This window comes from Ptychodera flava, chromosome 10, assembly GCF_041260155.1.
Source record: "Ptychodera flava strain L36383 chromosome 10, AS_Pfla_20210202, whole genome shotgun sequence".
Taxonomy (NCBI): Eukaryota; Metazoa; Hemichordata; class Enteropneusta; family Ptychoderidae; genus Ptychodera; species Ptychodera flava.
The window spans coordinates 867,453-1,088,057 of NC_091937.1; the positions used below are offsets into that span (position 1 = coordinate 867,453).

General features: G+C 37.3%; 3 protein-coding genes and 1 long non-coding RNA gene across 7 annotated transcripts; 2 read left to right on the forward strand and 2 right to left on the reverse strand.

Annotated features, from left to right (window-relative positions):
* Positions 1-4,581: 4,581 nt before the first annotated feature.
* LOC139141701 (mitogen-activated protein kinase kinase kinase 4-like) lies at positions 4,582-117,059 on the reverse strand. 3 transcript variants are annotated; one of them, XM_070711298.1, is made up of 23 exons: positions 116,939-117,059; positions 108,688-110,620; positions 105,629-105,771; positions 104,973-105,084; positions 94,643-94,801; positions 91,852-92,009; positions 89,004-89,211; positions 86,633-86,722; positions 80,378-80,641; positions 79,685-79,834; positions 65,290-65,457; positions 64,933-65,066; positions 61,697-61,778; positions 60,300-60,375; positions 54,002-54,214; positions 47,651-47,911; positions 44,549-44,622; positions 21,060-21,176; positions 19,894-20,053; positions 17,385-17,504; positions 12,867-12,973; positions 11,676-11,855; positions 4,582-7,601 (listed from the first exon to the last, which is right to left on the reverse strand). In XM_070711298.1, exons 1-23 carry the CDS (start codon positions 117,016-117,018, stop codon positions 7,578-7,580), a joined length of 5,013 nt encoding a protein of 1,670 aa, XP_070567399.1. In that variant the 5' UTR covers positions 117,019-117,059; the 3' UTR covers positions 4,582-7,577. The 3 variants fall into 3 exon arrangements, with proteins under 3 accessions (XP_070567399.1, XP_070567401.1, XP_070567402.1); XM_070711300.1 differs by having other exon boundaries at positions 116,807-117,035; XM_070711301.1 differs by lacking the exons at positions 4,582-7,601; positions 11,676-11,855; positions 12,867-12,973; positions 17,385-17,504; positions 19,894-20,053 and having other exon boundaries at positions 44,517-44,622.
* Positions 117,060-126,734: 9,675 nt separating this feature from the next.
* LOC139141699 (serine protease 23-like) lies at positions 126,735-128,758 on the forward strand. The gene has a single exon (XM_070711297.1). It carries the CDS (start codon positions 127,185-127,187, stop codon positions 128,280-128,282), a length of 1,098 nt encoding a protein of 365 aa, XP_070567398.1. The 5' UTR covers positions 126,735-127,184; the 3' UTR covers positions 128,283-128,758.
* An 8,091-nt stretch (positions 128,759-136,849) lies between these two features.
* Positions 136,850-204,168, reverse strand: LOC139141703 (E3 ubiquitin-protein ligase E3D-like). 2 transcript variants are annotated; one of them, XM_070711304.1, is made up of 9 exons: positions 203,826-204,168; positions 182,000-182,308; positions 181,142-181,367; positions 179,332-179,395; positions 174,663-174,759; positions 150,567-150,681; positions 146,931-147,106; positions 140,554-140,692; positions 136,850-137,169 (listed from the first exon to the last, which is right to left on the reverse strand). In XM_070711304.1, the coding sequence occupies exons 1-9, from the start codon at positions 203,936-203,938 to the stop codon at positions 137,146-137,148; spliced, it is 1,263 nt and encodes a 420-aa protein (XP_070567405.1). In that variant the 5' UTR covers positions 203,939-204,168; the 3' UTR covers positions 136,850-137,145. The 2 variants fall into 2 exon arrangements, with proteins under 2 accessions (XP_070567405.1, XP_070567404.1); XM_070711303.1 differs by having other exon boundaries at positions 181,136-181,367; positions 203,826-204,161.
* A 5,907-nt stretch (positions 204,169-210,075) lies between these two features.
* Positions 210,076-211,117, forward strand: LOC139141700 (uncharacterized). The gene is made up of 2 exons (XR_011554222.1): positions 210,076-210,540; positions 210,934-211,117. It is a non-coding gene; the product is annotated as an uncharacterized lncRNA (long non-coding RNA).
* Positions 211,118-220,605: the final 9,488 nt, after the last annotated feature.

Consider the following 220,605-nt stretch of genomic DNA (forward strand, 5'->3'; position numbering starts at 1 on the left):
TAATAATCAGGCCACAATATTTCAGTGGTATTTCAATCACCATTGTATCTACTACACTGCCAGCTTTTGACAGAGTTATTGCAAAGACCACTGTGCAGCTGGGTCTTGGCATATGTACTACTATGTATGCTGCTACGTCATGGTAGTCTTGGCACAATATACTAGCCATGCTACGCATACTATGCTGCTGGAGTCATGGCATATATGCCACTGTATCACTAGTCAGCTGTCTTGATACGGTCTTGGCATCATCTCGTCAGTCACACCCTGTGGTGACAGTGCTTCCAAGTGTCCATTGGCAGCCTTCCCGTGAAGTCAGTTGCATGCGTGGCTCTACGGTACGGCAGTTGCCCTAAAGTACAGAGCAGATGTGTTACCTTGAACATGTTACCTTGTAGTTTATCTTTGTGAGTAAAGATATACATACACTTTTCAAATCAAGAAAGCCAGGATTATACCAACTTGTAGATGAAAATATAATATCTCGATAAGTTCTGTATTTTGTACATTCAATTACAAGTGAAATTCATCCTCAACTAAAGACTTACAATACTTGCAGAATCTTTCATTTGCAGGAACTTTTGGAATTCACCTTCTACCCAGTTCTATTTGTAGGTTGTGATGCGAAATTCTTAGTTTTGTCAGCCACCTCCTGTTGCTGTAAAGAGGCGCTTGGTTTACGACGAATATGTGATTGATTTAATTATAGACAGTTGAAGAGATCCACGTTTTTAACACCCCATCGAAATCTATAGCTGAACGTGATGGTAACAAACATATATTCTGGCCCTGAAAAACAGCCGTGTGGTTTATGTACATGTACATGTCAGTGTCTTAGGGGGCTGGTAAGGTTTTGATATACTGGTTGTCTCAGTGACAGTTTGACTTCTGTTATGAGAAATAAAACAAGGCTTCTGAACAGCTGAAACATTGTATTGTAAGGTGAGCAGGTAAGCGTCATCACCAGATCTCGTAAAGGCTTTAGTATACGTGTCTTCGAGGAGAGCTCATTGAGTCTGCGTTACATCGTATGATTCCGACAAAGGCTGGAGTTGGGTAACGAAGATGAACCAAGTCTGAACCAAGTTGATTCCAGTTGAAGGTTAACAAACGTTTCGTTCAAAAATTACACCGAAAATAAACATAACTCATGATGAGTTGTCGAGGTCACCCGTCAAGCAGCTGAGTGGCTGACTTAGATCGCTATTACACACATTGTGATACATGGAAGATTTATGGAAGTCTCGACCCTTAAAATGTACATGATGGAGTGAACTTTCTTGCTTTTCTGATATATAGCCATCCCTCATGATGTTGCGTCGTTCAGCTATTTCCTACCATTTTCCTGACCATGTTCCTCCATCCATGTTTAGAAGAATACAGTTTAGTCAACATTCATATGAAATTGCCAATTTTGGGTTATTTTTAATTTATATATGTTCATTACTTTTTTGATGATTACTGCCACTATGTACTGCACCTATTCTGTATGTACATAAGGCGGTTAGTAGCCAAATCATTCTCAATCATAATGAACGCGGACAAGGCCTCAAAACTTCAGTAAATCCACTCAGCAAACTCCTGTTTGATGAACTTGATATTTTTTCTTTCTCTCTTTTGAGTTTTGCCATGGCATAACTGAAAAAAATCTGAAACGAACTGTACGTACCTATAATTTAGTCTGAGCATGATTTGAGAGCAAACAGATTATGCAGATAATGCAAATGATCGCCACCGTTACCAGCAGACTCATTCTGCAGAGCCATGGCCCAAAACGCCCACCTAAACTTGGCATTAATCCTGATCCTGGTCCATTTCAAGCCAGGCTTTAAAATAAGCCCCCACAAGAGGTAGTTCAGAAAAGAATTGTAAAAATTTGAGAGTTCAAACATGTCCCGAAGATGCATCTGCCCTAAAAAAAGGTACTTTATTGCTTAAAGCTGTAGTCTGTATGCCATGAATATAAGAGAAAGTCTCCTCTTTACTAGCAGTAGGCATCTTCCACTCGCACTGGTCTGTTACTTCAACCAGTCTCCCCCTAACTACCATTGGGAGCATTCGGGGAGCATCAAGCTGCATGGACAAGAGTCCTTGGCAATCGAAGATAAGCAGTAGGTAGTATCTTTATTAATACAACTTGCTGCCTCCAATCATTCTTGCGAGTCTTCAACTTGGAATACAAACCTGGCAAATTACCAAGTGTCAGAGATATAACAAATTCTACAGTGTACTCTATCATGTTATGGAATAATGTTATCTCTTACGTAATCAGACATTATCTGATCATGACCTGAATTATTGCTGTCATGATTTATGAAAAACAAGTATGTCATATATACATGGTACATGAGGTATTATTTTTTAATAAGATCATAAAAACACAGTTATTGCTCTTCAATAACCTTTGTTAAATATGCACTTAAAGCCAAATTTGCAATGCAAACATTGTTCTAAAATCTGGCCCTATTACTCTGATGGGTAAAGTGAGATATTGTAAACATTGAACATTTTATTCTATATCAAAATATTCTAGGTCCTTGGGAGAGACTGCCTGTAAACCAGTAAACTCAAGTCTTTAGAAAATTAAATGAACAGTTTATCAATCTCAAAAGAAATCAAAGTAATTAAGTCACCATGTACCAAGAAGAATGCATTAGAAACATGGTAAGAAAATAAAAACAACAAAATAGGTGTTTACCCATACTTGTGTATGCCATACACAAACTTGACGCTTTAACACAGGTCATTCATCGATGTTGTACAAAGTTAGAGTATTCAGCTTTAATATTTGGCCTTGGTATACATACAGTGAGTTATACATGTATGTAGATATGCAAATGAACTAATTGTGATACATTACTCTCATCAAACTTCAAGCATGACGAAATGTAAGTAAATACTATGATATAAACATATCATGCTCATTAAACTTTTACATATTGGAGCCTTAGCTAACTTACAGAAATGTATTAAATGTGAAAATGGCTTCACATCTGTATGCCGTGCCCACAATTCAGCAAAGTTAGACCACAGAATAATTTGCAGACCTGCAGTTACATATTGCACTCATGCTGTGGTGTATTTGTCGGCAGTCTTTTCACCAGTGAAGCGAGTGAAGGGGCAGCTGAATACACCACAGCATGAGTGCAAATACCACTAGTACGGCGCGCTTGCACACACAGGTCATGGGGTTATTATTACATGAACTCCAGTCCAGACAAAATTATATGTGCAATCTTTTTATTATAAATTGTATATGATTCATAGCTGGGCTTGGCATGCATACTGTACAATTCAGCATCATTAGCATGAACTTTTATATATTTAAGACGCCATTTCAAACAAAAATATGAACAAGGGACCTAACGGCCGATGTAGCTCTGCTGTGTTTATGTAGAGAATAACTATTTTTGACACACATGTTGATGAAGAAGGTGAAAATCTTTGATAGCTCATTTCAGTGGCCAGAAAAAATTGGCAAAAATAGCTGCAAAAATACAAAATTGAAGATTCCATCACATTGGACCATCCCTAAGAACATGTCAACCAAAGCTATCTGACAAGTAGTGTTTTGAGAATCAAATTTTCTGACTATAAGTGGCAAAAATTGCCCCAAAAAATAAAAATTGCAGATTTCATCATAATTTCAATATATCATTAAAATAATCCCTGGGAACCTAATTTCAATATATCAGTAAAATAATCCCTAGGAACCTGTACACCAAATTTCAAAGTTATCAGACATACAGTTTTTGAGAAACAAATTTTTTGACCAACAATGACAAAAATTGCCCCAAGAAAACAAAATTGCAGGTATCATCATAATTTCTACAAATTACATTTAGTTCATCTGTAGGAACCTGTATACCATATTTCAAAGCTATAGTAGTTTTGGAAATACATATTTTTTGACCAAAAATGGCAAAAATTGCTCCAAAAATACAAAATGGTAGATTTCATCATAATTTCAATATATCACAGTTTGCTCATCCCTATAAACCTGTATACCAAGTATCAAAGCTGTAAGACAAGCAGTTTTGATGAAATAATTTTTTGTCCACAAATGACAAAAATACCGCAATTATACGGTGTCGCTCACATTTGATCAGAATTGGTACATACCAGTATGGGTACCAAAGATCAACAATAAATGTTGTTTCTGTCTGTTCAGTGCAGGAAAATGCTACGTTGATGTTATGACAATGACTTCTGCACAGTACAACCAGAAAAACAACAAGAATGACAGAAGTTTGACATACTGATACAGAGAAATTGATGTTTTGATCAAAAAAAGGGCAAAAATTGTCCTAAAAACACAAATATTGAAATTTCACCACATTTTTTGCAAACAGCTTCTCAGCTTGTAAAAACATGATCTGCAACATTTAATTTCGCGAAATCTATCAGCAATATAAATCACTGGGCCATAAGTAGTTACAGCACGCAATCTTATTTGCTCTGGTGATATGGATGTACATTGTATCCTCAGACAGTGTCGAACTAAAAAAATTATAAATCTGAAAATTTACTGAGTAAAAAAAATTAGCACAGCTTTTCTCATTTGGAAATTTTTTTTTTTTTGAAATTTACAGTTGTAAAAAAAAAATGTTCACAATTTCATTGTGACCATCCCCTCCCAAGATCTAATGGTCCGTCCCTTAGTTTGAGCAGGTCTGTTAATATGTAACAGTTCATAAACAATGACAGGAAATGACTACAGGTCAGTGGAGTATCCTGTTTCAGCCATTGGCATGCGACCACTCATGAACATTTGCAGAATTTCCCTTTTTCTTACCTCATTTGCACATTTTTGACACTGATGTGTTCATTTGAACAAATTCACATCTCAACCCCTACATCTACCTGTACACCAAATGCTGAGACGGTAACTTTGGCGGTATGGGAGCCTTTGTGTGTGACGGACATACATCCGCACATACCCACAAATATACAGCCATAGACGCCACTCAGGACTCATCATATAAGCTCTTTTTGGTATTTATATATAAATCCAAATATGAGCTAAAAATTGCCTTAAAAATACAAATTTGCATATTTCTGCACAATTTGAACAAATCTGAAATAGATCATCCCTAGGGACTTATTGTATCAAATATCAAAGCTTTTTGACCAGTAGTTTTGAAGAAGATTTTTTATGATTTTTTGACCAAAAACAACAAAAATTGCCTTAAAAATACAAAGATGCAAATTCCACCACGATTTGAAAAAACCTAACTAAAGTCATCCTAAGTAAACTGCATATCAAATTTCAAAGCAATCAGACATGCGGTTTTAGAGAAGAAGATGTTTTTATCAAAAATAGCAAAAAATGCCCTTAAAATACAAATATACAACTTTCACCACGATTTGAAGACACTTAAGTGAGGTCACCACAAGTGAACTGCATATGAAATTTTAAAGCAATCGGACTTGCGTTTTAGAGAAGGCAATATGCATACGGACAAGGGACAACAATGGAAAATCAGCCTATTTGATAAGCTTTGCGTTGCTGACAGCAGAGCTAAAACATAGGGCCAAAGTCCCTGAAGCTACTATAGACATGGATACAAAATTAAGTATTTCCTTACTGTATGAAATTATCTCACTAAGGTCATCCTACGGACAAGTAAACTAAATATTAAAGCTGTCAGACCAGCGGTTTTGAAAGAACAAGCAACTCAACAGTTGACAGAGCTCTGTTGAGTTATGTAGAGAATAACCTTTTGTGACACATGTATTGATGAAGAAGGTGGATATCTTTGATTAACATTGTGAGTTCTGTTTAATAAGTTGAGACTGTACATACTCAGAGAAAGCACACTGAAGAGACAAAGGTTTGAAACTTAAGAAGTTCAAGGTCATCAAAAGCATTATAAGGAATCATGTTACACTTTCATTGCACTGTTTACACAGATTGCATAATTGCTATAAATAGCACATGAGGAATCTTTATACAGCCCAGCTTTACCATAAAAACCCTATCACTTTGACCACTCTTTTAATTGACCACTCTATTTTTTTCCTCAAAAAGTAATTTTATTTTATCCTTACCAAGTCAACCATAAATGGAAATTAGAACTTTCTCCATCTCTATCTCTATCTCTATCTCTATTGACTATTTTGAGCAATTTCTTTTAGATAACATACAAGGCACAATAAATGACGGTTCAGAATATGTCAAAGTTGGGATTCAGGAAAGTTGCCTTTACATGTTTTAATCCTCCAAGATGGTAAGCATTTCACTATGAACTGTCAAAAAAAGTTGAACTTTCTGATAATTCTACACTAAAATTATTTTGGCTTTGATGATTTCCTAATTAATTCAATTATTTAAAATCATATTAATTATTTTTTTTGGGTGAATTGATAGGGTTTATACAGTACAAGAATTACATACAATGTAAGTCAAATTTTGACCAAAAGTGACAAAAAAATTCCTTAAAAATACAGATTTGCATATTTCATCACAATTTGAACAAGTCTAAGTTGGGTTACCCCTAGGGACCTGTATACCAAATAACAAAGCTGTCTGGCCAGCGGTTATGAAGAAGAAGATTTTTTACCAAAAACACCTTTTTTGGCATTAATTTGCCTATTTTCAACAATATCAAAATTGAAAAAATAGTTTCTCAAAATCGTATTTTTCATCTACACAACAAATATCAATCAGTAAGTACTGCGGTTCTCAAGATATTTGAGTGGACGGACGCCTCACAAACGGACATACATACATACATACATACATACATACAGACTGACGACGGACGCCGGACGGATACCCATCCCAATAGCTTCTATAGACTATAGTCTATAGTAGCTAAAAATGGACCAAAGTTAGCATTACTGGAGCTTTAAACCATTCCCTTTCAAAATCAAGAATAAAAATCATGGGTCACCAGGAAAATTTGCTACTAGAGAACAAATGACATTACCAAATATTCATACACACAAAATCAAAATGGCCACCATTCCTGTGTTAACTTTATAGGAAAAAATGAAATTTCCATTTACTCGATAAACTTCAAAATGAGTCCCCACAAGTGGTAGCCATAAAGAGTATTGTCAAAGTTTCAGTCTGCATATCTGGCTGTAAATACAGGGTAGCACAGTCTATTAGAAATGCATATCACAAAAACAGAACACAGTAACACTGTAACTTCTTTATTGCGTCAAGTCTTTTGAAAATGTATTTGCCATGTTTTTGCATGGCTGTAAATCGGCACCAGCAATTGTATGTGGCATGTGGTTGGGTGTTACAAAGCATTATGAGATCCGTTAAGAGACAAGCTGGGAATGGTTTACCAAACTTTGGGAATCCGGAATTCCTGCATTGTAGAAGAAACATAAGTTACAGCTCCAGCGACATGTGGCTGGTTGCCTGCAAAATCTTGCATGACAATGCATATCAGTCCTGACTAAGCCCTTAACTGCCATAGGACAGGTTGATGGACGCCTGATTATACAAAACTTAGCTGGCACAGTGGAATTAAACATACAAGTACAAACTTGACCATATTTATTCATATTATTTTTGAGATCGGACATTCAAATATCAACTTCTTTTTGACCAGATGATTCTAATCTTCACCATCACTGCTTACCTGTAAAAGATAAATATACGATTGTTAAGTCGTGGCTGAATCATTTGTGTTCCCTATTGCTGTTGAATTATTAATACACATGCCTTGATAAAAACTGGGCACTCATAACATGCAATGGTTCACTATTAACCCTTTGAGTGCCAAAGTCATTTTATCATCTTGAGAAAATACAGTCCAATAAATTTTTTTCAGATTTTTGTCAAAATTTTGATAACAAACTGTAGCCAATGAAATGTGATGTCCATTTGGTCCAAAATTATCAAAAAATTACAGAAAAATTCATAAAACTACCGCAATTATAAGGTGTCGCTCAAATTTGATCAGAATTGGTATATACCAGTATGGGTTACCAATGATCAACAATAAATGTTGTTTCTATCTGTTCAGTGGAGGAAAATTCTATGTTGATGTTATGACAATGATTTCTGCACAGTACAACCAGAAAAACAACAAGAAATATTTAAACCAGAAAAACAGGAATGACAAAAGTAATTAAGGTCTGAAACTTTAGGTACTGGAGGTCAACTTTAGCAACATGCATAGCAGAAACAAGCCCCTCTTAGTTTGAGTATAGACGGTCTTCGCCCCCTCTACTGTCTATGGTTTCATCAGGTCTGTTAATATGTAACAGTTCATAAACAATTACAGGAAATGATTCAAGATCAGTGGAGTTGGCCTGTTTCTTATTGGCCTGCACATTTGCAGGATTTCACTTTTTCTTACCTCATTTGCACATTTTTGACACAGATGTGTTCATTTGAACAAATTCACATCTCAACCCCTACATCTACCTGTACACCAAATACTGAGACAGTAGCTTTGGCGGTATGGGAGCCTTTGTGTGTGACGGACATACATCCGCACATACCCACAAATATAAAGACATGCAAATCAGATGCAAATGAACTGATTCAGCTTATACGATAACCTCACATTGGTACACCAAATGTGAGCTAAAAATTGGTAAAAATGTTGCACTAAAATTTTGGTGGCAATAATTAGAGCACTCAAAGGGTTGAACAATCCTACTTTTAAAGGATTTCATCAGAACAGCTAATGTATTATAAAAGTTGTATAAAGAGCTTTTGAAGAATACCATGAAACAAGTCATCGTTGATGACACAGTCCCCACTTGTTAATGGGTACTTTGATTACAGGTCCTCAGAGAGGATAGAGTCCTCTTCATTAATTAGGTCTGCGATAAAAATACTTTGATACAGATGGCGCTCAATGGCCAAGAATGAGTTCCATGGTGATGAAAACATAAAACCAATGTAGGCCACCATCCTACAGTTCAGAAAATGAGTCAACTAGAAATTAATCAACAGGATGTTGCAAAACATTTTTGCATACAATTCTAACACTTGACAGATTATCACTGGTACCATATTTCATAAAGTTTGATGCAGTATTTACAACACTATGAGATCAACATCTGTATCAAGTTTCATCACATTTGACGTTGTATTAATTTGTGGCTATATCACCCTAATTAGGAAAGTTCATTACTTATGCAATTACAAATTAATTAAAATGACACTGATAAATGTCTTTTTCAATGTTAAAGCAATGTGAGCTTAACATCAGTTAACATCTGTATAAAGTTTCATGAATTTGATGCAGTACGTATTTCTTGACATATCAGCCTACTTATGAAACTTCAATAATTGACATGTTACTGCTACATGACGTGAAACAAATTGACGAACATATGTATGAAATAGGTCAATGTCCTTGTACCAACTTTGAATGATACTGGTGGAAATATGTCTGAGTTATGGCTCTGTACATTTGAAAATTGTAACAAAATCACCGCCATGCAGCGATATTTGATCTTACTGTGTATATGTATGACGTAAGTCAATGTACATGTACCAACTTTGAATAAGATCAGTTGAGACTTGCCAGAGTTATGGCTCTTGACATGAAACAACCATAACAAAATTGCTACCATGTGGCCATATTGGACCATCTCGTGAAACCAATCGACATACATATGTATAAATAAGTCAATTTCCTTGTACCAACTTTGAATAAATTTGCTTGATACATGTCTGAGTTATGGTTCCGAACATGAAAAAATCGGAAAAAAAATGGCCACACAGTGGCCATATTGGATTGTATCATAAAACAAATCAATGTGCATATGTATGACATAGGTCAATGTCCTTATACAATGAATAAAATCGGTGAATAAAATTAGTTGAGACATGCCCAAGTTTTGGCTAAGGACACGAAAAAATTGTAACAAAATGGCTGCCCTGCAGCCATATTGGATCATATCATGAAACAAATTGACATACATATGTATGACATAGGTTAATGTCCTTGTACCAACTTTGAATAAAATCGGTTGAGATATGCCTGAGAGTATCATGGCTCTGTACATGAAAAAATCTTAATAAAATGGCCGCAACGCAGCCATATTGGATCGTATCACATAACAAATTGACATACATATGTATGACATAGGTCAATGTCCTTGTACCAACGTTGAATAAAATTGGTTGAAACATGTCTGAGTTATGGCTCTGTATATGAAAAAATTGTAATAAAATGGCCGCCTGGCGGCCATATTGGATCATATCACAAAACAAATTGACGTGCATATCTGTGACATCAGTCAATGTCCTTGTACCAACTTTGAATAAAATTGGTTGAAACATGTCTGATTTATGGCTCTGTACATGAAAAAATCTTAATAAAATGGCCGCCTGGTGGCCATATTGCATCGTATCATAAAACAAATTGACGTGCATATCTATGACATTGGTCAATGTCCTTGTACCAACTTTGAATAAAATCGGTTGAAACATGTCTGATTTATGGCTCTGTACATGAAAAAATCGTAATAAAATGGCCGCCTGGTGGCCATATTGGATCGTATCACAAAACAAATCGACGTGCATCTGTATGACATATGAAGTAATCCTTGTACCAAGTTTGAATGAAATCGGTTCTTGCATCTCTGAGATATCTGCGTGAACGGACGGACGGACGCACGCACGCACACACGCACACACGCACGGACGCACGCACGGACATGACCAAACCTATAAGTCCCCCCGGACGGTGTCTGTGGGGACTAACTAACGAAACAAGATACTAACTACTTGATATGTTTGATCATAGACAGTACAGCCGCTCCAATTTTTCAAAAAATTATATTTTTATGGCTATTTCTTTGACGGCGAAAAAAGCAATTATATAGATTTGCTATATTTGTGGTTAATTTAAGTAACATTTATTATGATCATCATGTTATTAATAAAATGATTGATGTTTTATTACATTTATGCATAGATAGTGGACCTCCACTCCAATTTATAAATTATTAATAATAAATATATATAAATTTTATGGACATTCTTTACCTTCAACTTGATCGTTTACAGAACATAAACAGAGATAAGTAGGAAACCCCTTAATAACCTGATGGAATGGTTCCAAAGGAATTTTTTTTCATTCATTATGATGGAAATTTCTTCAAAATGTTACTTTGAGGCACGTTTTAAAGTCTGGTTGAGACGGTTTCAAGCATAAACAGTACAAGAGCAATCATAGTATTCAATACTGCTTTCACACATGCATGTGGTAACTTTAATTTATTTACAAGTTACAATTTTCAGTGATGCAATGCAGAAATACTATTAGTCAATATTGCTGTGCCATGTCAAAAGACTACTTTTAAAAATCTACAAAAATATGATGGGTCCATGCACTGCTGTAAGCCCCTGTGATTTTTCAAAAGGATGTTTTGAAATGGTCGATGAAATGGTCTTACTTCCTATCTAAATGCGCTGGAATATCATTGTCGGTGGTTATTCTAGATGGCATATTGACCACAATATTCATTTGGTTGGCAAAATTCATGGATTACAAATGGCACTTCAGACTGACTGTAAATGGGATGTACTAAAGCAAATGAACCTCCCTGCAAACAAACTTTTTCTCCACTACCGTACTGTGGAGGCACATGTTTTTCACATATGGTCTGCAACAACTGTTATTTTAAATACTCCAGCTCCACCTTTCTATTAAATGGTTCATCCCTAATAAAATGTTATTACTTACTTTGAGAAAAGCGTGATCCAATAGCTGACTGGCAGTCCACCTCTTGTTTAGGTCATGCTGCAAGCAATGGCTAACAAATTCTTGTCCCTCAGAACTCAATGTTTCTGGTATATTTGGTGTTGCTCCCTCACCAACTTTGTAGATGATGGCATAGTTATGGTCAAACTCATGCCATGGTCCCTGTATGAACAACCAGATAGCATTAATGACAGTCTAATCCCATTTGACGCAACCAGATAGCATTAATGACAGTCTAATCCCATTTGACGCAAACAGATAGCATTAATGACAGTCTAATCCCATTTGACGCAAACAGATAGCATTAATGACAGTCTAATCCCATTTGACGCAAACAGATAGCATTAATGACAGTCTAATCCCATTTGACGCAAACAGATGTGTGCACATATGACCAATGCAATAACTGTAAATATAGGAGTAATGAATTCACACACTTCATCAAATGCGAAATAATGGAAAATTCAAAAACATCTATGTTCTCTGAATATACAATAATACTGATTGCCACAACTACATTTGCACAGAGAATCCTGGCTTAGCTAGGCATTCTAATCCTGCTCTGTATATACATTATTTTGTAACATTGTACTCATTATGACCAATTCTTGAAATCTCTGTTAGTCAAAGAAGCATGTTAATCCCAGTACAGGGCTTTAATATCAAGGCTTCCACATCTGATGATACAATTGATCCATGAAGGAAATGCATATAGAGATGACAAGTCTGACACGTGAGGAAAGCAGAGTTGTGAGTTTGCGTTGTCAAAAAGTCTTGCTGCTCCTTTCGAAGCAATCCTTACTTCACTGTCTTTCAAGGGACGGCCTTCCATGAAGTACCGGTACAAGGGGTGAATCATGTGAGGAAGTATGATTGGTAGAGATGTTTACTAAGTTGTAATATTGCAGAATCTTGTCAGTTGAATGGAGTTGAGTGGATGAAACTTTGGGTTTGATAAAGAGATGTATGTAACTGAGTTTTATTTATAGCTTTATAGAGAAAGTAAGTAAAGACCTTGTGCTGGATTCTGAAGTGAAAATGTGAAGAGATAAGTTCACTTTAAAAATAATAGATGTTAAATGATCACTCAGATTTCAAAATGTGAACAATTCTGGTTGCAATATTCTGCAGTCATTAAGTTAGTAAAAGCTTCAGGAATTTTAAAAGCATTACCTTTCCAGTTGCCATTTCAATTATGATACATCCCAAACTCCAGATATCAGCTGCTCTTCCATAACCACTTTTATCAGCTTGGGTAATTACCTCTGGTGCCATATATGCTGTATTCAAATACAGTAAAACGTCAATTGCCCAACTTTCTCAGTTGTCAGAACTAGCTCTCACACTAATTCCATTCTGTTTTCATTTCGCAGCAAGATATTCTAGTGTACTAGCCCTTGAAGTTCCTGACGTTTCAACGTCTGTCAAGCACTGATGTTTTGATCATGAAATAAGTGCATTACAACAGTTATTTGTCTTGGAGGACACTTCATCAATATAAATTAGAGGTATACAGTCACCTGTAATCTAAATATGCCCATGTATGGTCAAAGGGGCGTTCCTTGTATTCAAAATGCCCATGTGAGGGCGCTGTTTTTAAAAAGCAGCCACCTGGTTAAAATCTGTGATTGGTTAGATTTTCTCTTTCCATGGTTACTGTGGCAAAATTAGAACAGGTGACAGTGTACCTTTAATGTGGGATGACAAGATTATTCTTCTCCCAGAACATGTACTTTGACAGTGAGTGTTGAGTGTGACACCCGAACAATTGGTTATTCAGGAAAGTCTAAGCTGGACGAGCATTTGATTTTGAATGTCAGAACTCTAAAACTTTAATCAAACATTATGAGTTGAACTTCTCTTTTAATGTCAGAATATTAAATGTACGAAATAATGCCAAGCTACCTGTTCTGAATAATGGGAAAATTCCATTCAAATGAAAGCAGATAGTGTCTTTCCCACCTCTTACTGACACTTGCACTCAATCAGTGCAAAATTATCATACTCATGCATTCTGTTTGACCTAAATAGACATAACTTTTCAACCATTGTGATAATCATGAACATATTGAAAATATCTTGCTGTCAAACAGTCGTCTAAACATATACATAAACATTTTCAAAATTGGCAGAGAACTGAAAAAAGTAAAAATACCGCCAATGATACGGTGTTGCTCACATTTGATCAGAATTGGTACAGACTAGTATTGGTACCAACAATCAACGATGAATGTTGTTTCTATCTGTTCAGTGCAGCAAAATTCTACGTTGATGTTATGACAATGATTTCTACACAGTACAACCAGAAAAACACGAATGACAAAGAGCAACTTAGATACTGGGGGTCAACTTTAGAAACATGCATATCAACTTCTATGGCAATGGGACTAGCAGATCCAACATACATTACCAAGTGTCATATGCGCATAATAAATGAGGTACAAGATGTGACATCTTAAGGTCTAATATCCTATCAAAATTGAAGGGTACAGAACTTTACCGAGTGGTTACCGAGTTATGCATATATATGTATAATAAGGGTAAACGGTCACCAAGGTCACGTGACATTTTGAAAAAAATTTGTATTGCTAATTAATCCCTATATGCCAAAATCAGACCTCTAGCTCTATTCACTTGCCCAGAATTAGATATGTGTATAATTAATGAGGTAAAGCGTGGGTCTCCCATCCTACTAAATATTAAGGACATAGCACTTGTGGTTACTTATTTATTGACATAAACGTATATTTTAGGTAAAAGGTCATCGAGGTCACATGACATTTTGTAAAAAAATTTCTATCCTATAGTTATCCCTATATACCAAAAATCAGAAATCCAGCTCTATTGGCTTGCTCAGAATTAGATATGTGCATAATTAATGAGGTACAGTATGTGGCGCCATTAGGTCTCCCACCATACCAAATATGAAGGGTGTAGCAATTGTGGTTACTGAGTTATGGACAAATATGTATATTTGAGGTCAAAGGTCATTGAGGTCGTCAAAAAAATTGTACTGCTAAGTTATCCCTATATACCAAAAATCAGACCTCTAGCTCAATTGGCTCGCTTCAAAATTAGATATGCACATAATTAATGAAATATAATATGTGGTGTCATAAGGTGGCCCATCATACCATATATGAAGGATGTAGCACTTGTGGTTACTGAGTTATGGACAAATATGTATATTTGAGGTTAAAGGTCACCGAGGTCACGTGACATTTTGTCAAAATGTCTGAGATATCTGCTTGAACGGTTGGACTCACAGATGGATGAACGGACGGACATGACCCAATCTATAAGCCCCCTTGACTTCATCCGTGGGGACTAAAATCTGTGTCACTGCATCCTTTTTGCAATATGAATACGATGAGAAACTAAATTTTTATTTTTCTTGGCCTTATACATGGGAGTCTATGGAGAACTGACTTATACATGGGAGACTAAGGAGAACTGCCTTATACATGGGAGTCTATGGAGAACTGCCTTATACATGGAAGTCTATGGATAACTGCCTTATACATGGGAGTCTATGGAGGTGTAAACTAAAAGGTCCTCTAACACGGCCAAATTTGATCGCATTGTAAAACAAATCCACATGCATCTGTATGGGATAGGGTACTATCCTTGTGCAAAGTTTGAAACAAATTGACCGGGGCATGTCTGAGACATCTGCGTGAACGGACAGACAGATGCACATGCGGACGGACGGACATGACCCAATCAATAAGTCCCCCCAGACGACTAAACAATGCACTTGAGAGTGACTTGACTCATATTCAAGCTGAATATTGAGTGTTTGAACATGCTTGAGAAGAAACTGTGGTTGATACACAGATGAACCAGATATGAACTGAATATGCTCACGTGTTTTACAACAGGTTCATTATAGTAGTACGCTTCACAGAACAATCAGATATCTGTTATAACACTATATGTAGCAGGTTTTATCGACTTCACACAGTACTCTCAGAGTTTAATCACTAATTACAAAACTTTATTTAATATGCAAATGAGCTATTAATCAACTTGACACTGCTCAATGCTTCATAGGAATATCCATCAGATCAATATCTGTAGCACGTTTCACCAAATTTGGAGCCATAATTTCAGAGTAATATACCTATAATTACAAAGTTTATTAAATATGCAAATGAACCCTTAATTAACTTCACACTACTAAATGCTTTACAACACAGTTAGATATCTGTCGGATCAGTATATGCAGCAGTTTTCGTCACATTTGATGCAGTTATTTCAGAGTTATATGACTAATTATAAAACTTCATGAAATATGCAAATGAGCTATTTATTAACTTGACACTGCTCAATGCTTCTCAGTACAATTGGATATTTATTAGATCAACATATGTAGCAAGTTTCATCAAATTTAATGCTGTAATTTTGGAGTAATATCACTAATTACAAAGCTCATTAAATATGCAAATGAACCCTCAATTAACTCCACACAACTAAATGCTTTACACCACAATTAGATATCTGTAGGATCAGTATCTGCAGCAGATTTTATCACATTTGGTGTAGTTATTATGGAGTTATATGACTAATTACAAAACTTCATAAAATATGCAAATGACTTATTTGTTAGCTTGACACCACAAAATGCTTCTCAGTACAATTAGATATTTATCAGATCAATATCTGTACCTGATTTCACTGACTTGGGTGCCGTAATTTCAGAGTTATATACCTAATTACAACGTTCATTAAATATGCAAATGAACCTTTAATTAACTTCACACTACTAAATGCTTTACACCACAGTTAGATATCAGTCAGATGAGTATCTGCAGCAGATTTCATCACATTTGGTGCAGCTATAATGGAGTCATATGACAAATTACAAAACCTCACGCTATTTATTAACTTGACACTGCCAAATGCTTCTAAATATAGTTAGATATATATCAGATCAATATTTGTTGCAAGTATCATCAAGTTTGGTCAGGAATTTCAGAATTATGTCACTGATAACAAAAGTTCATTAAATATGCAAATGAGCAGACAATTGACATGACACTCACAGTATCATCATAATGTTGTAAGATTGTCATGAAAAGTTTCATGAAATTTTGTGCAGTGTTTCTTAATATATGTCTACACTGTCATTACCGTCTCCATAGGGAAACCATTGTATTGAAAAAAACAATATTGCATAACTTCATTAATATGCAAGCCACACTAACCACAATCTAATCAGTGTTTGCAAGTAACATATGGTACCTGTCTACCAAATCTGACTTGAATCCGCTCAGGCGTTTTTGAGATCATGTAAACAAACAGACAGACAGACAGACAGACACACACACACACACACACACACACACACACACACACACACACACACACACGGACAGACAGACAGACATCGCTATGACATTAGCCCACGTGTTCACACGAGTGAGCTAAAAACGATTAAAGTATTATCAAAAGTTACAGCTGCTGTCCCTTTAATATCATTTTATATTCACTTTCAAAATGCTACAGATGCAGACTTAACCACAGTAACAGTAGCAGCAACATGTGTATCTTTCCTATTATGTCCCTGGAGGTACTCCTTCTTCCATCCTTTGTCTGGACATTTTTTTCGTCCTCCAACTCCTCCCAAAATTTTCAAGGAAAGCCTTATTCTAAAGTTTATGCAAAGCATGAAATTAATGTATTTCTCACCAGCAGTTCCAACAAAGGCATTCACTTCACAACGCATAGTGCTTTGAGATTTGAGCTTTATTGAACTACCAAAGTCTCCAAGCTTCACATGCCCATCTGAAGACAGAAATATGTTTGCACCTACAAAAATAGACAAGAAGAAAGTCCATTACATTAAGTGAAGAAGTCAGAGTACCCAATGTTAACAAATCATTGACAATTGTTAAACAAGTCATGGTAGATTGCATAGTCCCCGATTTATCAGAACCTTAATCCCTGTTTGGATTGGAAAAGTTCATATCTGTGATTGATGAATCACTTACATATAAATTTAAGGCAAGGGAATCAGAGGGCACAATTTGTGAATAGTAACTAAAGATAATAAATCAGTGGTAGAAAAATGTTCATTTGAACATTTTTGTTGTCTACAAATTAAAAATGAGTGCATTATCTGCACTATACAATATCTAGCCTTCATTGGCCAACTCGTGACCAACAAAATAATATGTCTTTAATAGGCAGAATAAAAACACTGTGGATCAAATATTTGAAGATTTCTCTCTAACAAAATGCAAAATACATACACTATTCTTTTATTTTAAACCAAAATTCGTGAAAAAGCATTCATGATTAGGATTCTCATGGACTATGCACAAGTAAAATCATGGCAGAGAACTTAAGGTGACAATATGTAAATTAACCCTATCATTGTTTACCTTATCACTACTTATTCTTTTTATAAACTATCGCTAAAAGAAACTTACAGTGAAAATCTATCGTATTGCAATCTGCAAAAATGTTACTACTGGTTTCAGGATAGCTGTAACCTGGTGGCCATATTGATGACATCAATTCATATTTTCCCCTGTCTGGATTATGTAGTAATTCTTATTAGCTCATGTGTTCATATTCGTAAGTTAATGTCACAGTATGCTCACGTGTGTGAACACGTGAGCAAAGAATGTAGCTGTGAATATCCCAAAAAAGTGAATATTTGGCCACCAAATTAAGATGTTTTGTGAAAATAAGTAGCGTGCATCAGGAGGCAATAGGGAGACAGAACCTACGCTCCTAGTCCCTCGCTTCGCGGGGACTAATTAACATTCAGCATAAAATATAACTCCACAAATTGCATCAATATGTCTAATTTCCAAAAATAATTGACTCATGGAGGTTTAACCCATTTTAATTGATACAGACCTGTTGTTGAATGGTGAATACGAACATACAGAATGTGTTTTCAAGCTAGCAGAAATTCCTACGATAATTTCAATGGCCATGTGCTCATCTGCATCTGATTACCTTTTGTTGAAATCTTGCAGGATGTTAAATTTCTTCTATTCATCTTCAAATATTGGCCAATCAGGTTTTTTTTAATCATAATTCTGATTAATTTTGGAGCGGAAAAATCTGCTATACTTGCCTATGAATATTCTGATAGAGGTCGTTGGAGATTACAGTATAATTTTTGTTGATAAAAATGAAATGAAAGTATACCCAAAGTGTGTAAACTTCCAGAATTTATGAAAGGCCACACAGAGGCACTTCATACCCAAGGTTTCAACAACAGGGAAATCGCATGGCAGCTGGGCATATCTGAAGGCAGTGTAAGGTAGAATATCCTAAACCTGTCGCAACATGGTACCATGGCTAATGTAAAATGGTCTGGACGCACAAGGTTAATAAATGAACAGTAAGGCAGAATGTGATTGAGGTCAAATCTTGCCGACTCTTTCGAAACGGCCACACAAAATTTCACAAGGACACCATGAAACTTTTGAGTTTAAGTACCATGAAATTGCTGCTATACAAAAAAATGACATTTGTGAATGTGTTGCCGAGAAAAAGTGGAAATTTGCAAGCCTGGCACAATATGAGACAATTACAATTTGCATGAAATCATGTGAACTAGACACCAACTCAGTGGTCCTTAATGTGAACTGGACACTGACTCAACGGTCCCGTTTTATTTGACCGACAAGTCAGAAGTTACAGTATTTCAAGGCTTCACATTGTCAACGTTAGCAATGGAACATGAGTTTCCTGCTTAATATGCTGCATGGCCATTTGAACAATGTCTTCCATCATTTTCTGAATGATGTTCTCGCCATACGGCCAGCAAAAGCACTACATCCTCTTTGGACCAATTATTACCACATCTGGATGCATATGACACATATGTCATGGTTGAACTCACAATGACAACTGAACAAAGGCAATAGGTTACTACAAAAATATGCCCAAAAGTCAACACATAGGGGCACTTTTTGTCGTTGGTAATTGTACTGAGCATTCACACACATTGCGATTGCGGAAGTTAGGCACAGTGGCGTCAGGAACTGTTCTCACATATGTTTTTATGTCGGACTTGGATCAGGGGCGTTGCTGTCTGGCAAAAACGTTGCAGTGAGTCTCAGGTGATCATGATGACCAAAAATGCATGGGGTGTTATCATTCTGACATACAGACAATCACCAATCACCAACAATGACAATCACCAACAGCATTTAGATTTGTATAAAAAAATTACCTTTGATATCTCTGTGTACGATACCACTCCCATGCAGAACATTAATTGCAGTTGTGATTTCATAGGTGTATCTTCTAATGAGATGTTCTGGTAAGCCTTGCCTTGCAGCTTCTGCTAGAGTGCCTTCGTCACAGTACTCCATAAAAACCAACAACTCATCCTGTGTTAAAAATTTGAACATAGCATAGAGCCAGTTTGCAATACTCTGTTTCATTAAAACAATTTATCATTGCCTCAACAATGCCTATTTTTGACATTAACAAGCTTCATAATCATTAGAACAATTTATTGATGAGGTTTGATGGAATCAATACATTGTATCTCAATTTACATTTTCAGTTTACTAGATCGTGGGGACATTTTGGTAAAAATTAGTCTTCTGATGAAATGATCTGAAATGACTTTTTACATTGACTTAAGGTAGGAGGCACCCCGGGGACAGATATTTGGATTCTCAAGCCTTTTCCAATTCTTTTCTGATCTACCACTTCAGGAGGCTCACTTTGGGTACCGTGTGTTGTGGGTTCCAGCCTGATTGAAAACCATCGTATTTTCACTGTCTGAGTTTTTTGAAAATTGGAAATTTTATTTTTCTCTGTAGGGTTAACATAGGGATGGCGGCCATTTTGAATTTTAAATATTGGTAAATTGGGGGTAATTTGTTTCTCTAGTACCAAAATTTGCATAAAGACCCCCGATTTTCATTCTTGATTCTGAAAGTGCATGATTGAAAGATTCCTTGAAGAAAATCTGAGAAAAAGTTTAAGTCTCTAACTTTTGAGGTACATATTACCTTAAATTCATTAAAAGTATAATCTTTCTGTAGAACCATTATTCAATAATTATTTTATATCTACCATCAAGAATGATAGAATTTTGCGTGTGCTAAAAAACTGTACAGAATGCCCGTTCCGTAATACGTATGGTTTCTAGGCACCCCATCCCATGTGGCTGTATCTGCGCATTCACTGGTGAATGGTTTCAAGGGACCAGTTGGACGAGTGCCAGAACATGTCTCGCACTTGCTCTGTACGTATGTGTGTGTAGTGCACACACTCCATAACTTGCAGAAATGCGTCCAAGATAGCGTTCCACACTAGTATGATAAAATCGATTGTTCACTTCCTATCTTATCCAGCATATCAAAATGCATATACAACACTTACCCTATGAACTTCAGCTCCATAATATCTCACCAGTGAAGGATGTTTCAGACTTTCAAAATTCTTGATTTCATCTGCAATATCTTTTATCATGCTATGGTCATTGCGCATAAATCTTATCTGAAACAGAAGAAAAAGAATCTAATGTTAGCAGATTTATATGACATTTTACAAAGACCACCATGACAGAAAAACTTACTATTAAAACCACCTTTTAATTATACAGTATATGAAATTGTTATAATCCTTCAAACTGTTATTGATAGAACAAGTCATTGCTGACGACACAGTCCCTGCTCGCACCATTAATTGTGATGCACATGCACACTACAATATAATGACTGTGTGCCAAGTTTGAATGAAATCTGTTCAGTTGAGTTCAAAAACATGAAAAAAATTGCAACAAAATGGCTGCCTGGCAACCATAATGGATCGTGCATATATATGCCATAGTACTTTATCTGTGTCGCAAAATAAATACATGTAGATGTGCGACCAAATCTATAAGTCCCCGCCGGACTGCGTCCGCAGGGACTAATGACCACATACATCACCAGCAAACAATGGATAAAGAATACTATGAGCAAGATAATATGCAACGTTTAAACCAAGCATGCCATAAATCAAAACATTTTTTTGAGTTCAGTATTAGATGGTGGCGCATACATCCTTTCATTATAGTAGAGTTGTGGCATTACCAGAGCTGACTCAGAACACCGGATTTCAAAGCAAAAGAAAATCAGTATATGTTTATCAATGGCTAGATATTCTATGCATTCTAATCTTATGTGGCCACAGCATTGCCAACAATAGCACTGGGAATTTAAAACGCATCACATAAAGTTTATTTAAACACAGACAAGGCTGATTGTCAGTATTCCTAACACAAGAAAATGACCATGTCATGATACAGACTGATTAGATCCCAAAAGTGACAGCACCAGACTACAGCACTTCCAACAAACAAGTCATCGTTGATGACACAATCCCCACTTGTTAATTGGTAATTTGATTACAGGTCCTCGGAGAGTGAGGATAGAGTCCTGTTCATTGACTGGGTCTATGATTAAAACTACTGCAATACAGATGAGGCTTAATGGCCAAGAATGAGCTCCATGTTGGTGAAAATGTAATCCAATCTGGGCTGCCACCCTAATTACAAAAATGATTCAAGTAGTAATTAATCAACAGGATGTTGCAAATCATTTTTCACTGAATTATTAATACAGACAGATTATCAACTGTATCTAATTTCTCGCAGCTTGATTGCGAGAATTCAGTTTCTCGCAGATGCAGAGCGAGAAGACACAGTTCTCGCCAGCTGACTGCGAAAAAATTAAATTCTCATGAATTGATTGCAAGAAAGTATGTATTCTTGCTTACTTCTCACAAATGCAGAGCAAGAAAGTGTCCATTTCTCGCAAATTTCTCCCAAATTTCTGTACTTGTGTATTATGTGGTACGTGGGTCAGTATTGTTGACTTGCAATTTACTGTGTTCAAAGCTATTTGCCACTATATCCTCTTTTCTGGTGTGTTGTTTTCCAAGAAGATTGATCAGGCTGTTAATGTTATTCTCAAAGGAAAATAAATGAAAGTGTTTTCATGGTATTAATGGCTGTTACATGTACTTATTTTCCGAAAATGGCGCTTTTCATGATCAAAGGTTTGCTGCCAAAAAAATTGACATTCATACACTGTAATTAACAATTAGAAATCTAGCAAAATTTTTTGAAGACCTTGTCCATGGGGAACTTTGCCTGACAATATTGGCTCATTCAGAGTTTTCTATTCATGTTATTTACACAATGCATGAACTGAAAATGCTCTGTTTCAGTGTATTTGTATATTGACACTTTTCTCTAAAATATTGCCATGAGTGAAGTATTGAAAACAAGCCATTGTTGATGACACAGTCCCCACTTGTTAATGGGTACTTTCATTACTAGTCCTTGGAGAGGATAGAGTCCTGTACATTAATTGGGTCTGTGATTAAAGATAAGTTCTATGGTGGTGAACACGTTAACACAATGTGGGCTGCCACCCTATTTACAAAAGGTCCTTTATTTAATGACCTTTTGTAAATAGGGTGGCAAAAATAAATGACCTTTTGTAAATAGGGTGGCAGCATTGTGTTAACGTGTTCACCACCATAGAACTCATCTTTAATCACAGACCCAATAAATGTACAGGACTTAAGTCAACTAATAATAAATCAACAGGTTGTTGCTAAACATTGTTGCATTCTATTATGACACTGACAGATTATCACATGTACCAAATTTCATAAACGATACCACCAAGTGTCAATGAATTGTATTACAGTACTGTGAGATCAATGTCTGTACAAAATTTCATCAAATTTGATGAGGTGTTTCTGGACATATCACTCTAATTAGGAAAGTTCAGTAAATATGTAAATCAACAATTAATTAATGTATACAGTCTTTGTTCAATATTAACCCTTTGCACCCGGCTCGGACAGAAATGTCTGATGACGTCATAGAGTACCAGGGGGTCAGGGTGCAAAGGGTTAAAGCAATGTGAGCTCAACATCTGTACCAAGTTTCATGAAATTTGATGAGCTATTTCTTGACATATCAGCCTAATTACAAAATGTTATTAAATATGCAAATCAGCAGTTAATTGACATGATGCTACAACATATCTTTGCATGCCATAACACTACTGGAAGATCAACATCTGTACAACCTGCACATTTTATCAAATTTGATACAGCATTTCTAGGCATATCATACTAATCCTGAAAGTTTATCAAATATTCAAATTAGCAATGAGTTGACATGATACTGCTTAATGTCTTCACACTGTATTACTGTACTGAGAGATCAACATCTGTACCATGTTTCATCAAATTTGATGCAGTGCTTCTGGAGATAGCCTACTAATTAGGAAAGTTCATTAAATATAGAAATTAGCAATTATTTCACATGGCAGTGCTAGGTGTCTTTGTGCACAAATATGAGACAGTGTGCTAAAGATCTGTACCAAGTTTCATCGAATTTGCCTTATTTTTTTATTTATTTATTCAGCTTTGACATAAAGTCAGGATGAGTCGTACAGGTGACTAACACCTATACAAAAGCAACCCTCCACAAAAGCACACATTTAACAAATTACACATACAAAATTAAAAACAGAAAAGACAAACGCTGAATATAACAATAAAAATAGTGACAACATCACTGTTCGCTCCCATATAGTTATCAAAACAAGTCAACAATTGTATGAAACATGGACATACATATACAGACAGACTGACATACACAGACTGGCACAGAGTGATGACATTGACCCCAAGTGAGCCTTGGCCCATGGAGAGTGATAAAGATATAACAAACAGCTGAATGTAATGATAAAATAGTTAAGTATAGGCCTATACAGGCACTGAGAGTGAATATGTTACAGCAATTTGATTAGTTTCTTTTCCTTTTCTACTTCTGTGATAATCTTTAAGACAATCAATCTGCAAGGCAGTTTATGTATTGACAAATATGTTATCTTTTACAAGCACACAGTAAACTGTTCTTGATTTTTCATTTACAATATTTGACATAGACTTAAATACATAACATGCAACCAATGTTTACACTTTGCCCATACATCAGATACATGGAGAAATTTCAACATACAATCATCAACTCAGAAACCCTACAGGAAAAAGTAAACATTGTTTTCTTCCAGAACAGCTGGTGCATCCACATCTGGAACAACTTACAAACTAAACCAATTACACAAGGATGATGACACAAGAGATAAAGTTAAACTGTGGTGAACTTGACTATTCCTTTCAAATCCTTACCTAACTTGACATCTTAAACTAAAACACACTGCATGGTTGATTGCTCACAAAAATACATCGGGGTGGACAATTTGATAAGGGATGGTGTCTGGAAGATCGATGAAGTACATTATCTTTTTATCCAATCCATTGTACATTCTTTTTCCCCACTCTCCCACCTTTTCTTTTTGTCAAACCTTCTCTGGCTGAATTTTTTATTGGCATTTGTTTGGAATTTTTTCAAAATCTGCCAGGATTTTTTTACCGCATTTCAACACCAAATACAGTTTACCATATCAAATGCTTACTAAATCACCACATTATATACTCTTAGTTCCAGTAGGTATAAAATTACCAAAAAAAATCTTAAAAATACAAAATGAAAGATATCCCAGTAAAACTGACAGTTTCGCAAAGTTGCCCAAAAAATTCAAAATTCCGTTTTTTCAACTTAATTTCAATTTATCTTATTAACAAAAACCCTAAGGACCGGTTTACTAAATATCAAAGCAATCACACTGGTAAATTTTGAGAAACAAATTTTTTGACCAAAAATGAGAAAAATTGCCCCCCAAAATACAAAATTGCAGATTTCATCCTAATTTTAAATATATCTAATTAACATAAACCCTAGGAACCTGTACACTAGATATCAAAGCTACCAGATCAGAAGTTTTAGGAGAAAAATGTTTTGACCAAAAAAAGGCAAAAATTGCCCCAAAAATAAAAAAAATTGCCAGTTTCAACATACCTTCAATACATTATATTGAGATTAATCTTAGATACCTGTATACCAAATACATGTATCAAAGCTATCAAATCAGTAGTTTTTGGATTAAAAAATTTTTTATCAAAAATTGGGAAAATTGCCCAAAATTATAAATATGACAATATCAATACAATTTGTACAAGCATGACTAAGGTCATTCTAAGGAACATGAATATTAAGTTTCATAGCAATCAGACAAGCGATTTCAGAGAACAAGATTTTTTGACTAAAAACGGAAAAAATACCCAAAAAATACAAACATGCAAATTTCATCCAAATTTTTGCACACATAATTTAGAATACCTAAAGAAATCTGCATACCAAGTTTCCACCAAATCTGACCAATGCTTACTGAGTTTTAGCCATTTGCAGGATTTTTCCTTGGAGGCATCATGGGCCAGTGGCTAGAGCAGTGGACTCACGATCAAAGGATGGTGAGTTCAAGCCCCGGCATGGCTGTGGTGTTGTGTCCTTGAGCAAGGCACTTTATTCCTCATTGTTTCTCCCCACCCAGGAGTGATGGGTACCTGGTAGGACAGAGGTTGTTATGTGTGCGTTTAGCTCTGCTGCGCTTATTGGCTGCACATGTGAGCTGTTGTTTGCTCCCCAGGGAGTTGAGTGGTATCATATTAGGTCCAGTGACCAGGGGTAATAATAATTGTAAAGCGCCTTGATCACATGTACTTGTGGATATGTGCGCTATATAAGAACCCAATATTATTATTTATATTTTATTATTACATTATGATTTTATTATTATTATTTTCCCCCTCATTTGCATATTTTTGGCACTGACATGTTCATTTGAACAAATTCACATCTCCACCCCTAGGTGCACCTGTACACCAAATACTAAGACAGTAGGTGCTACGGTTTAGGAGTTTTTGATGTTGACGGACTAACAGACATACATACATACTTACATACACACAGACGCCATTTTGCCACCTTATACGAATACCTCCCATTTGCATATATACATATGCATATATGGGAGCGTAATAAAAATATACAAAAAATTTCAAAACAGAACAAAACAAAACAGAGAAATTAACAGAGACGGCAATTTTTACAGTGGCACTTTCCAACCCAAGTACAAGTGTTATCAGGATAAAATTTATTGTTAAACAGAGTCGTGTAATGTTTTAATAAAATAGACTTGTATGACCTAACACTTGTTGAAGAATTGCCATGAAAGGGCATAACACTACACGAGTAAAAAGCTCTGTTAAAAACGAGTGACGAAAAAAATTCAGTTTTAGAAAGTGGCATCTTCATGGAAGTGTCATCAGGAGATTTAAATGTGACAAACTGGCTTAAATTTAAATCATACATACCAATAAAACATTTAGCTAAAAAGACACAGTCATTTAATTCTCTCCTGTAGCTCAACAGGAGCAAATTCAATTTAATCATACGCTCTTTGTAATTCATCTCCCGGGATATCCAAGAATATATTTTGTGGCTCTCCTTTGGACACCTTCAAGATGTAGCAATGATTGCTTAGTCGTGAAAGCCCATGACTGGGATGAATAATCAAGAATACTACGGACAAGGGATACAGTTGGAGTTTCATTTTAGTGGAACAGGTGTGGCCACATCTTGCTGCATTGCTGCAGTATTTCTGGACATATCACTCCAATTACAACAAGTCACTGACAATGACATAGTCCCCACTTGTAATAGGAGTATTAGTCTTGATGGGGCAGGGAAATGTGGTCTTTAAGAAGTATCACTTGAGTGTATATGTTGAGATCTACGGGCACATAGGTCTATGTCGTTGTTCCCAATTTGAAACACATGAGGCATGTCTAAGTTATGGTTCTAAATCGGGAAAAAAGATCAGACTGTAGCCACATTGGCCAGCCAAGAAATACACATGCGCATAATAATATAAATTATACTATAACCCAAACAGGATTCGAACCCCCACACACTCACGGCAACATCGCCTAGCTGCTAGGCCGTGCACAAAACCAGTCGGCCACTGCTTCCAACCCAAAAGAGTTGGTCACAGTAACCGACTTAGATGTTTCAATTCTGTGCGCGACCGAACAACACGGTATGCGTGGTGCAGACGACACACAGACACAGTACACACACACAGTACACACATATATAGTAATCGGAAAAGCACGAAGTTTTTTACTGGTCATGAGCTATCAGACAGACTCGGGGACAAGTAAATATCCACCAGCAGAACTGTCTACTCAGGTTAAAGAAATATAAATTATATTATAACCCAAACGGGATTCGAACCCCCACACACTCACGGCAACATCGCCTAGATGCTAGGCCGTGCACAAAACCAGTCGGCCACTGCTTCCAACCCAAAAGAGTTGGTCACAGTAACCGACTGTGCGCGACCGAACAACACGGTATGCGTGGCGCAGACTACACACAGACACAGTACACACACACAGTACACACATATATAGTAATCGGAAAAGCATGAAGTGAGGTACAAGATGTGACATCTTAAGGTCTAATATCCTACAAAATTGAAGGGTATAAAACTTGTGGTCACTGAGTTATGCATATCACGTGACCTTGATGACCTTTGAACTTGATTATACTTGGAAAAAAAATTTGCATTGCTAATTAATCCCTATATGCCAAAAATCAGACCTCTAGCTCTATTCGCTTGCCCAGAATTAGATATGTGCATAATTAATGAGGTAAAGCGTGTGTTGTCATAAGGTCTCCCATCCTACTAAATATAAAGGACATAGCACTTGTGGTTACTTATTTATTGACATAAACGTATATTTTAGGTAAAAGGTCATCGAGGTCACATGACATTTGGTCAAAAAATTTCTATCCTATAGTTATCCCTATATACCAAAAATCAGAAATCCAGCTCTATTGGCTTGCTCAGAATTAGATATGCACATAATTAATGAGGTACAGTATGTGGCATAATAAGGTCTTCCATCATACCAAATATGAAGGGTGTAGCACTTGTGGTTACTGAGTTATGGACAAATATGTATATTGGAAATCAAAGGTCACCGAGGTCACGTGACATTTTGTCAAAAAAATTGTATTGCTAAGTTATCCCTATATACCAAAAATCAGACCTCTAGCTCTATTGGCTCGCTCAAAATTAGATATGCACATAATTAATGAGGTACAATATGTGGCGTAATAAGGTGTCCCATCATACCATATATGAAGGGTGTAGCACTTGTGGTTACTGAGTTATGGACAAATATGTATATTTGAGGTCAAAGGTCACCGAGGTCACTTGACATTTTGTCAAAAAAATTGTATTGCTTAAGTTATCCATATATACCAAAAATCAGACCTCTAGCTCTATTGGCTCGCTCAAAATTAGATATGTGCATAATTAATGAGGTACAATAAGTGGCGTCATAAGGTCTCCCATCATACCAAATATGAAGGGTGTACCACTTGTGGTTACTGAGTTATGGACAAATATGTATATTTGAGGTCAAAGGTCACCAAGGTCACGTGACATTTTGTCAAAAAATTGAATTGTTAAGTTAGGCCAAAGTAATTAAATTCTTTGTTTTGCGTCCACTCTAAATGGGAAAAGGTACGCGTCAAAGCGGCTGAAAAACATACACAAGAAAATTAACACAATGTAATTTGATTGCAGCAAATAAAATATTTTAACAAAATTTTAGTTCAGAAAAGCTAAGTGGTTATGTCCTAAAATTTCCTATTCAAATACACTGTGTGTGTTTTCCATGAAAACCTTAAAAACCTGAGCGGGTGGGGACGCAAAACAAAGAATTTAATTACTTTGGCCTTATCCCTATATACCAAAAATCAGACTTCTAGCTCTATTGGCTCGCTCAAAATTAGATATGTGCATAATTAATGAGATACAATAAGTGGCGTCATAAGGTTCCCATCATACCAAATATGAAGGGTGTTGTTGTTGTTGTTGTTGTTGTTCTTTTTCCTCCTCAGAAAGAGAAGAGTTACAACACACAAATAAACTCATACAGATGCAAATTAAATGAAAAAAAAAGAGGTAATTACATTTGAGATCGTTCTTTCAGCTGAATAAGCTAAAATGTTCAAACATCTAGAGCTCGTTTACATCAAAAAGATATAAGTTATCATGTGCGATGTATTTTGTTTACTACATCGGACGCTTACCAAGCATTCAAGCACGCACTTATAAAATCAAAGGCAAGTTCTTGGAATATTTCGTATTCGTGTGGTTGTTGAAAGTTGTGGTTGTTATCTTGTAAAATACAAGAAACAAACCCGATATCGTCTAAGTTAAATAAAGTTACAGCAAAATGTACATTAACCTTATCAAATACTGTTGTCCAAAAAGCATCTCTCAATTCAGTAGTATCAATACAGGAAGTGAGCAAGTGGGTTAAATAATTTTCAACAGCACACTGACATTTCGTACATAGAAGGTCTGCTGGTAATGCAAGAGCTGCTACAATTCTATAAATAGTAAACCTGTGATGCGGGAGGTTACGTAATACAGTATATAAATAAAGAGGTTTGATATTTTTGTGTAGTTGAGAAAAAAGAGATAAATCTTCTCTTCCTTCAAGCCTTTGTCTCCAAGCAGTATACTCTTTTTCATTAATAGCTTCCTTTACAATAGTTTTCCATATTGCTTTTGGAGGAAAATACCCTGTTGCACAAAATTCATCAAAAAACACAGAAGGTTGTATTTTGACAAAATTCTCGTAATATCAGGAATAAATCCCAGAGAGTTTTGAACAGAAGCAAGCTTAAATTCAAAAAGACGTTGTAAAAATATACATTTTCTAATGGCTGAATTATCACAGTTACAAAGCATTCCAAAAAAAAACGCAGTTTACAATTATCCATGTAAGCTTCAACTGATATCAATCCTAAAGCACTTAAAGCTAAGTCAGTGGGTGTTCTGGGAGGTAAACCTTGGATAACTTTGGCAGCATAACGCTGACACTTTTCAAGCATTTGCAGTTCAATATTTGTAATAGTCCATAGCTCACAAGTATGTAAGGCTGCTGGAAGACACATGCGTTTCCACACTTCCGTGCTTACAATAGGATTTAGACCGTGTGGTCCAATGCCAACACTACGTAAAGAATTAATTAAACATCTAGCTTTTTTACTAGCTGAAAGTGTACGTTCCATTGTTGATAATGTGTTTGTGATTCGCATGCCAATAACAGTGATGTCATTGACTTCTTCAAGACGACAGTTATACAGAGAAATATTTCTATGCTTACACAGTCTTTTGCGTTCTCTGTTACTTTCTCCAAAAACAATGATTTTGCTTTTTGACAACGAGAGTTTTAATCTCCAATTGGAGCAATATTTGCAAACAATGTCCAGTAATCTCTGGCAAGTAGTGCGTGTAGTCGATAAAATCGAAATGTCGTCAGCTAAGGCGGGTGACCCTACAAATGACGTACCAATATAACATCCTAAACTAGTATTTTCCAGTTCAACAAACAACTTATTTACATAAATTAGAATAAGGTAGTTGAAAGAACGCTACCTTGTCTTACACCTTGGAAAATAGGGTAATTATTTGATACATAAGTACCAAGAGCGATTTGACAGTTTTGTCCGTGAAACATGGTACGCAGAATTCGCCAAAGTTTTGCATTGAGGTTCATGGTGTATAGCTTGTAAAATAAACCATTCCACCATATAGAATCAAAAGCTTTATGAAAATCTAGGCTACACATGAATGTTTACTGCGTCTTTCAATATGGTGATAAATTGTCTCAAGAATGCAAAAAGCTGCAGTAATGTTGCTTTGGCCGGATTGATAACCAGCTTGTAGGGAGTGCGGTATTTTATTTTCAATTAGCCAAGGCTGTAAGCGTTGAGAAATACATAATTCAAATAATTTGTGCAACGATGGGAGTAATGAGATTCCCCTATAATTGGAGACGTCAAAACGGCTTTTGTTACCACCTTAAAAATGGGTACCAAAACGCAGACTTAAAGGAGGAGGGAATATATTCGACAGTAACCATTGCATTGAATAGGCGCATCAAGCAGTTAACTAGAGATGGTCCCCAAAAATAATGTGTTCATATGTTAGGGAGTCCGGTCCTCCGGCTTTTCCACGTTTGAGCTTTCTAATTGCACATAAGATTTCTTCAACTGAGAAAGTGTTGAAAGTATAATCTCGGCATTGTTGTGGCTTTCTTCTACAAGGTTGTCAAGTACGTCATCAATGTGAGCTTCAAAATCATTTGAAAAATTGTCATCTTCTGTTGGCTCGTACAACTTTTTAAAGTGTTCCGCAAAAGCATTAACAACAGAAACAGGCTCGGAAATTGTAGTATCGTTCGCTTTCAAGATCGGAAAACTATCGCAGTTGTTTTTCCTACACAAATTGACATTGCGCCAGAAGAGTGCTTGATCGAGCTCGATAGAATTTTCAATAAATTCGTACTTTTCACGTTCGTCGTTTCGCTGTAGACGTCTCAATTCACGCCTAAACTCTCGTTTTGATTCTTTATAATTGCGGGAAAGTAGCATGTTGCAGTCCTCTCGGTCTTCCAGCTTGAATCCATTTATTACGCAACTCCCACGCTTTCTTGTGAAAGGTTGCACATCTTTCCAATAAGGCTTTAAGTATGGTTTGAAACGAGAGGAGGGAATATTGTTGCGGCAGTTTCACGTAGAGCGTTAATTAATTTTGATGAGTAGCGATCAATGTCAACTGGACAAGACAGTATTTGTTCAGTAAAGTCGGAAGTGTCTAATTTTTCACAAAGTGAATTAGTGTACGATTCTGTGATTGTGATGCGGTCTAGTTTTGACCAAACTAAGCGTTTTCTGGAAGGAACAAAATTCCGATTTTTTTCGTAGTGAATAAGCTAAGAGAACAGAGAATTGGGTAATGATCCGAAAGATTTAAGGTGTCGTCATCAAGTACTTTACACATTGTCAATAAATCGATAAGGTGAAGTGGAAAGAGGACAAAGTCAATGGTCGACTTGCTCCGTCCACTAAAAGAGCAAAAAGTTTCGACTGGACCAGTGCATAAGTTCAAGAGATTTGCTGGTTGCAGATCGCATGAGTCTATGAATTGACTAAGCGTCTTTTCACGTGTTGAGGTTGGGAAACTTGGCATACGAGGCCCAAACAAATTGGCATTGAAATCACCAAGGAATATGACGTCACCAACAGGCGAGTATGTCGAGTAAAGATCTTCCAAAAAGTGAACATAGTCGATATAAGAGTCTACCGTGTAATTAACAGGCGGTAGATACACAGCAAAGATAAAAATACATTTTTTCAGACGTTCACAGTTACTACAGTTAATTCGCAGACCAATGACACGGTCATCTTCTAAGTTTAAATAATCAACAGAAGGTAACATGGACTTTCTAATGAGGAAAGCTACCCCACCTTGTCCACGTAAAGAGAAGTCGGTAGTGCTAGCATCTAGAGCTTTGTCAGTTACTCCAAATGAAGTAAAATTACAATCAACTGTGTTCAGAAATTTCTATGAATGTGGAAAAAGCCAGTGTTCAGTGATAGCAAGAATATCGATATTTTGCAAAATTTTGGTAAGGTAAGGAACTGTAGATATAACACCACAGACATTCCAGCAACCCAATCGCAATGCATATTGTTGTGTTACAGGACAAGTCATTAACAGTAAGACAGAAAAAAGCAAAATTGATGGAATTGATGGAATCAAGGTTTTAGTAGCCTTCATCAGTGTTTCTACGATAATCATTACTTGTTTTATCTATCTTTGCATTATTTGATTTCATTTGTTCGGAGAACTTTTGCTCTCCCAGCCATGGCCTACAAAACACATTTGGTGGCTAGAAGTTGTCGGCAAGGAGAAGTTTAACTTGATTAAAGGATACATTTATTTTGGCAGCGACAGCTCCTTTGCGTCTGCTAGTGATAACTCTTCTCATAGTAAATTGAATGTTGTTTTTGATCAAATGTCTCTCAATCTGTTCACGATTAGTGCCCTCCTTAATGCCTCCAACGTACATTCTGCGGGTCTTTGAGCGAACACTGGTAACACCTTCAAATTCAAAATCAGTAAGGCTGTCGTCGGTAGAGTTCTTGTCACGTATGCCACGTGGACGAACAGAAGTGGTCTGTTCAGACCATTCAGATACAATATCAGTGTTAATTTTCGAAGTCTCCTCGTTCCTTGCGATAGTAGACGAATCTGTTAACGGCACAGGTAATGATCGGGCTTCCGTTGCGGATGTCGCCGACACTGACGCAGCATACGATGTCGACTTTCTTGTAGTGGACCTGGCGCACTGGTTGGGTTATCACTATTTGGCAAATCCCGCGAATTGTGATTTTTCGTTGGCGCAGAAGTCTGCTCAACACCAGACGAAATCAAGATGTCGCTTCCCGGTGATGCCACTAAGTTAGTGCTCGCCTTGATGCTTTCAGCGGATGTTGTTGTCTTTTCATTCGGCTTCATAGCCTGGTCAGATACACGTGATAACTGGGTAGATGGTAGGCACGGACTAGGCGACGTGGATACATCTACTGGTTGACGCGGAGAATGTTTAGTTACTTTCTTTTCTAGGCTTTTCAGTTTCGATAAAGTCTGTGAATTTCTTTCACTTGCTGATTTATGAGCTTTAGTTGTGATTTAGAATTTGCTTCAAATGCTTGAGTCTCACCTCGAATAGCGTCGATATTTTTCGTTAAACTGGACACCGCTGACTTCGTATTTTCCACTTCTGATTTGATCTTGCTAGAAGACTTCTTGAGTAGTTCAATTTCTTTTCTTAGGTCATCAACGTCTTTTTCGTGTTGCTGTTTTAATGCCAGAACTTCTGCCATGAGCGATGCGATATTGTCTCTTGTACACGTGTTTTCCGTATGGACATTCAAAACGTCGCTGGGAGGCTATTCGCTTGCCCAGAATTAGATATGTGTATAATTAATGAGGTAAAGCGTGTGTTGTCATAAGGTCTCCCATCCTACTACATATAAAGGACATAGCACTTGTGGTTACTTATTTATTGACATAAACGTATATTTTAGGTAAAAGGTCATCGAGGTCACATGACATTTGGTCAAAAAATTTCTACCCTATAGTTATCCCTATATACCAAAAATCAGAAATCCAGCTCTATTGGCTTGCCCAAAATTAGATATGTACCACTTGTGGTTACTGAGTTATGGACAAATATGTACATTTGAGGTCAAAGGTCACCGAGGTCACGTGACATTTTGTCAAAATATCTGAGATATCTGCGTGAACAGAGGGACATGACCCAATCTATAAGCCCCCTGGACTTCATCCGTGGGGACTAAAAACTGTGTCACTGCATCCTTTTTGCAATATGAATACGATGAGAAACTAAATTTTTATTTTACTTGGCCTTATACATGGGATTCTATGGAGAGCTGACTTATACATGGGAGTCTATGGAGGTGTAAACTAAAAAGTCCTCTAACACGGCCAAATTTGATCGCATTGTGAAACAAATCGACGTGCATCTGTATGGGGTAGGGTACTATCCTTGTGCAAAGTTTGAAAGAAATTGACCAGGGCATGTCTGAGATATCTGCGTGAACGGATGGACGTACGGACGGACGCACGGACGGATGCACGGACATGACAAAACCTATAAGTCCCCCCGGACGGTGTCCGTGGGAACTAAAAATTCATCAAATATGCAAATTAGCAATTAACTGATGCGATACTGACATATCTCATCGTATGCTATCAGAGATCTGTGCAACAAACATCTTTGCAAAATTTGATTAATTGTGTGCAGTTGCTCTACAAAGAGAGCCCTTTTTCAAACAGTCATTGTCAATGACATAGTCCCCCGCTTTTTTCAATAAAATGGCCGTCACACGGCTATTTTGGATCAGATCACAAAACAAATCGACAAGCATATGTATGACAAAAGGAGAAATCCTTGTATCAAGTTTGAATGAAATCGCTCCAGGCATCTCTGAGATATCTGCGTGGACAGACGGACGCAAGCTCGCTCACATGGACGCACGCTCGGACATGACCAAACTTATAAGTCCCCCCGGACGGTGTCCGTGGGAACTAAAAATACTTATTGAACATTATATTACAAACATGGTTTACATGTACCTGCAGACTTGGATAAATACTATTATTATACACCTACTGCCGTAACCTATGGGAGTTTGACCGTCCAATAACTTTCCGTATTTTGTATTATGCGGTTTTCTAAAAACAAGCGACCCAACAGTTGACAGAGCTCTGCTGTGTTATGTAGAGAATAACTTTTTGTGACACATGTATTGATGAAGAAGTTGGATATTTTTGATTGCTCATTTCAGGATGGCCTGACCAAAAATGGCAAAATTGGCTGCAAAAACACAAAATTGATGATTTCATCATAATTTCAATATATTACATTAAGATAAAGCCTGGGATACTGTATACCAAATATCAAAGCTATCAGATGAGTAACTTTTGAGAAACAAATATTTTGACCAAAAATGGAAAAAAATTGACCCAAAAATACAAAGATTGAAGATTTCATCAAATTTCAATATATCACACTAAGACAACCCATAGGAACCTGTATCAAAATATAAAAGGCATCAGACAATCAGTTTTTGAGAAACTCATTTTTTGACCAAAAAATGGCAAAAATTGCACCAAATACAAAACATAGGGCCAAAGTCCCTGAAGCTACTATAGACATGGATACAAAATTAAGTATTTCCTGACTGTATGAAATCATCTCACTAAGGTCATCCTAGGGACATGTAAACCAAATATTAAAGCTGTCTGACCAGCGGTTTTGAAAAAACAAGCGACTCAACAGTTGACAGAGCTCTGCTGTGTTATGTAGAGAATAACCTTTTGTGACACATGTATTGATGAAGGTGGATATCTTTGATAGCTCATTTCAGGATGGCCTGACCAAAAATGGAAAAAAATTCCGTAAAAATACAAGATTTGCATATTTCATCAGACTATATTAGTCTACAATAGCAAATAAACGAGAGTTAATTACATTCTAATTGAAGTAAACAAGACTTGCTTAAATCAAGATTTACGTCATAAAAAAACAGCATATCTGTCAGGTTATAAAGAATCTTGAGCTGGTTATCTTTTAATATCAGTAGTTTCATCCTATTAACCAAGCACATTTTAACTTTCAAATTAACATTGTAAGTAAGTTCTGTTGAATAAGTTGAGACTGTACGTACTCAGAGAAAGCACACTAAAGAGACAAATGTTTGAAACTTAAGAAGTTCAAGGTCATCAAAAGCATTATAAGGAATCATGTTACACTTTCATTGCACTGTTTACACAGATTGCATAATTGCTATAAATAGCACGAGGGAATCTTACAGCCCAGCTTTACCATAAAAACCCTATCACTTTGACAACTCTTTTAATTGACCACTCTAATATTTTTTCCTCCAAAAGTAATCTTATTTTATCCTTACCAAGTCAACCATAAATGGAAATTAGAACTTTCTCTATCTCTATTTGTTTAACCACCCTATCATGACCAACTATTATGAGCAATTTCTTTTAGATAACATAAATGGTGGTTCAGAATATATCAAAGTTGGGATTCAGGAAGTTGCCTTTACATGTTTTAATCCTCAATTCACTATGAACTGTCAAAAAAAGTTGAACTTTCTGATAATTCCACACTAAAATTATTTTGGCTTGATGATTCCTAATTAATTCAATTATTTAACAAGCGACCTAGCGGCCGATATAGCTCCGCTGTGTTTATGTAGAGAATAACTATTTTTGACACATGTTGGTGGAGAAGGTGGAAATCTTTGATAGCTCAATGCTATGGCCAGAAAAAAGTGGCTAAAATAAGCTGCAAAAATACACGATTGAAGATTTCATCATACTTTGAATATATCACATTGAATCATCTCTAAGAACATGTCACCAAAGCTATATTGATGAGTAGTTTTTTGAGAATAAAATTTTCTGACAAAAATGGCAACAATTGCCCCAAAAAATAAAGATTGCAGATTTCATCAAAATTTCAAAAGATCAAATTTAGTTCATCTATAGAAACCTGTATTCCAAATTTCAAAGCTGTTAGACCAGTACTTTTTGAGAAACACATTTTTTGACCAAAAATGGGAAAAATTACCCCAAAATTTAAAATTGCAGATTTCATCATTATTTCAATAAATATCATTTAGTTAATCTATAGAAACTTGTATACCAAATTTCAAAGCTAACCGATTAGTAGTTTTGGAAATACACATTTTTTGACCAAAAAATGGCAAAAGTTGCCCCAAAAATACAAAATTACAGATTTCATCAGAAATTCAATATATATTACTTGGCTCATCTGTAGAAACCTGTATACCAAATTTCAAAGCTGTCAGACCAGTACTTTTGAGAAACACATTTTTTGACCAAAAATGGCAAAATTGCCCCAAAATTACAAAATTGCAGATTTCATCATAATTTCAACAATTATCATTAAGGTGATCTGTAGGAACCTGTATACCAAATTTCAAAGCTATCAGATGAGTAGTTTTGGAAATACACATTTTTTGACCAAAAATGGCAAAAATTACCTCAAAAATGCAAATTTGCATATTTCTGCACAATTTGAACAAATCTGAAATAGATCATCCCCAGAGACATATGTACCAAATATCAAAGCTATCTGACTGGTAGTTTTGAAGAAGAAGATTTTTAAAGATTTTTTTACCAAAATGACAAAAATTGCCTTAAAAATACAAATATGCAAATTTCATCACGATTTGAACAAATCTGACTGAAGTCACCCTAAGTAAACTGTATATCAAATTTCAAAGCAATCGGACAAGTGGTTTCAGAGAAGAAGATTTTTTTACCAAAAACACCAAAAAATGCCCCAAAAATACAAATATGCAAATTTCACCACAATTTGAACAAACTTAAGTGAGGTCACCCCAAGTGAACTGCATATAAAATTTCAAAGCAATTGGACTTGCGGTTTCAGAGGAGAAGGCAATTGTTGACGGACGACGACGGACGACGGACGACGACGACGGACGACGACGGACGACAGACGACGACGGAAAATCAACCTATTTGATAAGCTCCGCGTCGCTGACAGCGGAGCTAAAAACATATTAATTATTTTTTTCTGGGTGAATTGATAGGGTTTTTACAGTACAAGAATTACATACAATGTAAGTCAAACTTTGACCAAAAATGACAAAAAAATTCCTTAAAATACACATTTGCATATTTCATCACAATTTGAACAAATCTAAGTTGAGTTATCCCTAGGGACCTGTATACCAAATAACAAAGCTGTCTGACCAGCGGATATGAAGAAGAAGATTTTTTACCAAAAACACCTTTTTGGCATTAATTTGCATATTTTCAACAATATCAAAAAATAAAAAAAAGTTTCTCATAATCATATTTTTCATCTACACAACAAATATCAAATCAGTAAGTACTGCGGTTCTCAAGATATTTGAGTGGACGGACGCCTCACAAACGGACATACATATACATACATACATACATACATACATACATACAGACTGACAACGGACGCCGGACGGATACCCATCCCAATAGCTTCTATAGACTATAGTCTATAGTAGCTAAAAATACAAAATTGCAGATTTCATCATATATTCAACATATCTTATTTAGTTCATTTGTAGGAACCTGTATACCAAATATCAAAGCTGTCAGATGAGCAGTTTTGATGAAATAAAGTTTTGACCAAAAAAAAAAATACTGTCAAGGACAGTGTGCTCACATTCGGTTTAAATTTGTCCATTCAAGAAATATTTAAACCAGAAAAACAAGAATGACAAAGGCAAATAAGGTCTGCAACTTAGGTACTGGAGGTCATCTTTAGGGACATGCATATCAACTTCTATAGCAATGGGACAAGCAGATCCTAAATACATAAGCAAATGTCAACAACAAAAAATAGACAGAGAAGGTTTGATAAAAAGAAAAGGTGGGAGTGGGTAAAAATATGTACAAGGGATCTGGTAAAAAAGTAATGCTACCTCATCAATCTTCTAGACCCTACCCCCTCCTGAATATCAAATGTTCCATCCCTTGGTATTACATAACGCCAGATGACAGGAAATGTATTTACAACCTTGGGAAGTTTTTAATTAATGCGATGAGTGTTATCATTCTAATGTAAACAGCACTTAAGTTAGTTACAGATAGTGAAATGCCTTCCACTGTGGGCAGTGATTACAACATCTGGAATTATCCTGGATCCAAATTTCTCATCAGTTCTTGTATATCTTACATAGAAAAGTTGCAAAAATTGGTCAGCAATGAAAAATTCACCTCAGCTTTGTTTTCTGGATCAAATTTTCCTACAAATTGATACCAAATATGACAAAATTATGTTCACAGCCTTTGAAACTGTCTCACAACATATCCTGGGTTGGTGTAGGTCATTTAAGGTAACAAACTGATACAAATTTGGGGGTTCCCAACACTTTGAGCAGAAAATTTATCTAATAACATCCCTCGGGGCTTTATACCAAATTACAAAGCTATCAAACAAGTAATTTTGAGAACAAGTTTTCTTGACCAATAATGACAATATTGTCTTAAAAATACAAATTTGTATATTTCAGGACAATTTCCACATATCTAACTATTGTCATCTCTGTACGTCTGTGTACCAAATATAAAAGCTGTCTGTCCAGGGGTTTTAAAAAGAAAATACTGTTTAAGATTTTTTGACCAAAAATGACAAAATTGCTTCAAAATAGTAATTTTCCCAATTTTGTCATAATTTCAACAAATTAGAAGAGTAACACCCTCGCAAAGATCCAACCCAAATTTGAGAGCGATTGGCTGGCGGTTTCAGAGAAGAATAATTTTTACTGAAAATGAGAAAAATCACCAAAAAATTCAGCAAAAATACAAAATTAAGGATATCTTCACAATATTCATAAAACTGTATAAGGTTCACCTAAGGTACTTGTACACACATTTTCAAATCAATCAAAACAGCGGTTCTTGAGATATTAATTCTTGACCATTTGCATAATTTTGGCAATGCAGACTTCATTTGAACAAAATCCCATAGTGCAGGATGCATCCACACACCAAATACCAAGCTGAAATGTGCAGCGCATACACACATACATACATACACACATACATACAGACGCCATCGACTTCAGCTTATACAATAAACTCACATTAGTATAATCAAATGTGAGCTAAAAAAAATTCCTTAAAAATACAGATTTGCATATTTCATCACAATTTGAACAAATCTAAGTTGGGTTACCCTGTATACCAAATAACAAAGCTGTCTGACTAGCGGTTATGAAGAAGAAGATTTTTTACCAAAAACGCCTTTTTTGGCACTAATTTGCATATTTTCAACAATATCAAAAATTAAAAACATAGGGCCAAAGTCCTGAAGCTACTATAGACATGGATACAAAATTAAGTATTTCCTTACTGTATGAAATTATCTCACTAAGGTCATCCTACGGACAAGTAAACTAAATATTAAAGCTGTCTGACCAGCGGTTTTGAAAGAACAAGCAACTCAACAGTTGACAGAGCTCTGTTGAGTTATGTAGAGAATAACCTTTTGTGACACATGTATTGATGAAGAAGGTGGATATCTTTGATTAACATTGTGAGTTCTGTTTAATAAGTTGAGACTGTACATACTCAGAGAAAGCACACTGAAGAGACAAAGGTTTGAAACTTAAGAAGTTCAAGGTCATCAAAAGCATTATAAGGAATCATGTTACACTTTCATTGCACTGTTTACACAGATTGCATAATTGCTATAAATAGCACGAGGAATCTTTATACAGCCCAGCTTTACCATAAAAACCCTATCACTTTGACCACTCTTTTAATTGACCACTCTATTTTTTTCCTCAAAAAGTAATTTTATTTTATCCTTACCAAGTCAACCATAAATGGAAATTAGAACTTTCTCTATCTCTATCTCTATCTCTATTGACTATTTTGAGCAATTTCTTTTAGATAACATACAGGGCACAATAAATGACGGTTCAGAATATGTCAAAGTTGGGATTCAGGAAAGTTGCCTTTACATGTTTTAATCCTCCCAGATGGTAAGCATTTCACTATGAACTGTCAAAAAAAGTGAACTTTCTGATAATTCTACACTAAAATTAATTTGGCTTTGATGATTTCCTAATTAATTCAATTATTTAAAATCATATTAATTATTTTTTTCTGGGTGAATTGATAGGGTTTATACAGTACAAGAATTACATACAATGTAAGTCAAATTTTGACCAAAAATGACAAAAAAATTCCTTAAAAATACAGATTTGCATATTTCATCACAATTTGAACAAGTCTAAGTTGGGTTACCCCTAGGGACCTTTATACCAAATAACAAAGCTGTCTGACCAGCGGTTATGAAGAAGAAGATTTTTTACCAAAAACACCTTTTTTGGCATTAATTTGCCTATTTTCAACAATATCAAAATATTAAAAAAAATAGTTTCTCAAAATCGTATTTTTCATCTACACAACAAATATCAAATCAGTAAGTACTGCGGTTCTCAAGATATTTGAGTGGACGGACGCCTCACAAACGGACATACATACATACATACATACATACATACAGACTGACGCCGGACGCCGGACGGATACCCATCCCAATAGCTTCTATAGACTATAGTCTATAGTAGCTAAAAATTTAAAAAATAGTGACAACATCACTGTTCGCTCCCATATAGTTATCAAAACAAGTCAACAATTGTATGAAACATGGACATACATATACAGACAGACTGACATACACAGACTGGCACAGAGTGATGACATTGACCCCAAGTGTGCCTTGGCCAATGGAGAGTGATAAAGATATAACAAACAGCTGAATGTAATGATAAAATAGTTAAGTATAGGCCTATACAGGCACTGAGAGTGAATATGTTACAGCAATTTGATTAGTTTCTTTTCCTTTTCTACTTCTGTGATAATATTTAAGACAATCAATCTGCAAGGCAGTATATGTTCTTTTACAAGCACACAGTTAACTGTTCTTGATTTTTCATTTACAATATTTGACATAGACTGAAATACATAACATGCAACCAATGTTTACACTTTGCCCATACACCAGATACATGGAGAAATTTCAACATACAATCATCAACTCAGAAACCCTACAGGAAAAAGTAAACATTGTTCTTCCAGAACAGCTGGTGCATCCACATCTGGAACAACTTACAAACTAAACCAATTACACAAGGATGATGACACAAGAGATAAAGTTAAACTGTGGTGAACTTGACTATTCCTTTCAAATCCTTACCTAACTTGACATCTTAAACTAAAATACACTGCATGGTTAATTGTGCACAAAAATACATCGGGGTGGACCATTTGATAAGGGACGGTGTCTGGAAGATCGATGAGGTATATTATCTTTTTTATCCGATCCATTGTACATTTTTTTTCCCCACTCTCCCACCTTTTCTTTTTGTCAAACCTTCTCTGGCTGAATTTTTTATTGGCATTTGTTTGGAATTTTTTCAAAATCTGCCAGGATTTTTTTACTGCATTTCAACACCAAATACAGTTTACCATATCAAATGCTTACTAAATCACCACATTATATACTCTTAGTTCCAGTAGGTATAAAATTACCAAAAAATCTTAAAAATACAAAATGAAAGATATCCCAGTAAAACTGACAGTTTCGCAAAGTTGCCCAAAAAATTCAAAATTCCGGATTTCAACTTAATTTCAATATATCTTATTAACAAAAACCCTAAGAACCGGTTTACTAAATATCAAAGCAATCAGACTGGTAAATTTTGAGAAACAAATTTTTGACCAAAAATGAGAAAAATTGCCCCCCAAAATACAAAATTGCAGATTTCATCCTAATTTTGAATATATCTAATTAACATAAACCCTAGGAACCTGTCTGTACACTAGATATCAAAGCTACCAGATCAGAAGTTTTAGGGGACATATTTTTTGACCAAAAAAGGCAAAAATTGCCCCAAAAATAAAAAAAAATTGCCAGTTTCAACATACCTTCAATACATTATATTGAGATTAATCTTAGATACCTGTATACCAAATATAAAAGCTATCAAATCAGTAGTTTTTGGATAAAAATTTTTTATCAAAAATTGGGAAAATTGCCCCAAAATTACAAAATTAATATGACAATATCAATACAATTTGTACAAGCATGACTAAGGCCATCCTGAGGAACATGAATATTAAGTTTCATAGCAATCAGACGAACGATTTCAGAGAACAAGATTTTTTGACTAAAAACGGAAAAAATAACCTAAAAATACAAACATGCAAATTTCATCCCAATTTTTGCACACATAATTTAGAATACCTAAAGAAATCTGCATACCAAGTTTCCACCAAATCTGACCAATGCTTACTGAGTTTTAGCCATTTGCAGGATTTTTCCTTTTTTTCCCCTCATTTGCATATTTTTGGCACTGACATGTTCATTTGAACAAATTCACATCTCCACCCCTAGGTGCACGTACACCAAATACTAAGACAGTAGGTGCTACGGTTTAGGAGTTTTTGATGTGGACGGACATACATACATACATACATACATACATACATACATACATACATACATACATACATACATACATACACACAGACTGACGACGGACCCTGGACGGATACCCATCCCAATAGCTACTATAGACTATAGTCTACAGTAGCTAAAAACAAAATGACAGAACATACATCAGGCACATGATGCAGACAGCACAACATACGGTCTGAGGTGAAAATCTTTGATAGTCCACTTCATGACGGCCTAACCAAACAATGGCAAAAACAGCCACAAAAATACACAGTTGAAGATTTCATCATCATTTTGAAATATTACATTAAGATCATTCCTAGTATACCAGTAACATGTCAACCAAATAGTAAACTGTACCGATGTCTATGGATCACTTACCAGCCCATGAAAACCAATGAAAAAGAACTTACAGCTTTCATAGCAATTGTTTCTCCAGTGTCCATATTGATGCATGAATAGACCGTAGTCCCAGTCTGGCCCTCTCCTGTTGACAAACAGCAATTTGAAATAATCACTGAAGTTGCAATTAATATCAAATATCTTTAGAAACTCGAATTCATTTAAATATTAAATAACAATCTGTTTGAGGTTTGACATGATGTCATACAGTGTAAGAGCAATGCTGCTCTAGCTCTGCTATTTGTTGTTGACTGTAACAACATACACTGTTGACTCTAGGGGAGTGTTCAGTTATTATAGCCAGGGATGATTTAGCAAATTTCTTTTTATGATGCCTTTAAATAATAGTACCCCTACTCACTAAAAACTTTAAATGATCCCCCCTTGAAGATATAACCCCCCTCCAGTCACTCACCATTGCTTGAGAAAATGTTGATATTTTGATATTTTAATTATTTTATCAAGACATAAATATGCTTAGAAAGCTTGGGCAAGTCTATCATGGCCTTGTCCCCCAACCTATAGCCACGCTAGCTAGCAAACCAAGGTCATGACGTCACAGATCGACAGGTCATTCAATAATGGTGTCCGCGTTATAACTCGCCACGATGATCATGAAATGTTGTTGTGCCCAATGCAAGCCATGTATTAAATCAGGATCTGATCCAGTAATGAAACAAAAGGAAAAGACAAACTCATAATTTACGTGACGATAGTGACAATTTTTGTTACAAGATCGAGTAATTTCTGTGTTTTTCCAGCATTGTTTTCTATAAGCAAGTGTTACTCGGTGTTTTTAAGTCCAAGCAGGCTGTGTAGTCGGCGTTTTCAAGTCCGAGTAGGTCATGTACCGTACTCAGAGTATACAAGTCCAAGTAAGCAGTTTTACTTGGAGTATGCAAGTCCGAGTACTTGGACTTGTAAGTCTGACTTGGTTTTGGAACTTGGAGTATGCGGTTGAAGGCACTCTTACATACCTCAGGATAGATCATCCTGTTTGCTACTTTTCACACAAATTGAACGAATCCCAGAGAAAGTACTCCACAATTGTAAAAGAGTGTTTATCTTTGATATTAGCTTTACATAATTTTGAAATTTATGTCACTTCTTCAAATCAGTCAATAACGGTTTATGTTGATTGCAACCCTCTTGTTTTCCTCCAGAAATTAAAAGGCAAAAATCAGAGATTGTTAAGATGGAGTTTAATGGTTACAGGAGTTTAACTTTGACATTAGTCATATCAAGGGCAGAGACAATTTGATTGCGCACTGCCTCTCTGGTATTTAGAGTTTATTGTTGTTCACACTTTTAATATCAACTCTGCAAAAGAAAGATTTTTCTTTTTTGAAGAGGGGGTGTGTTATGTAGGTCATTTTCCCCAACACTCATGACCTGAGTTAAATTATTCAAGAAAATTCTCAAGGTCACTGTCCTTCATGACCTTGAATTCAATTAGTCATATTTGGAACCTTCCAGAAATTCCATTAGTCATGTACGTGGAGATATTTTTAGAGCAGTATTTAGCATATGAATAAAAGTTCTAGATTCTTCTTATATTCTCTTGCATAACTATATGACTATAAATAGGGGACCCCACACAGCTTTTCAGTCAGACATTTGAGAGAGTGTCTCTGATGTCATACTTCAAGACTTTGGAAACTCCAGCAGTGTTAATTCCGTACTCGTCCGAGTATAAGCCCCCGGTTCGGCAACACTAAACAGCGGTAAAACTAGGGGAGGGGCTTATACTCGAGCAACCCCATGTTATCTGGCATGGACGCTTAATTTATGCTAATTTTATGCACGATTTTTTTCAACACCACTCGATCTTTCTATCGCTTTCAAAATCAACTTACACATCCAAAGAAATTGATTGTACAATCTCTGAATACAGAAGTGACATTTTGGTGAAATTTCAGCGTCGAAAAAAAACCCAAACTTGAAACAAAGCGTCATGTATGCTGCTGATCAACAGTAATGTGATTGTGAACAGGCATGCATTGCCCACACGGAAAGGCAACTCAATATTCCAATATCAAACTGTCTACATCTTGTGAAAACAACAACATAGCAGTGAAAATTGCAATAGTCACCAGGAAAAGTCTTCACAAATGAAAGGATAATTGCTTCAAACAAAAGAAACTGCATGTTTCAAGCATGAAAACATCGTGGCCGTGAATGAAAATAAACAATGGCGGACGTGAGTGAGACTATTCTATTTAGGCGACGGGGGTGAGTAGGGTCAAAGAATCAAGATAGTACTGGAAAAACGTGTCATTTTCCTTACGATATTGTCAAGGGAACTCCAGTTTCCCATTGTTTTAACATCTTTTAATGGTTTCTTTATTATCTAAAATTAATTTTACCAAGTTAAATGACCAAATATACTCTCCTAACCTTTCTGTATTTGAGTTACACTAGGGTAGGGGCTTATACACGGATGTAATGCATTTTCTAAAATCCTCTAAAATCAGTAGGGGGGCTTATACACGAGCAGGGGCTTATACTCGGACGAGTAATTCCAAGATTTTTCAAGACCTTCACAAGCAACGCTGGATTCATTCTGTGGACTTTGTGCAACCTCAAGTCTGCAAGCTAAGGACAGCATCAGTTGTCTCACTGCCTGACACTGGGGCTTTGAGCCATCGCAGTTGAGATAAGTAGCCTGTAAACTTTTATAGTTTATATTCTATCCCTTGACTTAGAAATTCAAAGAAGAAGTTCGAAATTTGCATAAGCTCAAAAATGTTATGCTGCGTGCAGGTCTTCTTGTTGAGAATATAAACCCTAGCTCCAGCCAATCACATTGCCAGATTCCAGCTAAGCATATTAATAGCAAGTGATACAGTCACAAGAACCGAATTGAATAAGTCATTTGTAATTCATCTCACAGTTACTGTTTGTTCTTTACAATCTGATCATCTTTTAAAATGAAAACTCATCTGCATATCAATGTTCCCCTTAGTACACAACATGCCATTTGTGAACTTCTAAGGGTTCCTATCTGTACTTCAATGTTCAACAACACAACATGCTATTTGTGAATTTTTAAGGCTTCCTCAGTCTTTCATTCAGGCTAAATTCCAATTCTTGAATATTTAGTTGTTACATACCAATTTTGAAACCTCTTTGCCATCTGAAAGGGACTTTCTTACAACTGATGTTTATAGTCTCTGGATTTGCAGTTTTATCGAGTACTTTGCCAATGACTCGATGTTCATGCAGTCTCCTGTCTCTCTCTTCTTCTGTTTCATCCAGAGCTTTCCTTACTTTCTTTAACCTGTCTCCTTTTACCATCACTTCATCTGAGACACTTTCCAGACTTCTGAAGTCAGCACACACCATTTCAGCTGGAGGGATTTTTGAGATGGTCTCTGAAAGCAACATTAACACTTGGTAACCACACAATTTAGAATCCAATGCAGCTCAGAATTACCACACAAAAAGAGCCAATTCTTTTTTCTTGTGTGTACAGAAATGACATGTATTCTTTCTTGTAAATCACAGCAAAGGAATAATTAAAGTGAGACTTTCACCCATCCTCAACCCCCATCCCAACCACCAACCCAAAACATTATCTTAGCTGTTACAGGGTAGAGATAGCTGCACCCCATTAATGTCTTCCATTATTCTCACTTCTGGCCACTGGGATTGTGGAATCAACGGTGTGGAAAAATTGAATCCTACACTCTCAGCAATTATCCCGTACTGTGCAGAAATGCGCATATGCGAAAGCAGTATATTATTACACAAGCTCTGATAGGATAATAAATGCCCTTTCGTTCCATGTGCAAAATATTATCCAATATCGTGATGCACACGGACCAGAACTGCAAAGTAAGCAGGTCATTCTCATGATTTTGGATATTGTTGTACATTGTTGGTGACAAACTCACAAAAGACATAGTAGGCCATCTGAAACATGTGGCCAATTTTCCCTAAGAGATATCTGGTCTGGAGTAGAAGTTGAAATATCGGCAGTAAAACTCACCATGAAGTTTGTGTTAGTTACATGGAAAAATACATCACCACGAAGTAGGATGGTCACTCATACACTCAAAATAATCATTCCATGTTTCCATTGTGAATTTAATGCATTTTATGGTCACGTGAGAAAAAGAAGCCTTGTTCACATTGGCAACCCAACTGAAATTTGGGCCGACGCAAAATAATCCTCCTTTTGGGAACAGATTTGGTATGTGTCCGCACTTACCGGAACCTGAATTTGGGCCGACGTACATTTGCCGTCCTTTGTGACCTCTGACCTGTTAAGGTTCAAGATGGCGGATTTGAATAATGGCGCGCTGTTTCTACTGTTCATGATTTTCCGGCGGTTTTTACGCACAAGAAGGGCAAATATGACTACCACTTGTCATTTTACGTCTCCTCCGTGCTCCAGCTCCAGTTAGTCCAATGAAACGCCATATTCTACGGCCAATGCATTACTCAAAATGAACATTTGAGGGTGTCAACTGGGACCAGGGCCGACGTAACGTGTCCACACAGGCGATTTGCATCGGACCAAATTTTGCATCGGCCCTGCTTGGGCCTTGAACCCCCCCTTCTCACTGGGACCAAACTGTGTCGGCCCAAGGCCGATGCAGCGTGTCCACATTGGTTATTTTACGTCGGCCCCGGCCCAGCACTGGCCCTACACCGACGCAAAGTGGTCAATCTGAACAGGGTAAGAATCTCACACACCAAGGACCTGGGATCAGATTTCTCAAATTCCTTAGGGATATTTTGTTTGACACTTAGTAGCTTGAGGCTCATTCCAGAAAGCCGATCCCTGGTCCTTGGAAATGGGAGATTCTATTAATCTGGGACCGGTCCCTGCAGATTGCCAAAGAAAACATTGTTTGGGACTGGCACAAGATTATGTATTTGATAGATGAGCATACCTCACAATTGATTTACATATTAAACATCACTGATTTAAACATTAAACAGCACAGAAACGACAAAATTTACAGGCAATTAAGAGAATCATTTTGGATTAAGAAACTGGACACAATAAACAACGACATCAACCCAACACCATCAACACCATCCCCACTAGAGGGCACCCTGGTAGTTGGACGTTCATCAAGAACTATTACATAATTGTCATGCAAGGATGTAAAGAGTTCTGAACTTGACATAGGCAGTTCCAAATTAGTGACTGCTGTTGACTTATGAAGAAGAAGGGCTTAGTCCCTTTGAAATATCTGAGATATGTATAGGAAATACCACGAGTTGTTGTGGGTTTACAATGGAAACCGTACAGTTTCGGTCGGAAGTTTGTAAACGTCATGAGGCCGTAGGCCGAGTGACGTTTACAAGCTTCTGACCGAAACTGTACAGTTTCCATTGTAAACCCACAACAACGAGTGGTATTTCCGACTTATACCACGAAATATAACGAATTTTGAAATCAAATTGATCCTTATCAATGCGAGTACTGAACGGCCATGAAGTAAATGATGATCGATACCTATTTACATATGAATCAGCGGTGGTTTGATGAAAAACCATGTGCGTTCTACGCAATGCTTGTGCTCTGATTGGCCCATTTTGAAACATTCACACCTGGTTGAATCAATTATTTGTAAACGTGGAAGTTCTCCATTTCTTTTGTGTCAAGCCGTCGTGGAGGATAGACGTGACGGACGGCTTCTCTGACATTTCAGAAGGCGAATATGATAGCGACATCGAGCGGTACGTTTCCCAATTTGACCTTTTCAAGTTTGATACCGCCACTGCCTCTGTCGAACAAGACTTGCAGGAAGATTTCAAAGTTACGAAAGCACAAGAGCTGTCACGTTTTGCCGAGCCTGTGGGTGCAGAGGAATTAGCTGAAATGCAGTGTTCACGTGTACCAAGAAATACAACCAAGTCTACTAATTGGGGCGTCAACGTATGCGATTCCTGGGGTCGAAACAGAAACCAACGCATCACAAATTCAGGACAAATTCAGGAGTGAAAAGCAGTGAAATGTATACACTCGTGCCTGCTCTTACCAGAGATATTGAGGCAAGTGAGTTATGTTTTTGGTTGTGCCGTTTTGTTGTTGAAGTTCGCCAACAATGCGGCTCACAATATCCTTCCCAAAGCCTGAGAGTGTTGTGCAGTGGTATACAACGGTATTTGCGAGATGAATGTCGCCGTCCAGATCTGGCTTTCATGGATACCAATCGTGGAGTCCAAGACTTCCACCATACAATAGACGGCGTCATGAAAAAGACAGACAGGAGTGGCATAGGTGTGGAAAAAAGACAGGCCCAACCGTTTACTTGGGACAAGGTTTTCTCCATCGACAACGCCCAGAACTTAAGTTACGCTGTGTATTTTTACGTCTCGAAGGTTTTCGCTTTGAGAGCATCAGACGAGCACAACAATTTACAGGCAGAACAGTTTGTGTTTGGAACGAATAAAGAAGGAGAATTTGTCGAATTCCATGGACGACCATGCAAAAATAATCAAGGTGGTTTTTACAATTCCCGCAAAGTACCATACAAGAATATCCGCCAGTATAGTGATCCATGAATCCACGCTGTGTAGTGAAGCTGCTAAAGAATTACTTGGGATTAATTCCAAGTAAAGGTGCATTCTACCGTCGGCCACTATCAAAGAAGACAACTACCAATGCCATAAAGTTCTCTTCCCAGAAGATTGGGATTGACACAATCCGACAGTATACAAAGAAAATGTGTGAGATTGCTGGCATAGATGGATACCACACTGGGCATTCTGGCAAGGTAAATTTCTGCATTTTATTGCAAGTGTTTCTGCAAATTTTTAGATGTTTCATTCAACAATTCTCAACATATGATAGTCATAAATTGATTTCTCTATTTAAGGTTTGCCTACACCATTTTCAAATATATATGCTTATACACTGAGACATCCCTTTCATTATATTCTTCAGGTTACAGCAGCAACTTCTCTATACAAGCAGGGGTTTGATGAACAACTGATAAAAGAAAGAACTGGTCATAGATCAGACGACGGTCTCCGCGCTTACAAACGCACTTGCAGCTCCCTACAGAAGAATGTATCTGATGCATTACAACCACCAAAGCCCCCCCGACTCCAACGCCGATGACGAAGATGCTGTCACCACCGCCGCCGCCACAAATGTGGCCGTAATATCTCGCCAACCGAAAGACACAGCCTCAGTAGAAGCTCAAGTATCGGGAGACGGTGACAAATGTGCATCCAATGATATTTGTATATCAATACAGAAAGGTTCAAAAACAGTGACCATAACTATGTGGTGACTTCAATGTTACATTATATAAAATTGCAATTTGCACAAAATACTTTGGTGTATTGTCCGAATTATTTGGGTGAAGGATGTAATGTATGCAAATTAGTAAACCGCCACACTTTTTATTCATATGTAAATTAGTAAACCCAACACTTCTATTCAGAAAAGTGTTGGGTTTACTAATTTACATATGAATAAAAGTGTGGCTGTTCACTAATTTGCATGAGAACAAAAGGGCTGCAGTTGGTTTTCACAATTATATGTACGTCCAGGACAAAGGGTCACATGGCCATTCGTAGTATAAATAAGATCAGAGTGGAACATTAATTTACAATAGAACATCTATGTTTAAAATATAGAGAAAAGGTGTTAAGGTTCTCATATCAGCTTTCAAGAGCAGGCTGGTAAGAGCACTGTAGGTTGTGTAATTACAGGGCAAAAAACTCAACTATATAGACTACCTTCTGCTCTAGGAAATTATTTTTAAAAGTGCTACATCACATACAGTAGGAATCTTGCTGCAATACTAACTATAGCATTTGTATTGATGTACTGATATACAGTACGTTCAATTACAAACTGCTAATATGATACTCATAGCACATGTTATTACAGTACATTTGGTTGAGATATTCAGTATCCAGATTTTTCTTTTGTTGCTATATGCAGATTTCTTTTTCTTTGTTGCTATTTGCTATGTAAATTTGTAAATCATAAAATTTGTTTATTTACACATCAAAATATCTACATCTGTCAAATGTTTTCAACAGCTCTATTTGTAGGAGAAACATCTCAAATTGGTTGATTTTGTCAAACTCAGTTCTATTTGTAGGAGAAACATTTCAAATTGGTTGATTTTGTCAATCTTCATTCATGCACAAGTTGACATCAACAGATATTTCCATCATCAAGTTTGGGCTAATGTGCAGCGCTGAATAAGATCTGACCCAATTGGGTAGCTGAATCTTACCAATATAATGAAAACAATACAAATAGACTCCCTAAGTGGCTGTGAATAGTGAAAATGGACCAATCAGAGAAAGAGCTTATTCAAGCTGCACATCAGCAGTCAATTTTATGACTGAAAAGATCATTTTGACAGAGTGACATATTCCTGTTTTAAATTTTTTGTTAAAATAGCTTTAGATAATGTAGTTTTCATTCGGTATTTCATCACCCCTACGAAATGTAACTCCCCCTGTAAACAGTCTGTCTAATGTCTCAATAGAGCATAGGAGAAAAGAGCCAATAGCGTACCAATATATGAGCATTAAGGCAAGAGATAATCGCTTATTGTTACACGTAATTAGGGTTAAAGTTACGTGCGTTTGCTTTGAAATGAGATTGTTATCCAACCTGACAGATCCATGAGTCAATTTGTGAAGTTCTCCCATGTAAAAAATTGTAAGCTGTGTTTCTTTCCCCTCGACTATGCTTTTGATTAAATTTCCGATGATTTGATCCAGTTTGCGTTTTTGAGAGATGAGTCTGAGAAGGGTCAACTGTACCAGAAAATGCATGATGATGATCGAAAAAATGCTCCATAGTGCTCCGATGACCGACAAGAACAGTTGACCTATTGTTGTAAAACTTAAAAAAATCTGCATACTACAGCTGGCAAAGTTCAATTTAATTTTTGCCAAAAATAGGCAATATTTGGTGACAAATAGTTAAAGTTACTGTAAATTTACAAGGGTCAAATCATGATTTCTAGGAGAGGTACCTGGCCAGAAAAAGCATCCATAGAAGTAATTTTTGATGTACTATTTATGTCCGTCACCATCTTACCATAGTAAACCATGTGTGTAACGTTTACATCTAAAAACTACCGAGTGCTGAAAATAAAGGGTGAAAAGTTCTGAACTCACAACAATCTATAAGCCTAGGTTTACACAGTTAATTTATTTATGATATTGGCGACTGAGGGCTCGCTAATTGGTCAATCATACTATGCTCCATTGAGACATAATCCGGACTGTTTAAAGTTGTTTTATTTTGTGTCTTTTCCATCAAGAGTTTGTATTCTAAATTTTCAATGGTCATAAATGCATGGCCCTGAGTAAGAGTTTTGGACTTCAGATCAGTATGTTAGCTTCATTTCCTTCCTCTCTTCCTCAACCTTACAAACCTTACATGAGTTTTCTAAACACCTAATGCCATATTGTTTGATCTTCTCATCACACACATTATAACAGACATTTGAAGTAGTGTGTACCTTGGTTTTCTTCACCGTGTCCAAGAAGATTACTATCAATATCGGGCTTGGTGCAATCTTGGTGGTTTGATGCAGCAGGTACTGATGATGGTTCACTGACAGTGGATACATGTGACAAGGATCTATTGACTGTACTGAGAGAGGATGGCCATGACAATGGTCTATTCATAGCTCTTGGTGATGCAAAGTCAGCTGGACTTTTAGTATGGTAACCTAACACGCAAATTAGATAAAATTACCAAAAGGTTACAGCAATATAAAAGCATTTGTTTATAACTCAGTATTTAAACAGCATGACTTTCGGATTCTGACCAGTTTTTCCCTAACTGACTTAGCTTTTCAGTAGATTCTCAGACCTGATGGAAATAAACTAATTACGTTCCTTGCCATGGGTCTACATTAGAAAAATACTGTCAAGGACAGTGTGCTCACATTCGGTTTGAATTGGTCCATTCGAGAAATATTTAAACCAGGAAAAACAAGAATGACAAAGCAAATAAGGTCTCCAACTTAGGTACTGGAGGTCATCTTTAGGAACATGCATATCAACTTCTATAGCAATGGGACAAGCAGATCCTAAATACATAAGCAAATGTCAACAACAAAAAATAGACAGAGAAGGTTTGATAAAAAGAAAAGGTGGGAGTGGGTAAAAAATGTACAAGGGATCTGGTAAAAAGCAATGCTACTTCATCAATCTTCTAGACCTTACCCCCTCCTAAATATGAAATGTTCCATCCCTTGGTATTACATAACGCCAGGAAATGTATTTACAACCTTGGGGCAGTGTGCGAAATTAAGAGAAAATAGCTTCAGGTCATAAGGGCCTGCACCAAGTCAAACCTTCCGGTCCTCACAGAAAACTGCCGGTCCTCAATAAATGTAGTTGTTAACGATCATTAAAGTCAACACTCTCTCCACTGATACTATACTTTTGAATGTTGTAATATTTAATTTTTCATGTACATGTACTTTTATCAATAGAGTCAGTAAGTATTCACTCAAAAGGACTATTTGTTCACATAGATTGCAGAATAATGTTAGTGAATGATCATGAATCATTCATCTACTGTAACATTATCTGGAATCTGAAAAAGATCACAGCTCTCATCTTTCTCACTGCCATGCGCACACATTTATCAATGTTTTCCACCATGGGGGGACTATGAGACTAACAGGAGAATTTGACATTTTTTTTCTAGCCATATCAAATCCCCACTTTCGGACCATAAAATGATGTCAAACACCCAGGGGCCGGGGAATACAGGCTGATGCACTGACTACATGTGGATGATGAAAGCGAGACAGTTTGTCTCTCATGACTTCCTATGGGGGATCATGTTCTCTACATGACTGTCTACAATTGTACACTACACCAGGGCATGTAATATTGTGATTTGAATATGGTTGGCGAGCTGAAAATCACTTCTGAAATTAGCCAACGCGAGTGGTAGCAGAGTGAGTGAATACCTTAGTACCCTGAAAACGGTCATGAATAAGGGGAGTGTATGAAGAATTTTTTATGCAAACATTGATCACTACGTCTTTTTTATTGTAATGTAAAACAGAAGGAAGAAAATACTTGGTATGTATTTTGATATGACGTATGCATTACTTTCAACATTTAAAAAAAATAAATATGCTTAAATGTGACCTCTGTTGCATTCATGAAGAAACAGATGAAGTTATACTTTTAATTAAAAGGACAAGTATCGTAACTTTTTCTTGATTATAGAAATTGCAGACAACTTGAATGGCACACGTCACCACTCGCGGAAATGAATGCATATTTTCTGACCATTATAAGAATCTGCATGTACGGACGTAATTCATACTGATCTGAATGTAATCAGCTGCTCCGTGCTATGCACGTCGACTCTTCGTAAATGTAAAACGTCGCAACACAAAAAATTCCTATGTTGCGACAGAAAATATGCATATTTTATGATCTCATCGCCCTTTGAAAGCTTAAATTTTATCAAAATGAATCTGAAAAGTTTGACAGACACTATATGCTGCTAAAACGATCACAACACAATCACTTTATGATACCGTAAAATCTTAAAAGACGTAATTTTTGCGACATTTAGGCCTACAGCCAAGGATGACGGTGAGTTTTGCATGTCTGTCGTAAAACGGTATACATCGAAACAATTTGAAGCCCTACTCTCGTCCTATGAGAGTATACACGACGGATTGTGCAACTCGACAAAACTGTTACAAAACTGTAATTATGATAAGGCCGCTCTGTTCTATAAAATGTACACTTGTTATCACGTCGATATATCGTGGTAACAGTCGGTCTTGTGAACTTTGGTTGAAGACCAACGAGCAAGCAAGATGTTCTGGCGGTCCACAAACAAACGTAGCGAAACGTGAACTTGACTGTCGACTGCAGGTAACACAATTTGGCTGTCGTATAACATCTAGTCCTTATATCGGGCGTAGTTCAAAACCATGGAGGTAAAAAATACCTCCATATTCAAAACCAAATATGTTTCGTAGTAGGTTTTTGCCTTAAACGCTTCTATGAACCGCTTATGTTTTGAACGCTTGAATTGAAAAACGAAGCAAAGAAAACGGAGTCAGTTTTATAAAATGAAGGTCTGTATTATGTACATTTGTGTACATGTAAATTCCGAAAACTTTAAGTGTGGAACTAGTGAAGTGATTCTGGGTGGTGTTATCATGTGACACAGATATGCTAACATTACCAGGGTTACACTCACTAGACGAGTATTATTATAATTTTATATCGCATTGTTGCACCAAAAGCAATCCATTCCATTATTAGAATCTGCATGTACGGACGTAATTCATACTGATCTGAATGTAATCAGCTGCTCCGTGCTATGCACGTCGACTCTTCGTAAATGTAAAACGTCGCAAGACAAAAAATTCCTATGTTGCGACATTGTCACCCCCCTCCCGTCTGGCGTACCATAGATCGAATTCCGCACTACCAGGACACGAAGTGCGATCAATATCCCCTGCTGCCCCGCACTCCCACGGTGGAAAACATTGATAGGTGCATGACATTCAAGTCTGAATCATATGATTCAAAGTTAGTCATCATCTGCATCTGTTACAGGTCTTGACGGAGAAATTTTCATAATCTATTCCAAATTCAAGTCGGTCATAAGGACCGACATGATTGCTAAAAACTTTCGGCCCGACGAGAAATCAGTCGGTCTTGGACCGTCGGACCGACGTTAATTTCGCACACTGCCTTGGGGAGTTTTTAATTAATGCGATGAGTGTTACCATTCTAATGTAAACAGCACTTAAGTTAGTTACAGATGGTGAAATGCCTTCCACTGTGGGCGGTGATTACAACATCTGGAATTATCCTGGATCCAAATTGAATTATCCCGGATCCAAATTTCTCATCAGTTCTTGTATATGTCTTACATAGAAAAGTTGCAAAAATTGGTCCCGATGAAAAAATTCACCTTAGCTTTGTTTTCTGGATCAAATTTTCCTACAATTTGATACCCAATATGACGAAATTATGTTCAAAGTCTTCAAAACTGTCTCACAACATATCCTGGGTTGGTGTTAAGGTCACAAACTGAGAAAATTACGTAAAATATACAAATTCGGGGGTTTCCCAACACTTTGAGCAGAATATTTATCTAGTAACATCCCTCGGGACTTTATACCAAATTACAAAGCTATCAAACAAGTAATTTTGAGAACAAGTTTTTTGGACCAAAAATGACAATATTGTCTTAAAAATACAAATTTGTATATTTCAGGACAATTTCCACACTTCTAACTATTGTCATCTCTGTACGTCTGTGTACCAAATATAAAAGCTGTCTGTCCAGGGGCTTTAAAAAGAAAATACTGTGTAAGATTTTTTGACCAAAAATGACAAAATTGCTCCAACATAGTAATTTTCCCAATTTTGTCATAATTTCAACAAATTATAAGAGTAACACCCTTGCAAAGATCCAACCCAAATTTGAGAGTGATTTGGCCGGCGGTTTCAGAGAAGAATAATTTTTACTGAAAATGAGAAAGATCACCAAAAAATTCAGCAAAAATACAAAATTAAGGATATCTTCACAATATTCATAAAACTGTATAAGGTTCACCTAAGGTACTTGCACACAAATTTTCAAAGCAATCAAAACAGTGGTTCTTGAGATATTAATTCTTGACCATTTTCACCTTTTGTAAGCTCATTTGCATAATTTTGGCAATGCAGACTTCATTTGAACAAAATCCCATCTAGACCCCAGGATGCATCCACACACCAAATACCAAGCTGAAATGTGCAGCAGTTTGCGTGTTTTTGATGTTGACGGACATACTGTACATACATACATACATACATACATACATACATACACACATACATACAGACGCCATCGACTTCAGCTTATACGATAAACTCACATTGGTATAACCAAATGTGAGCTAAAAATGAACACCAACTAAGAGTACCTACTGATTTTGGGTTGGTAGTGAGTATTTGATCAATCAACATCATACTGCTGCTGTTCAAGTTTGTTCAAAACATAACTGCATATTCCTGGATGTCCATGACTTTGGACAAAGAATTATGATAAATAATCTACTGGTATTTTCTCTGACACCACCGTATACAAGTGCTTTTCACAGAGCCGTACAACTCTGAGCAGGCGGCTACAAGTTGTGCAGCTCTGCAAAAAACACAAGTGTACGATGCCGTCTATCAGAGAAAAATTCCACTGGATGAAGACTCTTCTTACCTTTCCTTTCATGTGGATGAATTAAAATTACATTCACAGATTGCAAAATTATTGTTGCAATCTGTGTCTTATCTCCCAGGATTACTTTCATTTAATGAGTTAAATGGTCCATCACAAGGAGATTTACAAATAAGTTACAGGGTAAGTTCATTCATAAATTCGATCAAGTTGAAATTTTGATAAATGAAATGCTATCTTTACCAATCAGACATACCGATTTGTCAAGTGAACATGTCAATCATTGTCTCACACTGTCCGAACGCCAAAGTAAGTTGGCCATCAGCGGGCATCACGTTTGTGATGGACAGTTACAGTATTCAAAGTTATTTAGTATATTTTCAAAAATATTTTCAACATAAATGCAATGACAAGATTTAAACGGTAGTTCTTATTCTAAGAAGTGTCGTGGCTTTTAAAAATATGAGCTTACAATCTTAAAAAGGTTCCGTTTGACGACACCAAGATTACCTCATTGCATGCTTGTGGGCACAACACTGCTGTCACAGACCTCTGCTGCTGTCAACTCTTCAATCCCTATCCCGATCGTCAATGTTTACGGTTCACTGACTTCATCACATAAAAATTTCTGTAAATTTTTTATTGGAATCAAACCTTCAGCATAGGGATGTAGCAAAGACATAAGCTATCATACTGTATCCTGAACTCTGCATTGCAGCACTGTGGAATCCAATGTATTATCAAAAGTTTACTTGGACAACAGAACAGAGTTTTTGTCAAGTAGGAAAATTTGGATGTATCTACCGGCGAGATATGTGTCACTGCAAACATCAAAGTCCGTATACAACAGTACCGGTGGAGACCAGTGACAACAGCATTGTGTCCACAAGCAGGCAATAAAGTACACTCTGTGTGTCATCAAACACAATTTTTTCAGTCCCACCAAGCTTCTTAATATTTTAAAAAGCTGTGGCATCTCTGTTTCTACTGTATCGTTTGATTGAGTCATTGCATTTACTTCATAAATCTATTTGGAAATATTCAAAATAACTCTGAATACTATGGCTATTCATCACTAGTCACCTTTGTGGGATGATGGGTGACCTGCTTTGGCATCAGGACAGCGTGAGACTATGATTGACATGTTCACGTGACCAAATCTATATATTTGATTGGTGGGGATACCATTCACGTATCAAAATTTCAACTTGATTGGATTTATGAATGAAAGTACCTGTAAATCATTTGTATATCTCCTGGGTGAGGGGCTGCTTTACTCATTATATGAATTTAGCCGGGTAAATAAAACACAAATAAATGATAAAAATAATTTATCACAATAATTTTGTTCAATCCACATTGAAAGAAAAATAAAAAGACAGTTTATGTGATAAATATATAATCCCATAGAATTTTTCTCTGTTTCATGTCATTGTATACGAGTGTTTTTCGTGGAGCTGTATAACTTTGAGCTGAATACCATGGGATTATATATAATAGCGTCCAGTAGGCAAATCCTTTTCACAGGTAACAAATTATTAGATTGCCCTTGATGTATTTTCTATTGTTTTATTCCAGTCTATTGCTAAAGAGGCTTTTACCAGCTGGACTCCCAGGTGTTTTATCTTGTGTTCCAATCACATGTGAGATACACTCATTCATCATCCGTTTTAAATTCTGCAAAATAAATACATAAGATTACTTGTAAGTGAAAGGTTGAACTATAGCTCACAAAGTACTGTAATAGATCTTCATTTATACAGAATTTTCATCTACAGAAAATAGTGGTCTGAAATGCTTCATATACAGTATTTAAAAAATGACAGACAATCATACAATGAAACGGCCTAAATACCTGATACTAACATAAAAAGAAGTGGCCTACTAGGCACTATAGCTCTGCTGTGAATTTCAGGATCATCTCCAGACATGTATTAAATTACTTGACATGATTATAATAATCTGAATGACAGCAAGTTTTATCTATGTCATAAACCAAAGGACCACACTATGTATGTCCATAAGCAGTCTAATCACCCGCAAACTATTATTGAACAAATACCTGATGCAAGAAGCAAACGAATCTCAACAATATCCAGTGATAAAGGCAGCTTTGATAAATGCAAAGGTCACTACAACACAGCAATGCGGTCTAATGATTACATGGATCAAATTCAATATGTTGAAGACTAACCAATCTATGATGAAACGTAATAACAGGAAACATAACATCACGTGGTTCAACCCCCCTTCTACGTTTCAGTAAAAAGGTGGAAACTCATATAGGCAAGAAATTTCTTCAACTTGCAAGTTGTCAATAGACACTTTCCTAGGGGGGTCCAAACTCCACAAGTTCTTCATCAGGAACACAATTAAAGTGAGTTACAGCTATACGAAGAACATGGGTAGTATAATCAAATGGCACAATAAGAGGGTAATCACCAGAGGCCAGCATAAAGATCAACCGGCTGATTGTAATTACTAGTGTAAGGTAATTATATCTGTCACTTTAAGGGCCAGTGACCAGCTTTTGATTTTTTATTATTTTTATTTTGTAAATTTGTAAATTTGATGTTCTACTCCAACAGAATGTACAAATACCCATTATTTAGTTTGTCCACAAAGCACTATGTGAGGAGATGGGAGGGGGGTTTATACTCAAGCAACCCATATAATCTGTCATACAGGCTGAATTTATGCTAATTTATGCATAGTTTCTGAGAGTCATAGAACTATCAATGTACTGGAAAAACGTCCCATTTTCCTCACAATGCAGATATAGGAACTTCAATGTCCTATTGTTTTAACACTTGGTCATAGTTTCTTTGATCTGAAAAGTAATTTTACCAATTGTAACCACATATTATACCCTCTTAATTTTTTCTGTTATTGAGTTAAACTAAGGTAGGAGCTTGTACAGGGATGTTCAGCCTTTTCAAAAATACTCTGTAAATGGTTTACATATATCCCCACATGTTCCTTAGTGTCACAAACATACCTGAAAATCTTCTTCACTCAGTTGTGATAAGTTTCTTGGTTCACAAGCAACAATTAGGAAATCCAAACCCTGGTTAGCCCACCTATTTTTGCACAAATAAACAAAAACAGATTTAATAATTATAAAAGATTGAATTAATTAAAATTTCATATTCTTCTCTGCAGACATTATAAGCAGCAAGCAAGGGTGTCTGGTTATGCATATTACTTCTCTGAGTAAATCATATTTTTGGGAAAGCCAGGTGATTATTATTTACACTAAACATGCTAATATTTTCCTGATAGGTCCAGAATACTTTACTAAATAGCATATTTTACCATTTATAACCCAAATACGACAGGATAACCAGATATGAACAGAAAATGCTCACGTTTCATTATATATTGCAGTTATGTGTAAATTTGAACCTTTGCCACATGTTTGCAACTTCATTGAAAGTGTTATGATCAACATAACGAATAATATTCACCACACATTAATTCTGAAGGTCATTAAAATATTCAAATATGTAATTAGCTGAAATACAAAATAACCAAATTTCTCATCAGTTCTTGTATGTCTTACATGGAAATGTTGCAAAAATTGATCCGCAATGAAAAAATTTACCTTAGCTATGTTTTCTGGATCAAATTTTACTACAAATCGATACCAAATATCACAAAATTATGTTCACAGCCTTCGAAACTGTCTCACAACATATCCTGGGTTGGTGTAGGTCACAAACTGAGAAAATTACCTAAAATATAAAAATTTGGGGCTTTCCAACACTCTGAGCAGAAAATTTATCTAATAACAGCCCCCGGGACTTTGTACCAAATTACAAACCTATCAGACAAGTAATTTTGAGAACAAGTTTTCTTGACCAAAAATGACAAAATTGTCTCAAAAATACAAATTTGTATATTTCAGGACAACTTCCACATATCTAACTATTGTCATCCCTGAACATCTGTACACCAATTATAAAAGCTGTCTGTCCAGGGGCTTTAAAAAGAAAATATTTGTTACTATTTTTTGCCCCTAAACAGTAATTTTTTCAATTTTGTCATAATTTCAACAAAGTAGATGGATAACACCCTTGCAAACATCCAACCCAAATTTGAGAGAGACTGGGCTGGCAGTTTCAGAGAAGAAGAATTTTTACTTAAAATGAGGAAAATAATAAAAAAATTCAGCAAAAATACAAAATTCAAGATATCTTCACGATATACATAAAACTGTATAAGGTCTACCTTAGGTACTTGCATACTAATTTTCAAAGCAATCACACCAGCAGTTCTTGAGTTATTGATTTTTGATCTGCATTTTCACATTTTTTAAGCTTCTTTCTATAATTTGGGCACTGCAAACTTCATTTGAACAAAATCCAGTGTTCTCCCTAAATAAGGTAACAGGGGCGTGGCGCCCTTTGTAAATTCCGAGCGCCCCCTTGCCAGAAATGAAAAAGATTTATGTTTTGAAACAAAAAACAATAAAATGTACGGGAAAAAAAGTTGACAGTGATTTACAAGCAAAATGCGAGCGTGAGCGTCGATCCTAGCAGACTGCAAACGTAATTCTCATCGATCTTGCAAATCTCGCGAGTTTGTGATGTCATCCGAGATCATAAGCCCATGTGCAACTCATCGTAGGCAGCCATATTTGCATGGCTCAGTCCGTAACGTTACGTTAGCCACGGTCCCTCCATAGGGACCGTGCATTAGGTAACCGACTTAGCTGAGTAAACATGGCAAGGAGCTGGAGGGTAACCAAGGACAGCAGAGTACACTGAAGTTTTTATGGGAGGTTAGAATTTTGTTTGTGTATTCCTTCCCAAAGCAAAATAACCTAATGTTAGGCTCGGTCGGACGTGTATGAGGATGAGAACACGTGAGTGTTATGGTGATAATTTTGACATCGATAAATAAATGTATGTCTCTAGACTCGCTATGTTTTCGTTTTCAAATGTAATCTTCATTGAAATCCGTGAACTGTAATAAAAGTTATGGAACACTGTTTCAGATCTCTTTTCCTTTGAGTTTTTTATACGAAAAAAATATGCCCCCAAGCCTGAGTTTTATGGTCACCATGATAATTTTGACATCGATGAATAAATGTATGTCTCTCGCTATGTTTTCGTTTTCAAAAAATGTAATCTTCATAATTGAAATCAGTGAACTGTAATAAAAGTTATGAAACACTGTCTCAGATCTCCTTTCCTTAGAGTTTTTATACGAAAAAAATCTGAAAAAAATACTCCCCAAGTGCCACCAAATAACACCATTTTAATCTCTGTTTTTCAAAAGCTCCAAAGGCAGGAGGGGGGACACCCCCCTCCTGACCTCCCCCCGCGACCGCTAAAGCGGTCGCTTGTGGTGCTTCGCACCACGTCTTCGCCCTCTTATAAAAAAATCCTGGGGAGAACACTGAAATCCCATCTACAGCCCAGGATGAATCCACAAACCAAATACCGCACTAAAAAGAGCAGTGGTTCGTGAGTTTTTGAAGTTGACGGACATACTCTACGTACGTACATACCCAATACATACATACATACATACATATATACATACATATATACATACACACATAAATACAGACGCCACCGACTTCAGCTTATATGATAATCTCACATTGGTATAACCAAATGTGAGCTAAAAAACAGCAAAAAGTACCCTATATTTACATATACGTAAATTTTAATAAATTTTAACATGATTTGGACAAACCTGACTGAAGTCATTCCAAGGAAACTCCATACCAAATTTCAAATCAATGGTAGGGTAGTTTCAGAAAAGATCTTTTGACCACAAACAGCAAAACCTGTCTCAAAAATGTACCGGTAAATATGCAAATTTCACAAAAATTTGAACGTGCCTGACCTGCATACCAAATTTGAAAGCAAACGGACAAAGACTTTCAGTGAAGATTTTTTGACCAAAAGTCAGAAAAATTGCCCAAAAATACAAATATGCAACTTTTCACATAACTTGAAAGAATCTTACTAAACTACCTACAAGAACCTGCATGTCAAATTTCAAAGCAATCAAACCAAGTGTTCAGGAAAAGAAGCATGATATATGACAAGTTGACAGATGCCAACACCAACTCCAGACCAAGGACAACAGCAGACAACCACTTATCTGATAAGCTCAGTGTCAGAGACAAAAGAGCTAAATACTTCATGCAATCATTATAAAAGATAAAGGATGGCTTCAATAATGATATGTAATCATCGGAAGCCTTGATGTAATCACCTTGGTCTGGTACCTCTTCCTCTTTCACATTTATCCAGTACAAACTTCATCCATTTAGTGGCAAAGTCTAGCAACTCTTTTCCTAGTTTCTGCCATGCTTCATCAGTTACCAGACGGCTTACTTCTTTATGATACTGTGATTGGAGAATTAAGATACACATGGAATATCTGCAAAAGTAGCACACAGTTCAAGTTCCTACACTTTACACTAATATACCAACACTGTTCTAGTAAATATGTAATCTAACACTTACTCTTTGGCTTATTCCATGGAGATGCAGGGGCTACGACTAAGTTACTACAGCCGTTGAAAAAAACAAAAAAATATGGACACATTAGAGTTGATGCAATAATTACCTCAAAGCCAAGGTTAAAACCTCGATGCATTGTTTCTTTGTAGTAATCAGAATCTCTCTTGTTGATCCTCTCTACTTCATCAATGTCAGCCAATGATTCAGAATTCATAATCTCATCAATTTGGTAGATGGCATTCTTGATTGTCGCACACAGTGTCAAAGCATCAGACTATGTGTAAAATAAACAACAGCATAGATTATACAATATTGCCGGTGTATATTTATACATAATCTCCCAGTATTTCGAAGGAGTGTGACGTCATCGAAGACGAGGGTTTCCCCCAACATAGCGGCAGTATCCCTCCGAGCCAGTAGGTGAGGAGGGATACACCTATGTTGGGGGAAACACGAGTCTTTGATGACGTCACATGAGTGAGGAATACTGGGAGATTATGTATAAATATACAACGGTATTACTATATCTTTATCACATACATAGACCCACTCATTTTTATTCCTGATAAAAATTAATTTTCCATGTGACGTAATTTGGACTTTATTGTGTCAGTGGTGGAGTAAGGTGTTCGGTTCCAGCTGATTCGGGTCACAGACGCGCGCTCTCAGTCAGAGTGCGGAAGTGGTATTTCCAAACGGTCTTTCTCCATCGGATATTCTCACAAAATTTGAATGGATATAGCCATCACGACCGAGGATAGGTGAAAGGGAGATGATTAGTATCGTAAGGTGCGGCATTTATGTGAAGGTAAAGTTATACTGTCAAAAAATACCGCAATTTACGGTGTCGCTCACATTTGATCAGAATTGGTACATACCAGTATGGGTACCAAAGATCAACAATAAATGTTGTTTCTATCTGTTCAGTGCAGGAAAATTCTACATTGATGTTATGACAATGATTTCTGCACAGTACAACCAGAAAAACAACAAGAAATATTTAAACCAGAAAAACAAGAATGACAAAAGTTGGACATGCTGCTTCAGAGAAATAGATGTTTTGATCAAAAAAGGGCAAAAATTGTCCTAAAAACACAAATATTGAAATTTCACCACATTTTTTGCAAACAGCTTCTCAGCTTGTCAAAAGATGATCTGCAACATTTCGCGAAATCTATCAGCAATATAAATCACTAGGCCATATGTATGTTGGGGTTACAGCACGCAATCTTATTTGCGCTAGTGATATGGATGTACATTGTATCCTCAGACAGCGTCGAACTAAAAAAAATTATAAATCTGAAAATTTACTCAGAAAAAAAAATTAGCACAGCTTTTCTCATTTGGTAAAATATTTTTTTAGAAATTTACAATTGTAAAAAGAAAAATGTTCACAATTTCATTGTGACCACCCCCCAAGATTGAGCAGGTCTGTTGGTAAACAGTTCATAAACAATGACAGGAAATGACTCAAGGTCAGTGGAGTATCCTGTTTCAGTCATTGGCATGCCACCACTCCTGAACATTTGCAGAATTTCCCTTTTTCTTACCTCATTTACACATTTTTGACACTGACGTGTTCATTTGAACAAATTCACATCTCAACTCCTGCATCTACCTGTACATCAAATACTGAGATAGTAGCTTAGGAAGTATGGGAGCTTTTGTGTGTGACGGACATACATCCGCACATACATACCCACATACATACATACAGACATAAACAGGTGCCACGGACTCACCATATAAGCTCGTTTTGGTATTTATAGAAATACCAAATATGAGCTAAAAATGCTTCGTAATTTATAGTGGCTGTGCCATACATAGCGGTGATTTGCTTTCCCCAGTTATGTCGAGTACTGCACGATTGAATCCAGGGATCGAATACTCTCTAATGAAGTCGTCGGCTTGTCAACGCCGTTTCAAAATTATGTCAAATTTTGACTTTGGGTACAATATCTGAATTAAACTGCAATTAAACTGTACATCACGTTGTTGTTGTTGTCGATTATTTATGCAATGTCAGTGCATCTGTGAAAATAAATAAATGTTGTGGAGTGTGATGCAGTACACGATACGAAGATCACTGGATCGATCGCGTTCTCAGCTAGAGCTCATACTGTTTGAAACTTTGGGGGTTAGCCTCATGCTGTGAACTTGCCATTATTATGAAAGGAACCAAACAATAAACTTATCATTAAACAAAGCAGAACAGCAAAACATTTGACATTTTCTATTTCATGTTCATTCAAGCCAGCTAGTTATCGTTTGTGTCATGCACCTATCTGTGTCACTCGCATAAGTGTACGGCAGCACCGTTAAACTCCCCTTTTCAGGGTTCATACACTTCAAGTAAATCAAAATTCCAGGACTTTCCAGGAGTTTTTTTGCCATTTTCCAGGAGTATTTGTGGTTGAAAAATGCCATTTTCCAGGAGTGTTTGCACGATAAAGCTTGCAATTTTAAAAAGCATCATACACTAATTTTTTCAAACGTTTTCATTGTCCACAAAACTTCAGCCCTTAAGAGATCATTTTGCTGACAAATGAAGTCAATGACGAGTTGACAGGTTTTGACAGTGACGACATCTTGAATAACATCGCTGACGACTGAGACAGTTGCGAGTTGCCAGTGTGGTGTCAGGAAAGATAAACTCAGGGAAGGCTTAGAATTAGTCGATGACTTTACATTTGATGAAGATCGGGCAAAGAAATCATTAATTTTTTATTTACAGGCTCCTGTTTTTTTCCTACCAGAGCTCAATGTTTTGCTCCTTTAGCATGGCTTTCCATTGCCCTGCGTACGATACTGTGTGTTCCTGGCGTATAAGCCTCCCACTACAGCCCTGCTAAGGTCCATAGACATGCTGCCCCAATTTGGACCCCACATGAAAAACTACTTTTCTAACTACTCTTGGCCAAAATCAACTTGATTCCAATCTATGCCTACCCGAATCACTCAACCGCTCACAGACTGTTATTAGTTTGCTGGCGATGCACGGTCAAGGGCCCAAAGGCGGGCGATATCTCTCATGAATGTACCGAATGGCGAGCCAGGGAACACGGAGCATCATACGCAGGGCTAGGCTTTTCGATACATCGAAAGTCTTTTCACAAAGTTTGCATCTTGCCGCGAATTTATCTTGTGCCTGCTCCAGCCATCCTTTGTACTCGGGCTGTTTCAACCTATGGTCGCTGAATAAACACTTTCCAGGAGGCATTGCAGTGACTGATGACCCGAACAAGCTTTACACTGAAAATCAACCTTCCTGCAACACTCTATGAGTTGAGTCTTGTTTTAATTGATGTCAGCAGCCAATTTTATAACAGCAGGGTTGTAATTAAATTGGTGATATTGTTTATATCAAAGCAAGCAGGCATCCAGTCTCAATGAGATAGTGTATGTATAAAAGGCGGGAAGATGATTCAGTAACACCAAGTACAGACAACTTCAAGAAAAAGTCAGAATGCCACTGTAGAGTTTCTATGTTGTATATTGAATAAAAACAACAAAGTTTATAAATTTGTTTAGAAGCATACTAGTGTCAAGATATCATTAAAGGTTCACTGATTGTCTTTGGCCAATGTTCTGAGAAGCAAAGCTGACAAAAGACATTCTAAAACCAACAAAGTTCAGCACATGCTATACTGAATTTTGTACTTTTAAATATGTCACCAGGTTAAAGAGTCTGAAGAGAACTGGGAGTAGTAATATTGATTTTACCAATGGGTTAATAGTCAAGAGTTTAAACTGTTTGCTTATACTAAGTTATAGCAAAATACAGCGGCCCTCTGTTGAGGGACCATGGAAATACTAATCATGTAACACTTACAGTACCGGTAAATATATATATAGAACAGAGAATGTGTAGTACTCGTCTGAGTTTGGGGATGGTGTAGGATTTCAAGGGGCAACTCGATTACGTGTAGAAGTGGTGGCTGTACTTTTGCAGGAACTGTAGAACATGTTGAGTTATTGCAGTTTTGTTTCATTATAAGTGAATTGTTTCCACAATAAATAGTTTTGTTCTACACACAAAATTTTTTGTTTTTATTCATTGAAAGCACACAGAAACTCAACCATCAGGTTGCAAACTCTGACACACGATTTCTTGAAGTTGTCTGTGCTTGGTGTCAGTTGTGATATCATCTTCCCAGTGTTATCTCATTGCGACTGGCAGCCTGCTTTGATATAAACAACGTCGCAGATTTAATTACATCCCTACTGTGTTAGCCTAGTATAATTATCTTCTCATATCAATAAAAACAAGTCATTGTCAATGACATAGTCCCCACTTGTAATAGGAGTATTAGTCTTGATGGGGCAGGGAAATGAGGTCATTAAGAACTATCACTGGAGTGTATATGTTCAGATCTATGGACACATAGGTCTATGTCATTGTTCCCAATTTGAAACAAGAGGCATGTATAAGTTATGGTTCTAAATCAGGAAAAAAGATCAGACCTCTAGTTGTATTGGCCAGCCAAGAAATACATATGTGCATAATAAATGAGGTACAAGATGTGACATCTTAAGGTCTATTATCCTATCAAAATCAAAGCGTAAAGAACTTGTGGTTACTGAGATATGCATATATATGCATATTGAAGGTCAAAGGTCATCAAGGTCACGTGACATTTTGAAAAAAAAAAAAAACATTGTATTGCTAATTATCCATATATGCCAAAATTCAGACCTCCAGCTCTATTGGCTTGGCCACAATTATATATGGGCATAATTAACGAGGTTAAGCATGTGTTGTCATAAGTTCTTCCAACCTACTCAATATAAAGGACATAGCACTTGTGGTTACTTATTTATTGACATTATCGTGTATTGTAGGTATAAGGTTATAGAGGTCACATGACATTTTGTCAAAAAATTTCTATCCTATAGTCTATCCCTATATACTAAAAATCGTACATTTACCTCTATTGGCTTGCTCAAAATAAGATATGCACATAATTAATGAGGTACAATATGTGGTGTCATAAGGTGTCCCATCATAGCAAATATGAAGGGTGTAGCATTAATGGTTCCTGAGTTATGGACAAATATGTATATTTGAGGTCAAAGGTCACCGAGGTCACATGACATTTTGTCAAAAAAATTGTATTGCTAAGTTATCCCTACATACCAAAAATCATACCTCTAGCTCTATTGGCTCGCTCAAAGTTAGATATGCGCATAATTAATGAGGAACAATATGTGGCGTCATAAGCTGTCCCATCATACCAAATATGAAGGGTCTAGCACTTGTGGTTACTGAGTTATGGACAAATATGTATATTTGAGGTCAAAGGTCACCAAGGTCACGTGACATTTGTCAAAGTGTCTGAGATATCTGCGTGAACGGATGGACTCACATGGATGGACTCACGGACTGACATGACCCAATCTATGAGCCCCCTGGACTTTATCTGTGGGGACTAAAAAACTGTGTCACTGCATCCTTTTTGCAATATGAATACTATGAGGAACTAAATTTTTATTTTTCTTGGCCTTATACATGGGAGTCTATGGACTGCCCTATACATGGGAGTCTATGGACTGCCTTATACATGGGAGTCTATGGACTTCCTTATACATGGGAGTCTATGGACCGCCTTATACATGGGAGTCTATGGACGGCCTTATACATGGGAGTCTATAGACTGACTGCCTTATACATGGGAGTCTATGGAGGTGAAAACTAAAAAGTCCTCTAACACCGCCAAATTTGATCGCATTGTGAAACAAATCGATGTGCATCTGTATGAGGTAGGGTACTATCCTTGTACCAAGTTTGAACGAAATCGCTCCAGGGTCTCTGAGATATCTGCGTGAACGGACGGACGGACGGACGGACGGACGGACGGACGCACGGACGGACGCACGGACATGACCAAACCTATAAGTCCCCCGGACGGTGTCCGTGGGGACTAACAAAGTCTCAACCCACAGAGTGTTGCAGGAAGGTCGATTTTCAGTGTAAATTACAACACGGTCCCCCTCCACAACCGTTACGCATGCATACTTCGATGTCACTGTACGTGCGTGCAAAACCGTGGATAATGGAATACACAACATGGTCTCGCCCACGCTAGTACAAGAATACCCCATTACGACATTATAAGAAACACTACTACGCTTTCCAAATTTTGTCTCGGGAGGGCTCCCCACCTGTCGCAAAACATCTTTTCGCATTTTACGATTTTGACGTTCGACAATTATACTGTTTGACGTTCGCCTTTATGATTTGGCCGTTCTCGACCATGTGTGATTGTAACTTGCAATTTTCCAGGAGTTTCCAGGAGTGGTTTTAAATTCCAGGACTTTCCAGGACTTTCCAGGAGCGTACCAACCCTGCTTTTATACCTCCTTGATAGACTCCCTACTGAAATTCAACATCAATAAATCCTTAGCCCATGCTAAAAGTTTCATCAGTTGCTTGACAGCATCATTTGTGGATTTTTGTATATTCTTTTCTTTCCGTTTGCAGATAAATTCATAAATTTCGGGGGTGACCCAGCGATGTACATTTAGGCTGCTTCTAGAAGCTGAAGAGTTTTTAATTTTACGGGATTGAGAAACAGAGAAACTGTCATGATCATCGTAATCAATATGTGTAGATTTTTGTCACATGTTTATGAATACCTAATTCGCCAAAATTCTTCAGAACCTAAGTTTATGGAAGCTAGGCGATAAAACTGCCGACAAAAAGTTGTTAACCTACCAGTACCATGGCAGTAGCAAAAAGTTCCGACCGTATTCCCCTACTTCTGACGTCAGAAGTAGGGGAATACAGAAATCCCGTATACCGTATTACTATTGTGTGAGGTCACACTTGGGGAATAACAGGGTCTATGTATGTGATAAATAAATATATATATTATATTAGACAAGGCATTAAATATGTATAAACATGAGAAAACTTTTTGTAACGTTTTAAAGGCCTTAACTACATACAACAATTCACAGTTGATAACACAGTCCCTATGGGCAATGACCAGTCATTATAAGTTCTTAACCAACTGTAGCTGGGATACATGCAAAGGGTAGATTTATTTTAAAGTGCCTCTGCAGAACCCTTTTGCGAGACTTTTCCAAGGCAAACCTTACGAGCTGACAAAAATGGCTGCTTGGTGGTCATACTAGATTGTATAGCAACACCATCATATATGTATGTTATAGTACATTGTCCAAATACGATGCCTGAGCTAGAACTTGGTTCAAGTCTGTGATTGGTGAATATTTGAGTGGAGTGAACGCAATGATTTGTGTTTTATTTTCATGTGAAAGGCGTGAGTGGAGTGGACGCGATGAGTGGAGTGGATGGGATCCGTGGATGAATGCTATACAGGAGAGTTTCATCTGGAATTGACTGTTGAATCTGACCACAGGCTACCCAGACAGTATTAATAAGCTCATTATTGAGTTTTTCTCACTGTTTTCTCTATCAGTTCCTCTCCTTTTCTTCATCACAGTCCCTCTATGGATATAGGGACTGTGTCTTCATGCTCTGACTGATCGGAGTAAATAAAATAAACGGTTATATAATCTAACCTAGCCTCTTAACCCTTTATTCATTTTACATACATTACAAGGACGTTTATCTCTCATATACACATCTTGTAATGAATTAGTCAACACGACTAATTATGCTAATCCGTGGACTTATCAGGGATTTTACGGGTTGGTCAACATCGAGAAAGATAGGAATAGTTACTAAAACGGGAAGGTAAGAAGCTCTCCTGAAATGTTTTCAGAAATTACTAAATTGCTGCCATTCATGACCATTAATCCAAACTTTACTGCAGCCAGTGTATTTCGATGGCCGAGGGGAGCCAGCTACTCTAATTTCAAACGTGTATATGGTCGCGAACAGTGCAAACCCTACCAGTGCCTTGCGTGCAGTTCATGGCATGAGGACGTCCGTAAAGCAGGAAGTCGGAAGTTGAAACCTTTGACCTTTACGTTGTTATATGTGGGCAAACTTGTAAACATATTTCCCAGGGACAAGTCTGATTTGACTGGGGTCAAAGTTCGTGTGGTAAGCGTTGTTCTCTCAATCGGTGTGTGTTGCTAAGGTTTTGTCAGTCATTTAGTTTAGCTGTTCGTTCTCGATAATTTTGCTGTATTTTTTCTCAGAAACATGGGAAATTCGTTTGTTTTAAGAACCATTAATTTCTCTTTGAAAGGAATATTCTAGCTTGTCGTATCCTCGAATTAAATCGGCTGATTTTCTTTGATACAGTTATTTATGTGGTTTGGAGAAATCTTTTGGGCGGCGTCAGATAACAAGTGGAATGAGACAACATTTCGTTCATGTAAGGAAATCATATAGCAAGTACTTCTTGCGCTGGTGCAAACTCTACGAAATATTATGATATCAAAGGTGTTAGCAATGATAGTTTACAAGGTTTCCTGTCTAAATTCGCTAAAATCATCAAGAATATCTAAAAAATACTACACGTAATTATGACTACATTTTGTATGTGTAGAGGTGTTGTTTGCCGTTCACGAACGTCTGTTCTACACGAACACGAAGTCTGGTTATCACGTGACAAAGACGCTTGCCATACTGTGATGATGGAACGTAATTACGTGCAACATAACGATATGTTACCGGCGGACATGGAGGTAATAGCGAGTGAATAGAAATGACGGTGACTGGTTTAAAAATTTCAAAGTGCTGGCAAAAATTCTCACTTGCTTCTTAACGTAGTGGCCGACATCATCGGTGATGTCACATGTGTCAGTTTGTGTTCAGAAGTTGCGAGGTCACCGCTGACGTCACAGTGACTTTAGTGACGGGCTGCACTGAGCCTTGCCTATCGCTTGTACGCTAGAACAGTCTGCAAGTAGTCATGTCGGAAAAAAAGCTGGAAATACGGCGATATTACTAGTTTGGTAAGTTTTGAGCGGATTTCTGGTCGTGGTAGGCCCCTAATAACCAAGCTGTTGATGAGTTGCAATTGCAATTTGGGTGGAAACGTTTCGAAATATCGACAAGCGTGCTGTCAGGCAGAACATGTACGTTCCCATGGCTGTGGTGCAAAAACGTGAAAGTGTAAACAAGCCGTAAAAGGCAGAAATCCCGTCCGAAAATTGACAGCTAGCTTAACAGTACAAAAGAAGTTTTATTGCCCGTCCGCCGCTTCTTTTGGGAAGTGTACACGAACAGCATAAGGCGCCATTGAAAATCGATGAATTCCTTAGACTAGTAGCGACCATAGAGCTGGGAACTAGCTCCATGTAGCGACCAATCTCTTTTATTAGGCGAAAAAAGTAACCAGCGAGATTAATTCTTTGACGCCGTAAAGTCATTCTTGTCATGAGCTTGGTTGCTACCGTATATCAGAAAACAACCGACTTGACGTCAAAGGCCTGTTGCTGGTACGTAGTTTGAGACAGAAAATAAAGATATGTTACAGGCAGACATGGATTTAATAGCAAGTGCAGAGAAATGACGGTGACTGGTTTAAAATTCACAGTGCTGGCAAAAATTCTCCAGTGCGTGCTGCTGCTAATGTGTCACCATTGTGCCTTGAATGACGACACGGTTTGTAAATTACTTGGTATATACACTCCAAGAAAACGACGTTGACGACGTGAAACATCTATATAATTTTGTTGAAAAGCTCATAAAATGGTCCCTCCGGCGATCTTTTTCTGTTTGGTCGGTCGATACTTATAATGTCTGGGTGGCATTTGTTACATGGAGCAGGGCCATGTCTGCTTGGCTATGTGTGAATTTGGCGCTTGGCAACGAAAAGCATGCGCGTTTTCAGCGTTCCTTTCGATCCAACTTCCCGTTTATTTTGAATAATGAGCAGTGTTTGTTTGAGCATATCATGAATATATAAGCGTCCACTAGGTTTACGGACGTCCTCGGGACACGTTTCCCAAGATCTTCATACCTTCTCCTTTTTCATTTACATCTCTATCTTTGCAATGTTGACCAACTCTTGATAAGTCCACGGATTAGCATAATTAGTTGTGTTGACTAATTAATTACAAGATGTGTATATGAGAGATAAACGTCCTTGTAATGGGTGTAGAATGACTAAAGGGTTTATAAGAGGCTACGTTAGATTATATAACCGTTTATTTTATTTATTCCGATCATTCAGAGCATGAAGACAGTCCCTATATCCATAGAGGGACTGCGATGAAGAAAAGGAGAGGAACTGATAGAGAAAACAGTGAGAAAAACTTAATAACAAACTTATCCATTCTGTCTGGGTAGCCTGTGATCTGACTTGGCGTTCTTGCAGGATCTGCATTGCTATGAATTATTCATGAGATGACGTTTTTATTTACTTATCATTCATAAGATGACATCTCTGTATTGGGAGGAGTTACTTCTTGACCCTATGTGAAACATGCCGGGGACATGCATAAAACTCACATGACGTTGATGACAAAATGTCCAATGCCATCACGCCTAGAAAATCAGAACGACCTCTGTTGTATCACTAACAAGTCATTGACAATGACACAGTCCCCACTTGTACTTTAATGACAAGTCCTCTGAGAGGAAAAAGTCCTCTTCATTAATTAGGTCTGTGATGAAAAATACTGCGATACAGATGGGGCTTAATGGTCAAAAATGAGTTCCATGGTGGTGAAAACATGAAACCAATGTAAGCCGCCATACTAATTACAAAAGGTCGTTAAAATGAATCAATTAGTACTTAATAAACAGGATGCTGCCAAACATTTTTGCATCTTATCCTAACACTGACAGATTATCACCGGTAAAGTTTGATGCAGTACAATTTGTTTTATTTTCGTGTGAAAGGCATGAGTGGAGTGGACGCGATGAGTGGAGTGGATGCGATCCGTGGATGAATGCTATAGAGGAGACCTGCCTGAGTTATGGTTAAGGACATGAAAAAATTGTAACAAAATGGCCGCCATGCGGCCATATTGGATCACATCGTAAAACAAATTGACGTGCATATGTATGATATTGGTCAATGTCCTTGTACCAACTTTGAATGAAATTTGTTTAGGCCTGCCTGTCAGCTATGGCTAATGACATGAAAAACTTGTAATAAAATGGCCACCATGCAGCCATATTGGATCACATTGTGAAACAAATTGATGTGCATATGCATGACATAGGTCAATGTCCTTGTGCAAACTTTTAATAAAATCAGTTGAGACGTGCCTGAGTTATGGCTCTGTACATGAAAAAATACCGTCAAGGACAGTATGCTCACATTCGATTTGAATTGGTCCATTCGAGAAATATTTAAACCAGGAAAAAACAAATATGACAAAAGCAAATATTAAAGGTCTCCAACTTAGGTACTGGAGGTCATCTTTAGGAACATGCATATCAACGTCTATAGCAATGGGACAAGCAGATCCTAAATACATTTATAAGCAAATGTCAACAACAAAAATAGACAGAGAAGGTTTGATAAGAAGAAAAGGTGGGAGTGGGTAAAAAAATGTACAAGGGATCTGGTAAAAAAGTAATGCTACCTCATCAATCTTCTAGACCCTACCCCCTCCTGAATATAAAATGTTCCATCCTTTGGTATTACATAAAGCCAGATGACAGGAAATATATTTACAACCTTGGGGAGTTTTTAATTAATGCCATGATTGTTATCATTCTAATGTAAACAGCACTTAAGTTAGTTACAGATGGTGAAATGCCTTCCACTGGGGGTGGTGATTACAACATCCGGAATTATCCTGGATCCAAATTTTTCATCAGTTCTTGTATGTCTTACATAGAAAAGTTGCAAAAATTGGTCCGCAATGAAAAAATTCACCTAAGCTTTGTTTTCTGGATCAAATTTTCCTCCAAATTGATACCAAATATGACAAAATTATGTTCAAAACCTTCAAAACTGTCTCACAACATATCCTGGGTTGGTGTAGGTCATTTAAGGTCACAAACTGAGAAAATTACCTAAAATATACAAATTTGGGGGTTTCCCAACACTTTGAGCAGAAAATGTATCTAATAATATCCCTCGGGACTTTATACCAAATTACAAAGCTATCAACAAGTTTTCTTGACCAAAAATGACAATATTGTCTTCAAAATACAAATTTGTATATTTCAGGACAATTTCCACATATCTAACTATTGTCATCTCTGTACGTTTGTGTACCAAATACAAAAGCTGTCTGTCCAGGGGTTTTAAAAAGAAAATGCTGTTTAAGATTTTTTGACCAAAAATGACAAAATTGCTCCAAAATAGTAATTTTCCCAATTTTGTCAAAATTTCAACAAATTAGATGAGTAACACCCTCGCAAAGATCCAACCCAAATTTGAGAGCAATTGGGCTGGCGGTTTCAGAGGAGAAGAATTTTTACTGAAAATGAGAAAAATCACCAAAAAATTCAGTAAAAATATAAAATTAAGGATATCTTCACAATATTCATAAAACTGTATAAGGTTCACCTAAGGTACTTGCACACAAATTTTCAAAGCAATCAAAACAGTGGTTCTCGAGATATTAATTCTTGACCATTTTCACTTTTGTAAGCTCATTTGCATAATTTTAGCAATGCAGACTTCATTTGAACAAAATCCCATCTATAGCCCAGGATGCATCCACACACCAAATACCAAGCTGAAATGTGCAGCGGTTTGCGTGTTTTTGATGTTGACGGACATACTGTACGTACATACATACATACATACATACATACATACATACATACAGACGCCATCGACTTCAGCTTATACGATAAACTCACATTGGTATAACCAAATGTGAGCTAAAAATTGTACCAAAATGGCTGCCATGCGGCCATATTGGATTATATCATGAAACAAATTGAAGTGCATATGTATGATATAAGTCAATGTCCTTGTACCAACTTTGAATAAAATCAGTTAAGATGTACCTGAGTTATGGCCCTGTACATGAAAAAATCGTAACAAAATGGCCACCATGCGGCCATATTGGATTGTATCACAAAACAAATCAATGAGGATATGCATGACATAGGTCAACGTCTTTGTACAAACTTTTAATAAAATCGGTTGAGATGTGCCCGAGTTATGGCTCCGTACATGAAAAAATCGTAACAAAATGGCCGCCTGGCGGCCATATTGGATCGTATCAGAAAACAAATCAACGTGCATATGTATGATATATGAAGTAATCCTTGTACCATGTTTGAATGAAATCGCTCCAGGCATCTCTGAGATATCTGCGTGAACGGACGGACGCACGGACATGGCCAAACCTATAAGTCCCCCTGGACAGTGTCCATGGGGACTAAAAACGTATGAAAATGTTTGTGTTATTTGTGGGGCCTATGTTGCAAAACCTGATAATCATCAGAAGTTTATTAGCATGCATTCTCCTTATTGGCCAGAATTATGGCAGGAGCTGTAAATCATTTTGTACTTGCTTGACGTCACTGTGTACACAGTCCGTCTCACCGACAGTACTGTGCAAGAAGTCCAAGTCGGTGAATCCAGCAGAAACTAACTCACTACTGCGCAGACTCAAAGGTATTAACCTAATATATCGTTGGGAAAACCTGGTCAGGGCTGCCAAATTCGGAATAGGTTTAATTTGTACGAAATAGGAGAGAAAAGAGAGACTATAATAAATGATTTTAATTTTAAAAATTCACCAACTTGAATGTATGTTTCAATAATGACTCTGGCCAGATGGCCATATAGGATTATATATTGTATAAATTAATGTGTGTATGAAATTTAGCTAAAATATATAGCCTGTCTTCTAAGTTTGAAATCTGTCCTGATATCACTGAACAAATGCTGTAGAAGGATGGGAGTCCTGAGCAAAATCCATGCAAAGTCCAAGGGAACTAAAAAGCAATTTTCATGGCATAATTGGAAGTGTTATGTTCATTTTCAAGATGTTCTTTATTCTTGGTAGATCATCATTGAGGAGGAAGGTATGTCCTGCGGGGTAAACCACTTAACTTTCAAGTATTTTTCATTTTCAATAGTGCTAGCAAAGATGTACCTACACATATGTGCTGTAATACATGAGTCTCAGATGCCCATGCTTCACAGTAAACATTCAACTATTAACATGTACATTGTACCGTTCAGTACTTCACGGTCAAATTTTGCATAGAGCATTAAAAGTACTTTATCTGGCAGCAGACAGACCTGTATCACATGATACACCATTCAGGAATGCAACAAAATATGAGTAAAATACACATTATATCTCACAGTGTATGTGTTATACATCAATCTACATGAATCTTTGGTGTGACATACAAGCCTGAATTGAAGAAGAATAAACGTCTACCTTGCAAGTTTCTAGGTGTCTGTACGTTACAAAAAAATCTAGATTGTACATATCTGGAGTATGACTTTCCAGTGTATACAAAATATATACTACATGCACTGTTGTACTGAAATGCCCAGCATTTGGCTGTCTAATATCTTAGCCATTGTGAGCATGGCTTCAGGAGATTGGCTTTGGCTACAAGGCAACTCCAATCTAGTTGAACAAGTAACAGTTATGAGGAATTAAAGTCTGAAACACTCTACCTTCAGTTCTTCAAGAGCCTCTGCAATACCACGATGACTAGATGTCTGCTCACTGATTAATGATATTTTATCCCCCATCAACTTAGAGAAGTGTTTTCTTTGGATCTGGAGTTGTGATGAATGATTTACAACCAGCAGCAATCCATTCACCTGTACACAGTGTGGAAGTTTGAAAACTACAGTCAAATTAATCCTTTCACCACCATGGTTTTACCCAAACCCATTGTTATCAATGGTGATCTTGGACCTGTATACAGGGAACGGGGGGTGACAGGTTAAAAACAGAACAGCAAGATGTGTAATGTATTATAAACTGTACAAACAAAGCCATTAAGGAGATGGAAAAAGCATGTGTCTCTGAAGACATACTTTTGAAAAGGTAAACAAGGGGACTGGTTTTATTTTATTGGAGACAATTATGAACAACGTTGTTGCAGTCCCAGACATATCAAATATGATGAAAAAGTCAGTGGCTTTTCTATTTCTTTACAAGCAAAATTGTCTTTGACTATATTGTTCTGAAAATCAGCACCTTTTGTCATAACTTGAAACTCTTCATAAATATCAATGCTCTGCTCAGTGAGTGAGATTATGGGTACAATATTTTCAAAGAGTAACATATCGTTCATGACATTGGCATGGGAATGCAAAAGAGAATAAACTGCATCAGTTTTGTGATCGCATATTCCTCACCTCCACATCAGCCAGAGCAATGGTAGTTTCAACTGATGGATACACTTGAACTGTTTCTCCATCCCAGGCTGGTGATAATTCTAGTGCAGAGATGTCTGGTCTTATAAGCAGCATGTAGCCATCATCTACTTCACAGTCTGCTTTGGTGCTTGATATGTCTTCATTGCCACATGTCACATTCAATAATTGTAAAATATATCTTTGATTGTCTTTTAGATGTTTGGGGATAAAGAGAAGGTAGTCCGATGAGTGTGATGTCAGAACCTATGAACAAAAAAATTAATGTTATTTCCCAATGGACAGACACACAGACTGAAAGTGACATTTTATCAGCTAATTAAAGGGATGGAGAAGCGATAATTAATCCTTTGTTCCATCGAAGTTCACTTTAAATATGAGTGGCACATAAAAGCAATGGAAGCAAAAATCTCTGCATGATATATACAATGACCAGATGGCAGAAAGTGTGTCAACCATTTATAACTTTGATACTACATACAAAATCAACACATTCTGCCCAATGGTTCCTGAGTTGCAGCATCTTCACTGATTAACACTTTTTTGTATCTCATTTGCATATTTTTCACACAAACATCTTGATTTGGACAAATTGATTCAACAACATTTCTTGGGTAGATTTTTCTGGGAAATACACTCTCGCAAACTTCACTAACGTTTTCAAAACATTATCAACAGTGTGTGGCAACCATTCTAGACCTAGTGGTTCAAAGCGAGAGTAATACACTCTCTCCACAACTTGATACAGTGGTATGTATGAAATCTGAAGATTGTGGGTGTTGCGGTTTTCGTGTTTTTGATCTTAACAGACATACATCCATACATACCTACCAGTACATACATACACACAGACGCCATTTTGCCACCTTATAAGAATAACTCCCATTTGCATATATACATATGCATATATGGGAGATAAAAACTTTTCCAAATCACAAAATTTTAGATATTTCTCTGAAAATTTAAAATAAGCAACCTAGCAGTTGATAGAGCTTGGTTTATGTTATGAAGAAAATAATTTTTTGTGATGCATGTATTGATAAAGGAAGAAGCTTTGTAAGCCCACATAAGGTTGGCCTGACCAAAATGGCAAAAATAGCTGCAATAATATCTACGATAATTAAAGATTTTATCATAATTTCAGCATATTTTATTAAAATCATCTGTAAGAACATGTCTACTAAACATCAAAGCTATAAGACAAGTGGTTTTTGAGAAACAAATTTTTAACCAAAAATGGCAAAAATTGCCCTCAGAATTAAAAATTCCATATTTCAACCTAATTTCAATATATCATATTAACATAAACCCTAGGAACCTGTTTACTAAATATCTAAGCCATCACACTGGTAAATTTTGAGGAACAAATTTTTTGACCAAAAATTGGGAAATTGCCCCAAAATTGCAAATTGACAATTTGACAATTTTATTTTATTGACAATTTGTACAAACTTGACTGAGGTTATCCTGGGGAACATGAATGTTAACTTTCAGAGCGATCAGACGAGCGATTTCAAAGAACAAAATTTTTTCTCTAAAAAGGAAAAAATACCCTGAAAATACAGACATTCAAATTTTACCCTAATTTTTGCACACTTAATTTAGAATACATAAAGGAATCTGCATACTAAGTTTCAACCCAATCTGACCAATGCATACTGAGATTTAGCCATTTGCAGGATTTTTCCTTTTCTCCCCCTCATTTGCATATTTTTGGCACTGACATGTTCATTTGAACAAATTCACATCTCCACCCCTAGGTGCACCTGTACACCAAATACTAAGACGGCAGCCGTTGCGGTTTAGGAGTTCTTCATCTGGACGGACATACATACATACATATATACATACATACAGATGCCATTTTGCCCCCTTATAAAAATATCTCCCAATTGCATATCTATACATATGCATATATGGGAGCTAAATAGGCTAAATTGGCCAAAAATTGTTGTTTATAGCCTGTTTTCGCCCCATTTTCATCGACAAAACAGCCGTAGTTCAGCATACTGCTGCTGTGGCTGGCCTTCCAGACACGCTACCAAGTGATTTTTGAATTAAATATGGCGCTTTACATCACTGTCAAGGGCTATGCTTGATATGAAAATGCCTGTAGCTTGCTTGTCCTATGTGTCTATCTCTGCACATTGGTAGGGGAACCATCTAATTGCATATGCGTAGTGTCAACAACAAACAATGGACCAACGTGGTTCACAGTATGAGACTCAGTGCGTTAATCAACTTTTGGGCCACATCGCGGCGACATAACACTTAAATACTGCCAAAGGAGGTGGAAAGAGAGCGCAGAAAACATTTTAAAGCTTTGTCCGAAGCTGGTCACAAAGGAAAATAGCACAGACAACAAGACCATTGCAAGAAATGCTGATGTACCGATACAGATACCCATGGACATGCAGTTTCAACACTGACTGCAACACCATCGATATGCATTCTTGACTCGAGACAGGACATTTTTCATTGAGACATGTAGGCCCAATCTACATTAAGCCAGAAAAAAAGAACGTGCTTGCTTGTTATAGATAAGTTACAGTAGAAAATTAAACATCGGTACATGAAGTTTGGCCAAGCGATGTGAAGATTGAGGTACTTAAAACATAGGGCCAAAGTCCCGGAAGCTACTATAGACATGGATACAAAATTAAGTATATATCAACTTCTATAGCAATGGGACAAGCAGATCCTACATGCATAAGCAAATGTCAACAAAAAAATTAGCCAGAGAAGCTTGACAAAAAGAAAAGGTGGGAGAGTGGGGAAAAAATAAAGAGTGGGAAAAAAATGTACAAGGGATCTGGTAAAAAGTAACGCTACCTCATCAATCTTCTATCCCCCACCCCCTCTGAATATCAAATGTTCCACCCCATACATAAGATCAGCTGGCATGCCATGAAATGTATTTACAGGCTTGGGGATGTTTATAATTAATGCTATGAGTGCTATCATTTGAATGTAAACAGCACTTAAATCAGTTACAGATAGTGAAATGCCTTCCACTGTGGGGGGATTACTACATCTGGAATTATCCTGGATCCAAATTTCTCATCAGTTCTTGTGTGTCTTACATGCAAAAGTTGCAAAAATTGGTTCGCAATGAAAAAATTTACCTCAGCTTTGTTTTCTGGATCAAATTTTACAACAAATTGATACTAAATATGACAAAATTATGTTTACAGCATTCAAAAATCTCTCACAACATATCCTGGGTTGGTGTAGGTCATTTAAGGTCACAAAAGAAAATTACCTAAAATATAAAAATTTGGGGGTTTCCCAACACTTTGAGCAGAAAATTTATCTCATAACATCCCTCAGGACTTTTGTACCAAATTACAAAGCTATCAGACAAGTAATTTTGAGAACAAGTTTTCTTGACCAAAAATGACAAAATTGTCTTAAAAATACAAATTTGTATATTTCAGGACAATTTCCACATATCTAACTATTGTCATCTCTGGACATCTGTACACCAAATATAAAAGCTGTCTGTCCAGGGGCTTTAAAAAGAATATATCTTTTAAGATTTTTGACCAAAAATGACAAAAATTGCCCCAAAACAGTAATATTTCCAATTTTGTCGTAATTTCAACAATTAGAAGGGAAACACCCTTGCAAACATCCAACTTTGAATCCAAATTTGAGAGCAATTGGGCTAGCGGTTTCAGAGAAGATGAAATTTTACTTAAAATGAGAAAAGTAACCAAAAAATTCAGCAAAAATACAAATTCAAGATATCTTCACAATATTCATTAAACTGATTTTGATCAACCTTAGAGACCTGTATACCAAATATCAAAGCTATCAGATTAGTAATTTTTCAATAAAAAAAGTTTTGACCAAAAATTTGGAAAATTGCCCCAAAATTACAAATATTAAAATTTCAATTCAATTTGTATACACTTGACTGAGGTCATCCTGAGGAACATGTATACCAACTTTCAAAGCAATCAGATTAGTGGTTTCAGAGAAAAATATTTTTTGACCAAAAAATGAAAAAATTACCCTAAAAATAGAAACATGCAAATTTCATCCCAAATTTCAAACACCTACTTTAGAATGCCTGAAGGAACCTGCACATCAAGTTTCAACCCAATCTGACCAACGGTTACAGAGTTTTAGCAATTTGCAGGGTTTTTCCTTTTTCCCCTCATTTGCATATTTTTGGCACTGACATGTTCATTTGAACAAAGGCACATCTCCACCCCTAGGTGCACCTGTATACCAAATACTAAGACAGTAGGTGCTGCGGTTTAGCTGTTTTTGACGTGGACGGACATACATACATACATACATACATACATACATACATACATACATACATACATACATACATACATACATGCATACATACATACATACATACATACATACAGACATGCAAATTGCATGCAAATGAACTGATTCAGCTTATACGATTACCTCACATTGGTATACCAAATGTGAGCTAAAAATGGTAATAAAATGGCCACAAGGCGGCCATATTGGATCATATCACAAAAACAAATCAATGTGCATATGTATGACGTAAGTCAATGTCCTTGTACCAACTTTGAATAAAATCAGTTGAGATATGCCTGAGTTATGGCTTTGTACATGAAAAAATCATAACCAAATGGCTGCCATATTGGATCGTATCACAAAACAAATTGACGTGCATATGTATGACATTGGTCAATCTCCTTGTACCAACTTTAAATAAATTCGCTTGATACATGTCTGAGTTATGGTTCGGGACATGAAAAAATCGTAATAAAATGGCCACCTGGCGGCCATATTGGATTGTATCACAAAACAAATTGACGTGCATATGTATGACATAGGTCAATGTCCTTGTATCAAGTTTGAATAAAATTGATTGAGATATGCCTAATTTATGGCTCTGTCTGTGGGGACTAATAATACACTGGAAACAAATAACATCAATTCAAAAATTAAATAACATAGAAAATCTTGCAAGCCAAGAATAAAAACTATCGGTTTTAGTGCTCAATAATGTTGATTACTCATCGCATTTTCATGGCAGACCAAAGAATCAGAGTTTTTGGGACCCAGTGTTTTCGTGCTGCAGCATTATGGAGGTGTAGTTCAGTTCTATTTCATATCATGTGATCACCTGTCCAACCGTATATCATGGCAGCTTGTTTCACAGAAGTAAAAAAAACTGGTTTACTTCCCCTCTCTTAGAAATTCTTTGTAAACTTTTGACAAGTAGTTCTTTGGAGCTAATCATGTTGTTGAATTTTGAGCGTCTTCGCGCAATTACATGTTTATCAAATTTTAACTGATGTTCTAGCCATTCTAACCACAACAATGCACAATGCGCGAGTCCTTCTATTCTGCACTACCCTGTCATGTGCTTCATGGTATTTGAACCATACCAATGTGACATACAGACAAATAGACTAGATCACACTGGACGTTCAAGCAAATCTGTCAAGTCCATTACCTCTACTATTTTATAACAAGGCATACTCAATGATGAAATTCATCGTATTATAATAATACTATGCCATCTTTTTTTGTATTTAAGTTGTTTTATTGGTAACATTTTCTTTAGTAACAGTAACTTAAATTAAAATGAAGTACAGTCCTTAGTTATCTACAATTTTGTGTAAAATTGAAATCCATTTGCTGCAATGTCTCTCTAATTTGTCTTTTTCTACTATGCCATCTTTGGTTTTCTTTCTGTATATAACATAACTTCAGCCTTACATTTCCATCCACCATAAAAACACAGCCCCTATTTAAAAGTCAAACCAGCCAGATTTCACAATGACCTTGTTATGAGCGTCGACACCCGCATCTACCTTGGAAACTGCCATCTGCGTTCTAACGTAATGCATTGTTCTCTATCGCATTTTCATGTAAGCCAATACACACACAGGTAGATTATAACTTTCATTTTATTATCATTTCACGTACACAACACAATCTCTCCTTTCCTTCTCGAGGTATTTTCGAGGTGGTAGTCATTACGTAACACAGCGTGATCATGTGGTGTGACAAATTCATTTTACGGAAGCTGTTGGCAGAAATGATGTAACTTAGCTTCCTCAGGTATGTAACGTCATAGCTAAAAATAATTAAAACCATTTTTTTCCTATTGCTACCGTCAGGATAAGAGAATGCTCTACCAAAACTCTCTCTTCATTGATTTTGACTAGAATTTTCCCAGCATCAAGTGACAACCAAAAGTTCAGTAAACAAAAATTTGATTTTTACCTTGATATGATTTGTTGTCTTCAGCATTGCAAGGAGATCATTGACGCTTATACCAGTACTTGTTTGGAATTCTGCAGCAATCTCTAGATCCTAGACAAAGCATAATGCCACAGAAGAATGTGTGTCACTGAAATATCACTGCAAATTTTTACATCAATTTGACTGTTGATACAATCATACTTTGCATAATCACTGATGTACCTTACATACTTTATTGCCAATTGTGTTGAAGTTGTTCAAATACCATATTCCTCAAAGTACAATACCCTGCTCGTGTATAAGACCCTGGCTCACTGTTGGGGAGTTTTGAGAATAGAATTCACATTGTATGATCACAATGATTGAGTAAGTGTAGTTATGGGTGATGGAAAAACTATGGTTTTGGAGGATGTCACATAACAATGTTTCAAGGTGACTCCCCAATGTTGGTAATAGCTTTACCTGCTATGTGTAAGTAGGCATGGACAGGTAGGGTGGAGAGGCTGGGGTTTTTTAGGAGTGCAGACACATGTAGAAAATGTCATGAATTATTATGTGTTCACTAAGTTTTGAACGGGAAACCAATGAAAGATGTTCAATAATGCAACACTGAAATTTCTGTGATGGAAGAGCAAGGAAAACAAGAGGACTGTTTAATTCAGAAATTTTGGTCAGCATCTTTCACACAAATGAGGATCTATTCACCAATTAAGCATCTTCGCTTGCCAAGGACTGCTGTTTGGGTAGCTGGATGCTTCCCGAAATCAGGCCTTGGCCGATCAAGCCCACAGATCATGGTTTTTAAAGCGCCACCACACGACTGTATGCAGTTCGTGTACACTCTAAAATAGGTGACATTTGCTGAAGTCATGACCTTTTGTATTGGCCAATCGCAGAAGGGCATTTTTCATGTATATTTAAATTGGTGAATGCGGAAGTGAACGTACGATTTTGCGGGAACGAGCCCGTTGGCAACTTTCGGCCGTTTTTTTAACCCCAGTTGACAGATATTCGGTGTCTTTCGGATGAAAATACCTCCAAAATGATCTACACTTTAAAATGGCAGCTTTGGAGGGCGGCACGTGTGAGATTTTTCTTGTTACATCATTTTGAAGTTGGTCATTGAAATACACAAATCGCCATTACACTTGCCCGCGATTTTAACGTTGACAGTTGACTCATTTTTGCGGGCGTTTTACGATTGTAGTTCTAGCTTACTTAGTTATTTCTTATATCATTCGAAGGGGCATAAAACTAGCTTTCTAACGCTGCCTAACACGTGGGTGCCACGGAAAGGTGCGCAACGGTGCGCGGTTTTGAAAACGGGAAGCATTGTTGATCGCCGGTCGCCTGACTAGTACAGTAGTGTATTCCATCCGTGGCCCTGATGCGTTCTTTTTCATTTTTGGTCACGACATGATGTCGATCATCAACGGCCGGAACGACGAAGCACGGTCCGGACCGTGGATGAAGACATGAAATGACTGGCTATCCGATGGTTACATCACTTGTGAGTCCTCAGCTAAAAACGTCTGGAAGGCCATGTGAAAGTGTCTTCCGTCCGTCCATGGCAAGAACTTTGTTTTCCTCGATAGGCGGAGTTGAGCAGTTGCGATATGCACATGTGTCAGACCACAGACGTACATCTCAACGTTGGCGGCGGTGTTCCGCATGACGTTATCGACACGGTGATTGGTTTATTTTAGTCACATGGGGGTTTATGGGATATATTTTGAACGTCTCCTAATTTAGAGTGTACACGAACTGGTACGAGACCTGTAACTAGCCAATCAGCGATCGCTGTCGTTGTTTACATTTCATTTCTAATTCTTCCCGTACGCATTCAAAGCGAGAGTGTAAATTTGTAACACTGTCTTGCAGCTTAGCTAGAATATTTACTTTGGCGAAACATGGTTTACAAATGTACCTCCATCCAACACGATCGTCAAATCCTCCGTAAACTTTGTTTAGAATGCCAAGTAAGTGACTGGGAAATGTTGATGTGAAGATTGTTCGTTGATCTATGTCGCAGTTGCACACTCTGCACTTTGCCGGTGCCATCTCGGGTTTCTCTGTTTATGTAACGCGTGCTGTGATTGGTCCGCCTGATTTTCAAATTCTATCAGATTTCCTTCGCACAGTATATCAGCGTGATCACGCACGGCGTAGTTAGTGGAAGACTCCTGTCTGGCTAGCGAGCCGTGCGAGCGGACGATGCCAATTAAGATGATGGAACAGTTCTGCATACCTTCTCACACAACACCTTTTCTTTAGAGTATTGAAGCACCGAAAAGATTGGACATAATATCGTAAAAATATTAAATCTATCTCAAAACTTGCAACATACATCATTTGTGATTGCAGTCATATCACACATTTTGCAAAATATTACCTTTCTCAGTAACTTGGCAAATCCCAATGCTTTTGAAGCTCTCTCTCTGATTTCGTGAAATATTTCTTTAAACGTTCGAGATGACTCTCTTAGTGTTGTTGTTCTTGTTTCATCAAATGATGTACTATCTTGCAACTGAGAACACTGTTCATCCATTTTATTTGATAGAAACTCTGATGTTGATGTCAGCAAGCCGCTGGCCATTACACTGTCACAACAATAAAAATACACAATAAATTAATAGTTGTATACATCTATTGCCATGTTATATTTTGTACAACACACATGCATGTAATGGCACAGTCCACCGTATCCATAACCAGATATGAACTGTAAATGCTCACGTGTTTCATTGTATATTGCAGTTATGTGTAAATTTGAACCTTTGCCACATGTTTGCAACTTCATTGAAAGTATTATGATCAACATAATGAAAAATATTCACCACAGTTTAAAGTCTATAGGTCATTAAGTATTCAAATACGCAATTAGCTGAAATAGAAATAATTAATTTCTTTGACTGCTGTCATTGTATAACCACTTTATATAGCAAGTGTAATTGCCTTTGGTCAAGTCCTTCAAACAATATATTCCACACTTTGAAAGCTCATTAGATATGCAAACTATTAATTAGCTGACATGAAAACTTAAGTGCGAAATGATTTTCAATATTGGTATAATTTGGTATAATCATCAATATACATAGCATGTTATGCCAACTTTGATCAAATAAATCAAAGTATATATCCCTAATTTAGTAATTAGAAAAGTTCATTAAATACACAAATTAGGAATTGGCTGAAGCAAAAATGCTTAATGACTTTCAATAATGTTAGCCTACATTATAGTATCTTTAATGTACATAGCAAGTCTCGTAAATTCAAATATATATCCCTAATTTCAAAAATTCATTCAATATTCAAATTAGGAGCTGGATGAAGTAAAAATGCTTAATGACTTTCAGTAACATCATATCATAGTATCTTTAATGTACATGGCAAGTTTCGTCAACTTTGGTCTAGTCAATACAGATAAATATCCCTGATTATGAAAGTTCATTAAATATGCAAATAAGGAATTGGCTAAAGTTCAAATGCTTAATGACTTTCAATAATGTTCTATCATAGTATCTTTAATGTACATAGCCAGTTTCGTCAACTTTGGTCTCGTCAATTCAGATAAATACCCCTAATTAGGAAAGTTCATAAAATATACAAATTAGGCATCGGCTGAAGTAAAAAAAGCTTAATAACATTTAATAATGTTCTATCATAGTATCTTTAATGTACATAGCAAGTTTCATCAATTTTGGTCTCGTAAATTCAAATATATATCCTTACTTTCAAAAGGTCATGAAATATGCAAATTAGGATTTTGATGAAGTAAAAATGCTTAATGACTTTCAATAATGTTAAATCATAGTATCCTCAATATGCATACCAAGTTTCGTCAATTTTGATCAAATAAATTCAGATATATATGCGTAATTAGGAAATTTCATTAAATATGCAAATTAGTAATTATCTTTCACGTCACCCCTTTAATAACTTTCACAGCTGATATATCTTTATGTGATCAACATTTGTAGCAAATCTCATCAAATTGTGTGCAATTGTTCTCAATGTATATCCGTTTTTTCTAAAATCATTAATTATGCAAATGAGCAAAACGTAAGCAAGCCACACCCACCAAAAACTAATCGGTTCTTACCATTTGCAAACTGAATCAATGTACCAGATTTGATTCTGATCTGATGAGCCGTTTTTGAGATATTGAGCACACAGACAGACAGACAGACAGACAGACAGACAGACACACAGACAGACAGACAGACATCGCTGCGACATATGCTCACGTGTGTCAACACGTGAGCAAAAAAATAGCATCAATAATATCAATAATATACTGTATTTCCATGATAGAGAAAAATCTGTTTAAAATAAGAATAATTTTAATCATCGAACCGTCCACTGAATCACTGTTTTGCAGTTCATCAATTTTTTAAAAGTAGAATTTGTAATACCATATTTCCTATGTAAAACATGCAAATTGATTAATTTTAAATTCTGAAGTTGTCAAGTTGAAAATAGTTTAAGGTCACTTTCAGTCAAATGATAACCATAAGGCCCACCAAGACATCAACATGTTACCATAGAATCATATGGGGCAAAGGACATTAGAGGCATGAGGCATGTAATAATTACAACACACTCTTGATGTGCCATCTTTGAAAATTTCAAATTTTCTGTAAATAAAACCTAAGGCAGTCTGCAACTGGCTACCAGGTCCACACTTAATGTCCACACTTAATGAGCCTGTTAACACATACAAGTCAACAGAATCCTGCCATGAATTTCAGGTTACAAGAATTTCATGAATCTAAACTGCTCTGCAATTTGAAGTGTTTGGTGCTGTCTTAAGGATGTACGAGCAGTACGTGCGCGTGGAATTTGTCACTTCCCATAGGATTACATTGAAATTTGCTGGAAAATCAATTCCTACTATTGTCATTTTCATGAAAATTTGCACAAAGCTCAGTCCAGAGAAATAAATAATAGTGATCAAATAAAATAATTTGGTCACCGCGCTAAATTTTGAGATAAACAGCATTGAATTATTCGTCCATAGAAAATGCAATGGTGAAAAAATGCTGACTCAGCATTTTTTCTCATAAATTGCAAAATTAATGGTCATGTATCTCACAAATGAGCATGGTGACCCCTATATTTTATCACACATTTTGATAATGCTTACAAAGGAGAATCCAAAAATCGACAATTTAGAGAAATGACATTACTTTTAATTGTACTGCTCGTACATCCTTAAATGTTACATAAATTGTTCTCACCAAAACCTTTGTCCTGCTTGAGCTTCACCATCTCTAATGTGAGGACACATCTCTTTAACAAAGCTCCACTCCTCTTGAATGATATTCTTCAAACTAAGTGATGCCTGTGGCAATCTTTGTAACATCTGAATCCAACTATGTAAGTAATCAAAATATACCTGAAATAATACACAGGAATAATTTTATGAATTGACCTGTGAACATGCATTAAAAAACAAAAGTAGTTAATAACAGCAATATTCTAGTTTTGTGGTATCAACAGTATTTATACATTCAAAGTTACTTAAAATTCAAGGACTTTCCAGGACAGTTTCATCAATTTTCAAGTACTTTTTCAGGTCCACAAATACCATTTTCCTGATACATTTTCACACCAAATCATTTCAAAATATGATTTTACATGCTATATTATATATTGTGACTGATCAGTTTGTAATCTTTGAAATTGATGGGAGAGTATCAATTTTCAAGGATTTTCCAGGAGCCTTTCAATTTCTAGGACTTTCAAGAAGTGTATAGACCCTGTACCACAAGCCACCTAACGGCTAATGAGCTCCACTGTATTATGCAGAAACAAACTGTGTGCTGATGAAAAAGGTGGAAATCTTTGATAGCTCACTTCAGGATGGCCTGACAAAAAATTGCAAAAATAGCTGCAAAAATACACAATTGAAGATTTCATCATAATTTGAACATATCACATTAGGATCATCCCTTAGAACATGTCTGCCAAATATCAAAGCTATCAGACCAGTAGTTGTTGAGAAACAAATTTTTACCCAAAAATGTGCATATTTCATAACGTTCAAACAAATCTTAAATGAGGTTATCCCATGGGACCTGTATACCAAATATTAAAGCTGTCAGACCAGCCATTAACCCTTTGAGCGCTGTAATTTTCACCCGCCAAAATTTTAGTGCAAAATTTTACCAATTTTCATGAATTTTTCTGTAATTTTTTTATACTTTTGGACCAAATGGACATTACATTTCATTGGCTATAGTTTTTTTCTCAAAATTTTGGCAAAAATATGAGAAAAATTGACTTGGGTTTATTTTATAAAGGTGAAAAAAATAGACCCTGGCGCTGAAAGGGTTAAAGAAGATGATTTTTCCCCTAAAATGGCAAAATTTGCCTGAAAAATAGAAATTTATATAATTCATCACAGTTTGAACAAATCTGATTACTGTCATTGCTGGGGATCTGTACTCCATATATTAAAGGAATTAGACTGGCCGTTTTGAAGAAGAAGCTTTAAATGTAAAAGGTTGAATGATGCTGGATGTCTAACGACAACACACATCCACCTACAATAAAAGTGCTACATCACTGACACTGCTTTTAAACACAATGTCTTGTTCCAACAGTACATTTCCATCATCATTTTATCAGTCATTTATCTTAATACTTAACAAACAAATGAACCATGTATGGCGATGGTATCATCCTAGTATGCATGCAGGATTATATCATCTTATAGCCAAAACAGCTCAGTTAGGGTACAGTCTCTGCAGGAGGGACTGTGGTCAGGGCTAAACCATAGCATACATCAATAACACATGAATTTTAATATGAAACTAGCAACCTAGTGGCCGATATAGCTCCACTGTGATACCTTAGATAATTTAGATAATAGGGAGGGGTGAGCAAATCCTCTTGCCCGGGCTCACGGACTGGCCTTTTTTTAACTGCAGGGCTAGTAAAAAAAAAATGGCAATGAAATTTATTGTGGTCATTAGCGAAATTCATCGAATAAAAAATTATTCATTTGGACAATGCTGTGAGTGATGAAATCGCTTGTGTTAAGAAAGAAAACAAAAATCCATCACCGAGTGGCTGGAGTCCCATAGCAGCTATGGCCATGATGACATCAAGATGACACTTCTAGGGGCCATAGATTAAAAATACTGGAAAAAAGTTTGGTTTTACTTACAGTTCCCTCACTTGAACTACCATTTTAATTATTTGTCATCTTTCATCAAAGAGGTAATGTTATTAATTGTATTGAGTCTTTACACCTTCCTGATATTCGCTCACCCCTTTACAACCAAGATATTTGAGTGGACGGACATCTTCACAAACAGACATACATACATACATACATACATACATTAAGATTGACGACGGACACCGGACAGATACTGATCCCAATAGCTTCTATAGAAACGGAAAAAATTGCCCCAAAATACAAATATGCAAATTTTACTATGATTTGAAGAAAGTTGACTGAGGTCAATCCAAAGAACGTCCATATCAATTTTCAAACCAATTCGATGGGCAGTTTCAAAAAAGATGTTTTGACCACAGAGGAAAAATTACCCCAAAATTACAAAATTTGTAAATTTCACCATAATTTGAACAAATCTGACTAAGGTCACCCAAAGCACCATGCATACCAAATTTCAAAGGAAATGAACAAATGCTTTAAGAAAAGACTTTTGGACCAAAAATGTAAATAATTGTCCAAAAAATATAAATGTGAAACTTTTAACACAATTTGAACAAATCTGACTAAGTCACCACAGCAACTTGTATACCGAATTTCCAAATCAAACAGACAAACAATTCTACTGCTTTTAATCAAAAATTCCAACAATACAATGTTAAACAAACATGAACAGTTGAAGCCAATGAAAATCTGAATAAATTCATTAGTTGGAATCTGTATTTCTTCAATTCAATTAATACACAATAACAAACTGTATAAATACTGTACATGAGTTTTATGTGTGCGCTATTTTTATCCAAAATGGAAATTATGATGCTTTTCATTTGAACTCATCAACCTACCTCCAGCATATCTCTGAGATCCTTTTCAAAGTCATCAAGATCATTCTCAATCTTTTCTTGGAGTTGTCGTGCATCCCATAACACAGCACCTATCATTCGCTGATGGTACTGTTTGATTAATATTGATCCGGTGATGACTTCTTTACATTCAGAAATCAGCTGTAAAATTGAAAAGTACACATTACAACTTTTTTTGACACTGGCAAACTCTTCTCAAGAGCATACATTGTACATGAACAGTATTGGCATGTAAAAACCAGGAAGAAATGACAAGAATGGTAGACCTAAAGAACACTGGCATACATCCTCCTTATGTTCAGTGCTTTTTTTGAAGGTGCCTTTCAATAGCATTGATCGCGATTTCAGGTTTGTTACAAAATATAGCTGCAGACACGCGACTTTGGATAACACTGCATGAAATTCAGACAAAATTTGTTGTTGTATGCGCACCTGCTGTTGCAGCCTGTAGTCTAAACCATAAAGTCATACGAATTAGTGTGACTTTTATAGCCATTGTAACATTAGCAGTTTTTATTTTCGCGTTTACGTGCAAAATGCAGACAAATATTCATTTATGCATATTAATGAGAGAAAAAGTGATGTCATTTACGATCCATACTATTTCAACATACAACCTACAGTACTGGTAAATTATACTATAGATAAGCAAGGGCCTAGTAATTATAATAATAATAATAATAACTTTATTGCATAACAACACACTTCGGGAAGTGTGGTAGAGCAAGTTACAAAATCAAACATTACACACATAATCCAGTGTTGTCCTTAGAAGCCGGGTGCCGGGTAAATAACCCGGCTGTTTTGCATTTTTTCCCGGCTACTTTTAACGTAAGTAGATTATTTTTATAGACATGTAATTTCGGGATTGCACTGCCAGCTGTTAGACGGCACGCCTACGATTAGCAGTTTCGCGACCCTTTCCCCGCATGGCACTGCACAAACATAAAACAGTTTCTAAATACCCGTTTGTGGCTTTTTGAGTCCGATCTTTTATTTGTTAAATAGTGTGATTGGCTGATGGACGCGTCTATGGTGTTGTCTTTGTTACGAGCAGTGTAATTGGTTTGATTAGTATGAAGTCATCTTAGGTCATTTTTAACGATAGCGTAAAATGAAATGTGGCGTCGGCCACCGGCACCTTGCCGATGGAATATTTTTTCCCGAAGAAAGCCCGTTCGAAAGCCATACTTGATTCCAACAATACATTAGTTTATGTATAAAAAACTTCAATTTCGCTAAATTTGTGAGAAAAAGGCGCCGAAAAGATGTGATTTTGATCGACGATTCGAAGTTCATGACGCAGCTAGTTTTCCTCCGCAGCGCTGGCTGCCAACGTCAGTACGAGTATGATCTTCTCAACAAATCAAGTTATTCTCAGAGCAATACCGACGCATTTTCTAGATTTAAAAACAATGAGCTAGAACTGAATTTTTAGAACCAACTGTTTATTTGAATGGGTATTTTTTTTCAATGATTATTTTTACGTACTAGAATCCACGGTCACAGGCATGTGTGTTGCCGACCGTTGCCGACCGGCGCATCATCGTCACGCCTCACGGCTTCACTGTGGCGCTGATCCCCTGGGTTCAATTTCACTGCGCCTCTCCATGTTCTCCATGTTGGGTTGCCCGATAGTGTATTTTGATGGACTCTCTGAATCATTTTTTCACGGACTTGTGGAGCAAATTTGAAGAAAATAGAGTTGTTTCCTTCCGACGCCATGCTGCATATCTGCTTTGATCAAATTAGGGGACAGCTTCGCCGCTCGCGCCGCATGCAGGTTCGAGGTCTGGCATGCGAGACTAAGTCGCGGAGAGTGCTTTCGCAAACATTTTACCATTATTGTTTGCATATTATAACTCATAATACAAAAAAATGCGTCGAGACTCAATCCAATGCGTAATATTATTACACATTGGATCGACTCTCTACGCATTTTTTCATTGTTATGAGTTTTCGATATACGCATTTTTTTTTTGCGTAAATGCGAACATGTAACAGTGAATTATCTTACCGATGTTTTTTTAAACAACAGCAAATGTGTTTTTATTAGAATACTGTCGGTATTTTGAATTTTCCAACCTCATTTTGGGAAATGCATGAGCAATGAAATGAGCAGACTGCAGGAGATTTAAGATTAAATGTTAAATCTTCAATGCAAATAAAACCATAAGTGTGTCATAAATAATACAAATAAAACAAAATCATGTTTGTTTGTTTTGTTGTATGTGAGCCACGTCTAAGACACACAACAAAAGTACTGTTTCAGTCTCAGCTAAATGTCACCTCAGATGCCACCAGAGAACACCATTTCCACTCCAAAATTTCGTTTTTCGCCTTGCGAGAGGGGGGACACCCCCTCTCGCGCTCTCTCCCCCTCGTTCGCTACGCTCACTCGCCCCTCGGTAGCTTCGCTCCGTCGCAGTCCACCCGGCTACTTTCTTGAATTGCCCGGCTACTTTTAGATATAAGGACAACACTGATAATCGGGTGAGGATGCTGCTGGGGGACACTTGGTAGTGTTAGAAATATATCTTAAAAGAGGTACCTTATCTTCAAAATTCATAATATAAAGGAATTTCTCTCTATCAGTCAAATGTTCAAAATTCTGAAAATGTGACTCCATATGTGAGAAAAGGACATTTCTAAATGCAACAGATTTACATGTACTACACTTCATGTTATAATTAAATTCATACAAGGGGCTTACAAAAATTACAAAATCTCTCTTTAGATGGAATTTTGGGGACTTATCTTCCCCGCACCTCTATCTGCAAATTATGATCAGAAATGCGAAATTTTGTTATCAACTTCCTACATTTTTCATTCTTGATATGCATTAAGTAATCTTCTAGAGAAAAACAAATTCGTAGGTTCTTATTTATTTTTGTCAGAGCAGTGTGTCCTCGCATCATTTGTAATTCATTTATCCATGAACCCTATGTTCGCCTATCAAATTTCTGTGAACTGTTTTAGTAGTGAGATTAAAGGTGCAAACAGCTGACCAGATTGGTCTTCCACTGTAAGTATCCAGAATGAATCAAATATAATCAAACCACTTAATTGGAATGATGCTTAGCCGTTGTATGCGCAGCGCGGAGTAATATGTCATCTGATACAACCAATCTATGCCAGTGCCTTAACATGTGTTTTATAACAGAGAATTGAATGGGATATCTACAATGGTTCTACTCCGGAATAAAAAGGACGCAATGCATTCTACAGACTCAGTAAGCCCAAGAGATCACATGATCGCGGTACAAACAAACTCACATAACGCATGTGGAAATACATGTTCGTCTATGCGCGTTTACACACGTGGGTTAGTTTGTACTGTGGTCCATTTGAATTCCGGGTTTGACCTATTCACCAAGAATACCAGCTCTCGGAGCTTGTTTAGACACTCTAAGTAAATATCTGTAAAAGGAAAGGCTAACATCATTCAGAAAATTCTTGTTATCATTGATCTCATTACCCCATACTTCACCTCCATAAGTCATTTTAGGTACAATTAAACAATCAAAAAGATCAAGAGCTACTTTAACAGGGAAATTTTCATTATGTGACATGTCCTTATAAAGGCTAAAAGGGCCTTCATAGCTTTCAAGTTTTTAAAATTACTTTTAAATTTGCCATTTGGAGTAATTACAAAGCCAAGGTACATGTAACAAGATTCATTCACCAAATCAAGTGGTACACCATTGTACTGTAATGAAATACCTTTTTGAGTAACCTGTTATTTTTATTGAAACCTAACACCTTAGTTTTCTTTGTATTAACTGTAAGCTTCCATTTTGAACAGTAATAGCGCAATTTATCGAGACAACTTTATAATCCAGCTTATATTTCTGACATTAAAAGGAGATCATCTGCATACATGAGACAACTGATAGACAGTGTAACCAAGTTTGATAGGGCAATCAGCAACAGAATAAAACATAGGGCCAAAGTCCCTGAAGCTACTATAGACATGGATACAAGATTAAGTATTTCCTGACTGTATGAAATTATCTCACTAAGGTCATCCTAGGGACCTGTAAAGCAAATGTTAAAGCTGTCTGACCAGCAATTTTGAAAAAACAAGCGACACAACAGTTGACAGAGCTCTGCTGTGTTATGTGGAGAATAACCTTTTGTGACACATGTATTGATGATAATTCCGTAAAAATACAGATTTGCATATTTCATCAGACTATATTAGTCTATAAAAGCAAATAAACGAGAGTTAATTACATTCTAACTAAAGTAAACAAGACTTGCTTAAATCAAGATTTACGTCATAAAAAACAGCATATCTGTCAGGTTATAAAGAATCTTGAGCTGGTTATCTTTTAATATCAGTATTTTCATCCTATTAACCAAGCACAGTTTAACTTTCAAATTAACATTGTAAGTAAGTTCTGTTGAATAAGTTGAGACTGTACGTACTCAGAGAAAGCACACTGAAGAGACAAATGTTTGAAACTTAAGAAGTTCAAGGTCATCAAAAGCATTATAAGGAATCATGTTACACTTCCATTGCACTGTTTACACAGATTGCATAAGTGCTATAAATAGCACATGAGGAATCTTACAGCCCAGCTTTACCATAAAAACCCCATCACTTTGACCACTCTTTTAATTGACCACTCTATTTTTTTCCTCAAAAAGTAATCTTATTTTATCCTTACCAAGTCAACCATAATTGGAAATTAGAACTTTCTCTATCTCTATTTATTTGACCACCCTATCATGACAAACTATTATGAGCGATTTCTTTTAGATAACATAAATGGTGGTTCAGAATATATCAAAGTTGGGATTCAGGAAAGTTGCCTTTACACGTTTTAATCCTCCAAGATGGTAAGCATTTCACTATGAACTGTCAAAAAAAGTTGAACTTTCTGATAATTCCACACTAAAATTATTTTGGCTTTGATGATTTCCTAATTAATTCAATTATTTAAAATCATATTAATTATTTTTTCTGGTGAATTGATAGGGTTTATACAGTACAAGAATTCCATACAATGTAAGTCAAATTTTGACCAAAAATGACAAAAAATTCCTTAAAAATACACATTTGCATATTTCATCACAATTTGAACAAATCTAAGTTGGGTTATCCCTAGGGACCTGTATACCAAATAACAAAGCTGTCTGACCAGCGGTTGTGAAGAAGATTTTTTACCAAAAACACCTTTTTTGGCATTAATTTGCCTATTTTCAACAATATCAAAAAATTTAAAAAACTTGTTTCTCAAAATCATATTTTTCATCTACACAACAAATATCAAATCAGTAAGTACTGCGGTTCTCAAGATATTTGAGTGGACGGACGCCTCACAAACGGACATACATACATACATACATACAGACTGACGCCGGACGCCGGACGGATACCCATCCCAATAGCTTCTATAGACTATAGTCTATAGTAGCTAAAAATCAGAGGAAGGTCATTCATAAAAATATTAAATAAAGTAGGGCTTAAATTACAACCCTGCTTGACTCCAATAGTAGACACAAAATTATCAGTGAGACCTTTGTTAGTCTTCACACCATAATTGACATTTTCATACAAAGATTTAATTAATGTATAGAAATTGCCATTGATCCATAATTATTTAGCTTCCAAAGTGAACCAGTTCTCCAAACTCTATCGAAAGCCTTGTGAAGATCAATAAAATAACACCACATACACTGATGACTAAGATTAAAACCTGCCCCCTTTTCTGCAGAAGAATATAAATATTTGTCAAACGCTGATTTAATATAAAAACGTTATCTGCTGTCCTTCTCTTTGCCCTAAACCCAGATTAGAAGGGAGTATTGATTTCTTTTTCATTCAAAAATCTAACAAGTCTACAATTCAGAACAGAGGTAAACAGATTAGCGATACAACCATTAATAGAGATACCTCTATAGTTTGAGGGATTATTCTTGTCTCCTGATTTGAAAACTGGTACTATTAAGGCAGTTTTCCATGAATTAGGAAAGCTACCTCATCTAAGAATAGCATTAAATAAGGAACAAGGAGGATTGAGTAGGGAGTGTTCTCCAAACTTTAACATCTCATTTAGAAAACCATCTGCACATGGGGATTTTCCTGATATTAAGGAGGCACTGCATCCAACACAGGGTATTTTGCTCAAAAATCACTTTTTTTGCAAATATTCATTCACTTTTAATGAATTTGTTGACCCAAGATTAAAATACTGGTTCGGTTCACCTTTTTTTACCCCAAATATACCGGTACACCCACTTCATCCTTCGAATAAACTATTGCTACCATACTAACCTTTAGAATTTCTGCTTTTTGAAAATATATAGATGAGGGAGTTTCCTTGTCATCTTTGATGAGGAATATTGCTTCGAAAAAATCTGTGTTGGCAACATGCAGCTCCACCTTAACTTACACAATGCTTTGCATAATTCAGTGAATACAGTATTTGACATTTATTAACTCTGCCAAGAAGGCATCCCTATGAACCTGTATACCAAATATCAAAGTTATCAAACAAAAGCGCACTGAACAACACTGAGAATAGTGAAGTTGAATACAAAAAATTTGAAAATCAACAGAAAAACATCAGGCATTGCGTATATTAGCTATGGCCTACTTTGAAAAGGATATCAGAGGAAAATTACAAAGGGTACAAAGTGCATTTCTACATGTGTCTTAACTGGCGATAACAAGCCCATTTTTGGCAATGTCTACCTCTCTGACAATCGCTCACATGACCTTTGGCAAAATTTCGTCAAACACTACTATGCTGTGATGGACGGACAGTTTCTTAGCGGCTTTAGTAATGGTACCTCGCGGATGTATACCAGTTTCGTTATCTGCTCCAATTGTTTCAAGTTCTGTCACAATTTGCATTTGATAGTCTTTGCTCAGATGTTGTCCACAGTGAAACCAACAACCCTTTCGCGAACATTTCATTTTTAAGCAAATGATTGAGCAACCTGGCCAGCATGACAGAGTTAAATTCTCTTTCAACGGTATAACTGTTGGTCAACTGGAAGGTCAATGGGAGGAAATCGGGCAGTCATTTCACACAAAAGAACCTTAAAAAGTAAACTTTTAAATATATTTTATATATTGTTAGAGTAACTGTAGAAATAAAGCGTTAGATGTTGACATAAACATGATTCCAATTTTATTTTCACAAAACCATTGGAAACCCTCTTTGTAAAATGGAATACCTAGAGTAAATTTTCTTGTGTGAGAGCCATCATAAATTCTGCTCCTTGCATGTGGAAAGTGAGACAATTACATGTAGTTTTGTGTACATCAAAAACAATCAAAATCGCGACCATGGATATTCAACTACAATCCCACTTGTTGATCAGTGTTTCTGAAGTACATTGTATAGAGAAGACTTCCGTTGATTAGATTTTGTAAATTAAGCAGCGACAAAATTCATCCATAAATGGGACTTTGATAAATTTTCGACGCTAGTAAGTACCTTACACAAGAGAATGATCTTAAAGGTACATTATCGCTATCTTTTGACCCTTTTTCAGTGTTTCAGCCAGCGTGCGGCATTGCGACATTTGACGCAATTTTTTTTGTTTTGTCCCGATAAAATAACGGTTGTGGGTCACCATGCGCAATCTGAGCAGGCCATATTTTTGTGGCTATTGAATTTTAGAACAGTGCCTCCTGGGCAGAAAATTACAGCTAAACAATTAAAATGTTGTAAGATGTTGAAACAGTTTACCCTCCTTCCTACAAAGTTGCAATGTATTGAAACAGTTTACTCTCCTTTCTACAAAGTTACAAATTCCCTGGTACGTAAAACAAACATTGTTGCTGTTCGATACTACTAGTACAATACATCACCGGTGTACAACGTCCGTGAATACACTGACAGTCTGCTGTGAGGCTTGGTTTTGCATAGATGAGTGCCGCGTACCGGTCGTCCTTGAGTTCAAGTTTACCTACATTGCTTGCATCAAATTTGGCCTGCAGCTACTCAGTTTGATAGTAAAAACCATAATTTCTACGGAAACTTTCACAATCAGAGTCATTGTACAAGTGAAAAGGAGACAAAACTCAGGTTTTCTGAAAGGTCAAATCTGGGTCATTTCACGTGATGTCATGAATGAAGACCCCTAAGTACACAATTATGGTTCAAAAGAAACCACCTAGGGAGGGCAATAGGTACAATCTTATGTAAAAGAGAAATTTCTCGGTGCCTTCCAATTTACATGGCATTTAGCTTGACTGTCAGTTTTAAACTATTAAGAGTCATGGCAAATGGAGATTGTCAACAGTACTTGCAGTAAGCATATTCATTTTCAAATCTTCACATTTGAGAGCTGCAATTTTGCATGGTAACTTAACATCAAAGCAACAATTCAAAAGTAGAGCTATTAAAATTGTCCATTTGGCATATTTCAAACTGCTATAACTTATACAAGAAATGGTGTGATTCTGAATGATTTTAATATTTCTGCAGATTCTACCACTTTCATGATATAATAATGAAACTCACTAGATATTTCTTGATGATATCAAAATATAAATGAAAATATTTCTGGGCTAAAATGTTATCATAATCTTTGAAACAATGATTACTCTAAACATTGGAAATTAAATGAACAATATCATTGTGTATTGTTTTACAGGATTGGGTTTGGCCAAACCATTTTTGTCTCAAGAAAAATACTTATGCTTAAGATGCTATTGAGCCTGCTTGATCACAACTATGACACAACACCAGGGCCTTAAACACCACAATAATTGTATCTACATTGCCACTATGCTACCCAATGCTTCTTCTGCATGGAAAATTTTATCTGTGTGGCTCACAAAATTTTCGTCATGACTTACAAACTGCATAAATTTGCCACATTAGGAGCTTGTATCAAGTTGTCATTCTGTGAACACTGACAGAATGCTACAGAAATATACACTTCACATTGCCACCTAATTTTATTTCTGGTGGTAAAAGTTTACCACCAGAAATGAAAAAATATACCTATCACTTTAATGTCATAAAAACACAGATAATTAATGCAATAAAAGCTGAACAAATATTTCTTTAATGTAAAATACAAAACATCTTGATTTGAAAAATGAAGAACTCCTGAATACCAAGAAAGTTGTGCCACACTTGAGATCATAAACTGCCTAAAATTTGTTCAAAGGGCTACAAGATTTTTGATTTGGCTAATGAGTTGGCTAATCATCTTGGTGACTTAGGGGGAGCCCTAGTTTATGTGCATACCACGTGGTAGCAGTAAACTTAATGATACTGCAAGTTTCATGTTGGCACAATTTTGCACAACACCATTGGCCTACTATATATACTCACCGTTAATGCACTCACCTGACTTGCCTATTGAACACCAAATACAGTACCAGGTCATAATGACACATAATGACACTGTACTGTTGTTTTATTGAAATACATTACATGTCCCCCAAAAATTTAATTTGTCCCCCATTCAGAACTACCATGGGTCACTGTGTCCCCATGCAAGCAAAAGCTGGCTGAAACACTGCTTTTTACACCAATAGTGTTGCAAACAAACAATTGCTGATGTTGTTCGACTTATTGAAAGATGTCTAAAAAATGGTTGACCATAGACAACTTCCATCCAATTTTGCTTACACTGTGTAGAAAAACCTAGGGTCAGAGGTTTTAGGTGGGCTACTGTTAACCCTGACCCGAGGATTTTCTACACAGTGTAGGCAAAATTGGATGGAAGTTGTCTATGGTCGACCATTTTTTAGACATCTTTCAATAAATTGAACAACATCAGCAACTGCTCATTTGCAACAAGACTACAAGCTAGAAGTCCAGTTGGTGAAATGGAGCTAGAAATGGACGTTTCTAGCTCCATGTTGATGCTAACACTAAACTCATTCAAGAAAACAGATGTAGTTGTTCAAGTGATTTCTCTTTTCAAAGTAACTATTGCAATGTCAGTATTCAGGTCCAAGTACATAGTAAATTTCCATGTAATTTGTCACAATTCTCAACTTTTATTCCGCAGTTTTTGTTTGCAAATATTAAACTTGTTTCAAACTAGATTTGTGTGTGGCGGTTGGTTGGCTTCAACTACATGTACCTTGTTTCCTGTTGATTGTTTTGACAGCACCATCTAGACATGCAAGCTGATATTATCAGTAACTGTTACAAAAGAGTTCTTGCGTAGACTTTCATTGGACTCCCTGACAGTAAAAACTGATTAGTGAAGGCAGTTTGAATATTGTTCCTATCAAACCGTTTGGTGGTATAATGCCAATAATGGTTATAATCAAGCACAGTAAGTGCTGGTCACAGAAATGCTGGTAAAATTACTGCAAACAAACCTGTTTGATACTCATTAATGATGGTTCAGCAGCTGGTTTGTTTTCCAGTCGAAGTTTGAGACACTCATGCATTACATCAACTGCTATCCGTACAAGGAATAAATACGTAGGCCTGTCAAGGTAATGACATTAAACATGTATTAATATCAGAGCTGCAAAATGTCATGGAGAAGGGAGCAGTATTTGTAGCACTGTTACAACCTAGAGTGAATGTAATGAGAGACGTAGCATACAGATGAGAGTAAAGGCTGCAACCTACTGCAATGCAATGCCTCCTAATAATTATACTGATTGTGTATCAACTGCAAGTGCTACCACATCTTTCTGAAACTGCTAACTGATGTACAAAATATAGCACACATAGAGGCACAAAAAATGATGTATAGAATTAACACAAACTTTTCATAGATTATATAACATGTCACTACATCTGCTGTATATATTTACTTCTCTTTACATTTGGTCCCTATACGTTAGGCAGATAAAACCTGAAACAATTATTAGAACATGTACATGTAGCAAGTGCTTCATTAACAGTTACTAGTTATGTTTGACAACATTGTTTTTAATGGTGTGGTTGTTCATGGGAAAGTATGGTGAAAAATTTCAAACACAGTATACTAAGACATTACAATGTTGAATTTTTACACACTTACCTAAATGAAGGCAGCCTCATTGCTTTAAAATGCTGACTGTATGTACCGTAGCTTGTCAAACTATTACGTCTTTCCACAGATGCCATATGTTCTTCAAATAAAGACAATGCATTGTGATGGCGCAATTCCCCTTCCTCTGGACTCTAATGAATAAAATATTGTTTAAATGTCAATATAGGCATGCTGTGCATCTTTAATGTGTTGTGTGTTTTCCCAAAACAGCACGCACTGAAGGAATATGGAGTGAAATAAAAACAAGTCATCGTTGATGACACAGTCCCCACTTGTTAATGGGTACTTTGATTACAGGTCCTCAGAGAGGATAGAGTCCTCTTCATTAGGTCTGTGATAAAAATACTTTTGAATAAATTCGCTTGATACATGTTTGAGTTGTAGTTCAAGACATGAAAAAATCGTAATAAAATTGCCACCCGGCGGCCATATTGGATCGTATCACAAAACAAATCACTGTGCATATGTATGACATAGGTCAATGTCCTTGTACCAACTTTGATTAAAATCGGTTGAAATATGCCTGAGTTATGGCTTTGTACATGAAAAAAATCATAACAAAATGGCCGCACAGCAGCCATATTGGATCGTATCACAAAACAAATTAAGGTGCATATGTATGACATTGGTCGATCTCCTTGTAACAACTTTGAATAAATTTGCTTGATACATATGTATGAGTTATGGTTCTGGACACGAAAAAATGTAATAAAATGGCCACACGGCGGCCATATTGGATTGTATCACAAAACAAATCAACGTGCATGTGCATGACATATGTCAATGTCCTTGTACCAAGTTTGAATAAAATCGGTTGAGATATGACAGAGTTATGGCTCTGTACATGAAAAAATCGTAACAAAATGGCCGCACGGCGGCCATATTGGATTGTCTCACAAAACAAATTGATGTGCATATCTATGACATTGGTCAATGTCCTTGTACCAACTTTGAATAAAATCTGTTGAAACATGCCTGAGTAATGACTCTGTACATGAAAAAATCGTAATAAAATGGCCGCCTGGTGGCCATATTGGATTGTATCACAAAACAAATTGACATGCATATGTATAACATAGGTCAATGTCCTTGTACCAAGTTTGAATAAAATCGGTTGAGATATGTCTGAGTTATGGCTCTGTACATGAAAAAATCGTAACAAAATGGCCGCACGGCGGTCATATTGGATCGTATCACCAAAAAAATTGACATGCATATCTATGACATTGGTCAATGTCCTTGTACCAACTTTGAATAAAATCAGTTGAAACATGCCTGAGTTATGGCTCTGTACATGAAAAAATCGTAATAAAATGGCCGCCTGGCAGCCATATTGGATCGTACCACAAAACAAATCGACGTGCATCTGTATGACATATGAAGTAATCCTTGTACCAAGTTTGAATGAAATCGCTCCAGGCATCTCTGAGATATCTGCGTGAACGGACGGACGCACGCACGCACGGACGCACGCACTGACGCACGCACGCACGCACACACGCACGGACATGACCAAACCTATAAGTCCCCCCGGACGGTGTCCGTGGGAACTAAAAAATGCACAAAGGTTAGGATTCAGATGTATTCAAAAGGACCCTTGTCCAATGAGTTTGAAAAGAACTACATGTACTGGTATGGTTTTTTTATTGTTGTGACTATCCAAATGAAGCAGAGGTACATGTATTTTTAACAAAGTTTTAGTGAGAAAGAATATATGGCTGATGCAAAACCACGCTCTGTAGTTTTCCTGTACGAATCACAAGACACAATAAATATGCAGTCATGACAGGTGATGCAATATTCATTGATACAATGTATGGATCCTAAACTGTTGTAGTTTCATAGAAAAAAAAGAGATCGCCTGTGCTTAGGACCTGTGGATAATTAAAGCATGAGCATGGTAAACAAAACTAATTGCATTTGGCCTCAACCCCCCTCTGCCCCCTCCTAAACTTTCATCCTAAATAAAAGTTTAGGACGGGGCAGAGTTTAGAAGTGCTAAAATCCAACCAAGCCTCATTCTGTATCAGCATCCATACCTCACACATACATGTACGCTCCTACCACCCTCAGCATATAGGACTACATATCATGTATAATACTCTAAATCGATCTTTGTTCAGCACCAACCCGACAATGACCCAACCAATAGAGCGAAATGAATTGAAACGGCGTATCCACAATTTTTGTTATGTTATTTTACACATGCACTGAACCACATTTATGTCAGAAGAATGGTGTAGTGCTGGTGTCGCACTGGCCTGGTACCTGCCAAACAGTATAGTGATATTTTGTGATTCATAGAAATGTGTAGCAAGATATTGCGATATGGAAACATGTAGTGCGATTTTTGTGCACGGCAATAAAAATACAACCAAACCCCCACCCCCTAGATGCGGAAGTTGCGTTTGCTGTGGAGGTGTTTTAATTATCCACATGTTTACAGTATCTGTGTCATCAGGGACTTTCAAATCTTTAAGTCTTTGTTAAAATGCTTGACTAGTTTTAACCAACTTGACCTGATGGTGAAATATGAACTTGGCAGGAAAAGGGTTAATACATATCAGTGGCCCCTCTCACTCACAACACTTTGTGTAGTTTGAAATTCCTGGAAGTTTCTTTACCTGTAAGTCAGATATTAAAAATATTCTTGAGTTTGGGAGAACTGTCTTGAATCATTGGTGCATCAAAATTTAGCTCGGTGGCAGTGTGTTCTATGAGCCAGAGTTTTCTCTCTGAGTTTGACACATTACATGTAGTACAGCGCTAACTCAAGGAAATTTCAAGATTTCAAAACATGGCATACAGGGTTTGGATATCTTGAAAGTTGGAGGGGACAGTCTGACACTGCTCAAAAGGCAAAATGATACATAGATATATGATATGGATCATGCGATGCATGCCCAGTAGGCACAATATCAATTGGATTATAAAAACATTATTTCAGTGATTGAAAATTTCCAACTTTCAAGAGAGACAATGAGAGCTACATGTGGATCATTTTAATATGAAGTGACCATGACAGAAACAACAAAATGTATATTTACCACATATGTTGATGGAGAATGTTTTTGACTATTAGTCTCATCCAATTTAGAATATTGCACTTCCTCTTCCTTTCCATCATCTGCTGTATGTGGATATTGTAGTACATGTTTTGCTCGCTGTAGCGTTCCATCAAGAAGGTCGCGCAGCCTTTCAATCATTTTACGTAATCCCATTTGTTTCAGACTCTTATCTACAAATTGTCTGTAAATCCAAGTTCCAACTTCACCCATATCGCTCACACTTGGTAAGCTATTGCGGCCACTGTATGAACTTTTACTTCTTGTCTTCAAAGGTGTACTTGATTCAATTGGTGTCTCACTGAATACCTCTTCTGCACCACATGTACTTGGTTTCAATGGATTTTCAAACAATGCTAGGTCTTCTTGATTGTTTTCCTGCAAAACCTTTGAATGATGGCTATCTACTCCAGGCCAGTTAAGATTTTCAATTTCATCAACACCAAGCACTTTTGCCATCACCTGTAATTTCTGGCTCATATCAGTTGTGATATTCAGCCATAAGCACATCGCATCAATCCTTGTCTGAAATTCATCGCTTGCATAGATTGGGTGTTCCTTTTTCAAGGCTTTCAAGTTCGGATACAAACTTTCCACAGCTTCAAGTTTATTCATTACTGAAGTAACATGCATAAGTGCTTCATGTTGTTGTGAAATGTCATCTGGACTGATCAAATTGCAAGGTGTGAACAATTTCACTGACAGACTGCTTTTAATCGTTGAACTGTTTGGAGCATTGCCATGATCCTCTGCATTTGAGTTGGTGAAATCAAGTGTTAAACTTTCTCTTTTGCGAGAACCAATCCTGGCAGGCTGCATATTTACACTGTAGTCTTGTGTTGCAAAGTGAATTTTCAGTTCATCTTCACATCTGCTTTCAGCATTGCAGCCAGAGACAGCCTCTATTTCATTAAATGTGCTGCTATGAGTTGTGGATGAATGAACTGTCATTGGAGGCTGGGGTGCTGACTGCATAGTTACTTCCGCCCCGACAGCTGCAGAAGCAGCCTTTGGCTTTGGTCTTACTGGCATCACTGGAATACAAAAGTTTCTGATTTGTTCAAGAATTTGATGAACCTTCTGTCTCCTCTCCCACAAATACACGTCCTGTTCTTCCATTGTTCTATTAGCCAGCCATGCTTTAAGAGCAAGCCAAAGAAGTTCCACCCAGCGGGCCTGGGCTACATCTTGAACAGATTGATTTGCATATTTTGTGTCTGGTTTAGAGTCAGCCCTCTTTTTTCCACTACTGCCAATGTTTATAAGTAAAGAGAAAGTTTTGTAGAATTCCACTCTGTCCTGTGGACATTCCTCCAACCTAGGACTTGAGATTTGCCTTTTGGCAAGTGTTCTGTCCCCTTTACCTTGGTGTTTGTCAGGCACTGGTATGTAGTAATTCAGAGTTTTGAAGCGATTTGGTGCATCAACATTAGAGGATGGTTTGGTATCCAAGGTCCAATTTGATTGTCCATAATTGTTGAAATCTGCTCCAGCAAAAGTTGTCACACTCTGCTTAATGTATCTTTCTTGATTTCTTTCCACACTTGATAACTTTTTGACTTTTTTATGGTTCTGACTGAGTTTACTATCATCAGCCACTGGTTCAGTAATTTGGATTTTGACATTTCCGGGTGGCACAACTCCACCCTCCTTTGCAGAATGCTTCCGCATTTTTTTACTTTCACAAGTATCTTCAATGTTCAGTTTTGGCAATTTCGAAGAGTATCTGGCTTTTGAAGACAACTTCTTCATCTCTCTTTGACTGACTGGTGGTGTTGTTCCATAGATTTGGTATTGGCTATCTAGATCTGTGACCAAGTAATCATCATCATCATTATCATCATCACCTGTTGTGTTACTTCTTGCTCTACTTTCTGACTCATCAAAAGAGATATTTTCTGTGTCTTGTTCGAATCTGATGAGAAATCACATAAAGATCATTACAAAACATACATGTACCATGCAAACAATTCAATGAGTGAAAAGTACACAAGTACAAGCCACAAATGGCATTGTCCAATCTGTGCTTTCCCTTGCCTTTCAAAATCGTTAGTAAATTTACGAATTCCGTTCAAAAAATATTAGTAAGCACAAATGCTTGTAAGATTGAAATTTCTTCCTTGTCTCAATAAAGTGTGTCATTTTGGTCAACCGGCCCATGAATGTTATTCAATTAATCGATCTTTATTTAATTATTACTTTATTTCTCAGTGGTTGATGGATATATATTTTAATATATTAAAGGGGAAATTTACGCTGAAAATTAATTTTGGAATATTAAACTGATATGGTCATTGAAAGGCTTTCGGGTCGATTTTATTCACTTTCACTCACTGGCTAAAAAACAGCGGTGTACTAAAATACCGGAAGTGACGTCGTCAACTTGGTCATTGAAGCGCAGTCGACGTGTGCAACTGTAAGCTTTTCCACTTACAGTGTATAGAATGGCTACAGAATATAGGGGCCAAGCACTCGGTGTCGATGTTTAAGTCGAGCAGAAATAAAATTTTCTGCGAATACAACTTTGAGAAGGGCTGCTTTTAGCGAAAGTTGCAAGTCCAACTACTGAACTACAAGGCTAAAAGAAAACTGCCCAGGGCATATCCAGCCCCAAGTGCTTTGCTTGTACATATGGGACTGTGCGTACGCTCAGGCACTAGAAACGGAACGCTGTAAATCCTTGCACTTTTAGAATTAATGTCGATCTCTTTAGAGCATTGGCATTACTTCGGTGTCGGCATGATTTCACAGCGATTGGGTTGACAATGACAGGTATGATTGATTGCCGAGAGTAATTTGAACTTCGTCATCGGAGCTAGAATAGTCACTTTCCGAACTCGAGTCGCTGTAACTTTCTGATGATGTCAGTCTTGGATCATCGATTGCTCGTTCAGGTTTGAAGTTATTACCGATTATCTTCGCCATTATGATTTTCAGTCGAGCGCTGAGGTTTTCGTACCGCGTACGCGTACTCCACTTGGCGTAGAAGAGCTTGGTTATAAGTGACTTCGCTTTGAACCCGCTGTGACTTGCAAGTTTGATACGTCACTTCCGGTTTCCTTGCGTTCAGCTTGTGGCCACTGCGCTAATACGCGCAAGTGAAAGTGAATGAAACCAACGCTATTTTGTTTATTTTTCACTAAATAACGACCTGATTACCAAAGAAAGTCTGGGTAAATTTCCCCTTTAAGTGGTCATTAATATTATCAGTGTTTGCACAAGTTTTAGATGCTACCGGTAGAAAATCTGTTCCCTGTTTTCCATATTTGGAAAGCTCTGTTTCCTTGAAAGTATGCATGTCATCCATGGGTATTAGGTGGTGCCTCTATAAGCTGCAGTCATTACATTATGCCATGTTCAGCTCTAAAATTCTGTTTAGACAACCATTGATCAGAACATTTGGCAGTCTGTGGTTTCGCACAAATTTCGTCTCGTTATAACTGAAACTGGTGACCCTGTTTTCTTAGAGAGAGTTGCATTTTTAAAACTCTGCAGATGATCGTCATTCTTTTGTCCGGATAAACTTTCGTCTGCGACTGTGCACAGCATTGTCTCTGGAGCATCAAAGAAAACTATCAGTATTCATAACATTTGCTGAGACAGTTTCTTGTAGAATATTTTGAAGGAAACCTATTAAAATTGGCAAGTTCACTGAAAAAATTCAATCTGCAGATCATCCAAATGACAAATCTATGACAACTAAGATTTCCGGCTAAGACTTCCGGCTCGCTTTAGTGCCTCCATGCACAGACAAACACTTTGTGGTACGTCGTTCAACCATGCACGGTCTGGACTGTAGTTCGACTGTCTTTCAGGCTGACTGTTCTTGATCTCTTCTCGGAGGTTTCATTGTTTCCAATTTTTTCATATCAGTTGCCGTTTTATCCCTAACTTTCTTTCCCAGCTGAGGACACTATCCATCTAAAGCATTTGTAACTGCCCACTTTCTTGATCCGCTTCAACCGTCCATTCCGAAAGTTGACAGGGTGTGAGTGTTTGGGTTTCTCGAAACTACCGTAATGCATGGCACACCAATATCAGAGTACAAGACCCGGGGATCTTGAAACCTTTCGCACATGCTCATGTTAGCACAGGTCAAAGTCCAAAGCTAGCTATCACCATGTGTCGTTGCCTTGATGATAGGGGCAGAGTAGTTTTTGAAAGACGAGACATTGACGGTTAGTATTTCCCCGGAATTCATAATCTTAACCGAAAATCAGGCTTCAAAAATAACAAAACTGTTCATAAATGGCCGATCGAGCATTTATTTTTTTTCGTAAATTTTCATTTTTGTTCGTAATTTACGAGCGACAGCGAGAGCACAGCCAATGAATATAGTCCTCTCCCTTACCAAAAAGATAGCGCTATTTATAGTAGATATAGCGCTATTTTTGTAGGTTCTTAGGAGTTTTTGGTAGATCTCAAGAGGTGTTAAATAGGTGTCAGTTTACTTGTGGGTCTTCAGGAATAAGTCTTGTTATGCACCTCCTTAGTACCTAATAACACCTATCTTACACCTACTTCTGTATTAGATCAACTGTAGGTGACAAATAGATTTGTGTAGGTAAAGCACACCTACATAGACCAATCATGACCTATCATGCACCTAAAGGAAAATTGAGGCGCCCTCACAGGCGAACAAACGTAAAAGCCGTGGTTGAACTTTAACCCTTTCACCACCATGGTTTGTCCCAAATCCATTGTTTTCTATGGTAAAGTTGGACCTGTATACAGGGAAACTGGGGGTGAAAGGGTTAAACCCTATTTGAATAAAGAATTCTCCTACAGGGGTACACCCAATTGATCATTGCTTAGGGGATTTCCCGGCCTTTCTTATGATAAACGTTTGCCGGCTGCAGGCTGGTGAATATTTATGTGACCTTTGCGCTTGTTTTGGTTCCATATTGCACCGAGTTTTCAACCCAAATGTTAAAATTGGCCGATCTGAGTGATAGCACGGAGGTTGGACATCGCTTTGCTGACATTTTTTGTGGTAGCAGCAGTGAGTCATTTTATGATTTTACCAAGTCCCGACATCGAGGATGACATATACATGTACTCTCAGTCTCCGGTTCGACTATGTGATCGCCATGAATCGACTGACAATAAAGTTGACGAAGACAGTGCAGCAATGATCAACCCGGAAATAACGCTAACATCGATTCAAGACCAACATCGTATGCTTCAACAACTTCAAGTTGCGGTAATTCTGACGACGATTCGGGTGAGTGGAGTCATGAATTTGAAACGAGAGATGGTTTGACGATAAGAACATTGATGTTTGGTCATGGCGGGAAGTTCGTAATCGGAGAATGACGGTACCTGTTGTAATATTGAACTACATCGTTACCCGAAGCCATGGAGGTACAATGAGTTGGATGTGAGAATAAAACGATACGCGAACTAACTGAACAGCATGGAGGCGAAGCAAAATGATTCTAAGTCAAAATGGCCTGAGAACATCTTGAGAACCCGGAACATTTTTGATTGAACATTTTCAAGTTTGTTTCGGACTAGTAACACCAAGATGGGTCTGGTTGATATGCATGTATGTTTTTCAAATATTTTAGCTTGAATTTCTGGCCAACTTGATCCAGTGCCTGCCTTCAGTGCTACCATGCCTAGAGACATGTTAATTAATTTTGTTGACAGTGACAGAGTAATACATAAAAGAGGTGATCCTGCAATTGACAAGCTTTGGAAAATTCGTCGAATTCGTGGAACATGATCACCGGTATAATCTTAGAAAATTCTGAGCGATGTTTGTCTGTGGATGTAACCATGGTCAAGTTCAAGGGACGATATTATTCCACAGAAACAAGCCAAGCATGTAAGTTAACTGGAGTCTAAGCACAAGCACATAAAAAAAATAAATTTCTTGTAAAATTTTCGAACCAAAGATTGCTAAAATTCTCAATTCATAAATTGTAATGTTACTTGATCAAATGTACATTTCCGTGCTTTTCAAATGTAGTTAGTGTGGTCACATACATAGGTCTATCATAGGTCACTAATAGGTGCTAGTTGTATTTTAGTAGGTGTGTTGCAGATTTATGTAGGCATGTTAGTATGTCTGTCGTAGGTCTGTACTAGGTACAAGGTAGGTGTTTCAGTAGGTGACTAGTAGATTTCTGTAGGTATCATGTATTTTGAAATCCTTTTTTTCCAGGTGAGGCAAGTGGTAGGTGTGCAGTAGATTTTCCTAGATATTTAAATGACTTAATTTGCATCTCATAAATATTTCGCTGAAATTACTACTTATCGCCTATGATAGACCTCTTGTTAGCTTGTAGTTTTGTAACAGGTGTAGGTAGATTTCAAGTAGATATTCATTGTTTCAGTTGGAAATAAAGCTCTGTACACAAAACTTTCACCTCTTTGTCACCTATTTGTCACCTCTGTAAAATAGCGCTATCACCTACTAAAAATAGCGCTATGTTTTTAGTAAGGGTGCTTATGGCATTTTTGGCTGGTGATACCCTTAGAGTTTAAGACAATTCATTCTAGTTGATCAAAACACAAAGGAGCAAATTGTCTTTAAAACTGTCATTAGCATTATGAATTATATATATTGCTGAAAAATGTGATACAATACATTGAAAGTGGCACTCCCACTTGGTAACATTTTTAAAACACATTTTTTTAATGCCGACGGTCGATATAAAGACGTGGCGACTGCACGCGGATCATGAGATATCGATAAAAACATGACATTTCCCGAGCGTATTTTTCACATCCCGAAGTTTTACGATCGTTTCTGATTATGACCCGAAATCCCCCGAAGGTTTGTTGTGCTGATTGACGATATTCTAGGGAGTCCATAATAAGTTTGACCGACACAATTAATTTACCTCCACTGCGAAGACTTTATATACAGCATTATGCCTTTACCTCAGGTAAGTTTTTTTAAAACTTCTCCTTAGTTTTTGTCTTTTTCATTATTCTCAATCAGTTGTATTATATTTTAACCAATACCACATAAATATCAGTTTTTACGTGTAAATATTAGCCGCTTCTGATGACTACATTTTGTCGTCTGCCACACTGTTACGCGTGGTTCGCCGCGTGGTATGCGTCTATGCATACCACGTGGCAGCTGCTATGTATCAACCGCGCGTAACTGTGCTAGTCACCTATGCAAATTCTGGTGAAATCAGCAAAAATAATTTTCGTTTTTTCGCCAAGTCAGTAAGACTCAGCTTTCTCCCACGGGGCATGACCAATCACCGACACGAGTGATAGGTACTGTGGCGTACAGCAGCGTCAGCATAGACTCATTCTCCATAGCTTAGCTGACAATGGCCCCAGTGCCGAACGTTTGATGTTCGGAAGCTGGGTCGGCCACCGGAATTCAAACTTTTACTTTTTTGAGGACATGTTTTTATCGATATCTCGCGATCCGCGTGCAGTCACCACTCTGTAGTAATTCCAGTACTCGCTCTGCCAGTTACGATCGCTGACAGTGGCACTTCTTTCTTACAGTGGTTTGCTTTGACGCATTGGCATTATGTGAACTAAATTGAGGTGTTGCCAACATTGTCAGCTGTAATTATCAGCTGATCAGTAATTCTAGTCCATCATGGAGAAATCAACTCAGCCAAAGTTGAAACATTGTCCTGCAAGAGGTCAGACATAGCAAAAAAACTTCACCTGAAAGCAAGTGATATGACTCGGACAGTGGGACAGTGTGTGGACATATGTGGTGGTATTGTTTTGACTACGTCTGACCTCCTGCTAGACAAAGTTTCAACTTTGGCAGAGTTGAATCCTCTATAGATGATCGACTCAAATATTACCTCTTTGTTGATAATTGCACCTGACAGTGTTGGCAACACGTCTAATTCCAATGCATCGACGTAAACCACTGTATCTATGCATAGCAGGTAGACCTGCTATGGATATAGCAAGTACAAATGACTAAAACATGTAAAAGAGCTGAAATCATAATTCATCTTATTGCACTCCATTGGCAAATAAGCAGTGTGACTGCAGTGTTGTGGCTCGAACTCTTGCCTGGAAATTTGGGCCGTCCGACCCAAATGCCCAGGCAAAATCTCGAGCTACAGCATGTCTAATTCATGGAACAGAAAAGTCGACCCACCATTGCCTATGGATAATTACTTTCTGCAACTGGCGTTTACCCTTCTGTATACAACGTCAATGCATCCCTGAAAGTGTTAGCTGTATATTGCAAATATTTTCTTGACTAACATGTGATGTCCCCATGGCTCACCTTTCGTCTTCTGAGAAGCTCAGAGGGTCGTAGTTGCTACAGACGCCAAGATCGTCTGTCGTCGTCATTTTTTCCGCCATCTTGATACCGGAAGAAACTTTGACCTCGTACGAGATTACATATAATTGAACAGAAAACTTAACATCACAGTACTGAAAATGGTCAATTTTATTCCGGTAACATTAAGTCAGATTCGCCATTAAACAAATATAAAATACCTGAAATCATTAAAATCATCATGAAATGGAAAAACACGACATATACGGAATCAAGTGCAGTGCCGTTTAATTCCTTGCCGATCTTATCTCCACGCATGTGCAGACGACCCTACTTGGTTGGTCATGACTTCAGTTGGTGATACCTGTACCTGGATACCATGCGCGGTCCCTCGGTGGAGGGACCGTCTACCGTGTAGATCCCGTTATAGCTTGGAGTATCATATAGGCCGGATACGTACAAGTCTTTCATAGCCCGACGTCAAAAGTAAATTTTTGGCCTGACAATCGGAATGTCTGACTTTCGATCGGAAAGTTTGTAGCCTGTCATCTTTAGCTCACGTTTAGGCCTAGTAGGCTGCGTTCACAAATAAGGGGTGGGGCGCTGGAGGATGCGCGATTGAAATCTTTTTTTCAGATCCTCGCCTCAATACCCTCAAATATTTTCAAGGCCCCCCCCCCCCGTCTATATGATCAAATTTTTTCAAGATCACCCAATTATCATATAGCCGCATATTTATTAGGGATACACGCAAAGAAAAAATAAACATGTATTGGACAGTTCTGATCGCACATGTTCAATACTAAGCTTACTTGTTATTAGCAGTTTGTAGAGACATATTCCTAAGGCAAGTTCTTAAACTGATTATTTTTAAAAGCTTTGGTGGATTGTTTAGATTTATCACACAGTCAAAGCTAGTCTGGCAGAGACCCTGGTATTCGCGTTCTTCCCTGTCAAGCAGTTGGAACACGCGCGCGCCCTTCAGAGACGCGACGCGAATCCCAGGAACAATATGACGACGATCATGAAAAGTATGCAAATCTGGAATTCCTGGCTATAGAAAATGCTACTTATAAAAAATTCACAAAATTTACAATACTGGAAGGTTAAAATATTCCATCAAAATAAACGTTTTAATCTCTGAAATTCTTGGTGCAATAATGGCAAGTTCGGTAACTTTAAAATGATTTCATTTAGTCACATTTTTTTCATTTAAATTAGAGTCTTTACTATGCAAAGTTTTACTTTGAAGACTTGCTGGTGCGCTCGTTGTTGACTTTGTCAAAGTTAGTCCGGTGATAATCTGGTGACAGCGTCCACAGATTAGTAATTTACCCTTGCTTACTTTGGCAAATTAGGCACTCAAACTCATCAGATAATAGACTAAAATTACCATCTTGGTTGCTTTGGCGAATTAGGCAATCAAACTGGTCAGATAATAGATGCAGCATGCTGATAAAACGTGTACGCAAGATTGTCAAGGGCAGTGCAAGACCAAAACACCAATGTTTGGTAGAATAAACCTTTATTAGCAATACAACAAAACACCTACCCACCCCTGGGGACGGACACATAGGCTATCCCCTATGGTTTGAGTGGAGGGAACGCAATGATATGATGGAAATGCCGGCCTTCTCCAAACTTTGAAAAAAATCAGGGCGACAGACTTTTGAATGCTAACTCTCGTATAACAATGACGTTGAAGACATTTGTATTCGAGCTCGGCAACATTTTTTGATTTGAGAACTCTCATCATGGCGGATTCACTCAAACAGTGAGTATTCAACAACTTTTTCCTATGTCCTGTAGCACTTGAGCAAAAATAAGCGAGTCCACAGGCCTTTGGCGAATCAATGAATGCGTTTTTCACCAAGCTGAAAGGTTGAAAGATGCGTCCGTCACTTTGGGACGGGCTAGATAAATGCAGTCAAACCCAGCTGGGCATAGAAATTTGCCATTGAAATGTTCTGGAGACGACCGACCGTGCGGTGGAACTTTGCAACAAAGTTTCCATATCTGAACTGACGTACTTGAATGACTGGCACAGGAAACGATGGCCAATAAAACACATTGTCGTTGCATTTTGATAATAATGTATCAATCTAAATGACCCGGAAATTATGCCTCCTCCCAACAGCTACAGAAGGACCATGGTCTATTTTTAGCCCTGCTACAGTATGTCTCAGTGCTGAAAAGGCCATATTGTTGTCATGTTGTCATGACGACTTTTAAAATTTGCATACAACTGTGAGAGTGAAACGGGTTGTTTATAGGTCACAAAACTTTTGAGTCCCACTGTCGTCCATTACACCTGTTTCCTTGGGCATTAAAGGTGTGCAAGTATACACATCAAAAGACAAGAAAATTCACTTCATGGGCAGAACCTTGTAAAATAGCCCTTTCTTGTCTGGTTAACGAAAAAAGATACCCCTGATCTAAAATATGCATGGGCTACCAGCCAGTGTCACCGGGCTACCAACTTCAGAATATGGTTGCCCAAGTGGACTACCAGGGAAAAAAATTAATTTCGAGCCCTGGGCAATATTAAACATGAAACATTTAACTTGTAATATTTCCCCCTTGTCTTGGCCTGCTGGGTTTTAAAAAAATGTTGAAAGGTATACAGGGATCATGTTCAAATGTAGCCATTGCTCCCATGGAAAGGGGGGATCCAGCTAATCATCAGAATCATAGAGTTTATTGGGTCACGCCAGGTCACACAAAAAATAATGCACCACTACATGGCCATAATTTTACTTTAGTTAAACAATCAGAAATATATCATTTGTCTTCATTATTCTTCCTGGAATGAGGCAAAGAAATCAAAATAAATTATTATAAAATGAACATTATTATACGTCGTTAATTATAAATCCATAAAATAAATAAGTACCAGTGAATTATGTTTTAAATAAAACAAAAAAAAAAACTGTGCGCTACTGTTACTGCTTGTGATAAATATAATGGTACGTTGGGTGATAAGGAGGATTGGGTTCGGATACTAGTAGAATTAATTTCAGGACATAAAATTAATTTGAAGGCATAAACTTAATTCGATAAATGCATAATAACTTAAATATACTTATTTGGGATGACTGTATGAAACACAATTAAAAATGCTTGAAAAATTATTTCTGGTCTATGTAAAATTAATTCTAACACACTAAAATTAAAACTAAAATGAGTGTGATTTTTTTTGGTGTGCTAACCAGAAAAACCCTTATTATCAATTTTTACATCAATCAATAGTTCTTTAATAGGAATTAGGGAAAAAGTAACACTTTCAAGCCCAGAATAGTTACCATGGCAACTCAAAACATTAAAATAAGTCTGGTTTTTGTGTTCTCTGACCCGAACACCCCCTCTAGATAATTTTCATATCAATCAAAGTAACTTTTCATTGGATATTAGAAAAACTGAAATTTTCAACCCCTAAAATGGTTACCATGGAAACATGGGGCAGTGAAATCGATATCATATTTGGTCTTTTCGACCCAACATACCCTTATGGTGAAATTTTCACGGAAATTGAACCTATTATTATTCACGTTATTATTTCTATATAATACTTATATTATATTATATTATATTATATTATATTATATTATATTATATTATATTATATTATATCAATTATTATTATTATCATAGTCAATGTGCTGTTCTTCCAGAGCATGACTGATTTCATTCCAATTTGGGAAAAGGACCTATGATATACAGCTGCACGTCAACATGTTTCACGATACAATCAAATATGTATATTCGTGGTGGCAATTTTGTTTTAATTTTTGTTGGTTCAGTCATTTCTAACAATCATACCTTTGAGAAGTGAGTTGAGGTGTCAGTCTGCATCGTATTGCTTTCAGTATTACTAAAGCCTACTCACAAATTGTGGGATGTGAGCACCTCTGGAGCACCAGTTTAGCAGTGTTGTGATGTTCTAGGTCTTGATTCTGGTTCTATCCGTGTCGCAAGACATACACGCCAGTTGTTTCTCGATAAGACCTAATATGACCATTTGCCGGTCATTGTGTCTCTCTGTCCAGAGCCGTAACTCAGAAATTCAATAAAAAATTGGCACTATCATGACTGTATAGATGCACGTCAACAGGTTTTTTTGTGATATGATACGCGGCCACTTTGTTTAATTTTTGCCATTTAGGCTTGAGACATATTACTCAGACATAAGCAGCAATAATTGTAGCCTTGGTTGGCCGTGGGCTTGGGCTTCTGTCGTGCGGCTCGTTGGGGCAAGGCGCTAGCCCTGCGTACAGGTCTGTGTGTTCCCGGTGTTAAACGGCGGCCGTACAACGCCGGGTTCCGGAACACACATACCTAGTACCTGTACGCAGACTAGCAAGGCGCGAGCCGCACGACAGAATACCAAGCCTCACGGCCAACCAAGGCTACAATTATTGCAGCTACTCAGACATATACATACTCAGACCAATTTCCCCCCAATTTCATTAAAACTTACCAAAGACGACGTCCATGACGTACAGCGTTACAAATAGGCCTATATGTGCTTATCGGTCACACATTATAATTGGTACATTTTTAGTACAATTCAGTTACATCTATAAATCAAATCACATGTTGCAGGGTGGGGACTATGTGTCACACAAATGACTTGTTCATCTGTGTTATAGTTACACCGACGCAGTTTGCCAGCCGGTTGATGATATTGTTACGGGAACAGAAAAATCTTCAAAATAATTACATAATGATGTTACAACACAAATTTCAGTAGAAACAACGCTTGTTCCCAATGTAATTTGCAACTGGCATACTACTTCTGAAGGCGTGAAATGCAACAGACGAAGCAATCAAAATCAAACGGGGCAAAGATACAAAATAAAGGATATATTTAACAACAATACGAGTTGTTAATTCCGTTCTATTGCTAGGAAGCTTTTAGGTATCGATAAAAACTGGTTGAAACCCTTCTCCTGCCACTCCACCCCAATTTTCAAGTCCCCCCCTAAATTGCTTTGATCCCACTCCAATTTATTTCTGAACGCAGCCGAAAACTGGGAAAGGGACGAGAAGGCAATTGACTAACAGATTTAATATCTTGTCGAAAGAGCAATTGCTGCTGATTTCACCCTCTACAACAAACTTTCATGTCCGCAAACCCATGTGAAACTTTCCTCAACATAGTGCAGAGAAATATGCCCCCCTGCAAAGTTTTACTAGTGACGTTACGGCTATTCTTGGCTAGAGATATCCACTTTTACCGGGTAAAACGTACATCGGCCTAAATGTGCTTCAAATAGACGTCACAAACAATCACATTTGTTACAGCCTAAGGTTGCGTTCACAAATAACGGTTAGGGGGTCTGGAGGAATCGTGATTGAAATCATTTGTTTTCAGATCCCCCCTCAGTAGGTGTATTTTTTTGGATTTATCAGTCTAAGTCGACTTGAGTAATACAAGTCTGGCCAGGTCAGTGGCTCCTGCTGAAGGCACGCAAGATGACCATCATGAGAGAGTATGCAAATTGTGAATTCCTGGCTACATTTTGCCAAATTATGAAGAACTGAGCACAGTAGTATCTTTTTTTAAAGTACGAGACATATGACTTAGATGCTGCTCAAGGTTGAATAAAATATTTCAAATGATAAACGTTTTAATCTCTAAAGGTTTGGGTATAATAATGGCAAATTTGATAGAAAATAATTCCATTCAGTCACACATTTTTCTTTTAAATTAGTGTCTTTAGACTTTACTGTTCAAAATTTTACTTAAAAGTTTTACTTAAAGTATTACTTTACGATGAGAACGTGAAATTTAGAAATCAAGCATGGTGAACCCATCTTTTTTTCTTTAATATTTGATTATTCTCATATGCAAGAATTCAAAACTTCCCGATAATTTTCAAGTTTCCTGGTGTTCCATATCATGTGTTGCTCTCTGGTCTTATCATATGTACAAGTATATTTCACTGTTATGAGCATAATTTGACTCAAAACTCTTCTTCAACTACATCAGAGCTATCTCTGCCACTGCTGATATGCAGTTACAGTGACACCGCAGTAGCAAGGCAGAAGCTTATTAACTTTGATAATTTTGACAATATTTTTGTTAATACAGCTGTGTTCTTGTTCTACTCCCCACAGCACGTTGGAATGTCCGGTATTGCCGACACAACCTGTGTGTGTACTGTGCATTTGTATCACTGACAAATGACGTTCAGTCTGGACTCTAATTTAATGATCACCCAATACACATTTATATAAACAGGGTTTGTCGACGTCGACAATTGAATATTGTGTGTTTCAGCATACTGTTGGTAGACAGCAAGAAACTGTAGTCGATATATTCATAGAAATATTGAAAAACTATCAACAGTTGCTGCTTCTGCCCCGTTACTAGGATAACTTGTTTGGTTTTTGAGAAAAATCACACATGTTTAGATTTGTTCGAGATACAGTGAATTGCTTTGAAGCATTGGCATTAGACGAACTAGACATATTGTCTAAATTGGGGTGTTGCCATCACTGTCAGGTGCAATTAACAGCTAAGCGGTAACATGAGTTGATCATAAAAAAATTAACTCTGCAAAAGTTGAGTGAAAAGTAATGAAATTTGACAAAATGGCTCTAGATTTTATTTAATTATTACTAACATTAGAACAATAGGATGAAATTGAAATGTTATTCATTCTTCATTGAATGACCTGACAAAACTTGGGATTGGAAAAGGTACACGTAAAACGGAACCAAAAAATTTTCGGGTCCCCTTTTTTATTTTTTATTATTGTATTTAAACTTTATTTATTAATCTCGATAACTCCATAGGTTACGAAAACCTCTTTTCATGGAGGTCGAGACTCAAAAAGACTTAAAAACACAAATACAATCAAACATTAAAAGAGAAAAAGTACAAATCACGCAAGAAATGATACAGGGCGTGAGAAAACAGCATTAACAAGTTTCGATGTACATAATTATGACAAGCCTTTTAAAAATCATTTACATCTTCCAGCTCCCTAAGAAAACAAGTCATTGACAATGACATAGTCCCCACTTGTAACAGGCGTACTAGTCTTGATGGGGCAGGGAAATGTGGTCACTAAGAAGTATCACTGGAGTGTATATGTTGAGATCTATGGGCACATAGGTCTATGTCATTTTTCCCAATTTGAAACACATGAGGCATGTCTAAGTTATGGTTCTAAATCGGGAAAAAAGATCAGACCTCTAGCTGTATTGGCCAGCCGAGAAATACATATGCGCATAATAAATGAGGTACAAGATGTGATATCTTAAGGTCTAATATCCTATCAAAATTGAAGGGTATAGAACTTGTGGTTACTGAGTTATGCATATATATAATCAAGGTCAAAGGTCATCGAGGTCACATGACATTTTGTCAAAAAATTTCTATCCTATAGTTATCCCTATATGCCAAAAATCAGACATCCAGCTCTATTGGCTTGCTCAAAATTAGATATGTGCATAATTAATGAGGTACAGTATGTGGCGTCATAAGGTCTCCCATCATACCATATATGAAGGGTGTAGCACTTGTGGTTACTGAGTTATGGACAAATATGTATATTTGAGGTCAAAGGTCACTGAGGTCACATGACATTTTATCAAAATGTCTGAGACATCTGCGTGAACGGATGGACGAACGGATGGACGAACGGACGGACATGACCCAATCTATAAGCCCAGACTAAAAACTGTGTCTCTGCATCCTTTTTGCAATATGAATACGATGAGAAACTAAATTTTTATTTTTCTTGGCCTTATACATGGGAGTCTATGGAGAACTGACTTATACACATGGGAGTCTATGGAGAACTGCCTTATACAAGGGAGTCTATGGAGAACTGCATTATACATTGAAGTCTATGGAGAACTGCCTTATACATGGGAGTCTATGGAGGTGTAAACTAAAAAGTCCTCTAACACGGCCAAATTTGATCACATTGTGAAACAAATCGACGTGCATCTGTATGGGGTAGGGTACTATCCTTGTCCAAAGTTTGAAAGAAATCGACCAGGGCATGTCTGAGATATCTGCGTGAATGGACGGACTGACGCACGGACGGACGCACAGACATGACCAAACCTATATAAGTCCCCGCGGACTTCGTCCGTGGGGACTAAAGAGGTAAATTATTAAATTCATTTGCACCTGTTACTTGAAACGACTTTCTGAAAAAACTCTGTTCTGGCTCTTGGAATGTCTAAAAGATGCTTATTTGCAGATCGTAAGTTTCTCGAAGGACGGTATTCGTTGAAAAGTTCATTATATTGCTTGGTACGAGCTTTTTCTTAGCTTTAAAAACTAGGACCAGCCTGTTTAATTGAATTTTAAAAGCGAGTGGTAACCATCGTAATCTATGATAAAGATCCTTGGTTGGCACACTGGAATCAGTATCAAGAATAATACGAATTGCACGTCTTTGTAGACACTCGAGAATCTGTAAATTAGTATTTGATGTTGAACCCAAAACAATAGAGCAGTAACAAAGGTAAGGTAAATAAACTACAATAGAATATCTTCCTTGAATGTAGAGTCAAGAATCGCTTGACTCTTGATAAAAGGTATAATTTGGGCTTAACTGTAGATTCAATCGAACGGATATGGTCAGACCAATCCAGTGTATTATCATGACACCAAGTAGTTTTTCGCTCTTAGCACAGTCTAAATTTATATATTACAGAAACAGACAGAGACTGCGCATTCAAGTGAAAACGTTTGTGCGCAGATACTATTAACATAGACTTTGATTTGTTTGCATTTATACATAATCTATTGTTCAAGCACCAGTCACGCATAATCGGAAGATCTGTGTCAAGTGCCGTCGTAATTTTTGCAATATTATTACCAGTAACATAAATTGTGGTATCATCAGCAAATGATGTTGATTTTGAGTTTTTCAAATACAGTGGCAAATAATTGACGTAGGTAATGTATAGTAGAGGGCCGAGAATCGATCCCTGTGGAACCCCAACCTCCAAATTTGTGATATTAGAACAGCGACTTTGAAATTTTACAAATTGTTTTCGTGAAGTCAAATAGGATTTAAAAAGTGACAGTGCATGATCTGTGCATCCATAAAGCTTAAGTTTTGAAAGTAAAACATTATGATTGACAAGATCGAATGCCTTACTTAAATCTAACGGGACAGTACCAATCACATTTCCTTGATCAATCATTCTCGCGAGCCAGAGCAATAATTTCCGCTCCGCTGACCTACGCAAAAATCAGGTCTCTTAACGGGTACCGCTGAGCTGTTGCCGTAAAGAGGCGCATGGTTTACGACGATGTGATCAATGTCAAGTGACCAACTGCTTTAATACCAAAGTAGTCCCCAGTTTCACAGGAAAGGCCTGCTCGGAAACCCGATTGGTTATTGAGAAAAAGGTTGTTATATTCCATGTAAGAATTAGAACTATTGTGAATCTGACGTTCAAAGATTTTAGAAAGAACAGGCAGAATACTAATTGGTCTGTAGTTACTTAATATATCCTTTGACCCTTTCTTATGAATAGATGTAACTCTTGCTACTGTCCACACAGACGGGAAGTATGCTTTTGAAATACAGCAATTGAGGACATTTGTGAGTGAAGGTGCAATTACACCTGTTTATATGGGCAGTGCAAAACTTTAAGTCCCCACCCCACCTCCACTACCCCAAAAGTTTTCGAATCCCCTCCTGAATTCCTCCAGCCCCCCCCCCCCCAGCGTTTTTTGTGAACGCAGCCTAAATGAACGACACCAGGACCACGAACTCTGACTGCAGCACTAGCATATTTCCGAAAGAATCCCAATCACGCTTGCCAAAGAATTTAACATATTATATGCACGAGGTACTTGACGGATGGATCTCTTCAGTAGTTGACTAGATAAATCGGTTTTGTTTAAGAAACGGTGTTGACAGTAGATCGTTACATCGATGATGTGTGTCTTGCCAATCATCTTGTTATTTACAAAACGTACTTTCAATGGTATATGATGTAAAAAGTTAAGTGGCCGACAAAATTGCCCCCAGCTGTTTGGAATACTTGATAGCTATCTGTAACTGGAACGGAATGTTTAGACTGTCTTGCGGGTCAGACACAGAGTGACCGAGGAGCATTGTACACTAGCACTCCGCTGGTTTTGTGTAGACGTTACAGAGCAGTCAGCTCTCTCATCAAAGGCGAGTCAATGCCCACGTAGTTGATGCAGGGGTGATGTAATTGATAGTTAAATTTTGGAAACATTCACTCTCTGCTGAGCTGCAAGATGGCTGCGATGATGACCGCCTTCCTGCTTCTTGCTATCGGTACCGTTGCTTTGGGGTCCACTGATGAAAACAAGGGATCAAAGATCCCGACAATTGAAGTGAAAGAAGTCGTAGACCAGGGGATCGCTGATTTTTCAGGAATTGTTCCGAAAGTTTTGAAGACCAACTGCGATTTGGCGTGTGTGGAAAACCAGATGAAACAAGTCCTTCACAGTGGGTTAGTTGACGACCTATACTCGTATGAAACTATGCATGAAAACGGCAGTGTTACTTTAACGAAGGTCAATGTTCGCATTTCAACCACCGAGTACCCTAGCAAAGAACCGAACGAAGCTTCTCGACAAAAACGTGAAGTTTATGGCTTTGATACTCGATTCGTATTGACCAATCAAGAGTATTTGTCGCAACCTCCATTCAACTCCGTGGTAAAACTGTCTACAGGGTGCACAGGAACTTTAATAGGACAGAAGTATGTTTTGACTGCTGCACAGTGCGTTCATGATGGAGTTACTTATGTGAAAGGCGCAAAGAATTTACGTATTGGTTTCCGCCGTGAACGCGAAAGTGAGGGTCCACCAGTTAAAGAAGACGATAGTTTTTATTGGATTCGAGGGACGGAGATAAACGTAGCGCAGGGGTGGAAGAAACGACAGGGATTAAATGTAGAAGCTGGGTACGACTACGCTGTTATTCGCTTAAAGCGACCCCACGACAAAGATTTCATGGACATCGGTGTCAGCAACCCTGACCTTATCTACCCCGGTCAACGCTTGCATTTTTCGGCGTACGATGACGACAATTCGACGGACTTGCTTTACCGTTTCTGTCCAATAAGCGATGACAACAAAGACATGGTGTACCACTTCTGCGATTCCAAGCCCAGCGGCATCGGAGCTGGAGTGTATGTAAGAGAATGGGGTTCCGAATTCAGAGAATTCAAGCGGAAAATAATTGGAGTTTTCAATGGTCATATGTGGGTAGATGATGGCGAAGGAACGGGAGAATATAACGTAGCGGTTTTAATCACGCCACTGAAATACGCGCAGATTTGTTTCTGGTTAGAAGGTGATTTTTCAAGCTGCAATGGTCATATCTGAACGTAAAGATGTTCAGCATCACTGGTATCAGCCATTTTGATGCATGTAACATAGTCAAAAATTTAACATCATTGTCAAGTATCGTAGGGATTTAATTGAAAGTTCCATGCTCGTTCTATAAGCTCTCCTCAAGTATGAACAGTTTCCTTGACCTTAAAATTCAACTGCCAATCATTGGATGCAACTTTATATTCTTTCTATACTGAACGTTTTTAAATTCCTGTTAATGATTAACTGTTTAGTGTAATATGATGATGAGGTTAGACTTGTGATAAAAGTTAGTATTTTCCGATTTTTTATATGTCATATATTAACACTGGCTGATCTAGTGAGAGTCAATATCCTGATGTCGGATATGCTCTCTTTTTGCATACTTAGTTAAACGTCCGCTCTGTTCGTCTCTTCCATAGTGGTGTCGAGCTTTATATGGGCGATGACATTATATGCTATTAAATGTTCCATTTAAAATCTGCAAAGTTCTCGTGTCAGTCTGTTAATTTGAAGAAAGCACTGAAGTATGTACCTTCCGAATGACAGTGTGTCACATCCTTTATAGAAAGTTGCAGCGGATCTGAACGAACCAATTAAGTTCAATCTTATGTATTTTATTGGTTGGCTCCAGAAGGACAGTCTTTGTGAAGAAGCTGTTATCGAAATTCAAGTCGCATACTTGAATAATAGTTCTTTGGTGTCTAAAGAGGAACCAGCTTTCCATGAGAAAAGATGATTGTGTACCTTTCCGATTGACTTGGGTGGATTTGTTTTGTCTGGCGTTGTACAGCTGCATTTTCACCTGACCACGTTTGCACGTTTTCAATTGCTTCAAAGACCAAATGAAATGCAGACTTGGGGTTAAAGTACCTCATGAAAACAGTATAGAGAAAAACTTTTAAAGGTGAAAACCAGTAACCGACGAAGTACGTCACAGAAAGAAGAACACTGAAACACAGTTCCTCTGTCATGTCGGTGGAGCGACTGTGATTGAAACAAGAAATATTTTACCAACCGTAAACGATTGGTACAAAATCTTTTCTCTTTCTCTAGCCACCGGATTTCTCAGGAAATTAAGATGTCGTGAAACTTTACAGCAACAGACAAATATGGAAATCATGTTTACCCGTGAAGATAAGGTTAAAGGTCATTCGTATAAATGCATCAGTCGTGCCACCGTGTAGGATACTGGCAGTAGTTGCTAGACAATTGCCTCTCTGAAGTGTGAATGACCGCATTATGGAACGTTCCAGTTTGTTCAATTGTTCAATAACTATCCGAACCTTAACACTCTGCTTTGCAAATGACATTGAAGAGTATTGAACACAATCACGATATGCTCGGAGCGGCAGTGGGCTTCAAACGCAAATAATTGTTGGCTACAGAATTTCTGCTCTGTTCCGCAGCCGACTGTTCCACAAGTAAATTTTCAATTTACCGAACTTGTCATAAGACAAGGTTTCACCGTATCGAGCCATGACTTGTACAAATACTGTTGGATGACCAATATCATCAATACATTTTCAAAGATAACCATAAGTATTTCAATGCACGTCTGCTATACAAAATCATTCTCAAAGTCGTTTTCGAAAGTTGAGATTTCTAGCACCCTCGACCTGATGTCCCTCTATGCTCTTCATAAAACTAAAGTTGATTTATACAGCAAATGGATTTACACACGTAGATAATTAAGCACTGTACTTCATTTTACTAAAAAAAGTTACCAATAAAACAAATATAAAAAAGTTGATTTACATTTTTTCTTTAAACCACACTCCCTACATCACAGAATTGTTGTCAGAGCTCTGTCTTTATTTCTGCGAACATCTAAACCAGTTCTGAATTTATACTTTGCAGTTTCAGGTTTGAGTGGTGTAAAGTTTTGTACTTTTTCGACAGCGGTAACATTTTATATTCGCCCCTGGGTAATTTTTTTCAACCTCGCCATACCTCCAAAGCACACATAAACCCACCTAACAAGAACCTAAACAATGCATTGCCTACACCAGAATGCGAACACACAGACTTTCTCTCGAGAGCCCTAGATGCGTATGCCGCAAACGAGGTAGACTTGGTTCAAGTCTGTGATTTGTGAATGTTTGAGTGGAGTGAACGCAATGATTTGTATTTTGTTTTCATGTGAAACGCGCGAGTGAGTGGACGCGATGAGTGGGGTGAACGCTATACAGGAGAGTTTCACCCGGAATCACAGCAGAATCCAGCAGAAACTAACTCACTACTCAAAGGTAACGCATTCAATCGCTGGGAAAACCTGGCCTGGGCTATCAAAGTCCGATTAGGATTGTACGAAATAGGAGAGACACAAGAGAAACTATTATAAATGATTTTATTTTTTTTTAATTCACCGACTTGAACCAAGTCTACCAACGAGGCTGTTCATGCAAAAAGTTGTTCGTGTGTTGTTTTTTAGCGGGCAGGCAAATTTCAAAACTGATCATCGGGCGGGGAGAAAAAGTCATTAATTACAGATGGCGAGGAGGAAATTTTGGTTTTTACAGTAAGGGGCGGGGAGAAATTTTCCGGCAGTTGGTCCCGAAAAATAGGTTTCAGTGCCAAATTAACACCAGCTTTCTTTGCCCTTTCTTGAAAAAAAATGTAATGTAGTAAATAAAAGTGGGCGGGAGTCACGGTCAGTGGTGGGGAAGGCAGTGGGGAGCTCGAACTGTTGTTCGGAGTGGGCAGACCATAGTTACTTGAGGGCAGTGGCATTGAAATTCAGTGGGAGGGCATAATTTCCGTATGTGCAAGTGGGAGGACAGTTCCGAACAGCTCTACTTTTGCCATCCAAATTTTAAGTCAAGGTCAAAAATATGTAAAATCAGTATATCAGCCTTCAGCATGTTTTGTGACGATTTTGTAAATTACGAAGTGATTTCTGGCATCTTGGTTTGGAAATCAATATTAGACATGCAAAAACATGACCTTGGTCTACGTTAGAAGAGGACACCTTCACATTATGCAAATCATTCTTGATCACTATCGATTTTTATCTATCGACTTCAAACAATGGAAGCAAAGACTGGTTGGTTCTGCGGAACCTAATGGTAACGTCCATTGTATATTTAGGTACATTGCGACTGGGATGGGCTAACACATCCAGTGGGCTATGTGATAATTGTGACCTTGTGGTTTAAGTCAGATAACCGTCGCCCCTCGGAGTTTCTGGTCGAGAATAGCCTCGGCCTACGGCCTCGGGCCATTCTCAACCAGAAATTCTCGGTGTTGGAGGTTCTATATTATTGAATTCCTTTCTCCACTATTCTGAAACACCGATCATCTGCTGTCAACCAAATAATACCAAAGAGTCCACAATGATCTTTCTCACGAGTGAACATGATACTAGTCAATAATTACAGTCGAATAGAGGCTGAGACTGCAGTACGTGCCATAGATTTAGTATTTGAGACCAAATTCCATGTCGAGTTTGTTTTTTGTCACAAGAAAATGAAACAGCATGAACAAGGTTGATTAAGGTCAAAAGGCTAAGAAAGGTTTCCGTTTTCCTCTTCCTGCTGTTCTCTGTTAAGATTTCGAATGTTTCAACGGGAGCAGACTGTTACATTGAATGCCATCGTAATTTCTTGCTTACCATAGGCGAATGTTGCAGTCTTATCGTTATACATACTATTTATGATACTGCCATAATATTAAAATATGCTAACAGAAAGATGCCAAAATTCCGCAATTTTGTTTTAATTTTTATGAAGCAGTCTTCTAAAACATTTTATGCAATCCCGGTGCGAAGGCTAACTTTGGTGGTTGCCAGTCACTTCTTTCCATCAAGCCAGATGATCTCAAACCAATTCCCTGAAGAACGAAAGCTACCGTTGCCAAGCCAACCAATTTCCCGACGAGCGAGTTCCCAGAAGTCAACTGAACTTTCTGTATATGTCTTCTCCGATCCGCACTCAAAGAAATACCAAGATTCACCTCGGGCAATTCCCCTGTAGAGGAGTTTTTTATGATTGCATCTACACTACTAGTAACGAGGAAACGAGCATTCTACCATGTACAATCCGCTTGCTATACTTCTAAGATGTGATTCGAAAGTTTGCAATTTTGAGTATTAGGTTTGTTTCACATAATTATATTATCCATTAATAGGAAAAACAACAATATGCTCATCAATTTGTAATTCAATTTTAAGACTCGTTCATTTTGAAGCTATAATTACGTCTCAAATAAAATCGCATACCTAAGATAATGCACCGCATAACATATTTTCAAGCCTGCTGCACATGTTGGATGGGATGTGTAAATAAATCGCTGATACAAGAGGGTTGCGAAAGCATGAAAATTCTGAGTATGATTTTCTCAACTCTCAATTTTCGATATGTCATTTTGACATTTGCGCTAGTGAGTACTCACTGCAAGCAAATGTTCTTCACAACAAGATCGCTGAATAGAATATTACTGATAGCGTATCAACCAGAGTCCCTCTATGGTGGATAGAGGGCCTGTGTATCAACCAACCAACTGCGGATAGGACACACTTCAAGTTAGTAAATTGTAACACAGTAGTGTATGGATGGATTGTGATCGAAACGAAGATTTACAAGCGCCAGAAAAAGAACCTGAACCCAAGTTAACTTTACAGACAAAAAAGTATTTAGACATTTGTTGATGCACTGAGAACAATTAACCATGAGAACAAAGTAACTGACTGACCGAAGAAACAAGGACTCAAAATGAAAGAAACATTACAAAAACATTTATACTTGTATTTTTCATGACTGTAGCTGGTCTTTAGACTTTGAATAAGCTTTTGAGTGACACATTGGCATTTGCTGCAATTTTATTGGGTGATATCTTGTAGTGTGTAGGGTAATCTCTTATCTCTGGATCCTATTTTCTATTTTAAACTGAGTTGCTTCGTCAACTGTGTATAAGAAATTGTGCTACTGTAAAACACTTGTATGGCTTCACTGACTCACATGGGGCATTAGTCACCTACAAAGACAAGATGACAGGAAATGTTGTGCTCATCATCGAACATTAGTTAAAGTCGCGTGTGAACTATTTGTGTTTCCGAGCCGCATGGTCAAGTCTGAGGTACCTCTGCGGTAACGTTAAGTTTTCCATAGAAATTGTTAAGCATTTTAAGGGTTTGAACAGAGTTTTTGTTCTGAAAGTGTGTTCGACTCCTGCCGTCGGGAGGTGGATCAGTACGATTATTGTTACCATGGAGTAATATTTATAGTTTTGAAGTACGGTTTTACTATTTTATATGTAGACCCCGATATTTGACACAATATAGTAATATACAGAAGTTGTTTGTTACATTATATGACTGTGTGTTGGTTCCTCATTTCATGCCCCATGCTCTGTAGCCCTGCGTACAAGTCTTTGCATGTGTGCTCCCAGCATTATATGGCCTCTTACCACAGCCCTGCAATGGTCTATGAAGAGAACTGAGGTCTCTGCGACCTGGAGCTGGACCGCAATGAAAAAAACGGTCTTTTTGGCCGAAATTCTGCTCTATTGGGGCAAAATCCTTTCCCTGCCTACCTTTACCTCCTAACCAATCCCAGAAAAGATGCGATTGACTTCTCCTAACGTCCAAAACCGCTCATTTTCTGAAACATAACGTACTCGACAAGTTGTTTACCCATGGAGATCCCCATTTTGAATCTCGCTACAGAGACCCCAGTTATCTCCACAGACCGTTGCAGGGCTGTGGTGGAGGCCGTATAACGCCAGGAACACACAGACCTGTACTCAGGGCTACATGCTCTGTTGCTGCTCTAGACAGGTTAACGCCAGTCTCGGACTTGTTGGCCCTGCTAGAGAAATAAATTTGGCTGAGCTTCGGTCGGTCATTATTCTGCCGTCTTGAAACATCGGTTACACAAGCAACATTTCGGTGAAATTCCAAAGTCAATTTTGTTTTCCATAACTCAATACAAACTTTTATAAAATTTGACCCCCCTTCAATCATTGATTGTAAAATTTGACCCCCCTAAAAAGCGGTTTTGTAGAAGTCAACCCCCCTGATTTCCACCGACCCCCCTCCCTGTAAAAAACGAATGCTCCCTCAAAGGTGACCACTCTGTAAGGGTGACCATGATATAAATTTCACAGTGTGACCATGATATCAATTTCACAGTGTAACCATAACATAAATTTAGATACCTATTCAGATCATTATTTGTGTACCAAATTTCCAAGCAAGAAGGCACAAGTTTTCTGAGGCAGAAGAACAAAGTTCCATCTGCAACTCACAATACATCTTTACTCTAAATATCAAAGTATACTTTGATACATGAATGAATAAATACAGTCTAAGATATCTCAGTGCTTGATTATAAATATGACTCCTTGTTGTCATACACACTCAACAATGAGTGTTAAATCTCACAGCAGGGATCCCAACTATTACAAAAACCCTCAATAAAACTTTAGCCAAAGTAAAGCACACCCTTTTTGTAGCTAGGGGTGCACCATTATATATCCTATTATAGGGCGAGGGCGGGGGTCAGGAAGATTGATGAAGTAGCATTATTTCTTTAACATGATCGAGTACAATATATAGTTAAGTTACGCAATTGGAAGGTTTTACTCGACTAGCAATACCAGTGCACATGATTTTGAAAATGTTTTTGCATGGTTACTTTCAACCCTTTGAGCCCCAAAGTCAATTTTTGTCGCCTATATCAAAATATACACAAGTCAACTTTTTTCTAAATTTTGCTAAAATTTTGATAAAAATCTGAAGCCAATAAAATGTGATGTTCATTTGATCCAAAATTGTCAAAAAAATTACGGAAAAATTCAAAAAATACCGCAATTACACGGTGTCGCTCAAATTTGATCAGAATTGGTACATACCAGTGATCAACAATAAGTGTTGTTTCTATCTGTTCAGTGCAGGAAAATTATACATTGATGTTAAAACAATTTCTGCACAGTACAACCAGTAAAACAATAAGAAATATTTAAACCAGAAAAACAAGAATGACAAAAGTAAATAAGGTCTGAAACTTTAGGTACTGAAGGTCAACTTTAGCAACATGCATAGCAGAGAATCTTTCAACCATGGATGTACAAAAATAGACATCCATGGTTTCAGCAGGTCTGTTAATATGTCACAGTTCATAAACAATGACAGGAAATGACCAATTAGCTGTTTCAGTTACTGCTACCACTCCCAAACATTATAGGTACCCTGCATACAAATAGGTTAAAGGTCAAAATCCTCTTATTCAGATGTGTGGGCTGATTCAGTTACTGCAACCACTCCTGCACATTAGCAGGATTTCCCTTTTTCTTACCTCATTTGCACATTTTTGACACTGATGTGTTCATTTGAACAAATTCACATCTCAACCCCTGCATCTACCTGTACACAAAATACTGAGACAGTAGCTTTGGCAGTATGGGAGCCTTTGTGTGTGACGGACATACATCCGCACATACATACCCACAAATACACAGACATACAGACGCCACCGACTCATCATATAAGCTCTTTTTGGTATTTATATATAAAACCAATTATTACACCTCACTCATTTAGCGTGCACTGCCATTGGTTCAACATGACTCACGTGACATGTAAAAGAACGTGATGATGCCCTCTGCGAACGTGATGATGCCCTCTGCGAACGTGATGATGCCCTCTGCATTTGATATTACATGGATGACGTCAGTTTACTTACTGCGCCACCTTTCTGCGCGTAACAAATTGTCGTTCGCTTGTAGGCCTACTTCCAGTCGGCAACTATGGCAGCGAAACGTCATGCAGAGCTGTCACCGGCACAGTTAGACGATATTTTGATGCAAGTAAACAGCAAACGAACGAAAATAGCAACAAGGAATGCAATTTCTGTGTTCAGCGACTATGCAAGCAACAAATTTGGATACGCCACCAAGGAGATCGGCAAACTTTCAGCGGCAACCTTACACTTGGCACTGACAACATTTTACGCTGAGGTCCGGACTCATGCAGAAAGGCGAACTGTACTCGAAGAAGTTTGTTCGGTGTAATAAAAATAATAACACATGAGAGCTAGGGCAAGATCACGATTTTTTGCCTGCCCTCGGACTGGTGGTCATGATCGAAATATTGATGATGCCCTCGCCTACGGCTCGGGCATCATCAATATTTCGATCATGACCACCATCCCTTGGGCAGGCAGTAAATCGTGATCTTGCCCTCGCTCTCATGTGTTATTATTTAAATATGAGCTAAAAATTGGTAAAATGTTGCAAACAATAATTTTGGTGGGAAAAATTGCAGCGCTCAAAGGGTTAATCAAACTTTGCATGACGGACTTTAACTCTTACAGCATGGAATATACATAATATCTGCATGTGTATCAAAGATATCATTGTCAGTAATCTGTGACTATTAAGACAAAAGGAAAATAATTGCATGTGGTGTAGCTGATAGTTTGCAATTGTAGTAATATTTCAGGAAATACCCAATACAATATGACCCAACACTTTTCGCCATGTGTAAGTGGTTCGAAATTTGAAATAAAAAAATTGTTAAAATTGACCTTTGAACTCGAGTCGCAAGATAAATTAATGAATGTACAGATATTACAGTTGAATATTGGTCAATGATTTTTATTTGTAAGAGTCTGATCAAAATATATCTACTGGGTAGAAATACTAAAGAAACATCTCTTCATATCAAAGGAGAATCTTGACAGTGGTGGCAGTTTGGACTTTTTGAAATGATTCCACATAAAATGGAGATAAACCTTATCATGGCTCAGGGAGATTATGGCATATCTTGCTGTAATGTTGCCAATAAGTTCTCTGGCCATAGAAATGATGGGCTATGCTTGAAAAGTGATATAGAAGATTGCTGTCTGATAAAAGTCTCTTTCCAGAATGGCTTGATTCATTTCAACCTGAGATAGCTGACCTGAAAAAAAAAATGAAAGTCTACATGAACTGTTTGTACACCATGGGCGATATATATTTTATATATAAATTTTTACATCAATATTATATATACGTCATTGGCAACTTGACTAAAACATGAAACACCGACTGTTGTAACATCAACAGTTCATTATTTATGAGTAATTATTTTATTATTTATGAGTAATTATTTTATCTTGACTGTTACGCTGATAAACTTAGTACTATTATTCACTTCAACTGGATTGATAGTACAGTAGGGCAGTAGTAGGGGCAATATACTGAATGCTGAAATGGTGTCACTGATGATGACTTGTCAGAGAGAGAGAGAGAGAGAGAGAGAGAGAGAGAGAGAGAGAGAGAGTTGTAGGCAGACAATGTTACATCCAATTCGCTATAACCAATGGCTTTTGGAAAAAAATACCGCAATTATACGGTGTCGCTCACATTTGATCAGAATTGGTACATACCAGTATGGGTACCAAAGATCAACAATAAATGTTGTTTCTATTTGTTCAGTGCAGGAAAATTCTACTTTGATGTTATGACAATGATTTCTGCACAGTACAACCAGAAAAAATACAAGAAATATTTAAGCCAGAAAAAAAGTTGACAAAAGTTGGACACGCTGCTACAGAGAAATATTTTGATCAAAAAAGGGCAAAAATTGTCCTTAAAAAAAATATTGAAATTTCACCACATTTTTTGCAAACTGCTTCTCAGCTTATCAAAAGATGATCTGCAAAATTTCGTGAAATCTATCAGCAATATAAATCACTGGGCCATATGTATGTTGTAGGTACAGCACGCAACCTTATTTGCGCAAGTGATATGGATGTACATTGTATCCTCAGACAGCGTTGAACTAAAATAATTATAAATCTGAAAATTTATTCAGAAAAAAAATTAGCACAGCTTTTCTCATTTGGAAAAATGTTTTTTTTTTATAAATTTACAATGGCAAAAAAATGTTCACAATTTCATTGTGACCACCCCCTCCCAAGATCTAATGGTCCTTCCCTTAGTTTGAGCAGGTCTGTTAATATTTAACAGTTCATAAACAATGACTCAAGCTCAGTGGAGTAGCATGCTGGCATGCCTCCACTCCTGTGAACATTTGCAGAATTTCCCTTTTTCTTACCTCATTTGCACATTTTTGACATTGATGTGTTCATTTGAACAACGTCACATCTCAACCCCTGCATCTACCTGTACACCAAATGCTGAGACGGTAGCTTTGGCGGTATGGGAGCCTTTGTGTGTGATGGACATACATCCGCACATACATACCCACATACATACACACAGACGCCATCGACTCACCATATAAGCTCTTTTTGGTATTTATATTAACACCAAATATGAGCTAAAAATATACAAATTTAGGGGTTTCCTAACACTTTGAGCAGAAAATTTATCTGATAACATCCCTCGGGGCTTTATACCAAATTACAAAGCTATCAAACAAGTAATTTTGAGAACAAGTTTTCTTGACCAAAAATGAAAATATTGTCTTAAAAATACAAATTTGTATATTTCAGGACAATTTCCACATATCTAACTACTGTCATCTCTGTACGTCTGTGTACCAAATATAAAAGCTGTCTGTCCAGGGGTTTTAGAAAGAAAATACTGTTTAAGATTTTTGACCAAAAATGACAAAATTGCTCCAAAATAGTAATTTTCCCAATTTTGTCATAATTTTAACAAATTAGAAGAGTAACACCCTCGCAAAGATCTAACCCAAATTTGAGAGCGATTGGGCTGGCGGTTTCAGAGAAGAAGAATTTTTACTGAAAATGAGAAAAATCACCAAAAAATTCAGCAAAAATACAAAATTAAGGATAACTTCACAATATTCATAAAACAGTATAAGGTTCACCTAAGGTACTTGCACACAAATTTTCAAAGCAATCAAAACAGCGGTTCTCAAGATACCTGTAAATAACATAGCTATCAACATTTGTAAAATTTCAACTTAATCTGGTATTCAAGTTTCCGCGAATTTGTTTACCTTAAATAAAATTCATTGATCAAAGTGAGACTTTAGGTTCTGAAGTTTTGATATGGATGGACATACAAACGTACATAATTTTGACAGACATTTTTCCATCCAATATTGATAATTTCCATAGCCATATTCAAAATCTCAAAACAGATGCAAATATAAATCATCCTGAATTAATAATATGGCTTTACACGCACACATTCTGCAATGGCTTGTACCACTGTCCAGTGGATGGGTGACTGTAAAGGTGATGGTGTACTGTATTGGCTTGTACCACTGTCCAGTGGATGGGTGACTGTAAAGGTGATGGTGTACTGTATTGGCTTGTACCACTGTCCAGTGGATGGGTGACTGTAAAGGTGATGGTGTACTGTATTGGCTTGTACCACTGTCCAGTGGATGGGTGACTGTAAAGGTGATGGTGTACTGTATTGGCTTGTACCACTGTCCAGTGGATGGGTGACTGTAAAGGTGATGGTGTACTGTATTGGCTTGTACCACTGTCCAGTGGATGGGTGACTGTAAAGGTGATGGTGTACTGTATTGGCTTGTACCACTGTCCAGTGGATGGGTGACTGTAAAGGTGATGGTGTACTGTATTGGCTTGTACCACTGTCCAGTGGATGGGTGACTGTAAAGGTGATGGTGTACTGTATTGGCTTGTACCACTGTCTAGTGGATGGGTGACTGTAAAGGTGATGGTGTACTGTATTGGCTTGTACCACTGTCCAGTGGATGGGTGACTGTAAAGGTGATGGTGTACTGTATTGCTTGTACCACTGTCTAGTGGATGGGTGACTGTAAAGGTGATGGTGTACTTTATTGGCTTGTACCACTGTCCAGTGGATGGTGACTGTAAAGGTGATGGTGTACTGTATTGGCTTGTACCACTGTCTAGTGGATGGGTGACTGTAAAGGTGATGGTGTACTGTATTGGCTTGTACCACTGTCCAGTGGAGGGTGACTGTAAAGGTGACGGTGTACTGTATTGGCTTGGTACCACTGTCTAGTGGATGGGTAACTGTAAAGGTGATGGTGTACTGTATTGGCTTGTACCACTGTCTAGTGGATGGGTGACTGTAAAGGTGATGGTGTACTGTATTGGCTTGTACCACTGTCCAGTGGATGGGTGACTGTAAAGGTGATGGTGTACTGTATTGGCTTGTACCACTGTCTAGTGGATGGGTGACTGTAAAGGTGATGGTGTACTGTATTGGCTTGTACCACTGTCTAGTGGATGGGTGACTGTAAAGGTGATGGTGTACTGTGTTGGCTTGGTACCACTGTCCAGTGGATGGGTGACTGTAAAGGTGATGGTGTATTTTCGCAGCTTGTACAAGTGTCCAGCGGACAGGTGACCATAAAGCTGATGCTTACCTTGAAATGACTATTTGTTCTTTGAGATTTTGGCAAATGATTGTTATTAGTGAACAGTAATAGTAGTATCTGAAGGCAATGTTCATATGGTAACATGATACTTTGCACTGCTGAGTCTTTTAACCATTCAGCCAATAATCTGAAAAACAAAAACCATTTTTACATAGTTGCACAAAAAGATTGTAATTAATGACTGAGATATGCACTCAGTGTGGCAGTTTTCAGATGACCTTTGTTTTCGGATATTTAATGACATGGCGTTCGTTGTACTCACTTCGCTCTGTATTCAGGGCTCCCCCTTAGTCACCAAAATGATTAGCCAACTGATTAGCCAAATCAAAAATTCTGTAGCCACTTTGAGCAACTTTTAGCCAGTTTATTATCTCAAGCGTGGCAATTACAGCTTTCTCAGCATTCAGGAGTTCCTAATTTTACAAATCAAGATGTTTTGTATAATGTTCCTGATCGTTTTTTACATTAAAGAAATATTTGTTCAGTTTTTATTGAATAATCTGTGTTTATATGACATTTCCAGGATAGAAATACTTTTTCATTTCAGATGGTAAACTTTTACCACCAGAAATAAAATAAGGTATCAATTGAATTATAAAAATCTGGTAGCAAAGTGAAGTGTATATTACAACAGGTACAGAACATTTCCGCGGCATTCATTTAGTGTTCACAGTATGATAGCTTGTCATAAGCTACAGGCCTGTCATGCGGCAAATTTATGCAGTCTTCCATAACCAAAATGTTTTAGCCACAAGAATAAAAAAATGGTGCAGAAGAAAACATTAAGTAGCACACTGGCAGTGTAGATACAATTGGCCCCGGTGTTACTTGTATGTCATAGTTGTGATCAAGCAGGCTTAATAGCATTTTGAGTATGAGTATTTTTCTTGAGACCAAAGGGTTTGGCCAAACACAACTCTTGTAAAACAAGATACAATGCTCACTGTTTGAGAATATACATCGTTTTAATGATTATGGTAACATTTTAGCACAGATATATTTTCATTTGATATTTTGATATCATCAAGAAATGTCTGGTGATGTTCACTTCTACATCATTAATCTGGTGGAATCTGCAAAAATGTTAAAATCATTCGGCATTACATAATTTCTTGTATAAGTTATGGCAGTTTGAAATAGACCGAATTAACAATTTTAATGAATTGTTGCTTTAATGTTTACATGCAAAATTGCAATTCACGAACGTGATGATTTGACAATGGATATGCTTACTGCAGTTACTGTTGACAATTTCCCTTTGATGACTCTTAATAAAATTTAATTTAAAAGTTATAGTCAAGCTGAATGCCATTTAAATTGGAAGGCACCAAAATTACCTTTTACCTATTGGACCACCCTAGGTGGCTCTTTTAAACCATAATTTGTACACTTAAGGGGTCTTCATGCATGAAATCACATGATGAGATGACCTAGACTTGACCTTTCAGAAAACCTGTGTTTTTCTCCTCTTCCTTTGTATTATTACTCCGTTTGTGAAATTTCCCTTTTAAAATATGTTTTTTACTATCTATATGAGTAGTTGCAGGCCAAATTTGATTCTAGCAAAGTAGGTAAAACTTCTGATAGACTGAGGTTTACTGAAAGGACGAACAGGACTCACGGAGGCAAAGCAAAGCCTCTGTGTACTGCAGACGGAACAGCAACAATGTTTGTTTTACGTACCAGGGAATTTGTAACTTTGTAGAAAGGCGAGTGAAGTGTTTCAATACATTGCAACTTTGTATGAAGGAGGGTAAGGTGGTGTTCAAAAAAAAATGGTGAGGGGGGGGGCCCTGGAGGAATCGCGATTGAAATCTTATTTGTTTTCAGATCCCCCTCAATACCCTCAAAAATTTTCAAGTCCCCCCCCCCCCATATTACCATATAGCCGCATATTTATTAGGAATGCACGCAGAGTAAAAAGAAACATGTAATGTGTCATTCTGAACGCAGATGTTCAACACTATCTCTTATCAGCAGGTTGTAGAGCCGTATACCTAGGGCAAGTTCGTAAATTAATTCATTTTTAAATGCATCTGTGGACTTTTTGGATTTCTCAGTCTAAGCCGACTTGAGTTTATCCGACTCTGGCCAGTTCAATGGCGCCAGCTGAAAAGCACACGAAATGACAATCATGAGAGAGTATGAAAATTGTGTATTCCTAGCTACGTTTAACCAAATTGTGAAAAAATAAGCATAGTGACCTACTGAATTTTTTTTTCAAAAGTACAAGACAAATACAACTTAGATGCCACTTATGTTTTACAAAATTGACAATACTAGAAGGTTAAAATATTCCATGAAATTAATTTTTTAATCTCAGAAATTTTGGGTGTAATAATGGCAAATTTGATAAAAAAATAAATGATTCCATTTAGTCACACATTTTTCCATTTAAACAAGTCATCGTTGATGACACAGTCCCCACTTGTTAATGGGTACTTTGATTACATGTCCTAAGAGGATAGAGTCCTCTTCATTAATTGAGACATGCCCAAGTTTTGGCTAAGGACACGAAAAAATTGTAACAAAATGGCTGCCATGCAGCCATATTGGATCATATCAAGAAACAAATTGACATACATATGTATGACAAAGGTTAATGTCCTTGTACCAACTTTGAATAAAATCAGTTAAGATATGCCTTAGAGTATTATGGCCCTCGACAGGAAAAAATCGTAATAAAATGGCGGCAAGGCAGCCATATTGGATCGTATCACATAACAAATTGACATGCATATGTATGACATTAGTCAATCTCCTTGTACCAACTTTGAATAAAATCCGTTGAAACATGTCTGAGTTATTGCTTTGTACATGAAAATATCGTAATAAAATGGCTGCCTAGCGGCCATATTGGATCGTATCACATAACAAATTGACGTACATATGTAAGACATAGGTCAATGTCCTTGTACCAACTTTGAATAAAATCGGTTGAGATTTGCCTGAGTTATGCCTCTGCATATGAAAAAATCGTAATAAAATGGCCACACAGCAGCCATATTGGATTGTATCACAAAACAAATTGACATGCATATCTATGACATTGGTCAATGTCCTTGTACCAACTTTGAATAAATCGGTTAAAACATGTCTGAGTTATGGCACTGTATATGAAAATATTGTAAATAAAATGGCCGCCTGGCGGCCATATTGGATCGTATCACAAAACAAATCGACATGCATATCTATGACATTGGTCAATGTCCTTGTACCAACTTTGAATAAAATCGGTTGAAACATGTCTGAGTTATGGCTCTGTACATGAAAAATCGTAATAAAATGGCCGCCTGGCGGCCATATTGGATCGTATCACAAAACAAAATGACGTGCATATGTATGACATTGGTCAATGTCCTTGTACCAACTTTGAATAAAATCGGTTGCAACATGTCTGAGATCTGGCTCTGTACATGAAAAATCGTAATAAAATGGCCGCCTGGCGGCCATATTGGATCGTATCACAAAACAAATTGACGTGCATATCTATGACATTGTCAATGTCCTTGTACCAACTTTGGATAAAATCGGTTGAAACATGTCTGAGTTATGGCTCTGTACATGAAAAAATCGTAATAAAATGGCCGCCTGGCGGCCATATTGGATAGTATCACAAAACAAAATGACGTGCATATCTATGACATTGGTCAATGTCATTGTACCAACTTTGAATAAAATCGGTTGAAACATGTCTGAGTTATGGCTCTGTACATGAAAAAATCGTAATAAAATGGCCGCCTGGCGGCCATATTGGATCGTACCACAAAACAAATCGACGTGCATCTGTATGACATATGAAGTAATCCTTGTACCAAGTTTGAATGAAATCGCTTCTTGCATCTCTGAGATATCTGCGTGAACGGACGGACGGACGGACGGACGCACACACGCACGCACGGACGCACACATGCACGGACATGACCAAACCTATAAGTCCCCCGGACGGTGTCCGTGGGGACTAATTAGAGTGTTTACTGTTCAAAGTTTTACTTTTGTGTTATTGGTACAATGAGATGTGAAAATTTCATTCACAGCTTGAACTTGAAATGAATGTTTTTATATATTGATGTTAAGTGATTTTAGAAAAACTGTGCCTTTCATCGTACATTTGTATAAGATCAAGTATGGTGACCCCATCTTTTTTCTCTAATATTTGATTATTCTCATATGCCAGAATTCAAAAATCCATAGTAACTGTTAGTCCCCTAGTCTTCTATGTGTTGCTCTCTGGCTGGATCTTGTGTACAAGTAGATGTATGTTTCACTGTCAATTGAGTGTCCTATGACCGAAACTCTTCTTAAACTACATCAGAGTCAGAGCTACATGTATCACTGTCACTGCAAGTATGTAGTAGCAGGGCAGTAGTTGTATTAACTTTTTATTTTGACAATATTTTTGTTCAGTTTATACAATTGCGTTCTTGTTCTACTCCCTACAGCATGTTGAGCTGTCAAATATTCAGCTTGCCAACACAGCCTATGTGTACCGTGCATTTTTATCATTCAATTATCACCAATATTTAGACAAATGGGCTTTGTTGACAAACTGAATATTGTGTTTTTCAGCATGCTGTAGAGAGACACCAAGAAACTGTGTTTGATACATTGCATAGAAATATTGAAAAATTATCAACAGTTGCAGCTCCTGCCCCATTACAAGGCCAACTTGTTTTACGAAAATTTAATGGCATTCATACATTTTTAGGTTTTTTTGAGATTAAAGACATAAAATGTGACAAAACAGTTCTAGATTTTGTTTAATTATTACTAACATTAGAACCATTGGACGACATCAAAATGTTGGGAGTCAAAATATTTTCAGGTCCTCCCCCTATAGGCAGAGCAAAACTTTCAAGTCCCCCCTCGACTACCCCAAAGATTTTCGAATCACCCCCGAATTCCTCCAGCCCCTCCCCCGCTCACCATTTTTTTTGAATGCGGCCTAAACTGTTTCAACATCTTAGCTGTATTTTTTTGTTGAGGTTGCACCAGGGCAGTAAAAATTCATTAGCCACTATGTTCGCCAAACTGGAATTTTTGTAGCCATTTTAAACTTTCTTTCGCATTTGGCTAATTGGCGATCGGTAGCGGGAGCCCTGGTATTTAGAGCATTTTACAAGTCATCCATGTGACAGCATATTAAGTCTGGTGACGCTGCTGTCCCGTTTTGGATAGATTTTTTTTCAGTAGAAGCTACAAACAAGTCGAAATATAGTTGCGTCGTCCATGGATTAAACGTAACTAATTTATTACGAAATATTTACATGCAGATACACGATTTGAAATCTCAAAATATCAATATTTAGCCCCCATAATCACATTCCAAATACGATGTCCGATTACTGCGATAGCAGTCCGATTACTATGCACTCAACATGGGGTCAACAATTTGGCAACTTTGACCCCGTAAATACCACATCCGTCGTGTTAACAGTTTGAGGATAAACACAATAAAGTTTCAAAAGATATGGTAATAAGATTTCGTAGTGCTTGTCATTTATGAAACGGCTTTGAGCGAAATTCACCACCGTGTCCAAAAACTGTCACACTGAGTGTACCACAAACAGATGCATTATATCCAAAGGGACTGTTTGATTTAAGTTATGATTTTTCTCATGCCCATTTGTCTGGTTTGGTACACTACCAAAACATGGTTACAGAGCCAGCCAAAATAGTTTCACAGATTGACAAGGTACAAAATTTTGGACAAAGTACTGAAAAAATTGAGACAAAAGTACCAATGATTAGTTGCCCTATCTGCTTTCATGGTCTTTGAAACCTATACATACAAGGTCAGCTCTCCTAGTTACAATGATGACATAGGACCACATTAATCCTTTCTTTAATTAAGATGTTTGATCATTAGATTACATTCAAAAGGTTGTTCACAGGAGATCAGCCACAGTAATATTGTTTACATTGTCTCCTTACCAAATTACACCACGTGACAAAATTTGACTTCAGTGAGGACATTTTCTCTGTGATAAGCTGCATTACTGATGCAAAATTTTATGATACTGCCCATGTACTCGCACCTATAGTTCAAATAATTGACAAGTTCATTCAAATTTTGCACCAAGTACAAAGGATTCAATATTTCTATAAGGCCATTGAACTTGATAATGGCTTTGGCTGTGGTCCTTCTAAAGCCCTTTGGTTTGGCTAATGACAGATCAAGTGGTAAAAAGTTTTGGTTTGGCAAAGGAAAGTTCTAGTTTGATAAGTACATTTGATTTGTCCTGGCCAAACTGGTAGGCATATCAAAAAGACAGAGAAAAAACTAAATAACAGTCAGTCTCATTTTCATAGGGCTGAGTAATCATTAAATGAAACATGTATATTTTTCAGAACACAAATCTTACCCTTTATTTTGTTTACCAATACAGCTCTGAAATAGAATCTTCACAATACTGTATGACATCAAGGACTGTTGATGGCTGTCATCAAACTGATAGTGTGGTCCAACGAATTGATGTAAAGCTGTGTTTGGCGTTGCCATATTTGTAATAAGTTTAGTATCAGTGTTCATTAACCAAATCTGAAATGTGATCCAAGAGATCTGGTTATAGAAAAATCTCAGTGATTAGAAGAGGTTGTTTGAAATATGCACGAAAGTCATATGGGAGCATATGACCAATGTGAATGCATAAAGTCACATAGGCATAACTTTTACACCTTTATGCTTTTAAAGGGACAAAGTGGCCCATTTTTTCATGAATTTTGTTTGATACGAGATACGACTTATATTGTCTCATATGTTGGAAGATACAGATTGAATAGGGTGACGATGCATATATTCGACCCTGATTTTAGACAAATTAAATGAAACCATGGCGAAAATGAATTAATGGTCATGACCATTAATTAATTTTCACCATGGTTTCATGTATGCTGTCTAAAACCTGGGTCGAATATATGCATGGTCACCAATTCAATCAGTATCTATCAACATATGAGATAATATAAGTCGTATCTTGTATCAAACAAAATTCATGAAAAAATAGTGACAACATCACTGTTCGCTCCCATATAGTTATCAAAACAAGTCAACAATTGTATGAAACATGGACATACATATACAGACAGACTGACATACACAGACTGGCACAGAGTGATGACATTGACCCCAAGTGTGCCTTGGCCCATGGAGAGTGATAAAGATATAACAACTGTTGAATGTAATGATAAAATAGTTACTGTAAATATAGGCCTACAGGCACTGAGGGTAAATATGTTACAGCAATTTGATTAGTTTCTTTTCCTTTTCTACTTCTGTGATAATCTTTAAGTTTAAAACAATCAATCTGCAAGGCAGTATATGTATTGACAAATATGTTATCTTTTACAAGCACACAGTAAACTGTTCTTGATTTTTCATTTACAATATTTGACATAGACTGAAATACATAACATGCAACCAATGTTTACACTTTGCCCATACACCAGATACATGGAGAAATTTCAACATACAATCATCAACTCAGAAACCCTACAGGGAAAAGTAAACATTGTTTTCTTCCAGAACAGCTGGTGCATCCACATCTGGAACAACTTACAAACTTAACCAATTACACAAGGATGATGACACAAGAGATAAAGTTAAACTGTGGTGAACTTGACTATTCCTTTCAAATCCTTACCTAACTTGACATCTTAAACTAAAATACACTGCATGGTTAATTGCGCACAAAAATACATCGGGGTGGACCATTTGATAAGGGACGGTGTCTGGAAGATCGGTGAGGTACATTATCTTTTTTATCCGATCCATTGTACATTCTTTTTTCCCCACTCTCCCACCTTTCTTTTTGTCAAACCTTCTCTGGCTGAATTTTTTATTGGCATTTGTTTGGAATTTTTTCAAAATCTGCCAGGATTTTTTTACCGCATTTCAACACCAAATACAGTTTACCATATCAAATGCTTATTAATCACCACATTATATACTCTTAGTTCCAGTAGGTATAAAATTACCAAAAAAAATCTTAAAAATACAAAATGAAAGATATCCCAGTAAAACTGACAGTTTCGCAAAGTTGCCCAAAAAATTCAAAATTCCGGATTTCAACTTAATTTCAATATATCTTATTAACAAAAACCCTAAGAACCGGTTTACTAAATATCAAAGCAATCAGACTGGTAAATTTTGAGAAACAAATTTTTTGACCAAAAATGAGAAAAATTGCCCCCAAAATACAAAATTGCAGATTTCATCCTAATTTTGAATATATCTAATTAACATAAACCCTAGGAATCTGTACACTAGATATCAAAGCTACCAGATCAGAAGTTTTAGGAGAAAAAATTTTTGACCAAAAAAGGCAAAAATTGCCCCAAAAATAAAAAAAAATTGCCAGTTTCAACATACCTTCAATACATTATATTGAGATTAATCTTAGATATCTGTATACCAAATATCAAAGCTATCAAATCAGTAGTTTTTGGATAAAATTTTTTTTTATCAAAAATTGGGAAAATTGCCCCAAAATTACAAATATGACAATATCAATACAATTTGTACAAGCATGACTGAGGCCATCCTGAGGAACATGAATATTAAGTTTCATACCAATCAGACGAGCGATTTCAGAGAACAAGATTTTTTGACTAAAAACGGAAAAAATACCTTAAAAATACAGACATGCAAATTTCATCCCAATTTTTGCACACATAATTTAGAATACCTAAAGAAATCTGCATACCAAGTTTCAACCAAATCTGACCATTGCTTTCTGAGTTTTAGTCATTTGCAGGATTTTTCCTTTTTTCCCCCTCATTTGCATATTTTTGGCACTGACATGTTCATTTGAACAAATTCACATCTCCACCCCTAGGTGCACCTGTACACCAAATACTAAGACAGTAGGTGCTACGGTTTAGGAGTTTTTGATGTGGACGGACATACATACAGACAACATCTTCCCACCTTATATGAATACCTCCCATTCGCATATATACATATGCATATATGGGAGCTAGAAATGGGCGACTTTGTCCCTTTAATAGATGCCACTGAGCCTACCTTGATAATTTAGCTGACATGAAAATGCAAAATGTCTTTCACTTAGAAAAACTATTGATTATGAAAAGTAAAGTATATTGGTATGCCAACTGTTGTCCAATTGCTTCTTTGTTTATTGTATCTCAAATCTCAACCCAGTCTGTCTATATACTGTAAACCGGAATATGTTTGCGGCGGGTTATTTTCGAGTTTTCTTTCCTGACAAACTATTTGCGGCAGGAAATATTTGCATTTGATGAAACCACAAACGGGAGCCGCCTTGTCAGTGTCATTGTGCGTCTTTTGGGGAGGTCAAGTGTCAAAGTTTGTCAACTTGTCTTCGTGTCTGTGCGCTAAGCACATGTCGACTTGTAGAGTGTCAAACGGTATCTGTTGTTTACGTTGAGGGGGGGTTAAGTCGCAATGTTGTCTTTGATCATGCACTTTTCGCCTCGAATTACTCCTCTTCTTCCTGAGCGTGGCTGAGTGAACAATGCCATACCCATCGGAAGATGGTCCCTTCCATATCACATGATGCAAGCTCCAAGCCTGGAGCTTTTTCCCATGATTCAAATGTCATGGAGCTGATGAAGCAGGCCGCAACTTCCTGTACTGTTTCTATTGGTTTTTGTAAAAAATTGCACAAGTTATAAATGGCGAAATGGCTTTTCCAGGGTAAGTGACCACAAAGCTTGCACATATGTAAAACTCATTCTTGATGAACTTCCCCTTTAAACTCTGATGGTTTCACGCTTTATTTTTTAAATCAAATTTTTATCAGCTTGTCTTTATTCAAACATGTAATTCTGAAAACATAATAAGGGAATGTCTCCTTTGAATTCAAGACATATAATGTTAATCCAAAGTTTCATCATTTTTCACTCGCCTTTAATACTCTTTTCAAGGAAGCTGTTGAATCACTTACCTAGATGATTCCAGGCGAACAAATTTTAGCTCTCCTGCCATTTTCAAAATATATGCCCTGTGTATTACTTACCAGTGCAACTGCGGTTTGATTGCCACTTTCTGATTGAACGATGTACCGGAAACCAGTGTCAATGAGAGATCGAATCTTCAGAGTGTGTGCAAAATAAGACTCCAAGGAATATGACCTAATGAAATAATGGAGAAGAAAAACTGCTAAAAGAAAACAGTAATGACATATTTCAGAAAAATTAAATGATAGAAAATCACATCAATGACACATCAATTGCTAAAATTATAAACTCCAAAATTTGCTGGTCATTTGAGCAAATTGCCATCTCCATCCTATGATGCACTTGTACATCAAACTCTATGAATGTAGAAGCTGGGTTTCTTAAGTTTTTGATGTGGATGGACATACATACATACATACATACATACATACGAAACTCATTACTACAAACTTGGTTAGAACGAAACCCTGGATACAATGAAAAGGACACAAAAGTCACGATTTTATCATTATACATTCTATCATTGTCACACCCTTTACAACAAAAACACCTACAGTGATAAAATGGTTACAGCGAACAGATTTCTTTCTGAGAATAAAGGATTTGTGAATGGAAAACAAAAATAAGTTTTGATGGAATGGTGCAAAAAAAGTGAGCGATGAGCCTGGCGATGAAAGACAGCTCTTTTCAGTGACAAGTTTGTATGAACTGGCCCCTGTAACGACATGATCCCATTGTTTATGTCCCATTTACAACACATTAAAACAGCACTGAATCACTAATTCTCAATTACACGTTCACACACAAGATCAACATGATTTATCAACACTTGCTTTCACCCTATTAGCTGCTAAAATCATTACAATGAATTGTTAACATAACCTGCTGTTTGTACCTGTTGGTCGATGTGTTAAACGCTGACAAGGGGACACCACATGGTGTTTACAGGGAGTAGCGCTGTGGCAGAATTTTGAATGGATCACTTTGATTTTCTTCGATGACTCAGTCAAAAATGAAAAGTGTGAAGTAGGGATGTTATGATATTGGAAAATCAAGCAAACTTTCTATCATCCCTCCAGTTCCTAACACAATACGATATCTACAAATGGTGTTAAGGGTTGTGCCCTGACATATGACTGCCAAGTCCAAATCATCAAAGCTATCAAGTCTGGTTAAGTCTGTCATCAGTTCGATGTAAAACCCAGGGCTCCCCCTAAGTCACCAAAATGATTAGCCAACTCATTAGCCAAATCAAAAATCTTTTAGCCATTTTGAGTAACTTTTAGCCAGTTTATGATCTCAAGTGTGGCAACAGCTTTCTCGTCATTCAGGAGTCCCTAATTTTACAAATCAAGATGTTTTGTATGATGTTCATGATGGTTTTTATATTAAAGAAATATGTGTTTAGTTTTTGCATTTATAATTTGTGTTTTTATGACTTTTCAGGATAGAAATCCTTTTTTGGTGGTACTTTAAACACCAGAAATAAAATAAGGTAACAATTGAATTCTAAAAATCTGGTAGCAATGTTCAGTGTATATTACAAGAGGCTGAGAGGTACAGATTGAATATTTCTGCCACATTCAGTTAGTATTCACAGTATGATAGCTTGTCATAAGTTACAGGCTTCTCTTGTGGCAAATTTATGCAGTCTTCCATAACCTAAATGTTTGAGCCACACAAGTAAAACATTTTCCATGCAGAAGACAGCATTTATGGGTATAGCACAATGGCAGTGTAGATACGATTATTGTGGTATTTAAGGCCCCGGTTTTACTTGTATGTCATAGATGTGATCAAGCAGGCTGAAATAGCATCTTGAGTATAAGTACTTTCTTGAGACAAAAAGGGCTGGGCCAAACAGAACTCTTGTAAAACAAGACACAACGATATATGTTCATTTAAAAACTATCTACTGTTGATTGACCAATCAGAATGCTCAATTCAGGGTGTTTTATTTACTCGTAAAGCCTTGGTCACCAAATTCCAGAAACGAATGACAGCGCCGTAGTAAAGTACTGTCCAATCAAAAGTGAACATGTCATATTCTGTAGACATCTGGTACGTTTTAATATTCAAATTTGGTAACACAGCAGAAACCAGCTGCAACACAAAATCTGCTGTGCCCTAGGGCATTTATATAATGTGCCCTAGGGCATTTATAGGATGTTCCATTACATTGGAAGGCTATTTCACAAATAAAAGTTTTAATTCATATCCTAAACATGTTACATTGACAAAGGAGACGGTTGACGTAAACACATTGAAAACGAAAATATATCAGTTAGGGGCGATAGTTTTTAAGTCGGATAAAACCCTCGTACTCGGGCTCTTCTGGTATATAAAGTCCAACCCTACGATAAAATGTCTCGGCCTGTGGCCTCGACATTTTATCGTTGGGTTGGACTTTATATACCAGAAGAGCCCTCGTACTCAGGCTTTATCCTATACTTAAATTACTCACTGTTTGAGGGCATTCATTGTTTTAATGATTATGATAACATTTTAGCCCAGATATATTTCCATTTGATATTTTGATATCATCAAGAAATGTCTGATGATGTTCACTTCTAGATCATTAAACTGATGGAATCTACAAAAATATTAAAATCATTCAGAATCACATAATTTCTTGTATAAGTTATAGCAGTTTGAAAGTAGGCCGAATGGGAGTCAGTCAAGCTGAATGCCATTTAAATTGGAAGGCAGCAAAATTACCTTTCACCTATTGGACCACCCTAGGTGGTTTCTTGTGAACCATAATTGTGTAATTAGGGGGTCTTCATGCATGACATCACATGATGAGATGACCTAGACTTGACCTTTCAGAAAACCTCAGATTTTCTCCTTTTCCTTTGTATTATGGCTCCGTTTGTGAAAGTTTCCTTTGAAATTATGGTTTTTACTATCAAACTGAGTAGTTGCAGGCCAATTTTGATACAGCAAAGAAGGTAAAACTTTTGATAGACTCAAGGACGACCCAGGGACTCACAGAAGCAAAGCAGGCCTCAGTGTATTCATGGACCTTACGTTCATGATGTATTGTAGTATCGAACAGCAACAGTGTTTGTTTTACGTACCAGGAAATTTGTAACTTTGTAGAAAGGAGATTAAACTGTTTCAATACATTGCAACTTTGTAGGAAGGAGGGTAAACTGTTTCAACATCTAACAACATTTATTGTTAGATGTAGTTTTCTGTTGAGGAGGTCTAAGAATTCAATAGCCACTACATTCGCCAAACAGGATTTTTTGTAGCCATTTTTAACTTTCTTTCGCATTTGGCGAATTGGCGAATAGGTAGCGGGAGCCCTGGTTCGATGTAAAACCCAGTACACTCTTGACCATTTTAAAGAAGAAAGCTGCTGTTTAAACGATGTATGAACACAACAAGATCGAGCCAGGTTGGAAACGTTTCTCTCTTTTGGCAGTTGACGATGTAAACAAAGCCCTGCTCAGGTGGTTTTCAAATGCATGGTCACTGAACGTACTAATCAGCAGCCCTATCCTGCATGCAAAAGCAGATTTTAGCAAAGAAACTCAACCATCCCGACTTCAAGGCCAGCAATGGTTTTAGGAGCACATCAAAGGTCGAAGCAGTGTGTGGTGAAGCCATGGCCATCAGTCACAAGATGATCTCAAGTTGAGTAAAAACAAGGCAAAGTGAAAAACCCAGGCCTAGTCGGGCCTAATCGGGCCCTCTAGGTTGGCGATCTAAAATTTAAAGCGAATTCAAACACGTTGGAAATTCCCACAGAGATTGAGTTTCGCGAAGCTACATTGTGCCTCAGCTGGCCCTGTGGCGACGCCAGAGATCGCTGCCAATATAGCATTTTGTGTACCCTCGATTGATGATTACTTTTTTGCCACCGAACACAGAATATAGTTTGTGCAGGTTTGATTTTGCTTTTTGCCATTATTTATTTTATTGAAATTCATGCGGCGAAATAGCCACTTGCAATTTGCATCGATTGCAGCCTGCCATGCCTCCGCGAGCACGAGGTTGATTACTTCTCTTCCGTGTACAAGCAGACTTCATATCGCAGAACCCCAAATAGTGAGATGGTATGTGACAGTTTGGGAGCCTTTGTGTGTGACGGATATACATCGGCACATACATACATACACACAAACATACAGACGCCACCTACTCACCATATAAGCTCTTTTTCGATTTATATACATACCAAATATGAGCTAAAAATTGTGCATAAAATTAGCATAAATTAAGTGTCCATGGCAGATAACATGGGGTTGCTTGAGTGTAAGCCCCTCCCGTAGTTTTACTGCCGTTTAGTGTTGCCAAACCAGGGGCTTATACTCGGACAAGTACGGTAATAAGGCGGACAACCTTTTTCTGTAAAATTAGGATAGGTTGGAGTAAAGAACTGAATGTATTCCCCCAGATCTCAATAGAGTGACAAATAGGGGGTAAAATCATGGCATTATAAAGCAAAAGCAAAATTTCTTTCGGGACAATATGACGAATTTTAGAAATAATTTGAACCATTGGGGCGATTAAGTTCCTAAGTTTATCAATGTGAGCCTTTTAAGTCAAGTGCTGGTATAAAATTAACCCCAGATAATATGTCAATGATACATTAGCTACCAAGTTTCCATCAACACTCAAGCTGCCCTGTGTATTTACCAGCCTCTGGGGTGTTTTAATTAACATAAAATTTGTTTTTGCTACATTAACAGTGAGCTTGTTTGCACTGCACCAGTCAAAGGTCTAAATTCTGAAAGTCAACATTAAAAGGGACAAAGTCGGCCATTTTTCATGAATTTGTTTGATATGAGACAATACCGTATTCCTCTGATTCTAAAACCCCGCTATTTATAACACCCCCCAGGATTATTTTATCGATTCGTTATTTGCCGTTAGTTCATTTATAACACCCCCCAGGGGGGTTCACCCAAATTCTGACTGGAACAATAGAGCCATTGTCATGTAATGAGACAAGGATATCTGCGACACCTACACTGTTTATCAAAGTCACAAACAAGTGCCAAAGTGAAGTATCAAACCTCAAAACAAGCACAGTATTGTTGGGGTTTGGAACGTGTTAATCGGGAACGGTTCTATCGTTCCTGGCAATAAAATTCCACTTGTATTTCGCTACGTAAATGAATATTAAAAGAGTTGGATTTTTGAGCGTATCGATCTAGTACAATGCCATCTTTTAGTCACTGTCATTTTGCTACCGTCAAAATTAGCAGATTTTTGAACATCTTGATCAAGTACGAATCGAATATTTTGATGCCATTTGGCTACCATATCATGACCACTTGGGCTACCATAACATGACGAAGACGACGACTTATCAAATGAAGCCATAGGACTCATGTTTTATGACCAGGGGGAAGATGACAATATAGACTTCGACAAGTTTGACTTCGATGAAGAGGGCAATTGTATCGACAAATGCGACATCCGAAGTTTCTTCCGCGCATTAATTCTGAAAATTCTTTGAATTTCTTTCGTTAATGTTTTATCAGTTTTGTACATAGTTTTTCTCATGTAATAAAGGTATTTATTGTTTGAACGGAACTTCTTGCTTGTGTGTGTCCTTTTCCTGAACTAGTCCCGGCAATAAGTAGGCGATAGTGTAACAGATTTTCAAGATTATGCATGCTTTCAAAGTCTTGCAAGGGCCATACCAACTTCATAAACGGCCCTATACTTAGAACAAAAATGTGCATGTTCGTACCATATTCAGAACAGTCGATTATAGATGACTGAATCCCACATCAAGAGACATTTCGTTCATCGATACAAGTAATAAAAAAACTTCAAAGATTTATTGCCAAAAATTCAATTCATCAAATTGTAGGCAGATTGGCGTAGCAATCTTTCGTCTCGGCCAGCTGATGCTTCAACACTTTATCAGTTGGAGCCTGCCTATTCGTAAGATCACAAGTCGTTACAAGATAAGGTTAGACTTTTTGAAACTACCGTAGGAGCAAAATAATAAAACTCACTACATGTAATTGATCGTTTATTTTAAGGAGTATGGTAATTGAAAATCATAAGTAAAAAACATCGGACGGACACCATCACACTGTATGCATGTGCTGAAAAGAATTTTACCCCGACCTCATGCACTTCTGTTTTTAGTGAGATAACTCTAAAATTCCTGCACAAAACTTGATGATACTTGCAACAAATATTGATCTGATATATATCTAATTATACTTAGAAGCATTTGGCAGTGTCAAGTTAAAAAATAGCTCATTTGCATATTTTACGAAGTTTTGTAATTAGTGATAAAACTCCGATACAACTTCACCAAATGTGATGAAATCTGCTGCAGATACTGATCTGACTGATATCTAAAGCATTTAGTAGTGTGAAATTAATTAAGGGTTCATTTGCATATTTAATGAACTTTGTAATTAGTGATATTACTCTAAAATTACAGCATTAAATTTGATGAAACTTGCTACAAATGTTGATCTGATAAATATCCAATTGTACTGAGAAGCATTGAGCAGTGTCAAGTTAATAATTAGCTCATTTGCATATTTCATGAAGTTTTATAATTAGTCATATAACTCCGAAATAACTGCATCAAACGTCATGAAAACTGCTGCATATACTGATCTGACAGATATCTAACTGTGTTGTAAAGTATTTAGTAGTGTAAAGTTATTTAAGGGTTCATTTGCATATTTAATAAACTTTGTAATTAGGTATATAACTCTGAAATTATGGCACCAAATTTTGTGAAACGTGCTACAGAAATTGATTTGATAAATATTTAATTGTGCTATGAATCATTGAACAGTGTCAAGTTAATTTAGGGTTTATTTGCATATTTAATGAACTTTGTAATTAGTGACATTACTCTAAAATTACAGCACTAAATTAAAGGTATGGCAATCGATCCCAGGGCCTAGGAGTGGCACATGTAAAACAGTGTGTATCTTTGCATCAGAGGCGGAATAAACTATTGAGTGTATCTATTTACCCAGAAAATCTTAATCCTGACAGCTATGTGTGTAGGCAACATACAGCATAGAGCCAGTCGACGTTAGGGACACAAAAAAAACACGAGGAGCAAACAGGTAGAGGTTTCGAACACAATCAATGTACCCGGTACTTCAACAATGTCTATAACTCCGCACTTTGAACATAGCTCGTAACAAGGAACAGTGGAAAGCACGTGGGACGTGTAGACCTATAACAGCCACTCATGTAGTTTGTGCACATTGAAGATTTTGCAGATCAACAACTTTGACGGAAAATGGACCGACGTTTCCTACCGTAATTTTTACCTCCTTCGATTCAGCACAAAATTTTCGTATGGACTATTGATGCAGGATTACAGTCGTTACGTGGTGGTAAATCCTTGTCGTATTGATGACTATACTGCGTAAACAGTCACTAATAAACTTTGCACGCATTTATGAGCACTGAATATTTTACCATTTTTAATCTCAAGCCGTCCGTATACGCGTATGACGGTGGCAAAACAACACAAGGAATCTGGCGTACATTATTACTGAATTACTTTGTCCAAAAAAATTGAGTTAAAACACCCAAATGCCAAATGATCATGATACAGAACTTTGCAGGTTTCTGGACTGAACGACCCCAAACCGACCGGACCTCAGTCAACTGTGCTGGCCCGACGTCTTCTCTATCAGCGTCAACTCAACCTTTCACTCTAGACAACTTTACCCAACAAACTGGGAATATACTAAATTTACCTTAAAAAATTCAACTGTGTATCTTATGGAAAAGATTTTACCGGGGCCACGGGGCAAATCATAAAACAAACACACCCCAACAGAGACAGTGGAATGATCATTAGTGTGCAAGGTCACCGTGTTATATGTCATGGTAAAAATTTCTAGCTTTGAAATGTCTAGACGGTACAAAAGACCAATGTGTAACTGCCGATGCCACAGCTGACTCTATAACTTTCAGGGGCGTACATTGGTATAGAACGTAATGTTGATAGCATAGTAGTTCTGCGTCCAGTGATAAACACGATTCCCAATATACCACGGCTGTTGAAGTTGAGCTGCTGCCTTCGATCGAAAATTTTCAACACAAAGACATAATATAAATACTTTTGCAAGATTATAAGAGCCCGCTGTCTTCTCACCTAATAGCTGTGATCAAGATTATTATGATAGAAGCAATTGACTGCCGAACACCTTGATCTTCTTATACACAATGCGTAAAAATGGGTTATTCCTCTCGAGAAATACGACAGCAAATATCGCAATATGAATTTCTTACTATCTTCCTCGCAATGATTTTTGCTCCCGAGTCTATTTTATCACGGCCACTGGACCATTTCTGACGATTTTTACTAACAGAGAATCAGTTTACACTCATCGTGGAAACACATTGCAAAGAGGTTCACAAAATTTTCATCACAGGAAAGATTACCGTAATCCCCTTTCAAAGATGTAGGAAATGTATAATGGGTTGTTATCTTGAAAAATCCCGAGCTGCAGCCGCTAACTACAAAATGCTTTTTCTTCCGAACAACTTCTTGACAACTTTACAAGCACACTCCGGTGATCACATGACGGTTGTAACCGTACATGTGCTGCCGCCAATGGAGAATCAAAAGACTTCAAATCAAAAGTCAAAAAATATAGAAAAAATATCGATATCCAAGCAATGTAAAAACGAGTAATTTTGATAGGGTCAATTTATTGTATATTATAAAAAATACCGTCAATGACGCTGTACCTTCTCTAAAGTGTGGCCAGGTCAGGTAATTGGTTGTTGGCATGGAGTTGTTGGTAAATAGTTGACGATGTAGGGGCATGAGGTGGGATATGGACCCAAAGAACCCAAAGATGATTAATACATCATCAAAAAAATTCTAAGCTACAGTATAAACTGCCTACAGATAGTTCAATGTGGAAAAAAAGTTAAATAATTCAGAAATAAGAATTAACAGTCCAAATAGTAATGACGCACTTCCCTACTGACCTGAGTGCATGTGAAATACACAACCTGGCGTCTGTAAATTAAATGCATACCAAGTGATCATTTTAAGTTACTTTTAACTGTTTTTAATGGATTTTCCAAAGAGTCCTGTGGAAATGATGGAAAATGCTTATCTGGTCTTGTGTTTGTAAAACCTCATGGCTGATTATTGTCATAGTATTGAAAAAAAATTGAAAGTGAAGAAATACTGTTTTTAATAGGCATATTTTCCTTGAAATACATGACCGTGTAAAGAATATATGCTAAAAGTGTTTAAGAGTAAATTTCTTTTCAAAAAATAATTTAATCTGTGACCAAAGGATTTTATTCTTTGAGTTTACAAAATTTTAATTCAAACATTGCAATTTGTTCAATCATCTTGTTCAGTGCAAAATTTATAAAATGATTGAAAAATAAAAAAATTAGCAGAATTACAGTCTTTGTGATGTAAAATTATGGGTTGACATCACGATAATTGTTAATCTGTTCAAGTACTACTATACTATAATTTAAAAAGAAAAGTTCATGCAGAAACGGTAACATATATTGTCCGCAATGTAGTGTTAATTTTGACTTTACATCAAAATATGTCTTTGCTGGATACCAAATATATAGGGCGAAATATTAAAATCAGCCATGTTCAGCAAAATCCACACAACAGCATTGATCCTTTTCTAATTTGATTTGCTTTGCTTATGTTATCCTTGTATGACAGTCAGTACAATATGGAACTTGAACACAACACAGTGAATAAGTATGCTGTAAATAGGGATTTTAGGTCACGTGACATTCGTGTTGAACGTACGTGTTAGATGCAGGTCTAGTCCGAACTTTCGTGTTAATTCTTAAATAGACCAAATAATCAGATAAAATGAAACTGTAGTGTTGAAGCTTATTATTTTCACTTCATTTTGGGAAATTTTCACTTTTGTACTACGATAAATGGCAAAGCAGCACGACTACAAACTCACGCGTACCGGCGATTTTGGCATCCATTATGAGCGTTGTGTGGTGACCTCAAATGTCCCGCGAAGGAGATTGAATATATACCTCTTTGATAGGCTCTCCGCATGACTTATTCCGATCGCATCACTATTTTTTAGGGGTGGTACGAAAGTAGAGATCATGGGCTTCATTTTGAGGGGGCGAACGTTAAAATCGGCCGAGAAAAACTCAATCTGTGATCAAACTTTGTGTTTCGTTTGTGTTTTTTGAAAGAAAATCTTGATTTCCTTAAACGTTCGGCCCCAAAATTAATTTTATGATAAATATTAATTGTAATTTTGCAATAATTACGAGTCTGACGATGCGAAAAATGATGCTTAAGGCCCTTTTTAGCGAGTATGGTTTCACCCCAACTTTACATCCGGGCACTCCCAGAATCACATACAAGTAATCAGCGCTTCGCCGCATGTTCTGTGAGTTCCGACGTTCACGATTTTGCAGCTAGATTGCCTGATTTCTTATCATACGCAAGGATCTAGAGATATATATTTCTATATGACTTTACCCTTTCTAACGTTATCTTGTTCGAAGTAGTTTGATTTCCGGGTGTTATTTTTTGATATACACTGAGAAGTTGTCAAGTTGGTACTCCAGTGTAGGCATACGCACGTGCACCGCACTTTGCCGATACTATACTGAACTGCTCACACGCACCGCACTTTGCCGATACTATACTGAAATTTTAGTTTTGATCTTTACTTTTTAGTTCCCGAGAAGGGACTATTTTGGTCCTCTCTGAAGAACAAGGCCGTAGACTATTAATTTGTTCTTTCCACATTAATGGTGTTCCGGACTTTGGAAAAGTTGGTTTTTATACTGGTTTGTATTTCGGACCGCTGACTTCGAGGGTCTATGGTATTTCCGGGGCAGCGTAATTTTGCATCCAGTTTAATGCAGTTGTTCATTCTATAAATGCGTGTTGCTGTTTTACGGCATAGACAAAGGGTTGAGAACGAAGTTTTTTTGACTTTTTGGAAAAGTTCTCTGTAATTGTTAAACTTAAAATCTACATTAATCAGACATTTCATAATCATTTAATAAAAGTTGTAATCACACAAAAAAAATCAAAAAAAAATTTCCGAAGTTCAAATTAAAAAAAATATAAAAATATATTTTGTTAAATTTAAATCAAGTTCTAAAATGTCACAGGTATCATTTGATTGTTTACAGGTATTGTTGTTTATTTGTTTACCTTGTAAACATAAATCTAAACTTTTTTCATATATGCAAAGTAATATATGATGGAATATGATTATCATATTTCTGTTGATGTTCACAATACATAACGCATACAGTGATCAATGTCACAGGTATCATTTGATTGTTTACAGGTATTGTTTATTTGTTTACCTTGTAAACAGCATTCTAAATAATATTTTTCATTTATAAAAATTAAAAACCATTGAACATTTCATCAGCAATATCCACAAAAAAATTCATCAATTTTCAATAAGAAATGCTTGAGTTATTGCAAAAAGCACTAGAAATTGCAATTCTAGTTTCCTCAAACAATGTTCAATATGGGGTCACCTGGTTGTAATGATAACTACAGGTGTCTACCATGGCATAATTTCTAAATAGGAAGCTGATTTTTTCAAATTCAACAGGACATATCTCTGCACGTACTGAACCAATTTTCATCAAACAAAATGCAATCGATTGGTCTTGAAGAGAGCTTTCTTTTGATATATAATTTATCGTTATTGTAGCTGTCTATCAATTTCATGTAAAATCCCTACTGTAAATGAAATTTTGTGGCTGCATCCACATGCAGCAATAGGAGTGCCTTTGTCTCTCACCCTCATTTCCAACCTGTCCATCCCTGAAAAAATAGTTGGTCTTATATTTATAATATTAATAATTTCTGTATTTGTTAAAATGTGCGCATCTCAAAAACTTTTGATCATAAACATTTTCATTGTTTTTTATAGCTGACCAGTCAGTTAACCTGTTTATTTTGAATATTTGCGCATTTTTCCTCAGTATTTGACATTTTCAGAATACCTTCTTATTCAATTTGTCATTTTCTAAAAGTTAAAATGCTCCTTTGTGTGGTCAAGCTTTCCACAAGCATCAAATGTGGTACTTCATATAGGAAGGTCTGCCTCTAGAGGGCGGGCATCATGAACAGTGTTTGTTAGTTATTTCCTCCACATAAACTTCTGATTGTACTGTAAACATTGAACATGGCCGACGTCCGATTTTCCTGTCTAAAACTTTCACTCATTTTCGTTCATATGACTCTGAAACTCAAGGAAACGATTGGGAAGAAAGAGTTATCTTGAAATATTGAGGTACTCGCCGATATTTTGCAAAATTTAATGAGAAAAATGCAAGGAAAATGCCGACAGGCTTACACAATGACCGTTTTCAGACTCAGAGGCATATGATCATCTGCAGATTATGCAACAGGCCCATATCACGTGAGGCCATGAGGGATATCCACGAAACTCAGTACCAAACACTAGTGCACACAGAGTGAGCAAACACAAAGTGAGTACCCCTAACGTCAGCTCAGTAGTCTGTAATAGATCGTAGTCAACTAAGAACCTTGGGAAAAGGCTTAACACTGTGGCTATGCCGCCAAGTCCCTTTTGATTTTTGTCGCAGCTCAAAAGCGTTCTCCTGCACCTCAACCTGAACCATGAACACCCCCACCAGTTTATGATATGACCATCACAATGGCATGACGTCAACGGATCTTGACAGACGGAAGTATTGACAGACGGAAGTAGTTGACACCAGCATACTGGTTTTTCAACTCTAATACCTTCTCTGTCTATAAATAGACACGAGAAGGTAAAAATGCCCAGGCTACTCGGAACAGCGTAAGATTATGATCTGAGTTGTTCGAATACTACACTCACACTGTAGGGTAAAATGGGAACTCAGATCGTTATACACTGCTTCTGCCAAGCGAACCGCTTAGGCTAAAGACGGTAAAATTACCATATATGTAATTATTGTTGCTAATTTCTGTAAATTTTGCCTACTATTCGTTAGGAGTTGTCAAATTTCTTGAGTTTGTCCGAAAACTATTTCAGGGAATGACGTAAGTTTCAAGACACGTGAGTGCGAACGCAATATCGATATCGGGATAGAAAAGTCAGTAACAGACAATCGAGGAAGAACAGAAGAGTCTATTAATCAGCGAATTAAATGAATCCTAGGTTACTATGAAAGTAAAAAAAGGTAATGTTGTGCCCTGGTTGGGAAAGAAAAGTTGATAAAGATTTCAAACAAACGTCAGATAATATTAGAGCAAGTTAGTAAAAAACAAGCTCAGAAAAACGTACAGAGAAGAACGACATCACGGCGATCTTCAGACCTTTCATCGTGTTTCAGTCTGAACGGTCAACATTGATGCTATAGTCTATGGCAATGTCTCTTTTGGACAACTCCAACTGATATGAATGGATCGCGATTTAGTTTCATCGCCCCGACCCGACAGGAAATAATGTAGCTTATGGGCACCTGTATAATCGTTGCATGAACGTATCCAATGGCCGGCCACTGCATTGGCCTTTGACCGTGCATCGCCAGCATACAACGTTTTGGACGTCACGAGAGCAATTTTTCGCCTTCTGTGAGCGGTTTAGTTATTTGTGTTGGCACACATCGGAATCGAGTTGATTTCGGCTGAAAGTAGTTAGAAAAGTAGTTTTTCGTGCTCGGTCCAAAATGAGTCTGCATGTCGCCGGTTTTGTCCATGTAACCGTTGGTCGAGTATTTTGCTCAGTAGATAGTAAGAATCGTTTATTCATTGTTGACATCGTAATCGATCCGATGTACACAACAAATGTTTGATCGTTTGCACCTTTGCGCATCCCCTCGTGATTGGCAGCTGTTTGAACGCTTTCATCAATTGTTCTTTGGACGCTTCAACACAGCATCGAAGCAGTTTTGGCATCAAAAGCAGCTTAAAATGGAAAAAATGAGAGAATTTCGCCAACAAGGTGATTCCACAAGTATTCACAAAACGTAATATGTTGGGACAGTGCATTAATTTACACCATGGTTCTTGAAGGATCCAGATTTTCGGGAGCATTCGTTGACGCTGCTACCATGTGCCACTCATGTTGGATTATGAATGCTCAGGGAGATAGGGGGTATTTATAGGCTCCCCCTGCCTTTAAATAAAACGTGCTACAAATGTTGATCTGATGGATATCTAGTTGTCCCATGAAGCATTGAGCAGTGTCAAGTTAATTAACAGCTCATTTGCATGTTAAATAAAGTTTTGTAATTAGTGATTAAACTCTGAGAGTACTGTGCGAAGTTGAAAAAACCTGCTACATATAGTGATAACATATATCTTATTGTTCTGTGAAGGGTACTACTATTAATGAACCTGTTGTAAAACACGTGAGCATATTCAGTTCATATCTGGTTATCCATTGTACTAAAGGTTGTATGTATGAAGGTTACAGACAGCTCACCCACTCTTCCAAACAATGATCTGCGTATTAATTCGTTGTGTGATGGGGTTCAACCATGGAGGTTAATTCAAATTGCCTGGATGCCCAGACAAACATTGAACATTGCTGTTAAAAGTAAGAAGGCGGTTACATATATCCTTTAAGCCATCTATCATATGGTCACTACTTGGTTCGAATATTGATTTGACTGAGGAATTTTGCTATCAAAACATTTATGTAGAAAATGGCCAACTTTGTCTATTTAAACCGGACTTTTTTGCAGACTCATGCCAGAAAAAACATTGGCATTTTAAAATGACACATGTTCAGGCGGAAAGAAAAGTAAAGACTGAATAATCACGATGTTACACGTGAATATGGACAGGACAGAAAACTCACATTGCTAGTTATTGGAAAGTCGAAAAATACCGTCAAGGACAGTGTGCTAACATTCGGTTTGAATTGGTCCATTCAAAAAATATTTAACCCTTTTCCTGCCAAGTCCATATTTCACCATCAGGTCAAGATGGTTAACATTAGTGAAACACAACATATTCCATATGGTGTATTTTAACATAATATTGAACTTTTGAAGGCCGTTGAAAACATAAATACTGTAAACTTGATTTTTATGGACATAAGATGCTATAACAGACCAAGCCAAGTGGGTGAAAATACGTCATATTTTGGCTCAATACCGCTTTATACTGACTTGGCTGTTGGGGAAGTGATACTGTCCGGCAGGAAAAGGGTTAAACCAAAAAAACAAGAATGCCAAAAGCAATTAAGGCCTGCAACTTAGGTACTGGAAGTCAACTTTAGGAACATGCATGTCAACGTCTATAGCAATGGGACAAGCAGATTCTACATACATTTATAAACAAATGTCCTAAAATAATCAGCCACAGAAGGCTTGACAGAAAGAAAAGATGGGAAAGTGGAGGAAAAAATGATGTACACAGGATCAGGTAAAAAAATAATTCTACCTCATCAATCTTCTAGATCCCCCAATTTCAAATATTCCACACCTTGGTATTGACCATGTTTATATAAAGAGCTACAATGGCCAGATGGCAGGATATGTTTAAATATGTGAACTATATACAACGTTGAGGATATTTTAATTAATGCTATCAGTGCTATCATTTGAGTGTAAACAGCACTTAAATTAGTTGCAGATAGTGAAATGACTTCCACTGTAGGGGTAATTATGACATCTGGAATTATCCTGGATCCAAATTTCTTATCAGTTCTTTAGTGTCTTGCATGGAAAAGTTGCAAAACTTGGTCCGCAGTGATAAAATTACCCTCAGCTTTGTCTTCTTGATAAAATTTTACAACAAATTGATACTAAATATGATAAAATTATGTTCACAGCCCTCAACATTGTCTCACAAGATATCCTGGGTTGGAATAGGTTATTCAAGGTAACAGACTCAGAAAATTGCCTAAAATGTACAAATTTGCGTGTTTCCCAACACTTTGGGTCAAGCAGAAGATTTATCTGAGAACATCCCTCAGGACTTTTACATCAACTTTAATACAAAGCTACATTGTAACAGACAGGTAATTTTTGAGAACAAGTTTTCTTGACCAAAAATGCCAAAATTGTCTTCAAAATACAAGTTTTCTTGACCAAAAATGCCAAAATTGTCTTCAAAATACAAATTTGTATATTTCAGGACAACTTCCACATATCTAGCTTTTGTCATTTTGGACATCTGTATACCAAATATAAAAGCTATTTGTCCAGGGGCTTTAAAAAGAAAATTTTTTTTACAATTTTTTGACCTTTATTTTTTCTTTATTTTCTTTATTTTATTATACAAAAATAACAAAGATTGCCCCAAAACAGTAATTTTTCCAATTCTGTCGGAATTTCAACAAATTAGAAGAGTAACACCCTTGCAAACATCCAACCCAAATTTGAGAGCAATTGGGCCGGCATTTCAGAGAAGAAGAATTTTTGCTTAAAATAAGAAAAATAACCAAAACATTCAGCAAAAATACAAATTCAAGACATCTTCACGATATTCATAAAACTGTATAGGGTTCACCTAGGGTTCTTGCACACAAATTTTCAAAGCAATCAAAACAGTGGTTCTTGAGTTATTAATTCTTGACCATTTTCAGATTTTTAAGCTCATTTGCATAAGTTTTGGAATTCAAACTTTATTTGAAAAAATCCCATATATAGCCCAGGATGCATCCACACACCAAATACCAAGTTAAAACGTGCAGCGGTTTGCGTGTTTTTGATGTTGACAGACATACTGTACATACACACCTATACACATACATACATACATACATGCATACAGCTGCAACAGACTTTGGCTTATAAGATAACCTCACATTGGTATACCAGATGTGAGCTAAAAACCGTGATGTTTCAAGAACGTCCCAGTCGACTACAAAGCAAACTGAGAAGCCTGGATGGACAGTGATTTAGTCACTGTATGGCTGCATAAAGAAGATCGCAAAGTCACTCACTAAAAGAGAAAGTTCTCATGGTTGTTGACAACTGCCCCGCTCACCTGGCCGTGAAAAATCTGAGGTCAATCAAGCTTGTCTTTTACCCACTAAATACAAGATCAAAGTTGCAGCTGATGGACAAGGGTGTGATCAGAAACTTTAAGGGTTTCTGCCGAAAAAGCGTTGTTCAGAAAATGCTGCTGGCTGTTGACTTGGGGCAAAGTCTGCCAATGATCAATGAGAAAGATGCCATCGATATGATTCACTCATTTGGGCATAAAGTTATCGACACCACAAACACAAACTGTTTCCTGAAGGCAGAGATTTTCCATCAGTCCAGTGATACAACCAGCTCGACTGATGAAATCCGAGAAGAAGCTGTTGACGAGGAAATTGGATGTCTGTGGGAAAGCCTGTCCAATCATTTTGATGTAACTTTATCATTTGAGACTTTATCATTGCTGATTAACAAGGTCGCTGCGTGGGGGAATGCCTATTCGATGATGGTATCGTTTTGTCCACGTTGCAGCAAGACGACATCGGTGCTGATGACGAGAACAGCAAAAACATCAACCCCAAAGTTGCAAATGCTGAGAAAATTCCATTGACATCGGAAGCCTTGCAACGCCTTCAGACACTCTACAGTTACATGCAGTCCCGCGATAACACACCACCATTGATATTTTCTGAACTGTCCAAGATGTAATGTTCACAGCTACAGTATGTCTTCTGGCCAAAAGTTAATCCAAGAATACAAACTTTATTCACTGATTTCATGCGCAGTAAATTCACTCATGATTGTCACATGTTATTTGTTTTAAAATGATTGTGTGTATTTTATCAGAAATAGTTCTTCCAATGTGTACATACACAATGACAAAGCTGGATTTATTTTATGAAAGACTGCAGAAAAGAGGTGAGATTTTAATGTATGATTTTTATTTCGATATGTAATTCTCTTTTTACTGCCTTAAGTAAACTTAGTTTGTCTTGAAAACGTATTCTCTTTTTCATTCCATGTTTTGTGTGATTCTGAGCTGAGTGGAGAAATGTGAAATATATGTGTGTATGTACCAGTATGTATCATAAGGAAGCCTTTGTTTTTACTTGAAAAGCGCCCCCAGCCGACATCAGTTATAACAAATACGGATACAACAAATGAATTTTTGTGGTACCCTGCTATCATTCTAACGAGGTTTGACTGTATATACATGTACGTACATCCATCTATCCATCCATCCATACATACGTTCAAATGTACATACATACCTACCTACCTTGGGAGCGAAGAAAATACTTCATATATTGAGCCTAAAATTAAAAAGCTCAGTAACTTGTGCAAAAAGGATTTACATTTATGTAATAATTTTCCTGACATTATTGGCAATACTGTCAATGCTTGTTCAGATACAAATGTCTCAAATAGATCAAATACAGTTGGCAATATTGCATTTCCTATAGGTTTGTTTTGCAGGTCTGACATCAGAATTAAGTTACATTGAACATGTACCACCACTAACTATCAGTGGTTCAGGATGGTCCTACTTGACTTTGTAAATCACTATTGTCCCCTGGACCTGGTATATATTACCCTGAATGAAAATGATTATTGGATAAGTTTAATGTCATTTTGATATGAGGTGCAGGGTCTCCAAATGTTGCAACCTAGAGAAATTTGGCCTTAAAGGCAGAGCCTCCCTTTAAAAGGACGTGAAGCTGTGGCGGCGTTCATTGTGTAAGTGGACACCAAACAGGTAACACGCGGGAACACGCTCCAGAAAATGCCACATTTTAGTTTTCCTCGGCCGCAAAAAACGTAGACAGACTGGATAGCGAAGGAGCTCTGTGGTTATATTCAAAGTCTAATGCGACTGGAAGATGATTTTTAGGAAATTTGACTGTTGGCCATTTGAAACGACCGTCACTCAAACGCTTGTATAAACTCTGTTTGCAGGATTAGCAAAATAATAATAATAATAATATAATATTTATTTCTTCTATAGCGCATTACATAATAGTATAAAATCTCAATGCGGTTTACAACACTTATAGATAAAGAGAAAGTACATTAAAGTTGTCATAAAAATAATAAGTAACATTACAAACAAGCATACATAAACATACACGTACACACACGCACACACACACACACACACTCGAGCTAATGTAAAACTAAGCAATCTGGTAAAATATCAAAATTGTACACGCTAAAAGGTTAAACTTTAAAAACACAATTGGAAAACACTAATGGAGTTAGATAAAAAAACTCACTGTGAGAAATATAATTATTGCATCCCGTAAGCCTTCCTAAAGAGATGGGTTTTAAGTTGTGTTTTAAAAGAATACAGGGAAGGTGCGTTTCGAATAGAAACATCAAGGAATTCCACAGCCTGGGAGCAGCTACCGAAAAAGCGCGCTTTCCATAATGCTCCTGATTATAGCGAGGTTCGACAAGTTTTGTAGCATTTGCAGAACGTGTTAGTCTACTAGGCTTGATAACAATGAGAAGATCTGACAAATAAGTTGGAGCTTAGCCATGGAGACATTTGTATGTAAGCATAAGAACTTTGAAATCAATTCGATGGATAACAGGAAGCCAGTGTAACTCTTGAAGAACAGGTCTGATGTGTTCATGTTTTCTAGTACGAGTAACCAAGCGAGCAGCTGAGTTCTGTATGTGTTGTAACTGGTTAATGAGATAATCAGGAAGATGAATGTACATGCTATTACAGTAGTCTAGGCGTGATGTAATGAAGGCGTGGATTAATCTTTCAGTAGTTTTGCTATCCAAGACGTTACGGATACGACCTATGCGATTTAAAACAAACGAGGCTGACTTACAAACTTGCATAATTTGATTATGAGCTAAAACAACACTGTCAAAATAAAACCCAAGGTCTCTGACAACGGTTGAAGGTGCAATTAGATCTGTTCCGACACGTAGTCCAGGTAGAGGTGTATGAGGTCTGAATTTCGAATGAAAGTGAAGTAATTCTGTCTTATTATCATTTAAAACAAGCTTATTAACGGCCATCCATTCACGGATCTCGTCCACACAGGTTTCAATCTGTAATTTTGAATGATCAGCCCGCTTACAAGTTAAGTAAACTTGTGTGTCATCAGCATGAATCTTATCGAATGTTTTTCCAGTATGTTCTCAAGGGGGGCACAATAAAGTGCAAATAATAATGGCCCTAAGACACTGCCTTGTGGGACTCCATATAAAAGTTCACGTGGTTCAGAAGCGATATCATTCACCATTACACTCTGACTCCTTCCTTTAGGTATGATGCAAACCAATCCAGTGCTTGTCCCTTAATGCCAAAACGAGTCTCTAGCCTTTTTAAAAGAATGTCATTGTCGATGGTATCAAATGCAGCACTCAAATCTAAAAGAACGAGAATCACTTCTGAATGACTATCAATAGAAAGCATGACGTCATTTTGTACTTTTACCAAAGCCGTTTCTGTGCTGTGGAATTTGCGGTAAGCAGATTGAAATTTACAATACAGCTGAGACGATGCTAAATGATGGTGTACATGTAATTGATCTACTATGATTTTTTCAATGACTTTGTCAATGAATGGAGTATTTGATACAGGGCGATAGTTTTTCAATTGATCTTGATCCAATCCAAACTTCTTCAACAAAGGTCTAACTATGGCATGTTTAAGACACTGTGGAAAAACACCAGAATTAAATGACTCATTTACTATGTCAGTAATACGTGATGATACCAATGGAAGGCATATTTTCAGCAAGGAAGTCGGGATTGGGTCAAGTTTACAAGATTTTCAATTCATTGATGTGATTAACTTAGAAATATATTGCTCTGAAACACACATGAATTTATCAAGTGGTGGACCACAGTCATTAAACACTTGTACTCCGGTCGTAGAATCCAATCGCTCTCTGAGCTTCATCACTTTTTCACAGAAAAAGTCCGAAAACTTTTCAGCCAGAACCTTGGGGTCACAATGGTGTGGCAGAATCAGGGCAGATGATGATTTCTCACCAATGATATCATCGATAACAGAGAATAACCTTCGTTGATCGGATTTTTCTATCTTTGAACGATAGTAGGCGGATCTGGCGTTGTTGACGATACGATTGTGGGCAGAGCGTTTCGTGTGGAAGATTTGTTTATTAATCTCTAGGGGATTTGCCTTCCAGGAACGTTCTAATTTTCTGACTTCCTTTCGATGATCACGTATTGCGTCACAAAACCAAGGTGCACGCGGCTTGTCATTGACAACTTTCATTGTTGCTGGGGCGACAGTGTTAAATACCCTGGACAAAGTGATATTGTAATTTTGGACCAGCATATCCATATGTTGGACGAGGTTGAATGATACTAAAAGTTCTTTGAACTTGATGACATCGCGGTCAGTATCATCTAGTGTGTGACCTTTCTCATGAGTCCGGCCACTTACATGTTGGACGAGGTCGAATGATACTAAAAGTTCTTTGAACTTGATGACATCGCGGTCAGTATCATTTTTCTGAGAGTACGCCCAGGGCCGTTAAACAGAAAATGGCTACATTGTCTGCTTCACACCTGTAGCTAAATAAGGGCCCAGGGCCGTAATTCGGTAAAAATTTACCGCCAATTAACTAAAAAATAAAGGAGTTATTTTATCACTGTTGATCACAAAACCAAAAATAAATGACGGTAGAACGCTGCAAAACATCCACTCATTTTTTTCTCTCGAGTTTTGTTTTCTTTTTCGTCATTGTGCGCTACAATTAGTACAAATTCTAACAGATCCATCTTCAACAAAAGGACACAATGTTGCAATTTTCTGAAGCATCATACAATAACATAAACTGACACTCATGCACTCATTCACGCACGCATAAAACTAAACTGAACCCAAGATACGATCAAGATTTCTTTTATTTGTATATCAACACAAATTGCAATAATAATTATACACATCTCTTTGGAAAATAAAATCACACATGGAAAAATAAATTACGAGTCGGGTAAAAATAACGCATGGATAATCAACGCACAACCGTGACAACACAAGGTCCCATTTAGCTGTGGGTCCATAGCTGTGGTGTTTTCAGACGGGATTCATGCCTTTTACGGGCTGGTTTTGACTTTTACGATTTTAACCCCGCCACCACAGCTATGGGATATTCCATAGACTAGCGTCCATGTTCCGCCGCAAGCACCCTTTGCGGAAGTTTGCTCGACGATATTTCGAAATATTTTCCATCCAAATTACAAATTGCCAACACTCATCAACAGCTTGGTATTAGGGACTAACCAGACCAGAAGTCCGCTCAAAATTCACTGAAATATCGCCTTTTTTCTAAGTTTGCCCGACATGACTACACGGAGACCGCCATTTTGCTAGCGTAAAACTGTTGGTCAAGGATCCCTGCAGTACGCCACTACAGTGACGAAGCGGTGACCTCTCAACTTCTAAACACAAACTGAGAGATTCTTCGTGTGATATCGATGACCATCGTTCGTCTTATGGACATTCCCAGTCTCACAAAACTGAAACCAAACTTTTACTTGGGGGGTGGGGGAAAGTTCAGTCCTAGGATCTATGATTATTCGTGGCGCGCGGATGCTGGCCGTAATATCTTGGTTCGTGTTCAGAAGTTTAGAGGTCACCACCTACGTCACTGTAGTGACGTACTGCAGGGATCCTCGACCAACAGTTTTACGCTAGCCCTGCGTACGTACGCAGTGTACGCAGTGCATTCCCTGTGTGCGTTCCTATTACACACAGCGTACACTGCGTACTTATGCAGGGCTAGCGAGAGAGTTGCCGACATCGACGGTTATTTACGAGAAGTGAATAAAAGACTGGCATTTTTGGAAGCGATCGAGTAGCTGAGGTAGGCTCGGATACGACTTGGGCCCAAGAACGCTGAATTTCGGCAGTAATTTGGCTTTTTACGTCAAGTCCAAAAATGGATTTGAAGTCACCGACCCTACGTACGGGTCTTTGCAGGGCTGTGGTGAGCGGGGCTATTAGCTGTAGCGGAACACACAGCATCGTACGCAGGGCTAACCTAGTTTGTAAGTGTGACAAGTTAATCAAAGTAGTCGAACTTGTGAAAATAGATACAGTGTTTCACATTCGTTGCACGCAAAGAGGTCAATAATCGTAAACAATTGTGGATCATACCATTTCTACTAGGGATTACTACTACTGTTACGTTTGTGAATGCAACAAATTTACGCGAAGAAAATCATCAGATTTTTGTATCAAAGCGAAAAAAACCTGAAAAATAATGATGTACATTAAATATAAAAATAATGAAACAGAGTTATTTTTTATGATAGTCATTTTATTTATTTCATGATCCCCATCGTGCAGAATGGAAAATTCCTGGCTCCTGCTTCATCTGTCAATCATTGTCGGCATTGTGTGGCAAACTCTAACGTTGACTTTGCGTTCTTCTGGATCATTCCACCTGCATTTTAGTAGCATAAATAGGGGGATACGGACATATATCGCCGAAGTAATTATCTTAGAAGTGTAACTTATTTTATTTTGTACGCTATATAAAACTTTTTGACCTTTGCGTAGGTAATTTTTTTCAAGGGGAGTCAAGTTGAAATGCCGTAGACAAAGGTTGAGATGAAATTTAAAATTCTTAATAACGGCCCACCCCCCAAATAACCGCCCATGGGCGTTTTTCGAGTGGGCGTACTCTCAGAAAAATCCGGTATCATCTTCCATATGAAAGTTGAAATCACCAAGAATGAGCAATTTTCCAGGCGAAACGACACCGCATTCCAACAACGATGTGAATTCACTGAAAAATACTCCGGATGTTGAACAATTTTTCCTTGAAGGGGGTGGACAATAAACAACAATCATGTGGATCATTTCAGACTGGACTTGAATACGTAAATCCATTGATTCAAAAGATGAGAAACTAGTTTTTGTTGAAACATTGGTGGTTAGATTTTTCCGCACAATTACGGCCACTCCACCACCAAAAGGCGACAAAACATTTAGATCAATTTGTGTAATTAATGTTATAGAAATTAAACATTGTACTGGCCAAGTGCTGACTGGGAGGAGAACTCCGCTAATGCGAGAACCTGGGATTGAAAAGTGCATCTTTAATACACAAGCAACCAAATTTTCAGCTATGACAATGCAATTCCAGGAACTTGTTTTAACTGGGAGCAATATATAATGTCACCTGCAAATGCTTTTTCATATTGACGATTGACAGTTGTACTTGTACTTTGGAAAAGAAAAATACTGAAAAGTCATGCTAGTCTAAAAAGAGAGCATATGAACAGAAAAAAAAATAACTTACTTAAATAATTCACAATTCCCTGGAACGGTAATACAATGCTTGTACAGCTTGACACATTCATTTGGGTGAAAAGACTTGTGTTGCCACTCTCTGATGGCTGCAAAAATTAATGGAAAAAAAATAATTATCAAATATAGGGTCAAATAGAATGCAGAGATTCTTTGCTATGGTTTGCACAAAAGTAGTCTTGCGCACAAAAATAAAACATTTGAAATCTGTGGTTGGCCTAAGAGTAATTTTGCCTAAGAGTAATTTTGCGTGGGAGATCAAGGTGAAAAAGTTAACAGCCACTTGAATAATATATTTTACATAATGTTTAAATCGAAATTGCAAGATGTCTGGGACCACACTGCCAATGCAATCAAAATACCATGTCTACGCGTCTTGCTATTGCTGGCTAAATAAACTGCCAATGAATACGTACTGCTGAGGTTCAGAGGATTATGAACTTATGAAGCAGAGGAGGCTGACATTTCATTCTGGGACAATCTGTGTGTTACATACAGCTCACAAATAGAAGTTGGCCATGGCATATAGCCTGTGGATCAGGTAGGTTGGACAGTAGTGTGAAATCCCTGTACCAGTGTAAAATCAATGCAAGATAAACTCGACATCGCCAAGACTTTTCCCAAGTTTGTAGGCAAATTAATATCAAAATTGAGTAAATTGAAGTGATTAACTATGGCAGACTGTCGCAGTACAGCAATATAAAATTGACAGACTATAACAAAATAGTGTCAATGACACTGTCCTCCCATTTTACAGAGATACTAACAACTAGAACACACATTACATTGCATTCTTACAGGTTGACTAAGAAAATTCCATTGCAAGTCCAAATTAATCTTATACCCTAGCAATATGAAATGCTCCATCACATAATGACTTTTACACATCCAGGATCAAGACTATCATGTTTTACAGCAATCCAACAAACACTTTGGGAGAAAATGATTTTTTGACAAAAAATGGAAAAAATTGCCCCAAAAATACAAATATGAAAATTTCACCACAATTTGAACAAATCTGACAAAGGCCAACCCTAGGATCATACATACAAGTTTGGGATCAACAATGGGATGTGCACTTTCAGAAAGGAAGATTTTTTGACAAAAAACTGGAAAATCGCCCAAAAAATACAACTTTCAAAATTTCCCCACAATTTGAAGAAATGTAACTTAATAAAAAGCCTGCATCTGGCCAGTGGTTACAGAGTTTTAGCAATTTGCAGGATTTTTCCTTTTTTCCCCTTCATTTGCATATTTTTGACTTTGACATGTTTATTTCAACAAATTCACATCTCCATCCCTGGGTGCACCTGTCCACCAAATACTAAGATGGTAAGTGCTGCGATTTAGGAGATTTTAATGTGGACGGACATACATCCGCACATCTAAACTAACATACATACATATCAGCTTGTTCAACTTGATACTACTGCTTATAATAATATAAACGAGAGTTAATTACATTCTAATTAAAGTAAACAAGACTTGCTTATCAAGATTTACGTCATAAAAAAACACAGCATATCTGTCAGTTTATAAAGAATCTTCAGCTGGTTATCTTTATCAGTATTTTCATCCTATTAACCAAGCACATTTTAACTTTCAATTAACATTGCAAGTAAGTTCTGTTGAATAAGTTGAGCCTGTAGGTACTCAGAGAAAGCACACAGAAGAAACAAATGTTTGCAACTTAAGAAGTTCAAGGTCATCAAAAGCATTATAAGGAATCATGTACCACTTTCATTGCACTGTTTACACAGATTGCATAATTGCTATAAATAGCACATGAGGAATCTTACAGCCCAGCTTTACCATAATAACCCTTTCACTTTGACCACTCTTTAAATTGAGCACTCTATCTTTTTCCTCAAAAAGTAATTTTATTTATCCTTACCAAGTCAACCATAAATGGAAATTGGAACTTTCTCTATCTCTATTTATTTGACCAACCTATCATGATGACAAACTATTATGAGCAATTTCTTTTAGATAACATACAGAGCACAATATATGACGGTTCAGAATATGTCAAAGTTGGGATTCAGGAAAGTTGCCTTTACATGTTTTAATCCTCCAAGATGGTGAGCATTTCACTATGAACTGTCAAAAAAGTTGAACTTTCTAATAATTCTCCACTAAAATTATTTTGGCTTTGTTGATTTCCTAATTAATTCAATTATTTAAAATCATATTAATTATTTTTTTCTGGGTGAATTGATAGGGTTTATACAGTACAAGAGTTACATACAATGTAAGTCAAATTCAGTTAAATATCAATTACTGTCTAACATTGCATCATTCCTATAAATAGCACCTAAGCCTGGAATAGCACAATCATAATCTGCTCATTCACACAGGCAGTACTTGACTTTGAATGAATGACCTACTACATTTCACCTATGTACCAAATTTGAAAGCATGACAAAAAGTACCACAAAATTTGCAAATTTCAGCATGAGTTCACAGAGTCATCTTCAGGTCAATCCTAGGAACCTGCACACCCAATTAGAAAGTAATGGCATACACAGTTTCAACAAGGATTTTTTTAACCAAAAATGGCAAAATTGCCCAAAAATGCAAATATGCAAATTTTGCCATAATTTTGATGAATTCTATTTTGAGTTATCACAAGGCACCTGCACGCTAAATTTTAAAGCGAACAGACCATTGGTTTCAGAGGTAACAAATTTTTAATTAAATGGTAAAAAAAATAGAGAAAAAAATTCATTAAAAATAGAAAGCAGCCAATATTGACACCAAATCTATATGTTTAAATGAGTGGGGCCCAAGGTACCTAAAAGCCAAATATGACAATGATTAGAAGAGTAGTTCCTGAGTTATTGATTTTTGACCATCTTCGCCCTTTTTTCTACCTCATTTGCATATCCATGAGACTAACACGTTCATTTTAACAACGGCACATCTACACCATATATGGCATCACTACACCAAAAATCAGCTTTATACATGCAGCAGTTTCGGAGTTTTTGCGTTGGACGGACAGACATCCATACATACATACATACATACATACAGACAGACAGACATCTCACATACAGACTTTTTTCAACCATATAACCTCCCAGTTGCCATATATGTATGGCAAATGGGAGGTAAAAACGAAGATTGTGGGGTGTGAACACTATGGCCTTGGCCAGCCAGTATTAAACTGCTGGGTAGGCCTATTAACAGAATGAATGGGGCATGGCAGATATCTTGGTAACTATTTAGGAGCAAAATTGAAGCTACAGTGTACTCAAAAGAAATTTACAGACCTTCAGCTTACCAAATCAATTTTTTGTGATCTTATATAAAGACATTTTGAATACAGCAGTATATTTCTTCCTAAACATGAAAGGGGACGTGAGCCCAGGGCATCATGCAATGGCCATTGCCAACTTCTGAACTTCTGCCTGGAGCTCGAATGCAGCTACCGGTAGGTGGTACAGTCATTTTACTAGTCCTTGTGAGGATTAGATGCTTGCTACATTTGATAATTATCATTCAGAAATGTTTCTGTTAAATTTGGAAAGTCTTTATCAATCAACTACTGCATATTAAGATATATTTTGTTCCTTTCTGTGCCTTTTCAAAAAATCTTCAGGCAATGATATGGTAAGTTGATGTGTCATGTTCTCTATTCTATACAGTGTAGTGTATATCATAATTCAGGAAAAGCCCAAGACTAAACATCTAAACAGAACAGAGTCCATTCATTTACTTTTGACAAAATTTTCATAATTCTGCATAATGGAAGAAACTAGTGTTTCAAAAATTATGATGGTGTAGCGAAATTCAGGATCATTTATCATGAAATTTTGTAAATTGAAGATGCCATTTCAAACAGAAATATGATTTACTAGTAATTACTAGTAATTTAACTGACACCACAAAGAAATTGATACCTAAAATTGAACTGTATTAATAATCATGTACATAACCATAATGATCACTGTTTTAGCCTCCATGCAACAGGATCAAAAAAAGCGATTTTGGTTTGTAGTATCTATTCATTCTATTAATATTCTTAAGTGGCAGGGTGTGAAAGACTGACATTCAAAAAATAGGATTAAAATTATGATAGGCAAAACGGAAAAACACTATTGAAAATGTCAGAACTTTTAACCACACAAAATTGTTATTTTGTCACACAGTATATAAAGAACAAGGTGTGAAAATTTCACAAAATTTGACCCAGCCTTGTTAGAGTTATCTTTTTTGAAGCCAGGAAATCTGGTGATTTGTATAAATTTACACTTCTTTCTAACCCAACTTGCCACTGCTTGTCATGATAAAAGGTGAACCCAACCAATATTTTAATCTCAGGTTAACAAATTTATGAAAATTGAATGAATCTTTGCAAAAAAAGTGATTTTTAGTACAAAGCACAAGGTTTGTGCAATTGCCACCTTAGTGTAAGCCATGGATTTTGGTGAGTGATATATGATTAGTTGACCCAGCTTGCTCCAAATGCATTGTCAAAATGTCTTTTCAAATGTTTCTAGACTTCACCTTAGCTGACCAATTAGATACAGATTATTCTGGCAAGCAGATCAGGTTTAACCCTTGTACAAGAACAGGTCATTGTCATGACATATAGCCATGGCAACCAGAAATTGCATGGGGAAAGATATATGAGCAGTACTACTGGTATACCTTACCTGCAGCGGATGTTTCTCCAAGTTGTGCATGGCATTTGGCACATTTGATGACGACATTAGAATCCTGTTCACAAAAATTAAATCAAGACTTTGAGTTGTATTCAGTTAACATACATGTACATGTATTGTCTTTAATATCTACCCTATGTACTTCTATACATGATGACAGACAAGGTTACGGCTTCCAAGCTAAGTGAAAGTTGGAACTCTCAAATATTCTTGGAATATTTTATTGGAAAGTTTGTCATTCCTGTAAAATGCAACGAATGTTACCAAATAAAGGAATATTAATGCTTAGTACTGTGGTTTATATTTCATGTCCTGAACTTTTGTGTAATAACAGAGAAAAGTTCATGTGTATCTTTACTCACAAAGGTAAACTATCTCTTGTGAAAGTTATTTCTGGTACTTTAGTTCAGCAGCCTAATCAAGTGTTTGTTGGAGTTTGCATCTGGGAGTTTTATAATTTTTGCTTTACCACACTCCCTGAATGTGTTGTTGTACAATTAAGTAAGGTAAAGTATTTTTCTATAATTTCATTCACTAATATATTACACAGAAAAGCAACTTCCTGTATTGATTGCAATACTTGTCATTTCTGGTAATACTAGATTTTTCTGAATTTCCATTCATTTATAGGGCAAAAAATGACACTCTGTTCACTGAGCTCTGAAGAACCCGGCATTCAAAGTAATAAACAAAGTTGATTATACAGCAACCCCTGCCTTTCATCTTGCACTTCATTACACTAAAAATCACCGGAACAGTTTTTCTGATAGAATTTTCACAACAGACAACTTATAAATATTATGAGTAACATAAATTCAAAGCTACCTATTTAATATGCCAGCACATTTTCACCTCAAAAATCAACAAACTTGATGATGTAAACTTTGTCTGCCAAAAGCCAAAGTAAATTGGCAAGACAACATTGATTATCATAATTGCCAGTGTTATTAGGATTTGTCTCAATCTTATGGAAGATGAAATGCAAACCACTTTTCATTTTTGCTTATCATGATCACTTTTTTGGAATGTCAGTCTTTCAACCCTTGCCATTTGAGAAGGAAAAATAGATGATGCAAAAAAAAAATATTGTCGTTTATTTCTACATATGTTTGTTTCATATGTGATATTAAATTTCATACAGTATTATCGACTTTTTTACTTAAACTGTTATCATTAATGCCAAAATTGAGGTTTCAACCTTAAACTTGCACCTCTTAATCCTTTGAGCAAACTATTCCTACCATACTAAACTTTAGATGCTCTGCCTTTGGAAAATCTATAGTATCATTTAGAAACTGGTGATATTATAAAGAAAATAAAGCATATGATGTCCCAGTCGAAAACATTAAGCACTATGCATTATATTGAACTACTCTGTTGTTTCTGTGGAGATTCCAATGCATATACATGAGGTACAGTGCTTTTGCTTTATTTCCATGAGGGCGCCATTTTACGTTTAGGCAAATGTTTATTATTTATCTTGCTCGAACTTGCACATACAATCCCAGTGGACAGTTTATTATACTTGTATAAACACCCCTCAATGAGTACATTCCCATGAAATTGTTTCAGTTTGGAAGTAAAATCACAAAAATAATGCTAAAAGAAACAGCTATTGGGACTTTAAATGCAACGCCACCTACAGTTGGAAAGAGTTCCAACACAGTGACAATCTGATATTAACCGAGAAGAGATTGTGTTGGCTCACTCTTTACGGTGAATATCGTACACAAAATTCATAATTCCAAGTTTCAACATATTCTAAATTCAATACCCCCATTGATTTGTCACTTACACTCACTTTTGATGTCTGAATATGACAGGATGAATCTGCAAAATCCAAGGAATCATCCAGCAGACTAGTAACACCAATTGATATGTACAGATTACCGACAAAGCAATCATTTTCTTTCGGTATCAAGCAGGTCTTCTTCATCTTTTCCACAGTAGTATTGCCATGGCAATACCAGTCATCTAGAACATCTTGCCAGTTTTCTGAAGGCAACTGGAGTACTCTCTTGAGGTGACTGAAGAAGGAACATGAACCTGTTATTGGGACTTGTGCTCCTGTATTGACACATGTACATTCAAAGGAAAACAAAGTCTACCTTATTGTAAAAGGCTAAAGACAGTGAGACAAGTAAGACGGTAATACTTAATGCAGTTTCCAAGACATTCTACATGTACATGTTATTTCAAAGCAATTATAATACAGTGGGTGAAGTAGCATCAATACCTACTGCTGCATGGACATGTTCTCATAAATTAGCGAAAATATTTCTGAGAACCTGTCTTCCACTCCATCTGATGGCTACATACATGTAAGGGTGTGGCATTGCCAATTATGATCATATAATTCATGTTGTAAAATTCAATTGATATTGTTGAATGAATTAAACATTTCCTTGCATAGAGCTGAATAAACCACAAAGACCTTTCTTCTCTGGACACATTTAATTTTACTCCTTATGAATCAGTCCCTGATAAAATAGTCCATCACTTTGGTCAATCTGTTCACTGAGGTGGCTGGCCATTCAATGAACCACTCATCAATGTTGTGTAGATTCAATGGTAAATCATTAAATTATACATTTCATAAATTTACAGGTAACATGTCATTACAGGGTAACACTAAGTACACATGTTAGGAGTGACTCACCTGTTTGCTCGTAAAATGTTTGCGCCACACACTTTACACGCAAATTGGCAATATTTCTGACTTGAAAGGAGTTCTATCTCTTCCCTTAAGTTCAGTGATTCACCAGCAAATGACACCCCATCAGGTGGGTTAGCCTTGTACTGGGTTTCAAGTCTCATATGCAGACCCTCTCCAGCCATCCACTGCAAGGAGTGACAAGACTGTGGAACAAGTCTTATATCTGGTAAAGGGAAGATGACACTCAAACCATCAGAACTAGTAACTTTGATGCTCGACGTCTCAACAATTACCTTCACTTTGGAAATATCTCTGGAAGAAAACAGCACATATGTGAAGTCAACATATAATTTCTATGTATGGTACCTTGATTGTACATCACAGAGATGAATGGGTTGGTAAGCACATCTGGCAGAATAAATTGAAAATTTAAAGATAAAAAATTTCATAAACAATTTAAATATCCCACAGGACTGGCTGATACTAATCAAATAACAATAACAGTAATTCATATAATAATAGGGAGAAACACTCCTAGAAGAGCTCCAGGCACAGGACATTGAACAAATTTAATTAAAGAAAATCAAAAATATAGAATTTTCAGTTTATATACCGATCAAAGAGGTGAGGTTAATTTAAAGGTCTGGCAAAAGGATGTTTGTGATTTAACCCTTTTCCTGCCAGACAGTATCACTTCCCCATCAGCCAAGTCAGTAAAAAGCATTATTGAGCCAAAACATGATGTATTTTCACCTACTTGGCTTGGTCTGTTATAGCATCTTTAGTCCAAAAAAAATCAAGTTTACAGAATTTATGTTTTCAACAGCCTTCAAATGTACAGTATATGTTAAATACACCATATGGAATATGTTGTGTTTCATTAATTTTAACCATCTTGACCTGGTGATGAAATATGGACTTGGCAGGAAAAGGATTAACCCTTTTCCTGCCAAGTCAGTGAAAATCCGCTTGAAATTCGGTGTAGCCAGAATCTAAGCACTGGTGACCGTTATTCTACCAACCCGGTGGAAATCGGGCCCTTTTTGGGTACCCCCTTTCCTGCCAAGTCGACGGCACTACGTTTTGCTATCCCCTGTGCGTTTAGGGGTCATCCGAGGAGAGGTTTTCTGACAAGGAACGCCTTTTCCCCTCGAAATGGGTTCGCAGGGAGTCGATAGACAGGGAAAGGTGCAGAAACCTGTCCGCCAGTCCCCCACACCCGAGGGGGCTGGGTTTTTTTTTACCGCTTTTTAGCGGACTTGGCAGGATAGCATGGTGACGTTTTCTGGCTGAGTTGGACGTACTTGGCTGCCTGGCACTATAGAGATTGCTGCGGAACTTGACCAACTCGGCAATGCTAATCTAGAAGGCTACCTCTTGCAAACGACTTGGCAGATGGTGCCGATGGTGCGAGACGAAAGTCACTTATTCAGTTGTGCGTGACTGAAAATGAGAACGTATTTTTGACGGGACGGCTCGACTTGTTCCTCCGATGGAACCGATATGAACGACTCGGAAATACCATTACAAACTGGTGTCCGACGTACTAAGCTGGGCTTCAGCTCTGCAAGTTCAAGCCAGGCAACGTCCTTCACCGCCTTGGCCGTGCCATTCAATGGACGTTGCTTTGGATTTTTTATTTATTCCATCGTCCAAAGTATTGGCTCTGGTTTGCAGGCAAACATATCCTCTTGCCGACGCATTGGTAACTACGTATGCTGTTTGCGTACAGAGAATTCAAAAGGGGACATAAGGTCAATGCTACAGGGATACCGCCTGCACTTAGCAGGGACTGCTTTTGTTATGCAAACCAGCTAGCAGTACAATATGGCTGCCAGGCATGTGGACACGTCGATGGCTAGAACAATGGAAGCATATTGCATTGCACCCGTGCATGGCAAAAGTGAACTGAAGACTTGGGTGTAGTGACTGGTTATCACTGGTTAGCTGCAGCCCAAGCCATGTCGGTACAAACCCGTACCTGACTGAGGACCACTCGATTAAGTCAGTAATGAACGGTAACACTCGTAAACCAACTCCCAACTGAGCTGGCTAAACTACGTGGAGCTTTGCTTCAATGGCTCAGCCATGTCGTTAATACAACGGCAAAAACCTAGTTTTTGTGCTACACTGCCAAGTCGTTGAAGGTACGTATTCAATTGACCCTACCCTGGGGAAACAGGACAGTTTGCCGGTGCTGCTGCACCCCTAGCACGACCCTCAGGGTCTCTGACTAACAGACGAGTGAGGTGATGTTTGTGCCTAGCGGACGTGTGTAATACTGAAGGAGTTTATTTCCGAAAAAATAAACATGAAATGGCAATAAAATGACGCACTCCCAGGGGCAAACAAAGCCGGTGACCTCAATTTTTTTCTGCAGTAACCCTTGAGCTCCTTCCCCTGTCTACGGGCATGTAGAAATTATCGAAGTCTAACACGTATAAGTACGGCTAAAACTACCCTGAAAATGGGCGATTTCTGCCAAAATGCCTGGCAGGATAGCGTGCAGGAGAGCCAATCTTTTGCAGGCACATATTATGGGGCGGTTTTCTACTGACTTGGCAGGATAACGGACAAGGACGCTCGGCAGGAAAAGGGTTAAGGTGGCAGAGTCTGAAGGGAAGAACATTCCAAATTTTCTGGCTAATTTAAGAAAAGGACCTTTCTTTCATCAATGGCTTTTGTAAAAGTCCTGGAAGTCCTAAAGAGATGTGGGTCTGATGCACAAAGTAAGTGTCCAGGGGGAGTGTGCAGGTGTATGAGTTCAGAGAGGTAAATGTATTGTGGTCCACTACCAGAAGCTGGGTTGTGAAACGCTGTAGAAATGTTGTGCTGAATACTACCGGTACTACATTGTACACTGTATGTCAGCAACAAAGTGATTTCAAAACATATTTTGGTTTGCAGACAAGCTGGGCAGCTGCATTTGAACTCATTGCAGCTTTTCTATTAACCCTTTTCCTGCCAGACAGTATCACTTCCCCATCAGCCAAGTCAGTAAAAAGCGGTATTGAGCAAAAACATGACGTAATTTCACCCACTTGGCTTGGTCTGTTTGTTATAGCATCTTTTGTTCAAAAAAATCAAGTTTACAGTATTTATGTTTTCAAAAGCTTTGAAATATACAGTATTATGTTAAAATACACCATATGGAATATGTTATGTTTCATTAATTTTAATCATTTTGACCTGGTGGTGAAATATGGACTTGGCAGGAAAAGGGCTATAGGCGGTTGGTAAAACCAGAGAGAAGACTGTTGCAGTCAAGAAGTCCAACCTTGATGGTACAAGTGCACAAATAAGAATCTGGATAGCTCTGGGAATGATATTAGTAAGTCACTGATGATGACAAAGTCCCCAGGATGTATTATTGTTGTAGGTTGATCTAGTTGTGAAAAGTAGGTCAATTTTGTGATCAACACTAACTTCTGTGGGTGCTGGGCAAGAGAGAGAGAATCTGTTAACAAAAAGTCAACAGACGACATCTTTGAAGGCGCCAAGCATGTGTGTAACCAATTGATTTTGGATTGAGTGATCTGTACAGGGCTACATGTACATCGGTGTTGAGTGAAGATTCCTTTGTCCAACACTTGGGAAGGAGCTGTTGAAGTGAGGGAGAGTGTATGTTTAACTCTAGGTCAACCTAGCCACTGATCATGAAAGTACTCAAAATGTGATAGTCTTTTCTCCAGGTTTCTCTTGCAAGGGGGAATGTCGCCCTACTTGAAAATTTGGGGGAGGGGGGGATTTAGTTGTGACTGAGGGGACTATAAGAAATTTTACAACATATATGAAGATTTTTCCATGGTAATAGCAAATTAAGGTTATAGTATTAATCAAATATCAAATGAAAGACACTCTTTTTTCTTTCTTTTTCTATCCGGTAAAAATGTTTAATAAATTGGAAGCCAACACAAATCATTCAATTTTCATTCATTTCAGTTCCAACACAGTTTTGTAATCTGAAGGCAAACTCTAGTTAATAGTCTTTCAGCTTTATCTCATCCTTTTTTGCAGGTAGAAACGTGGTTAAGAAGTCTTGTTCTCACTGTGAGTTTTTGGGCGTTGCTGGGTCTGTGTTGAAGCTTTGCAAATACAGGGGATTAGGCCGAGAATACTGTGAGCATCCACACGCATAAGTTTGGGCCTTTGTTTGAAAGTGACGCTGACCTAAACACCCCCATGGTCATATTGGACATCAACATCAACAAATTAAGATGGCGGACGTCGAGAACACGTCTCCAGTGTCTACTCCTAAATATGCCTTCTAGACTACTTGGCCATCGTCTTCATGACAATTTTGACGGTCTAGAAATGTTGAATGTAAATCCACAAATCGAAAATGCATCTGCTTTTCACCCACATCACGTTTCACAAATTAGAACTGAAAATCATACGCGTATACAAAACAAAAATATCACTGTGGTGTAGATTCAGAAACGATATTTTCCTAATTTTTATTGGAATAGAACACGAAACTCCACGAATTCACAACCAGCATGCGAAATTCACGCTAACCCCATGGCCCGAGACCAGCTATTTTCATGCTGGACCAGTAAATCCTGAAAGATGTCCTGCAGTTCCTAAAGACGCGGGCCAGTAACTTTCACTATATGGATTGGAAAGAAGTTAACCCAAACGTTTGCTAAGCTAAATACCAGACAAAATTATTCAGAGATACGAAATTTATTCTTTCAAGAGATTTGCAAAACGTGAAATTCGCAAATAAAAACTGAACAGACTGATCGGTAATGCATCCAGGCGAAAGACCTTACCTCACCTTTTCTCGCGAGAGTAGTGGCGCTATTCAATATGCTACCCATTTGTTAAGCATGTACATGTATCTTCTTGTGGTCATAAAAGTTATTGTTTAGCGTATGTCGAGGTAAAATGGATTTCCATGACACCGCGACATTGCACTTTTATATGACATCCAACATTTACAGCTACTGGACAACACAATATCGAAATTAGAATTGTTTGGTCAGATATGTGAGTTGGGGAAATCTCCAATATAGGATATTTACCCACAGTTTAAGGCAAGTCTAGGCTCGTATAATTTAAGTTAATAGAGTCGGACTACAGAAATCGGGCTTGGCCAGACAGCGGGGCCAGATCTGTAAGGTATAGTGAAATCCCTGATATACATCTAATATTTACCCACAATCTGACAAGTATGGTATCGTCTAGTATCGAAGTAAGAGTCGGATTGAGGAAGTCGGGGCCTGTCAAGAGCTGTGAGGTGGTAAAATCTCTGATATACATGTATATTGGATATTTACTCGCGATTTGAAAGTCTAGAATCGACCAGAATCGATCTTAGAGTCCCGAAATCGCCGATAAACATCGGCAATTTTACATAGACCAGACGTGCCCGAGACACAAGGCAAGTCATTCCAGTATCGATATTAGAGTTCCAATTTCCAATAAATATGAAGTAAATATCTGTGATTTCACAGATCCGGCGTGTCGAGACGCAAGGCAAAGTCATTATACAATGGTCTAGTATCGATTATTACAGTCCAAAAAATCGCCGATATGTATCAGCTTGAGGTAAAATATCGGCAATTTCGCAAACCTGGCGTGCCGCAACAGAAGGCAAGTCATTCTTGTGTCGTCTAATATCGATATTAGACCCGATATATAGATTGTTATGTATGACAGAAATATTGTGGACGCCAAACTTCGAAACTAGAAAGTAAATGTCCGATATTTAAACATTGTGCAAAATCGCGCCTTCATTGTGATTTGACCTTGATGGCCATTTGCCTCGGTCGCCTGTAAAGATTACATTTTTGTGATTCGTCTTTTAACGTGGGTTTCGAAACTTCAGTATTTTTTCTCTTCATCAGTTGCCCAAATTTGTTGTATTCCCTTTCTTGGATTCGATGATAGTCATCTTCTCTCAAGGAGGAGAAGCCAGAATCGTTTTTGAAAGCTTAGAGTAAACTGTACAGTTATAGTGACTCGATTTGCGTGTGATCCTGTATTTGTGGTGCCAAAACTTATCCATCTCTGATCGGAGTTCTGGACGCTTAGCTTTTTCGTGTTGGGACATATTTCAACTTCAAGCCCACGCTTGTGCTCGTTTTCTCAATGTAATCATATTTGTTGTGAAAGGCTGTTTTAAGAAATACAAACGTATATGTGTTTGTGTTTAACCTTTCACTGATTTCATATGTTTTTTGGCACTGAGACCAGTTGCCCAAACTTGGTTTTGATAGTCATCATCATTTGCTTTCCTTTAAATGAATTAAAAGGCACAAAACAGTTTGATGTTAGGATGTTGAAGTGGTGTCTTTTTATTTTTTTAATCAAATGTTCTAGGCCCCCTGAGAGCGGGTAAAAAATCTGCATTATATTTGGATTAGACCTGACGATCGGACCAGTTGATTTTCTTCAGGACCAGTGATTTTTTAAAGTTGCTGGCCCACTTGGCCAGTAGAGATTTTGCGTGAGTTCCACACACTGTTCACAACACTAACAAAATGCATCCTACTTTCAAATTTTCATATGAAAGTTCTTCACACGAAATAACATATCTTGACCTAGTTATTTATAAAGGTCAACGATACAACAACGAAAACATACTAGACACTAGAACACACACAAAACCAACAGATACATTCCAGTTCTTACACAGGGAATCATGTCATCCAAAATCAACTTTCAAGGGCGAAACATTAAGGTACATAAGGACATGCAACAATGAAGAGGACTTTAACAACAAAGTCAAAACATTTAATGAAAAATTACTACAACGAGGATATTCACAACAAGAAATATCGAACATCAATGCGGAAACAGATTACGCAACAAGAAGAACACATTTAAATCACAAACAAACACACAACAACAACCCGAATAAAGTGATATTTTCAACCACATATAGCCCACATATCAAAACAAAAGACATCAAACAAGCACTCCTGAAGACTGGGAAGAAATAGAAAAAGATCAAACACTAAGAATTTATTCACGATGAAACCGATCATCACATAAAAAAGAAATCCAAACATTGGCGACACACTCATAAATGCACGAGTACACAATCTTACAGAAATGACCAAACAAAATGAAATACAACAAATTGACCCAAATGTAAATATTCTAGCCTCCTTACTGGACGAACAAAACACTGACAAGTTTTAAGCCACAAACAGTGAAACTAAAATCCAAGGAGAGCAAGTACATGTATAAAAAGCGACTGAGGAAGAGACCACACATTGGTTCGAAACGTAGCGTCAAAGGATCACACTGTCATTCGACAGCCAGATTACGGCTACGTCTCGCTATGGCTTATATACATCTACACTAATAGCCAAACACACAAAATCAAACATGAACACAGAGAACGAAAAAAATGGTATAGGCTATGTGTGGAGCTGATTTCCCTTTATTACATGATTGAACTCACAGCGGCAACTGAAAAAGGTTGTAGGTCACATCCAAAATGTGCCCAAAAGTTGAGGGCGTTTTTCGCCTTTGTTAATTTTCAATGCCTTCACACAGACTCAAGCGCCGAAGTTAAGTCCGAGCTTGGACTCAGGTCCACCTCGTCCTAAATTAACAGTGGCCCAGGGGCGTTGGGAACTGTTCTCATTTACTTTTCTGAGTCGGACTCGGATTAGGGGCGGTGCTGGGCCATCGAAAACATTGCAGTGAGAACGACACTAATGCTAATTGATGATAATTAGAACAACTGTTACATATGAACATTCAATATTTGAAGATGCGCAAGGTCAGTACCCCTTTTCCTGCCAAGTCGGTGAAAATCCGCTTGAAATTAGGTGTAGCCAGAATCTAAGCACTGGTGACCGTTATTCTACCAACTCTGTGGAAATCGGGCCCTTTTTGGGTACCCCCTTTCCTGCCAAGTCGATGGCACTACGTTTTGCTATCCCCTGTGCGTTTAGGGGTCATCCGAGGACAGGTTTTCAGACAAGGAACGCCTTTTCCCCTCGAAATGGGTTCGCAGGGAGTCGATAGACAGGGAAAGGTGCAGAAACCTGTCCGCCAGTCCCCCACACCCGAGGGGGGCTGGGTTTTTTTTACTGCTTTTTAGCGGACTTGGCAGGATAGCATGGTGACGTTTTCTGGCGGAGTTAGACGTACTTGGCTGCCTGGTACTATAGAGATATCTGCCGAACTTGACAAACTCGGCAATGCTTATCTAGAAGGCTACCTCTTGCAAACGACTTGGCAAATGGTGCCGATGGTGCGAGACAAAAGTCACTTATTCAGTTGTGCGTGACTGAAAATGAGAACGTATTTTTGACGGGACGGCTCGACTTGTTCCTTTGATGGAACGGATATGAACGACTTGGAAATACCATTACAAACTGGTGTCCGACGTACTAAGCTGGGCTTCAGCTCTGCAAGTTCAAGCCAGCAACGTCCTTCACCGCCTTGGCCGTGCCATTCAATGGACGTGGCTTTGGATTTTTTATTTATTCCATCGTCCAAAATATTGGCTCTGGTTTGCAGGCAAACGTATCCTCTTGCCGACGACTTTGGTTGCTACGTAATGGAAATGAAGTTAAAAATTGCCTTACAGTAGTCCTTATTAACAGACGTTTGCATGGATGTGGCTGAGAAGTTTGTGCATTGGCATCTCTGCTACACAAATGAAGTGCGCCGCGTGCCGGAGTTTAAATCCAAACCGTGTGGGTAAATTTGACATATGGGTTTTGGTTATTTTTCAGCGGGGGCTGGGGTGGGGGGCGGGAGTGGGTGTCACGAAAATTGCAGGGGGGTCTATATTTTTCTGAACACCGGCAACAAGATTTTGATGTGCCCTGAACTGAACGGTCCCTGATTAGGAAATATGCAAATTAAGAATTGGCTGAAAAAATGCTAAATGACTTTGAATAATGTAATTGTAGTGTCTTCAATGTACATATATCAAGTTTCGTCAACTCTGGTCGAGTCAATCAAGCTATATATCCTTAATTAGGAAATTTGTTTTACAATGAGAGATGTTTTTAGTACGGTTAAATGATCATTTACAAGTTTAAAGCTCTGTAAGTGGCAAATGGTCATGTATTTCCATGATCCTTGTTGTGTTTGCTAGTTACAGTTTCTCGTGTACTTCAAAAATGATATCAAAATAGCCATGGTGTTTAACTAGTCAATACAGTCAACAAGAATACAAATAAGAAAATTTCATTAAATATGCAAATTAGGAATTTGCTGATGTAAAAATGTTTAAGGACTTTCAATAATGTTATATCATATTATCTTCAATGTACATCAAGTTTCATCAACTTTAGTCCAGTAAATTCAGATAAATATACCTAAGCAGAGAAATGCATTGCGGACATTTCTGGATGTCAACCATAATTTTCCTGCTGTGTCAAAAATTTTCTACATCCCTGGCATAGCAATGTATATGCATTTTGACAATAGACCTTTTCCTCATTCAACCGGAAGTTAGATTAGCATATCATTTGCATGGCGACTTGACCAAGTTCAGCTGCGGAAGTCGCCTTGCCAACGTCCTTGCTATGGCAATCGTAGCTGTGGGTTCATAGCTGTGGTGTTTTCGGGCGGGATTTCTGCCTTTTACGGGCTGGTTTTGACTTTTACGTTTTTATCCCCGCGTTAAAGTCAAAACTAGCCCGTAAAAGGCAGAAATCCCGCCTGAAAACACCACAGCTATGGACCCACAGCTATGGCGATCGATGAGAATACATTCCAAACTAGCTCTGCAAGGCAGGGCTGTGTGGTGGGAGGCCGTACAACGCTGGTAACACACAGCCCTGCCATGCAGAGCTAATTCAGAACATACTTGCTTTGGAAGCAGACAGTGAAGCAACTGAAAGATTCCATAAAATTGGAGAGTAGCAAATTAAATCAGCATCAAACGATAAACAGAATTGAACAAGAAGATGGATGGTTACCAAGTGCATGGAGCAAGAAAGGGAGTCCAGCTCCGTGCCGAGCCTAACTGACGTAACATTCTTCTCTAAGGTTAAAAATTAAAGAAATCATGCAATTCTGGGGTTAAAAACGTTGTTATCAGAAATTGCAGCTTGAAATTTATCTGAAAAAAACAACAAACTTATGCATGAAAATGTAAAGCATCTACGTATAAAATCAAGTGTCATGATATGGATCATGTATTATGTGGAGTGGGTAAATTGCAGCATGAAAAAACCGATCTTTCAAAGATCAAAATAAAGACAATATGGCTGTGAAATTTGTTGCAGTCATAAGTATAACTCTTCGTAATAAAAAAAACAAGTCATTGACAATGACATAGTCCCCACACTTGTAATAGGAGTATTAGTCTTGATGGGGCAGGGAAATGAGGTCATTAAGAAGTATCACTGGAGTGTATATGTTGAGATCATATGGGCACATAGGTCTATGTTGTTGTTCCCAATTTGAAACACATGAGGCATGTCTAAGTTATGGTTCTAAATTGGGAAAAAAGATCAGACCTCTCGCTGTATTGGCCAGCCAAGAAATACATATGCGCATAATAAATGAGGTACAAGATGTGACATCTTAAGGTCTAATATCCTATCAAAATTGGAGGGTATAGAACTTGCGGTTACTGAGTTATGCATAAATATGTATAATCAAGGTCAAAGGTCATCGAGGTCACATGACATTTTGAAAAAAAAATTGCATTGCTGATAAATCCCTATACGCCAAAAATCAGACCTCTAGCTCTATTCGCTTGCCCAGAATTAGATGTGTGCATAATTAATGAGGTAAAGCGTGTGTTGTCATAAGGTCTCCCATCCTACTAAATAGAAGTCATCATTGATGCAGTGATCTCCCCAGGATTTTCTGATAGAGTGGCGGCTAATTTGCATAACAATATATTTAATTGTTATGGTAATGAGTTTCTATTGTTTACCAAAAATATAGAGTGGCGGCCACCACTCTATAAAAGCTCTGGGGAGAACACTGGTTGATGACACAGTCCCCACTTGTTAATGGGTACTTTGATTACAGGTCCTCAGAGAGGATAGAGTCCTCTTCATTAGGTCTGTGATCAAAATACTTTTTAATAAATTCGCTTGATACATGTCTCAGTTGTGGTTGAGGACATGAAAAAATCGTAATAACATGGCCACAAGGCGGCCATATTGGATCGTATCACAAGACAAATCAATATGCATATGTATGACATAGGTCAATGTCCTTGTACCAACTTTGAATAAAATCGGTTGAGATATGCCTGAGTTATGGCTTTGTACATGAAAAAATCATAACCAAATGGCTGCCATATTGGATCGTATCACAAAACAAATTGACTTGCATATGTATGACATTGGTCAATCTCCTTGTACCAACTTTGAATAAATTCGCTTGATACATGTCTGAGTTATGGTTCCGGACATGAAAAAAATGTAACAAAATGGCCACACGTCCGCCATATTGGATCTTATCACAAAACAATTCAATGTGCATGTGTGTGACATAGGTCAATGTCCTTGTATCAAGTTTGAATAAAATCGGTTGAGATATGCCTGAGTTATGGCTCTGTACATGAAAAAATCGTAACAAAATGGCCGCCTGGCAGCCATATTTGATTGTATCACAAAACAAATTAACGTGCATATGTATGACATAGGTCAATGTCCTTGTATCAAGTTTGAATAAAATCGGTTGAAACATGCCTGAGTAATGGTTTTGTACATGAAAAAATCGTAATAAAATGGCCGCCTGGTGGCCATATTGGATTGTATCACAAAACAAATTAACGTGCATATGTATGACATAGGTCAATGTCCTTGTATCAAGTTTGAATAAAATCGGTTGAGATATGCCTGAGTTATGGCTCTGTATATGAAAAAATCGTAACAAAATGGCCGCCTGGCAGCCATATTTGATTGTATCACAAAACAAATTGACGTGCATATCTATGACATTGGTCAATGTCTTTGTACCAACTTTGAATAAAATCGGTTGAAACATGCCTGAGTAATGGTTTTGTACATGAAAAAATCGTAATAAAATGGCCGCCTGGCGGCCATATTGGATCGTATCACAAAACAAATTGAAGTGCATATGTATGACATAGGTCAATGTCCTTGTACCAACTTTGAATAAAATAGGTTGAAACATGCCTGAGTAATGGCTCTGTACATGAAAAAATCGTAATAAAATGGCCGCCTGGCAGCCATATTGGATCGTATCAGAAAACAAATCGACGTGCATCTGTATGACATATGAAGTAATCCTTGTACCAAGTTTGAATGAAATCGCTCCAGGCGTCTCTGAGATATCTGCGTGAACGGACGGACGCCGCACGGACGGACAGACGCACGCACGCACGCACGGACGCACGGACGCACGGACATGACCAAACCTATAAGTCCCCCCGGACGGTGTCCGTGGGGACTAATAAAGGACATAGCACTTGTGGTTACTTATTTATTGACATAAACGTATATTTTAGGTAAAAGGTCATCGAGGTCACATGACATTTGGTCAAAAAATTTCTATCCTATAGTTATCCCTATATACCAAACATAGGGCCAAAGTCCCTGAAGCTACTATAGACATGGATACAAAATTAAGTATTTCCTGACTGTATGAAATTATCTCACAAAGGTCATCCTAGGGACATGTAAACCAAATATTAAAGCTGTCTGACCAGCGGTTTTGAAAAAAACAAGCGACTCAACAGTTGACAGAGCTCTGCTGTGTTAACCTTTTGTGACACATGTATTGATGAAGAAGGTGGATATCTTTGATAGCTCATTTCAGGATAGCCTGACCAAAAATGGAAAAAATTCCGTAAAAATACAGATTTGCATATTTCATAAGACTATATTAGTCTATAATAGCAAATAAACCAGAGTTAATTACATTCTAATTAAAGTAAACAAGACTTGCTTAAATCAAGATTAAGTCATAAAAATAACAGCATATCTGTCAGGTTATAAAGAATCTGAGCTGGTTACCTTTATCAGTATTTTCATCCTATTAACCAAGCACATTTTAACTTTCAAATTAACATTGTAAGTAAGTTCTGTTGAATAAGTTGAGACTGTACGTACTCAGAGAAAGCACACTGAAGAGACAAATGTTTGAAACTTAAGAAGTTCAAGGTCATCAAAAGCATTATAAGGAATCATGTTACACTTTCATTGCACTGTTTACACAGATTGCATAATTGCTATAAATAGCACATGAGGAATCTTACAGCCAAGCTTTACCATAAAAACTCTATCACTTTGACCACTCTTTTAATTGACCACTCTATTTTTTTCCTCAAAAAGTAATCTTATTTTATCCTTACCAAGTCAACCATAAATGGAAATTAGAACTTTCTCTATCTCTATTTATTTGACCACCCTATCATGACAAACTATTATGAGCAATTTCTTTTAGATAACATAAATGGTGGTTCAGAATATCAAAGTTGGGATTCAGGAAAGTTGCCTTTACATGTTTTAATCCTCCAAGATGATAAGCATTTCACCATGAACTGTCAAAAAAAGTTGAACTTTCTAATAATTCCACACTAAAATTATTTTGGCTTTGATGATTTCCTAATTAATTCAATTATTTAAAATCTTATTATTTTTTTCTGGGTGAATTGATAGGGTTTATACAGTACAAGAATTACATACAATGTAAGTCAAATTTTGACCAAAAATGACAAAAAAATTCCTTAAAAATACACATTTGCATATTTCATCACAATTTGAACAAATCTAAGTTGGGTTATCCCTAGGGACCTGTATACCAAATAACAAAGCTGTCTGACCAGCGGTTATGAAGAAGAAGATTTTTTACCAAAAACATCTTTTTTGGCATTAATTTGCCTATTTTCAACAATATCAAAAAATTAAAAAAAATAGTTTCTCAAAATCATATTTTTCATCTACACAACAAATATCAAATCAGTAAGTACTGCGGTTCTCAAGATATTTGAGTGGACGGACGCCTCACAAACGGACATACATACATACATACATACATACATACATACATACATACATACATACAGACTGACGCCGGACGGATACCCATCCCAATAGCTTCTATAGACTATAGTCTATAGTAGCTAAAAATCAGACATCCAGCTCTATTGGCTTGCTCAGAATTAGATATGCACATAATTAATGAGGTACAGTATGTGGCGTCATAAGGTCTCCCATCATACCAAATATGAAGGGTGTACCACTTGTGGTTACTGAGTTATGGACAAATATGTATATTTCAGGTCAAAGGTCATTGCGGTCACGTGACATTTTGTCAAAAAAATTGTATTGCTAAGTTATCCCTATATACCAAAAATCAGACCTCTAGCTCTATTGGCTCGCTCAAAATTATATATGCACATAATTAATGAGGTACAATATGTGGCGTCATAAGGTGTCCCATCATACCATACATGAAGGGTGTAGCACTTGTGGTTACTGAGTTATGGACAAATATGTATATTTGAGGTCAAAGGTCACCGAGGTCACGTGACATTTTGTCAAAAAATTTGTATTGCTAAGTTATCCCTATATACTAAAAATCAGAGCTCTCGCTCTATTGACTCGCTCAAAATTATATATGCACATAATTAATGAGGTACAATATGTGGCGTCATAAGGTGTCCCATCATACCATATATGAAGGGTGTAGCACTTGTGGTTACTGAGTAATGGACAAATATGTATATTTGAGGTCAAAGGTCACCAAGGTCACGTGACATTTTGTCAAAATATCTGAGATATCTGTGTGAACGGATGGACTCACGGATGGACTCACGGACGGACATGACCCAATCTATAAGCCCCCTGGACTTCATCCGTGGGGACTAAAAACTGTGTCACTGCATCCTTTTTGCAATATGAATATGATGAGAAACTAAATTTTTATTTTTCTTGGCCTTATACATTGAAGTCTATGGAGAACTGCCTTATACATGGGAGTCTATGGAGGTGTAAACTAAAAAGTCCTCTAACACGGCCAAATTTGATCGCATTGTGAAACAAATCGACGTGCATCTGTGTGGGATAGGGTACTATCCTAATGCAAAGTTTGAAGGAAATTGACCAGGGTATGTCTGAGATATCTGCGCGAATGGACGGACGGACGGACGGATGGACGCACGGACATGACCAAACTTATACTATAAGTCCCCCCAGATGATGTCCGTGGGGACTAAAAACATTCATTTTGACCATGTTGTGAGCGATGAAAACGCTCGTGTCAAACTCTAAAAAGAGAAAATGTTCGGCTGTTTAGATACGAGAGCTGGACTGGCATTATGGCAGATATGACATCGGGATCAACACCACAAAATTTCTACAATCATTGTCCTCGTCACGATCTCATCTGCGATCCACCAAACAGTCAAATGCGGTTGACCAAACTCATGAGACCTTATCGATTCAACGTGAAACATGTCACATCCGTCAAGAAAAGCATTTCACTTGGTTTGGCCATGGAGGTAGTCTCTTCCTACCTCCATGGTTTGGCAATGATGGGGTATTTGAGACACGACGTACAGAACATTTTGGAACCGTCATATTTCAACCAAGGCCACTGTGCTTTCCATTTCGAGAGATAACATCTACAGCGTTTTTCCTCATCATAACGCTTATGTTTAGATCTTTTGTCAGAAACATCGTTCTAATCATCACATCGAGTCCTAGATTCTTAGACGATCCCACACGCTGGCCCTCGTGGCGCCGTCATAAATCATCACAACGTCGTTTCTCAGAGTTACACAATGCCCATCGTCGTAAACTAGGCGCCTCTTTACGGCAACACCTTTGCTTGATTTTTGCGTAGGTCTGCGGAGCGGAAATTACGCTCTGGCTCGCGAAAATGCACAATGCCTTGTTTGTGTTAGTGGAAATATTACCGTAAAATACTCATCTTTACAGCGATCACTCCACAAACTATCTGCCAACAATGTTCGTCTACCTCGCGAGGCCGCATATTATGATTAATTTGAAGTACTGCACGATAAGCAATATGATTGGGTTTTGCAATTTTTTACCTAATTTGTTAGGGCGGAGCAGTCAGCATACAACAAAGAAATGCTGTTTACGCCAAATTTTAAGCGACTTTTTTAATTGGACGATGAAACAATTTCATGTCGATCATCGAAAAATTGTAACATTGTGTGAGTCGGCAAGTGAATCGCAGAAGAACGTCACAATTGTATCTAAAAAAAGTCAGTGATTGACATTTTTTTTGTGTGAACAACAACGCAAATCGGGCGACACGTGCACAAACAGCAACTTAGGTTGGCGTTGATTGCGCCAGAAGTTGTATAAACAACTTGTCCGGCGGGCGACCAGATTTTATTTTTGACTTGCCCGAACGTAAATTTCACTTGTCCCGGGCGTCGGGCGATAGGAATTGTCAAGCCCTGTTGAATTGGTAAATTTAAGAAATATTTAAACTAGAAAAACAAGAATGACAAAAGCAAATAAGGTCTGCAACTTAGGTACTCGAGGTCATCTCTAGGAACATGCATATCAACTTCTATAGCAATGGGACAAGATCCTAAATGTCAACAAAAAATTAGCCAGAGAAGCTTGACAAAAAGAAAAGGTGGGAGAGTGGGGAAAAAATAAAGAGTGGGAAAAAATGTACAAGGTATCTGGTAAAAAGTAACGCTACCTCATCAATCTTCTATCCCCTACCCCCTCCGGAATATCAAATGTTCCACCCCTTGGTTGACCATGTTTACATAAGACCAGCTGGTACGAAATGTATTTACAACTTTGGGGATGTTTTAATTAATGCTATGAGTGCTATCATTCGAATGTAAACAGCACTTAAATCAGTTACAGATAGTGAAATGCCTTATACTGTGGGGGGATTACAACATCTGGAATTATCCTGGATCCAAATTTCTCATCAGTTCTTGTGTGTCTTACATGCAAAAGTTGCAAAAATTGGTTCGCAATGAAAAAATTTACCTCAGCTTTGTTTTCTAGATCAAATTTTACTACAAATTGTTAAACATGACAAAATTATGTTCACAGCCTTCAAAACTCTCTCACAACATATCCTGGGTTGGTGTAGGTCATTTAAGGTCATAAAACAAAATTACCTAAAATATAAAAATTTGGGGGTTTCCCAACACTTTGAGCGGAAAATTTATCTAATAACATGCCTCGGGACTTTTGTACCAAATTACAAAGCTATAAGACAAGTACTTTTAAGAACAAGTTTTCTTGACCAAAAATGACAAAATTGTCTTAAAAATACAAATTTGTATATTTCAGGACAATTTTCATATATCTAACTACCGTCATCTCTGGACATCTGTACACCAAATATAAAAGCTGTCTGTCCAAGGGCTTTAAAAAGAATTTTACGATTTTTTGACCAAAATTGACAAAAATTGCCCCAAAACAGTAATATTTCCAATTTTGTTGTAATTTCAACAATTAGAAGGGTAACAACCTTGCAAACATTCAATCCAAATTTGAGAGCAATTGGGCTAGCAATTCCAGAGAAGAAGAAATTTTACTTAAAATGAGAAAAATAACCAAAAAATTCAGCAAAAATACAAAATTCAAGATATCTTCACGATATTCATATATACTGATTTTGATCAACCTTAGGAACCTGTATACCAATTATCAAAGCTATCAGATTAGTAATTTTTCAATAAAAAAAATTTTGACCAAAAATTTGGAAAATTGCCCCAAAATCACAAATTTGAAAATTTCAATTCAATTTGTATACACTTGAGGAACATGTATACCTACTTTCAAAGCAATCAGATGAGTGATTTCAGAGAAAAACATTTTTTGACTAAAACTGAAAAAATCACCCTAAAAATAGAAACATGCAAATTTCACCCCAACTTTTTAACACCTACTTTAGAATGTCTAAAGAAACCTGCACACCAAGTTTCAACCCAATCTGACAAACGGTTACAGAGTTGTAGCAATTTGCAGGGTTTTTTCCTTTTTTTCCCCCTCATTTGCATGTTTTTGGCACTGACATGTTCCTTTGAACAAATTCACATCTCCACCCCTAGGTGCACCTGTACACCAAATACTAAGACAGTAGGTGCTGCGATTTAGCTGTTTTTGACGTGGACGGACATACATACATACATACATACATACATACATACATACACACATGCAAATGGCATGCAAATGAACTGATTCAGCTTATACGATTACCTCACATTGGTATACCAAATGTGAGCTAAAAAACCAACAAAATTATGCATGAAAACGTCAAGCATCTACGTAAAAATCAACTTATGATATGAATCAAGTATTATGCAGAGTGGGCAAATTGCAGCATGAAAAAAAAACAATCTTTCACAGATCAAAATAAAAACAATGTTGCTGTGAAACTCGTTGTATTCATCAGTATAACTCTTCGAAATGAAAAAAAATCATTCATTTGGACCATGCTGTTAGCGATGAAATCGCTTGTGACAAGAGAGAAAATGATCGGCCTTTGAGTAATAATAGCTGGACTGGTATTGACAACTATGGTGGATATGAAATCGGGATCTACACCACTTTGAAACATTTTGTATGCGATGCGCAGTGTGATTTTTTTGTTGTAATTTCATCTATTTCCTAAATTAATACATGGGTATGAAGAGACAATGCTTCTATTACAGAGGGTCATCGAGGTCACCAGAATATCACATGGAAGTAGTTGGGAATCACAAAAGTATCACAGTACAGTCATATCATGTATGCACGTAAGAACGGCCATGCACTACCCTAAAAAGAACTGATTGGTATCTTGCCATATTTTTGGGTTGAGGAGTTTCGTCAACTTAGGCAAAAAGTTTTATGCCAAACACAATTTTTCCCTCACATTTTGCAGTTTGAGAGCAGGCAGAGGACTTCACAAAATTAAAGGAGTCACTGGCGGGCCTGCTGTTAGTAAATATTTTGGCTACGGGAGCTTGTGACTCAGAACATGATTTGCTCACCCCTGAGAAGGAAAGCATGTTCAGACCGTTAAAGTAAAGCCAAAACTTCTGTACGTTGGGCATTTTTTTATTTAAGACTAACTGATGACAAGGAAAGAATAACACCAGGGAAAGACACTAAGGGTTGTCCGATTGCCCGGGGCAAGTGAAAGTCGCCTTCGGGCAAGTGAAACGCCGATGCCACTTGCCCGACGGGACAAGTGAAAAATAATTACCATACCTAGAAATCAAATCCATGAGATCGATTTTCTGATATGGGAACACCGACTTCAACAACAAATAATAATTATTTTACTTCATTGTGAGAACTAGGAATAAGTTTTCCATAATATCACATGATCGTTTTCAATAAACAATACCATCAGTTAATTACCGTACGCTGGTAGAGCGTACGTCCACAAAGTTCCTTGCCCTCACAAGACAAGGTTATGGTGTCATGATATCTGTACGATCAAAAAGACAAACGGAGTTTTTGTGTTTTGTATGAATGTTTACAACTCTATAAAAATAAAATTAGGTAGCGACAATTAGCACCAAAAATAGTACTTTTACTAAAACATACTCTACAATGCAATGTTTAGTTCAGTGACTGGCATCCCTGGGGTCATTGTGGAAAGACTGCATGCAAAGATGAAAGCGTGCATGGTCACAATCAAGCTTTTGTGTCAACGGGTCGAGTCTTTAAATTTTCAATGAACACTGACTTATTTCTCAGGTCAATGAGCCAAAAGTTACTTGTCCGTGGCAACCAACCTCTCTGTTTGTGAATTTTCCCATTCTAAAATGACTGTCAAGAAGCAATCGGACCGAATTTCACATCGAGATATTCAGCATGCATCACATCGTAAACTCGCTGACAACCTAAGTTGATGATTAAAAGTTTACTTAATCTGCGCATGGGCAGTAAAAAGACCACCTAGGTCATCAGAAAAACATGTATAGTGCAATGTAATGAAAACTTCATGGTGCCATGGTGGTGAGGGATGATATAGGTAGTGTAAAAACATGACAAAGAAGTACACTATTTTTCAGAAGCTTCAAAAATTCCTTTATAACTTCTAAAGATTTTTTCTTTCTGTACAGTTCAGTTAAAACTAAAAAAATACCTCGAAGGTACAGTGGAAGTGGCTGTTTATTATTTGTACAGTATTATAGCCCTAAGAAAGTAAACATACAAGCATATTATATATTATATTTTTTTTATGAACTTGAATATTAATGAGCGTCCAGCAATAGTGAGAGAGTGACTGACATTTTCACTACATCATGAAGTTTGATGAATAACATGATAAAGGTTTTGAAGTAAAGTGTGTGAAATAAAAAATCACTGATTTTGTTTTTCGAACCACATAATTTTACTGGGCAAGTGGTTTTCCAATTCGGGCAAGTGAACTTAACCCCCACTTGCCCGAAGGGCAAGTGGAATAAAAAATAAGTGTTCTTTCCCTGAAACGCTGTCAAATATCATGGGGAACTGTCAATGAATCATTGTGTTACCGGCAAGGGGCCAGCTCCAGTCAGATCAATGGTTTTTGTGCTGTTTGATAGCCTAACTTATTACAAAATTTCAATCAAATTGAAACTTGTGATATGTAAACGTAATATCTGAGTTTTTGTCATACTTTAAAGCGTTTGGTCTCGTCAAAGTACGCTAGTATAACATCAGGCACGGTCCCTCCACAAAATCAGGGCTGTCATACGGTTATCGAACTGTCACACGATCGACCACTTCGACTTTGCAAGAAATTAGAAACATTTTTGCAAGCTAATACCACAGGAAAATTACAAAATTAGTGTGATGATTTTCACGCAGAGGCTTTGTTTATGAAATGGCAAAAATAGCCCGGAAATACAGGAGCAGACTTTGCATACTCGAACTCTACATAGAGAGTCGACGAACGTTCCAGAGGGTTGACTTTGACTGCAGCGGAACTAGGTCAAACCGGCGACGTGCATATCGTTATGCATGCGCACGGAAACTTCCGGTGACATTGAGGAAAGGGTCTATTAAAGATCAAACAGACTACAGATGGTAGAACACTGGCTGCGCCTCCAACATACAGGTAGGTGCAGTTGGGAATAACACGTACGTGCGTAAAGTTGGCGTCATCCTCATTCTCGACCTGAAGTGACCTTTCTAGCTGATGCTGAAAATGACATTATTCGGCGTCAGCTTCAGCATTGTATCCAAAGTATGGCGAAGTGAAGCTACCTAATGATGGATAAATGATAAAATTCACCCACAACATAATAAAATAGTGACAATGTCACTGTCAGCTCCTGTATCGTTATCAAAACAAGCCAACAATTGTATGAAACATGGATATGCATACAGATAGCGGCTGCCCCTGGTTGATGCTGGTTTACTGTAATTAATCAACGAGTCGGTGGCTTTGAAATGTGTCTGTGATACCCAAGCTAATCCTGTTTTTGTACGTGGATTGTGTCCGTCTAATACGCTGAGTTGCGGTACCTAGGTGAAACGCACTGTAAACACTGCAGCGGACACAGCAGATGCAGGTACTCCTCTTATCCAATCAACATTTTCCATAATGTCGTCCAATCACAGCCGTGGATAGAATGGCCCATACTTGACCCTTTTCATAGAAAAGGGGACAAGGAACCAGACTAGGCTAAATATGTGCAGTCAGGAGATGCAGTGAAATTCGATCAGGCTGCAGAAATCCATTAACAAAGGTGTTGTTTTAATGGATGTGTATCAGCGATTTTTAGGACATTAACAAACTGGGCTTGATGTGGTCTTGTTTACATCTTTACATGCTCTAACTAAATTACACATCACACCAGGGCCACTCCATGCAGGCAGAGGTGGCAAGGCACTGCGGCAGCATTATCGATTGAACTGTGACGTTTGGTTAGTTGCAGTAAATGTAACTCGTAGACCAATCAAGGAAATTGTACACTTACCTTTCCCAGTCTTGTAAATTCTGCATATCAATAACCACATGAGAGGCATGTATACTTTCCCTTGCTTCGATGAAGATGCCGCACACTGACTCCGGACATGTGTTGTGAGTCATCTTCGTGTTCGGTACAGCTGCACACGTTAACGTTACACTTGTTGAGGATGTCGAATTTAGCTGTGATTTAAAAAAAATTTGGGGTGGGGGTCGATATCAGCAAACACGACGCGCGCACGTCCCACACACACAAGCCGATCACACTGCCAGCAGCCTGGCTGTGGTGAGTGCAAATTTGTCTAGTTAAATATACCCGGGCTGGATTTGGCCTGGGTCCCCTGCCCGGATGTAACGCTGAAGTTATTTTCGTAATCGTATTACACTATCCGTACTTTGAGTTGCCGACAGAAAGAGTCATTCATAGCCCATAATATAATGGTATTTCATTTTTATATCACTACCAGAGAACATAAAGCCACGTACAAACCAAAAACTATTGAAAAACCCATCTGATTTCTTTGTGTAGTCAAGTTATTTTTGTTCATTGTATGTTTTTTTCCCCGGGGTGTTTCTTTTCCAGTCCTTCTGTGTGCCATTTGTTTCCTTGTCTATCCATCCGCTAGCCCTGCGTACGATGCTGGGCAGTGTGTGTTCAGCTACAGCTAATAGCCGTGTGGTGAGCGGGGCTATTAGCTGTAGCGGAACACACAGCATCGTACGCAGGGCTATCCATCCGCATTCGATCACTCATTTTGTAGATAATATTTTGATATCATTATTTGGTCAAAAATGAACGCTTTTGACATCATTAAGGGACATACTGTCTTACACTTTTATAATGAACACCTGTACAGGGGCTGTACTGCCGATTTTAATGCCAAGCGTTCTCCACGGGTGCCTGGAGTTGCCAGTGAGTGACAGAGAAAAGGGAACGTTTCTGAATATGAATCTGAAAAAACTCTCATTTGTCGTTCACTGAGAAAAGGTGACAGCCAAGTATGGAGTGGCCCTCCAATACCATATAGTGGTCATGTTTGTATAACAGCCTATTGTGTAGGACAATATAAACGGCCTTTGAGAAGTCAAGTATAGCTATCTCTGTTTGTAAACCTTGGTCATATGATTTCATTCATTCATCAATATTGTGACGATCGCGATGAGTTGAGTTTCACATAAGTATCTGGACTTGCAGCCATGGTTGTTTTTCTTTCTCTGTATTGTTCACTTACCTTTGTAACACATCTTGATGTACCATACCATACTCTCTGTTTATATATTATGTGTTGAGTAAATAAAGATTGATTGATTGATTGACATGGTAAACGATGGTTCAGTGTCGTTTAGTATAGAATGCTTTTAGAAATAATTCATCATGTGTTAGCAAATATTATGTTCAAGTAGTTTAGATGTAGCTAATGTTACTAAGTTAGTGAAACTGGTTTTGTAATTTTCAGCCAGGTGTTTGTCACCTTAAAGCTCCGCTGTCAGCGACGCGGAGCTTAGGGGAGAACCATTTGATTACTTCTCAGATTCAATCAATCAATCAATCTTTATTTACTCAACACATATAAACAGAGAGTATGGTATGGTACATCAAGATGTGTCACAAATGTAAGTGAACAATACAGAGAAAGAAAAACAACCATTCATCTCTGTAATACGAAAACATGCAATAATTGAGGTATGTAAGAGTGCCTTCAAAGCATACTCCGAGTTCCAAAACCGAGTCGGACTTGCAAGTCCGAGTACTCGGACTTGCATACTCCGAGTAAAACTGCTTACTCGGACTTGTATACTCCGAGTAGGCCCTCAAATGCTTTACTCGGACTTGTATACTCCGAGTACATGGTCTACTCGGAGTTGAATACGCCGAGTTCCACATGCTTATAGAAAAAACAATGCTGGAAAAACATAGGAAATATCGATCTTGTGATAAAAATTTGCAAACAGCGTATGTAAGAGTATACACACTGCAGTACTTTAAAGTCGCTCAGAGAATGAGTTGTTATAAACGCGATCAGCTGACACCTGATCTAGCTGTGTATCTTGTACAACACGCTCAAGTCATTGTCGTTGTTGAGTGTAGCTACCGTCACGCAAATTATGAGTTTGTCTTGTCTTTTAGCTTCATTATCGGATCAGATCTTGATTTGATACATGACTTTATTGGGCCCAAACAACGTTTCATGATCACCGAGGTGCAGCGCAGCGAGTTATTAGAACATGGACGCCATAATTGAATGACCTGTCAACATGTGACGTCGTGGCCTTGGTTTGCTAGCGTGGCAAGGCCATGATAGACTTGCCGAAGCATTTAGGCATATTTATGTCTTGATAAAATAATTAAACTAATATTTTTTCAAAATAAAATGAGCACAGTGCGCTCGTGTATGGTATGAACCGAGTACGAGTGACCATTTGGTCATAAATAATGACCTGACCTTGCGTTGTGGCTATCGACACGATGATCGTGTCGGTAAGCAGGAATAAAAAGCAACTTAGCGACACGATCATGATAATTTGCGATCAAATGCAAATTGTACACTTATGTCACCATGGTCTCAAATGTACGGCTTTCGAGCTGAAATAAAATTTCCTCGTGTGACAAAAAGTGTGTTCTCCATAATTTAGCCTTAGGCCCACGTGTTCAATTGACAATTGAATTGCTGGCATCGCTTGCTAAAATCCACTGCCGTTTTATAATAAACCACCAATGAAATCTTGTTCGCGATCTCAATATTTCACGTTTCCGAGGCTCAAACTGCCAAAAAATTGAATTAGAGAGCATAACAAACAAAATCGCAGCTTGAAAGAGACAACAATACTTCTTTTAATTATTTTGCTTATTTTCTCCAATGTTTGGATCGATAACCCGTTGGCACATCGGGAACGAAGAGTGCTCACATCTGAACGATGGAAGCCAGCCTCAGGAGGTGCACGTTCGATTCGCGGCCGGAGCCACGTGTTTTTTTCCCTCTTTATTTTCTGTCAGTTACTTTGTAATTTTTCCCTTCTCGCTCTTTTACTCTCCTTTCCTATTTTTGCTATTTTCTCGCTAAATTCATTGCATTTGACAATCTCCGCCGATCCACTGCCAGTAATTTTGAGTCAAACTGACAAACCCCTCAAGCAAAGCGCCATATTAGTACACACAGTACGTACACAGCCGATGTATGGAACTCACCATCACTCGTTTGCGACATTTCCAGGATAAAAGATGGCCGTCAAGTTTGAAACGTCGCGCGTACTTTTTTTGCATTCAGCTTATTTATATGTAATTAGGGGGTTGCACGCTGTAGGGATAGAGTCGCCATTGAGTCGCGGACATAGTCACCCAAACATGCAAACCTTCCTAACTCCATGACCAGACCGAGTACGCCCATATTTTTTTTAAGAAACATATTTTCTCTATATTCAATATTCAAATTTTCTAATTGAGATGATAATTAAAGTCTTGAGATGTAAAAAAACTATAAAAAGGACGTTTCAGGAAAAGCAAAATGATCGTGCAAATAAGTAAGAAAAACCGCTTATTTGCACGATGATCGTGTCTATAAGAAGCATTTTTCCGCTTATTTGCACGATGATCGTGCAAATAAGCGGAAAATACTTCTTATAGACACGATCATCGTGTGGATTATCCGTTTGTTTTTCTTATCTACACGATGATCGTGTCGGTATGTGTTGTTCTTTATCAAAACGATGATCGTGTCTTTAAGAAGCATTTTCCGCTTATTTGCACGATGATCGTGTAAATAGGCGTAAAATGCGTCTTATAGACACGATCATCGTGCAAATAAGTAAGAAAAACTGCGTATTCGCACGATCATCGTGCAAATAAGCGGGAAATGCGTCTTATAGACACGATCATCGTGCAAATAAGTAAGAAAACTGTGTATTTGCACGATCATCGTGCAAATAAGCGGAAAATGCGTCTTATTGACACGACCATCGTGTGGATAGGTAAGAAAAAACACGTTATCCACACGATCATCGTGTCGGTAAGCATTTTTTTTGGTTTATTCACACGATCATCGTGTCGGTAAGCATTTTTTTTGGTCTATTCACACGATGATCGTGTCGATAGGCGCCACCCCTGACTTGACCTGTGATGTCATGCATTGATTTCGCTAATTAACGATGGTGCGATATCAGACTGAATAACTGGCTGGACTTGCTGAAGTTTATTGGTTTACTGTAAATGTTACGTCGGCCCGCCGTCTAAGTCCTCTTTCAAAAAACTTTGGTGCCGGCCCGTGATAGCAGCTTTCTTCTGAGGGTAAAATCACGGTCTTCTCTTGTGGAGGGACCGTGGTTAAATATACATTGCGCAACAGATTTATCGTGAAATGATTGTTTTTTTCAAAAGAGCAGATTTTCGACATATCAATCAGCGCTAGCCGTAATCTCTGTTAGTAATAAAATACTTTTTTTCGAACGATCGTTTCTTGTCTGGCATGGCAAAATATGCATTTCTAGGAACACATATTACTCGGCGTATATTCAAGTCCGAGTAGGCCATGTACTCGGAGTATACAAGTCCGAGTAAGCAGTGTTACTCGGAGTATGCAAGTCCGAGTACTCGGACTTGCAAGTCCGACTCGGTTTTGGAACTCGGAGTGTATGGTTTGAGATACTCTTACATACCTGAATAATTACATTCATGGAGCTGCACTGCACTGCACTGTGGCGCACATCAATTTCAATATGGACGATTTTGAGAAAAAAAATCGTCACCAGGTGCAATAGAAGAAAACAAAAATTAATCCTGTCATGGCCTGAGAAAAAAATTGTCATAACAGACAGAAGTGAAAAAAAAATTGTCACAATGCACCAGAAATGAGCAAAAGTTGGAAACCTTATTCTCATGTATTCTTTGCTGGCACGCCGCCATAGGCGGCGCAAATGTTTTTACCACAAGCAACTCTTGTGTTTTTATCCCAGCACTTATGATATAAGCATGCACTACATAGGTCTACTTTACACCTCAGTGCACTCAATGTTTTCCTTCCCTTTTCTGACCCAAGAAATCATGTTTTATTTTGCACCCCCCCGCCCTCTCGTGCTCTCCCCCCTTGAGTCTTCTAACAGTTTTACTGGTAAAAGGCAAATTGAAATACCTCTCAGATTGCACCCTTACCGAAAATTATTTCTACTGCAAATTTGCCGTAAGTTTGCTGCAAATATGCAGCAAGCATATAGCTTGCAGGAAGGAGTTGCAGAAGTTTGCAGGTAGATGTGACCCTCCTGCAAACCCTTAAGTCAGTTTGCAGCAAATTTGCGGTAAACGACTAAGTTGCTGCAAATTTGCGGCAAACCAGATTATTGCTGCAAATATGCAGCAACACATGATTGACATATTTCCACTATTTCATTACCAGGGAGTACACACTACACACTGAGTACTGTTGCACTTCGTGACCAGTCATGTGTAAGCAACATAAAATTGATCTTTCATTTATATTTTATGTTCCTTTATTTCATAACAGACAATCCACTTTTTAAATTATAATAACTGGTAATGCTAGATAATGAACAGCTTCAGTTATGCTGGTGAAAGCATTGCATGGATATAGAGTGCATCTATAGTATATACTGTAGTGACATGATGTAATAAAAGTGCCCTTTGACAATCTGGTTGGGTAAATTATGGTTGATCGAAAACTGAATTTTTAGGGAAACAAATTTTTGAAACAGGGACTTGTCTGTCTTGCAAGTTACACCCTGTTTTCTGCGAATGATACCAAAATGCAAACAGTTTCGAACGAAATGTGCGTTTGATGATGGTCTGTAAGGACACGTCTCTGACTTTTGTTACTGCAAATCTGTACAGTAATGTTTCCGCTACTACCTCCAAGCAGAGTAGTGGCTGTGCTCCAAGCTATTCATCCCATCAATATAGTACATGTATACGGTACGTACAATGCACTGCAGCTTACAGTCTGTCCCATCGATGCCGCTGACAAAATCTCGCCTTCTGATAACATGGGTCGAGGTAAAAGGCTTTTGTCCATGTTTTCAGCGTTAGAGTTGTATTGCCGAGCACAATTTGAGATTTAGGATTACACTCCATCCCGAGTCGCTGTACGAAAATTCAAAGCGCCGCTTCACCAACGTCCAACACGCGTACACGTCCTGTGTATCAGCTGCGAGCAGCCGACATGTTTACACTCTCCGGTCACGGTTCATCAAGGTCAGTTCGCGCATTGATATTGATTCTTCGTGCTGAAAGAATTTTACTTTCCGTTTTAGTCTTTCTATGATAAAAATAACCATTTTCATTAAACTAATAAATTAAATGCTATATTAAGTATGAAATATAACGGATTGGTGCAGATGTAGAGTCAATTCCAGCATTTAAAAACGGGACTACATTATCAATCGCGTAATGATTTATAGATCGCACTTCCGTTATCGTCATGAGGCTTGATCGGCGCGAAGTTAGATTTTAGTACCATCGGCCAGTGTCGGCTGCGTACTTGTGAGCAGGGAGTTTTCTAGTGGACAATTTCGTGATCTTTCTATGGAATCGCCAGCCAAATGATATCACATAGTTGCAAAAACGTGTATACAGTACCAGGGACAGGCGGAGTTCTAAATTTGTGAACGCGAGCGGCAGTAAAGATGCCGACTATATTTTCTGAGTACGGTATTTACACACAGCACGGTGAGACCTGCAACCGGACCGGGAATCGTCCAGCGTCTGCGAGCCGTTCAGAAATGTAAGTCAATGTACCGTTCGTCTGTACATCGATCGCTATAATTATGTTCTGTAATCGTTGTATTGCAATCTTTACCTAAAGATAAATTTCGTTGAGTACTGATTCATACTGAATTCACTTTCGTTTCACAACAGTTACTTACAGAAGTGCTGAGATTTTTCGCAGATTGTCGCCGTCGTGTATGTAAACACATACGGCGAGTTGTCCGCTGTCGGACATTTTAATCATTATTAATTTAATTTCGATCATGAATATTTACTCATTTTCTGCTTCAATTTTTCAACTTGATTTTGTCTCATTTTCAAATAATTATGGATTTCTTTCATGAAATTTACAATGTTTGGTCAAACGGTAAAGACTTACACTCTTCCCTGAACGATTTATATTTTTCAGAATCCATTGCTGGTACACTAAAGGGACAAGAAATTCAGAGAATAGAAAGCCAAATCGCAGCCTTTGACAGTAATGTAAATGTTACATGAAACTTCTCAAGTCGAAAATCTTGACATGACGTGACACTTATGTGGCATGAAATGAACATGGCATATAAAATAAATTGTACCACAATTGAATTTAACCTTTTTTTCTCTGTCATCTTTTTGTTTATAACTTTATTTGCGCTGACCATTGCTTCTCGTGAAACTGGTATTTCAGAGTTAAGTTGGATAATTAATATTTATATATTGGCCGACTGTGGACAGCACACGATGTGTTTTGTTTTATCCAACTAAACTCGGAAATACCAGTTTCATGAGAAGCAATGGTCAGCGCAAATAAAAGTAATTTGCTGTATGGAGTTTGCAGCAAATTTTCAGTAACATTCAAATTAATTTGCCGCAAGTTTGCTGCAAGGATTGTGCCGCAAATTTGCTGCAAAGAGTTTGCAGCAACGTTGCGGCAGGGACTTTGCTGCATATTTGCAGCAAGTTCACAAGAAACCTAATTTGCATCTGAAAAACCAGATATGAACTGAAAATGCCCACGTGTTTCATTATATATTGCAGTTATATGCAAAACTGAACCCTTGCCACATTTCTGCAACTTCATTGAAAGTGTTATGATCAACATAACGAATAATATTCACCACAGATTAATTCTAAATCCAATATATATCCCCAATCAGGAAAGTTCATTAAAATATGCAAATAAGGAATTGATTGAAATGTTCTCATTAAATATGCAAATTAGGAATAGGCTGAAGTAAAAATGTTAAATGACTTTTAATAATCTCGTATCATAGTATCTTTAATGTACAAAACAATTTGTCAGCTTTGGTCTGGTCAAGACAGGTAAATATCCTTAATTAGGAAAGTTCATTAAATTTGCAAATAAGGTATTGGCTAAAGTAAACCAGATATGAACTGAAAATGCTCACGTGTTTCATTATATATTGCATTTATGTGCAAGTTTGAACCTTTGCTACATGCTTTGCTACATTTAAAGAGTTATGATCAACACAATGAATTTCACCACAGATCAAATCTAAAGGTCATTAAGTATTCAAATATGTAATTAGCTGAAATAAAAATAATTAATTTCTTTGAGTACTGTCATTGTATCACAATATAGCATGTGTAATTACCTTTGGTCAAGTCCTTCAAGCTCTATATGCCAAACCGTGAAAGCTTGTTAGCTATTTATGCAAATTATGAATTAGCTGACATGAAAATGCAAAATGACTTTCAATACTGTTATAACCTGGTATAATGATCAATGTACACAGCATGTTTCGCCAAATTTTATCAAGTAAATGCCAGTATATATCCCTAATTTGGAAGGTTCATTAAATATGCATATTGGGAATTGGCTGAAAAAAATGTCAAATGACTTTCAATAATCTTGTATCATAGTATCTTTAATGTACATAGCAAGTTTTGCCAACTTTGGTCAAGTCAAAACAGATAAATATCGCTAATAAATGCGGGATATCGGACCGCAGGCGGGCGAAGATTGCATTATAAGCGCGCCAACCCAAACTCACTGCATGGACATCACATTTACGAAATCGAAGTCCAAAGTCAACTACGTCATTGTTAGAATAAGAGAGGTTTTCCATCACACGGGAGCATACCACAACAAATTTTGCACAGATGGCGTTGCACTGGCATTGAAAAAGGGTGCATGGGAGCATGGGAACGCGGGCAGTTTCCCTCGCTATGGGTAGGAAATGCATTGAGCAAGACACACTTCCGGGTTCGCAAAAAAACGAGGATCCCATTTACGGGGCGCTCAAATATAACTATTTGCTGTGATACATAGCAGAGGCGTATATGTTTGTGATGCTGAGAATAACATCAGTAAATAAATGACGGGTTTTAAAAGTTGACGTTTTTTGCGATGAAACAGACTTCTGAAGGTAGCTCGCTTGGGGAACACGTCATCCCGGCCGCTGTCCGCTTTGACCCCAGTAATTCACACTGGTTTTGGTCGGCCCCAGGTACCCAAGTCACTTCGACCCGTCACACTTTTGCCTACATGTCCACGGAGACGATTCAACATATTCCACAACAAAGCCAAGACAAAATTGAAAATATCAATAAAATGGCTTCACAAAGGCTGAAATACACGATACTCGATGAAGTATGAAGTTTATGAAATGAAATCAAAATTGACAACACAAGTGTTTGTCTCGGTAATACCACTTGAGGTTGAACTATTCTACAGACTGTTTTTTCCATACAGTGCAGTATTTGTCAGTGACAAATTAATCTTTGCAATACATTTTTTTGCGATGAGCTGGAAATTTGATTAATATCGAGTTAATGTACATAAATATTCCGTTATTTACTGGGACACGTTTATTTTCTCGATCCGCTATCTGCGGACTACGTGCTGAAGTACATTGACTGTTCATGTCAACGATCGTTTCTCCCTCTGCAGAGTTTCTGTATCCCGTTCAACAATGCTGTACCTCGATCACACGATAGTGACGCTATGTAGCTGTGCAGTATTGAATCATAAAATGGCCACCTCGTCTAACAGTAACACGTATTGTCGGGATTATCGTACGGAAAAAAGACTGCAAAAGTAAGACTTATGAATCTTCATCAGAATTGAACACATCATGATTGTACACGAGTATCAACCGTGAATGCACGTTGAGCTCGGCAGTTACACAAGCATGGTACGCTACATGCGTAGCCCTACGAGTATGGCGACAGTGTCCGGCTTTGGCTACGCCGGGGGCTACGCCGCCTGCCGGAGGTGGGAGGCGGCGTAGCCAAAGCCAGACACTCTCGCCATACTCGTAGGGCTAGCTACATGCACTGCCGCGATGCCGATCGTATGCATTCCAAGGCCTATCCCGGAATTTGTTTCACAAACAACCTCAAAGGAGAGCAAACATACTTCTATGGACAATGACGAATACGTTTCTTGGCGAAGCAAAATCAAAACAGTGCAGAAGTACATGAAGTAGGTCATGGCCTTGGACTCTGTGCACGAACCTGATTGGACACTTCAATACCTTTGACCCAAAGTAATATTATTCATCAGCACTTCCATGCCATGAGGCTAGGTAGAGAACGTATTAGCCCTGCGTACGATGCTGTGTGTTCCGCTACAGCTAATAATAGCCCCGCTCACCACAGCCCTGCAAAGACCCGTACGTAGAGTTGGTGACTTCAAATCCATTTTTGGACTTGACGTAAAAGCCAAATTACTGCCGAAATTCAGCGTTCTTGGGCCCAAGTCGTATCCCTGCCTACCTCAGCTACTCGATCGCTTCCAAAAATGCCAGTCTTTATTCTTTTTTCGTAAATAACCGTCGATGTCGGCAACTCTCTCGCTAGCCCTGCGTACGTACGCAGTGTACGCTGTGTTAGGAACGCACACAGGATGCAGATGATCCTACAGATGATCTTAATTATATTTATTGAAATCATGATGAAATCTGCAATTTTGTATTTTTGGGGCAATTTCTTCCATTTTTGGTCAAAAAATGTGTTTCTCAAAAGTACTCATCTGATAGCTTTGAAATTCGGTATACAGGTTCCTACAGATGATCTAAATAATATTTATTGAAATCATGATGAAATCTGCAATTTTTTTTTTTTTTTTTTTGGGGGGGGGGGCAATTTCTTCCATTTTTGGTCAAAAAATGTGTTTCTCAAAAAGTACTGGTCTGATAGCCTTGAAATTCAGTATGCAGGTTCCTACAGATGTACTGAATGTGATATATTGAAATTATGGTGAAATCTGCAATTTTGTATTTTTGGGGCAATTTTATATTTGGTATACAGGTTCCAAGGGATTATTTTAATATATGATATATTGAAATTATGGTGAAATCTGCAATTTTTAATTTTTGGGGGCAATTTTTGCCGTTTTTGGTCAGAAAATTTCATTCTCAAAAAACTACTCATCAGATAGCTTTGGTTGACATGTTCTCAGGGATGATCCAATGTGATATATTCAAATTATGATGAGATCTTCAATTGTGTATTTTTGCAACTATTTTAGCCACTTTTTTCTGGCCATTGAAATGAGCTATCAAAGATTTCCACCTTCTTCATCAACATGTGTCAAAAAGTAGTTATTCTCGCGAGCCAGAGCAATAATTTCCGCTCTGCTGACCTGCACAAAAATCTCGTAACGGGTAGTGCTGAGCTGTTGCCGTAAAGAGGCGCGTGGTTTACGACGATGGTTATTCTCTACATAAACACAGTGGAGCTATATCGGCCATTAGGTCGCTTGTTTATAAACTGGGGTGATATTTGCATTAAGGGAGCGTTCACTTATTATGGCCAGGGGTGGGCCGGCAAATTCTTCCTGCACATCAGTCAAAATAAGTGAACCTCCCCTACCAATGTGCACCAACAAACTGATGACCCCCCCCCCTTTTACGATGACAAAAATTTCATGACCCCCCCCCCCCCCCCTACATTGCTTGAGTAAAGTTGCACACACATCATACACCTCTGGAGGGGGTTATATTCTCAAAAACAAGGTTCTCAGATTTTTTCAAATGACCCTCCTTACAAACTCACGAGGTGTTTATGTTCAAATTTCCCCTTCTGACTTGGTATAATTTTGAAATTACCCAACAGAGGGATTGGACAGAAATTACAGGTGGATCGCAATATTTTTGCACAAGCATGTGTGTACAAAATTTTGATATTTGGATTTAATTGATAATCAGCTGTTGACAATATTGATTCACTATAAATGGTAGTGTATGAGAAAACTGTGTTATACTTTATCAATACAAAACTATATCTATGCATTTATAGATATTTGATAATTGACATAAAAGTACTTGATTTGAATAGGGTTGTTACAACTGGTATGTGGACAAAAAATTTGACTATAGAATTTCACCAAAAATACCGTCAAGGGGAGTGTGCTCACATTCCGTTTGAATTGGTCCATTCAAGAAATATTTAAACCAGGAAAAACTAGAATGACAAAAGCAAATAAGGTCTGCAACTTAGGTACTGGAGGTCATCTTTAGGAACATGCATATCAACTTCTATAGCAATGGGACAAGCAGATCCGAAATACATAAGCAAATGTCAATAACAAAAAATAAAAAGAGAAGGTTTGAGTGGGTAAAAAAATGTACAAGGGATCTGGTAAAAAAGTAATGCTACCTCGTCAATCTTCTAGACCCTACCCCCTCCTGAATATAAAATGTTCCATCCGTTGGTATTACATAAGGCCAGATGACAGGAAATGTATTTACAACCTTGGGGAGTTTTTAGTTAATGCCATGAGTGTTATCATTCTAATGTAAACAGCTTTATTTCCTGGATCAAATTTTCCTACAAGTTGATACCAAATATGACAAAATTATGTTCACAGCCTTCAAAACTGTCTCACAACATATCCTGGGTTGGTAGGTCATTTAAGGTCACAAACTGAGAAAATTACCTAAAATATACAAATTTGGGGGTTTCCCAACACTTTGAGCAGAAAATTTATCTACTAACATCCCTCGGGGCTTTATATCAAATTACAAAGCTATCAAACAAGTAATTTTGAGAACAAGTTTTCTTGACCAAAAATGACAATATTTTCTTAAAAATACCGTCAAGGGCAGTGTCCTCACATTTGAATTGGTAAATTCAAGAAATATTTAAACCAGAAAAACAAGAATGACAAAAGCAAATAAGGTCTGCAACTTAGGTACTGGAGGTCATCTTTAGGAACATGCATATCAACTTCTATAGCAATGGGACAAGCAGATCCTACATACATAAGCAAATGTCAACAAAAAAATTAGCCAGAGAAGCTTGACAAAAAGAAAAGGTGGGAGAGTGGGGAAAAAATAAAGAGTTGGAAAAAATGTACAAGGGATCTGGTAAAAAGTAATGCTACCTCATCAATCTTCTAGCCCCTACCCCCTCCTGAATATCAAATGTTCCACCCCTTACATAAGACCAGCTGGCAGGAAATGTATTAACAACCTTGGGGATGTTTTAATTAATGCTATGAGTGCTATCATTCGAATGTAAACAACACTTAAATCAGTTACAGATAGTGAAATGCCTTCCACTGTTGGGGGGGGGGGGGGGGGGGGGGGGATTACAACATCTGGAATTATCCTGGATCAAAATTTCTCATCAGGTCTTGTGTGTCTTACATGCAAAAGTTGCAAACATAGGGCCAAAGTCCCTGAAGCTACAATAGACATGGATACAAAATTAAATATTTCCTGACTGTATGAAATTATCTCACTAAGGTCATCCTAGGGACCTGTAAACCAAATATTAAAGCTGTGTGACCAGCGGTTTTGAAAGAACAAGCGACCCAGCTCTGCTGTGTTATGTAGAGAATAACCTTTTGTGACACATGTATTGATGAAGAAGGTAGATATCTTTGATAGCTCATTTCAGGATGGCCTGACCAAAAATGGAAAAAAAAATCCTTAAAAATACAGATTTGCATATTTCATCACAATTTCAACAAATCTTAGTTGGGTTATCCCTAGGGACCTGTATACCAAATAATAAAGCTGTCTGACCAGCAGTTATGAAGAAGATTTTTTACCAAAAACGCCTTTTTTGGTGCTAATTTGCATATTTTCAACAATATCAAAAAATTAATAAAAATACTTTCTCAAAATCATATATTTTATCTACACAACAAATATCAAATCAGTAAGTACTGCGGTTCTCAAAATATCTGAAGTTGAGCCTGTAGGTAATCAGAGAAAGCACACAGAAGAGACAAATGTTTGAAACTTAAGAAGTTCAAGGTCATCAAAAGCATTATAAGGAATCATGTAACACTTTCATTGCACCGTTTACACAGATTGCATAATTGCTATAAATAGTACATGAGGAATCTTGCAGCCCAGCTTTACCATAAAAACCCTATCACTTTGACCACTCTTTTAATTGACCACTCTATTTTTTTCCTCAAAAAGTAATTTTATTTTATCCTTACCAAGTCAACCATAATGGAAATTAGAACTTTCTCTATCTCTATTTATTTGACCACCCTATCATGACAAACTATTATGAGCAATTTCCTTTAGATAACATACAGGGCACAACAAATGACGGTTCATAATATGTCAAAGTTGGGATTCAGGAAAGTTGCCTTTTCATGTTTTAATCCTCCAAGATGGTAAGCATTTCACTATGAACTGACAAAAAAGTTGAACTTTCTAATAATTCTACACTAAAATTATTTTGGCTTTGATGATTTCCTTATTAATTCAATTATTTAAAATCATATTAATTATTTTTTTCCGGGTGAATTGATAGGGTTTATACAGTACAAGAATTACATACAATCTAAGTCAAATTTTGACCAAAAATGACAAAAAAAATTCCTTAAAAATACAGATTTGCATATTTCATCACACTTTTAACAAATCTAAGTTGGGTTATCCCTAGGGACCTGTATACCAAATAACAAAGCTGTCTGACCAGCGGTTATGAAGAAGAAGATTTTTTACCAAAAACGCCTTTTTTGGCGTTAATTTGCATATTTTCAACAATATCAAAAAATTAAAAAAACTGGTTTCTCAAAATCATATATTTTATCTACACAACAAATATCCAATCAGTAAGTACTGCGGTTCTCAAGATATTTGAGTGGATGGACGCCTCACAAACGGACATACATACATACATACATACATACATACATACAGACTGACGCCGGACGGATACCCATCCCAATAGCTTCTATAGACTATAGTCTATAGTAGCTAAAAATTGGTTCGCAATGAAAAAATTTACCTCAACTTTGTTGTCTGGATCAATTTTACAACAAATTGATATTAAATATGACAAAATTATGTTCACAGCCTTCGAAACTCTTTCACAAAATATCCTGGGTTGGTGTAGGTCATTTAAGGTCACAAACTGAGAAAATTACCTAAAATATAAAAATGTTTGGGTTTCCAACACTTTAAGCAGAAAATTTATCTAATAACATCCTTTGGGACTTTTGTATCAAATTACAAAGCTATCAGACAAGTAATTTTGAGACCAAGTTTTCTTGACCAAAAATGACAAAACTGTCTTAAAAATACAAATTTGTATATTTCAGGACAATTTCCACATATCTAACTATTGTCATCTCTTGACATCTGTACACCAAATATTAAAGCTGTCTGTCCAGGGGCTTTGAAAAGAAAATACTGTTTAAGATTTTTAGACCAAAAATGACAAAATTGCTCCAAAATAGTAATTTTCCCAATTTTGTCATAATTTCAACAAATTACAAGAGTAACACCCTCGCAAAGATCCAACCCAAATTTGAGAGTGATTCGGCTGGCGATTTCAGAGAAGAATAATTTTTACTGAAAATGAGAACCAGATATGAACTAAAAATGCTCACGTGTTTCATTATATATTGAAGTTATGTGTAAATTTGAACCTTTGCCACATGTTTGCAACTTCATTGAAATTATTATGATCAACATAATGAACAATAATCACCGCCGATTAATTCTTAAAGGTCTTGAAGTATACAAATATGTAATTGGCTGAAATAAAAAATATTAAAGTTATTTGACTGCTCTTATTGTATCACCACTTTATCTAGCAAGTGTAATTACCGTTGGCCAAGTCCTTCAAGCCATATATGCCGAGCTGTGAAAGCTCATTAGATATGCAAATTATAAATTAGCTGACATGAAAATGTGAAATGACTTTCAATATTGTTTTGACCTAGTACCTGGTATAATCATCAATGTACATAGCATGTTTTGCCAACTTTGATCAAGTAAATCCCGGTATATATCCCTAATAAGCAAAGTTCATTAAATATGTAAATTAGGAATTGGCTTAAGTAAAATGCTTAATGATTGTCAATAATGTTGTATCATGGTATCTGCAATATGTGTAGCAAATTTTGTCAACTTTGGTCAAGTCAATTCAGACATATGTCTCTTATTAGGAAAGATCATTAAATATGCAAATTAGGAATTGGCTGAAGAGAAAATGCTTAACGACTTTCAATAATATTGTATTATATAGTCTTTAATGTACATAGTAAGTTTCATCAATTTTGATCAAGTCGATTCAGATAAATATCCCTAATTATGAAAATTCATTTAATATTCAAATTAGGTTTGGGCTGAAGTAAAAATGTCTTTTGACTTTCAATAATGTTATATCACAGTATCTTTGATGTATATAGCAAGTTTCAACAACTACAATCAAGTTAATTCAGATATATATCCCTAATTGGGAAAGTTCATTAAATATGCAAATTCGGAATGGGCTGAAGTAAAACTGCTTAATGACTTTCAAAAATGTTGTATCATAGTGGCTTCAATACATGTAGTAAGTTTCATCAATTTTGGTCCAGTCATTTCAAATATATATTCCTAATTAACAAAGTTCATGAAATATGCAAATTAGGAATTGGCTGAAGTTAAAGGTTAATGACTTTCAATAATGTTAAATCATAGTATCTTTAATATACATACCAAGTTTGGTTAATTTTGATCGAGTCCAATCAGACATATATCCCTAGTTAGGAAAGTTCATTAAATATGCAAATTAGCATTTATCTTTCATGTCACCCCTTAATGGTTCCCACTGCTGATATATCTATGTGTGATCAACATTTGTAGCAAATCTCATCAAATTGTGTGTAGTC

Coding starts and splice junctions, on each gene's coding strand:
- LOC139141701 (XM_070711298.1), bottom strand. CDS start 117,018: ATGGCGGAAAAAATGACGACGACAGACGATCTTGGCGTCTGTAGCAAC. Junction 79,835..80,377: donor TTGCTCTGGCTGATGTGGAG/GTGAGGAATATG, acceptor CACTGTGTACAG/GTGAATGGATTGCTGCTGGT. Junction 60,376..61,696: donor TGAGTGAAGAAGATTTTCAG/GTATGTTTGTGA, acceptor TTTATTTTGCAG/AATTTAAAACGGATGATGAA.
- LOC139141699 (XM_070711297.1), top strand. CDS start 127,185: ATGGCTGCGATGATGACCGCCTTCCTGCTTCTTGCTATCGGTACCGTT.
- LOC139141703 (XM_070711303.1), bottom strand. CDS start 203,938: ATGACTCACAACACATGTCCGGAGTCAGTGTGCGGCATCTTCATCGAA. Junction 147,107..150,566: donor ATCAAACCGCAGTTGCACTG/GTAAGTAATACA, acceptor ATCACATTTCAG/ATTTGGTTAATGAACACTGA. Junction 140,693..146,930: donor ATTGGTAAACAAAATAAAGG/GTAAGATTTGTG, acceptor TTTGTTTTTCAG/ATTATTGGCTGAATGGTTAA.